Genomic DNA, 288358 nt, shown 5'->3' on the forward strand with positions numbered 1-288358 from the left:
GTTCTGCTATCTTTGCGCATGGAAGTCTCCAAGAGGGGCTCCAGGAAGCAGCGAGCAGGGAGGGGAGCGAACGGCCAAAAGGAGATCCGGGGATGGGACCCCAGGCTTCTTCGGAGGAGGCCCGGGGCAACTACGCCCCGCGGCCGGGAGGGAAGCCCTCGGGCGGCCGCCTGTAGAGGGCCCCGTGGCCCGGGGCGCAGGTTGTGGCGAGCTGGTTTTTGCCTCTGGGCCGAGGCGCCAGCGCTAGCAGCGACAGCAGCGGGGGGCGCAGGTTTCTAGCCAGTCCCCACTTTCGGACCTCTGGGGGTCTGCCCTTGCTTCTCGGGGAGTCTTGGCCCTTGACTGATCCCCGCAACTTAAGGCCAATCCCATCCCTAGCTGGCCGGCACCTGTTCCAAACAACCTGTTGCGCTGACATCGCTTTGGAGAGGCGCCGGCGCTTTGCTGGTGGAGGCGGGTTGTGTGGAGGCCCCAAGCCTTCAGGAAATAGTTTAGGGTTCCGTTGTGGTGAGAGGCACCCCCTCCCCGCTTCCTGTGGCATGTGGGGTGTTTCACCTCTGCCTGTGTCCCAGGAACCCAAGGCGTCCTGGGCACCTCTGCACCTCGCCCACTCTAGGGACTTCTCATGTAGAGCTCGGCAGTTTGGGTGGATTAGACAAAGATGAGGATTAGAGACACACCGCCGGCTAATTAAATGGGCTCTTCTCCTCTCCTCGTCCCCTCCCCGCAACCCGCAGCCAGATAGGACTCTTCGGTTCCCTACCCCCACTCCTAGGCCCTATGTAAGTGCGGATGGAGAAAGCTAGTTACATTAGCCCTTCTGTCTTAGAGGTACCGGCACCTCGGGGCATTCTCGCTCTTAAAGATGCGTTTTCTGAATTATTTCTAGTTTTACAATTTCTCTTCGGTGACTGCACAGGATCCCTTCTAGCTCTTTTCCTGTTGGAGTCGCTGGACGTCTCCCAAACAGCTAGTTAGTCGCCTATCTCTGGAGCGCAGGCCTTCGGAATTGGATTCAGGGTATGAGTCTAGCTAGGGGATGTTTCTAGAAGTTTTATAAAATCCATTTGGGCAAGCGTTGGCATTCGGATTTTAAAAATATAGACGTGCACTGGCATTGGGCAACTCAAAAAAAAATGTGTCTCCTGGCGCTTGTCAGTGACATGCTAATTACAAATTTTAAAACAAGCCACTTCTAAGCGAAGGACGCCTGGCTGCAACCCCACAACTCACACCGGTGCATATAATAAAATATTAGGGTTCAACAGTTGGCATATGTGGCAATAGCAAATGTGACACCTCGAAGCGATTATCTGGAAGTTTTTCCGTACTTTTGAAAATACACTTGCCGCCTCATTTCTCTGATGGCCGCTCAATAGACACTGGGAGATGGTAGCTGGGCCACCCCTCCCAAGAGTTCTTCTTGCGTGCAGCGCTTTCATCCAGGGCTTGAATTGTGTTGTCAAAGTTTAGCAGACAAGAGGAGGGGGCATGAGAACGGGAGGGTGTCTTGAAAAGTCTTGGAAATCGGTGTATTTTGCAGGTGTAGAAGTGCCTAATAACCATGGCTAGTGCGCGCTCCCCAATGGCGAGGGTATGACAGGGACAGCTGGCTCAGTTTTCAGTGTGAAAACACCCCCTCGGTGGACCAAACACAACGACACTGACCTTTCTTCGGGGGGAACCAGGGATGTGCCTTTGACTGAATTAGCCATAAAGACGTCTTGCTATGACTTTTGTTCCCCACGAAAGCAAAGAAATATTGCGTTTAATATGAGAAGTACTGTTCACAGCTTTTCCGTGCCCCTTAAGAAATATTACAGTGCTGATTTACTGGCCTTCTTCTACCGAGTTGGCCCCAAGGGCGGCTGGGGGTGGTGGGGTGGGGACGGGGCAGTGAGGACAGAGGAGGAGGCGGAGTCAGAGAGCTAAAGTGCCTGTTGCCTGTTTCCAAAGTTCTCTCTTTGCAACAGCAAATTTATCAATCTTTTCATCTGACAATACTTTGAAATATATCATTGTCATCTAGAGTTGTTTGATAGATTATCTGCAGGCACACAGCCTTTTTCAAGGTCAAGTTGAAGATTCTTGTTTGCTGTTTAACTGGGTTGTTTCAAAACTCAGAACAATGCCTGCCTGTTAAATTTTCACTTGTTCTCATGGGGCATTCGAAAGCAAGTTTTCCTATTGACCAGGTCTCTGGACATTTCATCCTCTTGAGCTAAATTCAGCAAACAAGGCTTAGGAATGAAATCAACAGAAGAAGAAATGAGATTTAACTTAGCATTTGCAAATGCCAGAGAGATTAAGTCGTCTTTCATATCTGCTCAAAGTGTGTACTAATTTTTGTCTGCATGTTGCAGGCTGGTTATGGCCAAACACATCTCAACTTTGACTTTATTCCAGTGGGAAGCAGTGAACACACTCCCCTAAACCAGAAAGGCAAAGAAATTGTGGCCACTCTTGTTTTTGCCAGTGCATAACCTGTTGTTCTAAAGGCATTTTAAAATAAAGTCAGCTACTTCTAAGTCACTATGTTTTATAGACATATTTATTTCTATTTTTTAGTGGAAAGACTGGCTTCACAGTTTTCTCTATATCTGCGATGATTGATTTTTTTTATTCAACTAACTTTTATTTACCTTGCAATAATGTTCTGGACCAATGTGATAAATTACAGATATGCAAATTTCTTTCAATGGTGTTGTAAGTGTGTCTAGCTGGAGCTGAATAACTCCTTGCAAGTCAGTCTGTGCGTGCTCAGGACCCCAGGGAGCTGATCAAAGCACCCATTCTCTTTCATCCCCGGTATTCTCCTCCAAACTATTTCGATACAATATGTTTCCATGATGCACTTAATGTGCTAGGGACATAGAACTCATTACAACCTAGCTAGTTCTGCGGACCTCTTTGTTCCGCGGCAGAAAGTCAAAGAAAAAAGGAAAAGCGCTGCCAGTTGCCAGCTTTCTGAAATGCTAAAGCATGCGTCATTTTTCACCAGGTCTCGTCTTGATATCCTCAAAAGACAAACTATGAAACCGGCCTCAGCCCTTTCTGGCATTAATTACACTGCTGTCCAGCCGATCTGTTTTTCCTATTATATGCATTTCTCAGCAGGGATTTTTTTTTTTTTTTTGTAAGACTAATGCAGCTGCAAGTTAAACTATGAATGCATTTTCATCACTATGGGAAAAAAATAAGTAAAAAAGTAAAAAGGCTGCAAAACATACAGCAAAACTTTTGAAGGACTTCTGATGGACAACAGATATAGGGCAGGACCTGGGTGGTTTGCAATTTCTCCCAACCTGAAATTGGCTGAGAGCCTCAGAAATTTCCAATACATCCAGGGTTCTGTGGAGACCTTTATTGTGCCATTTGAAACTTTGCTTTGGTACCCAGATAAATCTTGAAGGTTCAAGTTTCTATTAAAGTTCTGAAATGAAGCAGTTTGATATCACACCCAACCAGGAGGCTGCTTCCAAGGAATTTCTGTCCAGGACGATGGCACAGAGAATACAAATTTTATTTCATTTCCTCTGTTTCTTGTAGGGTTGATTGGTTGGTGGAAATGGCTGGCAGCCAGTTCTGGGAAAGATTCCAGACCTGACTCCGATTAACCCTCTCTGGTGAAACTCTGCTGGAAACCAACTCACCAGCAATTGCCATTAATCTACTTACTAATTAAGCCAATTCATTTCTAAAGGAGAAAAATTCCTTTCTTTAGCCAAACTGATGGGAGGAAATTTGAAAGAAGCGCCAAACTGTGTAACTGTAATTCAGCCAAGGACTGCTAAAACAAGGTGTTGATATATAGCAGCAGATTTAAAACAAGTTTCTAGGGCAACACTCCTTTGGAGACAGCGGCATATAGTGCATAGTAGATGAAGCTCGAATAACGCTCCACAGCGCTATACCATCCCATGTACTTGCGTTGAAAAGAACACGTCTCTCTCCAATTAAATCTTGTTCCTTTTACGCACAAATAAATCACCTCTGCAGCTTTCTTTTGAACTAAAGTATATCAGCTTTATGTGACAACTACCACAAATATATTTCCTGAGACTTAATAAATAACTGTAGAATTCTGTAATCCAGAGCCTACGATTCAGATACAGGCTCTTAACAAGGCCTTACTTGTAGTTAGGGGAATAGAAAGAACCAAGTTGGACATTACGCATGGAAGAAAAGCAAACCCGCCTTTTGGTAAACGGTGTCTGGCATTCCAGCAGAATCTTGGTTTGCATCCTTACCAGGAAGCAAAACTCCAAAGAGTTTCCCTACTTACTAAAGAATTTCTGACAGCCTTTAAGATGCGGCTAGGTGCCCTGTGCCGGGGTAAGATAAGAATGAATCTTGCTTGAGGAAATGTACGATCTCCCTGTAGTCTTCATGACCTACCTTCATGGGGACTAGTTATTGGGTGAGGAGACAGCAAAACAGGTTGATGCTTTTGGTATAGAAAGACTGGATTAGAGAGGGAGTCAAACTTTTTAATTAAAGTCCGTCCCTTCCCACTCTTAGACGCCTGGGCTCTTCTGAGTCCCCGGAGCTCCTGAATGGATGTGGTTGCCCCGGAGGTTCAGTGCGCCCCGCTCACCCAGCACCAGCCAGGGCTTTCCTTAAAGGCGTGGAAAGGAGCGCGCACAAGGCGCGCATTGAGGTCTATTCGAGCGCAGTGCTGGTTAATATACATAATCTGGAGAGATTAAACAATTAGTTTAGAAAATCCTTGGAGATAGTATCCTTTCCGAGGGAGGCACCTTACACCAGGACGGCGAGGCCACTCTTTCTGAGGCCCCGTCTGCGCAGCCCAGGCTTCTGCTGGGTTAATCAACAGTCTCTGCGGGGCTGCTCTGGCGCATGGAGGGCTCCTCCAAGGACTCTTCTTTTGGGGATTCCGACAACTTCCCTAAACGTGAAGAAAGGTGGACAGACATAAACTTTGTTTTACTTATCATACACAGACCACTTCCCACTCTTCCCCCAAAGCATTTTGCGTCATTTTTTTTAGTGGGTCTTCCCAGCCCTGGCCCTAGCTGAGAGCCTCTTCAGGAACCTGGAAGAGAGACGGTGAAGGAGGTAGGGCAGGCAGGCAGATTATCCTTGGCCTTCCAGACAGCGTGTGCCAGCCAAGCTTTGCTCTGAGACAGTCTGGGGCTCTCCGGCAGCCCCAGGCTGCAGGAATGGTCTCAGGTGCCCCTGATAAAGGCCAGTACTCAACATTCTACTTGAAGCCGTTGTAGCAGAATAAAAAAAGTGGGAAGAGTTGTCTGTGTTTGGGCCCAGGGATTTGATTTTTCCAAGTTTTAAATTTCCATTTGCCTTGCAATGGAAATAGACGGGGCCTGTGAAATAGAAAATTATGAATGAGAAGGAAAGGAAACCACATTGGCCCTGGGCTCTGAAACTGGGGAATGGGAAGATGTCCCCACCCCCTAACCTCAACGTTGGGCTCTCTGCCCTGTGGGGAGGAACATTTACCTGGTGCGTAAATTGTGAGGAAAGCGTTGGGGGTCTGAGACAGGAAAGCCACAACATGGGATGTGATGTTCCAGCTTTGAAGGGGAACAAAGGCCCTGGGCTAATCCCAGTGAAAGCCGGGAGCGTGGAGAAGGCAACAAAGCATTGCAGCCTGCGGTCACCGGTAGGTGTCAATGTGGACACTTATAGCCGGGGCAGTGGGAGAGGGGAACACAGAGGAGCCAGGCTGTCATTCCAAGGCTTAACATGAACAAAGATAAAAACGTGACAACCTCGGCTTTCAATGGTTGGGAGGTTCAAAGTGGAGTGCTCCAGAGCCTATCTGGGTCAAGTCTTTTCTGCAGAAGGGCCTTTCTTTTTCTAGTCAAGTATCAACCAGGAAAGCCCCAAGGGCCTTTTCCCAAGGTAACTTTTCTTACTCAAAGCTTTCTTTAAAGTAATGTCCAATGCTACACACTGCCATAAAGATACAGAGCTTGTGAGATGCCTGGAAATAGCATAAAGGGCATTGTTTTCTGCATCCCAGAAACTCCAGGAGGCTGCATTCAGCCCTTATGAACTTGAACAGGCTACCTAAACTTTCTGGATAAGCTTCGTGTATTCTTTTGCACATTTAATGAAAAGAAATGAAATTTCTTTTTATAAAACTATGCATACATGTAGATGAGTCAATGGGTTCCATAATTTAGAAAAGTACTCATCTTACAAAGAAGTTCTGGTAGTACAATGTTGAAGGAATAGTGGAAACTTGCTAGAGTTAAGTATACTGGAGATTTTAGTCTATTAGAAATCAGCAGACGAGGAATTTACCAACAAATAAATGTCCTGAACAATCTGGGAAAGATAATTAAGAATCTTCTACTAATACAACCCATTAACAAAGATTATCTTAGAAAATCAATAAATGGACATGATAAATTATGTTTATATGAATAACTCAGAAACATTGCTTTTTAAAAAATTTTAACACTAAAACCAAAATACAACTCAAAAAATCATAAGGTAATAAAATTCTTATTTTCTTTAGTTGAAGTAAGTCTCCTAAATAATAAAAAAAGGATGTAAATATCCTTAAAAGACTAATGACATTTCACAGGTAATGCAATTTAGAAAGAAACACTTCCATGTTTTCTTTTCTAACAATGTGCATTTTTGTAAACTGCTATAAATTGCAATTCAAAAGCACTGATCTCGCCATCCCCAATCATTTTTTATACTGATCAAATGAATGCAGATACTCCCATTTGGGAGGGGCAACATGACATTTCACTTGGCAGTTCTAAACAGGTCACAGACCTTTCACAGACCCTAAGGCAGTGGGAGGGAGCTCTTTACTAAACCGTGTAACCAAATCAAACCAATGGTTACCCCTTTTCAAAACCAATGGAATGGTTTGCACAATGCTATTCACATAGCAGTACAGAAACTGAAAGGATGGTCATCCAATGGAAATTTCTTTCCTTTTGTTTAAACTTGCAGAGCTCAAAAAGTAATACTTGAGGGAAAACAATTACATGTGCTGTGATAAAAATAATAAAAAATACACATGCATTTTTGTTGGCACCACAGGGCTCAGCTGTAACTGTCCATTTGTATGTATATATATGCACATGTATATATGTATATGCATGTATATTTATTGAAGATGTTGCTTTGTTTGAAATCTTCGGCACAAAGACACAACAATGCTGCCCTGGAGATGACCTATTGCTTTCAAGTTGCTTGAACACATCAGAATTTCCATTGTTAGGGTTGATTAATTGAAACTGATAAGTTACCATGAATAAAGATTGTTTTTCTGTTTAATGTGGTGGGCCTGATTTGGTAAATGCCTCATTCATGTAGCTTTGCAGTGCAGCATATGGGTAAAAGTCATTCAGTATCACAAACATATACAATTTATTATGCTTGTATGGGCACAGCCAAAGCCCTTTCTATTTTAATGACAAAGTTTCAATGAAAAATTTCATTTAAAGAGTCACTAGTTACATGAAGTGTGAGTTTATAATTTATTATTAGAGTTTCTAGCTCTTTCTGTGGATAATTTAAAAGATATAATATTTTAATATAGTTTAAAAAAGATGTATATCTCCAAGTTATGCCTCAGCATTAGTCATTGGAAAAAAAGCAGAATCTATCTTAAATGTTAGCAGACACACATGAAGAGAAAGCACTGTCATCTGATGCCACCTCTGTGCCATACTCTTGATAAAGTTACTACAAATGTTTCATTGCAAGGCCACCAATTACAGCTCACACTGCCCAGTTTACGAGAAAATGCAAAGGAGCTTGTTTGGTGAATAACATGCCAACTTCCTAAAGGCTTTTTTTTTTTTTTTGTCTTAATGAATGAAGTCAGAAGACAACATTTTGAAAATAATTTAGGGACTATCACATGAAAAATCCCAGTGGACTTATTAATGTCCACACAATTTAATTACTGTGAACTTCCTTTACTGGAAAGCTGATGTCACTTTGAAAAGAGTTAACTACATTAAAAATGATCACAAATATTTACCAATAAAGGGAAGGTTGCTAATTTTTTAGAATGACGCTGTACAAAAACTTTTATTTTTTGCCTTTTTCATTTAGGTTGCTCAGGTAGTAATGAAAAATATGAAAGGCATGCTAATGAACTAATGAATCGACTGTACTAAACCATCAAAGAGATAGTTACCGTATTCAGCCTTTAACGTCTCATCAAATAAATTCTCTGGTCATTCATGTCCATGAAACAGTTCAAGTTCATCCAACATTTCTCAATTAAATTAGATGGGTGATTTCAGTTCAGCCCTTCTGGAGAGTAATAAACCACATCGGTCACAGTTGACCACAGCTAGCATGTGTTTAATAAAGGGCTGGATGTCCATTGGAAAGCTAATCAGTACACCGGCACTTGTAAAATTCCCTCCTGCATTTTGAAGTGATAATCTGTATCTAATTTTTAAAGAAAAATTTACTTTCCTTTCACTCTTCTGAGGCCAATTTCTTTTCTGGACCTGAATAGAGATCATTGGTGAAACGGCACCAAATAGCTTTGGTATGTGTACAACAAAAACCCACCTCTGTGTAGAACATAACAAATTATGCAATGTTCACAGATGCGCTTCACATTGTGCCTTTTGTGAGAAAATGAAGGCCCAACTCTATTCCCCACCCCCCTCTTTATGAAAGACCGGGCTGCCAATGCAATCTGTTCTAATCCTAGAGAAAAATAAACACTCTTAATATGGAAGCGTTAGGTAGTTGTCTCTAAAAGGATTTTCATTCGAACGTTTGGTCTATGCAATTTTTGCACGTACGAATTTGAAATTACAAGCAGCTAGTTTTTCTTATGAACAGGTGAACAATTTGGAGCCTAAGGATTGAAATGTTAAATGCTCTCGTAACTCACCTGTAACTCACCTTGACATCTGCATATTTAGTGGAAATGCTGTTATCACACAGTTTCATGCGTGAATTTATAGGTTCCCAAAGAAATGCAGTAATATTTCAGTCACAGTTTTAAAAACATACACACTGAAAATATTTAAAATTTTGTTTCTGTATCTTGGTTTCTGATTATTCTTATGGGAAAAGTGGTTATTAATATATAATTCTGAAGAGCAAGGTAGCGATTTCCGCAGAAATGGTGAAAAATGCAGACAGACCTCAGGAGGCCCACCTTACCTCATGGGACTTCCACAAATCCTGGTCTGACTTTTACAGAATGTGCTAGTCATTGAGTGACTGTCTTAGAACATAAATTCCAGGCACTGAGAAAAATCTCTATATCCTCAGTGCCTCGCCTAGGCCTTTGCTTAGGTTTTCATAAAGTCTGTGGAATGAATGAGTGAATGGATTAACAAAGAGAAGGTAAAACCTAGAAGGCTAAGTAGTGTGTTCCACTTGTTATCCACAGCCTTTGCAGTTCCCTCACACATTGACTCTGGTCTTGGCCCTGTGACTTGCTTTGGCTAATGGGATAAGAGCAAATGTGACCCCAGCGGAGACTTGAACAATCCTTGTGCATTGGAGCCTGCTCTCTTGCTGCTCTGGAGAACCCTGAGAGTGCCATGAAAGCAAGCTTGGCTTAGCCTACTTGATAGTGAGGGACATGAGGTCTGGTTACCCCTGTCACCCCAGCAGACAGCCAGCATAAGTCCATCAATGACCAGCTGAACACAGAAGCTCAGCGAGACCAGGCAGAAGACCCACCACCTAGATGAAGGCATGTGTACAGGCACAGGTGCTTGGAACAGCATGAAACAGCAGGGCACTGCAAGTCATTTGTGACCACTAGGTTAGAAAGCTCACATATGGGAGAGGGAGGGGTTACGAATGGTCTTGTAGGCTAAACTGAAGAACTTGATTTTATCTTGAAAGCCATAGAGATCTGCTGAAGGATTCAACAGGGAATAACAAAGTGTAAAAAAGTGAAGCGAAATATGAAATCCTTAGCAACCTCAACATTTAAGACACAGAGCAGGGGCAAAATTGATCAAGCAGGAGAGCCTGAGAAGGGTGCTCTGAATAGGAGGAGGAGAACCAGGACAGGTTGGTGTCTTGGAGGTCAAGAGGAGAGCGTTTGGAGAATTAAGGTGAAGGATACAATGTTTCAGTTATGTGAGATGAATAAATTCTGAAGATCTAATGTACAGCAGAGTAACTATTTAGCAATACTGTACTGTATACTTGAAATTTGCTAAGAGGGTAGGTAGCTCTTAAGTGTTCTCATCATAAAAGGAGGAGGAAGAGGAGAAGGATGAAAGAAGAAGAGACGGAGAGGAAGAAAATGGTGAAATGATAAATATGCCAGTTAGCTTGACTGTGGTGATCATTTCTCTTAAGTATATATAATTTTTATTTGTCAAGTATATCTCAATAGAGCTATTCACAAAAAAATTAAGGGGCCAGGTGCAGTGGCTCATGCCTGTAATCCCAGCACTTTGGGAGGCCGAGGCATGTGGATCGCTTGAGCTCAGGAGTTCAAGACCAGCCTGGGCAACATGGCAAAATCTTGTCTCTACCAAAAATACAAAAACTTACTGGGCGTGGTGGCGCACACCTGTGGTCCCAGCTGCTCAGGAGGCTGAAGTGGAAGGATCACTTTAGCCCAGGAGGAGGAGGTTGCAGTGAGCCGAGATTGCACCATTGCACTCCAGCTTGGGCAATAGAGCCAGACCTTGGCTAAAAAAAAAAAAAAAAAAAAAAAAGGAATTAAGGAATGCTTAGCAGTAACAAAATCCTGGGGTGAGGTCAAGTGAGATGAGGACTAGAAATTTTATTTGCCATTTGTAAGATTCTGGTGACCCAGTGGATGGCAGTGCTAGAGGGCAATGAAGCCAGGAGGAAAGTGGAGGAAACTGGAGCCAGAGAAGGAGAGCAAGCAGGTTCTGATTTCCCTCAAGCAGGTTCACATCAAAAGGAAGGAGGGGCAGAGGGCAGCTGCTTGCAGAGGAAGCAAAGGAGAGAGTAAGAAAAGGAGGCATGGGCATGTTTATGGAAGAGAGTACTGGACATGGTGGTGTTCTCCAGGACAAATAGGGATATTGTGAGAACATAACCTAAGTTCATGAAATCAGGAGTCTAAATGGAGTTAACCTCAGACTCAATTTTTTTTTCCTTTTTGAGATGAAGTCTTGCCCTGTCACCCAAGCTGGAGTGCAGTGGTGTGATCTTGACTCACTGTAACCTCCATCGCCTGGGTTCAAGTGATCCTCCCACCTCAGCTTCCCAAGTAGCTGGGACCACAAATGCCTGCCACCATGGCCAGCTAATTTTTGTATTTTTAGTAGAGACGGGGTTTCACCATGTTGGACAGGATGGTCTCAAACTCCTGGCCTCAAGTGATCTGCCCAACTCAGCCTCCCAAAGTACTGGGAGGATTACAGGTGTGAGCCACCATGCCTGGCCTCAGACTCAGTTTTATCAAACATATAGAGATCACTTGCTATCTGCTAGGAAAGTGCAGGCACATTTATACACAAGCCTTGTCACATTTGATTCCTTAATGCTAGAACATATGTTGAAGCTTCAAAGAAGTAGCTTTCTAACTGATCAAGGGAACATATCTCTTTTATGGTGGGCACTGAATGGCAGAACTCCTTACCCTAAGTCTTAATACAAACTGAAAACATACTGCCACTGAACTCATTTGGAATAGTGGGTATCAATTATTTAATGTAATGCCAATGAAGTTATTAAATTGTTACCTTGTATTTGCTTGCTAGAGCTGCCATAACAAAGTAGCACAAACTGGGGGCTGAAACCAACAGAAATGAATTGTCTCATAGTTGTGGAGGCTAGGAGTTCAAAATCAAGGTGTCTGAAATTTGTAGGGCCATGCTCCCCCTGAGACCCTGGGTGGAATCCTTCCTTGCCTCCTCCTAGCTTCAGATCGTGGCCACCAATCCTTGGCATTCCTTGGCTTGTGGTTGCATCACTCCAATCTCTGTCTCTGCCATCACATAGTGTCTCCCTGTGTGTCTCTGTCTTCACAGGACGTGTTCCTCTTATGACACTAGTTATATTGAATTGAGTCCACCTGGAAGACCTTGGCTTAATTACATCTGCAGAGACTCTATTTCTAAATAAGATTACATTCATAGGAGCCTGAGATTAAAGTCTCAACATATTTTTGTGAGGCGGTGTGTGTGTGTGTGTGTGTGTGGGGGGGGGGGGTATCACAATTCAACCCGTAACACACACTTTTCCAGAGAAGGCAACTTACTGCCTAGGTTACAGACAGGATACACAAGGAAAAGACTTTTATGAAGATACAACAGAGACTTTAAAAGTGTTCTTTAAAAAAATGACTGGTACTTGATGTATGCTTTGGATATGTGGGATAACAATAACTGCAGTTGTTTACAAAGGTAAAGTGTTCTTAAAATAGATAAAATAAGGTAGAAATCAAATGAAGTGTCCTTTATCCAGAACATGAAGAGAACTGATTTGAACACATAGGATATTTTTGGTGGGGGAAGAAGAGAGAACAATGGTATAGTGAGTTCATGATTTAGGACTCCATATGGGCCTGATAGATAAAATTTAAAAAGAAAAGCAAAAAGACATACTGGGAGAACAAGATAAACATGTCTCTTGTAACGAAATGGTGAAGTAACAAGCCAGCCTGTTAGGAATTGAATTGTGTCTCCCCAAAGATGCTGAAGTCCTAACCTCCAGTACCTATAAATGTGAGCTTATTTAGAAATAGGGTCTTTGCAGATGATCAAATTAAGATGAGGTCATTAGGGTGGACCTTAACCCAGTATGTCTGTGTCCTTATAAAAAGAAGGAATGTGAACGCAGAGATGTAGGTAGAGGGAAGGCAATGTGTAGACACAGGGAGAATGTCATCTACAGGTAAAGGAAACTCAGGGCTACCAGAAGCTAGGAGACGGTCATGGGACAGATTCTCCCTCGCAGTCCTCAGAATAAACCAACCTCACCTTGATTTCAGACTTCCAGCCTCCAGAACTGTGAGAATATTAATTTCTGTGGTTGAAGCCACCTGGTTTGTGGTAGCTTGTTATGGTGGCCTTAGCAAAGGAATACATAGCCCAAACCACACGTCTCTTGTTTCAGCTGCAGAAACCCATCCTGATGGTCAAGAATAAAGCTCATATTTGGTAACAGAAGCTAAATGTGCTTCATGCTGGGTGGAAGAACAAATTCACTTCTTGAAGGCAGAAGCTTTAATGAAAGAAAGTTGAGAAACAACAACAACAACAACAGTTTTTAACCTGGGCTATGGCTTTGTAGTAAGCTATGAGCCTAGGAAGGTTAGAGGTCACAAACTCACTTCATGCAGAGGAACTGAGCTAGACCACCTGCTGGCTTGGAGTCTTTAGGACCCTTCATGTCACAGCAAAGTAGGCAGCCCCAAACTTATAAGAACTGGCTGTAAACTGGGAGTGAGAGAGGCACAAGAAGCAGTCACAGAACTATATTCAGGAAATATTGTATTGAGAGAGAGAGAGAGAGAGAGAGAGAGAGAGAGAGAGAGAGAGAGACGTAAGCATGCAAACCTAAGTTCCAAAATAAACAAAGGACAGAATGCTAGGCAAGACAAAAGCAAGATCAGCTATCAGAACATGAATTCACTCCAGGTAAATTTAAGTTGATGAAACAGTATGACAAAGATTTTAAAACTTATGCTTAGTATGTTCAAAGAGTTCATGTTTAATGATAATTATCATAAAAAAGGAAAAACAAATTATGATACAAGATAACCCAGAGTAAAACAAGAACAGTGGCTTTGAAAAAGAACCAATTAAAATTTTGGAAATAGAAGAGTCACTAAAATGAAACACTAAAACATGGGATAAACTGGCATAGCTAAAGAGAGAATTTGAATGTTGGAAGGTACTATTGAAGAATTCACCCATATACACAACAAAGAAAAATTAGAAAATGTAGATTGGAGGCATGGAGAAGAGATTGAGAGGTGCTCCAGAAGAAATCAGCATAGAAAATGTACAGGCAATATTTGAAAAGGTAGTAGCTGAGAGATTTCTAGAAGTAAAGAAATACATGAATCATCAGATCCAAATTTTATCATGAATATTGATAAATACATCATTGAATACATTGAACACCATAAAGAAAACACTAAATAACTACAAATTATTGGAAAATTGACACCAGACTTCTTATAATCCTAAGTAGAGGCTCAACGGTGGTGATACAAAAGAAAATGTGGAGGAAAGAATAACTGCCAACCTAGAATTCCATGTCTTGCTAAATTACCATCAAAGAGTGAGGTAAAAATTAAGGCAAACAGAATTTACCATCAACAGGCCCTCACAAAGCAAATTATTGAAGTAATGATACTTCTAAACATACACATATATTAAAACATATGCATACATAAACATATACAATAAAAGAAAAGAAACACAGCTTTCAGCTTTCAAATCAGCATGGGGGAAACGATAAAATACAGAAAATGTTATCAACCTAAAAGAAAGCAAGAAAGAATAGAAAGTAAAGCAGAATATCAGAAAATACAAAGATAAGGTAATAAAAATAGTCCAAATATATCAATAATCACAATTGTAAACAATAAATTCACCTGTTAAAAAGTAGATTTTACTAAAGAGAACTAAAAAGAAAAAAGTTATCACTTTAAGTTGCTTAAAAGAGAAAAATGCAATATAAAAGATCATAAAAATATTGAAAAAAATGAAAAAGATACAATGCAAATACTACTAATATGAAAGCTATTATAATGTTATTGATATAAGATACAATAGAATTTAAGACATCAAAGAATTACCAGGGTTAAAGAGGCCAGTGCATGCAACAATCCACCAAGAAAAAATAGGAAGCATTTAACATAGCTTTAAAATGTATAACAAAAAACTGACAGAATTACTAACAGAAACTAATCAATCTTCAGTCATAGAGAGATATTTTTATATTTCTCTTTCAGAAAACATAAGAGATTAGGCATACAATAAATTAGAAGAATAAAGAATGTCTGAACTACCAAATTAATAAGACGAGCTAATAGAAAGGTTACAAGGAAATTAGGAGTCATTAATTAAAGGTAAAGCAATCTGAACGAAGCATATTTAAAAATCTCTGTGTTAAAGAGACAATCATGATGGAATAAAATATTTAGAGTCAAGCAACAGTTAAAGTGCTGTCAAAATTTATGGGATGCAACTAAAACATTTTTAAAGTCATAAATGCATTTATTAATATGTAATAAAAATAAAAAATGAGTAAGCTAGAGGAAAAAACAGAAATATCTTTTAAAAATAGAAGGAAATAGCAGAGAAACACATAAATCCAACAACCAAAAAAAGTAGAGCAAATTAATAAACCAAAAATTAGTACTTTAGAAAAGACTAAAAATCATATAACACTTTGACAGGATTAAGAACAAACAAACGGTAAATATATAAAACAACATCAGGGAGAGGCTGGGTGCAGTGGCTCACGCCCGTAATCCCCAGCACTTAGGGAGGCTAAGTTGGGCAGATCACTTGATGTCAGGAGTTCGACACCAGCCTGGACAACATGGCAAAATCCTGTCTCTACTAAAAATATAAAAATTAGCTGGGCATGGTGGCACGCACCTGTAATCTCAGCTACTTGGGAGGCTGAAGCAGGAGAGTCACTTGAACCTGGGAGGCGGAGATTGCAGTGAGCTGAGATCTTGCCACTGCACTCCAGCCTGGGCGACAGACCAAGACTCTGTCTCAGAAAATAGAAAACATCAGGGGCAGAAAAGGGGCATAATTACAGATATTTTAGAATTAATAGGAGAATACAATGAACAAGTTTATTTCAATGTATCTGAAAATGTAGATCAAATGGATTGTCTAGAAAAAATGTTGCTGCAATTGACTCAATAAAAAAATAGAACACTAACAGCTATTAAAGAAACTAAATTTGTATTCGAAAATCTCTCTCACCTTCACAAAGGACACTAGGTCCAATTTGACAAATTTTTCACACCATCAAAGAAGAGATATCTTTTTTTTTTTTTTGAGACAGAGCCTCACTCTTTTGCCCAGGCTGGAGTGCAGTGGCATGATCTTGGCTCACTGCAACCTCTGCCTCCCATGTTCAAGAGATTCTCCTGCCTCAGCCTCCTGAGTAGCTGGGATTACAGGCGTGCACCACCACACCTGGCTAATTTTTGTATTTTTAGTAGAGATAGGGTTTCACCATGTTGGTCAGGCTGGTCTCAAACTCCTGACCTCATGATCCACCTGCCTCTGCCTCCCAAAGTGTAAGCCACCATGCCCGGCTGAGATATCTATTATATACTAACTTTAATCATCTGACAGAAGAGGTAGAAGAGGGTAATCCTTCCCACTGAGTCGAGTACAGCCTTTATATCCAAACTACATAATGGGAATTCAGGGAAAAAAATTATAGACCAAACTCAGAAGGAAAATTCTAAATAAAAGACCAGAAAATTAAAATTAATTATCAACACAAAAGTTAAGAAATATAGGTATAATTTAACATGAGAAAATGTATTAATGTGTTTCAACATTAACAGATTAAAGGAGAATGACCACAGTTATCAGCTTAACAGGTAAAGGGGGAAAACCAGATAAAGCTTAGCCATCAATTTGTTATAAAAACTTTCAGCGCCTGCTATAGAAGAGAACTTTAGTGACTTGATTGAAGAATAGCTATGACAAACCTACAATAAACATCATACTTCATGATGACACTTTAGAAATTATCCTGTTAGAGAGAGAAACCAAAAAAGGGTGCCACTGACTGCTCTATTACAGTACTGGAAATTCTAGCCAGTGCATTAAGACAGGAAGAAGATATTTGTGAAGCGTGAAACTAGCAAAGAGATAATGTTCAGAATGTATAGACTCCTATAAAAAAGAACCACCCAATTATAGAAAAATCATCTACTTCTAGCACCAAGCAATTCATAGAAGAGGAAACTAAAATGGTTAATAAACATATAAAGAATTATTCTTATTAGTTATCAGGGAATTTCAAAAAAAGAATAAAATGCAAATTCACACCCATCATATCAGCAAAAATTAAAAATATGGCAACTCCAAGTGTTAGTAGGAAAATGGAACAATACAAACTCATAACCTACTGATATGTGTGTAAAGTAGTGTAACCAATTACTAGCATATTCTGACAGTATCTAGTAAAGTTACTAGAACTCAGCAGCTCCTCTTCTAGGTATTTAGTAAACCTCTCACACATATACACTATGAGAAATAGCAGCTATTTATGAATCTAACAAATTGAAAATCTTCTGAATTCCCATCAACAGCAGAATGAATATATTGTAGAATATTCATATTATACAATGGAATATACTATACAGCAGGTAAAATAAATGAACTCAAGCTACATACAGCAAAATACTGTAAATAAATTTCAAAAACATTTATAGGTAAAAATTAAGAACACATACTTCCACCATCATGGATATAATGCTTGAAAACATGCCAAATGATGTTATAAATTATTTGTACATGTATAAGAGTGTGTGTCTCTGTAGTGATATAAAATATGTATGATTGACAAACTCTAAAATCAAGGCAGTGGTTACCTCTGGGGAGAGAAGGAGGAATGATATCAACTCAGTCTTCATTGTCTTACTTTTATGACTCAAGCATGGCAAAATCTAATAGAGCCAGGTGATGTTCAACATATAATTCTCTATATTCCCTTAATATCTGAAATATTTCCTCATAAAAAATTTTCTACATTAACTATGTCTATAAATAAAATTATTTCATCATTTTTGGATGAACTCTAGCTTACATTTGTGTAGAATTTAATAGTAGACAAAATACTTCCTTCCTATAACATCTTTTTTTCCATGTGATTGTTTATTTGAAGATGGGCAACTTTGATTAAAGAAGTTGAACAAGCCAGGAATGTGATAAGCTGAAGATTGAAACCCAGTGACATTTGTAGAAGCCACACTTCATAAATACTACTTTTCTGATCTCGGTTTATTCCCACAATTTCTGAAATGGGGGTTCCTGCAGCTGAAAGGAATATTAATATGGTACCTTTCATATACAAGGATGTCATGTCAAACTCAGTTAAGGGTACACTTGGTAAGCCCATGGATTTGCATGAATCCATGTATAATATCCTGTAACATTTTGCCAGCAGACTCATTCCTAAATTAAAAAGTTAATACCCACTTGTCTCTGCACTAATTAAACACTTTCTCAGTGTTTTGTTACTACCATAATGGCTTATGTGGTTTATAATGCCTCTTAAATGAACACAATATCAGTCTGCAACCAGGCAGCAAGGTTTGGGATGAGATCATTGTCACAGGGTAGAGAGGCTGCTGGAATCCAACTCATGGCTCAACTGGACTAACAACACACACCAGAAACATTCTTACCTTCTGCCTCATGCTTCAGAGAGCTTTAAGCACCAGGTGTAGGTGTGATAAGGAATGCGATTAGTGGTATTTATTAAATGAAATATTGTCTATGGATGCTTAAAAACATATTAGACTGAAATAAGACAGTCCATCAAATTAATAAGGGACATTTTAATAGTTATTAGCCTAAACTTTTTTCTACTAAATTTTTATGATCTTGCAAATTCAAAGTAATTACCTGCCTATTTATTTCAAAGATTAACACTGTATTTTCAAAGCATATGGGTTGCCTTCCCTTTTCATTTCTAACATTTTTCAATCCCAATCTGACCTACGGACAGAGCTTCAGTTACAGAGAGAGCCTCTTATTTTTGTCATCACTTCTCTAATCCAGTTGGTCATCCTAACCAATTTCTATACCATTCGGAATTCACTGTATTTGGAAGGAAAAATTGAGAGACAGGCTGCTGATCTTCCAGGTTTTTATTTGTTTGTGTTGAGACAGTCTTTGTTGCCCAGGCTGAAGTGCAGTGGCGCCATCATGGCACACTGCAGCCTCCACCTCCCTGGGCTCAGGTGATCTTCCCACCTCAGCTTCCCTAGTAGCTGGGACTACAGGTTCACATCACTACACGAGGCTAATTTTTTTTTTTTTTTTTTTTTGTAGAGACGGGGCTTCCCCATGTTGCTCAGGTGGTTCTCAAACCCCTGAGCACAACATATCCACCTGCCTTGGCCTCCCAAAGTATTGGGATTACAGGTGTGAGCCACCACTCCCAGCCCCAGGTTTTAATTTATCATCTAATATGCTAAATTATATGCCTCAAGTATTAATAGAAAATATCTCTAAATAAATGTATAAAAAGCAAGGGAAATTCCTAAGAAAAGGTAGTTGAGAATTAGCTCAAGTCTCAAAGACAGACATGACATGTACAACCTAGAAATATAAAATTTGAATAATAGGTAACTGATGGTAACAAGGGAAGTAATGGAAAAGTTGGTGGCAGTGACATTAACATTTACAGACCCCGTAATACATTATATTTAATAAATCAGGTTAGTCCTGGTATTAACTCACAATTCATTGATTAACTCCTTCTAACATTTTTATGGCCATCAATTATATGTGGAATCTATTGTTTGGATATACATTGTAATATTATAAAATGTGCACTTGAATATGAATCTGAAAACCTTAACAAATTATATCCATTATAGCTGACAGCCTAGAGACAATATATAAAACAATGTTAACACGTATGCCTGAAACTTCTTTTTATCTCTTAACTAACTTACAATTTCTTACGTGATTTTAAAACTTGTTTTTCTATTTAAAACAACAGGGGCAACTGAACTTCACTTTCAAACAATATTTATTTCTATAAATCAGTGCAAAACATACTTATTGAAAATATATCTTGGGTCCAAGGCTTCAAAGGGTAAAAAGAAAGATTTTAAATTATATCTAATATGTTACAATTGTTCTGTCCTTTAAAAACCTTTTCAGATCACCCCCTGGATGATTCTTCCCTAGAAGTCTCAGAGAATTAACAACACAATGTAATCTAGGTTTAAATTTGGGTTTCTCCTGTGTTTCAGATACTGATGTTTGAGCTTTCTCTTCCTGACAAGCCACTTAAAGAGTCACTGTTACTTTGAGGTTTTATCTGTAAGATTCGTGTCTTTTGGGCTCATTAAGAACATTTCCAAAGATTACAATGTCAATAGCACCTAATTACTGGACTGTGAGAAAGGTCTTCTTGAGTACATAAAATCTGTGGCAGTGCACAGTACACAATGGGCAGCTCAGATCCCAAATTTTATCACAAGTAAGTAGCAAACAAATTAATAATGTTACCTGTGCTCTCTTGGATAATTACTACTGCATAAAAACTGCTTTGAAATGTTGCAGATAGTATTGTACCTCATTTTTTTAATCCCCTTAGAGTAACAAGGATTTATTTGTCTCAAACTTTCTATGTTGCATGCACCACTTGACTTTCTTGTTCTGTTTAGAATTTTTAGAACTTGCAACATAACAAAAAATCATTTTTAACCAGCCTAGGAAGGACATATCACCTGATGTAACATTATTTTAAATTATATTTTGTATTTTACTTTACTCTTTTCAAAACATATACTGTATGTTTTGATACTATTGCTAGATTTTATTTTTTACTTATGCCTGGTAGAAAATCAGCTATTAAAGAAGCAGAGGAGGCTGGACACAGTGGTTCATGTCTGTAATCGCTAGCACTTTGAAAGAGTATGTATGACAGCAGGATAGCTTGAGCCCAGGAGTTGGAGACCAGTCTAGATGACAAAGTGAGACCCTGTCTTTACAAAAAATAAAGAAATTAGCTTGATGTGGTGGTGTGTGCCTGTAGTTCCAGCTACTCAGAAGGCTGAGGCAGGAGGATCACCTGGGCCCAGGAATTTGAGACTGCAGTGAGCTATGACTGGACCACTGCACTCCAGCCTGGATGACAGACAAATACCCCATCTCAAGAAAAAAAAAAGCAGTAGAGATTAGCTGTTTTAATTTATTAGCCTACTGTTTAGGGCATCATTGCTTTCACGGGGAGATTAAAATATAGATTTGCAAGGCTTTAGCTTGGGATTATACTATGAACAGCTCAAGAGGACAGGTAGAGAGAGGAATTAGCTAGGTATGTCACATATATGATCTCACTTCATCCTCATAACAAACCTATGAGGTGGGGTTGCCGTGTCTGTTTTACACAACAGGAAGCACTAAGATGAAGGCACCAGTGAGTAAGTAGTCACCTGAGCTTGAAAGCTCTGTCAGCCTCCAAAGCCCAGGTTAGCTCTGTTACACCATGGATTTTCCACACTGTGTTTTATTGAAAATGGGATATTTTCCATGTTGTCATGCATGAATCTTGGGGCAGGTGAAAATAATTGAGTGGGGATTAGCATGGACTCTTAGCCTACACTGGATTTGAATCCAGCTGCTCTACTTCTTTGCAATATAAACCTAACAGTTTACCAACCTCTCTGTATTCAGTGGTCTTATCTGTAAAATGGGGGAAAGCAAGAGTACCCACCTAATAGGATTTTTGTGAGGATTAAAGTAAAAACGTGAAAGGCATTTAGAATATTATGTATATCCACTGAATGATAGTTATACATAATTTCACAAAGTATTTTGTGGTGTGAAAGTATAGCCTAAGAAGTTCAACCTTTGATGCCAATATGAGGATTCTGTAACAGAAACGATAATATTCCATAGGATACTTTAAATAATAATGTTCCTATCCTATTTACATATTTAAAAATGGAATGCATTTTAACTTGAAAGTGTTCGGTTGGGATCTGTTACCAAATAGGTTATAGTAACCCCTTATGTTTTATGTACCTGTATTAGTCCATTCTCATGCTGCTATAAAGAACTACCTGAGACTGGCTAATTCATGGAGAAAAGAGGTTTAATTGACTGACAGTTTCACAGGCTTAACAGGACGCATGGCTAGGAGGTGTCAGGAAACTTACAATCATGGTGGAAGGGGAAGTAAGCATGTCTTACAATGGAGGAGCAGGAGAGAGCGAGAGAGAGAGACAGCGAAGTGCCACACACTTTTAAACCATCAGATCTCATGAGAACTTACTAGCATGAGAAGAGTAAGGGGGAAATCAGCCCCTATAATCCAATCACCTCCCACCAGGCCCCTTCTCCAAATGGACGTGAGATTTGGGTGGGGACACAAATCCAAACCATATCAATATCTAATACCTCTTTAATAGGTATTTTTGAATTAGTGCTTGAAAGCATTAATAATGTATTAAACTATTTCCGGGGGGTCTGAAGAGGGTACTCAACCTTGTAAAGTACTTTCGGAGCTTGGAATAACTTGTTTGGTGAAGATTAGCAATAATCTTGGCTAATTTGGCCCTTTGACTGGCAATAATTGCACCTCAGATAAACCTTATTGGCTGCAATATTGCCACTGTGCAAAGCTATTTTGTCCCTTTAAATGTCCAGCCTGAATGCGTGAAATGCAAGGCATTACCACCAAAGATCGTGCTTTCTAAAGAGAAGATTCATTTACTCCCCAAATTAGAAAATTAGTAATTCAGCTTTCCTCTTAACATGCATTTAGTTGTTTTTATTCAGTAAAAATAGGAAATTTATTTCTAGTAAATTTTGGATTAACTGGAACCAATTAATAAGAAATTTTTGTTAACTGGATTATTTCCGAAAACTATCTTCAGAGGGAAGAACATTACATGTCAAAGCTGTATCTGAGATTGAATACGAGGAAATTTCATGGTTATGTCCACAGGCATCTGGTGTGAGCATTTTATCTTATGCCTCCTCTACAGTGCTGATTAATATTCAGAATTATGAGCCTTAGAGCACACTGTAAAATTATGGATCATAAAACATATTTATATTCAATTTTATTAGTAAGGCAAAAAAGTGAGCTAATAGATTTTAGGAGGATTTTCAGTAGACAGAGCGGAAATAACTCTACATTTTGCATTTTCAGGGCTTAGAAAAGGGAGTGACGGTGTTTGTTTCAGTGGGGCTGCCTTATGTGTCATGTGGCCATCAAAATTTATTTGTGTTACTTCAAATGGACCTTTGCAAAATGGTTTTCTTGGCTAGGGAAAGTCAATTTTCAAGGCAAAATCCTCAATTGAATTTTTAGGGAATGGAACTCTATGGTTAATTAAACTTCCTAAATAAAATTGCAGGCCATAAGTGAATTCATATAGAAGTAGAAAACCAAATACTGCATGTTCTCACTTATAAGAGCTAAACATTGGGTACACAGGGACATAAAGATGGGAATAACAGACACCGGGGTCTCCAAAAGGAGGGAGAGAGGAAGGTAAGGGTTGAAAAACTTCCTATCCCATACTACGTTCACTAATTGGGTGATGAGTTCCATCAAAGCCCAAACCTCAGCATCATGCGATACATCTACACAGCAAATCTGCACATGTACCCCTGGAACCTAAAGTTAAAAAAAATTTCAAGCCAGCTAAATTCATTAATCCACATGTTTACAATAAAATGTGAGTACATTAAGATGCTTTAGAAATAATTTCAGCCTGGGCAACACGACAAAATCTCAGCTGTAAAAAAACCAACCAATCAACCAAACAAACAAAAATCAGCTGGGCATGGTGGTACTCACCTGTTGTCCCAGCTACTCAGGAGGGTGAGACAGCCAGGTTGCCCAGGCTGGTCTAGAGCTCCTGGACTCAAGCATCCCAAAGTGCTGGAATTACAGGTGTGAGCCACCAGGCCCAGTCTACTTTTCTTCTAATTATTAAGTTGGAAAAAAATAGGAATTTAACAGGAGCTTCAGGTTTGTTGGCAGTTTAATTTTAAAAAAAGAAATGACATTCCAACTAAGGCAGTCTCTGGTTTTGAAGTATAACTATTTTTTTTTTTAAATTTAAAGACAAGGTCTCACTCTGTCACCCAGGCTGGAGTACAGTGGCTTGATCTTGGCTCACTGCAGCCTTGACCTCCTGGGCTCAAGCAAATCCTCAATCTCCTGATTAGCCTGGACTACAGGTTCATGCCACCATGCCTGGCTAATTTTTGTATGTTTGTATTTTTTTTTGTAGAGGTAGAGTCTTATATGTTGCCTAGGCTGATCTCAAACTCCTGGTTTCAAGTGATCCTCCCTCAGCCTCCAAAAGTGCTAGGATTACAGGCATGAGCCATTGGGCCTGGCATAGATTGATTTTCAATTAGCAGTGATCAGTAGTCAGAAGTATATATTAGTATTCTTTTATTCAGTTTATCTGTGCAATAATTTTATAAAGTGGCTGAAAAAAGTCATGCATTCACCCAGAATACCAAATACCTCAGGGTAAAAAAGAAAAGCAAAGTTAATCTAGACTAAGTAGCCATTCTGGTGTGAACCTCATTTCCAACAATAATGATTCTTACCTTTTGGTGAAAGTTGAAGGGCTGCCTGATCACTGACTACATCCACATGCTTACCGTCTATCTGTAAGTGAACCAAAACTTTTCATTACTTAAGTTGAATAATATTAACTCAGTAAATATTTAATAAAGAAAAATAAGCTACTTACTGAAGATGTACAATGACTTGAAGAGGATATAGCTGTCATGGTCGTTCTAGACTGCACTAATAAGGGTTTTACTTTCTGAAAGACACAAAAGATATGTACTGTGTTATCAGGAGGAAATAATAGTCAAATCAAATGGACGTTAATGTTCTCCAGCCTTTAGTTGACCAAGATATGGAAACTATGCTTGTCACTTATTTGCTCAAATATGGCTGCGGAAATCCTTTTCTTCATTCCAATGGGATAGAGCCTCTTTCTTCTTCAGACCACTTTGAAAGAAAATTTAAGAAAACGATTTTCCTTAGTATCTCTTCTGACTCTACTTCCTTTTGACTGTCCCTACAATTGAGACTTACTACTTGCAACTGGTTGGAAGCCACCAAAATTAGCCAGGGGCAGACTGACACCCCACATGGCTGGGTACCCCTCTGAGACGAAGCTTCCAGAGGAACGATCAGGCAGTAACATTTGCTGTTCAGCAATATTCACTGTTCTGCAGCCTCCGCTGCTGATACCCGGGTAAACAGGGTCTGAAGTAGACCTCTAGCAAACTCCAACAGACCTGCAGCTGAGGGTCCTGAGTGTTAGAAGGAAAACGAACAAACAGAAAGGACATCCACACCAAAACCCCATCTGTACATCACCATCATCAAAGACCAAAGGTAGATAAAACGACAAGGATGGGGAAAAAACAGAGCAGAAAAGCTGAAAATTCTAAAAATCAGAGCTCCTCTCCCCCTCCAAAGGAACTCAGCTCCTCGCCAGCAATGGAACAAAGCGGGACGGAGAATGACTTTGACGAGTTGAGAGAAGAAGGCTTCAGGCGATCAAACTTCTCCGAGCTAAAGGAGGAAGTTAGAACCCATCGCAAAGAAGCTAAAAACCTTGAAAAAAGATGAGACGAATGGCTAACTAGAATAACTAGTGTAGAGAAGTCCTTAAAGGACGTGATGGAGCTGAAAACCATGGCACAAGAACTACGTGACGAATGCAGAAGCTTTAGTAGCCGATTCGATCAAATGGAAGAAAAAGTATCAGTGATTGAAGATCAAATGAATGAAATGAAGCGAGAAGTTTAGAGAAAAAAGAGTAAAAAGAAACAAAGCCTCCAAGAAATATGGGACTATGTGAAAAGACCAAATCTATGTCTGATTGGTGTACCTGAAAGTGATGGGGAGAATGGAAACAAGTTGGAAAACACTCTGCAGGATATTATCCAGGAGAACTTCCCCAACCTAGCAAGGCAGGCCGACATTCAAATTCAGGAAATACAGAGAACACCACAAAGATACTCCTCGAGAAGAGCAACTCCAAGACACATAATAGTCAGATTCACCAAAATTGAAATGAAGGAAAAAATGTTAAGGGCAGTCAGAGAGAAAGGTCGGGTTACCCACAAAGGGAAGCCCATCAGACTAACAGCGGATCTCTCGGCAGAAACTCTACAAGCCAGAAGAGAGTAGGGGCCAATATTCAACATTCTTAAAGAAAATAATTTTCAACCCAGAATTTCATATCCAGCCAAACTAAGCTTCATAAGTGAAGGAGAAATAAAATCCTTTACAGACAAGCAAATGCTGAGAGATTTTGTCACCACCAGGCCTGCCCTAAAAGAGCTCCTGAAGGAAGTGCTAAACATAGAAAGGAACAACCAGTACCAGCCACTGCAAAAACATGCCAAATTGTAAAGACCATTAAGGCTAGGAAGAAACTGCATCAACCAACGAGCAAAATAACCAGCTAACATCATAATGACAGGATCAAATTCACACATAACAATATTAACCATAAATGTAAATGGGCTAAATGCTCCAATTAAAAGACACAGACTGGCAAATTGGAAAAAGAGTCAAGACCCATCAGTGTGCTGCATTCAGGAGACCTACCTCACGTGCAGAGACACACATAGGCTCAAAATAAAGGGACGGAGGAAGATCTACCAAGCAAATGGAAAACAAAAAAAGGCAAGGGTTGCAATCCTAGTCTCTGATAAAACAGACTTTAAACCAACAAAGTTCAAAAAAGACAAAGCAGGCCATTACGTAATGGTAAAGGGATCAATTCAACGAGAAGAGCTAGCTATCCTAAATATATATGCACCCAATACAGGAGCAGCCAGATTCATAAAGCAAGTCCTTAGAGACCTACAAAGAGACTTAGACTCCCACACAATAATAATGGGAGACTTTGACACCCCACTGTCAACAAGAGACCTACAAAGAGACTTAGACTCACACACAATAATAATGGGAGACTTTAACACCCCACTGTCAACATTAGACAGATCAACGAGACAGAAAGTTAACAAGGATATCCAGGAATTGAACTCAGCTCTGCACCAAGCAGACCTAATAGACATCTACAGAACTCTCCACCCCAAATCAACAGAATATACATTCTTCTCAGCACCACATTGCACTTATTCCAAAATTCACCACATAGTGGGAAGTAAAGCACTCCTCAGCAAATGTAAAAGAACACAAATTATAACAAACTGTCTCTCAGAGCACAGTGCAATCAAACTAGAACTCAGGATTAAGAAACTCACTCAAAACCACTCAACTACATGGAAACTGAACAACCTGCTCCTGGATGACTACTGGGTACATAACAAAATGAAGGCAGAAATAAAGATGTTCTTTGAAACCAACGAGAACAAGGACACAACATACCAGAATCTCTGGGACACATTTAAAGCAGTGTGTAGAGGGAAATTTATCACACTAAATGCCCACAAGAGAAAGCAGGAAAGATCTAAAATTGACACCCCAACCTCACAACTAAAAGAACTAGAGAAACAAGAGCAAATACATTCAAAAGCTAGCAGAAGACAAGAAATAACTAAGATCAGAGCAGAACTGAAGGAGATACAGACGCAAAAAACCCTTCAAAAAATCAATGAATCCAGGAGGTGGTTTCCTGAAAAGATCAACAAAATTGATAGAACACTAGCAAGACTAATAAAGAAGAAAAGAGAGAAGAATCAAATAGATGCAATAAAAAATGATAAAGGGGATATCACCACCGATCCCACAGAAACACAAACTACCATCACAGAATACTATAAACACCTCTATGCAAATAAACTAGAAAATCTAGAAGAAATGGAAAAATTCCTGGACACATACACCTTCCCAAGACTTAACCAGGAAGAAGTTGAATCCCTGAATAGACCAATAACAGGATCTGAAATTGAGGCAATAATTAATAGCCTTCCAACCAAAAAAAGTCCAGGACCAGACGGATTCACAGCCAAATTCTGCCAGAGGTTCAAGGAGGAGCTGGAACCATTCCTTCTGAAACTATTCCAATCAATAGAAAAAGAGGGAATCCTCCCTAACTCATTTTATGAGGCCAGCATCATCCTGATACCAAAGCCTGGCAGACACACAACAAAAGAAAATTTTAGACCAATATCCCTGATGAACATCGATGCAAAAATCCTCAATAAAATACTGGCAAACCAAATCCAGCAGCACATCAAAAAGCTTATCCAACATGATCAAGTGGGCTTCATCCCTGGGATGCAAGGCTGGTTCAACATATGCAAATCAATAAATGTAATCCAGCATATAAACAGAACCAAAGACAAAAACCACATGATTATCTCAATAGATGCAGAAAAGGCCTTTGACAAAATTCAACAGCCCTTCATGCTAAAAACTCTCAATAAATTAGGTATTGATGGGACATATCTCAAAATAATAAGAGCTATTTATGACAAACCCACAGCCAATATCACACTGAATAGGCAAAAACTGGAAGCAGTCCCTTTGAAAACTGGCACAAGACAGGAATGCCTTCTCTCACCACTCCTATTCAACATAATGTTGGAAGTTCTGGCCAGGGCAATCAGGCAGGAGAAAGAAATAAATGATACTTAATTTGGAAAAGAGGAAGTCAAATTGTCCCTGTTTGCAGATGACATGATTGTATATCTAGAAAACCCCATCGTCTCAGCCTAAAATCTCCTTAAGCTGATAAGCAACTTCAGCAACGTCTCAGGATACAAAATCAATGTGCAAAAATAACAAGCATTCTTATACACCAATAACAGACAAACAGAGAGCCCAATCATGAGTGAACTCCCATTCATAATTGCTTCAAAGAGAATAAAATACCTAGGAATCCAACTTACAAGGGATGTGAAGGACCTCTTCAAGGAGAACTACAAACCACTGCTCATCGAAATCAAAGAGGACACAAACAAATGGAAGAACATTCCATGCTCATGGATAGGAAGAATCAATATCGTGAAAATGGCCATACCGCCCAAGGGAATTTATAGATTCAATGCCATTCCCATCAAGCTACCAATGACTTTTTTTCACAAAACTGGAAAAAACTACTTTAAAGTTCATATGGAACCAAAAAAGAGCCCTCATTGCCAAGACAATCCTAAGCCAAAAGAACAAAGCTGGAGGCATCACACTACCTGACTTCAAACTATACTACAAGGCTACAGTAACCAAAAAAGCATGGTACTGGTACCAAACCAGAGATATAGACCAATGGAACAGAATAGAGCCCTCAGAAATAATACCACACATCTACAACCATCTGATCTTTGACAAACCTGACAAAAACAAGAAATGGGGAAAGGATTCCCTATTTAATAAATGGTGCTGGGAAAACTGGCTAGCCATATATAGAAAGCTGAAACTGGATCCCTTCCTTAACCTTATACAAAAATTAATTCAAGATGGATTAAAGATTTAAACGTTAGACCTAAAACCATAAAAACCCTAGAAGAAAACCTAGGCAATACCATTCAGGACATAGGCATGGGCAAGGACTTCATCTCTAAAACACCAAAAGCAATGGCAACAAAAGCCAAAATTGATGAATGGGATCTGATTAAACTAAAGAGCTTCTGCACAGCAAAAGAAACTACCATCAGAGTGAACAGGCAACCACAAAATGGGAGAAAATTTTTGCAATCTACTCTTCTGACAAAGGGCTAATATCCAGAATCTACAAAGAACTCAAACAAATTTACAAGAAAAAAACAACCCCATCAAAAAGTGGGTGAAGGATATGAACAGACACTTCTCGAAAGAAGACATTTATGCAGCCAAAAAAACATGAAAAAATGCTCATCATCACTAGCCATCAGAGAAATGCAAATCAAAACCACAATGAGATACCATCTCACACCAATTAGAATGGTGATCATTAAAAAGCCAGGAAACAACAGGTGCTGGAGACGATGAGGTGATATAGGAACATTTTTACACTGTTGGTGGGACAGTAAACTAGTTCAACCATTGTGGAAGACAGTGTGGCGATTCCTCAAGGATCTAGAACTAGAAATACCATTTGACCCAGCCATTCCATTACTGGCTATATACCCAAATGATTATAAATCATGCTGCTATAAAGACACATGCACACGTATGTTCACTGCGGCACTATTCACAATAGCAAAGACTTGGAACCAACCCAAATGTCCATCAATGATAGACTGGATTAAGAAAATGTGGGACATATACACCATGGAATACTATGCAGCCATATAAAGGATGATTTCATGTCCTTTTTAGGGACATGGATGAAGCTGGAAACCATCATTCTCAGCAAACTATCACAAGGACAAAAAACCAAACACCGCATGTTCTCACTCATAGATGGGAATTGAACAATGAGAACACTTGGACACAGGAAGGGGGACATCATACACCGAGGCCTGTCATGGGGTGGGGGGAGGGGGGAGGGATAGCATTAGGAGATATACCTAATGTAAATGATGAGTTAACGGGTGCAGCACATCAACATGGCACATGTATACATATGTTACAAACCTGCACATTATGCACATGTTCCCTAGAACTTAAAGTATAATAATAATAAAAAAAGTTTGTCATTACATAATGGTAAAATGTTCAATTTCCCAGGAAGATACAATTATAAAATTGTATGCATCTAATAATACAGACTAAAATTACATGTGGCAAAAACTGATTACAAACTACTTAGAGTAATATGCAAATCATGTAAGTATAATAGCATAAAAATACAAGGTACCTAAGATTACATCTAAAAAAAGGTACTTTCAAGACTTCTATAGAGTTATAAAACTCTATTGAAATAATACCTAAACAAAATATATAACATATTTACAGATTAGAAGACTCAGTGATCAAGATGCCAATTGTGCCTAAATTGAACTGTAGATTTAACATAATTCTAATTGAAATACCAATTAAATTTGTTTTGTTTTGTTTCTTTTGTTTTGTTTTTTTCTGTGAATATTGACAATCCGATTCTAAAATTTACATGGAAATGCAAAGATCCAATAAAGCTGGGGCACTCTTGCAAAACAGGGCATGAGCATTAGCCTTATCAGATAAGATTTAGATATTAAATCAGTGTTATATTGGTGCAGGAAAAAAAACAGTGAAACAGATTGAGTCAGAATAGACTCATATATATGAGCCCTTAATAATGACAGGTGGAATTATATATCAAGGGAGAAGACAGACTTTTTATTAAATGGATACTTCAGATGGTTATTTATAATAAAAGGAAATGAAACCAGATGTCTATCTCTCTATACACTAATATCAATTCTAAATGGATTAAATTTGTAAATATGAAAAGCAAAACAAGCCAAAAGTTTAAAGACCATAGAGAATAATACATTTGTGATTAAATATTGGATGAACTCTTTTTAAAGAAGGCAGAAAAAAATGTAAAGACAAAAAGGAAAAGATTAAGTCAGAATAACATTAATATTGAGAACATTTATTTATTACAAAAGCCAGAAAAAGATTAAAAACTTAATCCACAAACTGAAAGAAGACATTTGCAATACATATAACTGGTAAAGGATTAGTATCCAAGTTATATAAATAATTCCTATGAAAAAATAAATGTGAAATAAACCAATAGAATCAAAAGGCTGAAACCTGCAGTACCTAAAAGAGGAAACCTGAATGGTCAATAAACATTTAAAAAGATGATCACTTTCATCAGTAATCAGGAAAAGGCAAAAAAAATTATAAACACACACATACACGTAAACTCCAAAACCATGAGTAAGCATTATACAATAACAGGTTGGCAAAAATGATGAAGTCTGGCAATATCAGTGCTGAAGACCATATGGAACACTAGAAACTTTCATCTGTTCCTGGTTAGAGGGTCAGAGTAATATTACTTTGGAAAACTATCTGGCATTAGCTTCTGTGGCAGAGGCTATTTATTGTCCTTCAATATCTAATCTCCTCCTTTCATTTTTTTGGAGACAGGGTCTTGCTCTATTGCCCAGGCTGGAGGGCAAAGGCACAATCATGGCTCACTGTGGGCTTGACCTCCCAGGCTCAAGCTATCCTCCCAGCTCAGTCTCAGGCACGTGCCACCATGCCCAGCTGATTTTTTTTTCTATTTTTTGTAGAGACAGAGTCTCACTTTGTTGCCCAGGCTGGTCTCAAACTCTTGGGCTTTAGTTAGGTATTTGGCTGCATAGACAGAGAGCACCTTTCTCAGTCTGTCTTGCAATTGGATGCAGTTCTAGGTCTAGGATCAGACCTGTGGGACACAAGTAGAAGTGATATGTGCAATTTCTGGGTCATATCCTTAAGGATAAATATTCTTGCCCTGGACTTTCTCTTTCTGGAGAAAGTCTAGAACCCATGGACATGAAGTTGACCACCTTTATTTATGTGGGTGAGTAAAATATCTTAGGAGATGTCAGAGCAGTAAGATTGAAGGAACCTGTGTACCACTTTATGGAGTACTGCTCCTCATGGGGCATTATCCTGCCTGGAGCCACTTGCTTCTTCACTGTAACATGAATGAAGCAGCCTTCCATCTATTTAAGTCAGTGTATTTTTTGTTGTTGCAATCACAGCAGCTTACCCATAGCAAGTGAACTTACCAGTACTCTTATGACCAGCAATTCTGTTATGAGTATAAAACCTGGAAGAGCTCCTGTATCTGTGTATCAGGTGAAACTAGAAGAATGCTGAGAGCAATAATACTCATAATAGTAAAAAGTGAGAACCAACCTAAGTGTTGATGAGCAGCAGAATGGGTAAATAAGTTGTGGTATATTCGTGTATTAGAATATTTGCAATGGGTGAATCACAACCACTAGCATCAGCATGAATGAATCTTAGAATTATAATGTTGAGAAAATGGAGCAAAATCACAGAACAATGTGTGCATTTTTCATTTACTTATTTTTTATTTCTAGAAAGCTTAAAAACCGGCAAAATTCAACAACATACCGCTTAGAACTACATGCACAAGTGATAAAACTATGAAGAAAATTAAGAAAAAATTAGAGCAATAGTTCCCTCCAGGAGGAAATGAAGAGGAATGCAATTGGTGGGCTTCTGGGGCATGGTAATAATCTAGCTATGGCCTTGCTCTTGGGAATGCGGGCATTCGTGTTATTATCAATCTTTAAATTGTGTGTATGTGTTTTCATTCATCCTTTTGTTATTCATGGGTTATTTAACAGTTTGAAAAACATGCATACAAAAAAACATGAAACAACATAATTTAGACTCGAGACAAAATAAACTCTTCTCTACTTAGACTTGACCCCAAATTAAGAGATTAAGAATGGGGAACCTTACTCCCTGGATAAAAGAATAGGCTGAGAAAAGGCTAGGATAAAAATATTTGCATAAAGCATAAGAAAATTACTAACTATGCAATAATTAAAATAAATATTTGAGATAGCAAAGAGTAGAGGTGAAATGGAGAGAACAGAACAAGAATGTAGAGCAATGTTCCCTGGCATTTAGTTTGCCACGGTATACATAAAAACACACTATTCACACAGAGCACTGGGATAAATCAACAAAGTTGCTCATGGGCTTAGACTATTGGATCAGAGCTTCAGGTTACTCTAGTAATGCCCTAAACCCTGCCACTTGGAGGACCAAGGAGAATCAATATCCCAGCGTACCTGAAACCTCTTCAGGAAACTTTGAAGGGAGGTACAAACCAGAAAAGTTTCCAAAAAATGTCAAGGAAAAGAACAAAGAGGATAACATGACTTGAAAGAGAATGTCATTAACTATGGAGGACAGAAAAATAGGTATCTGACCCACAATAGTGTTTCTGAAAAAGAAACAAAAACAGATCCCAGATCCCACAACAGCAGTCATTAAAAGTGTACATAATGGGCATGGTGGCTCATACCTGCAATCCTAGCACTTTGGGAGGCTGAGGCGGGAGGATCACTTGAGGCCAGGAGTTCAAGACCAGCCTGGGCAACATAGTGAGACTTTGTCTCTAAAGAATATAAAAAAATTAGCCAAGTGTGATGGTGCACACCTGCAGTCCCAGCTACTCAGGAGGCTGAGGTAAGACAATCACTTGAGCTCAGAGGTTTGATGTTACAGTGAGCTATGATCATGTTACTGCACTCCAGTCTGGGTGACAGAGGAAGACTCTGTCTTTAAAAGAAAAAGAAAAGTGTACATAAGAAACATGTCTGAGTTGAAGAAAAGCACTATCAGAGAGGCTCATTTTATTCAAGAGAAATTAATAAAATAATGTTTACTCATATCCTGATGACATCTTTTTAAATTTCAAGGTTAAAAAACACAACATACAAATTGCCAAAATGGGGAAGGTGGGCTAATTAGCAACAAACAAAAATTAAACTGGCCTTAGTCAGGTCAAGACATTGCAAAGTGGGTAGAATACTTCCTCCAGAACAAAAGGAAAAGACTCAAATTCATGGTCCAGTTTATAAGAAATAAATCAAAACTAAGAACTCAAGACCTGTGGAAGTCATGATTTTTAAAAAGTAGCTGGTGAGGTTAAACATAAACATATAAATGTAAGTATAAATAATTGCTATTCAAGTAGTTGGAGAGTTGAAAGCAGAAAGTAGTTAACCAAAAATACTTTCGTGTGATAAAAAGAATAACATAATCATGATGTGGTTCTCTACAAAGAGTAAATTAACAAAGACTAGAAGGAAGAGGGGAATATATTGATGAAATTAGGGCTGAGACGAAGTTCAGGGAACAAAAACACATATATCTTCTTGTCTTGCAGAATGTTTTAAGACTCAAAATTTACTTGGTTTTTGGTTTTGATAATTTCAGAAATGTAGTGGGTACTTGAGTTTACCTTAAAGTTTAGCATTACAATATAGGAAATAAAAACAAGTAAAATGCAGTTCATATTACATGAGCCAGGAAACAAACAAAAAGAGCAGGATGCCAGAAATATATCACACATGTCACCTATGTTGATAAATTCACATAGTTTCAGTTTGCCAATTAAGTGTAAATAAATGAAGGTGAGATTTTAAAAACTAAAATCTAGTCATGTTATTATAAAAGAACACTTACACATGGTTGGTGGAAATGTAAATTAGTTCCACCACAGTGAAAAATAGTGTGGCGATTCCTGCAAGACCTAAAAACAGAACTACCATTTGACCCAGCAATCCCATTACTGGGCATATACACAAAGGAATATAAATTGTTCTATCATAAAGACACATGCACACATATGTTAATTGCAGCACTATTCACAATAGCAAAGACATGGAATCAACTTAAATGCCCATCAATGATATACTGGATAATGAAAATGTGGTACATACACACCATGGAATACTATGCAGCCATGTCAAAGAATGAGATCTTGTCCTCTGCAGGAACATGGGTAGAGCTGGAGGCCATTATCCTTAGCAAAATAATGCGGGAACAGAAAACCAAATACTGCATGTTCTCCCTTATAAATGGTGAGAGCTACATGATGAGAACACATGGACATATAGAGGGAAACAACTACATTGAGGCCTACCAGAGGGAGGAGGATGGGAGGAGGAAGAAGATCAGGAAAAATAACTAATGGGTTCCGGACTTAACACCTGGCTGAAGAAATAATCTGTACAACAAACCCCCATGATACAAGTTTACCTATATAACAAACCTGCACATGTACCTCTGAACTTCAAATATAAGTTAAATAATGAGTTTCAAGTCAAGGCTAAAAAAAAAAAAAGGTAAATAAGGTCGGGCACAGTGGCTCACGCCTGTAATCCCAGCACTTTGGGGGGCTGAGGCAGGCAGATCATGAGGTCAAGAGATTGAGACCACTCTGGTCAACATGGTGAAACCCTGTCTCTACTAAAAATACAAAATTAGCCTGGTGTGGTGGTACATGCCCATAATCCCAGCTACTCGGGAGGCTGAGGCAGGAGAATTGCTTGAACCCGGGAGGCGGAGGTTGCGGTGAGCCGAGATCGCACCATTGCACTCCAGCCTGAGGAACAAGAGCGAAATTCCATCTCAAAAAAAAAAAAAAAAAAAAGCTAAATAAAAATAAATAAATAAAAGGATTTACATTACCTGATTTCAAGATTTACTAGGAAAGCTATGTTAATTTAGACAGTGCGATATTGGCAAAAGGACTGACAAATAAACCAATGGAAAAGAATAGCGTAGTTGGAAATAGACTCATACATAGTCAATTGATCTAGAAAAACGGAACTGGTGAAATTCAATGAAAAAAGACAAGATCAATATTATAAGAAATATATACAGAATGTGAGATATTGTCACAGACACAGAGAATACAATCTGCCACAGAAAAAATAACTAAGTTGTCTTCATTAAAATAAAAATATCTGACCTTCAAGGGACACCATTCAGAAAATAGAAGGAAAAATTATAGACTGAGGAAAAAAATGTTTGTAATACATATATCTGACAAAGGACTTGTATTCAGAATATATAACAAAATGCTACAATTCAATAACAGTTAAAAATTGACAAAAATACAGGAATAGAGGAATGGGCAGTTGTTTTTTAAATGAGTGTGGAGCCTCAGGTTTGCAAGATGGAAAAGAGTTGTGGAATTTGGTTGAACAATTTGGATGTTTACGACACTACTGAACTGTACATTTAAAAATGGCTAAAATGACAAATTTTCTGTTATGTGCATTTAGCCACAAGTTTTAAAAAGTCTTAAGTAGATCCTTCAAAAAAGAAGACCTAAGAATGACCAATCAGCACATGAAAAGATGCTCAACGTCATTAATTAGGGAAATGCAAATTAAAATTACAGTGAGATAACATTTTAAAATAGTTAAAATTTAAAAACTAACAATATTGGGTGGGCACTGTGGCTCACACATGTAATCCCAGCACTTAGGGAGGCCAAGGTGGGTGGATCACGAGGTCAGGAGTTCGAGACCAGCCTGGCCAACATGGTGAAATCTGTCTCCACCAAAAATACAAAAATTGGCTGGGCATGGTGGCTCAAGCCTGTAATCCCAGCACTTTGGGAGGCCGAGGCGGGCGGATCACAAGGTCAGGAGATCGAGACCATCCTGGCTAACACAGTGAAACCCCGTCTCTACTAAAAATACAAAAAAATTAGCCGGGCTTGGTGGCAGGCACCTGTAATCCCAGCTACTCGGGAGGCTGAGGCAGGAGAATGGTGTGAACCCGGGAGGCGGAGCTTGCAGTGAGCTGAGATTGCGCCACTGCACTCCAACCTGGGCGACAGAGCGAGACTCCCTCTCGGGGGAAAAAAAAAAAAAAAAAAAAAAAAAAAAAATTAGCCAGGTGTGGTGGCGGGTGCCTGTAATCCCAGCTACTCAGGAGGCTGAGGCAGAGAATTGCTTGAACCTGGGAGGCGGAAGTTGCAGTGAGACGAGATCGTGCCACTGCACTCCAGCCTGGCAACAGAGTGAGACTCTGTCTCAAAACAAAACAAAACAAAACAAACAAAAAACAAACAAAAAAACAACAATATCAAGTTTTTAGGGATGTGGAGCAAATGGAACTCTCAAAGATTGCTGGTGTGAGGGTAAAACGATGCAGTCACTTTGGAGTACTGGCAATTTTGTTATTTTTTGTAAAAAACTTTGGCCGGGCGTGGTGGCTCACACCTGTAATCCCAGCCTTTTGGGAGCCCAAGGTGGGTGGATCACCTGAGGTCAGGAGTTTGAGATCAGCCTGGTCAACATGGTGAAACCCATCTCTACTAAAAATACAAAAATTAGCCAGGCTTGGTGGTGCATGCCTGTAATTCCAGCTACTCAGGAGGCTGAGGCAGGAGAATCGCTTAAACCTGGGAGGTGGAGGTTGCAGTGAGCCAAGATCGTGCCATTGTACTCCAGCTTGGGTGACAGTGCAAGACTCCGTCTCAAAACAAAACAGAAAAACAACTTTTATTTTAGGTTTAGGGGGTACATGGCAGGTTTGTTACACAGGTAAATTGTGTATCATGGGGGTTTGCTGTTCAGATTACTTCATCACCCAGGTAGTAAGCATAGTATCCGACAGGTAGTTTTTTAATCCTCACTCTCCTCCCACCTCCACCCTCAAGTAGGCCCCCATGTCTGTTCCTTTGTGTCCATGTGTACTCAATGTTTAGCTCTCACTTATAAGTGAGAACATGTGGTATTTGGTTTTCTGCTTCTGTGTTAGGTCACTTAGGATAATGGCCTCCAGCTCCATTCATGTTGCTGCAAAGGACATGATCTCGTTCTTTTTTTATGGCTGCGTCATATTCCATGGTGTATATGTACCACATTTTCTTTGTCCAGTCTACCATTGATGGGCATTTAGGTTGATTCCATGTCTTTGCTATTGTGAATGGTGCAGCAACGAACATGTGCATGCATGTGTCTTGTGGTTTCTTATGCAGTTAAACACACACACTTCCTGTGTCCTCGCCATTCCACTCCTACCTGAGAGATATTAAAACAAACTTTCACAAGTGATTTGTAAGAGAATGTTTATAGCAGCTTTTTTTTTCATAATAGCCCTAACTGGAAAGAGCTCATTTGTCCAATGAGGCCAGATGGATAAACAAATTATGGTTTATTCATTCAGTAGAATACTACTCAGCATTACAAAGGAACTTAAGAAGGAACAACTGCCATGGATACATGCAATAACATGGGTGGATCTTAAAAGTATTGTGCTGTGTAAAATGGGCCAGACATAGCAAAGTATAAACTGTGTGAGTCCATCTGCATAAATTTAAGAACAGGCAAAACTAATCTGTAGTGATAGAAATCAAAACAACGCTTATTTGGTGTGGTGATGGGGGCAATGTATTGTCTGCAAAGGGACATGAGGGAGCTTGCAGGGATGATGGAAATGCTCAATGCCTTGACTTAGATGATGGTTACAAAGCAAAACTCTTCAAATGGCACACTTACTACTTGTGCATTTAACCATATGTAAAATATACCCCAATAGTATTATCATAGCAAACTTTTTCTTTCATAGCATTTATCCAAATTTATAATTTAAATTCTGGTGTTTCCCTATTAATGCCTATCTTTTTCACACTGTAGATCAGGCACTATTCTAAGCTCTGCAAGTAAAATAGTTTATAAGATGGACCAGTCTGTCACCTCATGGAATTTACAGTCTGTGAAGCAAAGAGCCATTTTTGTCTTGTTCACTATGTTACACTCAGCATGTAGCTTGGTGCTTGGTACGTATGTGTACTCAACAAATATTTGTACGGTGGATGAATGACTAGAGAGAGGGAACCAAGGGACAGTGTTAGTGGATCTAAACTCACACATTCACTTGCTTACTCTTTCTCTCCCCTTCCCCATCAGTTTTTCTTCAGTATTTGAAAATCTGTATACACTCTGATGAGTATCTCATGTGTCAACATACTGTGTGGACGTATAGATGAAGATTCATAAACTTTGAATCCAGGAAACAGTGGCATATGGATGGATTCTAGACCAGATGGAGCTCCATTAGCCTCCATGGGAAGGTGAATTGCATGGCCACTTGAGGGCAGGGCCAAGACTGTACTCAGGAAAAATACTGGATCTACTCCTGTGCTTGAATTGGTATAATTTTGAGATTTAGAAGCCTGTTTCACAAAGCCTGGATAATTCAAATTTGGACTAGAAAAGGTTACCAGCTAATAATCATAAAAAAGCCTGATTTTGAGTGACACCATATTCTCCTGGATCCTCCAACGTTTTATTTGCCGAACTGATTAAATTTCTAAAATGAGAATTACTCCAACTAAAATTATAACCTGCAGGGTGAGATGAGGAAAAACCAAGAGGGGAAAAAAGACACTATATATATTCCTATCTATGTAGATCAGTTTGGGAACATTTCAGAGAAATCAAGTATTAAAATCCTCAGCAAGGTTACTATATAAACTTAGTTATAAACAGGAATTAATTTAATATTATCCTGCAAGTGTACTTAAGTTCTTTGATCTCCTGCAGCAACTTAAATTTAGAAAATGGTCTTAAAGTGACAAATGTTGAAAAAAAATTTCAGAAAGAAGATGATTTTAGATTGTATGCCTCTCGAAGCAAAAAAAAAGAGCATATATTTATATGTTTCTTAGGCCCTTCCCCACAAACCCGACTTGTCCTCAGAGCACTTAGCATCACAGCAGGTTCTCAACAAAGTTTGTCTCATTTTGGTTTACTTATTAATTGAAATTTACTGGATATATTTCTATACCAGGTATCAATTACCTTAACATTTAGAACCCCCAGATGAAAACAGTAAGTCAAATAGGCTAAATAATAGCATAATTTAGAATTGGGCTTTATCTATTACACGAATTCTAATGTGAAATTGAATGGCTTGGCACTAGGAACAGATTCTCCTATCTTCTTTTTTTCCTTTGGATGTGACTGGAAGCTTAGACTCCAAGCTTTGATATTTCCCAATATTACATCCGTGGCCACAAATGGGCAGACTGACAGATATGCTCCAGGCAGAATGAGTGCCCGCTCCTCTGAAATTTATACTTGCCCCATTGTAGCTCAACCATATTGCGCTGTAGCAATTTGTTTACACATCTACCTCTCACACTGGACTGAGCTCTTTGGGTTCAGGCACTTTGTCTTAACACCCTCAGCATCTAGCAGTGACTGCCTTGTACTATCTCTAGAGCCTGTAATGACAGGGGCTTGATAAACCTTAAACGAGAACAGAAAGAAACAGACAGGTATATTCAAAGAGACAAACAGCATCTAAACATTACATGCACTTACAATATAATTGAAGGATGTGTCAGCAAGCACTGCAAACTGACGAAACAGTGTGTGCCTTGTAAACATCTCATTCTTAAGGACATGAAAGCTGAAATTTTAAAAATGATGAAACTTAAAATGTATGTAAATCATAGCATAAAGCAAATAAGCATTATGTTAATGAGGTAGGAAACTACATTAAAATTTTAAAATATTACCAAATAAAAATATAAAAATATTAGCATGAACATACTACCTCTTTCATTTTTAAAACTACATGTTGCCTGGGCAAAATGGTGAAACCCCATCTTTACAAACAATAAAAAAAAAATAACCAGGCATGCGTGGTGGTACATGCCTGTAGTCCCAGCAATTCAGAAGGCTGAGGTGGGAGGTTCACCTGAGTCTGGGAGGTCAAGGCTGCAGTGAGCCGTGATTGCACCACTGCACTCCAGCCTGGACGACAGAGTGAGACCCTGTCTGACAAAAAACCAAAAACCACACACACACACACAAACCACACAAACTTACATGTTTTTCAGCTCAGAAAAGGCATAGAAGTAATGGCAATGATCACCCCTACTGCCCAGACTCTGATTTTAAAAAGCATTTCTCACCAAAATAATTCAGGGCATTTTTCAGAAATGACTGTTTCTAGATCTAAGGCAATAAATGCACAGAATGAACCTGGGACATCTTATTCTACCAGAATTCAACAAAGTCATCAAAGGTTATGTCAAAAGAACACAGTAATCAACTTGAAAGAGTTCCTGTTGACTTAAGATTGGAGAAATCACACACCAAAGATAATAAGAACTACAGTGTGTTGAAACATCACACATATATTAGCTATTTGGGAAATTCTCAGCCTATCTTGATTGCAAGCGATGCGAAAATTAGGAGATTTGCTGTCAGGAAGACGTACTCTGTAGAGAAGGCAAGAGAATGGCTGGACAGCCTTCAGAGTGTAGGAAGAAACAAAAATGACAGCATTTACTCACACAAAAGACTCTTTGAAGAGATTAAATGTGTGACATCCCTTCAGCCATCTCAGCAGAGTCCAAAATAGAGATGAGATTATCTAGGAAAGACCTGAGAAGGAGCCTCCCATCTAATGAAGTGACTTCCCATGACAAACATGGGAGACGTACAAGATTTTGAGAATGTTATATCAGCAACAACACTGCCAGATTGCACTGAAAAGGACAGAGAAAGGAAATAAATGAAATAAGGTTATTGGATTCCCAAAATTCTATGGGCAGGAAACAGATTGATAAAACTACTCAGGGTCAAACGTGCTACCTTTCATGAAAGAAGATATTTGACTCAGTAGTAGTGCTTTGGGCCCAGAAGGTGGAACCTTGAGTCACAGAGAATTAGCCCAGGCCTTGAAACCTAATGGCGTTATGCTGAAACAATTTCAAAATTGTTTGGACTAGTGACTCAATTTTCCCCTTCTACTTTCTCCCCTTTCAAACAAGAATGTCTATAGCTATTATTGACATTTATGTCAATACAATGCCTTTCGCACTATTGTATTTGGGAGCAAGTAATCTATAATTTCACAAGTCTACATATGGAGAGAAATTTTGTCCCAGGATGAATTATAACCAGAGTCTCACCATACCTAATTTAGATGATGCAAACTAGGACTTCTGAAGCTGATAACACTTAGATGAAAGTTTGGACTTGAGTTGGTGCTGTAATGGGTTGAGACTTTGGGGGATATTGGGATGTGGTAAATGCATTTTGCATGCAGGATAGGCATGATTATTTGGGGGCCAGAAGGTTGACTGTAGTAGAGTGAACATTGCCCCCCATGAAGATATCTACTTTCTAATTTCTGGAAATTTTGAGTATGCTACCTAACAAAGTAAAAAGAACTTTGCAGATGTGGTAAGTTACATATCTTGAGATAGAGTAATTATTCTAGATTATTTAGTGGGCCCAATGTAATCACAAGGGTTTTTTTTAAAGAAGGAAGCAGGAGGATCAGAGTAGATAAGAATGAAGCAGAAATAATACATGGAAAGATAATAGCTAAGAATGTTCCAAAATTCAGAAATGACATTGACCCATAGATTCAAGAGCTAGACCAGATAAATAAAAGTAACTATACCTAGGGACATCATAATAAAACTAATGATAACAAAAGATCAAGGGAAAAAATTTAAAGTACCTAGACATGAAAAAAAAGCAACAGTAAGACTGACAGCTGACTTGTCAACAGCAACAATGAAGGCCAAAGAACTGACATTTTTTTTTTTTAATTTACTCATTTTGAGATGGAGTCTAGCTCTGTTGCCCAGGCTGGAGTGCAGTGGCACAATCTTGGCTCACTGCAACTTCCACCTCCTGGGTTCAAGCAATTCTCCTGCCTCAGCCTCCTAAGTAGCTGGGATTACAGGTGCCTGCCACCACGCCCAGCTTATTTTTGTATTTTTAGTAGAGATGGGGTTTCACTGTGTTGTGAGGCTGGTCTTGAACTCCTGACCTCATGATCCACCCACCTCGGCCTCCCAAAGTGCTCGGATTACAAGCGTGAGCCACCATGCCCGGCCTACTGACATTATTAATTGGCTGAAAAAATAACTGCCAAGATAGAACCCTATACTTGGCAAAAACTTTCTTCAATAATGAAGATAAAATAATGACATTTTCCTCCAAAGAAAAGCTGAGAGAATTATTTGCCAGCAAACCTGTATTAAAAATGAAGAAACAAAAAATGAAAGAGAGCTATTCAGGCAGCAAGAAAATGATTTCAGATGAAAACACAATAAGCAGAAAAAAATGAGAAGCCCAACAAACAGTAAATGTGTGAGTAAATATAAATGAATACTGAGTATGCCAAACAACAATAGCAACCTTTCATGGAGTTAAAAAAACAGAGAGAATTAAAATTAAAATGTAGGAGAGAATTAAATGGAGTGAAAATAGTCTAAGGTTCTAGAATACTTGGGAAATTGGTATCAACAGTAATTTCTAAAACACTGCAATAAGCTAAGAATAAAATTTTACAAAGGAGAAATTTCAAAAAAAGAAAATGAATAACAAATTAATAAAAGAAAATATGGAATAAAAAAGGTTCATTGGTTCAAAACAAGGCAAAAAGGAGAGAAGAAGAAATATAAAACAGGTCAAATAGAAAACAACTTGTTAAGTAGTAAACACAAACCCAACTATCGTATTTTCACTTAAAGTAAATAAATAAAGTATGACAATTAAATAAAATAAAACTGACAGATTAGGTTAGAAACCCAATTATATGCTGATTACAAGAAACACATTCAAATATAGAAATAAGATAGGCTGAAAGAAAAAAGTTAGAAAAAAATACACCATGCACTCTTAACCAAATAGTTAAGCAGACATTAAGCTAAAGAGCATTACTAAAGATAAAAGCATTTCATAATGATAGATATTACTGATAACTTCACAAGATGAGATCAGTATCTAAATTGTGAGTACCCAACAACTAAGATGTAAACTATGTAAAGTAAAAATGGACAGATTAAAATAAGAAATAGATACATCTATAATCATGGTAGAAAATTTAATACTTCTATTTTGATAGTTGGATATGATGCCAAAAAATTAATAAGTATGTAAAAGATGGAAACAACAAAATTAATGGGTTGACCTCATTGAAATATTTAGAACTCTTCACCCATCAGTGATAAAATTTTTCATTCCTGGCCAGGCATGGTGGCTTATGCCTGTAATCCCAGCACGTTGGGAGGCTGAGGTGGGCGGATCATCTGAGGTCAGGAGTTTGAGACCAGCCTGACCAACATGGAGAAATCCCGTCTCTACTAAAAATAGAAAAAAAATTAGCCAGGCATGGTGGCGCATGCCTGTAATCCCAGCTACTCGGGAGGCTGAGGCAGGAGAATTGCTTGAACCTGGGAGGCGGAGGTTGCGGTGAGCTGAGATCACGCCATTGCACTCCAGCCTGGGCAACAAGAGCAAAATCTCTGGCTCAAAAAAAAAAAAAAAAATTCATTCTTTTCAAGAATAAAAACATTTTTAAAAACTGGCCATAGCTTGAACCATAAAACAAACATGAAGACCATGAAGACATTTTAACAGATTAAAATTATTCAGAGTAAGTACTCTGAGCACAAGAGAATTAAACTAGAACTATAACTAGCTAATCTTCAACTTACTGGAAATAAAACATATTACTTACTCTTTTTTATCTTGAGAAAAGGTCCCACTCTGTCACCCAGGCTAGAGTGCAGTGGCATGAACAGGGCTTACGGCAGCCTTGACCTCGTGGGTCCAGGCAATCTTCCTGCCTCAGCCTCCCATGTAACTGGGACCACAGGTGCATGCCACGACACCCAGCTAATTTTTTTATTTTTTGTATAGATGGGTTTCACTTTGTTGCCCAGGCTGGTCTCAAACTCCTGAGCTCAAGCAATCCTTCTGCCTTGGTCTCTCAAAGTGCTGGGATTACAGGCATGAGCCACTGTGCCCAGCCCATATTACTTCTAAATAACCCATGGATCAAAGAAGAAATCAAATTGAATTTAGAAAATATTTTGTTTGAGTGATAATAAATATATTGTATGTCACAACTTGTGGGAGGCAGCTCAAACAATACTTAGAAGAAAATATATAGTGTTAAATGCATATATTCAAAGAAAAGAAGTCTGAAAAATCAATGAGTTAGGCTTCCTTCTTGAAATCTAGTAAAAAGACAGCAAATAAAACATTAAAAATTAGAAGGAAACAAGATAAAAGCAAAAGTCAATTACTCTATCAAAAAACCAGCAGAGCTAATAAATTCAGTAAAGTTACAGGATACAAAATAAACATACAAAAATCAATTGTGTTTGTATATACCAATAAGCTATCCAAAAAGAAATTTTTTAAAAAATTCCATTTATAACAGTGTCAAAAAATAAAATACTTAGGTATAAATTTAACCAACAAGGTAAAAGATCTGTATCTTGAAAACTATAAAGCACTGAAGAAAGAAGTTAAAGTAGATACAAATAAATAAAACGATATCTTGTATTCATGAATTAAAAGAAATAATATTGTCAAGATGTCTATACTACCCAAAGTAATCTACAGATTAAATGCAATTGCTACCAAAATTGCAATGGCATTTTTCACAGAAGTAGGAAAAATAATCCTAAAATTTTATGGAAACATAGAAGACCCCAAATGGCTAGCCAAAGCACTTTTGAGAAAAAGGAACAAAGCTGGAGGCAGCTCACTTCCTGATTTGAGAAACTATGTTACAAAGCTATAGTAATCAAAACAGTATGATTGTACTGACATGAAAATAGACACTTAGACCAATGGAACAGATTAGAGAGCTCAGAAATAAGCTCATGCATATATGGTCAACTAATTTTTGACAAGAGTGACAAGAATATACAATGGGGGAAAGGATAGTCTCTTCAATAAATGATGTTGAAGAAAGAGGGTATCTACATGAAAAAGGATGAAATTAGACCCCTATATTACACAGTACACAAAAATTAACTCAAAATGGATTAAAGGCATAAACATAAGTCCTGAAACCATAAAATTCCTAGAAGAAAACATAGGAGGGAAAGCTTTTTCACATTGGCCTTTGGCAATGATTTTTTGAATATAATACCAGATGCACAAGCAACAAAAAACAAGAACGAATAAGTAGGATTATTTCAAACTATAAAGCTTCCTCACAGCAAAGAAAACAACAAAATGAAAAGACAACTTAAGGAATGGAAGAAAACATTTGCAAACCATACATCTTATCTGATAAGGGGTTAATATCCAAAATATGTAAGAAACTCAGCTTAACAGCAAGAGAACAACCTGATTTAAAAGTGAACAAAGGAACTGAATAGACATTTCCCCAAAGAAGACACACAAATGGCCAAGTATATGAAAAATTGCTCAATATCACTTATCATCAGGAAAATTCAAATCAAAACCACAATAAGATATCACCTCACTCTTGTTAGAATGGCTACTATCAGAAAGACAAAAGATAACAAGTGCTGGTGAGGATGTGGAGAAAAGGGAACCCTTGCACACTGTTGATGGGAATGTAAATAGTTCAGCCACTGTGGAAATCCGTCTGAGATTTCTCAAAGAACTTAAAATAGAACTACTCTTTGATCCAGCAACTCCACTGCTGGGTATATACCCAAAGGAGTATAAATTGTTCTACCATAAGGACACATGCACATGCATGTTCATTGCAGCACTGTTCACAATAGCAAAGACATGAAATCAACCTAGATGCCCATCAATGGTAAACTGGATAAAAAAATACGGTACACATATGCGATGGAATACTGCACAGTCATAAAAAGAATGAAATCATGTCCTTTGCAGCAATATGGATGGAGCTGGAAGCCATTATCGTAAACAAACTAACACAGGAACAGAAAACCAAATACCACATGTTCACATTTATAAGTGGGAGCAAAACATTGAGGACACATAGACACAAAGATGGGAACAACAGACATCAGGGCCTATTTGAGGGTGGAGGTTTGGAGGAGAGTGAGGAATGAAAAACTACCTATCAGGTACTAGGCTGATTACCTGGGTGACAAAATTATCTGTACACCAAACCCCTAAGACATGCAAGTTACCCATGTAACAAACCTGCACACATATCCCCTGACCTAAAATAAAAGTTAGAAAGGAAAAAAATGTTTTTTAATTAAAATTAAAATTTTTAAAAAGTCAATGAAAAGACATATGAGAAAAATTCAGCAAAGGCAGTTATTTCTTTGAAATAAATAACACAAAATTGATAACTATCAATAGACTAAGAAAAAAGGAGAAAAACACAAATTCTCAGGAATGAAACACAAATATCAGGAATGAAAAAGGGACATCACCAGATCTTACAGATACAGTCATGCACTGCATAATGATGTTTGGTCAAAGATGGACTGCATATACAATGGTGGTCCCATAAGATTATAATGGAGCTGAAAAGTTCTCACTGCCTAGTAACGTCTTGACAATCCTGACCCTGTGTAGGCTTAGGCTAGTGTGTGTGTTTGTATCTTAGTTTTTAACAAGAAAGTTTAAAACGTAAAAAATAAAAAGAAAAAAACACAGACAAAAGCTTAAAGAATAAGAATATAAAGGAAAAAATTATATAAGTATGTTTGAGACAGGGTCTCACTCTGTCACCCAGGTTGGAGTGCAGGGTGTGATCACAACTTACTGCAGCCTCAACCTCCTGGGCTCAAGCGATCCTCCCACCTGTCAGGCTGCCATGTAGCTGGGACTACAGGTGTGCACCACCACGTGAAAAAAAATCTTGTATAGCTGTACAATATGTTTGTGTTTAAAGCTGTGTTATTACAAAAGAGTCAAAAAGTTTTAAAAATTAGAGAGTTTATAAAGTAAAAAAATCACAGTAAACTAAGGCTAATTTGTTATTGAAAAAAATATTTTTTTTTTGGTAAATCTAGTGTAGCCTGAGTGTCTAGTGTTTACAAAATCTACAGTAGTGTATGGTGATGTCCTAGGCCTTCACAGTCACTCACCACTGGCTCACCTAGAGCAACTTCCACTCCTCCATGCTCCATTCATGGTAAGTGCCTTATACAGGTGGACCATTCTTTATCTTTTATACCGCATTTTCACTGTATCTTTTCTATGTTTAGGTATATTTAGATGCATAAACACTTACCATTGTGTTATAATTGCTTACAGTATTCAGTTATAGTCTCATGCTGTGCAGGTTTGTAGCCTAGGAGCAATAGGCTATACCATATAGCCTAGGTGTGTGGTAGGCTATGCCATCTAGGTTTGTAAGCACACTCTAAGATGCTCACACAATGATGAAATCGCCTAATGACACATTTCTCAGAATCTATCCCTGTCATCAAGTGACACATGACTGTCATTTATATATATAATATGAGGATATTATGAATAACTTTATATCAATAAATTAGACAATTCAATGAAATGAGAAAATTCCCAAACATAAAAGACAACACAAATTATCAAACTGATTGGAAGAAATTGAAAATTGGAATAGCCCAATTTTTATGACAAATTGAATGTTATTGAAAACTTTCCCCAAGGGAATGATAAGCATTCAATTCAGAATATTTGCCAATTGGGAAGAGAGGTGACAGGCACTGGATGGGCAACAGGGACCGTGAAGCCACTTCTAATTCCTTCTTTCTTTACCTGTGTGGTGAGGACACAGGTGTTTACTTTGTTGAAGTAAGGAGCAGTGTAGAGTTTCTGTTTACAGAGGGTTCCAAGGTGAGGGGACTATATGAGCAGAGTGGGCCTTCACCTTGCATGCCCTATCTAGATTTCTGATGTTTGCAGTCTCTCTGGGATGGCAATCTAGTGCTGAGTGAGGGCAGGAGAAGGGATGTGTGCATGGACCTCTTCCATATATGCAAGCCAGAGTGGCACGGGAACCACCTGTAACATTTCTTATGCGCTTGATAAACATGGTGGGCAAAAGTGAGTCCATCTGGCCCAGAGCCCATCAGGCAGAACAGAGGGTGGCTCAGGTGGATGCATGTGGATTGCCGCCTGGGGTGGAGGTGGAAACAGCGGCATCACCGCGGCATCAGCCTGGTAGGGATATGTTCCAAAGCTGATATGCCACACCAGCATACTGTTTGTGCGACAATGATGACATAGGCAGTCGCATCAGGCTTGGCACACCAAGAGGAAGGACTAGCCCTGCTCTTGTCCGCACTGCTCACATTCAATCTTCCTGGAAATAAGAACTCGGCAGAGATGGAAAAGGAGCTTGGAAATGAAGCCCTGAATTGGACTGGGACCCAACATAAATCATGAATTGACTGAGAAATCATTGGATTGGACTCTGATCTTGACTGGCTAAGGTGAGGTTTTTCATCTACTAAACAAAAATGAGTGCATCTAATCTAGGATCAGTTACAGTAAAATGAAATTACCATGTTAGCCCATGTAAGTCTGTGACTACACAATTAATCTCCATATCACACCACGATGAAGTACTCTGTACAAATGCACTCGCTACGGTGCTGTATATGCCACATTGAATTAATATCTGGAGCTTCAGCCTAAGTAGAGAGACATAATCTACAATGTCCCAATTAGTTGGTTAAATGAGAAAACATAGAAAGTGTGTAGTAATAAATACTTCTGCTTTCCTAAATATTTAGATATCAACATAAAGTCTGCAGAGACCAAAACGATTAATATGATTGTCAACATCTTGGTTAATAGAAAATCAATTAGAAGTAAAACTTTAAACTCCATCTCTACTAAAAATACAAAAAAAAATTAGGTAGGTGTGGTGGTGGGCGCCTGTAATCCCAGCTACTAAGGAGGCTGTGGCTGGAGAATCGCTTGAACCCAGAAGATGGAGGTTGCAGTGAGCCGAGATTGCACCACTGCACTCCAGCCTGGGCAACAAGAGCAAAAACTCCCTCTCAAAAAAAAAAAAAAAAAAAAAAAAAAAAAGAAAACTGATACGTTCTTGTAAATCATCACTGAAGAATAGGGTAAATCCCGTAGGGTCAGAGACAAGGTAAATCTTAAGGATGAAAGTGAACCCTACAGAAATAAATAAGAGAAAGTCATTTTATTCAGCTCTAGAGATAATCCAAAACCTATTTGCAGGGAAAGGAAATCAAGTGTATATTTAAATTTTCTTTTGTCTCACATGTATCTACGTTCTGTTCTTAAATAACTATGTGAGACAGGGCAGGTGTTAATATGCACATTTTACACAGCACAAAATGCTTATCAGCACATACACGAAACACGGGTAGGAGATCATTTCAGCACCAAACAGAACAAGGCAGAATGTTTTACTACAAGGTGTTTTTGCCCTGAATCCTCTGTTTTTTCTGTCTTGGCATGGATTCTTTGTGCCACCGCACTTAGGATGAATTATTTCCATAGAATATACATAGCCAGGTATAGAATTTTATACAGACAAGATCCATAGTGTGTGTTTAAGAAATACAGTGCAAATGTAGGGCATTGCCATCCCAGGATCTTTTGTGTAAGCTTCAAGTTTGACCTCCGATGGCCTCCATCAGACCAACATTAAACCCATCGTGCCTGGATGATGCTTGACTGTGAAAGAATATTGCAAAAGAACTTCCCATACATGTTCCCCCAGGGAATCTGGGGGAAATTATGGCAGAACACAACTAAACAGAAGACAGATTTTTAATGTTAACATGTTAGGGTAAGGGAAAAAATAAGCATTTTTCCAATTTGCATCGTTTTTGTCCTTTTCAGAATTTTACAGTTTCTCCATTTTGAAAAAGGCAAAGAGGACACTGGGAAGAGAAACAAAATGCTTATGTGAGTGAAAAATAGATTTGAGAGGTTGAGGAACTGGAGCTGTTGTGTCTGGTAGAGGATCTGATACATAAAGCAACTTTATAAAGACAATACAAACTAGTTATATATCATTGTGTGCAAATGAGCAGGAAAAGGTTTTAATAGCCCTATGAAAGAAGATGACTAAATAGGTCTGATTAAACCAGGTATTAAGCGAGTGAGTCTGTCCTGCTGATCTTTTATAACAGAAACACAGATAGGGAATGAAAACATCTTGAATGATTTTACTTCTCAGTGATTTTGATTACTCTTCTATTTTAGACCAATTATTTTGCATTTCTTGTAGAAGTATATGAGGTGATTTAACATTAGTATGTAAAAAAATTGCAACATTCCTAACTTCCTTAAAGGATGATTAGTCATGTTTTTAGAAATAGAATTTGTATATTTCACACCATACCTGTTCCTGAGAATAAAGAATCTCTTTTCCCAGCTTTTATTTAGTCGATCAGCTTCCTTCCTAAACCTATAAAAAATTTACAGATGGTTAAATATTGTATTAGTTACAAATGAACATTATATCTCATTACCAGTGCCTTTTACTCTATTACCAGTACCTTTCCACCTTCTTTTTCTCATTCTCTAAATTTGCCTTTAATGCTTCTATTTGAGACTCCAAACCATGTTTGTCTTCAACCTTTCAATAGAAAATATAACACAAAGTTAATTACACAAACAATATATCTTGTTTCTCCATAAATCTGAAAAGACTATTTCTATAAATAGTATGCATACTCTAACTACTATCAAACATAATTTGAGGCGGGGCACGGTGACTCACGCCTGTAATCCCAACATTTTGGGAAGCCAAAGTGGGAGGATGGCTTAAGCCTAGGAGTTTGAGACCGGTCTGGGCAATATAGTGGGACCTTGTCTCTACAAAAAATTAAACATTAGCAAGGCATAGTGGCATGCACCTGTAGTCCCAGCTACTTGGGAGGCTGAGAAGGGAGAATTACATAAGCCCAGGAGGTCGAAGCTGCAGTGAGCTGTGATCATGTCACTGCACTCCAGCCTGGATGACAGAACGAGACCCTGTCTCAAAAAAATTTTTTTTTCGAGAGAACAATGAGTTATATTTACTTGTAAATTACCATACATAGGAACGGTTTAAGATCCCATGCCTCTATTTCCCGTAAATGGTGAACTTAGAAGCAGTTAGCTCTAAACCATATTACAAAGCAACCAAAATTGATCTTCATCAGCCCCTTAAGCTGCCCCTTTTTGTAAATTGTAAATCGTGTTTTGTAAATTGTAAATTGTGTTTTCCTTCACTTACTGTGGTCTCTCCATCTCTTCGTCATAGGCAGCAGCTTCCCCCAGTTACTCATTTCCTCCTTCTATCAAAACAGTTCTCAAGAAAGGATCTACCAACTGAATCACAGTAGAGCTTTATGCCATTTATCAATAATGTTTATATTTTGCAAGAGGACAAAGTTTCAGCAAAATGAATGAATCTCTAATAGCTGAATTGTAGGCATATCATGAATGAGAGAGACTTCCGTGGATGTGGCAGAGATGTGCTACAGAATAATACTAAAGAGGCAATCAGGTCTTCTGTCTCTTCATAAGGCTAATTCTCAGTGTAGCTTCCAGAGTCATTGCTACTTTCTAAGCATAGCCAGCATCAATATAAACAATAACTAGGTTCGTAATAATGGTCATATTAGTCATTATTATATCTTAGATCCTGATATTTTCATCTTTTTTTCTTTTCATGTGTCCCAATAGGTGCTGCATAGCTTATCTGGCAAGAAAATAAACCAAGGTAAATACAAATTTTCAAATTAATGCATAACAATGTGGATTTTCTGCAGCTTTGAGAAAGAGAACTGAGACTTACAATATGCTAACCACAGTCCTCTGGCCGTCTTCACTGTCTTATATAATTTAGATAATTCAGTATTTATACATATAATTTGCAATTGGACAATGGCAGCCCATTGAAAACAATTTTCCTATTAATAATACCAGTTTTTAAAAAATGCATTTTATTATAGTGTTGCTTCCATTATATCTGTTTTGCTTTCAAAAAAATCCTATTAGAAAGGTGCTAGATCTCTTGGATCTGTTCTCCATATTTTAACTTTTTTCATTATTTCTGTCTGCCATTTTGCACTATGTTCTAGGAAATTTTCTTCACTTTATCTTCCAGATTATTAAGTCTTAAGCTCTGTCAATTTTATTATTCAGCCTGCCTATTGCCTTTTTTTCAAAGTTTTATTTGTTCCTTTTAATAAATTGTTCTTTGGTTCAGACTGTTCGTTTTTCATAGCTGCCTGTCCTTGTTAATGGAAAAAAGTTTCTGTTGAATGTCTCCCAAAATATTTTTTACTGAAATAATATATTTTAAATTTTTGTCTGTTCCCTGAATTAACTGTTTCAGGCAGGGCCAAGTGCTTTTCTTGTTCTCTTTGTTCACTCCGTAAATATTTGCTGAATGCTTATGATATGCCAACAATTGTTTAAGCACTGGAGATACAATAGAAAACAAAATTGAGCTAAAGTAGAGAAGGCAGACTTGAGAGAAATTACAAAAGAGGTGAAATTTAGGTGACTTTTTGAGTGAGGACAGAGCTGCCTGAAATTTCTCATTTGGGCAAGTAGATGGAGAATGATTCTATTCACTAAGAACAAACAATAAGAATAGGAACAATTTTGTGTGCTAGCCTTTTTTTGTTTTGTTTTGTTTTGTTTGTTTTTGATGAATTCAGATTTACCAAAACACTTTGAGTCTCAGGTACCCATGGCCTGTTTAAATGAACACATGTAATAGGCAACTGATATGGTTTGGCTCTGTGTCCCCACCCAAATCTCATCTTGTAGCTCCCATAATTCCCACGTGTTGTGGGAGAGACCTGGTGGGAGATGATTGAATCACGGTGGCGGGTCTTTCCCATGTTGTTCTCAAGATAGCGAATGGGTCTCACAAGATCTGATGGTTTTAAAAATGGGAGTTTCTCTGCACAAGCTCTCTCTTTGCTTGCTGCCATCCATGTAAGATGTGACTTGCTCCTCCTTGCCTTCTGCCATGATTGTGAGGCCTCCCCAGCCATGTGGAACTGAAAGTCCATTAAACCCCTTCTTCCCAGTCTCAGGTATGTCTTTATCAGTGATGTGAAAAGAGACTAATATAGCAACTGAGACAGGGCCTGGAATTTGAGAGAGGGGTTGATCCTAGAGAGATAATTTGGGATTCATCAGTACGTGGGTTGAAGCTGAAGATTTGGATAAGGCCATTCATCAAAAAAGTGGGGGTCACCAAAGTGACATGAGATGGACACTTTTTGGAGTCCCTCCACCTATTTGTTCTCAAAGGGCACAATCCACGTGAACCACCTCTTTGTCCAGGGTACAAGGGGTAGAGAGTGAGTTCACTGCCATTTGATTAACAGTAGTCCAAGGAAATCACCAGGGGAAGAGCCCCAGGCCCAGGGTCAGGGAGAACACTTGCCATTATGCTAAAAAAAATTAACCCAAATTAAAAAAATTAATCCCCAGAAAATTAGGAAAACAAATCAGTAGAACAAAATAATTTTCCACGTAGAAAGACATTAATATACTTATTTCACTATATCCAAAGTTACATCAGTGATTGAATGCTTATTTAAAAAAAAACTGTGTTTAAATTTATGTACAGTAAAAATTAGTTTCAATTTTTAAGGCTCCCTTTTTCCAGCTTTCATATAATGATCAACTATGTAATAACTAGAGATAAGTCTGTTCTAAAATCTATCTTCTGTAAAGCAAATAATTATTCAATCTCTTCAAAAGACAACACTATTATGATGATGAAGATAACGTCTCTTTTCATTAAAAAAAGAGAAAAAAAAGCATCACATGTAGACTAGAGTGTTTGCTCTCCAGTTCGAGTTGAACTTTCAACTTTGCTGCAACATGGTCTATTGAATCCTGGCTCTGTCCACATTAAACTGTCATTTTGTTTTGCCAGCTGCTGACATTCCACTTTCTCTGGAATACACACACTGGTCTTTATGTGGTCACTTCATTGACAGGTGCAAACACTGGACTGATAATAGATTGATGTGAAAATGAGTGTTAATATTAAAATAAAAGTAATTAACTTCCTAAGTAGGAAAACACAAACACAAATTAAATAATTGTAAAGATAATAACATACTGTAATTTAACAAAATGTGTGTTTTTTTTGAGACAGAGTTTCACTCTTGTTGCCCAGGCTGGAGTGCAATGGCACAATATCAGCTCACTGCAACCTCCGCCTCCCAGGTTCAAGCAATTCTCCTGCCTCAACTTCCCGAGTAGCTGGGATTACAGGTGCCTGCCACCACCCCTGGCTAATTTTTTTGTACTTTTAGTAGAGACGGGGTTTCACCACGTTGGCCACGCTGGTCTTGAACTCCTGATCTCAGGTGATCCACCCACCTTGGCCTCCTAAAGTGCTGGGATTAGAGGCATGAGCCACCACTACTGGCTGTGATTTAAAATAATTTATTATAAATATTTCTCATTCTCTTTTGAATTTGTATATACATTTATAATTAAAAATTCACAAAATTAAGAAATAAAGGTTCATTTATAACGGAAGTTATGATTCTTAAATTTGCTTCCCATTTTTAAGCACTTATATCATATTTTTAAAAATTTAACAAATATACTATTCTAAATTAGAATAGTAGCCAGGGTTTGTAATAACAGAAGAAGCAAATTATGTTTATTAACTGCCGTAAGATTAACTACATTCCTTATCATACCCTCACATCTCTGTTTTCTTTTTCTTATCAAGAGTCAGTACATTTAATTTCCACAAACATCTCTCTTATGAAACTTTAGTCATTTTCTCTGGGCTTAATGAAAGGTACTTTGCCTTTTACCTCTATACCCTTTAAATCGTCGAATATATTTATATTACCATTAAAGTAGTCTTTCTGACTCATCATGATGAAGAATGATTTTTCCTCTTTAAAACCTCAATCACTTTGACTTTCATATTAACATTTTTTAACCTGCCATGCAAATAACTACTTTTGAACACCAGTAATGTGCCAGTGGGTGGGAAGTGGCCAGGGAGAGGAGGGGCTAATAGAAACACACGAAACAAGGACCAACCTCATGCACCTACAATTTGGAGAGAAGAGGCTGAGAATTGGGAACACGGAGAATAAAATATGAGGCTGTGTGCTGAAACAGTAGTCATGACGGGGGCCAAAAATCAAAACAAAACATTTATCTACATATATCACTTGTGAATTTTCTTCTAACAAAATTGTTAAGGTAGGCAAATCTTTCAAAAACAGGACAAGACTTTCTTCATTTGATGTCCCCAAAGGTGCCATTCCATGTTTGCCAAAGGGCTCGGAGGCATCTTGGTAGAATGACTGGGCTGTGAAGCCATACAGGATTTAGGCTGATCCAGGCTATATGCAACTCTCAAGCATGTCTCAAAGGTTCAGAAGGCCACAAAAGTCTGTCTGGGTGTGGCTTCCTCACCTGGCTCTAGAACATCCTAGACCTTGTGTTCATGTGTTCATGTGTTCATGTAGGAAGTCATCTATGCAAAAGCAGAATACACATCTATTAAACTATTCACTCCAAAAACTTGTGACAAGGTCACTTCAGTGATAGGAATGTATCTATTAAATATGATGAAGCCATTGTTTATAACCGAAAAAAAAAAGAAATAATATCTCAGGAAGGCACTGGTAAATTGACACGAATTGGTTATGTAAATTGTGCTACTTCTGTGGGGCGAAATACATACAGCACATATAATGGATTATCTAAATTCAACGGTATGGAATGATGTTATCCACATCCTGTTGACATAAAAATCTGCATCAAGACTTGTCTGGAAGGGTGGTAATGAGAGGTTTTCAGTGATCATCTTTGGGTGGCAGGATTTTCTTAAAAATTTTCTTCTTTTGGCATTTCCTCATTGAGCAAATTTTGTATAATAAGTATGTTATCAGTTTTGTGAGTTTTTTTCTTCAAGACAGTTTGCTCCATGGCTCAGGCTGGAGTGCAGTGGCATGATCTTGGCTCACTGCAGCCTCCACCTTCCCAGCTCAAGTGATCCTCCCACCTCCACCTCCCAAGTAACTGGAACTACAGCTGTGCACCACCATGCCTGGCTAATTTTCGTATTTTTTTTAGAGAAGAAGTCTTGCTATGTTCCCCAGGCTGGTCTTGAACTCCTGGGCTCAAGCAATCCTCCTGCTTGGGCCTTCCAAAGTGCTGGAATATTACAGGCATGAGCTTCTATGTCTGGCCCTGTATCCATTTTATTTAAAAAATTGAGACTCCTGGCTCCCGCTTAGGAAGCAAAAAATGCCATTCCAACACTAAAAACAAGAAAAATCTAGATAAACTACAAAATCACAACTTCTCTTGAACCCATTAGAGAGCTGGGGTTACACCCAGGTAACCTAAATTCCAAAGAGGAACAATGCCCTCAGAGGAGAGATGAGAGCCATGAACAGTTCATAGGTCTCGTCTACAGCTGAAGAAGCACCATGCCAGCTTCAACACAAGCTTGTAAGAAGAATAAGCTAAAATATAAAGAACTTCTGAAGATCAAATGTTGGTGAGCGGGGCAGTCTGAAGTAGCTGGGGACACATGTTAAAAGTGGAGCTTGCACTCACTCACAAGTTTTTTTTTTTTTCCTGTCCCTTACCAGATACTCATGAGAAAAATTGAGGGCAGAGCAATTTTGAAAGGAGTCTCTGTTGATGGTGCAGACTTGAGGAGGGGATCAGCAGCTACTACAGGAAAATCACCTTCCTTGGGTCATTCTATCCTAGCATGTGAAAGTCTTAAGCCTCTGGGAGAGGGGAAGCAAACTGTCTGGCCAACCAGGCTCAAAGAAGGTGATCAGTGGTTGATGCTGTGAAGAAGTGTTAGGTATCAAATCCCATTTATTTCTCCCAGGCCACTCCTTTCTCAGAAGGAAAAGTTTTCAACTGCTGGGATGGGCAGCAGAGTCTCTTGCTCACAGCTCAAAAATGGAGATATATTATGTCAATGGGAAAAACAAAAGAAACAGGTTGCTCCCCTGGGAGAAGGGAATGGTAATTGTCTTGGACCTTCAACTCTATGCCAATACCAAGTGGAGGTGTCCTACTATTGCAGGAAGGACAGGAAACTCCTGCCCAAGACCAACTTCAGATACAAGGCGAGTGAACTGCCCCAGGGAAGAGGGGCAAGAATGCTGAGAAAGTCCACCGCTGGGGCCTGAGCACACAACACTTCTGAAAGTCTGAGTTTGGATTAGAACCACAGAGAATCTTCTCTACCTTCACTCATGGAGCACCAAGCAATAGCAGTGCACTACTGAGGCATGGATAAGAGCATAGAGGCAGATCTTCTCTATGGCACAGGTGGACAGGTTCTATAAGCTGAGGGTAGAGTGGTAGTCAGAGAAAAGCACTCTGTGACCCCAGCTCCCACTCTAGTCACATACCCACCACAAAAAGAATATCAAAACTGTTGCCTGGTGCAGTGGCTTACACCTGTAATCCCAGCACTTTGGGGGGCCAAGGCAGGAGAATCCCTTGAGCTCGGGAGTTCGAGAACAGCCTGGGCAATATGGCAAAATTCTATCTCTATAAAAAATACAAAAGTTAGCTGGGCATAGTGGCATGTGCCTGTAGTCTCAGCTGCTTGGGAGGCTGAGGTGGGAGGATGGCCTGAACCCAGGAGACAGACGTTTCAGTGAGCTGAGATCACAGCACTGCACTCCAACCTGGGTGACAGAGTCAGACTCTGTTTTTTTTTTTTTAAATAAAAGACTGTGGTCTAGTAGAGGTAACCATAGCAACAAGCAAACTCAACTCAACTTTGGTTAGATTGGCCCAACCTGTCACAGTAGTCATACACATCCCCCCCACACATATATGTATACACACATATGTGTATGGGTGTGTGTATGTATAGTCTCATAAGAGACAGGTTATTTCAATGTGTGAATACAATTTATTTCAATCTCTACTATTCTACACATGATGTGCAGCATTCAATCAGAAATATGAGGCAGCTCGCTGGAACAGGCTGGATGGTGCCAGCCACGTTAGGTGGTTTTACCATGTGGCCTCTGGCATCCCCATTGCCAACCATGGGCGAGCTCTTGGTGCACTGGTGGCCTGGCATGGTGCTCCAACTATAGCTGTGTCAGCGTGTGATGATGCCATCCCACACCAATCTGGCTACTGGAATCCCTAGTAGCAAAGCAAAATACTCAAGGCTCTCCAGCACAGACAGTGGCTACACTCACCTCCTAAGGTTTAAAAAAGGCCTTCCTAAGATGCCTTAGAAGGCCATTGCAGTCACCACTGTGCTGTTTCTGATTGGCACCTTTCTATTATCATAGGCTCCCTCCTGCTGTTGGGCTACATCAGCAAAGTGGGGACAGACTAGGTTGTTCCAGTTCTGATCACTGGCAATTTGGTGTTCCTGCCGAATGCATCCAAAAGCTACCAGGGTTACTCCTACCATGGCCTTCCAGACTTTGACGACTAGCACCACCTCAGCCCTGAGAAGAGTCACAGTGGAACTGTACCTGGCTTTAAGATTCTGAGCAGAAACTATGTCTAAGGGCTGAAGAATTCTGCAGTTTGCAGATGTTTAATAAAACATTGGCCAGATTTTATGGGTCTATTCCAAAGATGTTAACTGAGCTTACAATGAGATCATTCGGACATGGTCTATTTTTCATCTCCTGGCCCTGACAAAAAGCTGCTGACAAGGTTTTCCCCCAGGAATATGGAACATGGAGGAATAGCAATGTTCATTGTCTGGAAAAATGGGAACTTATTCTGTAATGGAATGTGTTGCCTTCACCATCCTATTTAGAGTTCAACACTTCTGTTAAATAGTCTTCATTGTCAATTTCTTCTTGTAGCAAATGAAAGAATACAGTATGTCTTTTTAAAATTACTAGGTAACTTATTTTTAAAATATCTAAGTATCTTATCTCCTACACTTATTTCTACCTTCATGTTCTAGTGGAAAACGATGGTAAAATCAAATGTCAGTGAGAGTCCATCTGTAATATTTTTTACTTGCTTTTTTATCAACAGCATCCAGGAATTTTTCAAACTACAGAGCAAGTTTTCAAAATGTAAACACTTTCTCTGTTTACCAATCTTTAGTGAGCTCTAATTTGGTTCACCAATAGACTGGGCAGCATACAATTTGGGTCATTCTGTCCTTCGTATATCAAGCTATTCTGTATATCATGCCTTTAAGGATCAGACTTTTGGCTGTTTCCTAATGAAAAATGCAGAGAAGTGGTTCTTATTTAGAGTTGATAACCCTAGTGCTAGTACCTAGTATTATGATGGCATTCTGCTAAAGATTGCAAGACTCAGCCTGGATCCCTAGAAGACTAGATTGAGTTAGGTTGATTCTATTTCCTAGCTTGCAAAAAGTGACTTATATTCAAAGTAAATTAAAATGTCAAAACAAAACCAAACAAAAGACAGACAAAAAGTCCAGGAAAAAAAATCTATCGTTGGGAGACAAAGCAATAAACAGAACCAGACTCAAAGATGACCCATATTTTGGAACTATGACTTTGAAAGACTTTGAAAGAACTATAATCAAAATATTAGAGAACCTAGGAGAAAAGGTGAACACTATGCATGATAAACAATAGACAGGGAATTTCATCAGAGAGGTGGAAAATGTAAAAAAGAATCAAATGGAAATACTAGAAATAAACCAAGCAACAATCAAGATGAATAATTTGTTGGATGGGCTCATCAATAGACTCAATATAACTGAAAAAAGTAATCAGTGAATTTGAAGTTAGGTTAAAAAAAAGACAACTCTCCAAACTGAAACAAAGAAAAAAAGTAGTTCAAACTTTAATGAGCTGAGCATGTAAGAGTTGTGGAACAACATCAAACAGTCCAGCACAGACATATTCGAAGGTAAAGACATAATTGTAGATAATGTTTAGGAGTTAATAAAAGATATCAAACTACAAATTCAAGAAGTTCAAGATAAATAGAAATAAAGAGGTGAAGGAGAGGGGACAAGAAACAACCAAAGATACTTTATTATCCAGCTGTTGAAAAGCAAAGAGAAAGAGAAACTCTTGAAGTCAATCCAAAATAAAAGACATTACAAACAGAGAAACGAAGTTAAAATTTACAGCATACTTCTTATCAGGAACTATGCAAGCCGAAAGAGGGTGTAGTCATATCTTCAAAGTATTAAAAGAATAAAACTGTCAATGCAGACTCAGAATATATTTCGGAAAAATACCTATCAAAAATAAAGGCAAAAAAAAGGGTTTTTTCCAGACACAAACAAAAACTAAGAGAATTCATTGCCGGCAGACCAAAAGGAAGAGGGTATATGACACCAGATAGAAACCTAGATCTACACAAAGAAATGAAAGCTCTAGAAATGGCATAAATAAAAGTGTCAAATGCAAATCTTACTGTGACAAGTATATCAATTTCTGTTACATGAAAATATATTAAACTTTAATTTTTGAAGCATATAACATGTTAGGAACTCTAAAGAACTGTCCCTTTAATGGGAATATTGGAGAAGATTATCCAAAGGCATTTAGAGCAAGATTCATGGACAGATATGAGTTTTAAGTGGCTTTCCTGGGAGCTCATAAGAAACACTCTCTTTACTGCTGAAGACTAAGCTATTTGGTGGGAGATTTCCCACCAGAGGTTCCTATGGATTGCAGTGGCTTCTTATTGACCTCTTATCAATCAGCTGTTTGGATGCTTCAGTCTGAAATCTTTTTTATATTACTTTCCTAATGTTTGCTCTCCTAACTTTTCCAGTGGTTGCATAAAAATCTAAACCTTCATATTGAAATCTTTCCAATTTTAATACAAAAAGACCTTTCAAATATTCTTATGCTTTATTTAATGTAAACCAGACAGAAATCTTATAAATTGTAATTGAATTCGACTTGCAAATTGTCAACTAGGGAGACAGACCACCAGAATCACACTCGAGGTTGTTTAGGCCTGTGACCATCATTTCTGGGGGAATGAATTCAAATAAATGTTCACTGTATACTTTCAGCCATTGGATTAACTGGACTCTACAGTGCTTCATGGTATTAGGTGTAGATAACTTCTTTTTCTTTTACAGATTTGGAAGAGAAAATGCCATGAAAATTTGGGGAGTCTAGTTAATACAAGGGCTGAGATACAGTATCTCAATACCTGCATACACACACACACACGCAACAAAGAAATGATTCCCACACTAAAATTGCTGGAGGAGATCCTCAAACTGTTTTTAAGACACATTTCTTTGTTTTGAAACAGGATCTAGCTTTATTGTCCTGGCTGGAATGCAGTGGTGGGATCATAGCTCACTGCAGCCTTGACTCCTGGGCTCAAACAATCCTCTCACCTCAGCCTCCTGAGTAGCTAGGACCACAGACACGCACTAACACACTTGGCTAACTTAAAAAATATCTGTAGAGGTGGGGTCTCACTATGTTGCCCAGGCTGGTCTCAAACTCCTAGCCTCAAGTGATCCTCCTGCCTCCGCCTCTCAAAGTGTTGGAATTACAGGTGTGAGCAGCCACCCCTGGACTGTTTTAAAGATTTTTTTAAAGCCTAAAATAAAAGTGTACCTTTATTCCCTAATTGAGCTGCATAAGCTAACACAACTTAAGAACTCTGGATTTGGTGAGCAATATATCAACCTGGTGAGATGTCACTGGTTATCTAAGATTGTTCAGATATGCAAATGGGAAGAAAATAGTAATAGATGAATCAATAAGAGGAAACAAAGAATTTTAATAGGATCAATTTTCATGATGAACAAGCAGAGATTCCACTGAGGAAAAGAAAGTTAAGAGAGTGTTAAATGAAAAAAGGTTTAATAACCATCCTTCATGAAAATAAGTTCCTAAAGAAAACAAAATTGATGTGTTATAACTCACATAGACTTATTCCCAGGGTTTGAGGAGAAAGTTGGGATCTGGAGAGACTAGGATTGGAGAAACTGACAAGTTTGGCCAGGCTAAATCCAAAGACAGTGGTCAACAGTCCACTGCCAGCATCTAGAGGGGTGCAGCCACCTCCGGCTTGACTCTGGTGAGCAGCGATGTAATACACCAGGCAGCAGCACTGGCAGATGTGACGATGGCAGTCAGGATGAGTGACAGCATGTCAGATGCTCAGCCTTCCGGGGAAAAGACCCACGTCTGGGTAGTGTCAGGAGTCTGGCCAAATGACCTGGTGTTCAGGACCAGCCTTGACTCCCACTGGGAACTGGAGAGAAATCCACAGCTGAAGCCCCAGCAAATGGAATCAAGCAACACCATGTTAGGGGAGGGGGGTGGGGGGAGAGGGTCACCTCGCTGTCTGTGGGCTCCTGAATGTCAGGGATGACATTTCTGCTACCACCAAGTCGCTATCATCTGTGGTCAGGACCTCACATCTGTCCCAATGGCTGACAGTGCTTTGGGAAGAATAAGGACATTATCCATACCTTGAATTTATCTATTCCTGATTTCACAGCAAAATCTTCAGTCCTCAGTTTACATTACGCTCAAACCTAGTGAGCTCCACAAATAAAATGTTATAATTGTTTCCCAACAAAATCAATAAGAGCACAAGCACAAACCCCCTTTTCAGTTGGTTTTTGACAACATCTTTTCATGTATCCCACAAATATTAAACGCTATTTTCACTAGAATATTTTCTGTTCCAAATATACCAAAGGTATTTATTTAATTTATTATCAAACTACCCAGCATAAAATAAGGCAGAAGACAAAAGCCACCTTTCAGCTGGATTTTAAATATATTACTCACATTTTCAATTTTGCTCTCTGAGAGCAGAATCTAAAGATTAATTCATTTTAGTGATAAATGAAAAATGTGATTTTCAATGATTTTGACATTTTATCTGTACATTTTAGGGTTATCCATATTATAAGACAAAGATCAAGTATGATAAGGAAAATTATTTTGTGTCATCATAATCCATCAAAATATAGTAAATATCCTTTGACAACCTCTGAAGACCATGCACATGTAAAGGATTGTCCTATCTCTGTATTACTACATTGCCTAGCGCTGCCGGATAAACAACAGGTAAAGTGCTGGTTTTCCCAAACTGCTCTGCAGCTCTCTTAACTGCCTGCTGTATCAAGCCAAGCCAAGGGAAAAAAGAATGGAATAATGAAACAGTAAGCAGATTATATTGTTTTCTTCTCTCATAGAGCTTATCTTAAATGTGCAATTTAACCAAGTAAGAGTTGCATCTAGGAGAAAAATAGTAAATTTCAGAAGAAAAGATCTTTTCTTCAACCATCTAGCCTATAATATTATATACCTATAGTAATAATTCTATATCCCATAATAACAATTTTTTTTTAAATCACTAGCTTGCAAGGTGACTATGGTCATAACTGCGAAATAGTTGCAATACTATTTTATCTAACACTTCTTGAATGTTTAAAAAAAGAAGTTCTAGAGTTTTTATTGAAGTCTTTTATCTGTACAAATTGCTTTGTATTGAGAAAACTCTAAGAATGGGAACATGACTGATTTTCTCCTATGTCCCATTTCCCACACAGAAGGGCCCTGATTCTTTCTGCAGATCAAAGCATGCACCATATGTTCATCAGTATAGACCAGGTTACCCCATGGAAGCTCAGAAGTCCTCCATGGAAGCATGTATTGGGTGCAACCATAATTAACTAATTACTCAGGGTCGGGAGAGGAAAACCTGAGAATCCATTTTAACCTTGATATATGAAACTTGAGTGTTTGAAATGTTTTGCACATATCAAAAAACAAACTTTACATAAAAGCACTGTACAAATACAAATTTTATGTTGTGAAATCGTTCATTAATAGAAATCAGACAGCTAATGTTCATATCGTATTTTTCAGACTGGCTAAACACTCAGTTTATCACTGTGTGCTCCGTTGTGGGTAGCACATGTGCTGTTCCCACCGAATGACACAGATTTCAAAAAAATAAGTATGATTAATTAGATACGTTAAATGACTGATGTACAAAGTTCCTGTAACAAGCCCTCCATGTGGTCATTTACACGTGGTAAACGTTATAAAACCCTTTAAAGACAATTTTTAAGAGGTCCAGCTACCTCCATGGAGTTAAATATTTAAAAGAGAGGAGCGGGAAAATTATAGCTAGAATGTGTATATATACGGTAAAGAATAAACCACAGTGGAAGGGGATAGAAGGGAGCGCTTAGAACAATAGGATATTACACTTAACAAAGTGTAAGTGACGGTAATAACAGTGAACTAGAAAAACATACTTCATTTTAAAATTGAGCCAATTCATAGAAATATGTAAACCCAGTTTAAGTAATCTCTCCCCTCCCCCGGTCCAATTTTGACTTATTGTTATATATTAACTTCAGAGACTCCCTCAGCTGACAAAATGTACTGTTTGGAGATACCCAGGCCACAATCATTAGAGTCACAGGGAAAGATTGTCACACAAAGAGAAAAGCCTGTTGAAATGACACCTTCTCAGAGATTTGTCAGTCTTTGTCCTTTATTTTGCATTTTCGGTGGGGAACAACAGGGAATATCTCTGCCCCTTGTGGCTGTGACTTTGGAAGCTCAGCTTCTATCTGTAAACTGGGGACACCGGAGCTTCCAAGCTGGAATTCTAGGATTTAGTTCCAGCCTTGGGGTTGCTGTGGGGACCGGGGCACCTTCTGCTACAGCTGCCCCCTGCTGCTGTGACCTCAGGACAAGAGGCTCAGCTGCTCTGCCCCAGTGGCTGACCGGGCTCTGTAGTCCTCCCAGCCATCATCTCAGAGCCTCAGACCACAGACCCCTGACACATGACTGATTTCATGGCAGCTGACCCAGCCTTGGGCCCCTCACCCAGCATGGCTGGTCTCCCCAACCAGGTCAGCATGCAGCATTGCACAGCAGGCCAGTTCTTTTTATATGTGGTCCAAAAAAATACTTCCCAAAATCTGGGTTATAAAAATCTTACTTCTAGAACGTAGTCACTGGTCATTTCTATGCAAAATTTACCCTCTTCCAGTGTCAGTTTTTTCCCTTGGGAAATTATACTGATTTCCAGTTGTCTACACTTCCTAGCTCTCTGCGAAGTGGAAATGCTCACAGAGGAGAATGCTTTTTCTCTTCCCAGTAGAGTGACTTCCAGTAGCGCAACAAGCCTGGCCTTGCTCTACTTGCTCCCTCCCGCTCTGTGGATATGAGGAGTGGTCCATCTCCTGGAGAGTGGGCACGAGAGGTCTGCACCTTGCCTTCCCCCTTTTTGGAGCAAGGATGCACACGGTGTGCACAATTCTGTTCCACTCCTCCATGCTCTAAGTGAGAGAAGTGCAAATTCTGCCCTGTGTAGGAGAAGAAGGAAGAATGTGGGAACACGTAGGAACAGGACAGAGTTTGAGAGAGCAAAATATGCAGTGGAGAGACTCTGTGTGAAGCACGACATTGGCCATATGTGTCACCAATTGGGTTCTATGCCTTCTAAAAGGAGCCTTGACTACTTACACAATTCACAGTGTCCACAGAACAACTAAGAGTTGTAGAAATACAACTATCTTTATAGCTAAGAGCAGAAGGCTGTAGAGATACAGGCTCATAATGATGGGAGGTATTGTATAATGTAGTGAGCAGTGCCTCATAAATATACACACAATTAGCCCACAGTGAGCTGAGTGTCTCAGAGCTACTTCTTAGCACCTCTTTATGTAGACCAAGGCTGCCACCCTAGCTCCTGCAGAAACAGTTGTGATGATCTGGGGAAAGGTAGAAAAGGAGAGCAGCAGCATAGAGTTCATGCATGTCTCTGAGAGTGTGATTTCATCCAGTTGTAGGTTGAGGAATCCTGCATGAGCAAATGGACTGGCTACCTGTGTGTCCTTCCCGGAATCTTCTGATGACACTGGGCAGTAATGAGTTTGAGACTGCATATCCTAGAAAGTGCTTGGGATGTAGCTTCTCTATTTTGGTAATTAAATAGAGACCCACTGGTGCTTAGTGACTTAGCTAAATCAACTGCCTGGCTGGGCATACTGATGACTTCATCTTGGAAAAGTAAAGGAGGCTCACCCTGACATGTTGGTTTAGAAATAGGCAGCTGGAGCCCCCCACTCAGGGGGTGAGAACCCGGTGTGCTTAGACTGCAGGCCTCATGGATAGGGCTAAAGAGACAGGAGTCCCTGTGCAGAGGAAGGTGGACAGGGTGTGGTCATGGAAGCAGTTCTTACCACAGCTTGGTCTTCCTTTAAAGCCTTCTTTGGCATTTTAGCTTTCTGGGCCCCAGCAGATGATACACTCATGGTCGCAGAATGTGGCCTCAAAGCTGTGGTGCTGGGTGGAGACTTGGGCCATGGGGACAAAGAGGCTTCTCTCCCCTTGGCTGATCTTGCAACCTGCCACACAAAAAGACACAACTTTGTTATTCTCATTTTGTTTCTTGGATTTGTGTCCCTTTCTTTCACACTCTTCCCCTCCCCTGAGCTGGAATTGCAGAACTGAGGTTTTCAGTCCTAGAGCGCATGGATTTGTTCTTGCTCCCAGGCCCACAATCTCCCCTGGCAGGATTTGATTGGCAGGCTGGGCTTATTTCTCCACTCTCCCCCTTTAATCCTCATGTCCTAAGAACACACCAACAGATCCATGCTCTTTGGAAGCCCCTGGAATGGTGGGGTCTATGTGGAGGGGGGTGGGTGGCAGCTCGAGGCTTGTATCTAGGTAGGAAGAAGGTAGGGAAATAGTAGGAAGGATGAGGATATCAGGATGCACTCCTCCTGATGCCCCGCTAGCTGGCTTTTTGGCTTTCGATTTCACTCTCTGCTCCCTGTTCTCAACAATCAGCTCCTGATCTCCCATTCACACTTCTTGCCCCACTTTATTTATTTATTTATTTTTAAAGAGATAGAGTCTCACTGTGTTGCGCAGGCTGGTCTTGAACTCCTGGACTCAAGCAATCCTCCTGCCTCGGCCTCCTAAAGTACTAGGATTATAGGCATGAGCCACTGCTCCTGGCCTTGCTCTCACTTTCAAGAACTTTCTTTTTCAAACTCAGGTTGGAAAGTGAAAAACCTCAGTATGCTACACAGATTTGTCAATTCAGATACCAAAATCAGAGAAGCACAAAATAAAAGAGAAAGAGAGAGAGAAAAAACTTAAATACAAACCTTTACACTTAAGCTGCCATACTTTTTTCTCATTTCCTTGTCCTCTTTCTGTTTATTAATCTGTAAAATTGAAGACCCATATCATTGGTTATTATCTGCAAAGATTAAAAAAGACAATTTTCTATAAAACTTCTATAAGCAATGAAAGAGTAACGTTTTAAACCATTTGTCTCCCAAAACGATTATGGGATAAAAGTTATAGTATCAAAGAAAAAACAAACTTGTATCCAGAAAAAGAACTTTTATTAAAAAAGTGAACAGGAATATATAACATTGCAAAAATCTAAAGTCATTAGCCTTTATTCATTGCATTAAGTACAACAAAGATCATAGGAAAACATGCATTATTTGCTTATGAGGTGATAATTTGATACATTAGTATAACAGCTATAAATACTAGGCCTTATTCTTAATATAAGATAGCTTGAGAAGGCCGGGCACGGTGGCTCACACCTGTAATCCCACTTTGGGAGGCTGAGGCAGGTGTATCACCTGAGGTCAGGAGTTCAAGACCAGCCTGGCCAACATGGTGAAACCCCATCTCTACTGAAAATACAAAAAATTTTCCGGGCGTGGTGGTGGGCGCCTGTAATTCCAGCTACTTGGGAGGCTGAGGCAGGAGAATCTACCCAGGAGGCAGAGGTTGCAGTGAGCCAAGATAGTGCCATTGCACTCCAGCCTGGGCAACAAGAGTGAAACTCAGTCTCAAAAAAAAGAAAAAAAAAAAGATAGTTTGAGAAATTTAAGATAATTTAATTGTTGAACTTCAATAACGTAATGAATGAAATTTTACTTTAAAAATCAATTTCAAAGCTGGGTGCAGTGGCTTATGCCTGTAATCCCAACACTTTGGGAGGCTGAAGCAGGAGGATTGCTTGAAGCCAGGAGTTCAAGACCAGCCTGAGCAACATAGCAAGACCTCTGTCTCTATAAAAAATAAAAAAATAAAAATTACCCAGGTGTGGTGGTGTGTACCTATAGTCCCAGCTACTCAGGTAGCTGAAGCAGGAGAATCGCTTGAGTCCAGGAGTTTGAGGTTACAGTGAGCTGTGATTGTGCCACTGCACTCCAACCTAGGCAACAGAGTGAGACCCTGACTTCAGAAAAAAAATCAATTTTAATTTCTAGGTATAAAAGGTACTGTATCAAAAAATGTATTATTAGTGCATGTTTCCATAATATTAAGATTTTTTCATAATATGAATTTATGAGTAATGCCAGTGATTCTAATTATAAATAATCCTACTTGAAATTTAAAAATGATGAGAAACACATCTAACCATTAATCTCATTGGCATCTGAACAACAACTACAATGGATTTGTAAAATTTTCTCTCACCTACCAATAAAGCAGAACTCAAGAGCAAGCAGGGCTGTCTAATGACATCTTGCAGTCTGAGAGGATAGTTACTGATGCCCACGAAAGGCTATACTTAGTTGGTTTCAATGGGTTTGAACTCAAGCCTAATACAGTCATGAATGGCTTAACAATGGGGATACATTCTGAGAAATGTGTCATTAGGCAATTTTATCATGTGCATACATTAGAGTGTACTTACAGAAATATAGGTTGCACAGCCCACTACACGCCTAGACTTTACGGCATAGCCTATTGTTCCTAGGCCACAAACCTGAACAGCATGTTACTGTACTGAATATTGTAGGCAACTATAACACAATGATATGTATTTGTGTATCTAAACATATTCAAACATAGAAAAGTTACAGTAGAAACATGGTATCATAATCTTATTGGACTACCATCGTGTATTTAGTCTGTTGTTGACCAAAATGTCATTATGCAACACATGGCTGTATTATAGTTAACCTTTGTTGTAATGGTTTAAAAATCATTTTCTTCATACTACTATAAGAAATTTCTAGAAAATGTAATAAATCATCCCTCAGATAGAACCTGTGATCTTTAGAAAGGACTGAAGAGCATCAGAAAATATATGACTATTTTGTCTTAATTTCTTTCAAACACATAGGGTTGTTTAAAGCAAGAATTATGACACTGGTATAAATATAAAACATATGACAACTGTAACATGATGAATGAAGAAATAAATAGATATATAAATAAACATATATGTTTGCAAAGTTTCTATACTTTACATGAAATTGTCCAACACTAACTCCAAGTGGACTGTCAAAAGTTAAGAATGTAAATTACAATCACTAGAGCGCCTGCTATAAGATAGAGCCAAATGGTAATAGATAATTTGCAATGGAATTCTAAAATATTAAAAGTAGGCAAAAAAGAAGGAACAGAGGAATGACAACAACAAAACCAAGAGAAGACATATAGAAAATAAATAACGAAATAGTAGACCTTAATCTGACCCTATTAATAGTAACAGTGAATGATGAATTAAACAATCTAGTTAAAATGCAGAAATGGCTAGGATGTATTCAAAAAGCAAGCTCAACTATTTACTGTCTACAAGAGAAGCACTTAAATATAAATATACTGAGAATTTAAAAATAAGTGCATTGAAAAAGGAATGCAACACAAACATAAGAAGGCTGGAGAAAATGCATTTATATCTAGTATAGTAGACTTCAGGATGGAAGAAATGCTAGAGCTAAAGAAAGACATATAATGATAAAAAGATCAGTTCATTGGGAGGGCATAACGATCACAAACGTGTATGTGCCTAATAACAGAGCTAAAAAATATGCAAAGCAAAATTGGCAAAATTATGAGAATTAATAAATAACACTCCTGTCTCAGAAATTGATAGAAACAAAAAAATTAAATACATATAGATGCCCTGAATAACACTATCACTCTCAATCTAATTTATAACACCCAACAATGGCAGAAAACACATCATTTTCAAGTATATGTAATACTGTCCCATGAAAGACTATATACTGGGGGAGGGGCCAAGAGCCAATTAGAAGCAGCTGTGGTCCATGGCTGTCATGCAGAAGAATAAAAATGGCGACTGAATTCAGCACCTTCAACTGAAATATCCAGATTCTCACACTGGGACCAACTAGGCAGACAACCTGACCCACAGAGAATGAAGAAAAGCAGGGTGGGGTGATGGTCCACCCAGAAGTGGCACAGAGCCAAAGAAACCCCTGCCCCCAGCCAAGGGAAGTGGTGAGTGATTGTGTGACCTCCCCTGGGAAACCATGCTTCTCCCATAGATCTTTGCAACCTGTGGATCAGGAGATCCCCTCATGAGCCCATACCACCAGGGCCCTGGGTCTGATACACAGAGGTGTGTGGAGTCTTGGCAGACTAGCTGCTCAGGCATACATGGAGATCCAGCAGTTTTACATACTCTGGTCCTGGGAATCCTGGCAAGGTGGCAGATCTGTCTGTACCTTCCCCGGGGAAGGGGACTGAATCCAGGTAGCCAAGCAGCTTTGTTCTGCAGGCCCCACTTCCATGGTGCCTTACAGGTTAAGACCCACTGGCTTGGAATTCCAGACAGACAGCAGCAACAGGCTGGAGACGGCCTGAGATGGACCAAATTCCCAGGGGGAGAGGCGGCTGCCATCTCTACAGTTTGGTTGACTCAGCTGTTCTAGCCCACCAGTTCTAGGGAGTCCAGGTGGTTCACATGAGGAGGAGTCTCCCACAATGCAGCACAGCTGCTGTGCAGAAATAGTGGCCAGACTGCTTCTTTAAGTGGAACCCTGATCCAGCTCTCCTCACTGGGTGGGGCCTCCCTGCAGGAATTTCAGCAACTCCAGCCAGGGTTATATGTACAGAACTCTGATCTCTCCCTGGGACAGAGCCCCAATTAAAAGACATAAAATGGCAAGTTGGATAAAGAGTCAAGACCCATCAGTATGCTGTCTTCAACAGACCCCTCTCACATTCAAAGAAACACATATGCTCAAAATAAAGGGAGGAGGGAGAAATTTACCAAGCAAAAGGAAAACAGAAAAAAGTGGGATCACAATCCTAGTTTCTGACTAAACAGACTTTAAACCAACGAAGATCAAAAAAGACAATGAAGGGCACTACATAATGGTAAAAGGTTCAATTCAACAAGAAGAGCTAACTATCCTGAATGTATATGCACCCAATACTGGAGCACCCAGATTCAAAAAGCATGCTCTTAGAGTCCTACAAAGAGACTTAGACTCCGCTCTATCTATTAATGTATACCAGAGGTGTTTCCAGTTTTTTGCTCTTACAAACAAAGCTGCTATAAACATTTGTGACCCAAGACTTTGTGTGAACATGTGCTTTTATTTATCTTGGGTAAATACCAAGGAGTGGGATAGCCAGACCATCTGTTAAGTATAGAATTTTAGAAATTTCTTTTAGCTGTCAAAATATTTTTCTAAATGGTTGTATAGTTTACATTTCCACTAGCAGAGAATAAGAGTTCTAGTTGCTCCACATCCTTGACAACACTTTATATGGTCGACCTTTTAAATTTTAGCCATGCTAGTGAGTATATAGCAATATTTCATTGAGATTTTAATTTGTATCTCCCTAAAGACTAATGATGTTGAGCATCTTTTTATGTCATCATTTGCCATCTATATATCTTTTTAAATAAAGTGCCTGTTCAAATAGCTTGGCCATTTAAAAAATTGGGTTGTTTTCGTATTATTACATTGTAAGAGTTCTTTGCATAGTCTATATGCAAATCCTTTGTTAAATATATTTTGCAAATATTTCCTCCCACTCTGTGGTTTGTTTTTTCATTAAAAAATTTTTTTGAAGAGTAAACTTTTTGTTGTTGTTGTTTGAGACAATGTCTTGCTCTGTCACCCAGGCTGGAGTGCAGTGGTGTGATCAGTGATGTGATCAGGGCTCACTGCAGCCTTGACCTCCCTGGATTCAGGTGATCCACCCACCTCAGCCTCTGAAGTATCTGAGACTACAGGTGCATGCCAACATGACTACCTAATTTTTCTATTTTTTATAGAGATGAAGTTTCATCATGTTGCCCACGCTGGTCTTGAACTCCTGGGCTCAAGCAATCCATCAGCCTTGGCCTCCCAAAGTGTTGGGATTACAGGCGTGAGCCACCATGCCTGGCTAAACTTTTTAAATTTTTGATAAACTGTAATTTGTTATTTAAGAAATCTTTGCCAAATCTGAGACCACTAAGATTATCTCTTATACCTTATTCTAGAAGTTTTGTAGCTTCAGCTATTACAATTCTGATCCATTTCAAGTTAACTTTTACATGAGGTGTCAGGTAAGGGTTGAAGTTCATTTTTCACTTATTGCTGTCCAATTGTTTCAGTACTATTTGTTGAAAAGATTATCCTTACTACTTGAATTGCGTTTGCATCTTGGTCAGAAATCAATTCATTATATATGATCCATAAGTTCTACTTCTAGATTCTCTAGTCTATTCCAGCAATCTATGTTTATCCTTATGCCAAGACCACTTTACCTTGACTACTATAGTTTTACAGCAAGTTTGAATCAGGCATGTGCATCTTCCAACTTTGCTCTTTTTCAAAATTGTTTTAGCTATCCCAGGTCTTGTGCATGTCTATATAAATTTTAGGATAGGCTTGTTGATTTCAACAACAACAACAAAAACCCTGCTGGGATTTTGATTAGGATTGTGTTTAATCTATAAATCAATCTGGAGAGAATTGACAGCTTGATAATATGCATCTCCTGAATCATGAACAATGGAATATTTCTGCACCTATTTAAGTCTTTCATTTATTTCAGCAGTATTTTATATTATTAACTGTACATGTTTTATGCGTATTTTGCCATGTTTATCCATAAGCACTTCATATTGTTTGATGCTATCATAACTGGTGTTTTTCAAAATTTCAATTTTTGATTGCTCATTGCTTATATATAGAAGTACAAGATTTTTGTATCTTGATCTTTGCAACCTTTCTGCATTCACTTATTAATTCTAGTAGCTATTTTTGTAGATTTGTTAGGATTTCCTATAGAGATGATCATGTCGTCTGGGAATTTAAAAAGTTCTACCTCTTCCTTCCCAATCTGGATGTTATTTATTTTTGTGTGTGTGCATTATTGCACTGGTTAGGACCTAAAATACAATGTTGAATGGAAGTGATAAGAGCAGAAATTCTTGTCATATTTCTGACTTCAGACTCAAAATCTTCATCCTTTCACTATCAACCATGATAATAGTGTGTTTCGTAGATATCGCCTATCAGCTTGAGAGGTTCTCTTCTATTCCCAGTTTGCTGAGAGTATTTTTTATCATGAATGGAAATTGGAGTCCCTCAAATGCTTTTTCTTCATCCACCTGCTTCTGGCTCCATTATTTTATATTCTTCCCATGAACAAAATATATTTATCTTCACTCAAGGCCTTAAAAAATCTCATTGTACTATAGCATCAGCTTGCAGTCTGGAATCTCATTATCTAAATCAGGTCCAGGTGCAGATGAGGCTCCTTGAGTACAATCTCTCTTGATCTGAAGATCCAGAAACTAAAGAGACAAGTTAGCTGTCCCCACACAGCCAATGTTCCATTGTGGGACACAGGATAAGCACTAGAGATCCCACTCCATTCAAGGGAAGAAGGAGGCATAGAGCAATAGCTGGTCCACAGTAATTTTGAAATCCAACTAGGCATATATTGCCAGTTCCTTGACTAGGACCAAGTCCTGCTCCACTTTTGGAGGCAAACTACCACACACAGTAAATATTGTTGGAAAACTTGAACTTCTGAAGTCCACGTAGTTGTTTTTACTCTGTATTGTTTCTCACAGGTATTGGGGGAACCAGCCCCCAATATTTCAATGTAGGTTCTTTCTATTTTCCCCAAGTGTTGGCCAGTCTGAGAAATAAAGAGAAAAAGTACAAAGAGAGAAATTTTATAGCTGGGCCTCCGGAGGTATCATCACATATTGGTAGGACCGTGATGGCGCCCCCGAGCTGCAAAACCAGCAAGTTTTTATTAGGGATTTCAAAAGGGGAGGCAGTGTACGAATAGGGAGTGGGTCACAGAGATCACACGCTTCAAAGGGCAATGAAAGATCACAAGTCAAAGGGCAGAGCAAGATCACAAGGCAAGGGAGAAATTAGAATTACTGATGCAGGTCCATGTCCCGCTGGGCACACACTGTCTTGATAAACATCTTAACAGGAAACAGCGTTCGGGAGCAGACAACTGGTCTGACTAGAATTTACCAGGCTGGAATTTCCCAATCCTAGTAAGCCTGAGGGCACTGCAGGAGACCAGGGCGTATTTCATCCCTTATCTCAACAGCATAAGACAGACACTCCCAGAGCGGCCGTCTATAGACCTACCCCTGGGAATGCATTCCTTTCCCAGGATATTAATTATTAATATTTCTTGCTGGGAAAAGAATTCGGTGATATTTCTCCTACTCACACGTCTGTTTATATAGGCTCCCTGCAGGAAGAAAAATATGGCTCTATTCTGCCCGACCCCGCAGGCTGTCAGACCTTATGGTTATCTTTCCTTGTTCCCTGAAAATCACTGTTATCCTGTTCTTTTTCAGGGTGCACTGATTTTATATTGTTCAAATACACGTTTTACAATTTGTACAGTTAACGCAATCATCACAGGGTCCTGAGGTGACATACATCCTCAGCTTACAAAGATGACGGGATTGAGAGATTAAATCCTATGCCTAGGATTTAATAGGCATAGGAAATTATAAAAGTATTAATTTTGGGAACTAATAAATGTCCATGAAATGTTCACAATTTATGTTCAGAGACTGCAGTAAAGACAGGTGTAAGAAATTATAAAAGTATTAATTTTGGGAACTAATAAATGTCCATGAAATCTTCACAATTTATGTTCTTCTGCCGCAGCTTCAGCCGGTCCCTCTGTTCGGGGTCCCTGACTTGCTGCAACACACAGGTGGTTCCTTATTTCCTTGTGTGCTTCCTTATCTTTGACTATGTGATATTAATTGCTCCTATAATTGTAGGGGAGAGAATTCTGGGAATTCTCTGAGGCTTAGGATTAAATTACTTCCTTACAGAGAGTATTTCCATTTGCTTCTTTCAGGGGTACTTCCTATTCACTTAAAACCAAACTGATGCCAGGTGCAAGGTACAGTGGCACGTAGTCCCAGCTACTTGGGAGGCTGAGGTGGGAGGATTGCTTGAGCACAGGAGTTCGAGATCAGCTTATGCAACCTATCAAGATCGCATCTCTTAAAAACAAGCAAACTAACTAAACTGAGGGTTTGAGGTTCTGTGAATACAAATTTGAGTTGCAAATCCCCTGTAAGTCCTGCCTCTCAAAACCCTTCGGGAAGAGATTGTCCCCCTTGTGTTGCTCAGTACAGAGGCAACTCTCCCCTGCAGGCCTCTGGGTATTAGGTAGGTTGCAGGTTTACATTTGGTCACATTCATCCTGCAGGAATGACCTTTGGTTCTCAGCCTAATGCAAGAGATCACTGCTGATTACCCCTACACACACATACACACACACATGCACACGCACACACACACAGAGGCACTCTAGCATGCCCTGCACTGTGACTTCTGTTTAGTGCAGATGAGTAAATCCCCTCAGGACAATCAGCTTGGAAACCTCAACTGACCCCTCTGTGTTTCCCTTGATGTTTGACTTTTGACCAGGTAAGCCCCATGTCCCTGGTCAATTTTTTATGCTTTTACAAAGATGTTTGTAATACTGTATCTAGAATTTTTTGAGGTTTTAAAAAAGTTGGGCGGGAGTCACTTTGAATGCTAGCTCACTTGACAAGTTTTCCCTGTAATCAATATCAATATGGTTAATTTTTAAAAGTTTGAGCCCTTTTTCCTACAGTTTCCATTCTGCCTCAGAATTCTCTCTCAATACATTGGAGTTGATACATGAACTTATGTTTATTTGGAATCCCTGGAGTAATAGAAGAAGCTTCCACGTTTCTTCCCATTAGGGTGATTAACGATTCTGGTTTTTCTTAGGACTGTGGGGTTTCTCAGGATGTAGGGCTTTCAGTGCTAAGAATGAACAAACCAGGATGAGATAGTCACCCTATCAGTCATGATCAATGCTTTAACCACTGAGTGTAGGTGTGGATAATCCACTCCTCTTTTCTCTGAGGAGGGAAGGAACCTTTACACATTACTAGTGGGAACAGACAAACCCATGACCCAATAGCTCCTTCCTCAACTCTGTTGCTTGGTCAGTGAAATGGCTCAGGGGGGGATAAAGGGAGCCTCTTGAAGACCTGCAGGACTCCTATTCATACAGAAGTCATTGATGCCACCTCCTCTAGCTCAGCTTTGGGTGCTCTCCTTTTTAGAAAGACAATTCCCTGGCCAGGAAGCTCCCATTGTCATATAGTGTGCTAGATGGCCAACTTCCCTATAAATATATAAAGTGGTGTGTGTGGGGGATCCCTCTCCCAAGCAATTCCTGTGATTCACCTTACCCGAGCTCTCCTCTTGGTGGGCTAATAAAAGACCAAAGGAGTGTGTCCTGTCTGTTAATTTTCTTCTTGTAAGTTTTTAATCAATAAACTTTATACCTGCACCACACATTCTAGAGGTATGTATGCCTGTACCCTTGTATTCCATCTAGGAATACAACAGCACAACACTAGATATTGCCCATGGTGAGCAGTTGGCCTAATCACCACGTTGCGAGAGATAAATGGCAATTTCCTTATGTGGAAATTTGGACCACCTCCCTGAGCGCAGGGGTAATGGCTTATATTTATGTAAATGTATTAGTATTAGTAAATGTATTAGAAAGTGTAACATGCTAATAGCGATGTGCCAGGGAAAGGAATTGGTGAATAAATAAATTAAATGAAAACAAAGGAAGAGGATCAGAATCACAAACGGATAAGACATTTCACTTAACCACACCTGGCTAAGAGTTTTTCCTTATTATATGAGGCAGCAGATCTCAACATGTGGTCCAAGGACCCCTAAGGTGCCCCAAACCTTAGGGGTTCTGTGAGGCCTAAATTATTCTCATAATAATACTAAGAGATCTGTAACTGTTTCTTCATTCTCATGGTCTCACAAGTGGACACTGGAGTTTTTCAGAAGCTACGTGATATTTATCATGGCAGAGAATACAGAAGCATCTACGAGAATTTAAATATTTTCCAGGAAGCCAAATACTAAAGAAATTTGCAGAAATAAGTGGCTGGGTATGGTGGCTCATGCTTGTAATTCTAGCACTTTGGGAGGCTGAGATGGGTGGATCACTTGAGCCCAGGAGTTCACAACCAGCCTGGGCAATGTGGCAAAACCCTGTCTCTACAAAAAATAGAAAAATTAGCCGGACATCTTGGTGCATGGCTGTAATCCCAGCTACTTGGGAGGCTGAGGCAGGAGAATAACCTGAGCCCAGGAAGTCAAGGCTGCAGTGAGCCATGATTGTGCCACTGCACTGCAGTCTGGGTGACAGAGTATGACCAACTCCAAAAAAAAAAAAAAAATAATAACACACACACGTATACAAAATACACACATATGTAAGACAAAGCCACTTTTGCTAAACATTTTCTGTGTTGAGAAAGATTTTCTTATAAACAATATGCCATTTATGTCAGCATGTAAAGAGTTTAGTGTTGTTATTTTCAAGTCATTTAATAAATAATTTGATTCTGTTTTCCTTTCATATATGGTAAATATCAATAGATAAAACCCATCTGTGTTAGTCTATTCTCACATTGCTATAAAGAAATATCTGAGACTGGGTAATTTATAGAGAAAAGAGGTTTAATTGGCTCACGGTTCTGCACGCTGTACAGGAAGCACAGGGGCTTCTGCTGCTGGGGAGACCTCAAGAAGATTCCAATCATGGTGGAAGGTGAAGGGGGAGCAGGTGTCTCACATGGTGGGAGCAGGAGCGAGAGAGAGAAGTGGGGAGGTGCTATACATTTTTAAATGACCAGAACTCACTCACTATAGTGAAGACAGTATCATGGGAGATGACGCTAAACCATTCATGAGAAATCTGCCCGCATGATACAATCACCTCCCATGAGGCCCCCACTCCAACATTGGAGCTTACATTTCTATATGAGATTTTGATGGGAACACACATCCAAACTGTATCACCATCTAAACCAAATTTTCTTGGGGGACCTCAATGACACTTAAGATTGTAAAGCGATCCTGAGACCAAAAAGGTTGAGAACCCCTGGAATGGAACCTGGAAATTAATCCTGGAAACCCCACTGTAGTTACTCTGTGTATTGTATAGCTGTGTCACATGTGTATTAACAGTATTACGGGCTTATTAAAGTACATATAGTTCATGCCATATATAGTGTGGGTTAAGCCATTCTCAAATAAATATTTTTTGTTATCCCTTCCATCATTTACTCATAACAAATATTTATTGGCCATCTACTCCATGAGGGCCACCATGTTAGGTTTTACGGGCAAAACTGTAGCTCACAGAATGGAAACAGCAGGTAAGATAACAGGCCATCTCTATAGAATGTGATGAGAGCCACAAGAGGAGAACTGTGTGCCACGCCAGCATGAGGGTGGGCACCTCTTCCAGGCAAGGGAAGTCAGGGTGGGAGAAGTTTCCCAGAGGAGGCAGCATCTGACCTCCGACCTGAAAGATGAGAGGAGCTAACCAGGTGCTGACCAAGAGAGGTCAGTTCAGGGAGAAGGAACAGCACAGAAGGAACAGAACTCTGAGGCATCCTTATCTGAATCTCCTGAGTGTAAAGAGAGAAATCTACCTGCTGATTTCAGGTAGGGTAGATGGCTGCAAGAATTCATGGGGCTCATTCTGATGAATTTTGAACAACACACCCTCAGGAGAGCTCTTCCTTTCACAAGGTTTGCCTTCTAGCTCTTTGACTTCCTAAGTGGATTGTGGGTCGGTCGCAGCGGCTCATGCCTGTAATCCCAACACTTTAGGAGGCTGAGGCAGGAGGATTGCTTGAGTCCAGGAGTTCAAGACCAGCCTGGGCAATATAGCGAGGCCCTGTCTCTATATTTTATAAATGTTATTTTAAAAATTAGATTGTGAAGGCTATGCAGGACTAATAAATATCCAAGATTGCATGGAGCACATTTGACTGACCAGTGGGCAGAGACTCACTGATAGCGAGACAGGGACCACATGGACAGCAGAACTTGCTCCTCTGCCTTCCATGGCATACAGGGACACAGTCACATTAGGCCACGCTTGTGTCATGTTTGTCTTGATGAAGAGCCACTATTCACAGAGCTTCCATGTAAACGTGGTTTTGCACAGGCCACGGAAACATCTGTTTCCTAACTGGATGGCCAAATACTGCCACATGACATATAACAGGACTGCACAGGCTTGAGGCATGCCTCGGAGGGAACGCAGGTGTCAGGAACCTAGTTGTGGGAGCGAGGGAGACTGCAATGGTAACTCAGTGCTGTGCCCCCAGAATGGGGCTAGGGCAACCTATGTACTTCCTTCCTATCTCCAGTCTGGATTGTTCCAAGAAATAGGGTGCACGGGGATGAAGCAGATGGAAATGAAGTAAGAGAAAGAGTTCAATCATGGTGTTTTTCTGATGAGGACCCTCTCTTTTGTTAACTTCAAAATAAGTGAAAGCCACTCAGCCTAGGAATCATGGGAAGATACAAAATTATTTCATATGCTTCCTCAAAAGCCATTCTAAGGATACAATCACTCTAGGTTGCATTGCTTACCTAACATATATATTATATAAATAATAAATATGTGTATAAGTTGTATATAATAAATAAATAAATAAATATTTATCTATTTTTTTAAATAGACAGTGTCTTGCTCTGTCGCCCGGGCTGAAAAGCAGTGGTACAATCAGCTCACTGCAGTGTCAAACTCCTAGGCTCAAGTGATCCTCACACTTCCCACCTAGCCTCCTGAGTAGGAGGACTGCAGGCATGCGCTACCATGCCTAGCTAATCTTTTTTATTTTATATAAAAACGGGGCCTCACTATGTTGCTCAGGCAGGTCTCGAACTCCTGGGCTCAAGTGATCCTCCCATCTCAGTCTCCCAAAGCACTGGGATTACAGGCATGAGCTGCCACACACAGCCAGTTTACATATACTTACTGATTGTGCCTCTTTACTACCAGTTCTTTGACTTTTTGCACTCTTAACAAGTCAGAAAATAACTTTCATTGGAAAATAGTAATAGACAAGCATGTAACAAAACCCTTCTAGCTAGAAAGTATTTACATTTTTACAAAACGACTGTGGTCAACTCCACCTTCTCCCACTCTCCCTTGTCAGTGCAATCACAAATCCTGGGTCCTGGAAAAACGCAGGATAGCGAGAAACAAAGGAAGCACAAAATAGCAACAACAAGGCCAGGCTGCCTCCAAGTGAGTAACAGAATGCCTTGCAGGGATAGGGAGAAGGTGGCGAAATAGTGACCTCGATGGGTCCAAAGCAGGTATGCAATGGAAACCTCCATCACAAGAAGAACCTCAAGCCCACTCCCTCTATTGAAATCATGAGCTCCTAGACTAGTCTAGGCATCCTGAAGGCTCTTTCGCTGTCGTGGGGTTTGTGGTGCAGGCTCTTGCTGCTTGGCAACAAGCTTGGGGCGCAACAAACTTCTAAACCACAAAATAAAACGTGATTGGTTCCCCTGTGAGCAATACAATAGCACCCGTTAAAGGCTTACAGTTAAAATAAAGAGGCAAAGTAATTCAAAGAGTATGGGATCTGCTCCTAGTATAGGCACAAATTCACTGATTGAGTAGTTTAATTTCTTCTCTATTGCTGCTAACAAACAATATAACATTGGCTTTCCACTCTATAAAAACACTTTCAATTTTAATGACAATGTGCACATATATTTAGTTGTTTGTTTTCCAAAGCAAAGCCTGAACTTTGGAGGAATGACAGAGGAGAGTGGGGGTGGGGGTAGAAGAAATTCACCAAGTAGACTCAAATAATGGAGTCTATTTTTATATGCCAGGTATTTAAAAGTAGAAGGCCCAAAATAACACATTTGTTAACACATGGTTTTTGCGAATCGCCAACCATAAATTTTTTTCGTTGCCTGCATTCCCAAGTTGGTTTCGTAGAAGGCTTTATTGTAATCCAGGAGAATTGTTTTGCATTAATTTCTATGACAAGGAACCCAAAACACAGGGTGCTGAGAGTAACAAAACAGAGTTAGGGAAACAGTCATGACTTGGCACAAAGTGTGACAAGCTGTAAAAAAGCGAATGTTTCAATATCTGAAGTGGTGTTGATTTCCTATGAGCAACCTTTTCTCTTCCAAACAGTATCATATTCTTTTCAAGCACATTTAGAACGCAAGTCAAGCTGTGTTTTATTTTTTATTATAATAAACACAGTCAGTTTACCGTAACAAAGACATACTAGTGGTAATCAGCTGAAAGCCAAATACGCCACCATAAGCTGGGCAGGGGGCTGCTGTGGCGGGGCTGGGGGCTGGGGGCTGGGTAGTCAACTGATAAAAGACCAGCCGTCTGGAAAGTTCTCTTAAAAGAACATAAAAAGGCAGTGTTTTCTTATGAGACTAACACAGAATGCCAAAATATCTAGCTGGGCTCTTTTTTTATTGTCACTTATGGCAATTTGTAACTGAAAATAGCAATTCCTTCAAAATAGCGGGCTCTCATATTTGTTTTTTTAAATCTCCATAATAAAATGCAGAAATTTTATACATGGTTTTAAATGGTAATACTATTTTTTACACAAGACTCTAGTAAGCATATTTATTGCTGTGCTACTCAAACTGATTTCTTTAAAATGACCATTTACATATGTTTATAATTTTACATGTACTTAGATTTTTGATAAAGATGAAATGAGTCATTCACAGGAAACAATCACAAATAAAGTTTATAAAACTTTCATGGTTAAATTAAATTCCTGAATTCAAATTTGTTAGGAAATAATGTAAATCATCTTACCACATCCTGAACTAATGATTTTTCATAATGAAGCTCTTCTCTTAATCTGTCTCTACTATCCATTAACTGAAATAGAGAAGAAATTATATTTTTATTAAAGATAAGAACAGAACACCTAAAATCCCTCCTCAAGAAAATTTAGTGAAACATATTTTAATATGAGAAAAATGGATCTCAATCTGATCAAAAGAAAAATAAATTTCTACAGATTATCATCTTATATTATTACGGAATTATTATGCAAGCAAGTAAAATATACACAGAAAATACCGATTTATTTACACCTTTTCTCACCCCATGCCATCAAAATGTAACATCACAATAAAGCAAGTCCTACTCTGTCAAAAAGAACAATTTTACTTAAGGCTTTATGTGACCCATCTCTTATTTTAGGGTTTTGCGCTATGTCTATGTGCATATCAAACCACATTTATGCCAATTGAAAATAGCTATCAGAAGCATACACTGGGCTGGGTGCAGTGGCTCACACCTGTAATCCCAGTGCTTTGAGAGGCTGAGGCAGGAGGATTGCTTGAGGCCAAGGGTGTGAGACCAACCTGGTAGTCCCAGCACTTTGGAAGGCTGAGGCGGGTGGATCACCTGAGGTCAGGAGTTCAAGACCAGCCTGACCCACATGGTGAAACCCCATTTCTACTAAAAATACAAAAATTAGCTGGGCATGGTGGCATGTGCCTGTAATCCAAGCTACTTCGGAGGCTGAAGCAGGAGGATTGCTTGAGCCCAGGAATTTAAGGCTGCAATGAACTATGGTCGCACCACTGCACTCCAGCCTAGAAACAAGACCCTGTCTTTAAACAAACCAACCATTTATTTGTGGGAGCTAGAAATTGAAACAATTGAACTTACGGAGATAGAGAGAAGACGGATGGTTACCAGATGCTGGGAAGGGTAGTGAGGGGTGGGGTAATAGGGTTAATGGTACAAAAAAAAAACGGCTAGGAAGAATGAATAAGACCTAGTATTTGATAGCACAACAGGGTGACCATAGTCAATACTTTAATTGTATATTTAAAAATAACTAAAAGAGTATAAATGGATTGTTCGTAATACAAAGGATAAATGCTTGAGGTGATGCATACCCCACTTACCCTCATGTGATTATTACACATTCTATGCCTGTATCAAAATATTTCATATACTCTGTAAATATATACACCTACTAGGTACCCACAAAAATTAAAAATGAAAAAACAAACAAAAACCCCATTCACTGCAGGGCCCTTGTTCCCTTGTGACTTGCCTTTGTATTTACGTTGATCAATTGCTGTTTGTGTGTGTTATAGGCTAGTAAAATTCAACCTTTCGTTGTGATATGCATTCAATTTAATTAATTCATGTCTGTATGAATTTAATAAACATCCCCAGTGTCACTGTTCTTGTTTCAGTTCTTTATTGTTTCCCTGGCTTATCCAAGCAACAACTTCACTGGACTCTGGTTCCGGGCTTTCCTCCCTCCCATTAATTTTCTTTCTGAAACACAAATCTGATCCTGCCGCAATGTTCAAGGCCCTCCAACGCACTCAGAAGGTAATTCAAACCTTTCTGCATGAATATAATCTTCTGCCACCGTCCTCTGCCCCTTGCCACTCCTTGCCCTCATGTTCTCTTCAGCTACAGGAAACCACACGCCCTTTGCTATACAAGGTGCTTTTGCGTGGTACTTAGAATACCCCTCCCAACTCTCCTGCATCTCTTTCCTGGCTAACTCTAACTGCTCTTCTCGGGGCCATTGCAGTATCCTTTCTCCAACCTTCCCTGATCCCGTAGAGTCCAGGCTGGGCATGCCTCTTGTGTGCCGCACACCAAACTCTGCTTCTCTGCATCCTGACGCTATCACACCTGTACTGTGCTCTCTGACTCCGGGTCTGCCTCCCTCCCAGAATGAAATTCATGAGAACAGAGTCTACTGTGGCAGCAGCTGGAAGACCGACACAGATACAGCTGGTATTTGATTCCTGGAATTAAAACACAAAAGCTATGAATTCCATAACTGACCATGCTTAGCCCAGATAGATGGCAAGAGGTCAGCTTCCCCAAATTCAGTCCCATTTTCAACCTGTTTTTAAGTGCATCCAGGGCTTAAAAAAAAAAAAAAAAGGGTGGGGGGAACACGTGGTTATCTGAAGGCTTCTGAGTTGCTCCTTTCCATTCTTCCATTTCCTGCTTACACCCCCTTCCCCACACCCCTGGTCTCCCCACTCTGTCTGCCCCACTACAGATTCTTCCTATATAGTTTCATCAGATTCCTACTGCATTCTGGAGCCACATCCAGTCACAAGCAGTTCCACAAACCCCTGTCAGGCTTTATGCATTCATACCCTGTACCCAGCTCTTCCACTCTTGCCTGCCTGGAAAAATCAGCTCCAAAGCCCAGCACGGTGGCTCACGCCTATGATCCCAGCACTTTGGGAGGGTGAGGTGGGAGGATCCCTTGAGCCCAGGAGTTCGAGACCAGCCTGAGCAACATAGTGAGAGACCATCTCCACAAAAAAAAAAAATTAAAAAAAAAATTTAGCCATGTGTGGTGCATGCCTGTAGTCCAACCTACTCAGGAGATTGAGGTGGGAGAATTGCTTGAGCCCAGGAAGGCTGCAGTGAGCCATGATCATGCCACTGCACTCCATCGCAGGCAACAAAGCAAGACCTTATCTCAAAAAACCCCCAAACAAACAAACAAACAAACAAACAAAAAAACCTAAAAAATCAGCTCCAGTGGGCCTCAACAGGAGAACGTGAGAAAGGTTGTGGAACTGTTTATGAAGGTTTTCTAGAATCTTCCAGATGAAGCCAGGCATCTCTTCTCTAGTACACACTTCTCTTATAGTCCCTATCTCACTGCCCTGTGGTTTTGGTCTATCCCTGTAGACTTCACCTGTCTCCAGAAGGGACCATAGGTATATACATGCATTTTGTTTTTTCTAGCAGTAGCACAGTGCCTAGTACTTAAAGGCAACTAATAAACATTGCTGAACTAATTGATTTAGTGCAGGATATTGGAAAAAAACCAGCAAATATCAGCTGTCATTTGTTCAACAACATCTGAACTGCTTCCCAGTTGACAAAGCATGCTGACATTCATTATCTCATTCAGTCCACACAGTACGCCTGGGAGAAACAGGAAGGAGGAGACAGGCACTGGCCCCAGGGGACCTAGTTCCAAAAATGGAACAGGAATCCAGGGTTCTAGATTCTTTCTGCTCAGTACCAAAATGTCCCTATATTCAATGTCTATGAGAAGTTCCAGTGCATGTAAAGAAAAAATGAAAAGAAAGACAGAATTAAAAAAAAAAATCAAGCAGATTAGGACTCTGCTATACTATATTATATAATTTGTTATATATATTATATTATATTTATATATTATTTTATACATAACAAAGCTATCAGAAATATAATGTGAGTCATATATAATTTTGAATTTTATAGTAGCTGTGTTAAAAAGGCAACAGAAATAGGTAAAAGCAATTTTAATAATGTGTTTTTTATCCCAATATATATTCAAAATATTATTTCAATGTGTAATCAATATAAAAAATTATTAGTGAGACATTTCACATTTTTTACACCAAGTCTTTGAAATCTAGTGTGTATTTTTCACTCACAGCACATCTCAATTGGGGAGCTACGTTTTCATTGGAAATACTTTATTTGTATTCAGATTTCATAAAATTTACAAATGAAAAAGTAAAGTCACATATCCAAGTTATCAAAAATATACAGAAAGGTTTTCCAAGAACTGAAATGAGTTTTTAAATTTGAATTTAAATAATTGGAAATTAAATTATCAAAACTTAGTTCCTCACTTGCACTGGCCACATTTCAAGTGCTCAATAGCCACATGTGGCCAAGGGCCACCATGGCACAGTGCAGATTTAGAAAGCTGAGGCAGCACTTAACTGATATATTTAAACTCACAGATATAGCCAGCCATCAACTGGTGGCTTACCAGTGAGATTTTGTTTTTTTGCTTTAATTTGTTATTGTACTCCTTATAGAGAGTCAGAAGTACATGCTACTCATTTCTACCAGTGGTATACAGACTGAAGAGCTTGAGAAACATTTTCAATAAAGAACCAGGCCCAGTGCAGTGACTCACACCTGTAATCCTAACACTTTGGGAGGACGAGGTGGGAGCATCACTTGAGGCCAGGAGTTTGAGACCAGCCTGGGCAATATAGGGAGACCCTGTTTCTGCAAAAATAAAAAAATAAAAAATTAGCCAAGTGTGGTGGTACTCCTGTTTAGTCCCAGCTACTCTGGGAGCTGAGATGGGAGGATCGCTTGAGGCTGGATGTTTGAGGCTGCAAGTGAGATATTATTGTACCACTGTACTCTAGCCTTAGGGACAGAGTGAGACTGAGACATAGAAGGGAAGGGGAGGGGAGGGGAGGGGAGGGGAGGGAGGGGAGGTGAGGGGAGGGGAAGGGAAGGGAAGGGAAGCAAAGAAGGAAGGGAGGGAAGAAGGAAGGGAGGGAGGGGAGGGAGGGAAGGAAGGGTGGGAAGGGAAGGAAGGGAGGGAAGGGAAGGAAGGGAGGGAAGGGTGGGAAGGAGGGAAGGAGGGAGGGAGGAAGGAAAGGAGGGAGGGAGGGAGGAAAGGAGGGAGGGAGGAAAGGAGGGAGAAAGGAGGGAGGAAAGGAGGGAGGAATGGAAAAACTGGTGATGGTTCCCTGGTTGGTTATTAAGTGAAACTAGAAGGCTGAGATTTCATTTCTGACCTTAGAGGTTGATGCCAAGAAGGTTAAATGGAATTTACATTATTGTCACTGCAAATAGGGTGAAGCCTAAGAAAATGAACTCCCCTTGTGAAAATCTGTGAGGGATTCAGTTATCAGGGAAACATCTCCCACCTCTGACCAATCAGGGTAACCATTTCTTTGAAAAATACTTCTTAAAAGTAGTTTTATCTAAAATCTGAGAATATCTTGAATGAGGAAATAAGAGAGGACACAAACAAATGAAAAAACATTCCATCCTTATGGATAGGAAGAATCAATATCATGAAAATGGCCATATTGCCCAAAGTAATTTATAGATTCAATGCTATTTCCATCAAACTACCATTGACATTCTTCACAGAATTAGTAAAAACTATTTTAAATTTCATATGGAATCAAAGAAGACCCTGTACAGCCAAGACAATCCTAAGCAAAAAGAACAAAGTTGGAGGCATCACACTACCTAACTTCAAACTATACTACAAGGTTACAGTAACCAAAACAGCATGGTACTGGTACCAAAACAGACATATAGACCAATGGAGCAGAACAGAGACCTCAGAAATAACACCACACATCTACAACCATCTGATCTTCAACAAACCTGACAAAAACAAGCAATGGGGAAAGGATCTCCTATCCAGTAAATGGTGCTGGGAAAACTGGCTAGCCATATGCAGAAAACTGAAACTGGACCCTTTCCTTACACCTTATACAAAAATTAACTCAAGATGAATTAAAGACTTAAATGTAAAACCCAAAACCATAAAAACCTAGGAGAAAACCTAGGCAATACCATTCAGGACATAGGTGTGGGCAAACACTTCATGACAAAAACACCAAAAGCAATTGCAACAAAAGCCAAAATTGACGAATGGGATCTGATTAAACTAAAGAGCTTCTGCACAAAAGAAACTATCATCAGAGTGAACAGGCAACCTACAGAATGAGAAAATCTTTGCAATCTACCCATCTGACAAAGGTCTAATATCCAGAATCTACAAGGAACTTAATCAAATTTACAAGAAAAAAACAAACAACCCCATCAAAAAGTGGGCAAAGGATATGAACAGACACTTCTCAAAAGAAGACATTTACGTGGCCAACAAACGTGAAAAAAAGCTCAACATCACTGATCATCAGAGAAATGCAAATCAAAACCACAATGAGATACCATGTCACACCAGTCAGAATGGCGATTATTAAAAAGTCAGGAAACAATAGATGCTGGTGAGGCTGCAGAGAAATAGGAACACTTTTACACGTTAGTGGGAATGCAAATTAGTTCAACCATTGTGGAAGACAGTATGGAGTATTCCTCAAGGATCTAGAACCAGAAATACCATTTGAACCAGCAATCCCATCAATGTGTATATACTCAAAGGAATGTAAATCATTTTACTATAAAGAGACATGCACACATATGTTTACTGCAGCATTATTTACAATAGCAAAGACATGAAACCAACCCAAATGCCCATCAGTGATAGACTGGATAAAGAAAATGTGGTACATATACACCATGGAATACTATGCAGCCATAAAAAGGAATGAGATCATGTCCTTTGCAGGGATATGGATGAAGCTGGAAGCCATCATCCTCAGCAAACTAACACAGGAACAGAAAACCAAACACCGCATGTTCTCACTCATAAGTAGGAGTTGAACATTGAGAATACATGGACACAGATTGGGGAACAACACACACCAGGGCCTGTTGGGGGGCTGGGGGGTGAGCAGAGAGAACTTAGAGGATGGGTCAATAGGTGCAACAAACCACCATGGCACATATATACCTATGTAACAAACCTGCACATTCTGCACATGTATCCCATTTTTTTAGAAGAAATAAAAGACAAAACATTTTTAAAAATTAAAAAAAGAATATCTTGAATGGCAATATCAGGCCTGGCTGAAATCTGAACCTAAACTTAGGCACATGTGGTGGCTAAGCTCTTCAAATGTGGCTAGTGCAACTGTGAAACTGAATTCTTAATTTTGTCTGATTTTAATCCATTTTAACTTAAAAATGGATACTCGGTTCAGTTACTGGAAGATATTTATGTTTATTTGGAATAACTTGGGGATGTGAATCTGCTTGTTTATCTGTAAACTGTATGAACTGTAAATGCATTCCTATTCTATTCATCTCTTGGAGTATTTTTCAGTGCCTCAGGCATCGTGCTCCCCACTAAGAGACCAGATAGCGCAGTTTCCACCCTCATGGAGCCTCCAGTAGGGCAGGGAAGATAGACCATAACAGAATGGTAACTGAGAGCCACAATAGGGAAGTTTGCGGATAAATGAGAACAGAGTAGGGAAGCCCCACGTGTGCAGGGAGAGCAGGAATTGCTGAGATCCTACTGCATTCAATTCAATGAGCTAAGAAATCTTGTTGTTGTGGGGGTTGGTGGTGTGTGTGTATGTGTGTTTCAGACAGGGTCTCACTCTGTTGTCTAGGCTGAAGTGCAGTGGTGCAATTCTAGTTCACTGCAGCCCCGAACTTCTGAGCTTAAACAATCCTCCTACTTCAGCATCCCGAGTAGCTGGGACTACAGATATGTGCCACCACACTCGGCTAATTTTTTTAATTTTTATAAAGAAGGGGTCTCACTATGTTTTCCAGTCTGGCCTTGAACTTCTGAGCTCAGAAGATTCTCCAACCTTGGCCTGCAAAGCTGCTAGGATTACAGGTGTGAACCACTGCGCCCCACCTTGGAAATCTTGATTTTTATTCTACCAAAAGAATTCCCTGCTCTAAATATTTACCAGATAACATAAGCCCAGCTCATTCATGAACATCAACTAACATCTGATCTGAAAATAAGACTGTTCATTTTTAATATAACTTTTTCCTTAACTGCAAGCTCATCTTCAGACTTCTCTGTGTCATGTAACTATTCGGTGCCTTAAAATCAACAAGGCAGATGGTCAGTGATCCCAAACAAAAGAAGTATCTATACATCCGTGAGTTTTCAAGGTGGAGTCCTTATTTGCTTCTAGTCACCCTTCCCAAATAGTGGGGAGAGATTAAATATGTGAATCAACTTTCCTCTATGTCATAAGACACTCTGGACACAGTGTTATTTGGCCAATTGCGCCTATAGTTCCATTTAAAAGAGTCATTTATCAACGTAAAACGTTATAGTACCTTTTGAATAGTTTTGTGATCCTTTTCTGCCATCTCTTTCATACTTATAAGTTCATCTTCTGTAAACAAAAGGAGAGAGAGGCCAACCATGAAATTACATGCTTATGCCCCTGTATTTAAACGGCCTGCTTCAGGGCAGGCTGTGGGGCACTAGCAGGCATAGTGGACACAAGGCCTAGCAGGACTGTGACCTTCACAACTGCCCTTGACATTCGCAGCCTTCTTCCTGCTGTTCAGATGGCCGGTCAGATAGGGATTAAGAAGTAAGTTCAAGATCCAAGTGTGGCTGAGGGCTGAAAGCTTTTCATCAATACTAGCGACGGACATTTTTGCTGTTGGTCACAGCCAATACAAAGAGCTTTAGCAGGTGGCAGTTTATGACTTAATAAGAACGACCCAAAACTAAAAAGCCTTGCTATGCCACAGCAGAAGAGAATGAGACTATACTGGCATGGTAGAATTTTACATCCAAGGGATAATATTAATATAATATATCTCATTTTACTGATATTTTGCTATAATTCATTGTATTGCCTGCTCATTGCTTTGAATACTGCAGATTAAGGACAACATCATGTAATTAACATAATCACTCGGATCACAGTTAAATGAAAAAATACGTTAGAGCAATCTCACCTTGGTGATTATTTTTTTCTCTTTTCCACATGTTCTAACAACTTCGGTGATTTAAACACAACTTTCACCAATGTTTGTGGTATGAAAGAAAAGAGGTATTAAGTATACAAATGAAATTGTGTATTTAAGCTTTGCATCAAAAATTGAAGTAACTAGTAAGTACTAGCATATTTTCCTGAAGGGCTAACTCTGTTTTCCCTACAAAGCATATCCCTATATGTATTCTTAAGTTTTTAAATGTTATCAAGTTTAGATAATCAGTTAAGCATCTGAAACAAATCAGCAAAAGTTTCTATCTGGCTATAATATTTCTAAGTGAAATGGAGCATTGATTAGCAAATTTTTGCAAAGGCCAATGTCTGTCTTGAAACAACACCCTGAATTAACGTGACATGGCTCAGGGGTACAACTACAAACACATCCTCTGTCCCAAGCAAGAAGTGCTATCTTTAATAAAAAGCAAAGATGGCTATGAAATTCATCTTTCAAATGTAAATAACCAAACGAATGTATGTTTGGAAAAGACAAACATAGTTATGAGCTTTACAAAGTGACCAATATACAGATTTTTCTCAAAAGTGATTTCAAAATGTTACCTAATCCTGAATTTTCTTTTAGATTGATCTGGATTTCTTCTTCAAGCTCTGAAATGATCTGAAGCAGCCTCTCATTTTCCACTTTGTACTCCAAATTTTCCTTTTCTAGGTTTGATTTTGGAGAGCTGGTTTCTTTGGCAAAAGATTCCTAAAAGATGGAGAATGCCATATTCCTAAGCAGGGAGCCAAGGATTTAAATATGCAAGACAAGGACAATACAGATACAGAAAAGCTATCATATAATTTTCTGAATTCTATTACACACTTATAAGAATAGTAAAAAGGAAGGAGCCTAAATAGAGCTTGCTGGAAGAAAGGCTCCAGTACATTCTGTACAAAGACCTCAACACATGGGGACATTTTATTGACAGGAATAATGCATATCATACTGTTTGTGTGCCCTCATCATTCAGGTCAATTCATTATGGAGGCTGTGTCCGGGGAGGCAGCTGGGGCCCCTCCACCCACACTTCCCTCTGTGTGTGTCTGAAGTGCTGTCCGCCTGTAACTAGGCAGGCTGGGGGGACCAGGACGGGCAGCGCCAGGGGGTGGCAGAGTGCATGGCTAAGGAGGGGGGCTTGTTGCCTTTGTGGCATTTCCCAGTGTCAGTGCTGCCAGTGTCATGAGGAGCACATCACATGTCAAAGTGGTGACGTTTTCAGGCTGGGAGCCGCATGGAGTCCATCAGGCACACGGATATCCACACAGTTGGTTTTCTGCTTGGTGGAGGAGCCACCCAGAGGCAATTCATATTCTGAACATTAACATGGCTTTGCATGCTTGTCACACGGGGTCTGTGCAGGCGTTTAATGCTATTGAAGACTTTGGTTTAAATCTCTATGCAAACAGTGATTACCTTGTAAGAAGGTTTCAGGATAACTTACAACAAAAGACTTTAAAGTTATAGTTTTAGTAAAGCAAACTCATTTACATTTTTATTATGTGCGTCTTTTGTTTAAATCTTGCCATGTCCATTATGGGAGAGCTTTTTCTTACGCAATAGACGCGCTTATTGGGACAGCTACTCTTTTTTTTTTTTTTTTTTTTGCCTTCTTCTTCTTGTCTGTTTCAAAGCTATTGAAAACATCTGAATATCCTCCCTTATGGCTGTCTAGATTTTATTGCCATGCATTAAAAAAAAAAAAATTAAGCTCTAATGGATTGGGGAAGCTGGTGCAGAACTTTATACTTTATTGTGGTATGATATTAAACAGATTATGCAATCTCAAAATATTATTATGCCAAAGGAGATAGAAGATTCTACATGCCTTGTTCAAAATTACTATAGACATTAAAAATACTTTTGATCTTAAGGTCATCACAGGTGAATTATAACTTATTCTTTTTACAGTAATTCCATGATGGCAATAACTAAAAATAAAATCTTCCCTCAAAAACAAAATAATTTCTCTCGACTGATTTCCCTTTGGAACTACACTTTCATTTAAGGTTAAGGATATGTGGAAGTAAACTATTAAAATATTTTCCCCTGTAACAGTTTTAAAGAAAAAGAAGTGATTTAAATTTTTTGTAGTACATTAATAAGTCCTTTAAAACAAGTGACTTACTAATGAAATTACGTATGGTATATATATGTGTGTGTGTGTGTGTGTAAGAGTTAGTAATATTTAAAATATGTTCTTAAATTTTGCACTAAGCTCAATTACAAATCTTCATGACTTTGATTCACCATTTCACTTAAATTATTTGAGCCCAATTCATCTTAACTAATGAGAACTAACAAACCTAGTAAGTAGTTAATAAACAACACTGTTTTCTTAATAAACGAAGAATCCGTCATTAATTTCTTGTCCCACATTGTTCAATTTGAGACCATCACAGAATGCATTTATAGACTAAAAGGTTTTGTGTGTGTGTGTGTGTGGAAAGAAATAAACAAACAATACTGGCCTTAATAGGCTTAAGCATACTTTTCCTAACAGTGGCAGAATATGAACATCCACAGAGGATTACATGAGCACCCGATTCTCATAAACTAAAGAAGAACTATTTGAATTCATCAGATGAAGTGTAAAATTTACAAATGGTAGCAGCTAATACCTAACTACGGGTTCTAAGAATCTCTTTGTATGAAAGCAGGACGCAAGGAAAACACATTAAATACGGGGGTTTGTCCTCCACATATCAAACCACAACCCCTGTTCTTCCAAGGTTAACCCTTAGCTCTGTCCCCACCATCTGTCAGCTGTGGGAACTGCAAGTAATTAACTATTCAGACGCCCACAGCAATGAGGACACTCATTAGCAAAATGAACAAAGGGATCGTTCTGAGCTGCTACGGTGCTCTGTTACACTCTGAGTGGCAGGTTTTGTGGTGGTGTTCCTTCTGCCATCTGCCCACACTGCTAGTTTGTGTTTGCTTAAACCAGGAGACTTTTAAAAAATAAACTGCCTTAATAAAATGAGGTTAAGAAGGATGGAGATCATTAAAGGCAGTTAACTGGATGTAGCCGTTTAAACCACACTATAAGAGAGACTGTGTGCAATCCATGATCATTCTGGAATTTCAAAATTGTAAAGAAACTTACCAATCTCAAGTTTTTCTTTCATATTATAAAAACTAGGGCTTCAGGTGGTGGCATATGTGCTATATCTTTTGTGAATATTCACAAGATGCATAGAATTACAAACTGAATCCCAAATTGAATCTCGAAAGAATCATTTTTGAAAACAGGTGTACTTGGGAGCTTTGCTCCTCAAATGCGGTCCATGGACCAGGAGCCTCAGCATCACCTGGGAACTGATTAGAAATGCAGCCCCTCAGGCCCAACCCAGAGCTACTGTGTCAGAGTCTGCATCTAACGAGATCTGCAGGTGATGCATGTGAGCAGTAAAGTCTGAGAAGTCCTGCTTCAGAGCACTTTCTGTGCCTTCTCAGCAGTTTCCCCTCCACAGGCTCCATTGAATTGGACATCTCAATTTTCTGGGGAGGAGCAGAGTTCTGATGCAAGCCCATGCCTCATGACAGTCACAGAGAAGAGCAGGTGCTTTCCCAATGAGTGACAACCAGGAAAGTGGCACTCTGGGCAGTGCAACCCTGCAGAGCTGCCACTCTTGAATGACAGCTCTGTTTCAGAGCTGTCAGCAACAAGCAGATATGCTCGCAATGGAAGGTAGGTGGGTGATGGTTGCAGGGCTCATCAGTGTTGGGATAAGAAAAATAAAAAGTCTATTCAAAATGCCAGCTCCAATTGAAATTAAAACACATGCACAGGCACACACACACACACACAGAAACACACACACACACAGAAACACACACACACAATTACAGAGACATAAAGGCTAACCTCCTTTATAAATTCTCAAGAGGATTAGCCAACGGACAGCATGGAAACCTGATGGCTACAATGGTATGCAGCTGAGTCACATTGATTTCCCACCGAATAAAACCTGAACATTTCATCCCTTGAATGAAGTTGCTCTTGGGAAAATTCGACATTCAGGATGTTCCCATCTGGAGATGAGAAATTACAACTACTTATTAATTATAAAGCTATTGAAGTAATTTGATAATCAGTAAGAGTAAACTAGATAACTGTAGATAAACTAAATAAAACTTGTTTATTTCACTTTTTTTTTCAACTTACTTCCACTGCTACTTTGAAATTTTTAATTGTTTTTCCAAATCCCGTGTTCCCAATCTAATTTGAGACTTGGTGTCCCAGGGGTTTTTAAAATACCACTAGAGGGGGCAGTTGAATCAGATGAAATTTCAAATAAAAAAGATCATCTAGAACTTAAGGTTTTAGGAAAGTTTGTTCTTAGAGAATGTAGGAAAAAAGTGTGTTTCATTTTATTTGATATAAGCTATGACCTGCCTTTGTGGCATTCATGTCTGTGTTCTTGAAATGGTGACACGTATGCTTTCCATCACCCTCAGTCAGGAGGGGAGAGCAGAGCAGTCAGGAGGGGAGAGCAGACACGTATGCTTTGTCGGGGTCTCCAGGAGAAATCCATACACCCCGTTAATCAGAATCACCTCACCTTCCTCAAATATTAAGAGTGTTTACAGAAATTCTAATGTGCTCTTTGGGGACTAACTACATTGGAATAACCAGAGTATTCTGGATGCCACTGAAAGCCAGAGAACAGCCTGCTTACATATGAGCCGGTGTGGCTCCCACCTGCTCTCCTTTTCACAAAGCCACAGCCCATCCTCACGCTTTCCCCAGAATGTCCAGCTGGGCCAGGTAACCAGCTGAAGAGAAAAGTTAGAGGTGTAAATATTTCAAGAGTATAGGGAGCTGTCTTACCCAATTGGGGTGTTCTCAACAGTCCAGAGGTCTGTTTGGTACATTTTATGGAACATAAACGGATGGCCATAAGGATTTGTGCATTTCCTTATAATACCTGAATTGATACATGAATATTTCTTCAAAGAACTTGAAGCAATTTACATTCAATACAGCAGGTGTTCTTATCATAACTCTCTAGTTTAGCCAGGCGGGTATCATGTTGCATTTCACAAATGGGAAATAAATGGATCAAAATTGCCTTGCCACATCTACACTGGATGTCTTTGGCCAAGGCAGGATTAAAAGCAAACTATTACAGTTTTTAGTCTTTTCTATTAAATTGTTTTCTTCAAAAAGTAAAAGTAAATGTAAACCCAAGAAAAGGTTTTTCAAAGGCAAATGCAAAAATTGAATGTGCTTCCTAGTCCAAGATATATACAAAAATTAATATTCAATTTTATTAGATCTATGCTATTGACACAATGCTGTATTGCTTAGAAGGTGCTCAATTTTTTCTAGATATAAAGATTTCTAATAGATTAACAAAGTAAACACCTAAAGCAAACATTTAAACCAGTTTAAATACGATCCTTTAGAATGGTTTGTGTTTGATTCATTATCTCTTATAACGTTGAAGTTTTAAATAAGAGTACTAGTGAGGGATTTAGATAAACCATAAATTGTATTCAAAGGCATGAGCAACCCATAAGTGTTTCTTCCTAGTGTTAACATTTTGACATATAACTTTTCAGATTTTCCTGTATGCATGTGTCGATATTTCTATGTGTACTTTTTTTTTTTTGCAGTTGCAAGATTTAATAGAGTTAAATAGAGTGGAAACAGGGCTCCCATACAAAAGGAAGGGACCCAAAGAGGGTAGCCATTGCCAGCTCGAATGCCTGGGTTTATATCCCGATCATTGTCCCTCCCACTGTGCTCTTAGGCAACAGATGATTGGCTATTTCTTTACCTCCTGTTTTTGCCTAATTAGCATTTCAGTGAGCTCTCCTTACTATCTGATTGGTCTGGTGTGAGCTAAGTTGCAAGCCCTGTGTTTAAAGGTGGAAGCGGTCACCTTCCCAGCTAGGCTTAGGGATTCTTAGTCGGCCTAGGAAATCCAGCTAGTCCTGTCTCTCAGTGCCCCTCTCAACAGGAAAACCCAAGTGCTGTTGGGGAGGTTGGCTGATGACCGCTCTAATTGCTTCCTGCTGAATTGGGGTGTACTAGGGGTCGTGCAGTTGAGATTTCCTCGGGAGGGGTGACTTTGATGTCATTAACATCGGAGCATGGGCTAGCAGGCTGGTCCAGGGGTCTGTGGTAGATCTTAGTCACAGACTGCATCTGGGGCACCATTTGAAGAATGATTTGTAGTTTTACAGCTTTGATTCTGGAAGAGACAAACTTAACAAGGAGGTTAAAGATACAGGGATTGAAATGTATGGCCTGCAGTGCAGGGGATTATTTCTTTGGCACACTTTACAGGCCTTGACTATCTGCTTGATAGTTTTGAAAAGGCCTGGTCCAGTAAATAATAATTTGGCCACCTGATGGGTGCTATTAATGCCTAAGTGAAAGGTTTGGTGAAGGGTTTTAAGTAATTTCCATTGGTTAGCTGCAGGCAAAAGTATTTTTCCTTCTTCCATGGCTAGCCATCCTGAGGGAAGGCAACTATGTCCTCGTGAGGTTCCCCATTCTATTTCTTCTTCTGAGTACTGGGGCTTGCTTTCCTGGAGGGGATTACCCCATACTAGAGGTCCCCTTCTATAAGCATTTCTAATGGAGGGTCCTTCCTTGTGGCTGTTTTGGCTTCAATATCTTCTTGGTGGTTCCTTTCTATTTCCCTTTCCTTTCCTTTCCTTTCCTTTCCTTTCCTTTCCTTTCTGATGACCCCACCAGTCTAAGACTGCCACCTCTTTAGGTTTCTGTACAGCCAATAATATTTCCCTAATGGCTTCCTGATGTTTGATAGGTGTTCCCTCGGAAGTTAGGAATTCCCTTTCTCTCCATATTGCTGCATGGGCATGGAGGACTAGGTAAGCATACTACTCTGTATATATATTCACCCTTTTTCCTTCTCTTAATTCTAGTGCCCGAGTGAGGGCTATTAGTTTTACCAGCTGAGCACTAGTTCCTGGAGTGAGGGGATTACTTTCAAGTACTCCATTATCACTGACAACTGCATACCCCGCTTTTCGAAGTCCTTTTTCTACAAAGGAACTTCCATTAGTATACAAGTTGAGGTTGGGATCAGTCAAGGGAACCTCTAAAAGGTCCCCCTGAGCGGCATAGGTTTGAGCAATTACTTGTTGACAGTTATGTTCTATCTTTTCTTCTTTGTCTGGAAGAAATGTGGCTGGGTTAAGAGTTGCACAAGTGCGCAGTCGCAGCACTGGCCCTTCAAGTAATAGAGCCTGATATTTAAGTAAACAGTTGTCTGACAGGCACAAGTCTCCTTTAGCAGTGAGTAAGCCATTCACATCGTAAGATATCCACACAGTAAGATCTCTTCCCTGTATTATTTTAACTGCTTCAGATACTAAGACTGCTACTGCCACCACTACCCGTAAACAATGAGGCCAACCCGGCCGGGCATGTTGGCTCACGCCTATAATCCTAGCACTTTGGGAAGCTGAGGTGGGCGGATCACAAGGTCAGGAGATCGAGACCATCCTGGCGAACACGGTGAAACCCCATCTCCACTAAAAATACAAAAAATCAGCCAGGCGTGGTGGTGTGCACCTGTAGTCCCAGCTACTCGGGAGGCTGAGGCAGGAGGATGGCATGAACCTGGGAGGCGGAGCTTGCAGTGAGCCGAGATGGCACCACTGCACTCCAGCCTGGGCGACAGAGTGAGACTCTGTCTCAAAAAAACAAACAAACAAAAAAATAAAAACAATGAGGCCAACCCTTTGCCACTACATCAATTTCCTTACTCAGGTATGCCACAGGTTGCAAGCTCATCCCTCAGACCTGTGTGAGGACTCCTAGAGCTATTCCTGTTTTTTCTGTGACATATAAAGAAAAGTCTTGCCCCATTGGCAAGCTTAACACTGGGGCTTGGGTTAGGGCTTTCTTTAGGGCCTGGAAAGCCACTTCTGCTTCAGGTGTCCATCTTACTAAATGGGTATTGGCTTTCTGAGTTTCCTTAATTAGTGTATATAATGGTCTGGCTATTTCGCCGTACCTGGGAATCCATATTCGGCAGTTCCTGTTATGCCAAGGAACGCTCTTAGTTGCTTCAGGGTTTTGGGATAAGGATAAGCCAATATAGCCTGGATACATTCCTCACTGAGGGTCCTGGTGCCTTTGGATAATTTTAGCCCTAAGTATTTAACCTGCTGTGAGCAGAGCTGAGCTTTTGGTTTGGAAACCTTGTAGCCACAGGTAGCAAGGAAATTTAAGAGCACCTGGGTGGCTTGATGACACAAGGTTTCTGAATGGGCGGCTAAAAGTAAATCATCCATGTACCGAAGGACAACAGTGTCCAGGTATGAGAACTGGCTCAAGTCTTGGGCTAATAGTCTTGGGTGCCTGGCCAAATAGATGGGGGCTATTCCTGAACCCTTGGGGTAAAACAGTCCAGGTGAGTTGAGACATTGGGTTTGAAGGATCTTCAAAGGCAAACAAGAATTGAGAGTCAGGATGTACAAGGATGCAGAAAAAGGTATCCTTAAGGTCCAGGACTGTAAACCACTCTGCTTCCTCTGGTATTTGGGAAAGCAGAGTAGAAGGGTTAGGTATAGCTGGGTATAGAGGAACAACAGACTCATTGATAATCCTGAGATCTTCCACTAACCTCCACTGTCTGTTGGGTTTCTGTACTCCTAAAATTGGAGTATTGCAGGGGCTATTGCATGGTTTTACTAGGCCTTGGGCTTTTAGGTCCTTAATCTTTTGGAGTCCTTGTTGGACCTTGGGTCTAAGGGGGTACTGCCTTTGGTAGGAAAAGGAGGCGTAATCCTTTAGTTTAACTTGAACAGGACAGGCATTCTTTGCTCGTCCATATTGTCCTTCTGTTGCCCAGACTTCAGGATTAGTTCCTTCCTCAAGCAGGGGACAACAAATGGGGTGTTCCTTCTCCTATGTTCAGGTGTATAATGGCCCCTGCTTTTGCTAGAATGTCTCTCCCTAAGAAGGAAGTGGGGCTTTCAGGCATAATTAGAAAAGCATGTGAAAAGAGTAAAGTTCCCCAGTCACAACTTAGTGGCTGGGAGAAGTATCTAGTGACTGGCTGTCCTAGGACCCCTTGGATAGTGACAGATCTGGAGGACAATTGTCCACGACAGGAGAGTAAGACTGAGAAGGGGGCGGGTGCAGTGGCTCATGCCTGTAATCCCAGCACTTTGGGAGGCTGAGGCGGGCGAATCATGAGGTCAAGAGATCAAGACCATCCTGGCTAACACGGTGAAACCCTGTCTCTACTAAAACATACAAAAAATTAGCCGGGTGTGGTGGCGGGCGCCTGTAGTCCCAGCTACTCAGGAGGCTGAGGCAGGAGAATGGCGCGAACCCAGGATGTGGAGCTTGCAGTGAGCCAAGATCGCGCCACTGCACTCCAGCCTGGGTGACAGAGCGAGACTCTGTCTCAAAAAAAAAAAAAAAAATTACTGAGAAGTCTGTGCCAGTGTCCAGGAGACAGTTAACCTCCTGGCCTTCAATGGTCAAGCATATCTGGGGCTCTGTGAGGGTGATGGCATGGGCTGGTGCTTGCCCCAGGCACCCTCAGTCCTGCTGCTCGATCATCCGGCTAGTGGCTTCTGACTCAGAGGATCTTTGTCCCCTGGGGCAGCGGGCCTTCCAGTGATTCCCTTGACATAAGGGGCATGGATGAGAGGGTGGCTTACTTGTACTTGGACAATCTTTTTTAAAGTGTCCTTATAGACCGCACTGGAAGCAAGCCCTATTAGGCATTCGATTTTCCCAGCTTTTCCCTTTTCCAGAGCCTCCAAAGTCCGCTTGCCTGAGGGCCATGACTAAAGCGGTGGCCTTTTTTTATCCCGTTTGTCCCATTCCGCCTGCTCCTCCTGATCTCTATTATAAAAAACCGAGGTTGCCAAGTTCAATAGAGTTTCTAAGTTTTTCTCCGGGCCTAAGGTGGACTTTTGAAGTTTTTTTCTAATGTCTGCAGCTGACTGAGTAATAAACTTATTTATCCTTTAAGATCAGTTGGACTTCAACAGAGTCAGGTGATAGAGAGGTATGCTTCCTCAATGCCTCTCTTAGTCTCTCCAGAAAGGCAGTAGGATTTTCTTCCTTTCCCTGTGTTGTAGTGGACATCATTGAATAATTCATAGGCTTCCTCCTAGTTTCCCTTAGTCCTTCTAGCACGCAAGTTAGCAAATGTCTGCAGCACCAATCTCCATGTTCTGATTCTGTGTCCCAGTGAGGGTCTACACTGGGAATTGCCTGCTGGCCTGTGGGGAATCATTCTTTTTCCTCTGTTGTCATCCTATCATTGAACTGACTGAGATACCAGAGATCACCAAACTCTCAGGCTGCAGTTATGACGGCACTTCTCTCATTTGGGGTTAGTGTCTGATTTAGCAGTAACATTGTATCTGTCCATGTCAGATCAAAGGATTGTCCTAACCCTTGTAAAACATCAATATAGCCATCAGGGTTATCTGAGAATTTACCTAGGTCTATTTTAATTTGCTTTAAGTCTGAGAAAGAAAAAGGTACATGCACTCTAGCTGGGCCAAATTCTCCTCCTCCCACTGCTTGGAGGGGGCATAATCGGGGAATATGGGTCAGAAGGAAAGGTAGGGGTGCACGCATGGGCGACTGTTGAGTAGAAACTTCTGGCTGTGCCATGATCTCAACCGGCTACTGCCAGGAGTTTGGGATGACAGGTTTCTGCCTCTAGTCGGCCCTCGGCTTCCCCAAGAAAATTGAAAGTGGAAGCTGGCTCCAGGCAGACCAATATCCCCAACCCAGAAGTGTTGGGGGTTGTTAGAAAGCCCTTCCCCAGACAGCCTCACACCTGAGTCTTAAGTCCGGTGGTCACGCTAATCGTTTTTAACTGTCCGACAGGTGCCCGGTATTTTCCTCCAATTCTAAGGATAGGACAGAATAGCAAGCGAAAGTGGTCCCAATATTACTCATCGCTTTGGAGGTCCCATGTGGGTCACCAAAATGTTACTGGGGGGTCCTTGCACCCAGAGCTCCCAAGATGGTGGTGGGCCACTTCCAAAATGGCAGCAGGCCACTTCCAAGATGGTGGCAAGCCTCGTGTTCTCTGATCTGGGGTTCTTGGCCTCACAGATTCCAAGGAATGGAATCTTGGGCCATGCGGTGGTGGTGGGCCTCTTCCAAGATGGTGACAATCCTCGTGTTCTCTGACCTGGGGTTCTTGGCCTCATGGATTCCAAGGAATGGAATCTTGGGCCATGCAGTGAGTGTTATAGCTCTATTAGAAGCCATGGGCCATGGAAGAGAACCGTGGAACCCAGTAACTAGCGTTCAGCTCGATTATGATCAACCCGGGCACTTAGCCATGCAGGAACAATGGCAAGCCTTTAGCCTGATCGGGAGCGGCAATGGGCGCCCCGCTGGATCAGGAGCACAGCAGACATCCTGCTGGATCCAGAGGGATGGAAGTCAGCGGTGGGTCTGCGATGGCGGCAAACAGCAGAGGTGGACGGTGAGCGAAAGCTCAGCTCAAGCCGTAACAAACACGGACCAGAAGAGTGCAGTTACAAGATTTAATAGAGTGAAATAGAGTGGAAACAGAGCTCCCATACAAAGGGAGAGGACCCAAAGAGGGTAGCCCTCTATGTGTATTAATCTATTAATAATTATTAATGTATTATAATATATCATATTATAATATATTATGATAACATAATCTATACATTATAATCTGTACATTTTCTATATGCATATGTATATTATATATTCACTACAACCTTTAATTCTTACTGTAGAGGATAAAGCTCCCCCTCTGTAAGTGGACTTTAGATTCAGGTGAACCTTGGTTCATGTACCATCTTTACCATCTACTACGTTTGCCCATGAGGAAGTTACTTAACCACCCTGTCTCTGCCTCTTCATCTGCAAACTGAACTGTGAGAATGAGAAGAGATGCCATCGATGAAGTATCTGATACCTGCTATTGCTATTCAATAGACTTTTATTCCTCCTGGGTCCCAGCATCTGTTAGCCTTTCCAAATCAAACAATCAGCTTCTTGTTCTTAGAACTTAAGAATAAAATCCTCTCCAGCTCTGGACCATGGTTGGGCCTGGGACATCCGGTGGCTCAGAGCAGACATGAGATGACAATGAATTCGTTCTCAGGATCCACATTTTCCAAAGCCCTTAAACTTCCTCCTTGACAGGAGTTTAGGTTCTTCTTTCTGCCTTCTCAGTCATTCCATTTTTGCTCCCATCAGTAGTTTGTCTAACCAGTAAAGCAGCTCCTGGCTCCCACTGCAACAGGAAAAACTGAGGGGAAAATCCTCTGGGATTTTTCTTCTTGATATTTTTATTTAAATGTCATTCTGTTCCAAGTTGGCTTCTTGGAAGCTCTGGCTTGGAAAGATTAGCTTTGTGTCTTTCAAACTACTTTGACTGCAAAAAAAGGTGGGAGTCTTCGGTTACAACAAAAATCCACTCCCACACTCTTCTAGAGTAGGACATTTTTTGCAGTGGGAGGTAAGTTATTTTATTTCCATTTAAACAAAAATTGTATTTTTAATTTTATTGCTCCTATTCATTATATTGCTCCTATTCATATTGTTATGGGTTTTCTAGAATAGGCCATTGAGCAGAAAAGAGTTAGACTGGCTTATATTATGGGGAGATGCCCAAAATGCAGCAATTGGATTTTAATTTATCATTAACTCAAGCTTTTAACTATTTATGACTTTATTTATGTATATTAAAATTAATTATTCCTTGCCTTGAAACTTACCATTTTGTGAAATCCAAAATCTTTATATTGGTCTAGTTCTTCTTTTAATTCTTTAATAACTTCTTCTTTCTCTTTCAGTTTTCTTAACAAAATATTTGTTTTGACAGTACTCGCATCTTGCAAAGAAACATTCTCTTCTTCTACCTCAAAGAATTGCTAGGGACAAAAAAAAGCAGCATTAAAAATTAGACACTAAGCATTAAAAATTAGGCACTTACACTAAATTAGACACTCAGCATTAAAAATTAGACACCACCAGAAAACATTTCATCTTTTAAGCTACTGTTTTGTGAAGGTTATTTTTGTAACCTGCATACAATTTTAGTAAGCAACTTTATTTATATTGAAATATATGCTTAAAAAGTATTACGCACTATGTAGCACAGTGTTATCCTATAAAACACAAAGCATGGTCAGTTACTCTTACTGTATCAGCCATGTAAACTACAATAGTAAAGAGCGAGATGGAAGATTAGGAGAACGTCTACTCAACAAGAATTTGGCAGCCATCCGTGGACAAAAGTTCCCTTGAGGGAGATTTGGGACCTGGATAGAAGACTGCAAAACTCTAGTGGAGCCCAAGACTGAGGAGGGCTGTTTTGACTGGCAGGCTGCACCTAGGTGGCAGGCTCACTGACCATGGTCCCAGCTACAAACCCAGAAATTGCTTCATTGCCCTGTGGACTTGGTCCTGCCTCTAGAACCATCTGCCAAGAAATCCAGGAGGAATCACATTCACCTGTACCTCTGGTGACAAGCCCACAGGCCTCAGTCTCAGCTGTGGATCCTGAATCAGCTCTGTAACTCAACCAAACCCACTTTCAGCTGCAGTTTGAGACCAGTCCTGCCTGCCCAGGCACCTGCTGGGAGTCATGCCTATTTGTGCCTTCAGAAGCAGGTTGGCTGACCTCAGTCTCACAGCAGATCTTGAAACAGCCCTTTAACTTGGTCCCAGCCCTCTCAGCTGCAGTCTGAGAGCAGTCTTGCCCACCCAGGGGCTTGCTGAAAGCTATGCCTTTCTGTGCCCCAAAGGCAGGCCCACTGATTTTGATTCCACTGCAGATCTTGGGGTGGGCCTGCAACCTAGTTCTGTCCCTTCCTAGCCTTCATCCAGAAGCAGTCCTGTCCACCCAGAGATCTGCCAGGAAACATGCCCATCAATGCCTCTGGAGGCAAGCTGCTGACCTCAGTCTGATGGAGAAGCCTGAAGTAGCCCCGTGACCCAGCTCGAGCCCACTCAGCCATGGTCCAGGAGCAGTCCTGCTTGCCCAGGAGCCTGGCAGGAGGCACACCTTTCTATGTCTCTGGAGGCATGTCTGCAGACCCCAGTCTCAGTGTAAGCCATGAAGCAGCCCTGTAATTCCCTTCAAGCTCCTGTCAGCCATGGTCCATGGCCACTTCTCCTTGCCCAGGTACCAACTCAGTAACCCAGCAGGAACACTACAAGGGACCTGAAGGAATACACACTCATCTGTGTGTCTGGTAACAGGCCCACCATCTGCAAACCCAACTGTGAAACCTGAAGAATCTTCTTTACCCAGCACCAACTCTACAGACTAAGGTCCTGGAAGCAGTTTATTCTTTCCAGGGGCCAGACAGGATCCAAGCCTGTTCAAGCCCCTAGTAATAGGCCCACTAACATGGTCCCCATTGCAGACCCAGCAGCAGCCACGTAACTCGGCTGCAACCCTACTCAACTGCAATCCTGGAGGCAATCTTATCAGCTTAGGGACCCAAAAGAAGAAAATCTTTACCTACCAAAACCAGTCTGTAATGACTGGAGGAAGTGTCTGCTCATCCAAATGCACAAACACGAACATAAGGCTATATAGTTAGTGAAGAATCAGGCAAACATGACACTCTCAAGAAAATGAATACAGTTCCAGTAACTGACTCCAAAAAAATGGAGATCTGCAAATCATTTGATAAGTAAATCAAAATAATTATCTTTAAGAAGCTCAATGAGACGCAAGAGAACACAGATATGCAGTTGAACAAATCAAGAAAAACAATGCATTAACAAAATTAGAAGTTTAATAAAGCAATAGTAAATGCTAGGCATGGTGGCTTGTGTCTATAATCCCAGCTACTTGGGAGGCTGAAGCAGGTGGATCACTCGAGGCCAGGAGTTTGGGACCAGCCTGAGCAACATAACAAGACATCCTTCTGTAAAATTTTTTTAAAAAGAAAAGATTAAAAAATGGGCCAAGGCCTAAATAAACATTTTTCCAAAGATGATATACAAATGGCCAACAGTTACATGAAACATCGCCAATCATCAGGAAGATGCAAATCAAAACTACAATGAGATATTACCTCATTATGATAAGAATGAGCTATTAGAATGAGTATTTTCAAAAAGATAAGAGATAACAAGTATTGGCAACGGTATGGAGAAAAGGCAACCCTTGTGCACTGTTGATGGGAATGTAAAGTGGTACAGCCATTATGGAAAATAGTATGGAGGTTCTTCAGAAAATTAAAACTAGAACTGCCATATGATCCAGCTATCCTACTTCTGGGTATATATTCAAAGGAAATAAAATCATGATCTTAAAGATATTTGCATTCCTATGTTCATTACAGCATTATTCACAATAGCCAAGATATAGAAACAACCTAAATATCCATCAACAGATGAATGAAGAAAACGTTACATACGCGCACACACACACACACACACTCTCTCTCTCACATACACACACACACAATGGAATATTTACAATGGTAGTATGTACAATGTATATATTAATACAATAGAATATTTTTCAGCCATAAAAAGAAGGATATCTTGCTATTTGGGACAAGATGGATGAACCTGGAAGACATTATGCTAAGTGAAATAAGCCAGATATAAAAAGGTAAATAGTGTATTATCTCATTAATATGTAGAATCCAAAAAAGTTGAACTTGAAGCAGGGAGTAGAACGGTGGTTGACAGGCTGGGCGCGGTGGCTCACGCCTGTAATCTCAGCACTTTGGGAGCCCTAGGCGGGCAAATCATCAGGTCAGGAGTTCGAGACTAGCCTGGCCAACATGTGAAACCCTGTCTCTACTAAAAATGCAAAAAATTAGCTGGGCATGGTGGCGGACACCTGTAATCTAAGCTACTTGGGAGGTTGAGGCAGGAGAATCACTTGAAGCCAGGAGGTGGAGGTTGCAGTGAGCCGAGATAGCACCACTGCACTCCAGCCCAGCCTGGGTGACAGTGCCAGACTCCATCTCAGAAAAAAAAAAAAAAAAAAAAAGAATGGTGGTTGACAAAGGCTGGAGCACAGGGAAAATGGGGAGATGTTGGTCGAAGGGTATAAACTTTCAGTCATAAGATGAATAAGTTCTGGCAATCTAACGTACAGTATGGTGACTATGGTTAATAACGCTGTATTGTTTACTTGAAATTTGCCAAGAGAGCAGATCTTGTGTCCTTACTGCCACCGCCCCCCACCCCACACACAGTAGTAACTGGAAGTATGTGTTAATTAATTTGATTGTGGTAATCATTATACAATGTATTTCAAATCATCACATTGTATACCTTGAATATATACAATTTATATTTGTCAATTATACATCAGTAAAGCTGGAAAAAGGTAATAATAGTAAATCCTAATAGTAAATTGACATCACGATTTGTGAATATCCTACTTTAATATTCCTCTAGAAGGGAAGACAGTAAAAATTTGAATATGTAGAAAAGGAAGTAAACATCAATGGTGCAACTAATTGCCTCAATAGACTGGAATGGAGATGTTGAAAGAAGTAATACACCTTGACATCTTGTTTTAAGCATTTAGATGCTTCCTATCTGCATTCATTACTCTGAAGAACTATATTACAAAACCAAAAAAAGGATGAAATGCTTTAAAAGTGGATAATGTTACTTACTTCCAGCATTTAAAAATCTTATTTTCAACACTGTTATGCAAAACCTGTGGTTTAGTTTGGACTCTTTTTGAAATTATAAAGAAACCATTTGATTCTTTGTGTGTTTGTTACTAATATATTTGGGTACATACAACATACAGGAAATATAGCAAAACCTAGTAATATCTGCTAATATACTTAATGTTATATTTCAAAAGAGTTAGATTTGTAAGCTCAAATTGTCCTAATATGATGAATACCAGCAGACTAAGAAGAATAATATATGAAGGTGGCTATGAACAGCACTGGCATAATCTATACAGTATGAAAAAATGAATGTACAGTAGAATTAAAAAGAGTGAAAAAGAATACTCCATATGACAATATCCAATATCAGCTTTTAAAATTTTGTGATTTTATTTATTTAGATTTTTTATTTAGTTTTTTTTTTTTTTTTTTAAGACAGGGTCTCACTCTCACCCAGGCTGGAGTGCAGTGATGCAATCGGCTCACTGCAACCTCCGCTTTCTGGGCTCAAGTGATCTTCCCACCTCTGCCTCCACCTCTGCCTCCAAAGTAGCTGAGACTTCAGGCACATACCACCATGCCTGGCTAATATGTGTAATTTTTTTGCAGAGACAGGGCTTTGCCACATTGCCCAGGCTGGTCTCAAACTCCTGAGCTCAAGGGATCCGCCTGCCTCAGCCTCCCAAAGTCCTGGGACTACAGAGCCACCGCTCCTGGCCTTAAATTTTGTGATTTTTAAACAAGAGTATTGATTATGTATATCTAGTCTTTACATCTATTCTTACATATGTCTACAGCTCAAACACTCTGCTAAGGTCAACACACATTTATTCTACTAGGGCCCTTAAGTGTTACTAGGCATTACGTATCCAACAGATCCAAACAGAGTTCAACACCTTCACTGTCATCCTTTCTGCGTCCCCTTATTAACAGCAGCATAAGCCAGAAACCCATTTTAAGCCCCTTCTTCTCTTTCACGAACTAATCAAACTTGTTCGATCTACCCCTAATTCTGTACCAAACCTCGTCACCTTCTTTCCTGTTCCACTACAATCTTCGTACTTGCCTTGTTCACCTGGATATTGTAAAAGCTTCTTAAAACTAGCCTCCCTGCCTCTTGTTTTGTCACTTCCCTCCAATCTTCATCCAGTAGCCAAATAACCTTTCTAAAATACAGCTCTCCCCATCTCCTCCTACGGGCTAACATCCAACTCCCTTAGCCTGGTATACAAAACGGCAGCCTTCATGATCTGCTGCCAACTTACCTGGCCAGCATCTCATGCCAGTCTTCTCTCCTCTTTCTTCACCCAAACTGGGCATTTTATCAATACTGATACACTCGGCATCCAACTTCTCAGAAACACCACGTTGCCACAGGTCTCTGTGCCTTTGTACTTGGAGTTCCCTCTTAGCCGACCCAACAAACTTTTGCTTGTCATTCTAGCAGAATGGTATTAGAGTGGGATAGCCTGAGTCTGCAGACCAGCTCTGTCAGCTTGGGACCTTGAACAAGTTTCTTAAACCCCGAGTGTCTCAGTGTTATCATTTGTAAAATGGGACTATTAATAATAATACCTGAATTGTGAGAATTAAATAAGATAATGCATGTAAGCAATTTTGGATAGTGCCTACAACAAAGACAGCCCCCAGTAAGTATTATATCCCAGCATTTAGTCCTGTTGTGGCTATTTTTCATTCAAATCCAGATGCCACCTGCTCTGGAAACCTTAGCACCGGTCTCCCACCCACCCACCTTCCACCCCTATGTCCTTTCTCTATCCTGTGAACACTCTTCTTGGGGTCACTTTATTATTTGCTTACTTTCTAACTAATTTTTATGTTCTGAATAGGTTGGGTTTATTTTACTCTTAAAAAAGATACCTGCGCTTATATGTTTATTGCAGCACTATTCACAATGGCAAAGTCATGGAACCAACCTAAATGTCCATCAATGGTTGATTGTATAAAGAAAATGTAATATATTAATATATATATCATGGAATACTATGCAGCCATTAAAAAGAATGAAATCATGTCCTTTGCAGTAACATGAATGGAGCTGGAGGCATTATCCTAAGCAAATTAATGCAGGAACAGAAAACTAAATACCACATGTTCTCACTTCTAAGTGGGAGCTAAACAACGGGTACACATGAACATAAGGACGAAAATAATGGACACTGGGGACTCCAAAAGGGAAAAAGGTGGCAGGGAGACTAGGGTTGAAATATTACCTATTGAATACAATGTTCAATATTGGGGGATGGATATACTAGAAGCCCAATCCTTACCATTATGCAATATACCCATGTAACAAGCATGCACATATACCCTCTGAATCTAAAACAGAAGTTTTTAAGCCAGCAAAACAAAGATTGCATGACAGCGCAGAAACCAATGCACTAAAAATTATGAGAAAGTGATGCAGGCTGTTTAGGGAATGATGTTCTGACTGGTGCCAAGTCATCTTCATCAGAGCATGTCACGGAAGTGCCCTGGGAAACTCATTTAAAATCTCACCCAGGTACCACACTGAGAGGTGCTTGAGCCAGCCTGCCTTCTGGATGGGCTCGGCCACTCTGGACTTCAGGACAGGGAGGGCCACAATTCTTTGGAAGAACAAAAAAGTTTTACTTTTACATGCTTCCTAACCTTGTTTTATTAGTGCAGACTCAAAGATTCCTCTTTCAGTCGGTCCTCAAACTTCAGCTGAAGCAATTGTTTGAAGAACCCAAAATCCACCTGGAGGGATTTACCTTTGGCTTTTCAAAAAATGGTTGTAAGGTCCAAATACAATGAATTCATTTTTCTTCATCTCCTGGAATGTTTCTGATGTTTCACTAGTGTTTATGGAATGAGCTGGACTCTGTGGGAGATAGCAGAAAGCAGTGTGATTTTCCCACACTGCCCCTGCAAATCTAGTTTCTAGTCTCATAGTTCTCACCTTTTAGGACTTTCAGGAAGACACCATGGCTTTATTTTTTTAACTTAGTAACAACTTTAACCTTAGACAATGACAACAAAATAAAAGGAAGAAAGAAAATGGGAAGAAAGCAAAAACCAAAACCAAAACAAAAAATTCTAGTCTAGCCAACTCTCACCCATTAATGCTTCTGTCCTCCCACCACTCTGGCCCCCCTTAGATTTGGCAGTCTGCAGTGGAGGAGAAGGGTTGAGCCTCTCTTTCTTTTATTTCTGCAATTTGAGATTCTCCAACTATCTGGTGCAGAGGAGAGGGAGAAACGTTAAGGGAACAGAAACAAGTGTCAATTGACAGTAACCTGCTGCCTTTGGTTCCCAGGAGGGTCCATGCTGGCCTGGCATCCTGCAATGCCCTTCACAAGAGCAGTGCCTCACTGGCTTCTGTCCTAGGACCTGCCCTTCTGCTGGCATCCTGTCACCTCTCCAGATGGTCCTTGTCAGCAGGCTTCTGCCCCATCACCCCTCCTGCTCTTCTGTGAAATTTTTCTGGCAAGTCCCATACCAGTCCTCACATTCCTCAGACCCAGGAATGCTTGTCAAGCTCTCCAAGAGGTCTAAAACTCCACTCTTGCTTGGCTCAAAGGAGAAATACTCTCTTTCTCTCTCCCATTTACAGGTCAGCACTCCATGTTGCCTGCTTTCCCCAAAATGGTCCTCTTGACCAGCTTTGTCCATTTCCAAATTCAAGATCTCTCTTATATTTCCTGGAGATGGATGATGGGCTAGTACTGGCCAATTAAGCTGCTCCACCAAGTCCTGGAATGTCCTTCAAAGAACATCCTGCTGGCATCTATTTTTTTTTTCTTTTTAGATAGGGTCTTGCTCTGTCACCCAGGCTGGAGTACAGTGGCATGATCGTTGCTCACTGCAGCTTCTAACTTCTGGGCTGAAGCCATCCTCCTGTCTTGGCTTCCCAAGGCACTGGAATTACAGGCATGAACCACCACACCCAGCCACACCTCACTTTTGAGCAGTATTTTGTTATTTACTTTTGGGGCTTTGGATGAAACTGAAACCCAAGAGTCCCATTTTAACATCCCATCTTAGGGTGGCTTACTAAAAAATGTATTACCCTTTAGTTTAAATCCCAGCCTAATCATGTGACCACTTGTCCTTCATCGAGAGGTTCTTTCTGACAACTGTCAAGTTGACAGGAGCAACAGACATCCAGGCCTGAGGGCCTGAGTATGACAAAGTTCAATCAGGCTGCACAATTCACTTATCAAACACAGGAGTTTGAAATTCCAGCTTGGGGCCGGGCACGGTGGCTCATGCCTGTAATCCCAGCACTTTGGGAGGCCGAGGTGGGTGGATCACCTGAGGTCCGGAGTTCGAGACCAGCCTGACCAACATGGAGAAACCCCGTCTCTACTAAAAATACAAAATTAGCCAGGTGTGGTGTCACATGCCTGTAATCCCAGCTACTCTGGAGGCTGAGGCAGGAGAATGGCTTGAACCCGGGAGGCAGAGGTTGCTGTGAGCTGAGATCATGCCATTGCACTCCAGCCTGGGCAACAAGAGCGAAACTCCATCTCAAAGAAAAAAAAAAAGAAATTCTAGCTTGGGTTCAGTAACAACATCAAAATAGTTACTGCCTGCTGTTCAAGGAAAGTGTTTTTGGAATTTCAATTGTCTCATTAACTTTCTAAAATAAAATTTCTATATTTTGGTGCCATCATTCTCATTAAGGTCCCGGTGTTAGTTTGCAACATTTAAACTAGGGAATAATTACTCTGTGAACATTTAGATTGACTAGGACAATACTGGATGGGAAGCAAGTCAATTGCTTACTTCAAAGGCGATATATCAACCTTTTTAGATAATGAAGGTTTTTATAATAGAGATATTAACTTTTATCATTTAGTTAAGATGGTGTCAGTATTAACTTTCTTCACTCTAAAGTTAATAAGTATTATACTTACTAATTAATACATGTTATACTCCTTAATTAATATGCATTTACTCCCAGTTAAAGTATTAATATGCATTGGTAGGGAGATATTTTAGTACTTCCGTAAGACAAACTTTTTCCTGAAATAAATAAATGCATTAGTTATTCACTTATTTACTTATAACAGTGAGCTCATGGATTCCTATTTTACTCAAATGGTTACAATTCATAATTATCATTATTTATTTTGATGCATGGATTTTCCCAGATTGGCCAAGTGGAATGAAGGAAGCCCCTACCAGCTGACTCCTGTGTTCTGACATGCCTTCATAATTTTTTGAGCATTTCCTTGCTTCAGTTACGACAAATATTGCAGGTCCTTCTTCCATTTTCCCTGTCCCTGCCCTGGAGTTGGCTACTCCTCCAAAAAGCCCTGGTTTCTTTTAGTGTAGAATATCATTTAAATCTAAAAGCTGAACTCTAGGTGTACTCATTGCTATAGGAGTGTCACTGCCTCTAGGCGCTCTCCATAGACAGAACTAGGATATACATAAATGTATCTACACACTTATATATACACATTCACATACATCTATATAGTTGCATATATGTATCTGTGATGATTAATTTTATGCATCAACTTGGCTAGGCCATGGTACTCTTTTTCAAACGTTAAATGTTGCTGGTATTTTTAGATGAGATAAATATTTAAATAGGTAGCTCTGAGTAAGGCAGATTACCCTTCATACTTCCATCATGTAGATGGAGCTCATCCAATAGGTTGAAGGCCTTCTCAGAAAAAGACTGAGATTCTCTGAGGAAGAAGAAATTCTCCTAGAGGACTGCGTTCGGACTCAAGCTATAACATCAAGTCTTTCCTGGGTCTCCAGCCTGCTGGTCTGCCTTGCAAATTTCAAACTTGCCAGCCCCCATAATTACATGAACCAATTCCTCAAAATCTCTTTTATCACCTCCCCACCCTCTCTTCTCTTTCCCTGTTTTCTCCCCATCTCCCCCAAATATTCATTGTCCTTCAGGGCTCAGCATAGGAATCACCTTTTCCTAAAAGTCTTCCTTAACTATTCACCCAAATTGACAGAGAGTTATGCACCCACTGGGTACAAACCTCCAATGTGGACTGTAATTGCTAAGTTTATTATCTCTCTTGACCACTGGATTATCCACAATGAGTACAAGGACTGGCTCTGGGCCTGTGCTGGAAAATCAGACAATGGGTGGATGAAATGAATCAAAACGTGAGTGAAAGAACAGTTAAAGACCTCGACATTATGGATTGCCTTTATTCTAGGAAATTTCCACTAGGAATTCATGATCTATTTCCAGTACCATGGTGTAGGTCGAGATATCTTGACACTCTTCTTGATCATATTCAACCCTTTATTCAATAAAATTTGTCAAAAACCTATTACATGCCACGCAGTCTGCTGGGAGAAGAATACAAAGATGAGTAAGACTCGGTCCCTGCTCTGCAGGAAGAGTCTAGTGGACAGATCAATATGTACTGGGTAAATGTGATACAATTCACTGTAGCTATTATACAGCAGAGAAAGAGCAAGAAGGGACATTATGTGAAAATTCCAGGGAGGTGGTTAATAACTTGAGGAGAGCTGAGGGAAGCAGGCGACGGCCCAGTATTGTGGGAGGGTAAAGTTTTAGCTAAGAAGTGGAAACAGATAAAAGTGAAGACATAAAAGGACCTTCTAAGCCATGCTAAGGCACTTAAACTTCATCCTAAAGGCATGGAGGAAACACTGAAGGATTTAAACAGGGCAGGATATGGTCAGACTTGTGTTTTGAACGACCACCCAGATGACTGGGCAGACGATGGACTTAATGAAGACCAAAAGGGATAAGAAGGCACCAGCCACAGGCCAGGTGAGCAACGCTGACTATCGAAACTAGTTCAGAGGCAAACAAGACGTGGATTTAGGAGGTAAAAAAACTGGCAGGATGGTCAGGCATGGTGGCTCACGCCTATAATCTCAGCGATTTGGGAGGCTGAGATGGGACGGTTGCTTGAGCCCGGGAGGCAGAGGTTGCAGTGAGCAGAGACGGTGCCACTGCACTCCAGCCTGGGAGACAGAGCAAGACTCTGTTTCAAAAACAACAACAACAACGAATACCCAAACAACCAAACAACAACAAAAAACTGGTAGGATTCAATGGCTTACTAAATATGAAAGATGAATTTGTTATCTAGTGCTGCATAAAAGTTTTACCCCAAATGTAGTGGCTTAAAACACACACGTTTGGCCAGGCACGGTGCCTCACACCTATAATCCCAGCACCTTGGGAGGCTGAGGTGGTAGGATCACTTGAGGCCAGGAGTTTGAGACCAGCCTGGGCAACATAGTGAGACTCGTCTCTAATGAAAAAGAAAAAAAATTAAGTTAAAACACACACACACACACACACACACACACACACACACACACACACAAACTTATTATCTCACAGTTTCTGTTGGTCAGGAATTCAGGTAGGTCCTCTGTTCAGGGTCTCCCAAGGCTGCAATTAAGGTGGTGTCCAGGGCTTTGGTCTCATCTGAAGCACAACTGTGAAAGGATCTGCTTCCAAGCTCACTCAGTTTGTAGAAAAATCCACTTTTTTTTCAGCTATAGGACTAGAGGCTTCAGTTTCTTGCTGTCAGCCAGAGGCTATACTCAATTCTTTGCCACGTGGGTTTCCCCAACATAGCCTCTCACATAGCCAACAGAGAGACTCTAGCAAGACAGATACTACCCTTTTATGTAACATAATTACATACAACTCTTTATCTTTGCTGTATTCGATTGACCAGAAGCAAAAGTTAAATAAATTTAGAAACTTGTTCATAGCTGAAAAAAAAAGTACAGGTACTTGTGACCTTAACTGGTCTCCAGAGGGCAGCAGAGAGTCATTTATACTTGTCAATCTACAAAAAGTGTATATAGCACTTCGTTTTATTTTCAACTTTCCTCTGTTCTTCCTTATGACTAAGCCTTAACAAACTGGGCGGCCAGGATCTGGAAGGCTGTCTGAGGTCATGGATCAAAGTGATGCCAACAAGCCAAAGCAAAGATTCCAATAATGACTTTAATTTAATTTAATATAAACAATTTTTTCTTAAGTCAACTAACCACAATTAAGCATATTTAACCAACACATATTTATGAAAAACTGATGAATACGAAGAATTTAATCATTTCATAGCTTTCTACTCCTAGAAGTATAAAGCATATGGACAAAGAGTAATATTCATTATTCAGCTATATTTTTGAACATTTGATATACATTAGAAATAGATCAATGTCCCAGAAATTGTAGAAGACACAAAGAACTATAAGAGCATGTGTTTTTTGTTTTTTGTTTGTTTGTTTGTTTGTTTTGAGACAGGGTCTTGCTCTATCACCCAGGCTGGAGTGCAGTGGCATGATCATGGCTCACTGCAGCCTTAACTTCCTGGGCTCAAGTGATACTCCCACCTCGGCCTTCCAAGTAGCTAGGACCCTAGGCGCATGTCCCCATGCCCAGCTGATCTTTTTGTATGTTTTGTAGAGGCAGGGTCTCACTATGTTGCCCAGGCTGGTCTCAAACTCCTGAGCCCAAGTGATCTGCCTGCCTCGGCCCCCCACAGTGCTAGGATTATAGGCATGAGCCTGGCCAAAAGCATGTTTTTAAAAACCACGAAATTCTGACTTACTCTCTCATTATAAACAAGAATAATACCGGATAAGATAGATTAAATGCATCTTTTTTTTTTCTTTTAGAGACAGGGTCATGCTCCGTCACTCAGGCTGGAGTATAGCAGCACAATCATGGCTCACTGTAACGTCAGACTCCTGGGTTCAAGCAGTCCTCCCACCTCAGCCTCCTCAGTAGGTAGGACTACAAGCATGTGCCACCATGCTGTCACAGGATCCTTGGGGTGTTGCTTTGCCAGCCAGAAACCTCTGTGGTCAGTGGCACTTTTGCCTGAGTTTTGCCCAGGCCTGCTGTGCTCATTCCACCCGCTTGGCCGGGCAGGCTGTGCTCGGCTCATACTACCAGCCTGGATCCCATGCCTGCCAAGGGCAAGCCAGATGCAGAGTGACAAGGGGTGCATGAGTGAGTGCAGGGTCCAGCCACTACACACAGCTAGGCATGCCAGCTGCAGCAGGGCAGGCAGCACCAGGTGCTGACAAAGGTGCCAGCTCCCTGCAAGGCTGCAGCTGGACCAGGTATACCACAAGTGGCTTCCACTGCTGGCATAGGGGAACACAGTGGCACCTGGAAGCTTGGAGACACCAGGAACTGCAGAGCCCCAAAGAGGGTGTCACAACACTGGCTCAGGGAGCTCCTAGGTCTGGGCGCCCCCAAGGGCTGCAGCTCTTCTCTCCGTCTTGTTGCCTGCAGTGTGGTGAGCGAGGGGTGTGTTTCAGCCCTGTTTTTATTACAGCTTTTTTAGTCCCACCATTTGGTGGGTCCCAAGTTCTCGTCCCACACGCAGGAAGAATGAGATATGCAGACAACTGGAGGGTGAGTAAGGCAAAGAGGTGCTTTATTGAGCAACAGTACAGCTTGCAGGAGATCTGAAGTGGGTAGCTCCTTTCTGCAAGCAGGTCATCCCAGCATCTGCTCAGCTCCCAGCTAAGAGAAGACCCACAGTGGGTAGCTCCTTTCTGCAGGCAGGTCATCCTGATATCTGTTCAGCTCTTAGCTGAGAGAAGACCCCACAGCGAATAACTCCTCTCTGCAGGCAGGTCATCCCCACTTCTGCCAGAGTCTGGCTGAGTCTAGGGTTTTTATGGGCTTCAGAGGGGAGGAAGCTCATGCTGATTGGTCAATGGGCAGCCATAGGTGGGCCTGAAAAAAGCACCATAAGTTCTCACTCCAGTCTGTGGAACTGGCAGCCTGGCCCCCAGGCTTCAGGCCACCCCTGGGTTGAAGGTGGAGCTTCACCAGCGACACATCCCTTTCCACTCGGGAGCCTGTCGCTTCCTGCTGCTGTTCATGGTGCCCAGGCTGTTCATGCCAAGGGACACCTGCAGGCCTGTGCTGTGCCACCCTCAGTGCCCCCTTGGCCTCCCTCCCATGCTTGTTGGCACCCAAACTCTGGAGGGGGCCAAGGCAGCAGAGGGCTGGTGTGTCAGCACCATCCCAAGCACACACACACCTGGCTGGGTCATAACAGCGCCTGGGCTTGGCCACAACTTTGCTTCAAAATCAGAGTGGGTGCCAGGAGTGAGGAGAGGCCAGGCAGCAGGAGTAGGCACTTCCGAGCCTGTGGGAGCAGGGGGGCTTCCTAGGCCCCCAAGAGCACAGGGATGCCTGGGTCTGCAGCCATGGCTGGGCAGCTGCAGCTGCCTCTAGGAGCGTGGAGCTCCCCCATCACCAACTCAGAAGGTGAGCACCACTCCTGCTTGTTCCTGGCTCCTGCCAGCTTAGTAGAGTGTACAGCCCTGGCCATATCTCCCCTGCTGCAGCCGGCATCTTTGCAGCAGCTGCTCCAGACAGGCCACTGCTGAAATGATTACATGGTTTATGGATGAAAAATGAAGTGACAAAAAATATTTATTCTCAGTTGCATAACTGTTTACATAGAAAGCCCCAAAGAGTCTATAGAAAACTTATTAAAATAAACACAAGAATTTAGCAAGATTTTTGGTTACAAAATCAATATATATAAAACTGCTACAGATAATGCTCATTTTCCCTCCTTCCCTCTTTCTCTTTCTTCCTTCCGTCTTCTTCCATTAAATATTAATTAGGCCAGCACAGTGGCTCATGGTTGTAATCTTAGCACTCTGGAATGCTAAGGCAGGAGGATTACTTGAGGACAGGAGTTCAAGACCAGCCTGGATAACATAGCAAGATCCCATGTCATATATATATATATATTTAAATTAACTGGGTGTGCTGGTACATGCCTGTAGTCCCAGCTACTCAGGAGGCTGAGGCCAGAGGATCACTTGAGTCCAGAAGTTTAAGGCTACAGTGAGCTATGAGCACACCCTACATTCCAGCCTGGGAGACAGTGAGATCCCTGTCTCTAAAAAAAAAAAAAAAAAAAAAAAGACCCAAAAATAAAAAGCAAAACAAAGAAAAAAAAAAAACAAATTCAATGAGTCGGGAATTAGTAGAAGCACAGCAGGGATGGCCTATCTCTCCTCTGTAAGACCTGTGACCTCACATAAAAAGAGTCTACATGGCTGGCAGCTGGAGTCATCTGGACGCTTCTCCACTCATATTTTTGACTCCTGGGCTGGGGTGACTCAAAGGCTGGGCTCAGATGAGCCTGGAGACCCAGTAGTACCTACATGTAGATCTTCCATATGGCATGGGCTTTTGTCAGCATGGTAGCTCAATTCAGGGAGGGACAATGTAGAGGGGAAACATTCAGAGTGAATAAGGATGAACTTGCAAGACTTCTTTTGACGTTAACTTAAAAGTCACGCAGCTTCACTTCCTCCACATTCTGTGTTTATCAGCAAGTCACTAAGGGCAGCCCTGATTCAAGGGAGGGGAATCAGATTCCACCTCTTGATGGGAGAGAAACATTGCACAAGAGCAGGTAAGTGGGAGACAGTGTCACAGATGCCTTTGGAAACACAGTTTGGCACAGAGTCACAGAGATCGTTAGCAGAGCAATCTGTCCTGGGATGTTTTCAGCTGCAAGTAACTGAAAAGCCAACTAACAGTGGCTTAGACACTGAGGGGTTGTTATCTCATGAATAAGAGGCCAGAGGCAGGGCAAGTCCAGGGTTACTTTCATGGCTCCATGACATTACCAAGGACCCCTCTGCTTCTTATCTTTCCACCTTGCTACCTTCAGCACATCCAGAGTATCTCAATGTTTGGTTTCACAGTGGCTGCAGCAAATCCAAGCATCAGAAGGAGACATAAAATGTCAAGCAAAGAAAAAGAAAGGGTCTTCCATGAGAACCCTTTTTTTTCTTTCCAATTTTTGTTTTAGGTTCAGAGGGTACATGTACAGGTTTATTACATGGGTAAATTGCACGTCACAGGGTTTGGTGTACAGATTATTTCATCATGCAGGTAATAAGCATAGTACTCAATAGGTAGTTTTTTGATCTTCACCCTCCTCCCACCCTCCACCCTCAAGTAGGCCCCTGTGTCTATTGTTCCCTTCTTTGTGTCCATATGTTCTCAATGTTTAGCTCCCACTCATAAGTAAGAACATGCAGTATTTGGTTTTCTGTTCCAATATTAATTTGTTTAGAATAGTGGCCTCCAGCTCCATCCATGTTGCTGCAAAGGATGTGATTTTATTATTTTTTATGGCTGTGTAATATTCCATGGTGTATATGTACCACATTTTTTTTTATCCAGTCCACCGTTGATGGGCATCTAGGTTAATTTCATGTCTTTGCTATTGTGAGCAGTGCTGCAATGAACACACACATGCAGGTGTCTTTATGGTAGAATGATTTATCTTTCTTTGGATATATAACCAGCAAAGGGATTGCTTGGTCAAACGGTAGTTCTGTTTTAATTTCTTTGAGAAATCTTCAGACTGCTTTCCACAGTGGCTGAACTAATTTACATTCCCATCAGCAGTGTATAAGCAAGTGTTCCCTTTTCTCTGCAACCTCACCAGCATCTGTTATTTTTTTGACTTTTTAATAATAACCATTCTGACCAGTGTGAAGTGATATCTTCAGGAGTCCCTTTTACTGAGAAAGAACAACCTCCTCCAAAATCTCACAGCCAACTCACCTTCAGGTCTCATTGGTTAGGGACCTGACTTTGCCTATGTCTGTGCTATAGCTGAAAAGGGAGCTGGAAGAGGAAGAATCTAGCACTTTGGCTTCTATAGTTGGAAGTGCCCCTGTCAGTAAAAAGCAGTGGGGAGAATGTGCAGTGGAGAGAATGACATTTGAGTAGGCGTCACCACTGTCTGCCACAGGTACAGGTGACCATTCATGCATTTAGCAATCAGCAGCTGGTTGTTAATTACGTACCAGTCACAGCGCTAAAGGCAGAACCACAGCAGAGAGTAACACACAGGAGATCCTTAAGGTTGACAGTCTGGCATGGAACGGAGATACTTCACAAGCAATTACATAATTAAATACAGATGTGTTGAGTGCTATGATAAGAAACTTGTAAACAGTGCCCAAAAAGAAGTATGCAAAAAATTTATTTATGGAAGTATATTGAAATGCGAAGTGAGAATATAGTTATAAATGCTAAACAAAGCACAGAGTCTTTGCTGAGTCTAAGAAAACCACTAAAGGCAGGAATTTTCCCATTGTGAAGGAAAATGAAGCATGTGTCTGGCAGATAGAAATGTCCCTGTCATTAGAAAAGTTAATCCACCAAGGGTCAGAGACCATTCACTGGAATTTACTACAGATTCTCTGAACTCTCTCTTAGGACCATCTGACCTTAGTCTATTCAGCTATGGCCTCACCAAATAAACTTTGGATTACTTTGGTACATGCCCAGGTGTCCTGAATACCAGATTAGAATTTTCCAGTTTCTGGAAAGCATTATAATGTGAGCATAAACAGTCCTAGGCCTGATCCCTCTAAGGTGACCTGAAAATCGAGGAAACAGGCCTTCAGAGCTGGAAACACAGACTGGGAAGCCAAGGTGATCCCCACTCCTTGCACACAGCAGCTGAAGCTAGCCTTGCCCACAACTACGGCACCAGAAACAGAAACTCACCTGGTACATTCCTTTGATAACAGCTATGGCATCAGCTAACTGCTGATTGAAGGATTTTCTCATCTTATCCTCATTCTGCAAACAAAAATAAATGCAATAAGCACCATAATGTATTTCCAAATATGACCCACACCTACTAGGGAGGGACTCATAGTAAAAAAACATCATCTGAATCATCACAATCTATTGAAAACTTCAGTTCATAATCATTTCTCCCACCCTGCAGCCGTTATGACACATTTTATTTTTACTTATACTCAACCAAAAGCAATAGAGAGATCATATAGATAAAATATATACAGATAATTTGAACACTTCATTTCATTTTTCACTTGAGTAAAGTCTTTCAGTGCCTTCCTAGAATTGCTTTTAAAAGTAGTAAAGTCTATTTGTGATGCCTATCTTCTTCTAGTCCTTGTACTTTTTGAATGGAATATGCTCATGAAAAGAAATCTATACAGCTAGTCTGCAAACTAGAGTTATTTTCCGATTAATCAAATGATTTGATTAGATCTGTTTAGATTAACAATAGAAGAGAGTGCATTAAAAATAATACCCATGATTCTCATATCAATTCTGATTTCAGCATGGAGTATAAACAAGAAATAGGCTTTATACTTTTCTAAAAAAAATTTGTTTTTTAATTTATTTTGTAGAGATGGGGTATTGCTTTGTTGCCCAGGCTGATCTCGAACTCCTGGGCTCAGACTATCCTCCTGTTTCAACCTCTCAAAGTGCTGGGATTATAGGCCTGAGCCATCGCCTCCCAGCCTCAAATAGGCTTTAGAGTCAGATGGTATTGAATTTAAATATCATTGCTCCCTTTAACTATCTGTCTGACCTTAAGCAAGTTACTTAACCTTGGCAAGCTGTTTCTTGATCTGTAAATCACGGACAATAGGATTTCCATTTTAACATTTTGAGAGATTTAAAGAGTAAATATATTTTAAGGGCTTAGCATGGTACTTAACATGGTGTGGTCAGCAAAAGATGGTTTTTGTTTGCTTGTTTTTATGGCACAGAAATAATAGTAATGTCCGTTTGTTTTGTTTTTTGGTTTTCTGAGACGGGGGTCTCGACTTGTCACCCAGGCTAGAGTGCAGTGGTGTGATCATAGCTCACTGAAGCCTTGAACTCCTGGGCTCAAGTGATTCCCCTGTCTCAGACTCCTAAGTAGCTGAGGACTACAGGCCTGCAACACCACATCTGGCTCATGCTTTTATTCTTCGTAAAGACAGGGTCTCACGATGTTGCCCAAGCTGGTCTTGAACTCCCAGCTTCAAGCCAGCATCCCACCCTGGCTTCCCAAAGTGGTAGGATTAGAGGCATGTGTGCTTGGCCTCTCCTGTTTTTTAACTGGTGACCTTGAACAAGTTAATTAGCCTTTCTGTGCCTCAGTTTTCTCATCTGTAAAAGAGGGAAAATAATTGTGCCTACTTCATAAGGTAAATGTGAGAATTAAATCAGTTCATATGCTAAGTACTTACACAAGTCCCTGACACATAGTGAAGCTCTGTGTATTAATTACCACATGAGACACAACTAATGCAAATTACACTGCCCTCACAAGTTACTAAATTCTAAACTGCACTGCATACACATCTAAGCACAGTATCAATCCACATAAAACAAAAGAAATAAGAGAACATTTACCTGTTGATAATGCTTTTCAATTTCTAGGATCCTGTCATGCAGAATGGTGAAGAGACTCAAAGATTCCTCTTTCAGTCGGTCCTCAAACTTCAACTGAAGCAATTGTTTGAGGAACCCAAAATCTACCTGGAGGGATTTCATCATCTAAAAATGGAAAATATTATCCTTAGCGAAGTAACACAGGAACAGAAAACCAAATACTGCATGTTGTCACTTGCTAAGTGGGAGCAAAATGATGAGAACTCATGTGCACAAAGAGGGGAGCAACACACACTGGGGCCTACTTACGGTGGTGAGCGGGAGGAGGGAGAGGATCAGGGAAAATACCTAGTGGGAAGTAGCATTAGTATCTGGGTGATGAAATCATCTGTACAACAAACTCCTGTGACATGAGTTTACCTATGTAACAAACCTGCATATGTACCCCTGAACCTAAAAGTTAAAATATATATATATATACACACATTAAATAAAAATGGAAAAAATGTACATTATGATAGAGAGTAAAGGTCCTCTGTGTAAAAATTCCAATTCATTCTCTGGTTCTGGACATATAAGCTGGGTTCCTGGTCAGAGGTCTGTCCTGATTTTTAAGATGATTGTATGCATTGTGGAATTCCAGTAATTCCATCCTAGGTGGCCAGGCTTTCAAAGTGACAATTAATTTGCCAAACTAAGATATGATGATGGACTAAAAGACAAGAGTTTCCTAGCAGTTTCTTCCCACACAGAAGAAAATATCTGTGTTAATATTGGCCTTGTCATACCTCAAAAGGTATAGTTCTCAAGATGTGGATTTCAGATCAGAAAAGAGAGGCAAGAATCATCATTTGCTGAGAATCTACTAGCACAAGCATTTAAATATGTAACCAGCATGTTGACTAAGAACCATTTGTAATAATCAAAACACAATGTATTTTTATCTGCCCCCATCTATTTAAAATGTATTCACTAGGGCTCCCACCTGTAATCCCAAAACTTTGGGAGGGTAAGGTGGGTGAAACTCAGGTGAGCCCAGGAGTTTGAAACCAGCCTGGGCAATAGAGTGAGACTCCAGCTCTTCAAAAACTTAAAAGAAGAAAAAAAGAGAGATCTAAAAAAAAAATTTATTCTCTATGTAATCTTCCCCTGCTCTGAATGGAAACGACAAAATCCCATGACTTCTCTATTCATTCATGGGAACATAGTCCTACATCGCTACAAATACAGCCTCAGAGTAGCATTTAGAATATAACTACCAGGTGAGGTGGCTCATGCCTGTAATCCCAACACTTTGGGACGCTGAAGTGGACAGATCACCTGAAGTCAGGAGTTTGAGACCAACCTGGCTGACATGGTGAAACCCTGTCTCTAATAAAAATACAAAAAATTAGCCAAGTGTGGCAGTGCGCCCCTGTAATCCCAGCCACTTGGGAGCTTGAACCCGGGAGATGGAGGTTGCAGTGAGCCAAGATCGCACCACTGCACTCCAGCCTGGGCAGCAGAGCAAGACTCCGTCTAAATATATATATATATATATATATATATATATATATATATATATATATATATATATATATACACACACACACACATATGAGTTAAAATGCTTCCAACTTCATTCATAAGGTTTTTCCCTTTACTCCAAGCTGAGAGTAATGAAAAAGAGTGATTCACCCTTGAGCTCTCTCTGCTCACCTCCTCACCAGCACCCGAGTGGCTGTATCTCCACAAGCAACAAGGCAGCAGTGATAGAGGGGCAAGGATGTTCCTATCTGGTGGGGTGGCTTCACCATGGTGCTACAGGACAGGAGAACTAACTCCTCTTCTTCCCTTGGGCACTGATGTAGATTCTCTAGAGATTCTGATTGCTGGGACCCTCTCTTTTGTAGCTATATCTTGACCTAAGCAGATGCTTCTCTACTCTGAGTGGTCACTTGCTACTCCTTCCTCAGGTTCTATGAATCTGGAGTTCACCTCTTTCTTCTCCCTGCTGTTAGGGGTCCTTTGTTCTTCCAGATAACTCTCCTGGACAGGACCCAAAATGACCCTACACTGGTTTCACCTCTCTCTCTCTCAAGGCCACATATGGTTTACGGGAAACAATTACACATCCTTTACCCCAATAACTCTGGAAGTGCAGACTGATCCCAATCAAGCCATTCTATCTTCTCATCACAGCCCCCTTTGGCTTCCTCAAGCATGAGTCAAGCACCAGTCCTTTGTGTCTTCTAATAGCAGCAAATGCATTCAAGCTCCATTGAAGCCTGCCTTCCTAGCTTTGAGTTGAGGAGGATTGCTTCTGCTGCCCTTCTCCCATAAGAACCATGGCAATAGTTCTTTCTAGAGTCTGCTTTGGCAGTTTTTTCTCTTCATTCCCTGACCTTCTTTATTGTCCTTGATCTGATTCAAAAGCTGAGAGACATTTGTCTAATGTGAAACATTCCCCTTGCAAAATCTGCAAATGGTTTCTAACTCACAGTTAGTTTGGAACTTGACGCCTGGTGTACTGGCATCCTGGGAAGAATTTCATTTTAGTATCCTCATACTATATAGGAGGTTTTATTTTACTGGTGAGAATATCAAGACTTTGAGAGGTTAAGTGACAGTGTTTGGGTGGGGTCCCAGGTGAAAAAAAAATCAGAAAGGGGAACTCTAAAATCACTGTAAAAACTTTGAACAAGCCAGGCATGATGGCTTATGCCTGTAATCCCAGCACTTTGGGAGGCCAAGGAGGAAGGATCACTTGAGGCAAGCAGTTTAAGACCAGCCTAAGCAACATAGTGAGACCTCATCTCTACAAAAAATTTAAAAATTAGCCAGGCGTGGTGGTGTGTAGCCTGTAGTCTCAGCTACTTGGGAGGCTGAGATGGGATGATCACTTGAGCCTAGGAGTTTGGGGCTGCAGTGAGCTATGACTGTGCTACTGCATTCCACCCTGGGCAACAGAGGGAGACTCTGTCTCATAAACAAAAAAGCAAAAAACAAAAATGAAACCTACCTCTGAACAAACCTCTGGCTCATCCCTGAGAGATACATACATGGGGCAGACTGCAAATAGCCCAGCTAGAGATAATATAACAAAACCAAGATTTGGGCTGCTAAAAAAAAAAAAAAAGATATAATTTTCTGTTTTAATCCAAACAAGTTAATTGTGTGCAAAAAAAAAAAAAACAAAAAACAAAAAAACAAAACCAATAACAACAACAACAAAAAAACTTCAGCATTCTTTAGGGGACTATATCAGAACCCAGAAGATAACATCCACACTGTCCACAATATAATCCAAATTACTTGGATTATATATATAAAAAAAAAAAACAGGAAAATGTGATTCAGTCTCAAGACAAAAGATGATTGAAACCAATTCCAATATTACCAAAATGTCAGAATTGCCAAAGATGTTAAAGCAGTTATTATAACTATGCATGATGAAGCAAAGCAAAATATGCTGTAATAAATGAAAAAAGGAAATATCAACAAACAGAAAATTTTGATAAAGAAAACAAATTCCCAAATTGAAAAATACAATATCCAAAATTTGAACTTCACTGAAAGTACTTAACAGAAGAACAAAGATGGCAGAAAAAAACTGTGAACTTGAAGATGTATCAATAAAAAATAGAAAGAAGAAAGATTTTTAAAATTTTACAAAATGGACAGAGTTTAGGGACTTGTGAGTTAATAATGAGAAGTCTAACATACAAGTAATTGGAGAGGATAGAAAAAGTGGGGTGGAACAAATATTTGAAGATATATTTAGTGGCTCCAAATCTCCCAAATTTGGTGAAACATGCAGATTGTAGATGCTTAATTTATTTATCCAAGCAGGATAAATGCATCAAAACCACACTTAGGTACATAATAATCAAGCTGTTGAAAACCAAAGATTAAAAGAAAATGTTGAAAGCAGACAGAAAAGAAACAGCTACATACAGGGGAATAACATTTGGAATGACTAATAATGGTTATTTTCTTAGACACTATTAAAGCCTACAGAGCAATTGTAAAGTGAGAAAACAAAACAAAACACAACTTGTCAACCCGGAATTCTATATTCAATGTAAAAACATTTTAAATAAAACAGAAATTCTTTGCCTACAGTAGGAGAATAGCTAAATAAAGTTTTTTAGGCTAAAGAGAAATAATTTGGGCTGGAAAGCTAGATCTTCAGGAAATAATAAAGAGCAAAGGAAATTGTAAATATCTAGGTACATATAAAATACTAGCTTTCCTCTTATTAGCTTAAAATTTATAGCACTGTTTAAAGCAAACATCATGAGTTTGTAATGTATGTATAATAGATGCAATACGTATGATACTCAGCATAAAAGATGGGAGGGTGGTAAACAGTTACAAGGTTATTGCGTTTTACATGAAGTTGTGCAATATTAATGCTAAGTACACTATAATCCTTGCTGAACAAAGGGTCAAAAGATCTTTAGAAATAATGAAAATTAAGCGCAGAAAGAAGTACTGAGATATGGGAAAGAACGATGAGCAAAGAAATTGGTAAATTTGAGTAAATCTAAACAAGCATTAATTGCATAAAACAATATGAAGAGTTAACTGCAAAAATATTAGGAGAAAACAACTGAAATACTTGATAATAATAATAAAAAAGACAGAAGGACACAATTAGAGATAAAGGTTCTACATTTCTTGTACTGTACGGTAGAAATTACAAATTCTAGTCAACTGTTGAATGTTCAAATTTGAGATTAATCATTAAAAGAATAAAGATAAAATAGTTAATTATTAGTAGAGGAGAGAATAGAAACTAAAGAAAAGTTAATACAATCATTGGAGAGTAGGGAAGGAGAAAAAAGGTATAGAAAAATAAGATAAAGAGAAATTAAAAAAGAAATTGGCAGAAAATACAAATTTATCAGTAGTCAAAATTAATACTAATAGAATAAATTAGCTATTAAAAGAAATTATTAGGTTGGATTTTTCAAAACTATATACAATTTATAAGAGATATATCTAAGACACAACACAGAAATAATGTCAGTGTAGAAATCAGAACGATTTACCAGGTAAATACTAGCCCAAAGAATGTTGATACAGATAAATTAACATTGAACAAAATGGACAATATGGCCAAAGCCTTCATATAGAAAAAATACATAAATTCAATAATTAATAAATACAGATTTTTTAAAATTTCCTGGCCAGGCACGTTGGCTCACACCTGTAATCCCAGCACTTTGTGGGGCTGAGGTAGGCAGATCACGAGGTCAGGAGTTTGAGACCAGCCTGGCCAACATGGTGAAACCCCATCTCTACTAAAAATACAAAAATTATCCGGGCGTGGTGGCGTGCCCCTGTAATCCCAGCTACTCAGGAGGCTGAGGCAGGAGAATCGCTTGAACCTGGGAGGTGGAGGTTGCAGTGAGAAGAGATCGCACCACTGCACTCCAGCCTGGGTGACAGGGCAAGACTCCATCTCGGGGGAGAAAAAAAAAAAATTCCTGCATCTATGCCACATTGACAAAGACTGACCTCACACAAAGCCTCAACACAAATTGCAACAAACACCAGATAATTTGTTGCACAAGGACTGCGTTCTCCAACAAGAAAGCACTGAAGTTAAAAATCAGCAATATAAAAATATTCTAAAAAGCATCTTTGAAAATTTAATAACTTTCTTATTATACAGTTGAAATGAACAAATGAAAAATTCGAGTATTTAAATTTAAATACTAATAAAAATACTATATTTCAAAGTTTGTAGGAGCTAAAAATGTAGTTAGTGGGAAATTTGTAGTTTTAACTGCCTATAAAAGAGAAGAAGAAAGCCTCAAAATCTACGATCTATAGGCATTGGTAGCTGTCAGCCCAATATCCGGCATCATGGTTCTTCTTTACTGATGGAACCATGACATTGTCTCGGGCGGCAATGTGCATAGCTAAAATACTTCTCTATAGCTCCTTGTAGGTCAAGTGATCATGTGATACAGTTACGGCCAAAGAAACATATGGCAAGGCTTTCTATGGAAAGTTTTTGCTTTCCTAAGATAGCTATTACCACTCCTCCCTACTTCTCCCATATTCTCCTTCCATAGAAGCTGGAAGGGGAGCAGCCATCTTGCTACTGGATCAGAACTAGGGCAGCAAAAGTCAGGCACTAATGGTGGAGATGTGAGAAGATAAAATGAATCTACATCACACAGATCAGAGAGCTACTGCACTAACTCTGGATTCTCTAACTCTATACCTCTTGATATTTTATGAAGCCAATGCAGTTGTTTTTTCTAAACACGGAGCTATATGCTATCCTAATTGATACCCAGATCCAACTCAAGAGATTAAAAAAAAAAAAAAAAAGCCAGGCACAGTGGCTCACACCTGTAATCCTAACATTTTGAGAGGCTGAGGCAGGAGGATCGCTTAAGCTCAGAAGTTTGAGGCCAGCCTGGGCAACATAGTGAAACCCCATCTCTACAAAAAATTGTAAAAATTAGCCAGGTGTGGTGGCATGTGCCTGTAGTTCCAGCTACTCAAGTGGCTGAGGCAGGAGGATCACTTGAGCCCAGGAGGTCAAGGCTGCAGTGAGCCATGATTCTGCCACTACACTCCAGCCTGGGCAACAGAGTGGACCCTGTCTCATAAACGAACAAAAAAAAAAAAAAAAAAAAGAAAGAAAGAAAGAAAAAAAGAAAAGAAAGAAAGAGTAAACAGAAAGGAATAAGGAATAATAAATATAGGGAAATAAATTTATGAACTAGAAAATAAAGATACAATATAGAGGATTAATACATCCTAAAATTGAGTGTCTGAAATAAAAAATAATGAAATAGACAATTCTGCCAAGAGTCACTAAGAAAAAAGAGAGGAGATATGCAGACAATATCAGACAACATTAAACATTTAAAAAGGAATATAACTACAGATACAATACTTAAAAATAATAAAAGACAATAAATATTATACCAATAATTTGAAGATTTACCAAAAATAAATACTTTAATAGAAAAACATAACATCAAAAGTGACCCAGAATATTTAAGAAAATGGGAATACATACATAACAAAATAACAATAGCAATAAAAATAAGCACAGTTTTACATGCCAGTTCTAACAAACATTGAAGAAATAGATATTCCCAATCTTATGTGAAGTATTCCAGAGAATAGACTAGGGAACACTTCTCATTTTATGAGGATACTGTGATCTTGGTACCAAGATTGAACAACAATAGTGTAAGAAAAGAGTATTATAGAGTATAGCCTGGGTAACGTAGCAAGACTCTATCTCTACCAAAAATTTAAAAATTAGTTGGGCAAGGTGGTGCACTCTTGTAATCCCAGCTACTCAGGAGGCTGAGGTGGGAGGACTGCTTGATTCCAGGAGTTCAAGGTCACAGTGAGTTATGATTGTCACTGCACTCCAGCCTGGGCAACAGAACAAGAACTTGTCTCAAAAAAAAAAAAAAAAAAAGAAAAGAAAAGAAAAAAATTATAGGGCAATCTCGCTTAAAACAGAGGAAAATAAATCCTCAATAAAATAATAGCAAATAATGCAGAAATGCAAAAGGAAATATTATGATCCAGTTAGGTTTATTTCAGGAAGTCAAGGATGGTTTACTATTCAAAAACCAAATTTTACCACATCATCAGATAAAGGAGAAAAGCCATATGAGTGCATGATCATCTCAATAAGTCCATGAAAAGTATTCAAACCCAGTCATACATGATTTTTTTAAATGCCTCTTATTAATTAGAAATAGAAGAAGACATCCTTAATCTGATTTAACATTTGTATCAGATTTTGGTTCAGCTATAACAAAAAATCCAAATAGCCAGGTTTGGTGGCTCATGCCTGTATTCCCGACACTTTGGGAGGCCAAGGCAGGAGGATCACTCGAGGCCAGGGATTTGGGACCAGCTTGGGCAACATATTGAGACTCTGTCTCTACAAAAAAATAGAAAAAAATATTAGCCAGCTGTGGTGGCACACACCTGTAGTCCCAGCTACTCAGTAGGCTGAGGTGGGAGGATCACTCGAGCCCAGGAAGTCAAGGCTGTTGTCACCTATGATCCTGCCACTGCAATCCAGTCTACGTGACAGAGTGAGACCCTGTCTCAAAAAATAAAGCTCACGCCTGTAATCCCAGCACTTTGGGAGGCCGAGGCAGATGGATCACGAGGTCAGGAGATAGAGACCATCCTGCCTAACAAGGTGAAACCCTGTCTCTACTAAAAATATAAAAAATTAGCCGGGCGTGGTGGCCGGCGCCTGTAGTCCCAGCTACTCGGGAGGCTGAGGCAGGTGAATGGCGTGAACCTGAGAGGCGGAGGTTGCAGTGAGCTGAGATCGTGCCACTGCACTCCAGCCTGGGCGACAGAGCAAGACTCTGTCTCAAAAAAAAAAAAAATCAAAATAACAGAAGCATAAACGAGAAATAAGTTAATTTCTCTCCCTAGAAATCTACCTTGGCAATCAATGGGTGAAATGATCTAAGATTCTTCCGTCTTATTACTCTGCTGTATATTGTTTCAACCTCACGGTTCAAACAGTAGGATCCATGCTCTAGCGGAAGAAGTAAGAAAAGGAAGGAAACTAGGAAAAAAGGAAGGAAAACCGGGAAGGGAAGGGGAGGGAAACTGGTAAGGGAGGGAAGGGGAAGGAAACCAGGAAGAAAGGGGAGGGGAGGGAAACCGGGAAAAGAGGGGAGGGGAGAGAAACAGGGAAGGGAGGAGGGAGGGGATAGGAGGGGAGGGGACTGGGACGGGAACCAGGACAGGAAGGGAGAGGAACCGAGACGGGAACCAGGAAGGGAAGGGAAGGGAACCGGGACGGGGAAGGGAAGGGAAGGGAAGGGAAGGGAAGAGGGAAGGGAAGGGAAGGGAGGAGGGAAGGGAAGGGAAGGGAAGAGGGAAGGGAAGGGAAGAGGGAAGGGAAGGGAAGGGAAGAGGGAAGGGAAGGGAAGAGGGAAGAGGGAAGGGAAGAGGGAAGGGAAGGGAAGGGAAGAGGGAAGGGAAGGGAAGGGAAGAGGGAAGGGAAGGGAAGGGAAGAGGGAAGGGAAGGGAAGGGAAGAGGGAAGGGAAGGGAAGGGAAGAGGGAAGGGAAGGGAAGGGAACAGGGAAGGGAAGGGAAGGGAAAAGGGAAGGGAAGGGAAGGGAAAAGGGAAGGGAAGGGAAGGGAAAAGGGAAGGGAAGGGAAAAGGGAAGGGAAGGGAAAGGAAGGGAACCGGGATGGGGAAGGGAGGGGAGGGGAACCTGGAGAGAAGGGGAACCGGGAGGGGAGGGGAGGGGAGAAGGGAAGGGAAGAAGGGAAGGGGAAAGGAAAGGGAAAAGGGAAAGGGAAGGGAAGAAGGGAAGGGGGAAGGGAAAAGGGGAAGGGAAGGGGAATGGAAAGTAGCAGGAAGGGAAAAAGTGAAGGGAGAAGTAACAGAGGGCGCATGTGAACCGTGTCTCAAAGAAGGTTCCTCAGAGCTGCCACAGACCATTCCCATCTGAATCCTACTGACCAGAACGTGGTCATTTGGACACACTTAGTTACGAAAGAATAAAATTATAAAATGTTTCTGAAAGTATAAAAGAAGACAATAAATTGGCAAATATGTAGGAAAGAGACATCCTCAAAAGTTACTAGCGGGAGTGTAAATTGGTAAAATCTCTATGCAGGGCAATTTGGCAATATCCTTCAAAATGACTAATGCATACATCCTCTGACTCAGAAATTCCACTTTTAAGAATTTACATCACAGATTTACTGGCATATGAGTATGTGCAGGATTATTCATCACAGTAAAATATTAGAAATGACCAAAATGTCCATCAATATGGAAAGCTAAATATATGATGCACATTTTGTGATGTAATGTACTTGTGAAATAAATGAGGAAACTCTATGTGTCAATATAGAACGACTTCCAAGTGTAAAAACAAAATCAAGGTAGACAAGAGTATAGTGGTATGCTACCTCATGTAACAGCTTTGTTGATTAGGGTTTTTAATAATAACTCTTGATCTCCAACGTACATGCAATACTATGCTCCTTTACAATCAAAAAAGATCCAGGCCAGGCACGATGGCTCACACCTGTAATCTCAGTACTTTGGGAGGCTGAGGTGGGTGGATTGCTTGAACCCAGTAGTTCAATAGCAGCCTGAAAAACATGGCAAAACCTCATCTCTACAAAGCATACATAAAATTAGCTGGGCATTGTGGCATGCACTTGTAGTCCCAGCTACTTGTGAGGCTGAAGTGGGAGGATCACCTGAATCCTGGAGGTGGCGGCTACAGTGAGCTATGATCACACCTCTGCCTAGGTGACAAAGTAAGACACTGTCTCAAAAAAAAAAAAAAATTCAAAGAAAATATAACAAAATGTCAAAATTTGACAAAGCTGGATGGTGGGTTACACAGTTATTCATTATATATGCAAAGATGTTTGATAATTTTTTAAAGTGTCATAAATAGAAAATGTTCACAGATGTCAAAAGAATTTCCAACAGAGTAACAAAATACTTTATTAAACAAATTAACATGTAAGTATGACATAAATATAAGTAGTAGCTTATATTAATAATTTGTTAAAGCACAGCTATCATTCAGCTGTTTGTCAAAGATGCTAACATTTTAAAAATTTTAATTATTTCACTTTTGTCTATGAAAGAAACATGAAGGCAATTAACGCCAAAAATTATCTCAGAAGTTTCAGAACAAATTCAGATTTACCTGTGCTAACTTTTGCGTAGATGAACTCAATTCTTTTACTGACAGTATTTCACTGGAATCAGTTTGAGTGGCATGGTCTGTGCTGAAAAAGCCAATCTTTAAATCATCTGAAATGTTAAGTCTGAAAACAAAGGAAATGAAATGTGCTTTAAGTCATAGATATTTTCTTAGAAATAGATGTTAATGCGTCTTTTTTTGTGTAAATCATATCGTATTTTAAGTATTCTAAGAGGTTGGTGAGGTGAGGAAGCCTCTGAATTAGCTCTTGTGATCTGGAGCTAATGAAGATAATGAGATTATCAAATTCCCTGGACTGAGGCATATTGCTCTATGGTTAGTCATCTGATTTCCACTTTTCTGAGATATGATCAATTTATATACCTGCTTTTAATATCTTCCATACTGTTATTGCCTGTGCTACTGCTGGAAATAATTCTAGATTATGCATAGGCCTATTCAGCAGAAATCCTTTAAGACAGTGGTTTTCAAAGTATGGGCCGAGGACCCCTGGGGTTCTGGGATACTCTATTAGAAAATCTGTGAGATCAAATTAATTTTATAATAGTATTAAGATTTTATTTGTCTTTTTACTGTCATTCTCTCACAAATGTTCAGTGGAGTTTTCCAGAGGCTACAGATTATACAGAAGCAGCTATGAGAATTCAGCTCTCTTCCATTAAGCCAGGCATGGAAAAGCTTTGCAAAAATGTAAAACAGTGACACTCTTCTCATGAAAGTTTTTGTTTTAGAACAATACAGCTAGTTTTTCTTTAAAATATGCTATTTCCAGCTACTATAGAGGCTGAGGCAGGAGGATTGCTTGAGTCCAGGAGGTTGAGGCTGCAGTGAGCTATGAAAGCACCACCACACTCCAGCCTGGGCAACAGAAAGAGCACATGTTTCAGAAAAATAAAATAAAATAAATAAAACATGGTATTTCTATTAACACATACCTGATTTATCCTTATTTTAAGTGAATCAATATATTTTAATTTTCTTCTTTTAAATTTCCAATCTGGCAACTATCAATAGATAGGACCAACATAAACTAAATCTCTTTGAGGGTGCCAATAATTTTTTAAGACTACAGAGAGGTCTTGAAACCAAAAAGTTTGAGAATTGTTTCTTTAAGATGATCATACCACCTTCCTATATTTGATTTTCAAGCATTATTCCTGAAAAATGTGAATAGGCCAGGAACAAGTGTTTGTAAATTCCTTCTACAGATTTCTAAGGATAGGCATCTCAAACAGCATTAAGAAGGCAATTTTCTGGATGCACTCTGTCAATTTGATCAAACTTACCACAACTGTTTCTAAAATGTCAGCTAAAATAAGAGAACCACAAAAGCCCAAGTAGAATTATCAGACTTCTCAGTGTAGGTGCCAAAGGCAGAATGTCTGTGCTTCTATCCCACCTCTTCTGCTGACGAGAGCATACCCCCATGCGGGGCACCCCATGGCAACTCCCCTCTTCTTGCATGCTGGCCAAACCTCAGATTTGTCCCCCACAGAACTCAGATGAAGTTGACCATATCCACAGTGCCAAGTATAACTCCAAGCTGGGCTAAGCCCATCACAGTTATCCCACTCTGCTTGGCAGTGGATGTCCAGGGACGGGTGTAGAACCCAGGTCTGAAGAGGGAGACATTAGGAAGGGTCTGTTGGGGGCTAGTAAGAAAGGTTTTTAGACTCCTACAAAGGGGGCACCAGAGGAGAGGTTTCTTCTTTGTCTCTGGACATTGCCAAGGGTGGAAGTAATGCCAAGAACTGGCACAGTCACTAGGTGACTACAAGGGGGGCCAGCCAGGGCATAGATGATGAGCTTTCAAAAAAGATGGAAATAGGTTGGGCGCAGTGGCTCATGCCTATAATCTCAGCACTTCGGGAGGCCAAGGCAGGAGGAGCACTTGAGGTCAGAAGTCTGAGATCAGCCTGGCCAATATGGCAAAACCCCGTCTCGACTAAAAATACAAAATTAGCTGGGTGTGGTGGCACGTGCCTGTAATCCCAGCTACTCGGGAGGCTGAGGGACAAGAATAGCTTGAACCTGGGAGGCAGAGGCTGCAGTGAGCCGAGATCGCACCACTGCACTCCAGCCTGGGTGACAGAGCAAGATTCTGTCTCAAAAAAAAAAAAAAAAAGATGGAAATAAATTTGACTGATGACTTTGCTCAGCCATTGACTCAATTAGCTCTGAAACCTGTCATACCTCCAGTCTCCCTGTAATGTCATAGAGTAAGTGCAATTGTTGGCAGTTTCTGTCAACTGTAGCTGAAAGCATCCTGACTGATACTGTAGCTAAGTGACATTAGATAAATTACTAAACCTTTCTGTGCCTTAGTTTCCTCTTATGGAAAATAATAGTCCCCACTTCATAGACTTACTGTGAGAATTTAGTGTGTTAATACTTAGAAGTATTTTGAATGAACCTTCATACAACAGTAAGCCCTCAAGAAATGTTACTCATTATTAGTACTGCAGTGGTGGTGGTTTCTACTGTCACTCTGATGTTTTGAAATGTCATAGTTTTTTCATCATATTTGGAAAAAACTATTAAAGCAGAGCAATATCAACTAAAAAAGGCCATTTAACATGAAAACTCCTTGATATTCAAAATAAAGATCTTCAGTTAATCCCACAAAATTTTCAGCTTTCCATATACTAATTACAGTAAACAAGTAAATAAAAATATGCGATATATTCTGAGGTAGTGGTGAGCCTCATTTCTCATTACATACACTCCATGTAACTTACTCATGTGTCACATATCTACTAGTTAAATGTTCCCCCAAATACATCTGTACCTTAACAGTACCCTCAGCCTAGGATTAAGTCTCCCCACAGTTGTACCTATCAAAATCATATGTAACCACTTTCTTTTCTACCTTCTTTTGCCTTCCATTCTCTTCCCTTCTCAGGGTGAAGGAATCAACATAGTGGTCAATGACATGGGGCCATAAAAAAAACTGGGAGTCAGGCATAGAAGAACAGCAAGCCTGGTGGCTAAGAATGTGGGTCAGTTGGGGGAACAGGGGCAGCAGCACAGAGGTGGCAGACAGAGGAGAGGACCACAATAGTGGGAGACTGGATACATTGAATGAGTAAGTAAATGTTCTCAAAATGACAGAAGTCAAGTTTTTCAGTTCTAGGAAAGATATTTACAAACATAGGGAAAGAGTAGACTAGAAAGTTCTCTGAGACAATGGAATGGAATGGGAAGAATTGGTATGAATGCGTACTTTTATAAATATAGATAAATAGATATATAAATAGTTGTAGGTGTATATATGTGTGCACATATATATGTGAACATATATCATATACATGTGCATATATTTATACATATCTGTTTCTAGTTCTGTCCAATGAGAGGGCCTAGAAGAATGGCACTCCAGTAGTGATGAGCACATCTAACACTCAGATGTTGGTTTCTTTTCTTTCTTCTCCTTTTTGTTTCAGTATATTTTTTGAGACAGAGTCTTGCTTTGTCACCCAGGCTGGAGTGCAGTGGTGTGATCTCAGCTCACTGCAATCTCTGCCTCCTGGGTTCAAGTGATTCTCACGCCTCAGTCTCCGAAGTGGCTGGGATTACAGGTGTGGACCATCACACCTGACTAATTTTGTATTTTTAGTAGAGATGAAGTCTCCCCATGTTGGCCAGGCCGGTCTCAAACTCCTGGCCTCAGTGATCCACCTGCCTCGGCCTCCCAAAGTGCTGGGATTACAGGTGTGAGCCACCGCACCTGGCCCTAGATGTTGGTTTCTAAAAACCATCCTCCACTAAAAGCAATGAAGTCTCCTTGAAAAAATGGTTCATTCCAAGATTGGAATAAAAGTATATAAAATTATAGAAAGCAAAAGTATAAAATGAGCCTGGAACATTTTGTTTGCCATAAAGTGAAGAAATGCTCAAAAGATGATGGGAAAATGTAAAAATGATGAAGAAACTAGATTGAAGAAACAACCACTGGCCATATATGACAATTTAAGCATCAAAATAAATAATGAAAGCATCAGATTATAACCCATTGAATAAAATAGGAATCCATCAATCCATACTGATATGAATGAATGAATGAATGAATGAACAAATAAATGAGGATGGGAAGCTCTAATAAATATAGAAAAAAAGCAGAGAATTACCACATGGCAGTCATCATAAAAGTGACATTAAGATAGGAGTCATCAGGCTGGGTGCAGTGGCTCACACCTGTAACCTCAGCACTTTGGGAGGCTGAGGTGGGTGGGTCACTTGAGCTTAGGAGTTCGAGACCAGCCTGGCCAACATGGCGAGACCTTGTCTCTACAAAAAATGCAAAAATTAGCCAGGTGTGGTGGCAAACACCTGTAGTCCCAGGTACTTGGGAGGCTGAGGTGGGAAGATCACCTGAGCCTGGGAGGTTAAGGCTGCAATGAGCTTGGATTGTGTCACTGCACTTCAGCTTGGATGACAGAGTGAGATCCTGCCTCAAAAAATAAAAATAAAAGAGAGGAGTCATCATTGGTGACTATGGCTGGTTAGAATAAGTTTTAGAAAAAAGTAAATTGTAATACCTAGAAAATAGTAATTTATTCCAAAGAAAAGAATGGTAAATTTAAAATAGAGAACTTTGGTAGGCACCAACTCAACAAGGTCAAGGTTAATGAGGGGAAAAATTGAACCATGCCTACTAAAGTTGAAGCCCTGAGAACCCAACCCGAGAAGTTCTTTATGACCAGGTGACTGAGGGAAAAAACCTCAAGCCTGATTCACAGATGGGTTCCTCACCAGCTGGTAGTTACCTGCAGTCTCACAGCCACACTCAGAAGTGACCCTGAATGACACAATCATGAAGGAAAATCCTCTCACTGAATAAACTGAAAGCAGTATATTTGGTTGTCTACTTTTTCTGGATGAAGGATGGCCAGAATTATGTATTGACATTAATTTATGGGCAGCTGCTAAACAGTTAACAAGATGGTCAGGAACTTGGAAGGAACAGATTGAGAGATGGATGTCAAGAATGTCTGGGAAGAGTTCTGTGGATGAGCCTTTGAAAATGGGCACAGACTGTAAAGGTGTTTGTGCGGCATCTGAATGCCCACCCAAGGGAATCCCCTACAGAGAAAGTAGTTAAATAATTAGGCAAAATGACACACTCTGTGGATATCGTTCAGTTTCCTTTTGCAGCCACCCCTGCTTGCTTGATGGCCCTCGAACAAAATGGCCATGGTGTCAGGAGTTCAACAATGTGGTTTTCCCCTTACCAAGGCTGGCCTGGCTACCACAGGTGCTGAGTGTCTAACTAGTCAACAGCAGAGATCAATACTGAGCTCCCAACGTGGCAGCATGAACCACAGGGAATAGCCAGCCACCTAGCGACAGGTTGATAGCACTGAACTTCTTCCATCATCCTCACCGGAACACACATTTATTTTGGATATGGATTTGCATTCCCTGACTATACTGCACTGGCCAGAACCACCGAGCATGAACTTACAGAACATCTTATCCATCATCACGGTATTCTCACAGCACCACTTCCCATCAAGGAACTCATTTCACAGCAAAAGACAGGCAGCAATGGATTCATGCCCATGGAATTCAGTGATCTTATCATATAACCCATCACCCAGAAGTGGCTCGCCTAATAGGTTAAATAGCTTACTGAAGATTCATTTAAGGCCAGGCACAGTGGTTCACGCCTGCAATCCCAGCACTTTGGGAGGCCGAGGCGGGAAGATCACTTGAGCCCAGGAGTTCAGGAATGGCCTGGGCAACATAGTGAGACCCTGTCTCTACAAAAAAATAAAAATAAAAAAAATAAAATTAGCTGGGCATGGTGGCACACACCTGCACTGCCAGCAATATTTGGGAGAAGCAAATCCATGAAAGAATGCAGTTCTGTCTCACAGGATGCAGTATATGCTTTGAAACAGTATATGGTGCTATCTCTCCTACAGTCATAGGTCCAAGAATGAAGAGGCACCTCTCACTCTTATGCCTCATAACTCACGCCCAAAATTATAGTTTCCTGTCTCTGCAACTTTAGGATCTGCTGGTTTGGAAGTCTTAGTTCACAAGGGAAGAATGTTTCCAGCAGAAAACATAACAGAAATTCTATTGAATTAGATGACACTGATGACTGGTCACTTTGTGATCCTTATGCTGCTGAAACAAAGGCAGAAAAGGGAGTCACTCTACTGGCTGAAGTGGATTGATTCTGAATACCAAGGGGCAATTGGGTTGCTGGTGAACAACGGAGTCAAGGAGAACTCTGTCTGGAACCCAGAGGATTCTTTGGGGTGCCTCTTAGTGTTTCCGTGCCCAGTAATAAAGATTAATGGAAAAAAGGCAGCAAAAAAAAAAAAAAAAAAAAAAGGCAGAACTTTTAAAAGTCAGGACTTCCAGGAACGAACATTTGGATCTCGCAGCTAGGTAAGGAACTTTGACCTGTCTGTACCTTTCAGCAAGTTTCGCAGCCACTGGGCAAGCCATCCCTGCAGACCAGCAGTTGTCACACCCTCTGGCAAGTTTCTCTCCCACCATGTCTTCTCCAAAGAGGTATCATTCCTAATCTCAGCCTTTGAGGGCGGGTCTTCTAACTCCTTAGTTTCTGCCCTGTTTCCTCTTCCTCAGACCTGGAGGTCATAGCTGCTTTTTGTGTTTGCTATCAGTGTATTGTCTAGAGTCTTCTTTTACCACCTTACTGCCTTTCACTAGTTAAAAATCCTTCTTACTATTTAACAGAGAACAGGAAATAGTCCCTGTTGAAATTAGCAGTGAGGTTTCTGCCTCCTGTCTGGACCCTGAGTGCTACATCAATATAGTAAATATAAACAGCCATGGGAACTAATTCTGTTTCTGTATAGTCTACACTGCTGCACATTTAACAGATCCCAGTGATTCACTTTTCCAGTCTAGAAATGCAATCCTTTACCCTACCCAGTGCTAAGCGGCTCCTTTTTACTATTCAGCCACATTTTTCATTAAGCATGAACATGTATGTTCTTCTGTTCCTTCCCATTTTAAGCAAAAGACCTATCATGGGTGGTTTATGGAGTGTGAATAGTTTTTACCAATTTTTTTTCAGGATATGATTTAGAAACTTGAAATTATGTTTTCAGGTATTCCTTCTGGTACCATAATATTACAATAATACAATATGATATTTTAAAATCAGGTTCAGGCTGGGTGTGGTGGCTCACACCAGCATTTTGGGAGGCTAAGGTGGGCAGACTGCTTGAGCTTAGGAGTTTGAGACCAGCCTGGGCAACGTGGTGAAGCCCTGTCTCTACAAAAATACAAAAAAAAAAAAAAAAAAAAATTAGCTGGGCCTGGTGGCACACACCGGCGGCTCCACCTAGTCAGGAGGCTGAAGTGAGAGGATCCCTTGAGCTCAGAGGTCAGAGGCTGCAGTGAGCTGTGACCATACCACTGCACTCCAGCCTGGGTGACAGAGGGGCAGCCGGAAATGGCAGATTCTTCTTCTAACTCCCTGATGAGGATAAGCCCATGACTCTCCGATTTCACCAGTCCTAACTCTTTATGTGACTGACTCAAAAAGTTCCAGCTCATTCAGAATCTAACTGAATGAGGAAGATTTATTCTTCAGTGTCCCTTCAAATTCCAAATGTCTCTAATTTTAGCTAACAACCCTGCTACCTAGAATGGAAACCCACATCACAACAAATTAGCTAAGTGGTTCCTACACAGTCTTTATTTATAGTCTCAGCAATTCTATTTCTGAATAATAAGTTGGTGGTTATGCATAAAACAGAATTTGGGGAAGATAATTATGTTTTTTAAAATAAATTACATACAAAATTAACGTCCTAATTTATTTTGGAAAACAGACCTATGAATATGTATTAATAAAATGCAATGACTCTTCTCACTGAATCCTAGAATTGTCCATCCTACAAATGCTTATTAATAAATCAGTCAATGAAGACAACATTAGGTGTGTTAAACTTTCACTGTGGCATATTTCTCAGGGCTAAATAAGAATATTGCTTCCTTTTACTCCTCTTCAAAGAACACAGAACTTTGATGTGCCCCATGGCTCATAAACTTCTCTAACTACACTCACTTCCTGGCTGATGTCACCAAGGCTCTCAGCTTAAGACACCATCTTTGTGCTAATTATTTCCAAACTGATACAGCCGAGCTGAACCTCTCTTCTTAACTTCAGACTCATCTAATCAACTACCTACTTAACAGCCTAAATGGATGTCTAATAGTCACTGCTGACATATAATGACCAGAAGTAAGCTTATGATATTCCCTTCAGACCTGTTCATCTCATTATCCTCCCCATCCGGGTTACTGGCAATTCCATTCTACCTGTTCATCACAGTCTCTCCGGACCTCCAACCACTGCTACCCCATGGTCATCTTCCATGAGGAATATTGTAATAGTCTCCTGTTTCCTTGTTTCTGCCCTCGTCCTCACTATAGTCTATTATCTAAACAGCCGTCAGAGTAATCCCATTGAAGGATAAATCAAATCATGTCACTCCTCTTTTCCAATCCCCTCATGGCTTCCCATCTCAAAGTAAAAGCTGAAGTCCTTAAGGTAGTCTAAAGTCCCTCGCCACAGGCACCGTCCCCCTTCCCTCTGACTTCACCTCCACTATTCTCCCTCTCTGCTCCAGCCACACTGGCCTCCTTGCTGCTCCTAGGACATCCAGGCACCATCTTTCTACCCAGTGTTCTCTCTGCCTGGAACACTTGCTAGCCTGATAGATCCTTAGGGCTCCCCCCTCAAGCCTGCAAGTCTTCACCCCAGTGTCATTTTCTCAGTGAAGCCTTCCCTGATCACCATTTCTAAAATCTGCAGTCCAGGCCGGGTATGGTGGCTCATGCCTGTAATCCCAGTACTTTGGGAGGCCGAGGCTGGAGGACTGCTTGAGCCCAGGAGTTTGAGACCAGCCTGGGCAACACAGCAAGACCCTGTATTAAAAATAAATTAGCCAGGCAGGCTGGGGTGTGCTTGTCGTCTCAGCTACTCAGGAGGCTGAGGTGGAGGGATCGCTTGACTCCAGGAGTTCAAGGCTGCACTGAGCCATGATTGTGCCACTACACTCCAGCCTGGGTGACAGAGTGAGACCCTGACTCTAAAAAACAAAACAAAACAAAACAAAAATTAAATCACAGCTCCCTCCCCACTTGCCACACACACACACACACACACACTCTCACACACTTACTCACTTTCCTCTTCTCCCTCCCCATGTTCGGTTTCTTCCTTATCACTAACCACTATCTAACTTATTACATAGTTTACTTGTTTATCTAGTTCATCATCAATTCCTGACTAGGATGCAAACTCCACAAAGGCCGGGCTTTCGTCTGCTTTGTGGACCACGTTCAGCACCTGAGCCTCTCTCATTCACACCCAGGCACCAGCTCAGTCGCCCTAGTACTTTGGGTGAAGAGGAAGGAATATGGGCATCAGTGGTTCTTTTGTTCAGCCAAAGAGCACCCGGCACCATCGGTCTGCTCTTGAGCCTGGCAAGTGCATTTTTTTTTGGGAGCTACCCCACCATGGAATGCCAAGGAGTCCAGGGCAGGACACCATTCCTATCAGCAAACACTAGAACAGGGTAGACGCTGTGTGCCTCTGGTGTTTATCACGTGCTGCCTCTAATAAATGCTATTCACAACCACCACTAGACCAGGTCCCGTGCACCCTGACCCATTTTAACAAACGTACCCATTGAATACAGTGAAGCTGGGGAAGCCCAGCCCAGGAGCATTGCCTCACTGGGTCAGTCCCACTGCTGGGCTAGGACACCTGTGGTCCCTTCTTCTCACCCTGGAGCTGTGTCTGTGTGAGGGGCTTGCCCCTAAGCCAGCCCACCTGGCACCATGAGGCCCCTGCCTTATACAACGGTAAGTTCTCCCATAGCAGCTAAGCTAATTCTGGCTACCTACTGATTTGAAAAGGTTTTTAGAAAGAAATTTGCATTTTCCCAGAAACATCAGCTCTACATTATCCAAATAAACAACAAAGCTAGAACACAGGGGGCAAAGGATTATGAAAGGGACGGGTTTTAAACAAGGATCAAGGAATAGCAAATAATGACATCGGCAAACACTTCTATGATTCTGCTATGGTCTGAGTGTGTCTCCTGAAAATTCATGTTGAAATCCTAACCCCCAAGATGACGATATTAGCAGGTGTGGACTTTGGAGGTGACTAGGTCATGAAAGTGGAGCCCTATAAATGGGATTAGTGCCCTTCTAAAAGCAGGGTGGGAGCGGGTGTGGGGGACGTGGGGGAAAACTCCCTTGCCCGTTGCACCATGTGGAGACACAGCCAGGAGGTACTGTCTGTGCAGAAGGGACCCTCATCAGACCTGGAATCTGCCAGTGGGCTTCCCAGCCTCCAGAACTGGGAGAAACAAATTCCTGTTGCTTATAAGCCACCCAGCCTATGTTGTTTTGTTACAGCAGCCCGAGGGGACTAAGACGGGTACTGTGTCCTAGATTAGCTCATTTAATATTCACTATGATCTATGAAGCAGGCACTACTCTTCATCATTCATGAACGATTATTTCCCGCTGAGAAAACTGAGGCACAGAGCAGTCAGTCGCCTAACTCACGGCCCCTGTGAGAGGGTCGCCAAGATTCTGGAATCCGGGCAGTCTGGCTCCAGAGTCCGTGCTCTTAGTGTCCAGCTATACACTTGAAGAAGTGAAAACTGCAGCTCTTTTCGGACAGTGATCCCCTCGAAAAACAAACAAAAAACTGAAGCCCAGCGGCTGGAGCAAGGGGCCTGGAAAGGCGTTGAGCGAGGGCCGGGGCGCGAGGGCTCCGGGGCGGGCCGGCGGGGACTGCCTCTCCCGCTGGTCACCTGGGGTTGAACTGGAATTGTTCAATAGAGGCCTCGAGGCCCTCCATGATCTTCCGGCCCTCCTCTGTCTCAGGCGAGTCGCCCCAGTTCGCCATTGCAGCCCCGGACGTGCGCCTCCCGCGGAGCCGCTCGCTCTCCTGAGTCGGAGTCGGGAACCCGGCGTCCGTTGCCATGGCGACTCCCAGGTAACCGGCGAAGCGCGGGAATCCGTGGGCGGGGGCCGGGGAGGGCCGCGAGTGGAGGGGGGTGGGGAACGGGGTGGGGAGGGGAAGGGGGAAGGAGATGGGGAGGAGGGGGATAGGGAGAAGGTTGGGGATGGGGGGGAAGGGGAGAGGGAAAGGAAGTAGAGGAGGTGTGGAGGGAAGGAAGAGGGGGAAGGAGTGGGGGAAGGGGGAAGAGATGGAAAGGAGGATGGGGAGGGAGCACGCGCGGGAGGAGGGGAGTGGAGAGGGGGAGGAGGAGGCGGGGCGGGCTCCCAAGCCACCCCGCTGCGCTTTCACTGTCCCGCCTGCCTCAAGGCTTCCCCACAAGACTCCCACAGCCTGGAGGCTGCTGCGATACCCCAGAGGAAAGCTGCACCCCCGTAAATAACCCTTCAGCCTCCCGCCGTGCCCCTGGACCCTGCTCGCTTCCTCCTCTACCCAGGCGCGGAGCTCAGCCTACCTCGTGGACCCGCGCATTTGCGGGGGCTTGAATTCCCGAGCTTCTCGCTTCCTACGCGCGCAGCAGACCCGCAGCTCGGTGGCCTTGGCTTTCATGGCCTCCCAGCGTGTGCCAAAGGTCCCCCTCAAGGAGGAGGAAAAGCAGTGAACCCATCTAATAACTATGCTCATGACATAATGAGCCCTGCGATCCCGGACCAAGGCCATCATAAGAGGAGAGCAGGCTGCCTAATAAGCTGTCTCCACCTGCCACAAACGTAGGCGTTCCTGGACAAAATATTTCCTTGCAGAGATTAAACAGATTTCTATTTAATGAGGTCAGAATGTGAGGCGTTAAGTCTTAAACTATACCATCTAGTGTGGAATTCAATTTTACCAGGTTTCTACAATAATAAGAGTTAATAGTGAAACTGTTGTCATCCTTAGTTTTAAATTATGTATCACTCATTGTCAACTAATAGGAGACACCTATTCTAATATCAGTATGTCATTGTTTTTCTGTAAACGACTGGCTAAATTTATTTTTAAAATGTCATTGTCTGGTTTAGAACTGTCTATACTACATCTGCATTTCAATATATTATCTACAGAAAAATAAGTTTTTTCTCCTCTCTCTTATTATTATTATTATTATTTTTTGGAGCCGGAGTCTCGCTCTGTCGCCCAGGCTGGGGTGCAGTGGCGCGATCTGGGCTCACTGCAACCTCCGCCTCCCGGGTTCAAGCAATTCTCCTGCTTCAGCCTCCCGAGCAGCTGGGACTACAGGCACACAGCACCAAGCCAGGCTAATTTTTTGTATTTTTAGTAGAGACGGGGTTTCACCGCGTTGTGCAGGCTAGTCTAACTCCTGAGCTCAGGCAATCTGCCCCCCTCGGCCTCCCAAAGTGCTAGATAACAGGCGTGAGCCACAGAGCCCGGCCTCTTCTCTGTCTTGTAACAGTAAGTGAAAATAACTTAGCTGGATTTAGAAGCTCAAAACAGGAAAAGAAAAGCACTGTAGCATTATCACTACTATTATGTTTAAAGACAAAGATTAAAAGCCCCAAATGCCAATAAAACATCATAACCAATGCCAAAATCATCTTCTGTGAAGGCTTATTTTTTGGGGGGGAGATGAAGAGAGAAGAGAAAAAGAGTTACTTTTACTCTTTGGAGGTTTTTAATTACAAACTCTAACTTCAGACTTTATTTGGGGAATTTTTATTATATAATCAAAAGGTATTTTAAAAGAAAGAAATTTATATATCTACAATAACTTTTCTTTTTCCTAAGTGATATTTTACCACAATGTATATACATGTTTTAAAATAAAGATTAAAATTTTAAGTTAAAATTTCAAAACCTATCTGTTTAGAGCTGGGCCAAGACAGTGTAAAGAATGTGACAAGCTGTTGGCTATTTTCCTAGTGCAATTATAAATGAATCGTTTGAAACTGAGGAGAGAGATCGCACAGAAGATTTCATGAGTCATTGGTCAGCTCTGTACAGCATTTGTTGACTGATATAGTCTGCATAGTTACGCCATCCCACAAAAACATGCATTGAACAGAACATCTTTGTTTGAAACCTTGCTATAGCATATCAAGGAGTTTCAGATTTCAGTGTCTAAGAGACCACGCTATGATGATGATTGTTTTTGAAACCGTTAACTACATAATACTTCTCTTCTTGTCAGTTACCTGTATTTTATCTCACAGGTGTTCCGGCTTATAAAATTGTTTATTTCAGATCAGATTCTCACCTGTAGTAACTGGCGTTGATGTGGTCAAAACATTTGTCATATTAAATCCAGGCCTCTTTTATCACATGCTAAATTCATTGATGGCTTTAGTGGAAAGCTCATGAACTCTGCAGTAAATATTAAATATATACAGGCTTTGAAACTTACTCGATTTAGAATTTTGGGCAAGTAAGTTAACATTTCAGAGCCTCTATTTTCTCACAAGTAAAAACTGGATAATGAATGTTTCTCAAAGTTGGGGTAATCTATAAAGCAGAAAAACACGCAGCACATGCATGAGGCAACTGCAAGAGAAATACCAACTAGGCCTTTGAAGGACTCTATTCCTTCTTCCTAAACCACTACTAGGGAAAACATTGTTTAAAGATGTCAGTGTTTTGGCTGGATTCGGTGGCTCATGCCTGTAATCCCAACACTTTGGGAGGCGGAGGCAGGCAGATCACTTGAGGTCAGAAGTTTAAGACCAGCCTGGCTAACATGGTGAAACCCTGTCTCTACTAAAAATACAAAAATTACCTGTGCATGGTAATGCACGCCTGTAATCCCAGCTACTTGGGAGACTGAGGCATGAGAATCACCTGATCCCGGGAGGCAGAGGTTGCAGTGAGCCGAGACTGCACCACTGCACTCCAGCCTGGGCGACAGAGTGAGACCCTGTCTCAAAATAAATAAATAAATAAAGATTTCAATTTTAAAAAATTGAACATTTCATAAGTTAACATTGTTTTTACTTGTTCAGTTAATAGGACTTCAGGCACAATTTTAAAATTTGAAGTGCTTCTCTGACATACCACAGGTATAAATAGAATATGTATTTATATAAAAATATCGCCTACCAGTTATTAAAAGTGATAACATCTCAGATTAACTAGCATGAGAATTTGATTAAGAGTCAAGTGCTGACTCTAAACATAGTAATTTATGTATTCCAGTTGGGTAGTATCAGTTCTATAGTCTAATAAGAGCCAAGAGGTTTCAGTTTAGGTTTGTAATTTAAATTCTTTCTAGAGCGTCATCACATGCGAAGTGCTTATTTTTCTTTTATCACCAGCTATAATATATGATTATGTGGTGGAGGCTCTGTTATGTAAACTTGTTTTATGTCATGCTTCATCCACAACCAAAGTTCTTAAATAAAGTCTTTGGAAGGACATAGTAAGGCTCTTAGCCAGGGCAATATAATGCTACTAAATCCTTTATGGCAAAACTCCTGAGACTAGATCATTTTAATGTCTTAAATTTTGCTGCTGTGAGACAGCATATCCACTCTGTGAAAGTCTATCAATAAGCATTTGTCAGCCGACTAAAGCTGAAAACCAAGATGACAAGCCCAGTAGGGGGTTTGGGGCAGGCGCAACTGTGGATGTGGAATTTGGATCCTTGCCGCCAAATGTCCTTGAGCACTGGAGTAAAGGATTTCCTCTATTTGGAGCTAAGTTTAGATCATCACTGTTTAAAAGAGAGCAGGCCCGCGTGTGGCTCACGCCTGTAATCCCAGCACTTTGGAAGGCCAAGGTGGGCGGAGCCCAGAAGCTAGAGGCCAGCTTGGGCAACATTGAGACTCTGTCTCTACAAAAAATTAAAAAGAGAGAAAGAAATAGTAGTGAACGTGAAGAAAATGGCAGGGGTGGGTTGGGCCTGTAATCCCAGCACTTTGGGAAGCCAAGGTGAGGATTGCTTGAGCTCAGGAGTTCAAGACTAGACTGGGCAACATAGGGAGACCCCATCTCTGCCAAAAAAAAAAAAAAAATTTTTTTTTCAAATTAGCCAAGAACCCAGAGTCCCAGCTACCCAAGAGGGTGCAGCAGGGGGATCACGTGAGCTTGGGAAGTCAAGGATAGAGTGAGCTGTGTTCGTGCCATCATATTGTAGCCTAGATGACAGAGCAAGAGTCCATCTCAAATAAATAAATAAATACATAAATAAATGGTAGGGCTTAGCTGTCTGCAGAAGTGAGCCCACCTGAGAGAGAATTTGTAAACTTACTGCTGAGGGAAGTTTGGGCGATCTCCAGTCTGTTCAAATGACCAGAGTGGATCCTAGTGCCTAGAACATAACCTAGGAAAACTGTCACCCACATATTGGAATTTAGGGTGAGGCGGTTCAGGACAAGTCAAAGTCTGGAGAGTAATACAAGGGCAGTCACCATATTTCATGCCGTCTAAGATTGCATCCTTTAGGATGTGTCTTTATTTTCTGTGCCACTTAGAAAAAAACACTTGCCAACTATGATTATACCTTGACACACCATGGGCTATATGATACACTACAATTTCAAGGATATACCAAAATGATACACCAAAATTTTATGTTAGAAATGTGAAAAACTGTCCAGGCACAGTGGCTCACACTGTAATCCCAGCACTTTGGGAGGCCCAGGTGGGCAGATTACCTGAGGCCAGGAGTTTGAGACCAGCCTGGCCAACATAGCAAAACCCCATCTCTACTAAAAATACAAAAATTATCCAGGTGTGGTGGCATGCACCTGTTATCCCAGCTACTTGGGATGCTGAAGCAGGAGAATCACTTGAACCTGGGAGGCAGAGGTTGCAGTGAGCTGAGATTGCACCACTGCACTCCAGCCTGGGCGACAGAGACTCTGTAGGCAACCCCCCCTCCCCCGTCAAAAAAAAGTGAAAAACTGTATATCTTAGAATCAGTGAATAAGGTAGTTAATAAGAATTTATCAGGCAGAGATCCTTCCTGGGGCCCCATTTAATCAGACCCTAGAAGGATCTACTCTCTTGAGAAGCAGGACATTCGTGAGGTTTTTCCACAATAACTTGGATAAAGTGCCCGTAGGACCATCTGGTTCTCTCTGTTCTTTTTCTAGTGTCACAGGGCAACATGCAAATAACTAATTCATGTTCTTGGGTACATAGATGCCAAGAAAGTCTTGATCTAGACAGCAAATGTGATTTTGGCTAGTGTGAATGTTCCCCTGTAGTCTCACCTGAATAAACTGATAAAATACAGTGTTTAGAGCTGTCTACATGAGGACTAGACTCAGAGTCAAGGCATCCCCACAAGGTACCACCAAGTCACACTTTACCAGGCAGTCAGCATGGCTCTCTTATTAACACTTCTGCATCTGCGATATTAAGCGCCCTTTATCATCCTGCAGCTTCAAACTCTGTCTCAGAAATGTAGTACTAAAATTCAAATTTAGCAATTTTGAGAACTAGAGAGGAATGTTAGACATAGAATACGGTAGTGTGAAACCCAAGTTTGTTATTGTTACCATGTCTGTTAATCTACCTGGGCATTCTTCAGTCTACACTAAAAGGTATTACACGTCTGTTACGTAGATTATGCTATAACCAACGTGCCAATCAGGAATGTATGGTTCTGAGATGGCCCATTCACTGTTGCTAGAATCAGGAAGCCCGCATTATAAAAAGGACTACACCAAGCTCTGCTGTGAATTGAATATTGATGAACAAGCTGCCCTGTGCTAATTAATTTACTGACTGTCAGAAATGGGTTTTTATTGGTGAATGTAGTGGCCTATTGACTGGCACAATAAATGTTAGAATTGGGCTTGCATTCGTGAATTTAAAGATGTTCAAGAGGCTGGGTGTGGTGGCTCATGCCTGTAATTTCAGCACCTTGGGAGGCCAAGGCAGGCAGATGGCTTGAGCTCAGGAGTTCGAGACCAGCCTGGGAAACACAGCAAAACCCTTTCAGCCTCCACAGAAAACACAAAAACTACCAGGTGTGATGGTGTGCACCTGTAGTCCTAGGTACTGAGGAGGCTAAGGTGGGAGGACACTTTGAGCCCAGGAGGTTGAGGCTGCAGTGAGCTGTGATCAAGCCACTGAACTCCAGCTTGGGTGACAGAGCAAGACCCTATTTTGAAAAAAAAAAAAAATTTGTTTTAAAAAAGATGTTTAACAAATGTGGGTGAGCTAAAATAGTTCAGAGAGCAGCCCACCCTTGCAAGAACAGGATTACCCCCAATTTAGAAATGAGAAAGTGGAGACACAGGAGGTTGATTTACTTGCCCAAGTTCATACAGTTTGCAAGGGGTAAAAGCAGGCTTTGAGCACAGACAATTCTGCTCCAGAGCCTCCATACTTAATTATTTTGCCTTCTTGTCTCACCAAACTGTCATGAGGAGCAAATTATTTCAGTTCTTCTGACAATGTTAGTTTTGTTGATGGCTGAAGAAGTATCTCTAAAGCTTTCAAACACACATTAGCAATTTAATTATGAATCTGTGCTGCTGGGTTGCTGCAGAAAATCAAATACATTAACACACTGTCTAGCCGGAGTTTAGTCATCTTGGAAATTCATCTTCGTGCAATATTTGTGAGAGTAAAAATTTGGCAAAAAGATGGGCACCCATAGAGTCTACAGAGTTCATGCCTAAAACTTATTTGCTTTACTTCTAGGAAGTCTTCTTAACCTCTTATTCAGGCCCTATATCTTTTTCAGTATGTTCAATTCCCACAGAATGTGAGGTTGGCTTTCCTTTTTTTTTCTTCTTCTTCTTCTTCTTCTTCTTCTTCTTCTTCTTCTTCTTCTTCTTCTTCTTCTTCTTCTTCTTCTTCTTCTTCCTTCCTCTTCTTCCTCTTCCTCTTCTTCTTCTTCTTCTTCCTCTTCTTCTTCTTCCTCTTCTTCTTCTTCTTCCTCTTCTTCTTCTTCTTCTTCCTCCTCCTCCTCTTCTTCTCCTCCTCCTCCTCCCCCTTCTCCTCCTCCTCCTTCTTAACTTTCTACAGTTAAAGTGGGGAGTTGGGCTATTGTAGACAATCAGTCCATTGACAGCAATGAGAAGTAATGGGCTGGTCGCTGTGGTTCACACCTGTAATTTCAACACTTTGGGAGGCCAAGGTGGGAGGATTACTTGCAGCCAGGAGTTCATGATTAGCCTGGGCAACAGAGCAAGATCCTGTCATTTAAAAAAATGTAATGCACAAAGGCATTGAAAGACTATAGAAATCCAAAACTGAAATTTAAATAACACGAGAAGTCTAGACCATTGCAAGAAGCAAATAAACCTTTGTTTGTCACTGGCCCTGAGGACATCACTGTCTTTTACAGTGTTATTTAGTTATTTTAACTAAGGTTCATAATAATGACCATGACTCACTGACTACTTTTAATGTAACTAGGTTTAATATACTCTCTTAAAAAGGCAGGTATGTGCATGAAACAATTTAAAAATGTTATTTCAATTCTGAACTTTTAGTTATTTCTAGCTTGATTCCTTCTTTGGGGGGTGGTTTGATATAGCTGAAGTTACTTTTTCCATTGAACAAAAGTTCACATTTCTTCGTCATTGACATAGGACAGCTTTGGATTGTTGCAATGCCAAAGTTTTTGGAGCTGAAGGGACCTTCAAGATAGTATACTTTGCTGCGTGTGATGGCTCATGCCTGTAATTCCAGCACTTGGGGAGACTGAGGCAGGAGGATCACTTGAACCCAGGAGTTTAGACCAGCCAGGGCAACATAGTAAGACCTCATGTCTATTTTTTTTAAAGGGCTAGGCGTGGGGAAACTATGCCAGTAATCCCAACACATTAGGTTCATGCCTGTTATCCTAACACTTTGGGAGGCCAAGGCAGGAGGATGGCTTGAGGTCAGAAGTTCAAGACCAGCCTGGGCAACATAGTGAGACTGTCTCTACACATATTTTTTTGGGTAAAAGAAGAAAAAAAAAAGATAGTATATGTTATTCCTCTTGCTCAAGGATATATAGGTAGTTAGGCCATACCTAGATCTGGAATTTCTTTATCCTGAGGCCCATAATAGTGTATTAGTCATGATAGGCTATGTTATGTTGCAATAATAAACAATCTCAAATTGCAGTGACTCAACACAAGAAAAATTAGTTTCTCATTCACACTACAAGTCCCACAGAGTTGACAGTGAGTTCCACTCCACGCAACTACTCAGGGACCCAGATGATAGAAGCCTCATTCTCTTGTAGCAGCAGCAGTATCCAAAACACAAAACACAGACCTCTTGGGCCACTTTACCAAGGGAAGAAAAAAGAGTCAGGTACCGGAAATTAAATGCCTTGACCCCTTCCACTCTTCACTGATCAGAGTCCCATCGTTCCACCAAACAGCAAAGGGAACTGGAAAGTTTATTCTTCCAAGTGCTCAGGAAGGAGAAGGAAAATGACATAGCTGACCACTAGTAGTAACTAGGTAGTAATAGGACACACTACCAGTGTCCTATCAAGCCATACTTCTTAAACAACTTTGCAAATTCCAAGATAGTGATGATGATAATAAATGGTAATCATGATGATGATGATGATGATGATATCTGATATCTGTATAGGTTCTTAAGATTCAGAAAATGTTTCTATCTTATGCATTTTTAACTCAACTTTGTGCAATAATATTATCATCCCTTTTTCATAAGTGAAAATTAAGCTCAGAGAAAGTTCAGTTGAATGGAGTAATTTGCTCAGGATCCCACAAATGAGTCTCTGATGAATGCAATATTGAAAGTCTAGTCAGAGTTGAAGAGGACCCAAGCACAAAAGCAGGAAAGAAATCAAATCCAGAGACAGGACAGCAGGAGAAATCTATTCTTAGAATTCACTGCAAAACTGCAGCAACAAGTGCTTTTAAATATTTTTTTATTTTTTTTTAAACCGGGTCTCACTCTGTTGCTCAGGCTGGAGCACAGTGGCAGGATCACATCTCACTACAGCCTCAACCTCCTGGGCTCAAGCGATCCTTCCACTTCAACCTCCTGAGTAGCTGGGACTACAGGCATGCACCACCATGCCTGGATAATTTTTAAAATTTGTGTTGAGACTGGGTCTCACTATGTTGCCCAGGCTGGTCTTGAACTTCTGGATTCAAGCAATCCACCTGCCTCGACCTCCCAATGTGCCGGGATTACAGGCGTGAACTACTGCACCCGGCCAACAAGTACTTTAAAGCACAAGAATTAATATAAATAAAGAAAATAGTGGAAGTAGTTTCTAATTGTTACTTCCTCTCTTATAACCAAATGTACCCTTTTATTTCACAACAAAATATGGCTGGATACATAGCACAGATACTTAATATTTATTATATCGCTGCAAACATAATGTAAAAATCACGTTCCTAATAGAATGTATTAGTGATTATGTAATGACAGTATTAGATTTGAAATATTACATCTAGGCTAAAAATGTAAGGCTCATTTAAATTTAACTAAGAAATCAGCGATCCAGATGTGACAAAATAAATTACCATTATGAAATAAATTGGCCATCAGATATCGATGGGAGAACTCAACAATTAGGATTTTAGAAACAAAGGTAGCAAAATTAGAATGGCAGGCCCAATCACACAGTAAGTATTTAGCCTTGAGTTAGGTGCAGGAGGGAAGACAGAGGTAAGGTGTTGCTTTCTGGCATATTAATTGAGAAGACAAAACTAATGCATGGAAAATGACACTGTTTCATACAAAATAGTCTATAATAAAGTGCTGATTTGTAGCTTGAAAACTTCAAATGATGTCGGAAGCGTGAAGAAAGTTAAATTCTAAGAAAGAAAAGAGATCCCTAAGGAGGAATCTCCAGTGAGTATTTCATGGAAAAGCTGATGCAGAGCCAGGACATAAAGACTGAATATGCCAGGTGCCTTGGCTCATGCCTGTAAGTCCAGCGCTTTGGGAGGCCCAAAGCAGGAGGATCTCTTGAGGTCAGGATTTCAACACCAGCCTGGGTAACATGGTGAGACCCTGTCTCTACGAAATACAAAAAAATAGGCCAGCGTGATGGCACATACCTGTAGTCCTAGCTACTTGGGAGGCTGATGCAGGAGGATTGCATGAGCCCAGGATTTCAAGGCTGCAGTGAGCTATAATGGTGTCACTGCACTCCAGCCTGGGCAACAGAGCAAGACCCTGTCTCAAAAAAAAAAAAAAAGAAAAAGAAAAAGAAAAAGAAAAAGGGCTGCGTATAGTCTAGATAAATGAAAAGGAAAGGGGGTCGCACCATGGGAACAAAGGCTGGAAGTGTCGTTGTGTTCTTGGGAAAGTGCCCCACCACTGTTGGAGTGTGCCAGGTCGCACTGCTCTAAGTTGTATATGTGTAGATCTAAGCTGTGCTGAGAATGGACAGGAGAATAAAATCTCTACCACCTGTATCCATGCTAATATTTTTTTTTAAATCACAAGAAAATGTGAGGATGAATAATTAAGCCACTAGATTATGATTATCTTGAGGAAAAAGCCTTATGTATTTTTATATCACTGAAACGGGCACTGCATTTGGCCCCTCAAAAATGTGCTCAAAACTGTTGGGTTAATTAATATGGTTTTAAAATTTTGCTTCAAATAATAGAAAGAAGAGTTCACATGGGTTCCACAAACTTGACTCAAACTTGTTATTAATTTTTAAATAAAATATTATATTATTAATATTCTTTTTCTTAAATCACTAGGAAAGGTTCAGGCTATAATAGGAAGACTAATGCCAGGGTGGTTTGAACCACACACAAAGTGCTCAAGTAACAAAGGAACACGCTTCTTAGTTACTTTTGTTATACTCTTACCTGGGGAGAAAGTTCGAAGTAAGTCTGAACCATTGCCAACCCAAGAGAGGATTCCCTCATTCAGCTCAATTCTTCTTGAATAATTCATTGGCAAAGTCCCTTTTACCTGCAACAAGCCTGGACTAGAGTTTCTTGTTGTGTCTTAATGAATTTTAATTGCACCCCTACCTATCTTGGCGTCAACACTGTCTCATTTACTACTATATTGTTGATCCCTTTTCATAAGTCTTCAGACTCTAAAGCTTGATACGGTTTGTACTTTGGCTTGTTTTCTTTTGCTTTTATTTCTTTTCAAACTGCTTAGCTCAGTTAATAAGTTACTGAGACTAATGTGCCCAAGATCATGAGTTTGGCTTGTGACACCTTCTCTCCTCTGTGGCCACAGACTGCCCCTCTGATCCCATAACTCCCATCACCAAAATGTACTTATGTAATCATGCGTCTGGAGAGCTGGGATATTTGAGGGGATGGAGCATAACCACCGAATACTCCACCCCAAGGACTTGCCTCTCTGACAAAGGGACATTAGCCTTTAATTTGGTATGACGACAAACAGCAAGGTTCTAAGGCTCAATTTCCTCAATTTCTCCTCTTTATACAAAGGGGATAATGATTCATATGAAAGATTACGAAGACTATGTATAACCTCATAAAAGGAACACGCAAAATTACTTATGTCCTGTGAGTAAAAGCCATGTAAAAATGCCTGCAGTTATAATAGTCAAAGAATGAAAGGGAAAACAGAACATAAAAACAAAAAACCAAAAAACGATTATATTAGGGAGGTGGGATTATGAATGAACTCATTCTTTCCTTTAAATTTTCTCTTGGCCAGGCATGGTGGCTCACGCATGTAATCCCAGCACTTTGGGAGGCAGAGGTGGGTGAATTACTTGAGGCCAGGAGTTCGAAACCAGCCTGGCCAACATGGAGAAACCCTGTGTTTACTAAAAATACAAAAAATTACCTGGACATGGTGGCGCACAGCTATAATCCCAACTACTTGGGTGGCTGAGGCACAAGCCTGGGAGGCAGAGGTTGCAGTGACCTGAGATTGCACCAGTGTACTCCAGCCTGGGCAACAGAGTGAGATTCTGTCTCAAAAACAATAAAATTAAATAAATAAATAAATAAATAAAATCTTCTCTTAGTGTTATTATAATTAACAGACTAGACGTTCAAAAATCCTCTAGACTTCTAGCTCTGCCTTTTTTTATGTCCAAATTAAATGGCTTAATTATGTATCTCAATATTTTCCCTATGATTTTTTTTTCTTTTGAAAGAGGGGTCTCACTGTGTCACCTAAGTTGGAGTACAGTGGTGCAATCATAACTCACTGCAACCTCCAACTCCTGGGGTCCTGCAATCCTCCTGTCTCAGCCTTCCAAGTAACTGGGATTACAGGCACTCACCACCATGCCCGGCTAAAATTTTTAATCTACTTTTTTTGTAGAGATAGGGTCTCATTACATTGCCCAGGCTGGTCTTGAACTCTTGGGCTCAGGTGATCCTCCCACTTTGGCCCCCCAAAGTGCTGAGATTACAGACATGAGCCACCATGCCTAGTGATTCCATCCCTATGTTTTTTTTTTTTTTTTTTTAATTTTAATTCTCAGTATGGATGCAGGAGGAGGGGACTTTATTCTCCTACCTTGTCCATTTGCCCACTTGCCTATGACTGAAATGTGTTCCCAGCACAGCTTCTCCCTAAGCACCAATCATTCTCCTCTCCTTCAATGCGAAATCACGAGGAACTCAAGGCCACTAAGTCACTCTTATGTTGCTGACTCTTTGAGGAAAAAGAGGGAGCTTCCTGAGCAGCAGATAACACAAAAGAACTTGAACCTGAATGTAAGACACCATTGCTTTTTCACCTCACAGTCATGCTTAGTCTAGGGAATTTCTCCTTGATAGGTTTTTCCTCATTCTCTCCCATTCTCCAAGGCTGTCCGCACTCAAACCTTCACTTAGTCTGGGGATTCAGAGGTACCTTTCCTAGAGGATATGGCACCAGAGCTAAATTTCAAAGGTTGAGTAAGAGTTAGCCAGGTGAAAAATTGTAAAAAAGCCCCACAAGGCAGAGGGAGGAGCAGAAACAAGATCATGTAGAAAAGAACAGCATTATGTGTTCAGGGAGTGACAGGTGAGTTACCATGGCTTGCTGATGTGTTTGATGCCAAGATTGGTAGAGAGGAGGGGAGGAGAAAGGGCCCAGGCCTTCCCATGATCATTCAGTCATAGAGCAATTTAACTGCAGTTTAGAGAATGAGCTAAGTGTGGCAAGTTTGGACCAGGGTGGCTTGAAATACTGTGACAATCATCCAGGTGGGAGATGGTGAGAGTGGGAACCAGGGAAGAACAGGAACGGCCATGAGAGGTCAAGCCCTTTAGTTGAAGGTGGGGAGATAGGCCAGGCATGGTGGCTCATGCCTGTAGTCCCAGTACTTTGGGATGCCGAGGTGGGTGGTTCACTTGAGGTCAGGAATTTGAGACCAGTCTGTCCAGCATGGTGAAACCCTGTCTCTACTAAAGTTAGAAAAATTAGCCGGGCATGGTGGCACACGCCTGTAGTCCCGGCTACTCAGGAGGCTGAGGCAGGAGAATTGCTTGAACCTGGGAGGCGGAGGTTGCAGTGAACCGAGATTGCACCACTGCACTCCAGCCTGGGCGACAGAGCAAGACTCTCCCTCAAAAAAAAAAAAAAAAAAAGAAAGAAAAAAGAAAGTGTGAGGATGTGAGGATAAACGTACACAATGACATGTTCTGCATCCTACATCCCCACTGAAGTGACGGGGATATGGTGGGGTAGAAGAGATATTTGAAAAACATACAGACACGCAGGACCTAAAAGAACGGGAAAGAGTCAATAGCAGTCAAACTGGGCATGGTGGTGCATGGCTGTCATCCCAACTACTCGGGAGGCTGACGCAGGAGGATTGTTCGAGCCCGGGATTTTAAGACCAACCTGGGCAACATTGTGAGACTTCGTCTCTAGAAAAAGAAATATTTTTCAAGGAACAAAATAGCAACCAAATATCAGAAGCTGAAAAGCAGAAGGATAAGCAGTAACTGACTTAGCAGGCATGAGAAAGCCAAATCCCAAACCAGCGGCAAAAACCCAAGAAACAAAATTTTTGCACCTCAGAGCCTTCACAAAGCTCAGGAATTGGCAAAACAAGGTACCTCTGGAAGTGGGAGTGAAGAGGGTTGAAAAATCGGACAATCTTGAAAGATCATTTCAGTTGATCTGAAGAAGCAGTTAGACCTCAAATCCCCTTCCCTGGTTCATACAGATGGGACATTTGCACTTCTATACTTTGTCAGAAATTAGAGATTTATTCTTGGTGAGGGTAAAAGTGATGTCTGAACCAGAGGGCTCCAGACACAGTTGAGGGTGGTACCTGTACTGAAAACAGTGAGATAAAGTGAAAGTCTTGGCAGGGCAGGGTGGCACATGCCTGTGATCCCAGCGTTTTGGGCGGCCAAGGCAGGAGGATTTCTTGAGGCCAGGAGTTGGAAGCTGCAGTGAGCTATGATCTAACCACTGCACTCCTGCCTGGGTGACAGAGCAAGATCCTGTCCTGGGTGACAGAGCAAGATCTTGTCTTCATTAAATAATAAATTAACTAATAATAATAAAATGATCCATCTTATTTTTTTTAAAAAAGGGAAAGTCTCCATGGTAAATGAAGGAAGCTCCAGTGCTGCCCCCAGCTGGACTCTGAGAACGCTGGCAGTTGGGGTCCTATCACACAAGTAAGAGATTGGAAGTCTCCTCGCTATCAAGGTTGAAAAGACCCAGAGAAAAGACCCAAAGACACCAACACTGAAGGTCTCCCAGTGAAATGGCCCAGTTAGGCCACAGCATCATGAGGCTCACAGTTGGCTTTCTTCACCTCCAGCAGAATACAAAATCATCTTTTTAGTTTCCAATTCTTAAATATAAACAGATTGCAAAGAATCACTGGATATTTGAGAAAAGCCTAAAACACGATGGACAGAAGAGGAACCAGCACCAAGGAAAACAGAAGAAAAAATAACTTGGAAGAAACAGAGACTATGCACAATATAAAAACTTGAAAAACGTCATCATTAATCATTAGTAATACTCTCAGACCGTTAAGAGAAGACGTATCACTGGCCTGTGCTTTGGGATCTGGAGATAATACTTAGCATCAGCTGGGTGTGGTGGCTCATGCCTGTAATCCCAGCACTTTGGGAAGCCGAGGCAGGCAGATCACCTGAGGTCAGGAGTTCAAGGCCAGCCTGACCAACATGGGGAAACCCTGTCTCTACTAAAAAACAGACAAACAAACAAACAAAAAAACACAAAAATTAACCGGGCGTGATGGCGCATGCCTGTAATCCCAGCTACTTGGGAGGCTGAGACAGGAGAATTGCTTGAACCCAGGAGGCAGAGGTTGCCGTGAGCCAAGATCATGCCATTGCACTCCAGCCTGGGCAACAAGAGCAAAACTCTGTCTCAAAAAAGAGAAGAAAAGAAAAGAAAAACTTAGCATCACCTGTTTTAGCCCCACCAGCACAGAAGGGCCAGTGGCACTTCTGTGATCATTCAGTTCATTGATTCAATTCGAGATCATTCAATTCATTGATTTAACCAATATTTACACACTAGGAACCCAGCAATGACAAGGCAGATGGAGCTCATCATTTAGACTAACAATCCCTTTCCATCTTCTCACATAGAAGATGTGAGAGCATCTCACAGCACAGAGCATTTATCAGATCTTCTAAAACACCATGGCTGTAATCTCCCTCTTAAAAATGCATATTGCATGTTCCATGTTAAAGGCTCTGAGAAATCCTGCTGTTGAAAATAATTATAAGTATATGTAATCTCCAGTGCTTCCTTTTTTAAAAGCGTAGAACTTTTTTTCCCCTACAGGATGCCTACTGAGATCCTTAGAATATGGTTTGAGAAGGACCAGCCTAGTGAAAAGAGAAGTTGGGGCCAACGGTGAGAGCACAGTAGGAAGGCTTAAAGGTTTATGAGCCAGCTCCTTCTGCCTAGGCCGTGCCCATCAGTTAAGTTCCCGTGACTCAACACCACCAGACTGTGCAGGCCTGAAGGTGGAGTGTCAGAAAAGTCCTCAGGGCAAGCTGAAATGAGAGTGCCCGCAGGGAGAGTAAATTAAATGCTCTGAAGCATGGCAGACAGAGGCTGAGCTGGTGCAAGGGTGGGCCCTCAGCATACCCACCATTGAGGGAAAACCTTACACAGCAGTACTAGAATCGGTGCTTCCAATAGGGACTCTTTTTTGGAAATAACTTTGAAAATCCTCTTTGCTCCTGCTACAACCCAGAGCTCAGGTCTGGCCCTGGCACGTCTCAGCTCTATGAGCTATACAAGTTGACTACCTGCCCTTAGAATGCAGTATATGCAAAAAACACTTTGTAAACTCCAAAGTGCTATGTAGGTGTGAGTTACTGTTATCATCGATGCAAATGTGCTGGCCTTAAGTCCCACCCATTCCCTGTGGGGGGTGATCCCCAGGGTCAAGTGTCTGGAGGTCCTGGTAAAATTAGAATTCAGTCTAAGTTTTTCTTCCTATATTTTCTGCTTAATAACTTGGTTCTACTCTAGGACTCAGCACCTCTCTGAGCCCCCTATTACTGGGGATCTTCCAAACATGAACAACTGTCCCCATGCTAACCACCACCATTCAGGCTCAGCCATTTGCTCTCCTCTCTTGCCTTTTCTTTCTTCCAATCATTCTTTTTAAAAATTATTTTTATGATTTTTTATTTTTGTGGAGATGGGGTCTTGCTTTGTTGCCCCACTGTTGAACTCCTGGGTTCAAGTGATCCTCCTGCCTCAGCCTCCCAAGGTGCTGGAATTACGGTCGCGGATCCACCACACCTGGCCTCTTCCAGTGATTCTTACTTCAACATGCTACACATCACTTCCAGACTGGCCCACCCTTTTTCCCATGAGTCTTTCTAATGTATAGCCTTTCATCCGGTACACAGGATGAAGCCCAATCCCCTTGAGCTAGTGTCTAAAGTCCTCCTAGGACAATCCCTTACTAACTCCTTGTGGAGAAGAGTTTAATGCACCAGTTCTGAGACTGCTACCCTTAGAAAGGCTTGCTTGCAAGGTTGGCCCTTGGCTGGCACCAGGAAACCTGGATTTGGGAAGGGCTCCTGCCGTTCCCTATCTGAGAAGTGGTGCTCAATATGCTTAAACTGTGCAATCAGTGTGGTTCCTGCTGAACACCTGCTTTCCCTCCTGGAGTCTGGAATTTCTGTACTGCTAGAAAGTGGGTCCCTAGGTGACAAGCTCTCAATAAAAATCTTGAACATTGAGTCACTAATGAGACTGGTACTGGTAGACAACACTTCATAGGTGTTGTCATAATTTGCTGCTGTAGGAATTAACTACATCCTGGTAACTTCCAAGAGGACTCTTGGAAGCTTGTGTCTGGTTTCCTCCTGACTTTGCCCCATGCATTTTGCTGATTTTGTTTTGCATGCTTTTGCTGGAATGGATCACAGCTGTGAGTATGACTGTTTTCTGAGTCTTGTGAATCCTTCTAGAAAGTCATCAATTCTAGAGATGGTCTTGGGGGCCCCTGACACATCTCTTGGTTTTTTCTTTTTGTGTTCCTCTCCACAGACTCTGCCCTCCTACTAATCTGGTTCATTCCAAAACTCCTTGCGCATGCCTGGCCCTGTAGCTCACACAACCTCCCTGCCTAAAGTGACCCAGCTCTCTCAGACCCAAAGGCTCCCTTCTTTCAAAGCTTTTATCGAGTCCTACCTCCTCCACTGCTATGGTTTGAAAGTTTGTCCCCTCCAAAAGTCATGTTAAAACGTAAATCCCATTATTGAGAGGTGGGGCCTTTTAGAGATGATTGGGTCATAAAGGCTCTGGTCATAAAAATGGATTAATAGATTAGAGGGTTCATGAATTAATAGGTTATCAGAGGAGAGGCACTAGTGGCTTTATAAGAAGAAGAAGGGGGAATTGAGCAAGCACGCTCAGCCTCCTCATCATTTGATGTCCTGCATCTCCCTGGGGCTCTGCAGGAAGTCCCCCTGCCACAAGCATGAAGGTCCTCACCAGATGCAGTCCCTCAACCTTGAACTTCCCAGTCTTCACAACTGTAAGAAATAAATTAATAAATTCCTTTTCTTTATAAATTACCCAGTTTCAAGTATTCCGTTATAAGCAACAGACAAGGGACTAAGACATCCACATCTTTCAGAATGGGCCAGCCTTGGGGGAGGCTTCCTCCTCTGAACATCTTTTTATACTCTGTTCCATTCAGTTGGCATTTTATGTGCACTGTTCATCTGCCTTCCTAGTTCAACTGTTAAGTCCTCCAGAGAGGAGAACAATATTTTTCTTCTTTAATTTCCCTGTGTAGTGTCCCCTGTTCATAGTAATTGCCCTGGGGACATATAAAGGCCCTAAATGGGTTTCAGCTCTGTCTGACCAGTTCTGTTTTCACTAATTCAAGTATCTCACTCTCTGACCATGCTTTCTCAACCTCTAGTTTGTGGTTCATCTTCTCCTGCCCACTCCAGGGTCCCTGCCTTTTGATCCGCCAGATCCTCCAGTAAGGAGCAGGATAACTCCTCTGCTCCCTCCCAGGCCCTCTACCATATCCTTTCTTCACTTCCTCCATCATCAGCTTACATCATTTCAATATTAGCTGCCAATTTGGTAGCTCACTTGACTCTCCTCATGGTGTATGCAGCTGGCTAAACTATAACTTGCTTTCTCTGTTTACACCTGGGCATCTTGGTACAGCAAGGGAAGTCAAACCACAAGACCTATTGATTTTACCATAAATTGTGATCTCCAACCTCAGATGGCCCTAGTACCAGGCAAGGTCCCATCAGGAAACAGATGACACACTTAGAAAGGGTAACTGAGGAAGGCTTAAGAAAGGGAAGGCTGGGCATTGTGACTCATGCCTGTAATCCCAGGACTTTGAGAGGCTGAAGTGGGAAGGATCATTTGAGGCCAGGAGTTTGAGAACAGCCTGGGCAACATAGTGAGACCCAGTCTCTATTAAAAAAAAAAAAGAAAAAAGAAAGAAGAAAAGGAAGATTTACAAAGGTGTGGGTGGGGATAAGGAGACCCAGCAAGCTTCCACCTTTCATCCTGCAGGGGGAAGGGGGGACATTACCAGAACTTAGCAGCCTAGCAGGTAGCTGGGGCTACGGTCTTCAGTTCAGTAAAGGAATGCAGCAACTGACAAACAGGAAACTATTACCCCAACCTGTCTCTCTGCTCAGCCCAACTATTCTGCAGGCACCTCCGGATGACCAAACTCAAGAACCCAACAGAGCTGGGAGGGAGCTTGAATGAAGAAGTGCATAAAAAAATCAGCTCTTGAACCACAGCAGGATGGAGAAGAATGAAAACTTGGGTTGGAGACCAGAGAATATCCAGCACAGGCACTCAAGACTAGCCTGATTTATTCCCTAGCTCACTCTTAGAATTCTACTTTTTTAATATTTTTTTTATTTTTAGACAGGCTCTTGCTCTGTCGCTTAGGCTAGAGTACAATGTCGTGATCTCGGCTTACTGTAGCCTTGACATCCTGGGCTCAAACAATCGATCCTCCTGCCTCAGCTTCCTGAGTAGCTAGGACTATAGCCCACTATCACACCTGGTTAATTTTTTTTTTTTGGTAGTACAGATGGGATCTCACTATGTTACCCAGGCTTGTCTCAAACTCCTGGGCTTAAGCAATCCTCCTGTCTTGACCTCCCAAAGTGCTAGGATTATAGGTGTGAGCCACCACGCCCAGCCACAGCAATTTCAGACTCTCTTATACTTGCCTCTTTGATCTCACTCTGCAACCTTTCGCTGTCGTCCTATGATCTCACATCCTACCTCACAAAGAAAATGAAACCATTAGAGAAAAACCCCTTCAACTTCATATCCATAAAACCACTCATTCACTGTAAGAGTTAGAATTAAGTTTGGCTGTGAATAATAGACGCTCAAATAATCACGGTCTAAACAGGATGGAAGTTCATTTCTTTTTTAGGCAGCAATTGGCAATCCAAGGCTGGTGAGGTGGCTGTGCTCTACCAAGACCTCAAGACCCAGGTTCCTTGCGTCTTGCCAGTCCTCTGTGTTTTGTGGTCACCTCATTGCCTAAATGATTGCTCCAGTTCCAGCCATCATGTCTGTGTTACAGCCAAAGGGAGGGCGGAAGAGATGAAAAGTAGCCAAGAGAACAGCCGTCTTTCAGGGGGCTCCCAGAAGTAGCTACAAACCACTTCTACTTCATTTGTAGAACTTAGTCTCCTGGCTACCCCTACCTGCAAGGGGGTAAATGTCGTTGTTTATTCTGGTTGGCCATGTGATAAGTTAAAAATCAAGATCCTAGCCCATGGTGGTCCTAGCTACTCGGGAGCCTGAGGCGGGGGGATTGCTTGAGCCCAGGAGTTTGAGGCTGCACTGAGCTGTGCACCACTGCACTCCAGCCTGGACAACAGAGCAAGATCCTCTTTCATAAAACAACATAAAACAACAACAACAACAACAAAAAATAATCAGGATCCTAATACCATAGAAAAGGAGAATGAATGGGAGGAGGAGGCAACTATCACTCTTTGACACACTCACCTTTATCCTTACCCCAGTATTCCCCTCTCAGTCTGCCCTTCCCTGTAAGTATGTTCAGATCATGGAACTGGTCAGACAAACACATTTTGAGTCAAAAGATATTTTTCACTTCTCTTCTGACTTGACTTTTTCAGAAGCACTTCGACCACTCTTCCTTTGAATACCTGGCACTGCCTTAGCTTCCTGACGCCACGGGTGCTGCTCCTGGGTCCCCTCCTACCTTTTTGAGTGCTTCCTCTCTGACCTGTTTGTTTATCCTCTCCTTCCTGACTATTAAACGTGGGTGCTCCTTGAGGCTTGAGCCCAGCTCTCGTCTCTTCATACACTGTAGCATCTCTCTAGATTAGCAGTTCTCAAATTGCAGTCTAAGTACTCTGGGGGGTCCCCAAGGCCCTATCCAGAGGACCATAAAGTCCTCCTTGAGGTCAAATTTTCTTCATGTGCTTCAATCAGGACAATGTATCACAACAGATTCAATGCAGAAGTAGCTATAGGAATCCAGCTCTCTTCCATTAAGCCAGTTATGAAATTGATTTGCAAAAATGTAAAACAATGCTATTCTTCTCATAATTTTTTTTTCTTTTTTCAGACAAGGTCTCACTCTGTTGGCCAGGCTGGAGTGCAGTGGAATGATTGTGGCTCACTGCAGCCTCAACCTCCCAGGCCCAAGCAATCCTCCCACTTCAGCCTCCCAAGTAGCTGGGACCACAGGCGTGTGCCACCATGCCCGGCTAATTTTTTTTTTTTTGTACAGATAAGGTCTCCCTATGTTGTTCAGGTTGGTCTCAAACTCCTGGCCTCAAGTGATCCTCCTGCCTCGGCCTCCCAAAGTGTTGCAATTATGCTGGGATTACAGGCATGAGCTGCCATGCCCAGCCACAAATATTTTGTTTTTTGGTTTGAAAAATTACAATGATTTTCCGTTAAAATCATTATGTTATGCTAAGGTAAAACAGGTTTATTATAAATTAATATTAATTTTTTCAGTTTAAATTTCTAATATACTAAATATGGATAGATATAACCCACATAAACAGAAGCTCTTTGAGGTCCTTGATGGTTTTTAAGAGTGTAAAGGGGTCTTGAAACTCAAAGTCTGAGAACGACTGTCCTGAATCACCTCTCCCACCTTGTCAGTGTAATGACATGACTCAGGCCTCTGTCTGAGTCTAGACTTGTAGATAGATCCGCCTACAAATGTCTCTTTCTAAGTGACTCAAAAGCACAACAAGCTTGACACGTGCAAATTCATGACTTTCTCTTTGAAATCTGGTTCTCTCCTGGGCTTCCCTATCATGAATGGTCCCGTGACTTACCAGCTATGCAAGTGGACATCTAGAGGTTATTTTGATCTCTGTCTCCCATACCCACCATTTCCAGCTCCAATCTGGTGTGCAAGTGGCCCAAGTTAGCAGTGAAAATCCTGCATGGTCCTGGGAAGTTAGGCCTCACCCTCTTCTCCACCCTCACCTGTATCACCTTCCTCTTCACTCTTAGCACCCCAATCACACAGCTGCCATTTTGTTTCTCTAATAAACTGTGCTCTCTCTCACCCCAGGGCCTTTGCACAAGCAATTGGCCCTATCTGGGACCATTCCCCACTCCATATTCACCCCACCCCATATACCTTGTTAACTTTACCCAGAAAAATCTTGCTCTCTCATCTCTGACCAGATAGAATACCCTCGATAAATATACTCTTGCCCTATCTCCTCTTCTTAACAGTTAGGTCAGTTTTAATTCTACATGCATTTGTGTGGTTACTTGATGTATTAGTCTGTTTGGGCTGCCGTAACAAAATACTACAGACGGGGTTGGAGGGCAGCTTAAACAACAACAGAAGTTAATTTTCTCACAGTTCTGGAAAGATCAAGATCAAGGTGCCATGAAGGTTGATATCTGGTGAGGCCTCTCTTCCTGGTTCGCAGACAGTGGCCTGTTTGCTCTGTCCTTACATGGCCTTTCCTCTGTGTACAGGTGGAGGGAGATAGAAGGAGAGAGAGAGAGAGAGAGAGAGAAGGAGACAGAGAGAGAGAGAGAATGATGGAGAGAGAGAGAGAAGTATTAATCTCTGGTATCTCTTACTCTTCCCCTCCTCTTTTTTTTTTTTTTTTTTTTTTTGAGACAGGTTCTTGCTTTGTCACCTAGGCTGGAGTGCAGTGGCACGATCACAGCTCACTGCTGCCTGGAACTCCCAGGCTCAAGCGATCCTCCCACCACAGCCTGCCGAGTAGCTGGAACTACACCCAGCTAGTGTTTTTTAATTTTTTTTTTGCAGAGACAAGGGTCTCACTGTGTTGCACAAGCTGGTCTTGAACTCCTGAAGTCAAGTGATCCTCCCACCTTGGCCTTCCAAAGTGCTGGAATTACCAGGCGTGAGCCACTGCATTCGGCTTCTTCCTCTTCTCATAAGGTCACCAGCCCCATTAGATTAGATTAGGTCACCCTTGTGACCTCCTTTAATCTTTTTTTTTTTTTTTTTTTTGAGACAGAGTTTTGCTCTATTGCCCAGGCTGGAGTGCAGTGGTGCGATCTCAGCTCACTGCAACCTCCACCTCCCTGGTTCAAGTGATTCTCTCGTCTCAGCCTCCAGAGTAGCTGGGACTACAGGTGCCCGCCACCACGCCCAGCTAATTTTTGTATTTTTAGTAAAGACAGAGTTTCACCATGTTGGCCAGGCTGGTCTCAAACTCCTGACCTCAGATGATCCTCTTGCCTCGGCCTCCCAAAGTACTGGGATTACTGACGTGAGCCACCGAGCCCGGCCAAACTCCTTTAATCGTAATGACCTCCCTAGAGGCCCTATCTCCAAATATAGCCACATTGGAGTTAGGACATCAACATATGAATTTGGGGGGACACAACAGTTCTTAACACTTTGATTGACAACTTTCTCATCCACAGCCCCATAGGGGAAAGGTCTATTTTTGGTTTTGTTCACCTTGTATTTCTAACATCTGCCTATAGTAAACATTCAATACGTTTTTGTTGAATGAATGAGTAATGACTATTAACAGTTATTGAGCACATGAGATTTCACAGGCATTGTGCTTATGTGCCATGTCGCAGGTATTGTTCTCAGTGCTTTATATATTAACACAATATACCATTTAATACTCAAAACAAACTTATTGAGAGCTATAGCATTATTATCCTGTTACGTTAATGAGAAAGCCTAGACATAGAGAGGTTATAGGATTGCCCAAGTTCACACAGCTTATAAGTGGAAGAAGGAGGATTTAATTAATCTGTCTGTGCCTAGAACTCATGCTCTTAATCTGTATGCATGGTATTTTAAACACATGAATTAGCAAATCAAAATGCATTAAAATAATATAATTAATAAAAATTCATTACATTATTAATTGCATAAAAACTTTATTATCTACCTACTATTTGCAAGGCACTTTTCTAGGCATTTGGAATAACATGCAGATGAACAATTTTCTTCACTGTTACAGCATATATTCGTGTGTGCACATAAACAATTAACAGATTAATATATAATATATCAAGTGGTGGTAAGTGCCATGGAGAAGAATGAAGCAAGAGAGGGAAATGAATAATGCAGCTAGTTGCAGCTGTTTCAGCAAATGTGGTTGGAGGCCACTCTAGAAAAGGATTTCCAACAGCTCAGAACAAAGTCACACAGAAGATATGTAGATGATGTAAGAAATGTTTTCTTATTAATTAGTAACTCAATTAAAAGGACATGAGCTGATAAAATGCAACAGCAAGCATTTACTAAAGGCTTGTCCAAGCTCAGGCCTAGAGAAAAACAGCAGGAAGTTCTGGGAGGTCATTCTACAAAACATGGCGATGGCTGTTGTAAACTCAGGGAATTGAGCTAAGTGAGCCCTGAAACAGCTGTCCTGCCCAACACTTCTGCCCTGTCCCCGCTCTGTTTCTGGCTGGTTTGCTGAGGTGACCCCCGTTACATGGCCCTGAGCAAGCTCCTCATCTCTCCAATGTGCAGTGTTACTTAGCAAAATGCTGAGAGCAGCACTAACCAGAAAAATCCGGTATCAGCTCCCCCAAAATCAAATATAAGGTCTGTGCAATCCACAGATCAACTCATGTGTGACCCACTAACTTTGCAAGGAAAATGTGCTTTTTATAGCATCTGGGTCAGACTCATTGAGTGGTGCATTGCGTTAAGGATTCATGCATTTCCCCCAGATTTTCTATTGCCCAGGTGGTAGGTTAGGCATTTAGATAATCTGGCTCAATGTTGTCTAAGAGGAAGGTTTTGGGAACACAATACCTAATCCTTGTTACTAAATCTTTATGAGAAAATGGGCTGAGAGAGAGCCACAGAACAAAGTTTTGGTTTGGTGTTTTGATTCCTGAAGCAAGGAGTTCTCTTTTAAGAAAAAAATAATAAATCAAGTGGGCATTGAGTGACATCTACCATCACTAGACTTTCTAAACAAGAATGAAATTCACCTATGGAGGCTGTAGATCTCTTTGCTATGTTCGTGTCTGTCCATGCCTTGCCTTTTTGTGTTTTCTCTTTCATTCTTTCTTTTTCCGTTGATAAATCACTCAATAACCATACACAAACTAGCAAAACCACATCCAGGACAGCTGGTTAACTGATATACCTTGAGGTTTTTGAAAACAAAACAGCTGAACACTTCCTCTGTGCCAAAAGAGAGGAAGTAGAGATTTTCCAGGACCCATTTAATCAGAATGATTTCCTGACTGGGGAGGTAAATTATCTATTCAGTCTTTCCCCTGTTCATCTGCTCAAAGACTATTAAAATATAGATGATATCTCAGAAAAATTAATGCAGATATAAAAGATTATTAAACTAACATTTAATTAACAAAGCAACAGTAGTTTCTATAAGCCACTACCTCTGGAAGGTCGTTTTTATCTCTCCGCTTCCCTGTCTTTGAGGCGATACTGTTCACAACTCTTTTAATGTTTGGATAAAGTCCAAGATGTTGCTGTTGGTATTGCTGAAGGTTAATTCTCAAACTCCATGGTTTGATTTGAGAAGGAAATTGTCAAGACTTCCTCTCTCTCAGGCTGGGTTTGGTTACTGGAACATTTAGGACACTTTGAGCAGCAGGTAACTGAACACCAAAATTAAACAATGCATAAATGCATTAGATTGTGAGCCTGCGAGTTTAGAGATAAGACACTATGTTCTCTGGAGGATTGGCTCAATTCAGTGGTTTTAACTCCACGTTCCTCCAACTCTCTGGACTCATCCTCAAGGCCTAGAGCAAGATGTCTGCAGCCATTCCAGGCCTCAGTTATACCAATGTCCAGAGGGAGAGAGGGTTTCCCCTCCAAAATTTCTCTCAAGAGTGTAGGGGAAGGGCCAGGCTCGGTGGCTCATGCCTGTAATCCCAGAACTTTGGGAGGCCGAGGCAGGCGGATCACCTGAGGTTGGGAGTTCAAGACCAGCCTGACCAACATGGAGAAACCCCCTCTCTGCTAAAAATACAAAAAAAAAAAAAAATAGCCGGGAGTGGTGGTGCATGCGTGTAATCCCAGCTACTTGGGAGGCTGAGGTAGGAGAATCGCTTGAACCCGGGAGGAGGAGGTTGCAGTGAGCCGAGATCGCGCCATTGTACTCCAGCCTGGGCAACAAGAGCGAAACTCCATCTAAAACAAAAGAATGTAGGGGAAAAAACCAATACCCTTTCCTCATCCATCACAAGGGTCATGGCAGATACTCCTATAACAAGAGACAGAGTAACAAGAGAAAAGCATCACAAATTTATTTAACCAAGGTTTACGTGACAGGGGAGCCTTCCAAAGTGAAGACCTGAAGACCCAGGGAAGACTGTGCTTTTGTGCTGAGTCTGATGGAAGAAGTGAACAGTTGCAGAGAAACAGGAAAGGGGTGTGATGTAATGGTAATAAACTTGTAGTGGTGGGAGCTTAGCAAGGCGTGCTTGTTCACATTCCTTTCTGTGTTTCTATTAATATAAGACATTCCCCTTTTCCATTATGTGCAGAACACAGGTCACATAAGGATCTTCAGGGTGCAGGGGGGACGGTGGGGAGGTAGGAGGTCAGTGAATGACCTTCCTAGGTTTTATGGCTTGCTTTGGGCAGATAAATTCTAGTTTCTATAACTCAGCTTGGGAGAGAAAGGGGAGAGGGAGAACAGAGGGTGGGAGAAGGTCAAAGAGACTTTGTTTTGGGGGCAAGTTCTCCCAATATCCTTCAGTTCAAAGTAGTCAGCATGCCAAGGTGTCATGATCTGGGGTACCATGTTCTGACCCCCAATAAGAGCATGAACAGACAACTCACAGAATTTGGGGAAATATTTACAAATCATATATTTAATCAAAGTCTGGTATCCAGGATATATAAAAAACATTTACAAAACTCAACAATTAAAATACAAATAGCACAATTTAAAGATGAAAAAAAACAGGTGTGGTGGCTCATGCCTGTAATCCCAGCACTTTGGGAGGCTGAGATGGGAGGATTGTTTGAAGCCAGGAGTTCAAGAACAGCCTGAGGGACATAGTGAAACCCTGTCTCTACAAAAAAGTTAGGCAGGCATGGTGGTACATATCTGTAGTCCCAGCTACTCAGGAGGCTAAGCCTGGGGAAGCCAAGGCTGCAGTGAGATGGGTTTGAGCCACCACACTCCAGCATAGGTGACAGAGCAAGACACTGTCTCAAAATAAGTAAATAAGTAAATAAAAATAAGACATTTAAAATTTTTTTAATTAAAAATTATTTTTAATGAAACAGAAATGGAATAGGTATTTCTCCAAAGAAGATATACAAATGGCCAACAGCACATAAAGAGACGTTCAGCCTCATTAGTCATTAGGGAAATGCAAATTAAAACCATAATGAGACACCACTTCACACATACTAGAACAGTGATACTCAAAAAAGACAAGCAATGACAAGTTTTGATGAGGATGCAGATAAATTAGAACCCTTGTATGTTGCTGATGGGAATATAAAATGGTGCAGTGCCTTGGAAAAAACAGTCTGGCAGTTTCTCAAAGAGTTAAGTGGTTTTTTCTTTTCTTTTTTCTTTTTTTTTCTTTTCTTTTTTTTCTTTTTTTGTTTGTTGTTTGTTTGTTTGAGACAGCATCTTGCTCTGTCACCCAGGCGACAGGTTGGAGTGCAGTGGCATGATCTCAGCTCACTGCAACCTTCGCCTCCTGGGTTCAGGTGATTGTCGTGCCTCAGCCACCCAAGTAGCTGGGACTACAAGCGTTTACTGGCATGCCTGGCTGATTTTTGTATTTTTAATAGAGACAGGATTTTGCCATGTTGGCCAGGCTGGTCTTGAACTCTTGGCCTCAAGTGATCCCCCGGCCTCGGCCTCCCAAAATGCTGGGATTACAGGCATGAGCCACAGTGCTCAGCCTTGAAAGAGTTAAATATATATTTATCAAATGTCCCAGCAATTTCACACCGAAGTATCTACCCAGGAGAACTGAAAACATATGTATACTTGGACACAAATGTTCATGGCAGCATAATCGCCAAAAAGTGAAAACGAACCCTGTATCCATCAACTAATGAATGGATAAACAAAATACATGCATATAATGGAATATTATTTTACTGTGAAAAAGAATGAAATATTAAAATATTCTACAAGATGAATGAGCCTTGAACAGATAATACTAAGCAAAAGGAGCCAGACAGAAAAAAATTATATGATTTCATTTACATAAAACATCCAGAATAGGCAAATTCATTGAGAGAAAAAGAAAACATTCATTTATGGTTGCCAGGGGCTACAGGGAGGGAGCAAGGGTATGAGGTTTCTTTTGAGAGAGGTGAAATGTTCTGAAATTAGTTAGTGGTGATAGTTGCACGATTTCGTGAATATGCTAAAACCACTGAATTTTATCCATCCTCAGGGTGCATATTATGATGTATCAATTATATTTCAATTTAAACAAAAAAAGGAGCATAAACATTTCTTCCTCGGAAGTTCTTTGAAAACCTCTCCACACTTGTCAATGGCCTGAGCAGAGACACATGAACCAAGACCAGCGACCTTGGGATGCCCTGTGTCCAGTGAGTTCGGCTTGTGGGTCCTAATGGGTATTAGCCTGTTCTTTCACTGCTATGAAGAAATACCTGAGAGGGGGTAATTTATAAAGAAAAGAGGTTTAATTGGCCCATGGTTGCACAGGCTACACAGGAAGCATGATGCTGGCATCTGCTTGGCTTCTGGGGAGGGCTCAGGAAGCTTATGATCATGGCAGAAGGTGAAGGGGGAGCAGGCATGTCACATTGCCAGAGTGGGAGCAAGAGAGAGCAAGGAGGGAGATGCTACACATTTGTAAACAACCAGATCTTGTGAGAACTCTATCACGAGAATAGCACCAAGTGGATGGTGCTAAACCATTCATGAAGGATCAACCCTCATGATGCAATCACCTCCCACCAGGTTCCACCTCCAACACTGGGGACTCTAATTGCACATGACATTTGGGTGGGGACACAGATCCAAACCTTATCACTGAGTGACTTAGATTCCTCAGGGCCCAGCCTTAGAGCTGAGATTAACTCTCTCACCCTATGACTGCTGCCCAAAGAGGAGAGGTGCTAGGGATGGTGGGCAAACAATCACAATTTCTATTCTCATCCTTCTCTTCTCCTTTTTCTTTTTTTTTTTGGAGATGGAGTCTCACTCTCACCCAGGCTGGAGTGCAGTGGTGCAATCTTGGCTCACTGCAGACTCTGCCTCCCAGTTTCAAGCAATTCTTCCACCTCAGCCTCCCAAGCTGGGAGTCCCAGCTGTAGCTGGGACTGCAGGTGCATGCCACCATACCCAGCTAATTTTTGTATTTTTAGTAGAGATGGGATTTCACCATATTGGCCAGGCTGGTCTCGAATTCCTGACCTCAAGTGATTCATCCACCTTGGCCTCACAAAGTGTAGGGATTACAGGCATGAGCCACCATGCCCAGCCACTCCTCTTCTCCTGCTATCTCATAGTTTGGGCATGTCTTTATGCCTACTCTTGAAGCCATCCTCACAGGTTAACAAGAATTCTGGACAGAAATATAACTATAATTAAGCATTAATCAGGCTGCACTTTGACCCACTTTCTTCCTGGTCACATAACACTAGATACTGACCATTTGCATCTCCATGTTCCCATAGATAGAATTTCTGATGTTAGATAGGATCTCTTATGTTAGAATCATAAGGCTTTTGTTTAAGAATTGTTTAAGCATAGCCAGGCATGGTGATGCATGCCTAGTAGTCTCAGCCACTCAGGAGGCTGAGGTGGGAGGATCACTTAATCCTGGGAGGTCAAGGCTGCAGTGAGCAGAGTGCACCACTGCACTTCAGCCTGGGAGACAGACAGAAAGAAAGAAAGAAAGAAAGAGAGAAAGGAGAGAGAGGGAAAGAGAAAGAAGAAGGAAGGAAGGAAGAGAGAGAGAGAGAAAGAAAGAAGAAAGAAAAAAGAAAGAAAGAAAGAAAGAAAGAAAGAAAGAAAGAAAGAAAGAAAGAAAGAAAAAGAAATTGCTTAAGCAGATCCTGAATTCTGACAGAATCACTTACACCAACCAGTTTAAAGACCCCCAACAGAGGAACCAAATAAGCATGAGAATACAGCTTCTTCATCTCCCTGTCCCGCAACTTTACCCTGTACTCTAGAACCAATCAACAATCTCCACACTTCAGCCCACTCCAAACCCCTTGAAAACCCTATCCCCAAACTCCTTGGGGAGATTGGTTTGAGGTTTCCTCTTGTCTCCTCATTTGGCAGCCCTACAATGAAACCTCTTTCTCTGATGCAACCTGGTGTCTCAGCACATTGCTTTGCACATTGGGCAACTGACCCATTATGTTACAGTTTTACCCTATTATAATGTGTTACAATTATATCTCCTTCTGCTGCTAAATCACACACTCTTTGAAAGCAAGGACTTCTGGGTATCCCTAACAGTTAGTACAGTGCTTAGCCATGCAGGGTAATTGTGATCACCCAACAGATTCTTCCTGCCTGCTGCACAGACAAAATCAATCCATTGAGCCCACAGCACTGCAGTAGAGAAAGAGTTTAATTGATGTGAGGCCAACCCATGCAGGAGAACTGGAGCTATCACCCAAATGAGTCTCCCCAAATGCTTGGGGGTTAGGGTTTTTATGGACAATTTGGTGGGAAGGGGCTGGGGAATGGGTGATACTGATTGGTTGGGCTGAGTCCACTTCTGGGTCAGGTCACAGGATCCATTGAGTCATGAGTCACAACCCCAGGTGGAGTCAGTGTGAAAGATAGCTCAAAAAAACCAATTCTAGCTTCTATGACAGTGACATTATCTACAGGAGCAATTGGGAAAGTCATCAATCTTGTGACCTCTAGCCACATGAACCCTGAGCAGTAAGGGATTGTAGAAACTATACCTATCCAGAGGCCAGTTTTGGTAGTTTGTGCCTGTAATCCCAGCACTTTGGGAGGCCAAGGCAGGCAGATCACCTGAGGTCAGGAGTTCGAGACCAGCCTGGCCAACATGGTGAAACCCTGTCTCTACTAAAAATACAAAAATTAGCTGGGCATGGTGGTATGTGCCTGTAGTTCCAGCTACTTGGGAGGCTGAGGCAGGATAATCACTTGAACCCTGGAGGCAGAGGGTGCAGTGAGCTGAGATCGCACCATTTACACTCCAGTCTGGGTGACAGAATGAGACTCCATCTCAAAATAAATAAATAAGTAAATAAATAAAAGAAACCATGCCTATCTTATTGGAATCCAGGCCCCTCTCTATAAGCCTAACATTGTAGCCTTTCATTAGTTTTACAAAGATGGCTTAGTTTTGGAAAGGGCTATCATCTTTGCTTTAACATTAAACCATAAACTAGATTCCTCCCAAAGTTAGTTTGGCCTACCCAGGAATGGCCAAGGACAGCTGGGAAGCCAGAAGCAAGATGGAATCAACTATGTCAGATTTCTTACTGTCTGTGACATTATGATATATATTGGATTTCACCCATGGTTCCTGGCTCATACATAACTCCTGTAGCCTCTGTTACAGCCTTTTGTTAGAATGTTGGGTGTGCTAGGCCTCAGAGGCAGGTCTCTGACCTTCTCCTGCCCTCCTTTCACTCTAATGTGTCATGTCCACCCCCGCAACCATCACCAACCCCCTCACCTGCCTTTCCAATTGTTTAAGACCCTCCCAGGAGAACATCCCACGCTATGCCCTGAGGGAAGGAATGCTGATGTCATGAAGCTTCCATAAAAATCCAAGAGGACAGGGTTCATTGAACTTCCAGATAGCTGAACAGTAGAGGTTTCTGGAGACCAGCACCCAGGGAGGGCATGGAAGCTCTGCGCCTGTTCCCCCTTACCTTTCCCTACACACGTCTTCATCTGTGTCCTTTGCAATATCCTTTATAATAAACCAGTAAACGTAGGTAAGTGTTTCTCTGAGTTCTGTGAGCTGCTCCCTCCAATTAATTAAACCCAAAGAGGGGGTTGTGGGAACCCCAACTTGAAGCTGGTTTGTCAGAAGTTCCAGAGGCCTGGACTTGTGACTTGTGTGTGTGGAAGGGCAGTCTTGGGAACTGAGCCCACCTGTGGGATCTGATGCTATCTCCAGGTAGATAATGTCAGAACTGAACTAGAGGAAACCCAGCTGGTGTCCACTGCTTGGTGTGTGGGGAATGCCCCTCCGACATTTGGTCACAGAAGTCTTCCCCTGTGTTGGTGATTATTCTGGTGTGAAAGTAGAGGAAAAACAGTTTGGGGAGAGTGTTTCCCTACACATTGTCATAATTTTGCAAAAGCAGTTTTATAATCACTAAATGCTTATTGAGTAAATGACTGATGTGAAACTTGTAAATATGACTTATTCTAGCTGATGGTCAAAATCCGCAGTGTTAGCAGTTAGTATGACGTCATACCTTCTGATACATCTTCTTTAATGCCACAGCTCCAATAGGGATAATATTGAAACACTCACAGCTTTGTGGGACTTTGCTTTTTCAGTTCCTCTCAGACCCAAGGGATGGAGCTGGGTTTCCCAGAAGCAAAACAACTGAAGAGGAACTTGTCTATTTGACCTTTTAGTTTGAGGCCTGCTCATATGACAAGCTCATGGCATAAAATAGGAATTTCCAACTATATAAGAAATACCAATGCTTTATCCAACTTGTTACATGAACACATACCCTTCCCCCACAGACACATACCCACATACACCACACACGCACACACACAGTGTCACATGTGCAGCATACACAGAAATGACTCCTCAATTTCTGAAAGGGGCAAGAGGCATTTGGCCTTCAGAAGGGAAGATAAAGGGGAAATCAAGTCTTATTAATTTAAAAGTTTTTGAGACGGTAAATAAGTATAGACAGGGGTAGAGAGACTGTATCTATTGTTCAAATCCCCAGGGCCTCTGGTAAGAAGATTTTAATAAGATCTATAAAGATCCCCTCAGCTCTAATGACTTACTATTGTAGGATTTCACCACAGAATGGTTTGTTTTGGAAAGCATTTAAAGAGCAGCCATGGAAAATAATCTAAAGCTTCAATTCTTGAGCTAAACAACTTTGATAGTGTTATAATTGATTTGGAAGACTAGGTATACCAGGAGCTCTGAAGTTTGTGGATACGGTAAGCTCACTAAGTAGAGAATTAACTAATCGATGAAGGTGAAAAAATTCGAGGACACATTTGTGGGCAGAAAAGTGGCACAGGAGCTTTAATTAAGGACAAATGTTAAATAATGCAATTAAAGAAAAATGATACAACCTAAGTCTGTAAACTGACGAACTCTGAGCTATCAAATATAACCTAAGAGAAGGATTAAACATTACCTGGGGACCTATATATAGAGATGAAAAATATATTCTATAGAAATATACACCAAACTGACTGTTTGCATCATATGGCTTATAACACTGAAAAACTAGAAACCCAAATGTTCTCTTTTTTCTTTTTCTTTTTTTGAGGCAGAGTTTTGCTCTTGTTGCCCAGGCTAGAGTGCAATGGCATGATCTTGGCTTACTGCAGCAGCCTCCACTTTCTGGGTTCAAGCGATTATCCTGCCTCAGCCTACCAAGTAGCTGGGATTACAGACGTGTGCCACCATGCCCGGATTTTTTTTTTTTTTTTTTTTTTTTTTTTTTTTTTTTTTTTTTTTTTTTAGTAGAGATGAGGTTTCACCATGTTGATCAGGCTGCTCTCAAACTCCTGACCTCAAGTGATCTACCTGCCTCAGCCTCCCAAAGTGCTGGGATTATAGGCATGAGTCACTGCACCCAACCCCGAATGTTTTCAAAATCGAATTTCCTTAATAAATTGTTGTATACCTATGCCATGACATAATATACAGGCATTAAAATGATTTTGTAACAATGAAAATATATTTATAGCATATAGTGAAACTAAATGAGGCTACCATGTATCATGTATATTTATTCCCAGTTTCAGAAAAAGGAAAAAAAAAACACGTGTGCATAGGAAAGAAAAAAGATTGGGAAGAGATACATCAAACTTTAGCAACGGGCTGAGCATGGAGGCTCACGCTTGTAATCTCAACACTTTGGGAGGCCAAGGTGGGAGAAGCACTTGAGCCCAGGAGTTTGTGACCCGCCTGGGCAACATAGGGAGACCCCACCTGTACTTCAAAACAAAACAAAACAAAAAGCCATCAATGGTCAATTCCTGAATTATGAGTGATGTTTTTTCTTGCCAAGTTTTCAATTTAAAAGTTTATACTTGGTGTGTACTTTTTACTATAAAAAGAATAAAGACCTTTATATGTGGGGGAGGAATAAAAATGGCAAATACATGAATAGCACTTAGTATTATCAGACAAGATTCTAAATGCTCCATATAGTGACTCTTTTAATCTTCACAACCTTTTGTGGTAAGGACTTTTATTAGGTGTGGTTTTTGCAATTACTTTTGCACCAACCTAATAGTATTCCCACTTTACAGATGAGGAAACTGAAGCATGCAGGTGTGTAAGCAAATGGTGGAAATGAGATTCAAATCCAGACAGCCAGGCACCAGCGACTGAGCTCTTGGTTTTTGTAACTCTTGAAAGATGAAAAAGTGTGCAGCTGCCGTGCAAAAGTCAAGTAAATGGAATAGCACAGAGGATAGCTAGTTTGTCTCTGCACCTGGCCTAGGATAGTGCGCTCCCACATTCACAGCCCTTGGTTAGGGGGGAAAAAAGTGAGCCTGGAGAAGTTACAGGAAGGGATCATGACAAAGCATTCAAGTTATCAGAAGGGCTTTCCATTTAAAAACAGACTAACATGATTCAGACCTGTCGATTTGGAAAAACAAAAGTCACTGAGTGAATGTAATTAAATTCATTAAGACCCTTGAGTGAAAGGTACAAAACCAGCTCACCCTTGGACTTGTAACACTACAGGTGTGTCCCATGTTACTAATGAGAAGAAATGGGTGTGGGAACCATCACATCTCTTTTTCCATTTTGCACCCTGGGTGGCATCATGGAAGCATGACTTGTCAGGCGCACATGGCTCCAGGCTTACTAGGGCACCATGCTTGGTTTAATGCTCCATGGCCTTCATAATTATACCTTTCACCTTGTATTTTCTAAGTGAACTCTGCTGGGCCCATGGAACATGTGTGTGAAGCAGAGGAGATACACAAAATATGCATGTCTACCATGGGCTCCAGTTCACCCTAGCTCACATGTTGTGTTTGTGCTGCCCATGAGCACAGAATTTTGACAAATCCACCATGGACGGGAGTTGAGCAAGACTCAACGCATGTTATATCTGGGACTGAGTAAGCAGAGGTGCTGACAGCCTTGGTGGACCACACTTTCTTAGGACCAGAACTTGCTTCCAATGCAGTTCAGACAATGGCCATGGCATTGAAAGGGTTCAGAGCATGCTACCCCGAAATATGCCACTTTCACATACTGATTATTTTGAGTTACAGGCACTTGAAAAGCAGCAGATGCAAGAAAGGCATGCTGACCTTCTCTTTTTCTTCCTGAAAGCAGTAACTAAAACTCCTATGTAAAAGATGTCTTCCCTATACCAGGAGGAAGATATCACCAGAATCAGGGAGTTGAGGCCCAGAGAAATATGTTCAAATACACCTTGTTAAACTATGCCTTGTTTTCCTAGCCACTTTTCAACAATTAACTGCCCTAGCCCAGACCCCTTTGTCTTGCCACATTTCACAAATTACTCCTCTAGGTCCAACCCAGTATATAGCTTTTGTCCCTAACTTCTTCTTTGGGTCTTCATTTTTCTTGTGGGAGCTCCTGTGAAAATGTTACCACATTAAATCTGTATACTTTTCTCCTGTTAGTTGGTCTTATGTCAGTTTAATTCTTAGGACTAGCTGGGTAATAGGAAAAAGGAGAAATTGTAGCTCCCCTACAGCATTCTAAGAAATATGGATAACCAATGAATTCCATCATATCCTTTCTTGTATTATTTCCGTATATTAGCTGACACCCTCAACAATGAGGACATTAAAGGAAAGGGGAAGATGGGGCAACTCGTAGTTCCTTTTCCTTTTAGTCTTTCCTTACTAATCAGTAAACTGAAGAGAGTATTGACAGAATGTGCACATATTAAGAAGTGAAACAAAAACGTTTGAGTTAGTTTTATGCAGTTCTGGTAAGAACAAAATATATCTGCATGTAGCAGTTAAAAAAGATGAATTATATAATTTCAATGATTCTACATATAAGTTAATGTTCTCATATTTTCATTGAAAACAGGCATTACATTATGGTATGTGAATTTATGTCAATTTTAACAAAAAGAAAAATAGGTAGTACAGATGACCAAGAAACAAGGGTTGAGGGAAGGGCTTTTCTGTTACTCATTTATCAAAACAAAATTTATTGTTATTATTTTTTATTTTCATTTTTTATAAAAGGGTGGCTGCTCCATAGGCAGAGCAGAACTACCCCATAGGCAGAGTAGCCTTTTTTAATTTATTTATGTATTTATGTATTCATCTGAGACGGAGTTTCACTCTTGTTGTCCAGGCTGGAGTACAATGGCGTGATCTTGGCTCACCGCAACCTCTGCCTCCTGGGTTCAAGAGCTTCTCCTGCCTCAGCCTCCCGAGTAGCTGGGACTACAGGTGTGCGCGCCACCATGCCTGGCTAATTTTTTGTATTTTTAGTAGAGATGGGGTTTCACTGTGTTAGCCAGGACGGTCTGGATCTCCTGAGCTCGTGATCCACCTGCCTCGGCCTCCCAAAGTGCTGGGATTACAGGCGTGAGCCACCGCGCCTGGCTGCTATTTTTATTTTTTTAGATCTAATTATAAGAAATTAATGATTGCTCACTGTAGAACTTTTAGAAAACATAGGGCAGTATTAAATGAGAACTTATAAAAGTAGTAACTTACTTGGTAATTACGGACTTTAGGATTTGTTTTAGAGCTAAAAACAAAGAAGAAGAAACGATAACATGTTATAAAATGGACAAAAAGGTATCTTTAATGCCTTACGGCTCCATAAAATCAATTCAAGCGTCCCCCCTGGAAGAAAGAAGAAAGATTGACTTTGCACAAGACAAATGGTAAAATGTATACTAATAATTTTAATTAAAAAAATTTTTTTTAGGCCAGGCGCAGTGGCTCACGCCTGTAATCCCAGCACTTCCCGAGGCCGAGGCAGAAGGATCGCTTGAGAACAGGAGTTCGAGATCATCCTGGGTGATACAGCAAGACCCCGTTTCTTGCTGAAAATCGAATTTCAATTTTTCTTTACCTGGAATAGCATCAAATAGCAAATAAAACACACCAGAACAAACTGAAAGACCATGGAAGAAAGGAAAGAGCTTTATATTTTAGTTCCTTAAAAGTACTTTTGTCCTGCTTTTTGAACAAGGGGCTCTGCCTTTCATTTTGCATTGGATGTAACAAATTATGTAGTTGGTTCTTCTCTCATCTTGGCTTCTTTCACAATACCTTCATTTTTGTCTTCTGGGACCATGTTTTGCTCCTTCTCAAGTCCACTAGGCAGGCTGAGGCCCCTCACACTCGCCACATGTATCAGGCAGAGATTAACTTTCTCAAGCCTTTTTCCAGATTCCCAGAAGAAAGCATTGGATTGGCCCAGTTGCACCATGTGACCTGGCCAGGGGAGAAGTCATGTGATACAAACATGGCTTGAGCCAAGCCCTGTGGATAGAAAGGTGGGTGGGTATCAGAGAAAGGGAGCTGTGCAAGTACCCCAGACTTGTCTGGGTTGGCCCTTTCAAGTAGTCCAAAATTGGAGGTGGGGGTGTCTAGTCCTTTATACACTGAGTGGTTCAATGCCCCAGAGTGGTGGAAAGAAAATGTGGCCTTTGGGGTTGGGCTTTCTAGGGCTCTCACTCTCTCAGGTGGAAATTGTCAGTACCAGCATTCCCAGCAGCTGTGGAATGAGTCCCTTAGTCCTGAAATGATGCTAGGGACCTAGGCAGGGCACTACAGCTCACATTACACTTCCTACTTGGAAATGATGATTGTTTTTGCTTGTTTGTTTGGTTAAAGACACGCCTCCCTATGTCTCCCAACCTGGAGTCCAGTGGCATGATCATAGCACAGGACAGTCTAGAACTCCTGGCCTCAAGCAATCCTCCTGCCTCAGCCTCTCTAGTAGCTCAGACTACAGGTGCACACTACTGCGCCTGCCTTTCAGTGATTTTTTTTGAATGGAATCCTATTTATAGGGACTGAGTGGTCCTAGTAATAAGGTAAAGGAAACATTTTTCTAATAATTATCTGGAAGTGCTCTGGGAACTTGATGTATTGTTTTTATGCATGAAATTTTGGCCTGTGACTCCATGAAGTTGGCGTCAGTTGTTAATTTTAAATTTCTGTTGCTCTAGAAGGTGTTAGTGGATTGTCTGGGGTAAGGAGGAATAGGTGGAAAGAGAAGGAAGAATCTCCCTAATTATTTACATCTTCTTTCAGGAAACATTCCTTAACTCCACACAGAAACAAGGTGAGGGGCCAGGGCTGACACTAGCAAGACCCCTAAGGACCTGGGGCCCAGGGGGGAGCGGGGGGTTTGGGCAGGGGTGGGGAAGGGGTCTGACTTTCTGGCAATGCTTTTAGCAGGTTGCTGTTCTCGTAGAAATACGGCTCAAACTTTTCCGAAACAGTTTAGTAGCTACGATTAAGTAAAAAATAACTTAAAAAAAAAAAAAAGCATGGATAGGTCTGTCACAGTGGCTCATGCCTATTATCCCAGCACTTTAGGAGGCCGAGGTGGGAGGATTGACTGAGCTCAGGAGTTTGAGACCGGTCTGGGCAACTTAGGAAGACCCTATCTGTACAGAAAATAAAGAAGTAAAAATCAGCCAGGCGTGGTGGTGCTTGCCTGTAAGTCTTAGCTACTCAGGAGGCTGAGATTGGAGGATCACTTGAGTCCAGGAGGAAGAGGCTGCCATGAGCCCTGATTGTGCCACTGCACTCCAGCCTGCACAATAGAGCGAGACCCTGTCTCAAAAAAAAATGAGTAAAAAATATTTCTTCCAAAGGTCTCTCGGCTCACTTGGATTACGGGTTCAGTCATTTCTAAGCATTTCCTGCAGCCTCAGAAACTCAATAGTCAATTATTTCCACGAGTACAAAGCTTAAAGATGAAGAGAACAAGAGAGGGAAGGGTAAAAGGACACCAAAGGGCCATTTTCACTTGCTCCTAAATAATGTGAATGATATTAAATCTGCTCTAAATGGTACCAGAATGCATTTATCTTACCCCATCTTTGTGTCAATTGCCCAGTCAATGTATTTTGCCTGAAATGTAATCATTCTTGACTCCTTCATATCTTTCAACCCCCAATCAATTAATCCAATAAACATTTATTGAGGCATTTGTATGTACAGGTGCTCTTCCACTTATGATGTGGTTACCTTCTGATAAACCCATCATACATTGAAAATGCCGTAAGTTGAAAATGCATTTAATACACCTAACCTACCAAACATCATAGCTTAGCCTAGCCTACCCTAAACATGTGCAGAACATTTATATTAGCCTATGGTTGGAAAAATCATCTAACACAAAACCTATTTTGTGATAAAGTATTGAATATCTCATGTAATTTTTTGAATACTATACTGAAAATGAAAAACTGAATGGTTGTATGGGTCCCTGAAGTACAGTTTCTACTTACATGTATTGCTTTCACAGCACTGTAAAGCTGAAAAATTTAAATCGAACCATGATAAGTCAACGACTGTCTGTACAAGGTAACATACAAAAGCCTCTGATAAAGAAAATACTGGTAGAACATCGTCCCTGATTTTGTATGATCCTGAGGGGGAGGTTGACACATATACAACTTTGAATAAAACCCACACAATACCTAATAACAGAGGGCAAAGAACCATGAAAGTAGAGTCAAGGGGAGTGAAAATTCCACTCACTTTGTTTACTGTGATTAATTCTCAAGTTGTTCGTAATCCACTAAAGTCAACTGACCCATGGGGTGAAGTGGTATTCAGTTAATGAGTCAATTCCCTGCAACCTTTCAACAATATGGGGCACCAAAGCCCTGAATGTATAAGAGTGGGCCTTTCTGAATACATTCTGTGAAAATTTTATACCCCAATCTGATTTATATCATATCATGTTATGTAACAAATAATTAGCTACAAATATATCCATGGCACAAGGCTTGTTGCTTTTGCCCCTGAAAAGAAACCGTATCATAATTGCTAGGTATCCTTGGTGATTATTCAGAAAATCTTTGAACTTGCCTTTCACAAAATAGAGAGGGGCATTCTCTTGACATTGTGTGATGTTTTGCCTCTTATTGCAAGAATGCATTGCATGCTCCCTGAAATATTTTAGCAGTCCCAACTCTTCCAAATTGTTCAATCCCTATATGACAAAGCAAAATAATTTAAATATTGTTTCAATAATAAAAGTTTACCAAAATATCTTGCATTATTTGTATTAAAAGAAAAAATCCATAAAACATGTATTGAACCTTATTTGAAATAACATGCCACAAACAATTTCTCTGACAACTCAAGCCTGTTCTATTCAAGCAGGCTCTCAAGACCCAACAAGTCATCTGGTGACTCAGGTGGCTCCTGAGAAGAAATAAAATGCTCTGTGCAACTTGTGTTTCTGAAGCATTTACTGGGTGTGTAGCATTTTGTAATTTAGCTGGATTCCTTTTGCAAAACATGCAACAAAGAATTTAATCAGCAAAGCAAAACAGGTTTGTGGCATTCCAGAGCGATTCTCTAATCCAAATATAAATTATTCAAGTTCCAACCAATCTAGCAAATCACAAATGAACATGGTAAGGATTGTGATTGACCAATTACAAGTCACAAGTCTAATGGTAGGTTAGGCACAATGATTCACATCTGTAATCCCAGCACTTTGTGAGCCAAGGTGGGTGGATTGCTTGAGCTCAGGAGTTCAAGACCAGCCTGGGCAACGTGGTGAAACCCCGTCTCTATTAGTCAATTTGGATTGATTCAGTGGGCAGTTCGTTTAGATGAACTTTATGCAGTATTCAAGTTATTAAGAAAATTACAGGCTGGGCATGGTGGCCTAACAAAGAAGAGATGGGTTCTTACTATATTGTTCAGGCTGAAGTGTAGTGACCATTCACGTGTGCAATTAGGATGCACTACACCCTTGAACTCCTGGGCTCAAGTGATCCTTCTGCCCCAGCCTCCCAAGCAGCCGAGATTACAGGCAGGCACCACCGCACCCAGCCTCAGCTGGCTATTTATACACATGCACACATATGGAGAGGAAGAGAGGGAGAGAGATTGTCTAAGAATAAGGATATATTTTATATAACCAATCATAATATCAAACAAGAAAATTAGCATTAGTTGTATATTATCTAATATACAGTCTATGTTTGAATTTCTCCAGTTATTTAAAAAATGTCTTAGAGCTGGGTTTTATTTTTCTGAATCTGGGTTCCAAGCAAGATTTGTACATTGCATTTGATTATTTCTCTTTAATTCTTAATCTACAACAATTTTTCTGTCTAAAAATATTTCTATGATAATGACATTTTTCCCAATAGTCTTAAACAATGTCCCACATTCTTGATTTTTCTACTTTTTTCATTATTAGGTTTAGGTTAATAAAGTTTGGCAAAATACTTATATTACTGTCAAAGTAATGTTTAAAGTGAAATTTTGAATTTTCTTTGTTTGATATTATGTCTTCCCCCAAATTCTAGTGTATAGAAACTTTGGTTTAAAAAAGTATTTATATAATAAACAGTATGGTCGTACTAGCAAATACAATATATGTTTCTTTGGTATATTTTGTTCTTTTGAGGACAGGAGATGTGTCTACAGACTTTCATTTCAAACCTACCTTTGTAATACTGACTGTGGTCCCAGCTACTCAGGAGGCTGAGGCAGGAGGATCTCTTGAGCCAGGAGGTCAAGGCTGCAGTGAGCTATGATTGGGCCACTGCACTCCATCCTGGGTGATGACAGAGCAATAACCTGTCTCTAGGGGAAAACAACAACAACAACAACAAACCACCAGTCATAGTGGTTCACTAATCCCAGCACTTCGGGAGACTGAGACTGGAGGATCGCTTGAGTCCAGGAGTTCAAGACCAGCCTGGGCAACATAGTGAAACCCTGTCTCAAAAAATAAATCGAATTAGCTGGGCATGGTGGTGCATGCCTGTAGTCCCAGCTACTCAAGAAGCTGAGGTGGGAGGATCATTTGAGCCAGTCGGTTGAGGCTACAGTAAGCTATGATCACACTACTGCACTCCAGCCTGAGCGACAGAGTAAGACTGTCTCTAAGAAAAATAAAAACAAAACAAAACAAAACCCCAATATTTCTAATACCAAGCAAATCCAGAAAATGCTGAGTATACATAGTTCCTCACTCTTGCTCACACAGTGAACACTTGTGGGCATGTTTGTACAGCTTATCATCTGTATCATGGTGAGCCCTCACAGTCACCAAGAGTATACATGGTCAAAATTAATATCAAGTAAAGGACTCTGCAGATAAAGAAACATGTTAGTTTATGACGCTCTGATCTTAGGCAATTTTTCTTAGTTGCTAAAATTGCCATAACAGTGCTTTTGAGTTATTAGTCTTCATAATTACCTTAGTCCCTTTGGGCTGCTATAACAAAATACCATTAACTGGTTGGCTTATGAAGAACTGAAATTTATTTCTCACAGTTCTGAGGACTGGGAAGTCAAGAGACTTGCTGTCTGGTGAGGGCCAACTTCTTGCTCTACAGAGAGCACCTTCTCACTGTGTCCTCACATGGTGAAGAGGGCAAGGGAGCACTTTCAAATCATTTTTATAAAGCCACTATAAAGGAAAAAAAGGCCAGGCGCGGTGGCTCATGCCTGTAATCCCAACATTTTGGGAGGCGGAGGTGGGTGGATCACCTGAGGTCAGGAATTCGGTAACAGCCTGGCCAACATGGTGAAATCCCATCTCCACTAAAAATATAAAAATTAGCCTGGCTTGGTGGTGCATGCCTGTAATCCCAGCTACTGGGGAGGCCAAGGCAGGAGAATCGCTTGAACTTAGGAGGTGGAGATTGCAGTGAGTGTGCCATTGCACTCCAGCCTAGGTGACAGAGGGAGACTCCGTCTCAAAAAAAAAAAAAAAAGAAAAAAGAAAAAGAAAAGAAAAGAAAGGAAAAAAATTTCTCTCTACGTTCATACTCCATATGGCACACTTTCGTGACCAGATATATGTGAGTTTTTTCCTCATAGACCAAGCGATTCTCCAGTGGACACCAACTGGGTGTCCTGTAATTCAATTTGATTCTGACACTGTTTCAAATAGTGTGAGATCCCACAGGTTAATGGCACAGTCCCACAAGCCTGCCCCCATTTCAGAAGCCAATCTCAGATCCAGGCCTCCAGTATTGTTGATTGACAGGTTATAAGTCAGAGGGTCACATCACCCCCTCTTCAGGTTTCGTTAATTTGCTAAATGGCTCACAGAACTCAGAAAACACTTCACTTATGTTTACCAGCTTTTTTTATTATTTATTATTTATTATTTTTATTATACTTTAAGTTCTAGGGTACCTGTGAACAACATGCAGGTTTGTTACATATGTATACATGTGCCATGTTGGTGTGCTGCACTGGTTAACTGGTCATTTACATTAGGTATATCTCCTAATGCTATCCCTCCCCCCTCCCCCCACACCACGACAGGCCCCAGTGTGTGACGTTCCCCACCCTATGTCCAAGCGTTCTCATTGTTCAATTCCCACCTGTGAGTGAGAACATGCAGTGTTAGATTTTCTGTCCTTGCAATAGTTTGCTCAGAATGATGGTTTCCAGCTTCACCCATGTCCCTGCAAAGGACATGAACTCATCCTTTTTTATGGCTGCATAGTACTCCATGGTGTATATGTGCCACATTTTCTTAATCCAGTCTATCACTGATGGACATTTGGGTTGGTTCCAAGTCTTTGCTACTGTGAATAATGCCACAATAAACATACTCATGCATGTGTCTTTATAGCAGCATGATTATAATCCTTTGGGTATATGCCCAGTAATGGGATGGCTGGGTCAAATGGTATTTCTAGTTCTAGATCCGTTTACCAGCTTACTTTAAAGGATACCATGAACAGTCAGATGAAGAAGTGCAGAGGGCAAGGTATGGGGGAGTGGGTGCAGAACTTCCATGGCCTTTCTGAGCACCCTCGCTCCCAGCACCTCCAAGTGTTCAGCAACCTGGAACTCATAAAATATCATTGTTTGAGAGTTTTTTGGCCAGGTGCAGTGGCTCACACCTGTAATGCCAGTGCTTTGGGAAGCACAAGCAGGAGGATTTCTTGAGCCCAGGAGTTCAAGAGCAACCTGTTAGGGAGACCTCATCTCTACAGAAATTTTAAATATTAGCCAGTCATAGCGGTGCATGCCCGTAGTCCCAGGTACTCAGAAGGCTGAGACAGGACGATCACTTGAGCCCAAGAGGTTGAGGCTGCAGTGAGCTCTGATTGCACTGCTGCACTCCAGCCTGGGCAACAGAGTGAGACCCTGTCTCAAAAAAAGTTTTTAAAATAAAGTTTAATCTCCAGTGGCCCCCATTTCCTGCAGGTTGGTGGGTAGGTCTGAAGTTCTGACCCTCTACTCCTCTAATCATGTGTTCTTTCTGGTTAGCAGCCCCGTGATGAAACTATCTAGGAACCCCACCCTAAGTCATCTTGTCAGCATAAACTCAGGTGTTATCAAAGGGGCTCATTATCAATAACAAAAGACACTAGGGAAATTCTAAGTTTTAGAGCTCTGTAACAGGAACCAGAGACAAAGGCCAAATACATTTCATATTACACCACAGTCAGTAATTCCATCCGCAAGGGCTCTACTCTCATGACCTAATCATCTCCTAAGGGCCTTACATCCTAATACCATCACCTTGGGGGTTAGGATTTCAACATTTAAATTTGGTGGGGGGACACTGTATTAATCTGTTCTTACACTGCTATAAATGTACTACCTGGGTCTGGGTACCTCCTAATACCATCACCTTGGGAGTTAGGATTTAAACATTTAAATTTGGCGGGGGGATACTGTATTAATCCGTTCTCACACTGCTATATATATACTACCTGGGTCTGGGTCTGGGTAATTTATGAAGGAAAGAGGTTGAATAGACTCACAGTTCCACAAGGCTAGGGAGACCTCAGGAAACTTACAATCATGGTGGAAGGTGAAGGGGAAATGAGGACCTTCTTCACACGGCAACAGGAGAGAGAAGTGCAATGGGGAAATGCCAGGCGCTTACAAAGCCATCACATCTTGTGAGAACTCACTATCATGAGAACAGCGTGGGGGAGACTGTCCCCATGATCCAGTCGCCTCCCTCCCTTGACACGTGGGAATTACAGGTCCCTCCCTCAACACATGGGGATTACAATTTGAGATGAGATTTGGGTGTGGACACAAAGCCTCATCATATCAGACACACACATTCAGACCATAGCAACAATTAAACCTATAGTAAGCATGATTTCCTATGATTTCTCTCGAGTTTTATAGAGCTATCAATGAAGCCAAGCTGCAATTGGGGAGATTATATTTTCTTTTTCTTTTTCTTTACTGTTTTTTTTTTCTTTTGAGACAGAGTCTCACTCTTGTCACCCATGCTGGAGTGCAATGGCACGGTCTTCGCTCACTGCAACCTCTGCCTCTGGGTTCAAGGATTCTCTTGCCTCAGCCTCCAGAGTAGCTGAGATTACAGGCACCTGCCACCACACCCAGCTAATTTTCGTACTTTTTAGTAGAGACAAGATTTCACCATGTTGGCCAGGCTGGTCTCAAACTCCTGACCTCAGGTGATCTGCCTGCCTCAGCCTCCCAAAGTGCTGGGATTGCAGGCATGAGCCACCTCACCCAGCTGGGGAATTTATATTTTCTAATCATTAATGAATTGGCCTAAGCAACAATAGAACTGGACTCTTTGTCAATATTGTCGTTATCACTATCCAGTCATATTTACTGGATTAGCAACAGGTTTAATACTCCTCTATATCATCAGGGTTTGACTGAGATCTTGAATGCCACTTTGTGGTTGTGATCTCACCATTTGTAGCATAACATTTGCCATTCACTTATACAAATGAAAATCATCCTAGAATCATGAAACCAAAAGAAATTTCAAGAGGCCGTTGATTACATTTTACTTGGCATCAGATAGGCCAAAGCTCTCTCCTACCTACTGTTAGCAGCAGTGAATCTGGATGGGTCTGCAGCAACCTCATTTCTTGCCTCCTCAGAAGAAAGAATTTGACTAAGGGGCATAAGGCAGAAAGAGAGAGAGAGACGGAGGCAAGTTTTAGAGCAGGAGTAAAAGTTCATTAAACACTTTTAGAGCAGGAGGCTGGTCGCGGTGTCTCACGCCTGTAATCCCAGCACTTTGGGAGGCCAAGGCGGGTGGATCACGAAGTCAGGAGATCGAGACCATCCTGGCTAACACGGTGAAACCCCGTCTCTACTAAAAACACAAAAAATTAGCCAGGCGTAGTGGCAGGCGCCTGTAGTCCCAGCTACTCGGGAGGCTGAGGCAGGAGAATGGCGTGAACCCGGGAGGGAGAGCTTGCAGTGAGCCGAGATTGAGCCACTGCACTCCAGCCTGGGCGACACAGCGAGACTCTGTCCCCCGTCCCCTCCAAAAAAAAATTTTAGAGCAGGAATGAAAGGAAGTAAAGTACACTTGGAAGAGGGCCAAGAAGATGACTTGAGAGATTCAAGTGTGTGATTTGACCTTTGACTTGGGGTGTTCTACCTCAGCATTCTTCCGGGGTCTGTGTCTCTTCTCCCTTGATTCTTCCCTTGGAGTGGGCTGTCCACATGCACAGTGGCCTGCCAGCACTTGGGAGGGGCCGCATGCACAGTACGTTTACTGGAGTTGTACACATGCTCACTTGAGGCGTCCTTTCCTTACCAGTTGAGTGCTTCTAGAAGAAGGTCATATACCAGTTATACTCCGCCATTTTGCCTCTTAGTGGGCATGCTGGAGCCCACTCACCTAACTCCTGAGATCTTATCAGGAAGCCGCCCATCACCAGTTTCTAGTTTCTGGTGTTTCTGTCTACTGGGAGACTGCCTTTCGCTGGTACCAGCTGTGACCAATTATTACTTTAGCGAGACAGCTTAACAACTATCTGATCATCAACTGATGGTTGTCTAACATTCCCTGTGGGGGTGGGAGGGGCCCTCTCCTGCCCTGCTCACATCTACTATCTACTGTAACACCACCAGTTGAAAATCTACTCTTTTCTTTTTTCTTTTTTAATAGAGACAAAGTCTTGCTATGTTAGCCAGGGTGATCTTAAACTCCTGGCCTCAGGTGATCCTCCCGCCTTGGCCTCCCAAAGTGCTGAAATGACAGGTGTGAGCCACCATGCCCAGCCAAAAATCTACCCTATTTCTAATTGTTCTTTGCACAGTGCTTTTTGATGGTCTTTTGGGTAAATCATCCCATTGTGAGGATATTTAATATTTAACTTAAATTCTTTCTATATGGTAGCAAAGATATTAGCTGTCTTTCATTTGAAAGCTTTCCTCTACTTTGGGCTCACATTCTGTGCCACTGGCAGAATAAGAAAAGCCTCTTTAAGCCGAAGCTCACAGAGCTTGTTTTCCAAACCTTTAATCATTTTTATGGCTTTCCTTTAAACTCTCTCCAAGTGTTTCGTCTTCTTTTCGAAGCAAAGCCGAGAATTAAATATAATATGTGAAAGGATATGATTAGTACCAAATTTAGGAGACAATTACTGCACAGTTCTTACATTCTGAGCTCTAAGCTCTTTTGTTGATAGCTTTAAAAAATTATCAGATTTTCTAAACAACAATGAAGGTTCCAAAGAGTAATCTTAAATAGTATACAGTCATATTTTAAAACTTTTTGAGCCTGGACATTGTGGCTCACTCCTGTAATCCCAAAGCAGTTCGGGAGGTCCAGGCAGGAGGATCACTTGATCCCAGGCAGTCAAGGCTGCAATGAGCAATGATGGCACCATTGCACTCCAGCCTAAGTGACAGAATAAGACTCTGTCTCAAAAAAACAAAAAAGACAAAAACAAAAAACAAAACTTTTATGGCTATGATTCACTTTAGTGGGACAAAAGGACTCAAAGCCCACCTACCCGCTGAGTGTCACTTCTAGTGGAAAAGCTACTCAAACTGTAGAACAGATCTTAGAAAGAAGTGTAATGATGATTCATATTTGAACCACTACGCTTTCATGTCTTAAGGTCTAGTTATTGCAAAATTACAGGTTCAAAATAGCTGATATAAATTTACATTACTGCCTACTCTAGAATTAACCAAGCAACCCACAACAGCAATCCTATCCTGATGAAGCTACTCCAAAGTACTTGATACTTAACAATTGTTGGAAAATGTTGCCTTTCATTTCATTTTACAAGAGCCAGATGTCCCCTTGCCAGCAATGCTTCATAAGAAACCTGCAACAGACACATGCATTTTCCTTCAAAACACAGATTAAAAACTTAAAAGAAAAAACAAGCACTATAAACAAAGACAGATATACCATATCTTATTTTATGAATTAATATAAGTTTAAAATTTTATTGATAAAACGTAGATCCGTTCTTATTTTCTCAGTATCATTCTGTGAACCCAAAAGTATCTGAGACAGATCTCCATCAATTTAGAAATTTTATTTTACCAAGGTTAAGGACATGCCTATGACACGGCCTTAGGTGGTATCTGCCCAAGTTGGTCAAATACAGCTTGGTTTTAAACATTTTAGGGAGACGTGAGACATCAATCAATACATGTAAGATGTACATTGGTTCAGTCCAGAAAGGCAGGACAACTCAAAGTGGGGAGGGGGCTCCAGGTCATAGGTAGATTTTAAAGTTTTCTGGTTGTCAATTGGTTGAAAGAATTACTGTCAATAGAAAGGAATGTATGAGCTACGAAAAGGGGTTGTTGAGACCAAGGTTTTATCAAGCGGCTGAAGTCTCTAGGTAGCAGCCTTCAGAGAGAATAGATTGCAAATGTTTCTTATCAGATTTAAAGAGTCTGTTCTATCAGTAATTCCAAAAAGGAGGAGGGTATAATGAGGCATGTCTGGCTCCTGCTTCCCATCATGGCCTGAACTAGTTTTTTCAGGTTTACTATGGAACACCCTTGGCTGAGAGGAGAGTCCATTCAGATGGTTAGGAGGGCTTAGAATTTTACTTTTGATTTACAATTCAAAATGGAATTCAAGGAAGAAAAATACAACTCAGTAGGAAAACAAGCTCACTTATGAATATATCAACCTTTGAAAGCATGTACCTTAGGGTATATGCTATTTCTTGTTTAAAATGTTAACATTCTGCCAGAAGTGGTGGCTCAGGCCTGTAATCCCAACACTTTGGGAGGCTGAGGCAGGATGACTGCTTGAGCCCAAGAGTTTGAGGCCAGCCTGAAAAACATAGGGAGACCCTTATCTCTACAAAAAAAATTTAAAAAAATAGTTGGGCATGGTGATGCATGCCTGTGGTCTTACCTACTCGGGAGGCCGAGGTAGGAGGATTGCCTGAGCCTGGAAGCTGGAGCCTGCAGTGAGCTATGATCATGTCCCTGTACTCTAGCCTGGGCAACAGTGAGACCCTTTCTCTAAAAATAAAAAATAAAATAAAATGTTAACATTCATATAAGCTAAGTACAATACAATCAATCTGGCAGGTATTTCTTACATTTAGAAAAATATTCTAGATTCAAAGGAAAAACCATCATCGATAACTCATTTGAACTCAATGATGTGGACTGCAGTTTCTGTGAATACTCTCTTCCCAATGTTGCATAGCTCGTAATACGTATACTGGGTTGCCCAAACTGTATATCCTGATGTTTTGGGAGTATATCTGGTTTTCACAAATGATTTTTTATTGTTGTTATTTTATTTTTATTTTATAGACTGGACCTCACTCTATTGCCCAGACTGGAGTGCAGTGGTGTGATCATTGCTCACTGCAGCCTCCATCTCCTGGGCTCAAAGAATCCTCCTGTCTCAGCCTCCAAGTAGCTGGGTTTACAGGCTCAAGCCACCATGCCCAGCTCTATTGTTGTTGTTTTTAAAGTAAAACAAAGATAGAAAAACACACAGTAGTCAAGAAATCAAATTAAGCATTAAAAAAAAAATTTCCTGAAAGTCATCATATATATTTTTAGTGATTTCCCTGAATTTTAATGTCATAAATTAGTCTTTTAGTGTACACATTTCTAAAAGAAAAGGCAAAATATGGCCAGGTATGGTATCTCATGCCTGTAATCTCAGTATTTTGGGAAGCTGAGATGGGTGGATGGGTTAAGCACAGGAGTTCCAGACCAGCCTGGGCAATACAGCGAGACCATGTATCTACCAAAAAAAATCCCCCAAATTTGGCTGGGCATGGTGGCACACAACTGTAATTCCAGCTATTTGGTGGGCTGAGGTGGGAGGATTGCTTGAGCCCAGGAGGTTGAGGCTTCAGTGAGCCAGGCTCGTGTTACCATACTCCAGCCTGCGTGAAATCGAGACCCTGTCTCAAACAAACAAACAAACAAACAAATAAAAGGTAAAATATATTCAATTTATTTGGTGCCTACCTGACTCTCATTTTCACAGGTTTTTTTGTTTGTTTGTTTGTTTTAGGTTCCAGCCAAGGCACCTGGTCTTTCTCACCATATCAACTCTCTATGCACCCAGTCTCCCAACCCAGGGAATCTACTCATTGCCCACTCACCTTCTCTTAACACCCCTGCCCACCCTCATCCCTAAGTGCTCCTCTTTTCCTTGGTTAAAAATATCTGTGATGCAAAAATCTAAGAATACATGAAACCTAGGCTGGAAGAGGAACAAGGAATTTTTCTTAAGGAGAGCTAAAAGGGTTCACATAATTAAAAGCTGGAGAAAAAAAGGAAGTGAGAAAAAAAAAAAGAAAGAAAGAAAGGGAAGGAAGGAGGAAGGGAAGTAGGGAGGCCAGAGAAATTGACCTGGGTATTACAGAGAGAGACTCTCTTTCTTGATTAGGGGGTATGTGTGGTCAGAGGGCCTTTGGAGCCAGTGAGATGGTAGAAAATTGTGAAAAGAGGAGGACTGAAGAATTATTTCTGGGATATATTTACTGGATAACTTTTTTAAATTTTTATTTTATTTTATTTTATTTTTAGAGATAGGCTTTAATTCTGTTGCCCACGTTGAGTACAGTGGCGTGATCAAGCTCACTGCTGTCTTGAACTCCTGAGTTAAAGTAGCTCTTCTGCCTTAGCATCCTGAGTAGCTGGGACTACAAGTGCAAGCCACAACACTCAGTTAATTTTTAAAATTTTTGTGTAGGGATGGGGTCTCACTACGTTGCCCAGGCTGGTCTGGAGCTCCTGGCCTCAAGTGATCCTCCCACCTCAGCCTCTCAAAGTGCTGGGATTACAGGCATGAGTCACCACACCCAGCCAGAAATGGATAACTTTGAATGTTTTAGAACCTAGGCAAAGTTAAAAGACAGGAAATAGTTTTAAAAACTAATATTGGCGGCCGCCATGGGGGCTCACATGTGTAATCCCAGCACTTTGGGAAGCTGAGGCGTGAAGATCGCTTGAGGTCAAGCATTTGAGACCAGCCTGGGAAACATAGGGAGACTCCGTCTCTACAATAAAATAAAATAAAATTAGCTAGGTGTGGTGGTACACACCTGTGGTCTCAGTTACTCTGGAAGCTGAAATGGGAAGATTGCTTGAGCTCAGGAGGTCTAGGTTGCAGTGAGCTGTGATAGTGTCACTGCACTCCAGCCTGGGTAACAGCAAGACCCTGTCTCAAAAACAGACAAACAAAAACATAACAAAAAGCAAAAAACAAACTAATATTGGTTGTTTCAAGGATGCCGCTTTGTTTTTTTGTTTGGGGTTTTTTTCTGTTTTTTGTTTGTTTGTTTGTTTTTGAGACAGAGTCTCACTCTGCCACCCAGGCTGGAGTGCAGTGGTGCGATCTCGGCTCACTGCAACCTCCACCTCCTGCGTTCAAGCGATTCTTGTGCCTCAGCCTCCTGAGTAGCTGGGATTACAGTTGTCCACCACCACATCTGGCTAATTTTTGTTGTATTTTTATAGAGATGGGATTTCACCATGTTGACCAGGCTGGTCTCAAACCCCTGACCTTAGGTGATCCACCCACCTTGACTTCCCAAAGTGCTTGGGATTATAGGCATGAGCCACTGCACCCGGCCAAGGATGCTTCTTTGAATTTGGCTCTGCACCACAAGCAGTACTTTGGGCCTATAGGCCCAGCAGGAGCAGCCCTGAGCATAGCGGGGCCTTGCGCTGAATTTCCTCCACTGTAGCCTCTGGATGGGGAGATGCAGCCCAGGTGCCATGCCTACCCAACAGTCACACAGCCCCTGTCTAGATCAAGCTTCAAAGTACGCAGCACCCCTGACTTCCCTGCCAAATGGCCTCAGGTTGATTTACAGGCCTTGCTCCAGCTCCTTCCTGGGGGCCCTCTTCTTAAGAGTAGATGGTGCAGCCAGGCACGCATCCGAGACCCTGGAGGGTGATGTACAGCCCAGAGCTCCTGCAGGCTGGAGGGCTGGGGGCGCAGCACACGATCCATCATTGCAGAGGAAGAGGAGTGCCTCATGTCGTCACCCCCTGGCTTGTCATGCTAAGGAGTCGGAGAATTAGAAAATGAAACCTGGCCTTCCACACATCCTAAAGATATGTTTATCTAGGTAGAAAGATCGAACATAATCTATTTAGCAGCATGTTAGCTTGGTTTGTATTTATACATTTAGTCATTTGGTATGTGGGCCTCCACCCATACTTGTGCCTTGGGCCCACAAATAACAGGGGCAGTCATGTAATTGACCAAACAGAACCATGTGCCTCCAAGATGCCTAAGGATTATCCTTAAAACAAAGACAGAAGCTAGAGTGTTACTTTTCTGATATGTTTCATCTGTTTAGAAGTCCCCTTGAGGAAGCACTGTAGTCTCTAGTCTGACTGACAGACCTGCTGCCAAACCCCACCTCCATGCCTCTTACCTGCTTGATCTCGGGCAAGCTTCTTCACCTCTCTAAGACTCATCAGAAAACTGGTTGTAACAGGATTAAGTGAGAACATCCTTGGTTGGGCGTGGCAGCTCACACCTATAATCCCAATGCTTTGGGAATTGAGGTGGAAGGATCCCCTTGAGACCAGGAGTTCAAGACCAGCCCAGGCAACCTACAACATAGCAAGATGCTGTCTGCAAAAAAAAAAGAAAAAGAAAAAGAAAAAAAAGATGACATCCTTGAGGCACATTTGGTACCATGCCTGGTATACAGCAGGAATCCATGAAAGTGGCATTTAAAGCCACTTCTGGCTTTGACCTATTTCCATATTCACATTTTAGGCTAAAGATTGTAGAATCATTGAGCTGAAGGAATATGTGGTCATTTCATAGAACATACTATTTAGGAGAACAAACTTTGGAGTCAAAGAGACCAGGGTGCTCTCCTCCCTTCATCCCCGACCAGGTGGGTCATGAGGGGTAGTCACTTATCTCAGCATCCTCAGTTATAAGACGGCAGTAATAGCAGTAACTAAATCATTGTACCATTATAAGGATAAAATGAGAAAAATACACAAAAATATCACCCAGCAAGTTGATGATTTTCTCCAAGTGCTGTGCCTCAAACTTACATTGAACTTCATTCTATTTTCAACGATTTCTCTAATTTACTGAGGTTCCGAATGTTGCCAAATGAAAGTGAAATTTTATTAGCCTGGTGTGGTGGCACCTGCCTGTGGTCCCAGCTCCTCAGGGCAGGCTGAGGTGGGAAGATTGCATGAGCCTGAGAGTTCAGGTTGCAGTAAGCTGTTATCACACCACTGCACTCCAGCTTGGGAGATAGAATGAGACTCTGTCTCAAAAGAAAAAAAAAGTGATATTTGTAATTATTTGGTACATTTAGAATTAGTTTTAAAAATTTTTCTGCATTAAGGGAAGAACAAATATTTTTTTCCTTTCTACTCACATGCTCAATGAAAGATAGAACGCAGAACACACTTCTGTGACCAGGTGTGGGTTTTTCCCTACACACCAGCCAACTGGCTGTCCTGTAATTCAATTCAATTCTGACACTATCTACCTGAGGTCTCAGTCCACAAAGACTTTAGATCCCAATCTCAAGTCCAGGCCACCCATTCTGACTTACTAGCCACAAACCAGAGCTCCAACAGTCCCCACTTGGGTTCAACTAATTTGCTAGGACAGCTCCCAGAACTCAGAGAAATACCTAGGTTTACCAGTTTATTATAAAGGATATTAGCAAGCATACAGATGAAGAGATGCAGAGGGTGAGTTTTGGAGGAGGGAGAGCAGAGCTTCCATTGTCCCAGAGTTTTTACAGAGTTTAATCTCCAGTGCCTCTGACGACCCTTTCCCTGGAGGTGGATGGGAGGGGCTGAATGTTCTGATACTTTAAGGTTGGTGGGAGGGGCTGAATGTTCTGATACTTGAAGGTTGGTGGGTGCGGCTGAATGTTCTGATACTTTAGTCCTCTAATCACTTGTTCTTTCTAGCAACTGGTTGGCCCCATCTTGAAGTTATCTAGGGACCCCGCCATAAGTCACCTCATTATCATAAACTCAGGTGTGATAAAAAGTGCTTGTGGGGCCAGGCCAAGTGGCTCACGCCTGTAACCCCAGTATTATGGGAGGCCGAGGTGAGAGGATCACTTGAGCCCAGGAGTTCAAGACCAGCCTGGGCAACGTGGTGAGACCTTGTCTCTTAAAAAAAAAAAAAAAAATTAGCCATGTGTGGTGATGTGCACCTGTAGTGCCAGCTACCCAAGAGGTTGAGGTGGGAGGATCACTTAAGCCTGGGAGTTCGAGGCTGCAGTGAGCAGTTTGTGTCAAACTGCTGCCTGGGTGGCAGAGCAAGACCCTGTCTCAAAACAAACAAACAAACAAACAAAAAACAAAAAAACCCAGCAGTGGTGAATTTCCTATCACTCAGGAAATTCTGAGGTGTTCAACAACTTTGTATAATAACCAAATATTATAACAGAAGATGCTCCTATCACCATTATCACTTGGGCAATTACAAGGGATTTAGGAGCTCCATGTCAGGAACTGGGGACAAAGCCCAAATGTATTTCATATTATACCAGTTTGTCTCATTGTGCAACTGATTTTATTTTCACTGGAGAGAGTTGTGTTAACTTCTGCTTTGATTCCATTTATATGGCTGGTGCTCACCTTTCAGACTTGGGCCTTCAAATGTAAAATGTAATTATCACCCACACAAAATCATACAATTATTGTGTTGTTTCTGGCACTTTTTTTTTCTTTTCTTCATGTCAGACAGGTAATGTGCTGATGTCATAATGAGGTTCAAGGGTGGCAGGTTTCTTTTTTTCTTTTTTTTTTTTTGACAGAGTCTAGCTCTATTGTCCAGGCTGGAGTACAGTGGTGAGATCATGGCTCACTGCAGCCTCCACCTCCTGGGTCAAGGGATCCTCCCACTTCTGCCTCCTATATAGCTGGGACCACAGGTGCACACCATCATGTCTGGCTAATTTTTATATTCTTTGTAGAGACAAGTTCTCACTTTGTTGCGGAGGCTGGGCTCAAACTCCTGGGCTTAAGCCATCCTCCTGCCTCAGCTTTCCACAGTGCAGGGATTACAGGTGGGAGCCACCACACCTGCCAGGGTGGCACATCTCACACATATGCATGAATACCCAGTCATCACGCTTATGAACTACTAAAGGATCTCTGGCACTTTTTAAAAAGCCCAATAAGACAACAATTTCAGTTGAAGTCACAGTAAAATGTGACAAAAGATCTGAGAAATGTGCCTACTGGAGTCTCTGGACTGTTTCTTGACCGTCACACCCATCTCTCCCTTTCTTCCTGGAGGAGCACTTGACAAAGAGAGGTGAGTCCAGGTCACTCATAGACACAGCCACATGGAGCTCGACTCTGTCCTGGCAGCAGACATGCAGAGTCCAAGGCCAAGAGCAGCGGGAATAGGGACTGACGTGACATTTGGATTCGGACTGGTACAGTTTGGAGAGATTAAGGGCCAGATACTCAGATTCACTTTCTTACCCTCTTCCAAGGGCATTATTTAATAGTCTGTTTACACATCTAACACTTGCTTGCTCTAATAATAGCCATGGGTCTGAATCACCCTCGTCACTGAGTGTTACACAGAGTCCTCAGCTGTTTCTATGACTTGCATGGTTGGTGTTCAGCGTTATCTGGAAACCTCTAAGAATGTGCAGGGTAATCAGTGATTTTAATTTTAGCTATGCATGACGTGAGGGATCTTCTATGTATTTCTATTGACCTGTCTTTAAAACATGTTGTATAACGATGAGAGGAATTCCACAGAAAAACTTCAATAAGAATCCCTACACAATACATATGTAACTATATACAAATGTGACTTAAATATATTAATAGAAAATGTATATTACTATTATTACTGCTCTACATACAATCAATTTTCGGACATAATCGAGACAGACACCTGTATAAATGAGAACTTATTCAGTGGGCTTCTGGGGTACTAAGAATATTCAGTTTCTTGATCTGGGTGCTAGCTCCATAAATATATTCAGTTTGTGAAAATTTACTGGACCAAAGACTTATAATATATGCCCTTTTCTGTATTGTGTTATACTTCCACAAAGAGTTTTAAACATTTACTATGTAATTTAAGTTTTTTGAGGAAAAAATTGAGCAATTGCAACTATATATCATACACATATGACAATCCATATTTCAGCTACATCCAAGATCAAATTATTTTTGAAAATTTTGCAAAGTTCAATAGACCTAAATCTCTCATTTAAAGGGGACTCTGTTTTATCTTTCCCAACTTTCCCCCCAAAAACAAAAATAACATTTCTCTCCTCCTCACAATTACAGAGATGTAATAAATCAACTTTTAAAATAATCCTCTCTTTAGTCATATGTATTTTGTTGTAAAATTCCACATTTTTTGGAAAGTGTGGGAAAATAGGCTCTCTAATTCATTGTTGATGGAGTACAAATTAGTATAAACTCTGCAGATCAATTTGAAGCTATCTATAAAAATGTAAAATGTTCATGAATTTGATCAAGCAACTTTACTTAAGAATTATTTCATATCATTGGAAGTGAAGTCATTGAAAATAATGATAATAATAAGAAGAACGATCCCAGAAATACACTGAGAAGTCTGTAGCATTTTTGTTATTTAGTCATTCATACACTCAACATTCAGCTGACATATATTTAATGAGTACCTGCTGTGTAGTAGGTGGAGTGCTGGGTTCTGGGGACATACTGATGATCAAAACAGCTGCAGTCCCAGCTCTGGAGGACTCTTAGAATGTCTATATGCCAGTTGGAAATATAATTATCAAAATATGAATCACACGATTTTTTACTGTTACACATTTAATTTAAAATTACAAAGCCTCTAATCCCAGCACTTCAGGAAGCCAAAAAAGGAGGATCACTTGAGTTCAGGAATTCGAGGCCAGCCTGGACATCAGAGTGAGACCTCGTCTCTACAAAAACATAAAAGGCTGAAGTGGGAGGATCACTAGAGCCGAGGAGATTGAGGCTGCAGTGAGCTGTGATGGCACCACTCACTCCAACCTGAGTGACAGAAAAAGACCTAGATTCTAAAAAATAAAAAATAATAAAATAAAATAAAATTACAAAAGAAACCAATGACAAATTATTCAAATGATTTTAATTATTATTCCATTTCAATGAAGACAAATGTATAGAACATGTATAGAGAAAATTTAGAAGACATTAATAGGGTTATTATCTGTGGATGGGGTTATGAAGGACTATCACTTAGGATACTTATTTCTTACTTAAATCAGAGGCAGGGTCTTGCTATGTTGCCCAGGCTGGAGTGCCATGGTTATTCACAGGCTTCGTCCTTGAACTTCTGGGCTCAAGCATCCTCCTGCCTCAGCCCCCCAAGTAGCTGGAACTATAGGTATGTACCACTATGCCCAGTTTAAAATGTTTGAATTTTTAATGATTACTTATAATTTTGTGTCTGGATATACATGTACATGGCACATTTCTAATTGTCTTTTTTTTTCTTTTTTAATTGAGATAGAGTCTCACTCACAGGTTGCCCAGGCTGGAGTGCAGTGGTGAAATCATAGCTCACTGCAGCCAAGAGTTCCTGGCCTCAAGCGATCCTCCTGCCTCACCATCCCTAATAGCTGGAATTACCAAGCTAATTTTTTTAATTATTTTAATTTTTACTTGTCATTTTTTATTGTTTTGAGACGAGGGTCTCATTATGTTGCCCAGACTGGTCTCAAATTCTTGGCCTCAAGTGATCCTCCCAACTTGGTCTCCCAAAGTGCAGGATTACAGGTGTGAGCCACTGTGCCCTACTATCTTCTTCATCTTCTTCTTCTTTTTTTTTTTTTTTTTTTTTTTTGAGACAGAGTCTCCCTCTGTCACCCAGGCTGGAGTACAGTGGTGCAATCTTGGCTCACTGCAACCTCCGCCTCCTGGGTTCAAGTGATTCTCCTGCCTCAGCCTCTTGAGTAGCTGGGATTACAGGTGCACGCCACCAGGCCCAGCTAATTTTTGTATTTTTAGTAGAGATGGGGTTTCACCATGTTAGTCAGGCTGGTCTCGAACTCCTGACCTCGTGATCTGCCCACCTCGGCCTCCTAAAGTGCTGGGATTACAGGCTTGGGCCACTGCGGCCGGCCCAAATCATCTTCTTAAACTAAATTCAGAGGGATCAGAAGTAACTCTGATGTTAATATGGGTTTAGTAGCTACCGCTATGATAGCTGATTAATAGGCAGTAAACAGCTGAGGCCAAAACATGCAAATATAACTGCACCCGTGTGTGTAGGTCACTTAGGATAGGAAAGCAATACTAAGAGACAGCTCCTTTTAGATAAACTAAATAATAAGATTAAGATACAGAGTGAAAAGCTGGAGGAGCAGGCAGGTAAACTTTCACTGACCAGAGGCAATTCTCTTCAAAGGCTTAGACCTGGGCACAGTATTTTTTAGATAGTTACACAGAAAGCCCTCTTAACCTGAAATCCAGGCCTGAAAAATCCCAGTGTGGTGAGGGTTAGTGGCATGAACCAGTTAGTCCCAGGGAACAGATGTTAAATTGTGTCATGATTATTCAAGAAATGTGCAGCTGCATTACTATTTTACTTGGGACACTTTGTATCCCAAGATTTCTTGGTCAGGCCCAGTGGCTCATGCCGGTAATCCCAGCACTTTGGGAGGCTGATTCGAGAGGATGGCTTGAGGCCAGGAGTTGGAGATCAGCCTGGGTAACATAGTGAGATCCTGTGTCAAAAAAAAAAAAAAAAAAATTAAATTAAATTAAAGATTACTTTACCATAAGGAGATTTTTAAAAAATTGTTTGTCTGTTTTAATTCCATAAGGCTGGCTGGCTGTGTGTTACATCAGAGGTGCTCAAAAGGGAAAAATGTCCTTTAAGGTTGTTATTTATATTTGTTGACATTTATTGATTGCTTTTGATGAGCCAAGCACAGTACTAAACAAATTTTGTGCGTATTGTCTCACATAATCCACATAACATATGAGCTAGATACTAATATTAAACTCATGTCAGTCCTCCCAACAACCCTATGAGGTTGGTTACTATTATAAGAACCATTTCACAAATAAAGAACTTTCCCCAAGGACACATAGCAAATAAGTGGGAAGAGTCAGAGTCTAAACTAAAGTTTGTTATAATTCTAAGCTTGAACTCCTGCTCTATGTATAAGGAAATACAAGGGAAGGGCTCTCAAGTGTGCATGGCCTCAGAAAGAGAAAGCCTCATCTCACAAGCATAAAGCTGCATGGACCTTGGAGATCTCTAGACCAACTTTCTGATCATCCAGATAGGGAAACTAAGGCACAAAACTCTTGATCACACACTTAGTAGCAGAGCCAGGAAGCCTGAGCAGGACTTCCGGACTCACAGGCTTCCTGGCTAACAGGCCAGTTGTTTTTCCATTGCCGTCTGTACTTGTGTACATTGGAAGTGTACCTGCCAACAAGAGGATGATTGTGAACTGGGTGCAGTAGTGCACAACTGCACTCCCAGCTACTTGGGAGGCTGAGATGGGAGGATCACTTGAGCTCAGGAGTTTGAGACTAGCCTGGGCAACACAGCAAGACCCCATTCCTATAAAATATATACATATATATATTTTGAGACAGAGTTTCATTCTGTTACCCAGGCTAGAGTGCTGTGGTGCAATCTCCGCTCACTGCAGCCTTGACCTCCAAAGCTCAAGGGATCCTCCCACCTCACCCTCCTTAGTAGCTGGAACTTCAGGCTTGTACTATCACACTTGGCTAATTTATTTTTTATTTTTATCTTTTGTAGAGGCAGAAGTCTCACTATGTTGCTCAGACTGGTCTTGAACTCCTGGGCTCAAGTGATCTTCCCACCTCAATCTCTCAAAGTGTTAAGATTACAAGAAAAAAGATAATGGTTGAAAGCCTTCCATTATTGGAAACTAAGCTTTTCCTCCTCAGCATTGTCAGTTCCTGATCTCCCACCCTTCTTTCACTTAAGCTTAACTTTACGTGTCTCTGAGCAAGAATTCCATGTCTAAAGCTATTACAGAAATATACCCATTGTTTCTAAATATCATTTAAAAAATTCTAAATGTATAATCTAGACAAAATGTTTGACTAAGAGCACGCAGTTGCCATGGTATTCAAGACAGCATCTACAGCACACAAACACATGCCTAATATAGTTGTTTCGAATTACAATAGAAAGCTGCAGGCAGTGAATTCAGGTAGGGTGAGGCGATGAAAAAAATAGAACATACTTCATGATTTTTTCACTGTTTTCAAAACCATCATTTCCAACTGCTGCCAATATCATAACTGCCATCATCTATAGTCACAGGACTGGCATTTGCTTCTGTTTATTGGGAGCATCTGGGGCCTGTGTCACTGTTAGCTATAAATAGATGATCCTCAAAACTACTTATTGACTACTTATGTAGAGCAAATGCTCGGTCACTAAACATGCAAGTATTATCTTGTCGGGGTACAGAAGGGAATGTCACAGCTTGGCTGAGAGAGAAGGACTTTATTTCATTTATTTTATTTGTGGGTTTTTTTGTTGTTGTTGTTACTTTTCGTTTTATTTATTTATTTGTTTATTTATTTTTTGTGACAGGGTCTTGCTCTATTGCCCACACTGGAATGCAGTGGTGCAATCATAGCTCACTGCAGCCTCCATCTCCCAGGCTCAAGCAACCCCCCCACCTCAGCCTCCTGAGTAGCTGGGACCACAGGTACATGCCACCAGCCTGGGCTAATTATTATTATTTTTTGTCTTGAACTCCTGGGCATCATGCCTGGCCACAACTGATTCTGAATCACGGAAAAAATAACATAAAATAGGGCTTGGAGCAGTGGCTCATGTCTGTAATCCCAGCACTTTGGGAGGCCGAGGCAGGAGGCTCTCTTGAGCCCAGGAGTTCGAAACCAGCATGGACAACATAGTGAGATTCTGCCTCTATCAAAAACACAAAAATTAGCTGGGTGTGGTGGTGCACGCCTGCAGTCCCAGCTACTTGTGCGGCTGAGATGAGAGGATCCCTTCAGTTTTGGAGGTTGAGGCTGCTGTGAGCTGTAATAGCACCACTGCACTCCAGCCTGGGTGACAGGATGAGATCCTGTCTCAAAAAAAAAAAAAAAAAAAAATTAGCATCAGCTGTAAGAGAGGAACTTTACACAAAGAGGAGCCCCTGGCTTTCAGAAGGTGTCCTGGCAGCAACAGCTGGGCTCTGTTTCCCTGCTCTTAGACATAGATGATCTCACAGAAGCAAACTCTGACAAGGTTATCCTGAGACCATAACAGAATGAGAGATAACAAGCCTATTTCGTAAGTTTGTTTAAGCACTTACAAAAGCAAGGCCACTGTACGACCCACAAAATACCAGACTTTTTCTCCTCTCTTGTTAAATGACTGACTGCAGCCGGAAAGGTGCCTGTGGTCCCAGCTACTCAGGAGGCTGAGATGGGAGGATTGCTTGAGCCTAGGACTTTGAGGCCACAGTGAGTTATGATCACACCACTGCACAGCAGCCTGGGTGACAGAGCAAGACCCTGACTCTAAAAATAATAACAATAAAATAAAATAAATAAAAATGAGTGACTGCCGCTTCTATACCCAATCATAGAATTGTCCCCTCTTTCTGACAGTTACCTAATTTAGGGCAAGTCACCATGACCTTAGGCCTTCCTCCAAAATCATTCAGCTAGCTTCTTCCAACCAGATTCTTTCTAACACCCTCTTACTGACACAACCCACAATTCTATATGGTGTGTGTTCTTGATGCAATGAGCAATAATCCAACATCTTTAACTACAGGTGTGTTCCTGGTGGTCTTTGGCTGGAGGGAACTACCTCCTCATAGCATGTAATAGATGTTTCAATTATTTTATCTGTTTACTTTTCCTTGCAACCGCTCAACTGGCGGGTAACTTTTCAGAGAACAGAGACCATGTTTATCCTGTTCTCTACTTTATTCAAAGTTCATAGCTTTATCTGGGATATGGTAAATGTTCAAGATTTTCTGAATAAATGAATCAATATGAGGGGTGTATTAGTCTGTTCTTGCATTGCTGTAAAGAACTACCTAAGACTGGGTAATTTAAAAAAAAAAAAACAGAGGTTTAATCGACTCACAGTTCCACAAGCTGTACAGGAAGCATGACTTGGGAGTTGTCAGGAAACTTACAATCATGGCGGAAGATGAAGGGGAAGCTCGCACATCTTACACAGCTTGAGAAGGAGGAAGAGGGCAAAGTGGAAGGTGCCGCACACTTTTAAACAACCAGATCTCGTGAGACTCACTATCTCAAGAACAGCAATGGGGAGTCTGCTCCCATGATTCAATCACCTCCTACCAGGCCCCTCCTCCAACACTGGGGATTACAATTCCATGTGAGATTTGGATAGGGACACAAATCCAAACCATGTCAGGGGGAATTCATATTCCCTGGTTTCCTCACATCTCTCTTATATATCCAGGAAGCCAGCATTTAGATACTAATCTTGCTGTGGGGAGGAACTCGTCTCTTGTAACTATTAATGTACACTGGAAAATGTACATAAAAGCACTTTGTAAACCATACTTAATCCTACTGTAGCATTACTGTTAGTGGCCATGACAATTTGGCCTCCAAAGTTTGGATTTCACCTGTTCCCAAACGGCTGTGAAGATGTTTGCCTATTTCCCTGTTCTACAGTATATCACTTTAAAAATAAATTTTCTTGTTTTGCTCTCTGACCACAAAAGCAATATCTACATATTTTGGTATTTGCAATTTGGTATTTGGAAACTTTGAAAAATATAAACAAATATAAATATAGATAAATATAAATTAGGCTGGGGTGGTGGCTCATGCCTGTAATCCTAGCACTTTGGGAGGCAGAAGCAGGTGGATTGCTTGAGCCCAGGAGTTTGAGACTAGCCTGGGCAACATAGTGATACCTTATCTCTACAAAAAAAGAATTGTTTTTAACTTAAAAAAAGAAAGGAGAAGAAAATAAACTGGCATTCTATTCTCAAAGCAGATTCCTTTTCCCCCAAATTGAGTTTAAGCCACCTCCTGGTTTGAAAGTTAAGGCTCAGTATTTCAGTATTTAGAGACTTAAAGAGAAATGCAAAGTATATTAGATGCTTAAAAAAGAAATTTTGAAGGTATTTGGTGAGAGGACCCAGGAATGCCAGAATCCTGCCTTGCCAGTATCCCATCACCTTTTTCCGTCTCTTAGGACCCCTCCACCTACCTTGAGTAATGGCCACAGGAAACAAGATTTCTCTTTATTTGTTATGCTTGAGTTTCAGAGAACCCTGGTAAAGCTGCATTCAACTCTGCAGTTAGGCTGGAGAAATGAGACAGGTAGGGGTAGAGAGGAGGGGACTAAAGGGGAAAGGTATTTTCTGTGTTTGTGTGTGTGTGTGTGTGTGTGTGTATTTATATGCTATATATAAAGAGAGAGCATATGCTTATATATACGTGTGTGTGTGTGTGTGTGTGGACCTTGATGGAAAGTCCTTTCATTAGCTTTCCCAGTGAATTGAACTCCTTTGAAAGTGTTCTTCTGGCTAAAATGTATGTATTGGGAAGGCATTTCTTTCAATTGTGTATCTCTTTTTTCTCTTGCAAAATCAAGCCATCCATTTATCAGGTAAAAATAATTATCAAAAGCTTTTTAATTGCTTTTTTCCTTTTATTCTTTCTTTCTTTTTTATTTTAATAGGTTTTTGAGGAACAGGTGGTGTTTGGTTACATGATTAAGTTATTTAGTGGTGATTTCTGAGATTGTGGTGCATCCATCACCTAGGCAGAGTACCCTGCACTCAATGTGTAGTCTTTTATACCTTATCAAAAGTTTAACAATAGAAAAATTGCACATATCAGACTGGGCACGGTGGCTCACGCCCATAATCCTAGAACTTTAAGAGGCTGAAGCAGGTGAATTGCTTGGGCCCCGGAGTTTGAGACCAGCCTTGGGAACATGGTGAAACCCCATCTCTACCAAAAATACACACACACACACACAAATTAGCCAGTCTCATAAGTCGGTTTCAAAATAAATAAATAAATATTGTTAAAATTGCACATATCAGTGTCATTGTTCTAATGTCCTGCTAGTGAACAAAAATGTTAGTTGATACCAACAAGCAAGGATGTAAGTAATATACAGGCACTTTAGGACCATTCACAACCATTATTGCCCACTAAAATTTAACAGACTCTCTGTACTTATGTATGACGTTAATTGTGTGTTAAACTGATAAAACTTGGGTTGTTAAAACTCTAGCGTGTCATATCACTCTAACCATCTGGTTGATCTAATAAATCCCAGAAGTCTCTATGATGTCATCAGCAGCCAATGAGAGTGTCTGTTGGCATGCAGTCACTGCGCGAAATAACTGTTTACTCCCTACCATATGCTTGGTACACACTGAGCATTGTCCCAAGAAAGATGAACGAATGCCTTTCTGGAGAGCTCATAGTGAATTACCGGTGTGATAACCACACTGTTAACATACTCCAAGCAAAGGAATTGGTATTTAACTAGTTTGTGTAACCTTATGAAACTATGGTTTCATTCATCTTTTTAAAATATTAAAAATAGCTCTAAATCTCCATTTCTATCATCCTGGACTCCTGATGGGAACTGCTGTTAAAGCGCAAGCTTCAGCAGCACTGACACCAATGTGTCAGCAAGTCAATCTCCATTTTCACTTTTATTATGCCTGTGGATTTAGAAATTTATTAAGGCTGGGCACAGTGGCTCACACCTGTAATCTCAGCACTTTAGGAGGCCAAGGCAGAAGAATCACTTGAGCCCAGGAGTTCAAGACCAGCCTGGGCAACTCAGACCTCATCTCTACAAAAAAATAAAAAAATTAGCAGGGCGTGGTGGTGCACACCTGTATTCCTGGTTATTCAGGATGCTGAGATGGGAGGATTGCTTGAGTCCGGAAGGTAGAGACTGCAGTGAGTCATGATCACACCACTACGATCCAACCTGAGTGACAGAACAAGATCCCAAAAACAAACAAAACACACACACACACACACACACACACACACACACACACAGAGTATATATGCGAAACTCTTAGTTATCAGTTATAAAATGAGGAGAAACATAATAAACTATTTTAAAGTTACGAAACATCTCTGAACTCAGTGGTATTGCCTGTATACCGGGAGCAAAGTGATCCTAAGTGTCAAACTAGATCCCAGATGGTAAAGTCCTTACAGAGGTTTTTCTTAAGATGGTTTTGCATGCAAAACTTCATTATCAGTGGTATAATTTAAATGTAAGTAATATACAGACACTTCAGCACAGTTCACTGCTATTATTGTGCACTAAAATTTAAGTCACTCTATGCTTTTGTATGATGTTAATTATGTGTTATCTTGATAAAATGTGGGTTGTTGAAACTCTAGCATACTATCTAAGAACTTTATGTATTAAGAGCCCACTTTCTGTTTTTTAAAATTTCTTTTTCTTGAGACTGGGTCTCATGATGTTGCCCAGGCTGGTCTTGAACTCCTGGGCTCAAGTAATCCTCCTGCCTCAGCCTCCCAAAGTGCTAGGATTACAGGTATGAGCCACCATGCCTAGCCCAAGACCCCACTTTCTATTCTTCACAAATATGCTTACTACAGTTCACTTAGGCATTCAAACAATTAATGATTGACCTCTCTCAACTGGATAAATACAATATTTATAGGATAATACACTCTCCTTTTAATTGACAAGGTTTTTAGATGGGTCCTAGAAATGTCACTCAAGAAAAGCACTAAAAGACCTTCAGAATCAACATGAATTAAGACGCATCTTCATCACAATAGATACTGAGAATAGATCTCAAGATGTATTCATGAGACTAAATGGAATTTACTTTCTTCCCAGGAAAGTCTTTAGACTGAAAAAGGCAATATGTATGACACGCCAGTTAAAAGAATGCCAGGCCGGGCGCGGTGGCTCATGCCTGTAATCCCAGCACTTTGGGAGGTCGAGGCGGGCGGATCACGAGGTCAGGAGATCGAAACCATCCTGACTAACAGGATGAAACCCCGTCTCTACTAAAAATACAAAAAATTAGCCGGGCGTGGTGGCGGGCGCCTGTCGTGCCAGCTACTCGGGAGACTGAGGCAGGAGAATGGTGTGAACCTGGGAGGAGGAGCTTGCAGTGAGCAGAGATCACACCACTGCACTCCAGCCTGGGCCACAGAGCGAGACTCCATCTCAAAAAAATAAATAAATAAATAAAGAGAGTGTCCTTGGTGGGGCATGGTGGCTAATGCCTGTAACTCCAGCACTTTGGGAGGTTGAGGCAGGAGAATCACTTGAGCCCAGAAGTTTGAGACCAGCCTGAGAAACATAGCAAGACCTTGTCTCCACAAATGATTAAAAAAATAGCCAGGCATGGTGGCTTGCACCTGTGGTCCAGGCTACTCGGGAGGCTTAGGTGAGAGAATTGCTTGAGCCTGGGAGGTCAAGGCTGCAGTGTGTTCTACTGCACTCCAGCCTGGGCAACATAATGAGACCCCCCCTCTCAAAAAAAAAAAAAAAAAAAAAAAAGAGTGTGTCCTCTGGAATAGGACTGTCTTAGATTCAAGTCTCTACCCTGCCACTTACTATGTATTCTATGCTTCAGTTTCTTCACCTGTAAAGTGGTGGAAATAATAGTATCTATGCCATAAAGTGATTGTGAAGTTCAACTAAGTGAATACATGTAAAAATCTTAGAACAGTGGCTGGGACATACTAAGGGCTCAATAAATATTAGTCACTATCATGTGGTTTTTGTCCAAAAGTTGTATTAAAAATAATATTTCCAGCCTGGCATGGTGGCTCATGTCTGTAATCCCAGCGCTTTGGAAGGCTGAGGTGAGTGGATCACCTGAGATCAGGAGTTCGAGACCAGCCTGGCCAACATGGTGAAACCCTGTCTCTACTAAAAATACAAAAAAAATTAGCCAGGCCTAATGGTACACTCCTGTAATCCCAACTACACGGGAGGCTGAAACAGAAGCATAGCTTGAACTCGGAAGGTGGAGGTTGCAGTGAACCGAGATTGCACCATTGCACTCCAGCCTGGGCTACAGAGCAAGACTCCATCTCAAATAACAACAACAACAACAACAACAACAACAATAATAATAATAATAATAATATTTCTGGGCTGGGCACGGTGGCTCACACCTGTAATCCCAGCACTTTGGGAGGCAGAGGCGGGTGGATCACTTGAGGCCAGGAGTTCGAGACCTACCTGGCCAACGTGGTGAGACCCTGTCTCTACTAAAAATATAAAAATTAGCCAGGTGTGGTGGCAACATGCCTGTAATCTTAGCCACTCAGGAGGCTGAGGCAGGAAAATCGCTGGAACCCGGAAGGCAGAGGTTGCAGTGTGCCAAGATCATGCCACTGAACTCCAGCCTGGGCAACAGAGCGAGACGTTGTCTCAAAAAAATAAATAAATAAAATAAAATAAAAAATAAATAAATAAAAATTTCCAGAGCTAACATTAATCAGATAATTTCTCAAGCAGTGGATTGAGAAAAAGTTGACTCCCTTCTCTGCCTGCCATTTTTTTTAAGCTTGTTTGTTTTTAAATAAAGGTCATTTGATCTTGCTTTTATTATTGAGTAAATAGAGATCCACTAGAGTGCCTTTCTCCCTAGCGGGTTTTTCAGTAATATGAAAACTGCTGTGTGGCTAAAACCTTGCTTCTTGGGACGAGTATTTTTTTAAGTATCAAATAATGACCGATAGAATTTAGTGATATACTAAGAATATTCTGCCTTTGTCTTTGCTATCATACTCAGAAAGAATCCATTAGACTAATCAATATAATGTTATGGTTGCCAAGTTGCAAAGTACCATATCCCTAAGGTTGATGCGAAGCGACCACAGTTTTAGCAATGCTTCTTGACTCATCTTTTATCTCTGAGTCATTTGTCACCACCCAAACTCTTGCCAAAGTTAATCCCCTTCTGAGAAAATGCCCAAGTAAATGATACAGTGTGGTATTTTTGAGTCTCTGATCTCACTTCAAGAGCCAGAGATGGAGAAAAATCTCTGTCTGGAAAAAACAAAAAGGAAAAGGAAAATCACAGTCAAAAGGAAGCCCTGCAGAAAAAGAGAAGTTGCTATTTTCCATCAACTATTTTGAGATCATTTGTTTCCCTATCCCTGTGTTCTTTTGTTTTCTAAGCTTAGCTCTGGAGGAGCATGAGTGCCTAGAATGGGAAGGAGAGATCACATTCAGATTTAAAAGAAAAATAGAGGCCGGGCACGGTGGCTCACACCTGTAATCCCAGCACTTTGGGAGGACGAGGTGGGTGGATCAGCTGAGGTCGGGAGTTCGAGAACAGCCTGACCAACATGGAGAAACCCCGTCTCTATTAAAATTACAACATTAGCAGAGTGTGGTGGTGCTGAGGCAGCAGAATTGCTTGAACTCGGGAGGCGGAGGTTGTAGTGAACCGAGATCACCCCATTGCACTCCAGCCTGGGCAACAAGAGTGAAACTCCATCTCAAAAAAAAAAAAAAAAAAGAAACAAACAAAACAAAAAGAAAAGAAAAGAAAGAAATAAATGTTTGAGATGATGGATATGTTAATTACCCGGATCAGATCACTGTACATTGTTTGTATTGCAATATTACTATGTACCCTATAAATATGTACAATTATTACATGTCAATTTCAAAAGTTAGAGAAACAGGAAAAAAAGCAATAGAGCCAGTTAAAGGAAAGTGCCACATTTTGAGGAAGGAGGTAGGAGAATGAAAAAGTTTTGGAGACAAGAGTGTGTTGTGTCATGGAGAAAGAAATGACAGAGAAGAGACCAAGAGGAAAGAGGAAAAGGATGAGAGGGTGATGGAGCCTGAGAGAGTAGAGACTTGTTCTAGTCAGTACTTCAACTGAGCATAATATGCCTCTTCATTCTTTTTTAACAGCTTTATTAAGATATCACTCACAGGGCCGGGCGTGGTGGCTCACACCTGTAATCTCAGCACTTTGGGAGGCTGAGGGGGGCAGATCACCTGAGGTCAGGAGTTCAAGACCACCCTGGCCAACATGGATGAAACCCCGTCTCTACTAAAAATACAAAAAATTAGCTGGTCATGGTGGCAGGTGCCTGTAATCCCAGCTGCTCAGGAGGCTGAGGCAGGAGAATCGCTTGAACCTGGGAGGCAGAGGTTGCAGTGAGCTGAGATCGCGCCACTGCACTCCATCCTGGGTGACAAGAGCGAAACTCCATCTCAAAAAAAAAAAAAAGATATCACTCACATGCCATGAAGTCTACCAGTTAAAGGCGTCTATTCAATGTTGTAAAATATATTTACAGCATTGTGCAACCATCACCATAATCTAATTTTAGAACATTTCTATTGTCCTAAAAAGAAAACTTGTACCTATTAGCAATCACTTCTCACTTCCCCATTCTCCCTCCAGTCCTAGGCAACTGCTAAATCTATTTTCTGTCTCTTGTAGATTTGACTATTCTGAACATTTCATGGAAATCAGATCTTACATTTGTGGTTATTTTTGACTGACTTCTTTCACTTAGGTCAATGGTTTTGAGGTTCATCTATGTTGTAACCTACATCACTACTTATTCTATTGCTAATTTTCCATCGTGTTTTATGTCACACTTTATTTATCCATTCATCAGCTGATGGATATTTGAGTTGCTTTCAGTTTCTGAGTTTTATAAATAATGCTGCTATGAACATTTGTGTCTGATTTTTTGTGTGTACATGTTTTCACTTCTCTTGTGTGTATAGCTAGGAGTGAAATTCTTATGTCAGGCTGGGTGCGGTGGCTCACGCCTGTAATCCCAACACTTTGGGAGGCCGAGGTGGGCAGATCACCTGAGGTCAGGAGTTTGGGATCAGCCTTGCCAACATGACGAAACCCTCTCTCTACTAAAAATATAAAAATTAGCTGGGCATGGTGGGTGCCCGCTTGTAATCCCAGCTACTCAAGAGACTGAGGCAGGAGAATCGCTTGAACCCGGGAGGCAGAGGTTGCAGTGAACCGAGATCACACCACTGTACTCCAGCCTGGGAGACAGAGTGAAACTCTGCCTCAAAAAAAAGAAAAAGAAATTCTTATGTCATATGGTAACTCTCTATTTATCCTTTTGAGGAACTACCAAATTGTTTTCCAAAGTGGCTGTACCACTTCGCATTCCCACCTGTACTATATAAGAGTTCTAATTTCTTTACATACTGGCCAGCACTTCTTATTGTCTTGTTTCTTAGACTTTATTGAGACATAATTCACATACAATACAATTCACCCACTAAACATGTTTAGTATATTCGCAGAGTTATCAACCACCACCATAACCAATTTTAGAACATTTTCATCATCCCAAAAAGAAACCTGTACTCATTAGAAATCACTTTCCATTTCCCCCAACTTTTCCATTCCCCAGCCCCAGGCAACCAACTAACCTACTTTCCCTCTCTACAGACTTTTAATTATGGGCTTTTGATTATAGGCAGTTGAATGGGTAAGACACGGTAGCTTCTGGTTTTCATTCACATTTCCATAGAGATTAATGGTGCTAAGCATCTTTTCATGTGCATATTAGCCACTCATACATTTCCTTTGGAAAAATGTTTCTTAAGATCTCTTGCCTATTTTTAAAATTTGGGTTGTCTTTTTGGTTTTTGTTTGTTTGATTCTGTGTGTTTTTTGAGACAGGGTCTCACTCTGTTGCCCTGGCTGGAGTGCAGTGGTGCTATCACAACTCATTACAGTCTCAACCTCTCCAGGCTCAGCTGATCCTCCCACTTCAGCTTCCCAAATAGCTGGGACTACAAGCTTGTGCCACCATGTCTGGCCAAACTGCTTTATTTTTTGTAGAGATGGAGTCACACCATATTGCTCAGAGTGGTTTCTCACACCTGGGCTCAAGCAATCCTCCCACCTCAGCTCCCCAAGTAGCTGGGGCTACAGGCATGCACCACCACCCCCGGCTAATTTTTATATTTTTGTAGAGATGGGATCTCACTATGTTGCCTAGGCTGGTTTTAAACTCCTGGGCTCAAGAGATCCACCCACCTTGGCCTTCCAATGTGTAGGGACTATGAGTGTGAGCTACCTTGCCCAGCAATCTTCTTTTTGAGTTGTAAGAGTTCTTTATACATTTTGGATAAATTCCTTATCAAATTTAATTTGCAAACATTTTCTCCCATTCTGTGGACTTTCTTTTCACTTAGTAATGTATTCTTTTGACACTCCTTATTATTCCTGGCAACTCCACCTCTTCAGTCCAGCTTGAAGCCACATCTGCAGGTCTGACTCTCCTCTTATTCCTCAAACTTCAGCATCCTTACTTGCAACCCTTCCTATTTATTTTATTTTATTTTTTTCAGGTAGGCAGTCTAATAGTCAATTTCCACTTTCTTATACCTCTTTTTCTCCAAAAACAAGTAGTACTGACAAATTCACCTGCTCTAAACCCTTGGATGCCTTTAGAAATTAGGAGCTCAGAGTGCAGTGTGGAGGTCCACAGTCTAAAAACAGCAAGGCTCCTTTATTTGTAACACGGAATGTATTCAATTTTCTACTTGGGAAAAGATTGTAGATCTTTGGTCCAAAAACATCATCAGAAGGCTGAGGGCCCTTTTCTCCTTTTTATGCTTTAATTTTGAACTAAATCATTATTTGAGTACTTCTAACATTTAAAAAAAAAATCAACGACACTGAATAATTTTTACCACCAAAGAATAGAAATATAACCAGGCATATATGGTATATATATAAGTTAATTTAAAGATTTCTAAATTAGATATGATGCAGTTGGCTGGGCGCTGTGGCTCACGCCTGTAATCCCAGCACTTTGGGAGGACGAGGTGGGTGGATCACGAGGTCGCGAGATCGAGACCATCCTGGCTAAAACAGTGAAACCTCATCTCTACTAAAAATACAAAAAAATTAGCTGGGCCTGGTGGCGGGCACCTGTAGTGCCAGCTACTCGGAGAGGCTGAGGCAGGAGAATGGTGTGAACCCGGGAGGCAGAGCTTGCAGTGAGCTGAGATTGTGCCACTGCACTCCAGCCTGGGCGACAGAGCAAGACTCCGTCTCAAAAAAATAAATAAATAAATAAATAAAAATAAGAATAATAAAAAAAGATATGATGCAGTTAATCATACTAATTACTAATCTGATTCTCCTCTTATGCTTCAAACTTCAGCATCGTTACTTGCAACTCTTCCTATTCATTTTATTTTATTTTTTGCAGACTAATAGTCCATTCCCACTTCCTTATTTATCTGCCCTATGTAGTTCTAAACATACCTACAAATATATGTCTCTCCCCTGTGACAAGATACATTTAAATAAAGTTACTTTATTAATAAAAAAATTAATTAGGGATACTATGATTATAATATTTAGGAAAGAGGGAAACTAACTATGGATCATCTGGATCATCTTTTTAAAAAATTATATAATTCAGGCCAGGCATGGTGGGTCACACCTATAATCCCAGCACTTTGTGAGGCTGTGGTGGGCAGATTGCTGGAGCCCAGGAATTTGAGACCAGCCTTGGCAACACACCAAAACCCCATATCCACAAAAAAATACGAAACTTAACCAGCATGGTGGCATGCACCTGTAGTCCCAGCTACTTGGGAGGCTGAGGTGGGACGATCACTTGAGCCCAGGAGGTGGAGGCTGCACTGAGCCAAGATCATGCCAGTGTACTCCAACCTCGGTGGCAGAGAAAGACCCTGTCTCTAAAACAAATAATATAATGTAATATAATAATATATAATTCATAAGCTGGGCATTCAAAAATCTCGAATACATTTGTTGAAAATGTGCTTAGTGAAGAAAGAACATCAAGTTTACATAACTTGATGTCTATAAATGTACTACTAAAAAATTAATTATAATTGTAAACCAAAAATAAAATTCTGAGCCCCCTAACCAACTGATGGGCCCTGACTCTAGGTCAAGGGCATTCCAAAGAAACCTGAAAAACTAGTTCAGGTCACGATGGGAAGAGAGTCAGACATGTCTCATGACACCCTCCTCCCTTTAGAATTCAGGCATGACTGACCAGCATTAATGTTAAATCAGAGATCTTAAGACTGACAAAGCAGACTCTTTATAGCAATAAGACAGCAAATTCCAACCTGACTCCAGTTTAGCATCACAGGACAGATAGCAGGCCCTGAAAGAAACTGAAATATTTTACCCCAAAATATATTTCTTTGACATATTTTGAAACGGCCCTGCAAAGTTGTCTCTTGTGGGGGAAAAGTCTATGTCCTGTAGAGAATCCCCTTCCCTTTCTGGATTTTTTTCCCTGGTCCAAAAGAGAATTAACTAACAGCCTGGCCCCTTTTTAGGCCTGATAAGAGCTCTGAAGCCTGCTGCGTAGAGGCTTCCTCTGCATGATAAAATCTTGATCTCCACAACCCCTCATCTTAACCCAGATACTCCTTTCTATTGATCCCAGATCTTCAGATAATGACTCTTTCAACCGGTTGCCAACCAGAGAATCTTTGAATCTGGCCAGGGGCAGTGGCTCACGCCTGTAATCCCCACACTTTGGGAGGCCAAGGTGGGGAGATCACTTGAGACCTGGAGCTCGAGACCAGCCTGGCCAACATGGCAAAACCCCGCCTCTACTAAAAATTAAAACATTAGCCAGGTGTGGTGGTACACACCTGTAGTCCCAGCTATTTGGGAGGCTCAGGCACAAGAATCACTTGAACTTGGGAGGCAGAGGTTGCAGGGAGCTGAGATTGCACCACTGCACTGCAGCCTGGGCTACAGAGTAAGACTCTGTCTCAAAAAAAAAAAAAAAAAAAAAAGAAAGAAAGTTTATTTTGCCAAGACTAAGGACACATGCCTATGACACAGCCTCAGGAGGTTCTGACAATATGTGCCCAAGGTGGTCAGTGCACAGCTTGGTTTTACAGATTTTAGGGAGATGTCAGACATCAATCAACATATGTAAGATGAACCTTGGTTAGGTCCAGAAAGGTGGGACAACTCAAAACAAAGGCAGGACGGCATAGGGTAAATAAGACAAAAGTGTTTGCATTATCTTGAGGTTCTAATTAGCCTTTCCAAAGGAAGCAATTAGATATGCATTTATCTCAGTGAGCAGAGGGATGACTTTGAAAAGAAACGGAAGCAGGTTTGTCCTAAGCAGTTCCCAGCTTGATTTTCCCTTTAGCTCAGTGATTTTTGGTGTCCCAAGGTTTATTTGCCTTTCATACATTTATAATCATGTCTTTGTTCCAGCCCTCAAAATTCAATACGATTGAATAAATATCCTTTCCACCATTTTGTAGGCCCTGAAATGAAAAGAAAGATGTAAGAGGCATTCATATATTTACACATAGTAATTGCATATTTCTGTTTTGGTTTGAGTCTTATTGGATATATGTAAACTTCCTCAAACTGAAAGAATGTATTGTTCTTATGAGAAAATGTAAGTTCGTTGATTTACGTGATTTAAATGTTGATTTATTCAACAATCACTGTACTAATGGAAAGCCCAAATGAAGATTCAACAGGGAAAAGATAACCATCATTTCCTTACCTGAAGAGTCTGTAATCTAGGAAATGGGCAAGTAACTGCATGATGCATTTATAAGGCTTGGTACGTTCATGGGCTGTTAAGCACAGGCTGTTATAAATGTAGACGAGAGGCAGACTTGCAAGGAAGCAGCATCATTGAAATTGAGACCTTATAGATGAACAGGCATTACGCAGATGAAGAACGTCCAAGCAAAGGAAACAGTATGTACAAAAGCCTAGAGATTAAAGAGACAGGGCCTATTTAGGGGGAATAATGTTGTTTCCTATGAGTGGAAGATAAAGGAGAGACACACGGTTGAGTGCTGAGAGAAGAGGGCTGAACAGGAAGCTAGACCTGGTCACCAAGAACACTGCAAACTGTATTAAGAAAAGCAATGACGCCCGGCACGGTGGCTTCTCATGCTGCCCATGGTCCCAGCTACTTGGGAGGCTGAGGTGGGTCAACTCCTGAGCCAAGGAGTTCCAGGCTGCAGTGAGCTATGATCGCATCACTGCACTCCAGCCTGGGTGACAGAGTCACATAGGATCTTAAGCAGAAGGATAACAGTATGAGATTTGTGCTTAAGAGATATAATAATAATGATGATAATAACAATAATGATTGCTAACCATTCCCTGTGTAAAGAATATGTCAAATAGTTTGCTAAATGTTTTACATCATACACTTTGTAACATATGTTTCAAGTAAGATCACTGTGGCTGACAACAAAAGCTTTACAAATTAAAATAGAAAGCAGAAAAGAGAAACATTTTTGTTTGCTTAAATAGGGCTTTGCTCCATAATTACCAGCACAAGTGTGGCTTATATGAAGTGTGAACCTTGGCTAAAGAGATGATGATTTCACAATGTAAACAAACAGGGCACTTTTCATTCTGGGAACACAGAATTATTTGGAAAAAAATGGTTAAACTATAGTAAGTAGGTTTGATTTATGTTTAATCTATTTTCTCATAGTGCAGGGAAATAACTATGTTTGCTTAATAATTGTGTGTGTGTACTGAGGTTAGTGGAGATTCAGTGGAAAGTCCTTGGAAGAATATTACAAATGGGCCAGGCGCGGTGGCTCACAGCTGTAATCCCAGCACTTTGGGAGGCCAAGGCAGGCAGATCACCTGAGATCAGGAGTTCGAGACCAGCCTGGCCAGCATGGTGAAACCCCATCTCTACTAAAAACACAAAAATTAGCTGGGCGTGTTGGTGCACGCCTGTAGTTCTGGCTACTTGGGAGTCTGAGGCACCAGAATCGCTTGAGCCTGGAAGGCAGAAGTTGCAGTGAGCCAAGATCATGCCACTGCATTCCAGCCTGGGAAGCACAGTGAGACTCTGTCGCAAAAAAAAAAAAAAAAAAAAAAAAAAAAACTACTACAAATGTTTACCTTAAGTCATGAAGCTATACATAAAGGTTTTGAAAAGACATAAAGCTATCAGAAGGATAGCATCTTTTACTGATAGCTTTTTCAAAGGCATTATTGAAATGATTAGCTATAGAAATTCTCATAAAGTTACTTTGCAAGCCACAGGCTAGATATGCTCCCAGAAATGATATTAAATATTTTTAATATTTATTAATATCAGAAAGAATTCAGGTCATGGAGCTGGAGGCTCCTTGCTGGTTTCTGAGTGCTGTGTAGATTCAGAGATCTAAGAGAGGGACCATACAGGCACAAGGACATCTGGGGACCTTGGAAGCCATAGGATGTTGGCTGTTCACCAACGAATATGGAAGTATTTCAATATTTTATTTCCAATCTGTATGACTATACCAGTAGCTGTTAGCTGAATATCAGCTGTATGTGTTTTTTGTTTGTTTGTTTGTTTCTGTTCGTTTGTTTGTTTGTTTTTGAGACAGAGTCTTGCTCTGTCGCCCAGGCTGGAGTGCAATGGTGCAATCTCGGTTCACTGCAACCTCCGCCTCCCGGGTTCAAGCCATTCTCCTGCCTCAGCCTCCCGAGTAGCTGGGATTACAGGCGCCTGCCACCATGCCCAGCTAATTTTTTTTATTTTTAGTAGGGACAGGGTTTCACTATGTTGGCCAGGCTGGTCTCGAACTCCTGACCTCATGATCCACCTGCCTCGGCCTCCCAAAGTGCTGGGCTTACGGGCGTGAGCCACCGCACCCAGCCTTATCAGCTGTGTATGTTTCTGGTTTTAGTATGAATAGGAAGAGTTATATAAAGATGGCATGATGGTAATCACATGTATAAGGTTACAAGAAAAATATACTCAGAGAACACTGCATTTGAAAACAACCAATAAATTTTATATCCCACAGATAGATTGTGTGGCACAGAAAATGAATCATGGCTGAGCACGGTGGCTCATGACTGTAATCTCCCCGCTTTGGAAAGCCGAGGCAGGAGAATCACATGAGCCCAGGAGCTCAAGACCAGCCTAGGCAACATAGTGAGACCTCATCTCAACAAAAAATTTCAAAATTAGCTGGGTATGGTGGTGTGCACCTATAGTCTCAGCTACTCAGGAGGCTGAGCTGGGAGAGTCACTTGAGAACCCACGAGGTTGAGGCTGCAGTGAGCCATGATTGTGCCACTGCACCCCAGCCTAAGCAACAGAGTGAGACCCTGTTTCAAAAAGAGAGAGAGGGAGAGAGAGAGAGACAGAGAGAGAGAGAGAGAGATTGAGAGAAAGAAAAAATATGAGTCAGAACCTCAAAACAGTGCATAAGCAGAACTCAAATCTAAAAAGTTTAATATTTAGCATAATGGGGATTTATTGTATTAAAACATTGGAAGAAACATAGTTTTGGTTCTCCACTCTATAGGATACAAAATTGACAGAATGAACTCTCATTTTCAGATATTTATTAAACTGAATATATAAGAATATTGGGAGCCAAAATAACTCTCTCTTTTTTTTTTTTTTTGGCAAGTACATCTCCTTGTCAAGGTGTATGGTGGGAGGTGATAGAGTAGAACTTGGAAAGCAAGGATATGTCAGGACTGCTCCTTGTTACTGCGTGATCTTTGACAAGTTCATTTATTAGAGTACTAGTCTAGCTTCTGTAAGATCAAAGAAGAGTGGCTTAAATAAAATACCTTAATTTATGTCTCTCTCACTTAAAAGTTCATGTGAGAACTTTTAAGTAGGCCACTTCATGTGGTCATCTGCAGACTTGGGTTTTTCCATGCCATAAATTATGTTTCTTATCTACATTATCAAAGCTGATTCAACACCACAAACAACGTTCCTGTCTGCTGGGAATGGGGAAAATACAAGGAAGTGGAAGAAACTCCTTTAAAAGGTATGATCTATAAGTTACAATCATTTCTGGGCACTTTTTTCTTTCTTTTTTGAGACAGGGTCTCACTGTGTCACCCAGGCTGGAATGCACTGGTGCAATCCTAGCTCACTGCAGCCTTGACCTCGGGGCTCAGGTGATCCTCCTGCCTCAGCTTCCTAAGTAGCTAGGGCTGCAGGCATGGCCACCACACCTGGCTAATTTTTTTTTTTTTTTTTTTTTGAGACAGAGTCTCACTTTGTCGCCCAGGCTGCAGTGCAGTGGCGTGATCTTGGCTCGCTGCAAGCTCCACCTCTGGGGATCATGCCATTCTCCAGCCTCAGCCTCCCGAGTAGCTGGGACTACAGGCACCCGCCACCACCCCTGGCTATTTTTTTGTATTTTTAGTAGAGACGGGGTTTCACTGTGTTAGCCAGGATGGTCTCAATCTCCTGACCTCATTTTTCACCCGCCTTGGCCTCTCAAAGTGCTGGGATTACAGGCGTGAGCCACCACGCCCGGCATTCCTGGCTAATTTTTAAAATTTTTTTTGTAGAGATGGGGCCTCGCCGTGTTGCTCAGGCCGCACATTTTGAAATAGTGGAAACTGGTCAGAGTAGTTAAAGGTGGCAGGTTTTGATAGTTGTTCACCACTGCATTCCAGCCTGAGTGGCAGAGAGAGACCTGTCTCGGGAGAGGAAGGGAAAGGAAAGGGGAAAGGAAAGGGGAAAGGAAAGGGGAAAGGAAAAAGGAAAGGAAAAAGGAAAGGAAAGGAAAGGGAGAAGAGAAGAAATGTGGAGAATGGAGAATTGTATTAAATGATCAGTCTGTAGAAACCACCTAGCCCAGCACCTAGCGCATATTAAGCAGTCAGTAGTAGTTAGTTCTTCCCTTCCTATCTTTATGCAACAGTAGCTCTGATGTTGTTCATAGGATTCTTGTTTCTATAGGGCCTAGCTAGGTAAAAATGCAACCTGGTGTAAGGAACAGCCTTGTTGTGCCAGTTCAGTTGTTGTTCTTCATTCTGTGCCACATCCATGAAGATGTATTCACAAGTTTTACTAGTTCATATTTTACTATTCTGTAGAATCTGAATAGTACTGAAGGGCCCCTGAATCTCCTTCTATTTTGGCGAAATGAATTTGGAGACATAAAGGAAGACTATCTCGGAAATTTGAAGCATCCCATTGGGATCTAAGCTTTGAAGAAGAGGCTGGTCCATTGGCTGGGCGCGGTGCCTCACACCTGTAATCCCAGCATTTTGGGAGACGGAGGCAAGCAGATCATGAGGTCAGGAGTTCGAGACCATCCTGGCAAACACAGTGAAACCCTGTCTCTACTAAAAAAAAAAAAAAAAAAAAAAAAAATAGCCAGGTGTGGTGGCACGCACCTGTAGTCCCAGCTACTCAGAAGGCTGAAGCAGGAGAATTTCTTGAACCCAGGAGGCAGAGGTTGCAGTGAGCTGAGATCACACCACTGTGCTCCAACCTGAGTGACAGAGTGAGACTCTGTCTCAAAAAAAAAAAAAAAAAAAAAGAGCCTGGTCCAAATCCTACCTTGCCTTCCCTTCAGCTTTTTCTCTCCCACCCTCCACTTTCCCAAAATATATCCCAAGGAACTAGCCTCTATTGGGGGCCATCGCCCTTTGTTTTCTTTTCATTTGTTTTGAGACAGGGTCTCAATCTATCACCCAGGCTGGAGTCCAGTGGTGTGACATTAGCTCACTGCAACCTCTGCCTCCCAGGCTCACGCAATCCTCCCACCTCAGCCTCCTGAGTAGCTGAGACTACAGACGTAAACCACCATGCTCAGCTAATTTTAAATTTGTTTGTTTGTTTGTTTGTTAGAGATGGAGTCTTGATCTGTCACCAGGCTGGAGTGCAATGGCGTGGTCTCAGCTCACTGCAACCTCCACCTCCTGGGTTCAAGCGATTTTCCTGCCTCAGCCTCCTGAGTAGCTGGTACTACAGGCACATGCCACCATGCTCAGCTAATTTTTGTATTTTTAGTAGAGATGGAGTTTTGCCATGTTGGCCAGGATGGCTCGATCTCTTGACCTCAGCCTCGGCCTCCCAAAGTGCTGGGATCACAGATGTGAGCCACTGCACCCGGCCTAATTAAAAAATTTTTTTTTGTAGAGACAAAGTCTTACTATATTGCCCAGGCTGGTCTTGAACTCTCAGCCTCAAGCAGTCCTTCCACCTCAGCCTCCCGAAGTGCTGAGATTCCAGGCATGAGCTACCACTCTTGGCAACCTTTCTTTTCTATCCAGACCTAGGTCCTAGGTTCCTCAGACCTTTTGTGTAGTAGCTCCCAACTTTTCTGAACAACCCCAATATATCAGACTTAAGATATCCTCCATCCATTATTATGTAAAGGAAAAGTCCTGTTTCCCTTCTAATTGTATTCCCCTTATTTTTTATTTTAACTTTTAATTTTTTGGGTACATAGTAGGCATATATGTATTTATGGAGTACAGGAGATATTTTGGTACAGGAATGCAATGTGTAATAATCACGTCATGGAAAAGAGGATACTATCCCCTCGAGCATTTATCCTTTGTGTTACCAACAATCCAGTTATACTCTTTTAGTTATTTTTAAATGTACAATTAAGTTATTATGACTGGATTCACCCTGTTTATTTTCCTTATTTTTATAATAGCTAGTCTCCAAGATGGCGCCCAGTATTCTTTACCTCATGGCATACACTTTCATTTTACCCTCACCCCTCACTTTCTTGTATAGCCTCCTCTCGCACTGAGTCAAAGCTGACCCATGTGGTGGAAGTGATGTTGTGTGACTTCCAAGACTAGGTCATAAAGGGCATCAAATCTTTTGCATTCCTCCTTTTTGAATCCCTGGCTCTCAGGGAAGCAAGCCACCATGCCGTGAAAACACTCAGTCAGTCCTGGCAAAACCCATGTGTCAACAGCCAGCAACAACCCACACTTGTTGGGGTGAGCCACCTTGGAAGCAGAACCTCCTGCCCCAGTCAAGCCTCCCAATGGCCGCAGCCTCTGCTGACATCAGACTCTGTTCTCATGAGCCACTAAGCCAAGCTTTTCTGAATTTCTGATCTGTAAAAATTGAAGAGACAGTAAATATGTATTGTCATTTTAAGCCATTATGTTTTGGGGTGATTTGTTGCATAACAATAAAGAATTAATATGCTGTTGATTTTTACTCTATTTTGTTAGACTTGGTATAAGTCCACCCTCACACTGCTCTAAAGAACTATGTGAGACTGGGTAATTTATGAAGAAAAGAAGTTTAATTGACTCACAGTTCTGCAGGCTGTTCAGGAAGCATGGGTGAGAGGCCTCAGGAAACTTACAATCATGAAGGAAGGTGAAGAGGATGCAAACACGTAGAGAGAGCAAAGCAGGGAGATGCCACACACTTTTAAACAACCAGATCTCCTAAGAATTCATTCACTATCACAAGAACAGCAAGGGGGATATCTGCCCCCATGATCCAATCACCTCCTACCAGGCCCCATGTCCAACACTTGGTTTCACAATTTAACATAAGATTTGGGTGGGGACACAGAGCCAAACCATATCATTTATCATGTATTTCTTTTCTCAAATGTTCTCCCACTGTATTTATTGGGCGTTTTCCTGAGTGAATCGCTGCTATTTTTCAATTAAAATGCACTCAAGAAATTGAAGAAGAATGGAATGCAAAGTTTTCAAGGGAAAGATGATACACATTGGTGTGTTGCGATCAGCCAGTAATAGACTAAAGTTCTTTAGGAATTATTTCTTTCTAAAATATAATTCACAGTTTTCCATATAATCCTCCCCTTTAATTCATTCCAATTTACTTTCATGAATGGAAGGGAAAGGACTTCTTTTGCATGCTGTAAGACAGAAACACCAATGACCCGCAACCTGCCTTATCTGTGAGCAATTCCTGCAGGTACACCATTAATAGTTGTAGTGATAACAAGTTTACTTTTTACCTTTTCACAATTCCCCCCAAATCACAGTATATATGTGAAAGTATAACATTTGTGAAAGTTATACACACCATGATCAATAAGTAAATACTAATTGAGAACCCATTCTTAGAACAAATGAATGAAATTTCACATATGAAATATACTTTCTTCTATAATACATCCTATTTTTCCTATCCACAGTGACCATCATTGTGTATGGGCAGAATATACATATGATTACGAAGACTGTGGGATGCCTAACTTAGGCATCCTGGTAATGATTGGTAATGGTTATGACTGATATAAATATCAGTCATGTGATGAACCATTAATTATTAAAACAGGCAAGTAATTAGCTTGACCATAATGACTTCAAGCACAGATTCCTATTGCACAACGGAGTTCACTGTATTTAGCCTTAATCTTTTATTCCCATACCCTTAGAAAGAACACTGCAATTAAAGTTTCTGTTTGTTTGTTTGTTTTTGCAGAGACATGGTCTTGATATGTTGCCCAGACCTGTCTTGAACTCCTGGCCTCAACCAATCCTCCCACCTTGGCCCCTCAAATTTCTGGTATTACCGGCATGAGTTACCACACCTGGCCTTATTTAGCCTTATTCCAAAATTTTTTTTAATTTACTATCCTTTTTCTTCCCAATCTTCCCTTTATTCCCAAGATACTATGATTTCTTCTTTTGAGGTTCCTTCTAGATTTATCTTCCTGGGAATCTAATGAGATGATAATATTGAGACCACCTATTAAGGTAGGTTTTAACCTTAATCCTGGAAATGTTCATGTCTTTGATGCTACAAGCAGCTCTAAGCACCTCACACTTAAGAAAACCTGTACAAGGGCTAATTTTTGCTCTTCCAATGAAAACACACATCTAGGCTTGGGTTTCAAAGCCTTCTAGTGGCTGGCTCATTCTCACTACTCTGCTTCCACACTGTCCATTTTTCAACATGGCCAGACTCCTGACTCTCCTGCTTCTGCCATATTTCAAGTCCAGAATAGGGTCTTCATTGCTTCAAACGAGACTTCTATCCTTTAGGACAAAATTAACTTCGTATCTCATTTATGCAACTTTACTAGACAAAACATACTATAGATATGGGATCTGTCAAAGTTTTTAGTTGCAAGCAACAGCATTCTCTCTAAGTAGCTTTAAATATATAAAATGATCTTAGAAAGTTCAGAGAATTCTCCAGAGAGCTAAGTTGGAACAACCCCACACTGTAGAAGGGATTGCTCCAGGGAAGACATCTATCCCCCTGCCAATGTATATGGACAGCACGGTTTGTATGGATATTGCTGGGGACTCTGGCACAAGATGGACCACACTTCAGCTTCTTCCTGTTACTCATTGCAGGATTTAAGTCCTGGGTGAGTGAGTGTGTTTGACGGATGGAGCCTCAGTTGAATCCTGGACATTGCTTCATGGGTACCTGGGAGAATGAATCCAGGCTTTTATCTGGCAGAAGAAGGGCTCTTAATGTGAGGAAAGTGTGTTTAAAAAGACCCTGGGCAGTGACAAACATGACAAATGCCCTCCAAAGTCAGTAACTCTTAAAACTCTGTGTATTAGGCCTGGCACAGTGGCTCATGCCTATAATCCCAGCACTTTGGGAGGTTGAAGCCGGAGGATCACTGGAGCACAGGAGTTCAAGGTCAGTCTGGGCAACACAGAGAAACCTCGCCTCTACAAAAACAAATTAGCTAGGCATGGTGGCACACACTTGTAGTCTCAGCTGCTTGGGAGGCTAACACAGGAGGATCACTTGAGCCCAGGAGGTTGAGTTTACAGCCTGGGTGACAGAGTGAGACCTTGTCTCAAAACAAACACACAAACAAAACAAAAAAATCTGTGTGTGCTATGAGCTATGATCATGCCAGTGCTCTCCAGCCTGGATGACAGAGACCCTGTCTCAAAAAAAAAAAAAAAAAAAAAAACCCCTGAAACCCCAAAACAACAACTCTATGGGCTATGTGTCATTCAACATGAGTATGAGTATTAATCTATTCAGCAGCCATGATTTTATTTAGGGTCCACTTCTAACAAAATTGTGAAGTCAACCTCTCACTTAACTTCTTAGCATACTTTTCTCCAATCCTAGACTCTCTATTTCTCTCTCTCTTTCTTTTTCTCTCTCTCTTTCTTTTTCTCTCTCTCTCTTTCTCGGTGTTTTTCTGTGTTTCTTCTGGGAAACTTACTCTTACTTATCATCAGGGTACTCTTATCTTTTCATGGAATTGTGGCTGGGTAGGCAGAGGAAGGGAACACTTCTGAGGTCTCCAACGTTATTAGCCATCTGGCTGCTTGCTCTTTGAGCCCAGCCCGGGTATTATGCAGGCATTTGTATTGAAATGTTCTAAAAGTTCTAAGAAATTGTATTTTGGTGAAGGCCAGTATGTTTCATAATTTAGTTATCCCATTTACACTCTAAGCTTTTAAAAGTTGTTTCCATATCATTTCCTACAGCATAAGTGTCATATAATTTTAAGGTTGAAAGAAATCATGGAGATCATTAAACCTTCTTTTGTAGAAGGAATAATTAAGAGCCAGGGAGATGTAATGATCTGTTCAAAGTCAAACAATTAGTTTTGAGGCTGGGAGTAGAATCTGAAGGTCCCGATTCTAGCTTACATTAGCAAATTATAAGACATTCACCAAATATCAGAGATCCTAGGTGTTCATGGGTATGATAGAGGAATGAATGCTATAAGAGGAAATAGAGAAAAATGAAAATAACTATTTTCCATCTCAGTTATTAATAGGTTGATCATATATTCTATATTTTCTAGGCACTCCCAATTTACACCTGATATCTGAAATAATTATTAATAAGAACCCTTTTTACTCTAAAAATGTACTGGTTCAGAACATAAATTACAGGTTACTTAAAGAAACACATTAAAAAATTGCATTGTTTTTCAATGATTCCATTTGCTCAGAAAATGTATTGAAGTGAGAGTTGGCCTGTACTGTAAATACAATAACCTATCAGAGTAAAACTGAAGCTGTAATGCATTGGTTTTCAAATTCCAAGTCACAGTCATTAGTGGGCCATGAAATGAACTTAAGTTATAATTGACATTTAAAATAAGGAATAAAATGGAATATAAAATAGAATGCAGTATAGGTAGTAACAATGCATGTTATTTTATGAAACATCTCAGTTATACAAACATACACATGTCTTTATGTAGGGATGCTACAAAATTTCTAAAATACTCAAGAATAACTCATTTATTTAAATGCTATTAAAGATGTTGAAGTGTATTTTTAACATAAAAGATATTTTGACATATCAAGTAAAAAATAGATGACAGAATAGTATCCCTTTTTTTTTAAAGTCAGTATGTATGTGTGTGTGTGTGTGTGTGTGTGTGTGTGTGTGTGTGTGTGTGTGTGTGTGTGTATCAGGGTGTCTTAACCTTGGTACTATTGACATTTTGGGACAAATAATTATTTTTTGTAAAGGGCTGTCCTATACAGGATAGGATCTTTAGCAGATCATCGATCTCTACCCACAACATGCCAGGAGCAGCTCTCCTTCCAGATGTTACAACCAAAAAATGCCTCCAGACCTTGCCAAACTGCTGTGGTTGGGAACCGCTGATACAGATATAATTGAAGAAGAAGTTGTCACATTTATAGGTGGTGTTTTTTTGTTTTTGTTTTTAAGAGATACCGTCTGGCTCTATCTGCCAGGCTGGAGTGCGGTGGTGTGATCCTAGCTCAGTGCAGCCTCCACCTTCTGGGCTCCAGCTATTCTTCAGCTTCAGCCTCCTGAGTAGCTGGGACTACAGGTGTGCCACACCATGCCTGGCTAATTTTTTAATTTTTTTGTAGAGACATGGTCTCGCTCTGTTGACCAGGCTGATCTCAAACTCCTGGTCTCAAGTGATCCTCTGCCTTTGCCTCCTGAAGTGCTGGAATTACAGATGTAAGCCACTGCGCCCAGTCCTGGGTGAGTTTTTTTGTTTGTTTTTGAGACAGAGTCTTGTTCTGTTGCCCAGGCTGGAGTGCAGTGGCAGGAACATGGCTCACTGAAGTCTTGACTTCCTGGGCTCAGGGGATCCTCCCACCTCAGCCTCCTGAGTAGCTGGAACAAGAGGCTCATGCCACCACATCCGGCTAATTTTTAAGGTTTTTTTTGTAGAGACAGGGACTTGCCACATTGCCCAGGCTGGCCTCAAACTCCTGGACTGAAGCAATCCTCCCATCTCTGCCTCCCAAAGTGCTGTCATTATAGGCATAAACCACCACACCAAGACCCTGGGAGGACTATTTTTAAAAAATTGTTTCTCTCTCTCTTCTGCTTATTTATAGCTTTCGACTTTTTTGTGATGACCATGTATTATTTTCATAATAATAAATCCCATAAAAACTATTTACATTTAAAACAATGTGTTGGCTTCATAGTAGTTACATTTATAATTTCAACCATCAAGAAGATTCTTAAGGAAAAAAATACGTTCCTGTGAAAGGGAAACAATTATTTTTTCTCTGCAATTTCTACTCAACACAGAACACTTCTGTGACCAGGTGTAGGGGTTTTTCTCTACACACCAAGCAGTTCTGTGGTGGACACCAACTAGGTGTCCTATAATTCAGTTTAATTCTGACACTATCTACCTGGAGTTAGAGTCAGATCCCAGAGGTTGAGGGCTCTGTCCCACAAGACTGACCTCACTTCAGACATCAATTGCAAGTAGTAGGTTGTTACCTATACCTCTGACCGACTGGTTGCAATCTGGGGGTCCCATGATCCCCTACTTTGGTTTGATTAATTTGCTAGGATGGTTCACAGGACTCAGAGAAATAATTGCATTTATTAGTGTATTATTATTAATGAAGAGTATTACAAAGAATAGAGATGAAAAGATACAGAGGCTGAAGTATGGAGGAGAGAGAATAGAGCTTTCATTGTCCAAGAGTTTTTATGAAGTTTAATCTCCAGTGTCCCCCACAACCCCTTTCCTGGAAGTTGGTGGGTGGGGCTGAAACTTTCGACCCTCTAATCCTCTAATCACTTGCTCTTTCTGTTGATCAGCCCCATCCTGGGGCTAATCAGGGGTCCCACCCTAAGTCACCTCATTAGCAGAAACTCTGCCTGTAATCCCAGCATTTTGAGAGACTGAGGTATGAGGATCGGTCAAGCTCTGGAGTTCAAAACCAGCCTGGGCAACATAGAGAGACCTCCTCTCCACTAAAAATAAAAAAAATTAGCCAGGCATGGTGGCACACACCTGTAGTCTCAGCTACTCTGGAGGCTGAAGTGGGAGGATCAGTTGACCCTAGGAGGTTGAGGCTACAGTGATACATGATTGCACCACTGCACTACAGCCTGAGTGACAGAGCAAGACCCTGTCTCGAAATAAATAAATAATAAATTAAATACAAAAACAAAAAAAGAATAAGGTGGAGCTACATATTGTGACATGAAACGTGTCCAGTATATACTAATTAAGTAAAGAAAAAAGTATAGTGCAGAGAAAATATGTACCATATAATCCTGTAATGCCAAATTTTTGCTCACATGTGTATGATATATATAATCTATATATGCGTATTAAAAAGTCTGAAAATATATACAATAAATGTAAACAGTAGTTACCACTGGAGTGGGAGATGAGGGAGATGGGATGGGATGTAAAGGAATTTTACTTCTATTTTTACACATGTGCATTGCTTTAATTTTTTAACACACTTTTTTAAATTAAATAAAAAGCAATATTAAAGTAACTTAATATCTATCCTCTTTTCTCTTCTTTTTCTTTCCTTTTCTTTTTGGCCACCCAGGCTGGAGTGCAGTGGCATGATCATAGTTCACTGCAGCCTCAACCTCCTGGGCTCAAGCAATCCTCCAGCCTCAGCCTCCTGAGTAGCTGGGACTACAGGCACTTATCACCATGTCCGGCTAATTTTTATACTGTTTGTATAGATGGGATTTTGCCATGTTGCCCAGGCTGGTCTTGAATTCCTGGTCTCAAGCAATCCTCCCCTCTCATCCTCCCCAAATGCTGGAATTACAGGCATGAGCCACTGTGCCTGGTCCTCTTTTCTCATTTCCTTAAGTCTTGGTAAAATAGTTTTATAATATCTGGGCATTTTTACAATTGAGCTCTTAGTCATGAAGGGTGTGTTTCTCAGTCTGGCCTTCTACCCATATAGAAGGAGGGTGGGGTGTGGCTGTTGCCTGCTCCCCACAGAAACACCCTTATGGTCTCTAGGAGGGGTAAGTCATATTGTTATCACGTTCACTTATTTACAGACATTTAGCTACTAGGTAAACATTACAAAGATTGTGGATTTTTAAAATGTTGCCACACAAACAGCCAACTGAGTTATGTTAGAATCATCCTTGGTAACAGATTTCTGCATTTACTGCAGTTATTCAACGTTTGGGTGTGTGCGGGTGTCTTGTTTTTCCTACTTTATGTTAAGCTATTTACAAACAAGGGACATATGATTATACTTCTATTTAAACCTGTGCAGGCCTAGTTACTGTTAGCAGACCTGTCCATAGTATCGGTTAAGGCAACTAGAAGCAGGCAACAGAGCACAGAACAAGATGGTTCTAGTCTACTGTTCTCCTTTTCTAATAGAAATTAACTGAATTCCGGCAACACTTGAGGTTTTGGGGCTCCTCTCTTTCACCATATGCTGGAATGAGTCAAGGCTGTGTATGGGAAATGATCACTCTATTTAAATTATGTCATTTAAACCTCCCTGTTGAGTAACAGACTTGACTTCTCTCAACAGTCAATCGGATCCACAAGATGAAGAATGCCATTGTGTGAGTACAGATTTGAACCCTGTTGCTAATCACTGGATGACCCTTTGGGCTATTTATCAAAAGGATCTGCGCCTTTTCTAAGCCTAAACTCGAGAGTCAATGATTATCCTTTTGTCACAGTCTTTTCTCCATACTTTGTCCTATTTTTTTCTCCTACAAAAACCAAACACATTAGCCCAGCATAGTTGTGCATGCCTGTAGTCCCAGCTACTTGGGAGGCTGAGTTGGGAGGATCACTGAAGCCCAGAAGGTGGAGGTTATAGTGAGCTGAGATCGTGCCACTGTACTCCAGCCTGGGCGTCAGAGCGAGACCCCATCTCTATTTAAAAATAAGAAGAAGAAGAAAGAAAGAAAGAAAGAAAATAAGAAATTATAGGCCGGGCATGGTGGCTCACACCTGTAATCCCAACACTTTGGGAGGCCGAGGCAAGCTGACCACCTGAGGTCAGGAGTTCGAGACCAGCCTGGTCAACACGGTGAAACCCTGTCTCTACTAAAAATACAAAAATTAGCTGGGCGTGGTGGTGGCACACGCCTGTAATCCCAGCTACTTGGGAGGCTCAGGCAGGAGAATTGCTTGAATTCAGGAGGCAGAGGTTGAAGTGAGCTGAGATTGTGCCATTGTGCTCCAGCCTGGGCGACAAGAGCGAAACTCTGTCTTGGGGAAAAAAAAATATACATATATATATTTTTTTCATATGTGTGTATATATATATAAAAAACCCAAACATCTACTGATTGTTTGATCTAGTTATCATATATTGATTTAAAGTTTCTGGAGTTAAGAGGTCTTTACATAATAGAATTTTCAGTGATTCTCTTCTTTAGTATAATGTTCAAGTTATGCAAGTAATACATAAATTCAATTTCGGAAGAGCCATAGATTTAAATAATTAAGGGTAGCTTTCACTTCTGCCTGGTAATTTCACTTCCAGCTGGTGACACGTCAGCCTTGGTAGATGAGCTGGAGAAAGAATATTTAGGTGTTTCCATGACATGATGCTCTTTATTTATTTATTTTTTCACTTTAAATTGTCAGTCCAACAGAACACAAAGAATGAATATATATCAACTCCACACATCACTTCCCAAGATGCTTGCCTTTATTGCTGAGGTACTATTTTTATTTGACAACATTCAGAAAATATTCTGCGCACTTTTCAGAATCTCAGAGAACCACACATAGAACCAACGAAACTAAAAATATGACATATCTGTGTACAATTCCCATATGCTTCATGGAATGCTCAACAAATGTTTACTTTACAAAATGTAAAAGTATTTTTTATATCATGAAGATTACACAAAAAGTTTATAAAAAAATTATAAATTCAAATAGCATTTCTACTAGTCTAGTGCCCTAAATATCCGTTTTATCTGGGCATGAATGATTTGGCTTCAGTAAGCTTCAGCTCACTTATATCATTTAAACAATTACATTTAAGCTATCATATAGAGTACTGTGAATTTGTCAGAAAAAATCTTTAAGATATATAAAATGTTGTCCATGATATATGCAATAATGTCACAAAATAAGTATTGTTGCTGCTGAGACATTTATGGTTAAAATATAATTATCTTTTTATCTCAAGCAATGAGCATAGTACCTGGCTCATGGTAAGGTTTTTAAAAACAGCTTTTATTTAGATATGATTTACATACCATAGAATTCATTCATCCTTCACATGTATAATTCAGTAGTTTTTAGTATATTCACAGAGTTGTGCAACTAGCAACTTTTTGTTTGTTTGTTTGTTTGTTTGTTTTGGAGACAAGGGGTTGCTCTGTCACCTGGGCTGGAAGGCAGTGGCAGGATCATAGCTGACTGCGATCTCAAAGTCTCAAAGTCCTGGGCTCAAGTGGTCCTCCAGCCTCAGCCTCTTGAATAGTTGGGACTACAAGTGCACACTACCACACTCAGCTGATTATTATTATTATTATTATTATTACTGGTAGAGATGGAGTCTTGAATGTTGCCCAGGCTGGTCTCAAACTCCTGGGCTCAAGTGATTCTCCTGCCTCAGCCTCCCAAAGTGCTGGGATTACAAGCATAAACCACCTTGCCCTGCCATAACCCATTTTCTTTTTTCTTTCTTTCTCTCTTTTTTTGTTGAGATAGGGTCTCCTCTGTCACCCAGGCTGGAGTGCAGTGGCACAATCACAGCTCACTGCAGCCTCAAACTCCCAGCATCAGTGGATCCTCCCAACTCAGCCTCCCAAGCATCTGGGATTACAGGTGTGTGCCACAATGCCTGGCTAACTTTTGTATTTTTTGTAGGGATGGGGTTTTGCCATGTTCCCCAGGCTGGTCTCAAACTACTGCACTCAAGTGATCTACCCACCCTGGCCTTCCAAAGTGCTGGGATTATAAGCATGAGCCCCTCGAACAGCCATAAGCTATTTTCAAACCATTTTGATCACTCCAAAAGAAACCCACGCCCTTTGGCAGTCACTCCACATTCCCTCCTCACCTCAGCCTATTCTCTATTCTAGACATTTCATATAACTGGAATTATACAGTATGTGACCTTTTGCATCTGGCTTTCTTCACTTAGCCTGTTTTGAAGATTCATCCATATTGTAGCATGTGTCTTCATTTTGTTCATGGCTGAATAATATTCCATTGTCTGAATGTATCACACTTGGTTTATCCATTCATCATTTGATGGATATGTGGGTAGTTTTTACTCTTTGGATATTATGAATACTACTACTATGAATATTGATATACAAGTTTTTGTATGGAGATATGTTCTTATTTTTCTTGGTTATATACCTAGAAGTGGAATTACTGGATCATATGGTTAACTCTATGTGTAACATTTTGAGGAACTGCTAAGCTGTTTAAAAAGTATCTGCGTCATTTTACAATCTCACAGGCAACGTATGAAGATTTTAACTTCACATTTTCTCCAACACTTGCTACTGTCTGTCTGTCTTTTCTTTTTTTTCCCTTGATACAGGGCCTCATTCTGTCACCCAGGCTAAAGTGCAATTGTGTGGTCATGGCTCTCTGCAACCTCAAACTCTTGAGCTCAAGCAATTATTCCCCCTCAGCCTTCCAGGAAGCTGGGACTACAGGCATGTGCCACCATGCCAGGCTAATTCTTTTATTTTTTATTTTTTGTAGAGACAGGGTCTTGCTATGTTGCCTCGGCTGCTCTTAAACTCCAGGGGTCAAGTGATCCTCCTGCCTCAGCTTCCCAAAGTACTGGGATTATATGCATGAGCCATGGCTCCTAGCCTAGGAATTGTTTTTTCTAGCTTAATTGGATGTATTTAATGTTTATCTAAAGACACAGGATTCAGCTTCTTTGCACAGTTTTTTTTAAAAAATCACATTTATAGTCTTCCCATGTTTTAATATACAGTATATAGCAAAAACGTTACAAGTTATTCTATGCTAAGTTTTGGGATCCTTCTGAGGAGCTTACAGTTGAGGAAGGGAAAACAGTCACGGAAACCATCAGAATAAAAACAACTCACTTCCTGAAAACTTATACTCTTCAATCGTTCTGATCATGTAGCAATTTTCATGCATATTAATTTTAATTACATAATTACATTATAGATAATTATTTGAACTCACGAGAAATCAGATTTGCCTCCCTAATCTCTTTGCTGTCACCTGCAAGGCCTTGTCTTCTCTTAGCTTCCAAGGGCCAAAAACAACATCCAGTTCCAAAGCTGCTATCATTTCTGCTTTGAAGGTTTCCTGAAGTACCACCTCCTCCAGGAAGCCTTTCCACATTGAGATACAGAGTGGACAAGGATTCCTACTGCCAATACACAGTCTTGCATAGTCCACTGCCCCCAGACAAACTAAAAAGATTTTTAAAAATGCATTCATATGTTAATGTTTCAAATCTTCACCTCTTTGTTTTTGTCTGCTGCTAACTTGGTACATCAGAGGTAGTGTGTCTTCTGTGGACCTAGTGTTTTGTTGTTGTTGTTGCTGTTTTCTGCATTTACCCCAACCTGTTAATATCTACTCTTGCTTTAGGGTTTAAATTCTAATATTTTCCTTATCTCCCTTCAGGCTCCAGTTATGCTAGTCCTGCCAGGCACGTGGTGGGTATGGTAAATATTATTTGGTGACGGCCTTGTTAACAGTCTTGTCTTCTGTTTCAGAACACCAGCTAATGAAAGAGTTAAGCGTGAAGTGCTTCATGCACAGAGCAACAGATGCTCAACAAATCAGTGATGAAATCCAAGGATGGTAATTTCCTTTTTCTAATTAGCCATGAGAGCTTCAAGCTCCCAATGGGGTAGTTACCAGAATTTGAAAAGTTAGACAGTCATTTACCTTCTTCTGAGTTAATTTACATAAGCGGCTGGAGTGACCTGAGCTGGGACCCTGCCAGTCATACTGCCCAAAGATAATTAAAAGCCCTGGCTAGGGTCAAGGGACCTGGATAGTAATCTTGGCTTCACCACTGTCTGACAAACCTTGGAAACTCGCTTTCCATCTACTCATTCACTTAGTAAATATTAATTAGGTCCAATTATGTGCCAAGCACGGTGTTAGGGGATGGAAATATAAGAGCAAGACCCAAGTCTCTCAATTCCTGGAATTCACATTCCACCGGAAAGGTGGGGACCGGAGTACAGCCTACATCACCTACAGGTTCAGTCTCCCTATCTCTAAAATGTTAGGACAACCTCTGGGTTCAATTCGAATGTTTAGGCCCTGTTAATTTAGCATTTGATCACAGCTCAGAATATAGCAAAAGTCTCCCACTACCTCTGGCTTTCCCTTACAAAGGCGGGTATTACAAAAAGACTCGGTAGAAGTATTTTCTATAGTCTATCTTGCCCCGGAATGCAGGTCACGACTTTCTCCACCGCTTTTGACCTCTGGCTAGCATTCACACCTATTCTCAAAGGGCCCTAAGTGATACTGCATTTGGTATTCTGAGAAAGCTTGTTTATAAAAGCCTAAAAGGCTTCCTTGCTTTCCCCCAAGCCAGATATTTGCCAAATGGCATAGGTCAGAGGTGCAAAGTTGGTTTTGTCTTAGCAAGGCAAGAGAATCCACTAGCGGACTCACCCTTACCGGTGAGTCCAAGGAAATGCATAGAAAAGACACAGTGGTAAAACTAGCTGGGCACCTGTAATCCCTGCCCAAGGCAAGGCTGAGGAAGGGGGATCACTTGGGCCCTGGAGGTCGAGGTCGCAGTGGGACATGATGGCGCCACTGCACTCAGCCTGGAAGGCAGAGCAAGACCTTGCCTCAAAAAGAAAAAGAAAAAAAAAAAAAGGAAAAGACGCGGCGGTTCCACGAGTGGTGGCTAGGACCCATAATCCCAACACTTTAGGAGGTCGAGGCGGGAAACAGCTTGAGGCCAGTAGTTCGACACCAGACTGGGCAACTGTGGTGAGACCCTCGCCTTAAAAAAAAAGAAAGAAAGAAAGAAAGAAAATTAGCCGGGTGCGGTGGTGCACACCTGTGGTTTCCAGTTACTCTGGAGGTTGAGGCGGGAGGATCGCTTGAGCCCGGGAAGTCAAGGCTGCAGTGAGCTATGGACTGCGCCACTACACTCTAGCTTCGGAGACAGGTAAGACCCCCATCTCTAAAAAGATAAAAGAAAAGAGGCAGTAGTGAATGCAAGCAGGGATGGTAGCCCATGACCAGCAGAGGCCAAACAGACTTTAAGGCAGCATTCCGTTCTCCACACCCATGCCGGAAGCTTTCCTGCCACGCAAGCTTTCCGAGCATGCTAACTCGCCCCAAGCAGCTCCCATCCCGCAGCATCCACTGCAGCCGCTGAGGAGAGTGGCGCAGCGCAGAAACCAGTGCCCAGTGCCCAGGTGGGGGAAGCGGTCCGTGGGAGTCACGTGGGCGGGAGGCCCAGCCAGGATCCCAGGACTGCTCAGGCCTCCGCGCCCCCGGCCTCGCCCCGCCCGCGCGCGCTCGCGCGCCGAGGGCCACGCCCGTGACGTCGGCGGAGCGCGGTAGGGGGCGGGGCGCGGGCCGGAGTGGGCGGGGCGAGCAGGCGCGACTGAATCGGGCGCCGCAAAGAGCCGCGCATTCCAGTGAGTCCACGTGACGCGGCCGCGAGGCCTGAGGTAAACAACCGCGGCCCCGCCTCCCGGGCCTCCGCGCGCACCGCGCTCCTCCTCGCCGGCGGGACGCGCTCCAACGGGGCGGGCGGCTTCCTCCGTGAGTCCCCAGCGGCCGCCGCGGGCCGAAGCAGCTGCAGCGGGCGCGGCGCCCCGGGTCTGCGGGCCGAGCGCACCGGCAGGGGTCGAGCTCGCGTCCCGTCCCCGCCCCCCTGCGCTGTGGCGCAGCAGGAATTTGGCCGGGACCCGGGCGCTATTCGCGGCTGCTGACTCGCGGCGGCCGGCTGCCTTTCGCTCATCTCTATTCTGGGGCCGTTGGGTCACCGCGCTCCGCCGGCCCCCTCCCCCGGGCCCGGAGGGTGTGTCCCCCGCTCCGGGGCTCGCCGCGCCTATAAGGGGCCGAGCGGCGGGCAGGGACATGCAGCTCTACAGCAGCGTCTGCACCCACTACCCCGCCGGGGCCCCGGGTCCCACGGCCGCCGCCCCCGCGCCACCCGCCGCCGCTACCCCCTTCAAGGTCTCGCTGCAGCCCCCGGGAGCCGCCGGCGCCGCGCCCGAGCCCGAGACCGGTGAGTGCCAGCCCGCCGCGGCCGCCGAGCACCGGGAAGCCGCCGCTGTCCCCGCCGCCAAGATGCCCGCCTTCTCCTCCTGCTTCGAGGTGGTGTCCGGGGCCGCCGCGCCCGCCTCCGCCGCCGCCGGCCCGCCCGGCGCGTCCTGCAAGCCGCCGCTGCCGCCGCACTACACGTCCACCGCACAGATCACCGTGCGGGCCCTGGGCGCCGACAGGCTCCTGCTGCACGGGCCCGATCCCGTTCCCGGCGCCGCGGGCTCCGCCGCTGCCCCGCGCGGCCGCTGCCTCCTGCTCGCCCCGGCGCCCGCAGCCCCGGTCCCGCCGCGGCGGGGCTCCTCGGCCTGGCTCCTGGAGGAGCTGCTGCGGCCCGACTGCCCCGAGCCCGCGGGCTTGGACGCGACACGGGAGGGGCCCGATCGGAACTTCCGACTGAGCGAGCACCGCCAGGCCCTGGCCGCCGCCAAGCACCGAGGCCCCGCGGCGACCCCGGGGAGCCCCGATCCCGGCCCCGGTCCGTGGGGCGAAGAGCACTTGGCGGAGAGGGGCCCCAGGGGCTGGGAGAGGGGCGGCGATCGCTGCGACGCGCCCGGTGGGGACGCGGCGCGGAGGCCCGACCCAGAGGCCGAGGCACCCCCCGCCGGGAGCATCGAGGCCGCCCCGAGTAGTGCGGCGGAGCCGGTGATCGTCTCCAGGTCGGATCCCAGAGACGAGAAGCTGGCCCTATACCTGGCCGAGGTGGAGAAGCAGGACAAGTATCTGCGGCAGAGGAATAAGTACCGATTCCACATCATTCCAGACGGCAACTGCCTCTACCGAGCTGTCAGCAAGACGGTGTATGGGGACCAGAGCCTGCACCGGGAGTTGAGGGAGCAGACGGTGCACTACATCGCCGACCATCTCGACCACTTCAGCCCCCTGATTGAGGGCGACGTGGGGGAGTTTATCATCGCTGCTGCCCAAGACGGGGCATGGGCCGGGTACCCGGAGTTGCTGGCCATGGGGCAGATGCTGAATGTGAATATCCATTTAACTACTGGAGGGAGGCTGGAGAGTCCCACGGTGTCTACCATGATTCATTATTTGGGCCCAGAGGATTCCCTGAGGCCTAGTATTTGGCTCAGTTGGCTCAGTAACGGACACTATGATGCTGTATTTGATCACTCCTATCCTAACCCAGAGTACGACAACTGGTGCAAACAAACTCAAGTGCAAAGGAAACGCGACGAAGAACTTGCCAAATCTATGGCCATATCCTTGTCTAAAATGTATATTGAACAAAATGCATGCTCTTGAAATGTCTCAAAACCTTACACCCTGGGAATAATTGCATATATAACTTGTGTTTGGAGAATCACATGAACTTTAATCAGGGTAATAGCACTTTCAAACTTGCTAGTAGATTTTACTGTAGGTGTAATGCCTTAATCATCTTTTTGAATGTTTTCTCAGAGCTGGAGGTTGCTGGGCACCTAAATGATGTTTCATGATAGCTTTGGGTGATTTTACTGCTATTTATAATTTGCTGTATAAAGTGAGCATTACTTAATTTGCAAGCTGATTTCTCACAGTGTAAATTTGTTCATTCCTGGTAGTCTATTTTCTATAAAAATGTATTTTTGCACAACATTTTTAAAAACTGGTGTACCTTCATCTATGACGTGTTCCATTTTGACAAACAGCTTTCAGGCGTAAATCCAGAGAAGTGCTTTATATGAAATGTATTATTTTGAACAGAGTTTGTGATTTGGTAGTTATTTTATGTTGTTGAAATTTGAATTTCACAATTCTTAGATAATTATTTCAAATGGATATTGATGCATTCTTGTTACCAGATGTTTGGCCCATTCCATTTTGATGAAACAGAGCTGTTGTTTTGGAAGTCATTATTTTTCTAGAAATGGCGAATCTTTTAAAGAAAATTACTTAATGGAAGGTTGTGGGAAGGTGTTTTTTTGTGTTTTTTTTTTGGTTTTTGTTTTGTTTTTCCTCTTTTAAGGGATAGTAGCAGGTCTTACTTGAATGAAAGTCTGATATTTGCTGATGGCAGAATGATTATTCTGTACCCTGGTTGATGTGTAGAGTAGATTGTCTGGTGCTCTCAGTTGTTTTTATTTACATTTGTCACGTTGTTGTAAGAGAATGTTAACATGGTATAAAACTCTGTGACAAGATAAGCCTCCTGCTTTATATAACTTCTTGAATCCAGCTAAGAGATTTATAAACTAATGGCATAAATGTCTGGAGCCAACCTTGGCAGTTATAGCAGGAGAACACTGTCTTAATATTTCTTTACATTCTTTCAAAAGGCAAAATAGGATTGCCCTGTATTGATGTAGAAATGTCTGTAAACAGAGCTTGTATGGTTTGCTGGGTCAAACAATGTTTCCAACTTAAAATCAATCTCATTGCCACTTTAACTACTTTTAGTCATATTTATTAAGTAATGCAGTTTGTACTTTTTTTATTTTGTAACATTTTGTGATTTTTTTGTACAAAACTGTATTTGTACAATAGAGCAATTCCCAGCTGATGGAATGAATGAATAAAATGCAAAATTATACTTTTACAATGCCTTTTTGGATAGAGTGGTTTTTAAATTGTGATGTTTGTAGGAAACTTTCTTGCATGTATGCATGTACACAATTTTTTTTTTCCATAAAGATGCCACAGCAATAGAGAGGTTTCCTAAATTATCACATGAAGAGGATAGGCTAATCATGAGTAATTTCAAAGGATAAGTCTGAATAAAATATAATTTAAAAGTGGAGTAATCCAAGAAATTGCTCTCATTATTTCTAATTATAATTTCTGTCTACAGTTATAGCTGTACCTATTGGCTAATGAAAAAGGAAGTGCAAGTTTTGTGTCAGCCAGCAGAATGTCTAATTAAATGTCATACTTTTGTATTCCACTCACTCTCAGTATAGAGTTTAACGTTTTAGAGAGTAACCAAAGAGATGCCCTAATTTTTGTCTAGTCTGGCCTCTTGAGACCACGGGAATCTGTTTTAAGATGTTGAAAAGTGCATGCTATAGTTTGAATATATGTGTCCCACCACCCCAAATTCATGTGTTCGTCCCCATTATGGTGGTATTAAGAGGTTGGGCTTTTGGGGAAGTGATTTAAGGCATGAGCGCTCTGTCTTCATGAATGAATTAGTTGCCTTTTATAAAAAGGTCTGGAAGCAACTAGCTTAGGCCCATTTTGCTGTTCTGTTGTTCTGCCACAGGAGGACACCTAGATGGTGTCATCTGTGAGGAAGGGGCCTCCGCCTGATGTGGAACCTGCGAGCACCTTGATCTTGGGCTTCCCAGCCAACAGACTGTGAGAAATACAAATTTCTGTTCTTTATAAATTATAGGTATTTTGTTGCAGTAGCACAAATGGACTAAGTTGGTGCACCTGTGTGCATAATGTTGGGGTATGTGTAATGCATAAGAAAAGCAGCTATTTTGGATATTTTACTTTTCAGTTATTTAGACATCACAGTCATAGACACAACTGAACTTGATTGAGTTCATTGGTTAACCACATTCTTGGAAGGATGCCGTTGAATATCAAGGAAAGAATTTGTCAACGGTTTAAATGTTTACTAATCACAGATCTCTGGATTTTTGTGTAGGTAAGTTTTGCTTCATGGCTTCAGTAAGTAATTTGGGAAGAAAGAAATTCTATTATTTGAATTACCTGGCTACCCCTTTTCTCCACTTTATTTAGAGCTGTATAACATTTGGAGATGCTTAAAATTTTATACAAGTATGAGTAGAACACACAAGAATTCCTAAAAAGCCTTCTGTAAGCCTATTACTGTTTTAGGTAGCTTACTCTGTGTTCTGTTTCATTTTCAAATTAGGATTCCAAGTCCTGATTTCTTTTCTTTTTTCTTACGTTTTTATTGAGACAGGGTCTCCCTCTGTCACCTAGGCTAGAGTGCAATGGCACAGTCATGGCTCACTGCAGCCTCAACCTCAGAGCTCAAGTGATTCTCCCGAATACCTCAGCCTCCTAAGTAACTGGGGCTACAACGGTCGTCCAGCATCACACCCAGCTAATTTTTAAAAAAATTTTTTAGTAGAGATGTAGTCTCACTATGTTGCCTAGGCTGGTCTTAAATTCCTGAGCTTAAGTGATCCTCCTGCCTCAGCCTCCCAAGGTGGTGGGATTACAGGCATAAGTCACCCTGCCCAGTCCTGTTTTTAAATTTAATTTTAACATTTTGTTTATTATTTTTGAGACAGGGTGTTGTCGTGTCCCCCAGGCTGGAGTGCAGTGGCACAATCATGGCTTACTGCAGCCTCTACCTCCTGGGCTCAAGTTAGCCTCTCACCTTGGCTGCTGAGTAGCTGGGACTATAAGCATGTACCACCATGCTCAGCTAATTTTTTATTATTCATAGAGGTCGGTGGGGCGGGGGTTCGCCCTGTGTTGCCCAGGCTGGTCTTGAACTCCTGGCCTCAGGCAATCCTCCCACCTCAGCCTCCCAAAGTGCTGGGATTACAGGTGTGAATCACACACTCAGCCTTGAAAAAGAAAATCTGGAGATAATTTCATTACTTTGTTCAAGTTTATCTTATGTGCTTTTCCTAAAAAAAAAGTTATACAATTTTTTTCCAAGTTTTGCATTTTGAGAATCATTAGCACTTTACCATGACATTTAGTGCTCATGTGGAAGAAAGGCATTAGGGAAGAAAAATAGATTGTAATCCTTTGGACGTTTGATAATTTGATATGTAGGTAAATGTACTGGATAAATTCAAGTATGTAGCATGTTCACATTAAATAGTTATTTGTTACATCCTAAGTTCAGATGTCATTTTTTTGTACATCCCTAGAATGTCTATCTCAAAGAGGCACTGAGAAACTAGATGACATTTAATTCAGTTTGATTTCCCAAATTTACTAAGCTCAATAGGCACATTCCCTGTTGAATCCCTGGGTTCAAACCCAAGTACCTAGCAGAGCGAGTGCTCAGTAAATTGCTTTTTTCTTTTTTTTTTTTTAGACAGAGTCTTGCTTTGTCGCCCAACCTGGAGTGCAATTGTGTGGTCTTGGCTCAGTGCAACCTCCACCTCCCGGGTTCAAGCAGTTCTCCTGCCTCAGCCTCCCGAGTAGCTGGGATTACAGGTGCCTGCCACCATGCCCAAGTAATTTTTTGTATTTTTATTTATTATTTATTTATTTATTTATTTGAGATGGAGTCTCGCTCTCACCCAGGCTGGAGTGCAGTGGCATGATCTTGGCTCACTGCAACCTCCGCCTCCCGAGTTCAAGTGATTCTCCTGCCTCAGCCTCCTGAATAGCTGAGACTACACGTGCGTGCCACCACGCCCAGCTAATTTTTTTTTTGTATTTTTAGTACAGATGGGGTTTCACCATGTCAGTCAGGATGGTCTCGATACCCTGACCTCGTGATCCGCCTGCCTTGGCCTCCCAAAGTGCTGGGATTACAGACGTGAGCCACTGTGACTGGCCTTGTATTTTTAATATTAGAGACGAGGTTTTGCCATGTTGTTCAGGCTGGTCTCCAACTCCTGACCTTGAGTGATCCACCCACCTCGGCCTCCCAAAGTGCTGGGATTGCAGGCATGAGTCGCTACACCCCGCCAAATTTTTGAATGAAGGAATTAATTGAAGGGAAATGGAGCTTTGGAAAATATTTAGTTGGAGAATGTGAAATTAAATGAAAATAACTTGACTCTAAAGGTACTGGGAATTATTAATGACAAAGTAATTATGCGCGTTTTAAACTCAAATAATAGAAAAAGATATTGCAGTATTGAATTCTGTAACTGACAAAATGGTTTTTGAAACCAAAAATGAGAATTCATTGATTTTATCTTTCTGTCATCTTCCAAACATCTTGAGAAACCAGGTCAACTGTAATTATTTAAAAATAGAACTTCACTAATCTGCTGTGATCTTGAAGGTGTTGCCTTCTCCAAAATGACTTGCTCTGTTTTGCTTTGGGGGTCACTGCCATCCCACATCCAGTCTCTAGCAATTCCTAGTGTGACTGTTTTCTCTGTAGCCTGGTTGAGAAGGAAATGTTGAACAGATTTCAAGCATGAGTTACGACTGCTGTGTTCAATAATACTGGCTGCAAGCTTATGTCATTGGTCAGTGGGACCAAGGCAAGTAGTGTAAATCAGATCAGAACAGCTGTTGGAAAAAAATGTATTTCTTCCTGTTGTAAATTAGATCAATGACAATGATTCTATGAGTAAAGGTCAGGGAGAGTTCACTGTCATCAGTTAACTTACAGTAAAACCTTATCTAGCCTTGTTTCTCACAATTGAATTTTCTAAATAATTGAACAGTTCCTTTTTGTGTAAAATATGAAACAAAAGGCCGGGCGCGGTGGCTCACGCCTGTAATCCCAGCACTTTGGGAGGCCGAGGTGGCGGATCACAAGGTCAGGAGATCAAGACCAGCTGGCTAACATTGGTGAAACCCCATCTCTAATAAAAATAGAAAAATTATCTGGGCGTGGTGGCGGGTGCCTGTAGTCCCAGCTACTATAGGGGCTGAGGCAGGAGAATCGCTTGAACCCGGGAGGTTGAGGTTGCAGTGAGCTGAGATCACACCGTTGCACTCCAGCCTGGGCAACAAGAGTGAAACTCCGTCTCAAAAAAAAAAAAAAAAAGTAATTTATGGTGTACTAATTTTTCTTTATAAAATAACTGAATATGAGGCTGGGCACAGTGGCTCACGCCTGTAATCCCAGCACTTTGGGAGGCCAAGGTGGGCAGATCACAAGGTCAGGAGTTTGAGACCAGCCTGGCCAATATGGGGAAACCCTGCCTCTACTAAAAAATACAAAAATTAGCTGGGCGTGGTGGCTCACACCTGTAGTCCCAGCTACTCGGGAGGCTGAGGCAGGAGAATCGCTGGAACCCGGGGGGCGGAGGTTGCAGTGAGCTGAGATAGCGCAACTGCACTCCAGTCTGGGCAACGGGGCGAGACTCCGTCTCAAAAAAAAAACAAAAAAACTAAATATGGTTTAATCATTTAGTGCTTTAGTGCTTGCAGATGGCTGAAATGTGACAGTTCATTTGTACTTAAAGGGATCTCAGAGTGCTAGGACTTTTTTTTTTTTTAATTTGTTTCAAGATGGGATCTCACTCTGTTGCCCAGGCTGGAGTGCAGTGGCATGATCATGGCTCACTGCAGCCTTGAATTCCCGGGCTCAAGCGATCCTTCCATCTCAACATCCTGAGTAGCTGGAACCACAGGTGCATGCCACCATCCCACACCTCTCCCTCGCTAATTTTTTTATTATTATTTTTGGTAGAGATGGGGTCTCAAACTCCTGAGCTCAAGTGATCCTCACCCTTCAGCCTCCCAGAGTGCTTGGTTTACTGGCCTGAGCCACCACGCCCAGCTAGTGCTGGGAATTTTATCTTTGTGATTATACTTTTCCTGTCTACTTCCTCGCATTATAAAAGCTCTTACCATTGTCACTTTCCAACCTCAATTCCCACTATGATTTTCTATGTTCAGTTAGAGACACTAATCAATGTGCTTGTCAGAATTGACTCTAAAATCATAAGAAATGGTTTTCTCTTTTTTAAATAACACAACCTGTCATACTAGAAATGAGTTTCTAATTCAGAACTGTGATGCTCTGCTGTAAGTAATGTGTTTAAGCTTTAGTTTTTGGTCAACCAGAGTGCTTTTTTGCTGCTTGCCTTGTCTTCTTTTTTCATTGTTTAGTGGTATCCTGGATTTGTCTGATTAAGGGATCTCTGAGTGTGTGCAGTGACATATTCAGAAAACAAATGGGTTGGCTATATTAAATCTCAAAATTGGAGCTGATTTGTCATGGCCTAGTTAATATTTTGTTTCCTCCCTACCATATATAATCCTTCATAGTGTGTCCCTGCTGTTGTCTTTCTTCTATTTATACCTTTTTTTTTTTATTTATTGTATTTTTTTTTTTAGGGCTAGGATCTTGACCTGTCACCCAGGCTGGAGTGCGGTGGCGTGATCATAGCTCACTGCAGCCGTAAACTCCTGGGCTTAAGCAATCGTCCTGCTTCAGCCTCTTGAGTAGCTAGCATTATGTTGCCCATGCTGGTCTTGAATTCCTGGGCTCAAGCAATCTTCCTATCTGGGCCTCCTGAGTTGCTGGGATTAGGCATGAGCCACTGTTCCCAGCCTGTTTATAAATTTTTAATTATGTCCTTTTTGAGATAGGGTCTTGCTCTTTGTCACCCAGGATGGAGTGCAGTGGTGCAGTCACAGTTCATTGCAGCCTCGACCTCCTGGGATCAAGCAATTCTCCTACCTCAGCCTCTGGAGTAGCTGGGACCACAGGTGTGGGCCACCACATCTGGCTAATTTTTTTTTTCTTTTGTAGAGATGGGGTCTCACTATGTTGTCCTGGCTGGTTTTGAACTCCTGGCCTCAAGCAGTCCACCCACCTTGACTTCCCAAAGTGCTGGGATTACAGGCATGAGCCACCATGGCTGATATATATATGTTTAAATATAGAGACAGGGTCTCACTGTGTTGCCCAGGCTGGTCTTTAACTCTTGGCCTCAAGCAATCCTCCCACCTCAGCCTACCAAGTCACTGGAATGACAGGTGTGAGCTACCACACCTAGTTTGTTTATACATTTTTTATTAGTTTTCTGGTCCACAAAGCTGCGGTAATTACAAGGGAATTCAAATATTAGGTCCTCATGCAGACTCCAAATCAAAGTGTGCACAGATGCGTCCGGTACAGATATGACAGTTATCTTTGAATTTTCTCTCCCTAATTCTTCTTTAATGTGTGTATATTACATCTACATAGGTAAGAAAGTTAGTCTTCCTCCTGAACTTCCTTTTTCATTAGAGTAAAATATTTTTTCTCATATTGATTAGTGTTTAATAGAGTCAGTAAATACCCTTGCATTAATATGCTGACAAGTAGATTTTGACAATTTGAAAAAAGCAAAGGATGAATTAATTCCTGTGGGGTCTATGAATTTTATATTTTAAAGCAGTTAAAGTAGGGGAAAAAACCTACACACACAGGACATTTTATACTTGAAACTGGAATTATTTTAGCAAGTGAGGATGCCAAGTAGAATGTCAGTGTATAGAGATTTAGCCTTAATGATATATGCTTGAAGTAATGATTGAGTCTAAACAAATGTTCCACCTAGATTAGAGGTTGTCTGTTTGAATAATTTTAGGGATGGACAAAGTAGTTGTATTTCTTAGCTTATAGGTACAAAAAGCTGGTGTGCAAAATAGGTACTTGTGAAGGGAATTTATACCAATGTGTCATGTGACACTTCTGCAGTCAATTTGTAAGATAAATTCAAATAAGGCTTTCAGTTCTGATGACAAACAGGAAACATTCACGCTTTTTGTTTCTCACAGTGAAATACAAGCTACACTAGTGATGTAATAGGAACGAAAGAAGAAGGAAATGCCACAGTTAAGTGGACAACTGCAGTCAGGAAATTCTTAGCTGTTACTTTGCTACCTTTGCCATCTTGCTGAAAAGCACTGACTAGACCTAAAGGGAATAAACAGTTAATGCTTTTGCTGTTTACTAAATCTAAACAATGCTCATGTCTCCATAAACAGTAGGTACCGAAACCTCAGTAACTGCTTACACAGAATTCTAGGCCAAAGAAGAGACAGATTTAAGATGTATGTTAAACTTGTCAATATAAACTTGTCAATATAAAGTCATTCTCTGACTGATTTTTCATTACCAGTTCCTTCCTTCCTTCCTTCCTTCCTTCCTTCCTTCCTTCCTTCCTTCCTTCCTTCCTTTCTCTTTCTCTCTCTCTCTTTCTCTTTCTTTCTTTCTTGTTTTCTTTTTCTTTTTTGATGTAGTCTTGCTCTGTCGCCCAGGCTGGAGTGCAGTGATGCAATTTCGGCTCACTGAAACCTTTGCCTCCTGGGTTCAAGCGATTCTTCTGCCTCAACTTCCCAAGTAGTTGGGATTACAAGCGTCTGCCAACACACCTGGCTAATTTGCGTGTGTTTGTGTGTGTTTGTGTGTGCGTGTGTTTTTAGTAGAGATAAGCTTTCATCATGTTGGCCAGGCTGGTCTCGAACACCTGACCTCGGGTGATCTGCCTAACTCAGCCTTCCAAAGTTGGGATTCCAGGTGTGAGCCACCCCACCTGGTCCCTGTTCATTTTCTTGATCGTGACTGTAGGCAGAAGCTAGTACTGCTCAGAGTGTGATTTGCCGCGATGGCTCTACTGATTTGGAAGGCAACGTGACCTTGCAAGCATAGACAGTACAGTTGTGTTAGGCCAAGCTGCTATAACAAAAAGTTTCTTTCTTTCTCACTTAACTCTTCCAAGGGGAGCAGTGCAGTCAGAAGGGCAGCTCTGCCCCCCAGGGACTGTCACCTTCTGCACAATGACAGTCTGTAGTCATGTCTGGTCTGATGAGAGGGAGCAGAGTGCACATGCTGAGGTGGCGTCTGTCACTTCTGCTCTCTCCAGAACATGTCACGTGCAGCACATCCAACTGGAAAATACCATCCAGACAGTTCCCAAGAAGAGGGAAAAATGGAGTTTGGCATAAAAATCACAGTCTTCTTTAACTTCATTTATTAGAAATGGTTTAGATCTTGCTCCTGCAAAGTAAAAATGAAAAAAAAAATTACTAAAATAAAAAACAAAAAAGAAATGGTTTACATAATACACACACACATACACACACACACACAGATGTTTAAAATAAAACATCTGCATATATTTTTAGAAACAGGATCTCGATATGTCACCCAGGCTGGAGTGCAGTGGCACAATCATGGCTCAACCGCCTGAACTTCCTAGCTCAAATGTTCCTCCCACCTTAGCCTCCTGAGCAGCTGGGACTACAGGCACATACCACCACATCTGGCTAATTGTCTTTCTTTTTTTTTGAGATGGAGTCTCGCTCTGTCACCCAGGCTGGAGTGCAGTGGTGAGGTCTTGGCTCATTGCAACCTCTGCCTCCCAGGTTCAAGTGATTCTCTTGACTCAGTCTCCCAAGTAGCTGGGATTACAGGCGCCTGCCACTATGCCTGGCTACATCTGGCTACTTAAAATTTTTCTTTTTAATTTTTGTAGAGATGGGGTTTTACTATGTTTCCCAGGGTGGTCTCGAACTCCTGGCCTCAAGCAATCCTCCTGCCTTGGCCTCCCGAAGTGCTAGGATTGCAGGTATGAGCCACTGCACCTGGCTGTAAAATATCTTTAAGAAGAAAAATATATCATAATATTGAAGTATCTGGGAATAAAGTGAATAAAATACACATTAACTCGTTTCCCATGACAAAGATATAAAAAGATACAAAAGTAGAATTAACTGTTGCAATAATTTAGGATTCCGGTCCCCATCAGCTTCTCAACAGGTGTACACAGCTGCTGAACCTTCTATATTTTGATAAGGCTGCTATTTTTCTATTTCCTTTCCTTTTTTTTGAGACAGAGTCTTGCTCTGTCGCCCTGGCTGGAGTGCAGTGACGTGATCTCGGCTTGAACCTCTGCCTCTTGGGTTCAAGCGATTCTCCTGCCTCAGCTTCCCGTATAAGTAGAACTACAGGTGCATGCCACCACACCTGGCTGATTTTTTGTGTTTTAGTAGAGAGGAGGTTTCACCGTGTTAGCCAGGATGGTCTCGATCTCCTGACCTCAGGTGATCCACCCGCCTCGGCCTCCCAAAGTGCTGGGATTACAGGAGTGAGCCACCGCACCTGGCCATTCCTTTTCATTCTTCTTTTTTTTTTTTTTTTTTTTTTGAGGTGGAGTTTCACTCTTGTCACCCAGGCTGGAGTGCAATGGTGCTATCTTGGCTCACTGCAACCTCTGCCTCCTGGGTTCAGGTGATTCTCCTGCCTCAGCCTCCCAAGTAGCTAGGATTACAGGCACATGCCACCATGCCCAGCTAATTTTTGTATTTTTAGTAGAGGAGACAGGGTTTCACCATGTTGGCCAAGATGTTCTTGATTTCTGCCTCGTGATCCACCCGCCTGGGCGCCCAAAACTGCTGGGATTACAGGCGTGAGCCACCGCGCCTTGCCTCCTTTCCATTCTTACTTGTTCTTTAGTATATCAGAAACATCTCGAAAGTCTGGCCTTTAACACAAACCCTGGTTTTCTTCGGAAAGAACAATACGTAAAAACTTTTCCTTTTTAGGTTTCACAGATTTCGCTTCTTTAGGCTCTTGCTGGTCTTCTTCCTCTTTCTCTATTTTTAAATTTCCTTCTTTTCCGCTGCCCTTCTTGTTTTTCTTTTAGAATAATTGTATGTCATCTGCTCTGCTTAAAATTAGATGTTCCTCTCTAATATTTACTAATTCACCCATTTTACTTTACTAACTTACTAAGTCTTTAAAAGTAAATGACTAAGCCTCACCCCAATTCTTGAAAAAGGAAAGGAAAAAACAAACAAACAAACAAACAAAAAAGCCCAGCCCATTATAGTGGACTAGAAGCTCCATATAAGGCTTATAGTTGGGATTTAAGGATGAGGCCAATCCTCTGAAATTAAAGAATCATCATAAATGGGTCAGAGCAGGGAAGGGTAAAGATAGCCCACCCCAAGAAAGGGCCACTAACATCCTTGTTGAGGAGAAGGGGACTTCCTAGTGTAGTCAGAGGAGCTATACTGCAAGCACAACCTTCGTAGGAGTTAATCAGAGTAATTAATGTGAAGAAAGTTGTAACTCATCCAAACAGTATACTATTGCAGCAATGCACTGGCAGAAGAAACGGGCAGTGAGTGGTCTGCATGAAGCCTAGAACCAAGAGAGCCAAGGAAGAATATCTCGGTCACTGCGACTCTCATTTTATCTAGATGGGAAGGTACCCTGGGCTAGCCACACCAATGTGCTGAATAGTTAAGAACAATATAAGGAAATGCTTTTTGGAAGTAGGAAGTAAATATTCATTCAACAAATATTGACTGCCTGGAGGATAGTAGGCACTATGCTAAGCCCTATGTAACTCTCAAGCTATGTGGTATTAGATGCTTAGTAATTGGAGGCTATAATGATCATATCTTGCTCCCAAATTATTTTACTCATGAGAGAGGTCTTTGTAGTCAAGCTGGTTGGGATTCAAATTGTGGCTAAAGCACTTAGTACAAGGATACTTGTTTCATTTTGTTTTGTTTTTGTGATGGAGTCTTGCTCTGTTGCCCAGGCTGGAGTGCAGTGGTATGATCTTGGCTCACTGCAACCTCCCCCACCCAGGCTCAAGCAATTGACCTGCCTCAGCTTCCGGAGTAGCTGGGACTACAGGCATCCGCCACCACGCCCAGCTAATTTTTTTTTTGTATTTTTAATGGAGCCAGGTTTTCACCATGTTGCCCAGGCTGGTTTCAAACTCCTGACCTCATGTGATCTGCCTGCCTCGGCCTCCCCAAATGCTAGGATTACAGGCATGAGCCAACGTGCCCGGCCCATACTTGTATTAGGTATACACTGTACGAGTACATGTAAGTTAGGTAAGTATGGACTTATCTAACTTAGGTAAGTTAGTTAATATCTTTAACCCAGCTTCATCATTTGAATAATGGAAATAGTTATTGAAACTCCATTTCAGAGGGTGATTATAAAGATTGTATTAGAGATAACATTATAATGAATACATGTCAAGCGTAGAGTTAGCATTCAGTAAATGTCAGCTACTTCTATAATTATTATCTTTAGAATTACAAGACTAATTTATATGCTTTTAACCTGGTTTATAGCTTTGCCTTCAGGTTAATCCTGAGCTTCTGTTTTATGGTTATTCTAATTTCAGATTACTTTTAATATTGATTGTTAGACTGGTGTTAAATCAAACTAAATTTCGGCTTTAGAGGCCTCCATACCAGTTCTGTATAACAAACTGCAGTCTAACTCAGTATGTAAACAAATCGAAAGCCTAATTTATAAGTATGGTTTTGTAACAAATAGCTGAGTCTCAGCCAATCAGAGCAGCCGAGCTTCAGCCAATCGTAGGTGGTTAACTGTTTAAACCAGGTTCAAATAAGGCTGCACTGAGTTGCAACCAATGGAGCTGTTTCTGTACCTCATTTCCTTTTCTCTGTGCATTAATGTTGTTTGACTACTTGTTGGTTGTAATGACAGAGTCTTTCTGAACATGTTCTGATTTTGGGGCCTGCCCCCTTCATGAATCATTCTTTGCTCAGTTAAGCTCTGTTGATTTAATTTGTCTCAAGTTTTTATTTTAACGCTGGCATAGTACTTTATCATTATGTATTAATAGGTTTTGCTTTTCTTTATTCATGCAAATATTTTATCTCAATATTTTTGCAATGGTGTATTTAATATCAAGATTTTATTTCAAAATATGAAAATTATAGGTACTTTTGAAAACAGTATTGACAAGTTTCCATTTTGAACATTTATTTATATTTTCCTTTATTGATAGTTTCAACTGGCCTAAAAATATCAAAACCATGTTTAGTGCAAGAACAGAAAACCAAACACCGCATGTTTGCACTTATACGTGGAGGCTAAATGTTGGGTACTCATGGACATAAAGATGGTGACAGCAGACACTGGGGACCACTGGTGGGGAGGGAGAGGGAGAGGCAAGAGTTGACTAACTAAATACTGGGTGCTGTGCTCACTACTTGGATGAGGGATTGTTTATACCCAAACTGCAGCATCATGTAATGTACCCATGTAACAAACCTGCACATGTACTGCCTGAATCTAAAATAAAAGTTGAAATGATTTAAAAAAAAAACAAAAAACCATGTTTAGAATGGACACTTTTGTTTTTTTTTTTGTTTAAGAGGCAGGGTCTTACTCTGTCACTCAGGCTGAAGTGCAGTGGCGTGATCATAGCTCACTGCAGCCTTGAACTCCTGGGCTTGAATGATCCTTCTGTCTCAGCCACCCAAGTATCTGTGACTACAGGCATGCACCACCATGCCTGGGTAATTTTATTATTAAGATTGTGCTTATTATTTTTGTAGAAATAGGTTCTTGTTATGTTGCCTAAGCTGGTGTCAAACTTCTGGCCTCAAGTGATCCTCTCATCTCAGCCTCCCCAAAGTTCTGGGGTTACAGGCATGAGCCACAGCACCTGGCCTATTCCCCTTTTTTGCTTTTAAAATCTTGTTTCTAACAAAGGCCCAATGAGCTGATATCCAAGGTTACTTGGTTTTGAGTTTTCCAGGCAACTGTCCTCATTTTGACTCAAGAAAACTCGTTAAATTATGTCTCGTGCCACAGCCTCTTCCTTTTAGGTTGACAAAAACTCAGCTTTAATTTTGTCACTAGAAGAGAAGAAAAATCTTTCTTCCTTTCATCCTTCTGGATTCCTGGCTGAGTCTTTGTAACAAAAGAGATTAATAAGAGGAAAACCAAGTGAAATTTGTTAACATAGTTAGAGTAGGTAGTTAGGCAGACATGAGCAGGACAGGAGAGCCACCCACCCCCACGCCCTAGGAGTGTCAGGTGACCACAGGTGATGGTCAGGCCATTGTTAAACTGTCTCTCTAAAATAACACTTGGTCACAGCCAGTGCCAGGGAAGACAGTCTCCCAGTAGACAGAACACACCTGAAGCTGATGATGAGCTGCTTCCAGATAAGATCTCAGAAGTTGGATTAGTGGGCTCACACATGCACACTAAGAGGCAAAATGGCAAAGTTCAGCTGGTATATGACCTTCCTCTAGGAATGCTCAACTGTTAACTGCTAAGAGAAAAATACCTGGAATGAACATGTGCACAACTTTAGTAAACACACCGTGCATGTGGCCCTTCCCAAGTGCTGGCAGGCCACTGCATATGCAGACAGCCCACCCCAAGGGAAAAATCAGGGGAGGAGAAATGAAAATGCCAGTGTATAAAATCTCAAGTCAAGGGCTGGATGGGGCACTTGGATCAATCAAGTCACTGTCTTGGCCCTCTTCCAAGTTGAAATTTACTTCCTTGAATTCCTGCTCTAAAAGTTTACAATAAACTCTCACTCCTGTTCTAAAACTTGCCTCAGTTTCTCCCTCTGCCTTGAAACTACTTCTGCCCTGTGGCTGAATTCTTTCCTCCAAGGAGGCAAGGATTGAGTTCGCTGTAGACCTGTTGGATTTGCCACTGGTAACAACATGTGTATTTGCACATGTAACACAAGGAAATACCCAGAAATGAGTAACTCAAAGGAGTGTTTAGAATTTAGGCTTATAGGGCCAGGTGCGGTGGTTCATGCCTGTAATCCCAGCACTTTGGGAGGCTGAGGTGGGAGGATCATGAGGTCAGGAGATCGAAACCATCCTGGCTAACATGGTGAAAACCCATCTCTACTAAAAATACAAAAATTAGCTGGGCATGGTGGCATGCACCTACAGTCCCAGCTACTCAGGAGGCTGAGGCTGGAGAATCTCTTGAAACCAGGAGGTGGAGGTTGCAGTGAGCCGAGATCCTGCCACTCCACTCCAGCCTGGGTGACACGGTGAGACTCCATCTAAAAAAAAACAAAACAAAAACAAAAAAATAGAATTTAGGCTTATATATGGTTAAATTATGTTAAAGCTGCCTCCTTTTATTTTTTAACTTTGGACTAAAAGTTCTCCAAAAATAGGGAACTGTAACCTAACTGGATGTGTAAACAGACTGTAACCTACTCTTGAGCCAATCACAGAGTTTTGGCCAATCACTGATGGCCAATTGTTCAAACCATGCTCAAATAAGACAAATACGTTGTAACTAACGTGGCTGTTTTTGTACCTCATTTCCATTTTCTGTATGTCACTTTCCTTTTTCTGTCCATAAATATTATCCCACCATGTGACAGCAAACAGAGTTGCTCTGAACCTATTCTGGTTCTCGGAGCTGCCCAACTGGGGAATCATTCTTTACTCAATCAATCTCTTTTAAATTTAATTTGTCTGAAGTTTTTCTTTTAATAATACCGACAAAGGAAAAGTGATTTGGGGCCTCTGAGCAGGGGAGGCAAGTTTTGGGAAGGTGACCAGGAAAGGTATAGTAAACAAGGGTAAGATTTGTTATGCAGATTTAAGGCAGTGCATTCTCCATTGACAAGAGTTATCCTTCTCCTCCTGGTACAGAGAGAGAGGCACCCTTAAAATGGAGATTCCCGTTATAGATGTAAATTCCCCTTACAAAAAAAACCTTATGCTCTGTCCTCAGAGCTTCTCTGTGTTTGCTGTTTCTCAAAATAATCAGCTCAAAATTATCTTTATGTTAAAGAGGATTTGGGATGGCATGTTTAGCCTCCTACATTACTCTTAGGACAAATAAATACTCGTTTTTCACATTTCACTGCCAAAAGGAAGGATATGATGATATTCTTGGTATTAAGAAAACATTATAATTTTCAGGGCAATGAAAACCCTCATAGATAGAGACCATTAGTTTCACTAGGGTATGGATGTCTGTGTGTGTGTGTGTGTGTGTGTGTGTGTGTGTGTGTGCGCGCGCGCGCGCGCGCGCACAGAGAATGGCCCCATGAGATTTAGCACTGGAGTGGGAAATGGGCATTATATTTTTGAGCCTCCCCAGGTGGTTTTGATGATCAGCTAGGTTTAGGAAAGCTTGAACTAAGGAAGACCTTATGACTCTCAGTGGGTGAGCAAATTCTCTGTGAAATATAGAAAGATTAGGAGAGATAAGATGAATAAGAAGTATTAAGAGAGATAAGATGAATAAGAAGTATGATGAAAATTCATAAAATCATAAATATTATGAATAGTATGAACATAACCATAATAGGTTTTTTCATGCACGTGCATGTGAAGAGACCACCAAACAGGCTTTGTGTGAGCAACATGGCTGTTTATTTCACCTGGGTGCAGGTGGGCTGAGTCCGAAAAGAGAGTCAGCAAAGGGTGGTGGATTATCATTAGTTCTTGTAGGTTTTGGGATAGGCAGTGAAGTTAAGAGCAATGTTTTGCGGGTAGGGGTGGATCTTACAAAGTACATTCTCAAGAGTGGGGAGAATTACAAAGAACCTTCTTAAGAGTGGGGGAGATTACAAAGTACATTGATCAGTTAGGGTGGGGCAGGAACAAATCACAATGGTGGAATGTCATCAGTTAAGGCTATTTTTACTTCTTTTGTGGATCTTCAGTTACTTCAGGCCATCTGGATGTATACGTGCAAGTCACAGGGGATGTGATGGCTTGGCTTGGGCTCAGAGGCCTGACAGGTTTGTTGCCTGATACATACAGCAAGTCAATACATCAAGACACTGGGTTGCAGCAGAGAAACAGGTTTAATCATAGGGTCAGTGAACCAAGAGATGGGGAGAAACCTCAAGTCTGTCTCCCCAAGGAATTTGGGGTTAGAGTTTCTAAGGGTTTTGGAGTGGGCCAAAGTGTGGGGATCATTGATGGGTTGAAGAACACAGGGCGTCATGGAACAGGGAGATGAGGAAGTTGTATTCTCATGCTGATTCCATTCCTCTGTGTGAGTCTTCAAATTGGTTGCCGAAATTCATGGATCTGAAAAACATCTTAAGCAATCCTTAAACAAAAGCCTTATGATTCTAATGTCAGAGATCCTGTGTATAGGAACAATGGGGATACAAATCAATTCTTACAGTCTTATGACCCTAATGTCAGAGATCCTAGCTATAAAAACAACAGGGTTGCAGATGGTCAGGATCCAGTGGTACGTGACTTTTAGCAACAAGGAAGTGAGCCAGAGTGCAGTCTGATGAATGCTTAATTATAACTATATTTCCGTCCAGAACCCTGAGTGCAATTCTTGCCAACCCTGTGTGGTGGTTTCATGAACATGGATGTCTTCATCGGATGAGAAATACCAAGATGAAATAAATTTATTCAATTTGATTCTTGTGCATGTAAATAAGTCCATATTTACACATGTATATATATGCAGAGAAGATAGTGAATTCTGAGCATTGTAGAACCTTCCAGGGGAAGAGCCAATTGCCAGGTCCTAAGAGCTGCCCTTGGCCACCTCTCCAATGCTACTGAAGACAACATTATGGGGAAGGTCAGCTTCACTCTGCTTCTTAAAGATGAAGAGTGGGGAATTATTCAGAATTCTTTAGGGTGCAAATGCCAGAAACTTCATGGAAACTGGCTTTGTAAGAACAAACAAAATAAGGATTGGAAATCTATTGATCCAAGTTGCTGAGTGGGATCCTAGCATAGCTTACAGAGTGGAAGAGAAAACTACAGAAACCAAGACCTCAGGGCTTAGAATCAGGTTGATGTAGTTTGAGTATCTGTCCCCTCCAAATCTCCTGTTGAAATTTGATCCCAAAATGTTGCAGGTGAGGCCTAGTGGTGAAACCGCCTTTGCGAAACTATGACTGAGACAGTGAGCGATCTAACTTAACTGACTCCATCTTGCTTCTAACTTCCAAGCTGTCCTTGTTCATTCCTGGGCGTAGGCTGAACTAACTTTGGGAGAAAGTTAGTTTATAATTTAAACAAAGACGGTAATAGCGCTTTCCCAAAGCAGACTTCCTTCTTGCCTGGGGACTAGATTGCCTTCGTAAGATTAACATTAGACACAAAATTAGAAACTATTGTTTAGGAGTCATGCAGCTGGAGGCTACAAGATTCTGACCCTCCCTAAAGTGCTTCTAAGACCAGCCCTTGAGATATTTTGCAGACCCTGCACTTGATGGATCAGCTGGCCCCACCCAGATCAATAAACTGGCTCATCTGATCTTGTGGCCCCCACCCAGGAACTAACTGAGCACAAGAAAACAGCTCCGACTCCCTATGATTTCATCTCTGACCAGTCAGCACTCCTGGCTCACTGGCTTCCCCCCACCCACCAAGTTATCCTTAAAAACTCTGCTCCCCTAATGCTCTGGGAGACCGATTTGAGTGATAATAAACTCCGGTCTCCTGCACAGCTGGCTCTGCGTGAATTATTCTTTGTCGATTGCAATTCCCTTGTCTTGATGAATCAGCTCTGTCTAGGCAGCGGGCAAGGTGAACCCCTTGGGCGATTACAGTGGGAGGTGTCTGGGTCACAGGGGCAGATCCCTCATAAATGGCTTGGTGTCAATCTCATGCAAGTGAGTTCTCACTCTGTTAGTTCCCATGAGATCTGATTGTTTTTTCTTTTGTCTTTTTAAATTTTTTATTGTTTTGCACACTGAAATATGTACATCTAAGAGATCTGATTGTTGAAAAGAGCCTGGCACCTCCCTCCCCTCTATTGCTTCCTCTCTGCCATGTGACACCCCTGCCACCCCCTCACCTTCTGCCATGAGTGGAAGCTTCCTGGGTCCTTGACAGAAGCAGGTGCTGTTGGTGTGCTTTCTGTACAGCCTGCAGATCCATGAGACAAACCTCTTTTCTTTATACATTACCAGCTTCAGGTATTCCTTTATAGCAAAGCAAAACAGGCTAAGACACAGGTCTTCCATGTTCCAAGTCCATCTCTTCGCTGGGTTACCTCTCCACATGTCTCTGCTTTTATTTAAATGTTGTTCTTATTCTTCCTAGCATGCAAAACATATCCAGCGATTGAGGGTGGTCCCTAACCAGCAACCTGGAATGAAGGAGTTCATTTCCTTGTCTCTATATCAGCATTTCCCAGACTTTAGCAGGCATCAGAATCACCTGAACTGCTTGTTACAGGACAGATTGCAGGACCACACCTCTAGAGTTTCTGTTGTGGTAGGTCTGAGGTTGGCCCAAGAATCTGAATTTCTGTTTTTGTTTTGTTTTTTGTTTTTGTTTGTTTGGAAATGAAGTTTCACTCTGTCATCCAGGCTGGAGTATAGTGGTGCAATCTCGGCTCACTACAGCCTCCGCCACCCAGGTTCAAGTAATTCTCCTTCCTCAGCCTCCTGAGTAGCTGGGACTACAGGCAAGTGCCACAGCACCCAGCTAATTTTTGTATTTTTAGTAGAGGTAGGGTTTCACCACGTTGGCAAGGCGGGTCTCGAACTCCTGACCTCAAGTGATCTGTCTCGGCCCAAAGTAGCTCACAGGTGTGAGCTACTGTGGCTGGCCAAGAATCTGCATTTCTAACAAACTTCCAGGTGCTGATCATGCTGTGAGTCCCAGGACCACACTTTGAGAACTGTTGTTATTTATTAATCCCAGAGAATGTTATCTTTCCTGTGGCTTTGCCATGCTGTTTGCCATGTATTGTTTGGTCCTACAGGGGAGGAAAAATGCTTTCTTCTACCATTATAGGTTCTTTGGCTGGTCTATAAATCAAGTTGACATAAAACAGATTAATGGTAGAAAAACAATTTTAATTACATACATATGTATGGGAGTCCCACAAAAATTAGACTCAAGGGGGTGGCCAGATGATTGAGATGCATAAATCATCCTGAGCTACAGAAAGAAATAAAAGTTTGGGGCATGAGGGTGGTGGAGACAAATTGTGGGAAGGTGAAGGGAGAAAATGTTTGGTGAACAAAGCCTGTCTTATTATGCAGATAAGTCTCTCAGGTGATCAAAGTTGCCTCAGCATAGCTCTCCTCCTGGTATAGATATTTTATAATTGTAAATGTCCTTTATTAAACCGGAAATTTATGGTTTATTTTATGTAGTTGAGTGGGAGGTAAAGAGCTTTTCCTGCATTTCTTGATTTTCAGTTTCTTTTAGCTCAAAATAATCAATCTACCAAAGTGGCATATTTTGGGTCAGCATGTTGTGAACCTCTTCATTTTCCATTGTTTTCACAATTATAATAAACTTCAGTGCTTCACCAGCTTTTCCTCATTTAATTCTCAGGATAATCCCATAAGGTAGGTGCTACATTGTTGTGACATATAAATGAGGAAGAGGAGAGTTTAAGTGACTAGCACACCATAGACCTCCCATATGTTTTTTTGAAGTATAGAAAGAATATTAGGTTTTAAATAATGGTATATTCAACATATGTTTTCCACCTCAACTTCCCAAAATACTTTCCAAAAAATGGTGGAAAAAAATCATAATCCCACAAGGACAAAAAAATGAGGAAAGAGATGACAATAATAAAATAAAATGTGGAAACTGGAAGGAGTGGCACACGACTTATTAATAGCAGACCAAAGGGCTGAAAAAGCCACCAGACTCAGGGAACAGCCAGAAGCAGCCTCGTTCTGCAGAATCCCAGAGACAGCAAAGAACTGGAAGCTCTTGGTTGCCCATGGTGGTGACAGTACACTTGAGGTTAATGGAATTTGGAGACATAGTTAAGCCCTTGGATGCCTTTGCCTAGGCTACACAGCAGGATGACAATAGCCTCCCTATTCTAGCAGAACCAGACAGACTCTGACCTTTTGGACTGTGTGTGTAGGGCTAAGGATGTGCTGCTGCACTGAAACTGGGCATTGAGTGAAAAAACTACATGCTGAAAGGTAAGGCCACATGCCCCAACACTTCTCCTTACTTAAGTCTGAGAATGCTGACGCCAGGTGACTCCTCTGTCTTCAGCAGATTTCTTTCTGGGGAAACAGATCAGACCAAGAGAAAAGACCACAGAGACTCTCAATTGGGATCCTCAGCAAAACAGCCACACCAGATCAATTAGAGTGAAGCCACCAATGGAGAAGCCCCCTGCCCCCGCACACAGTTTCCAATCAGCTTTTCAGTGCCCCTCTCTGAAATATCAGTGCCATGAATCATGAGGCATTTATATCATCTCTAAAACAAAAGAGAGACAAAAACCAATAAAAAAGAAACAGCTAGTGGACAGGAAAGAGAAAGGAAACAGAAAGAATACAGGGAATGGAAGAAAATCTAAAAAAAGAAAAAAGTAAACAAACCTCTAATTGACATCTTCAGAGAAACAAGAGAAGATCTTGGATCCTGGCGAATACAATTCTATTTTTAAAAATGAATTCCGTAAATTAAAAATAGCATAGCTGAAGTTAAATATTCAGTAGAAGGTTGGAAGATAAAGTGGAGGAAATCTCTCAGAAAGTGGAATAAGAAACAAGGAATGGAAAATAGAGACAAAATAAGAAAATGAGGAGATTAATCTGGGAAGTCCAGTTTGTGACTAAAGTGTTTCAGAGATAGAACATAGATATACTGGTTGAGGCCGGTCACAGTGGCTCATGCCTGTAATCCCAGCACTTTGGGAGGCTGAGGCTAGCAGATCACTTGAGGCCAGGAGTTTGAGACCAGCATAGCCAACGTGACAAAACCCCATCTCTACTAAAAATACAAAAATTAGCTGGGCTTGGTGGTGCACACCTGTAATCCCAGCTACTCGGGAGGCTGAGGCAGGAGAATTGCTTGAACCCAGGAGGTAGAGGTTGCAGTGAGCAGAGATTGCATCACTGCACTCCAGCCTGGGTGAAACCGTGTCTCTAAAAAAAAAAAAAAAAAAAAAAAATTGGTTGAGAGGAAGGATTGGGCAAAAGATTTCTGAGAGCTCAATGACAGTCATCTTCAGATTGTAAGGTCCCACAGAATGTCCACAAGGCCATCTTGTGCAGTCATCCAAGTTGTATCTATGGACTAAGATGGGAATAGGGCTCCCTAAAGTGATGCAGTGCACAACCTACACAACTGGATGTGGCAGCCCAAGGAATGCAAAAAGACTCATGCTTTCAACTAGGAATTTTAGAGTACTAGGGATAGAAAAAATAGTCTCAAAGCTTTCAGAGAGGAAAAATAAGTCATATCCAGAACCTTAAGAAAAACAATGGCATCAGACTTCTCAACAGAAACATTATAGCCAGAAGACCATGGAACAATCCTTTGCAAAATGTTCAGGGAAAATGATTTATAATCCTTGATTCTATACCCAGCTATCTCCCTTGGTACTCTTAATTGTAAACAGCAGAATCCATGCAGTTAGTTTAAGCAGATAGGAAATTTATTGATCTCGGACTTCTTAGGTTGTTCATGGACTTTTCTTTTTTTTCTTTTCTAACGTATAGGAAAAATTTAACCAGGTTGGTGAGTACTAGTGAAAAAATAATGAATAGCAAAAATGAATAAAGCCCTCATTCACCCTGGGGGTTATTTTCTTCGAATTTGAAATAATCGTTAGTAAGAAAATTTCTTATAGTAATCTGTGATAAATACATTTTAAACTGTAAGCTTTGTAAAAAAATTATGTTAAAAATGTTGGCTTGAGGCTGGGTGCCATGGCTCACATCTGTAATCTCAGGATTTTGGGAGGCCGTGGTAGGAAGATTGCTTGAGGCCAGGAGTTTGAAACCAGCTGGGGCAACCAGCAAGACTCTACAAAAAATAAAAAGTAAAAAAATTAGCCAGGTGTGGTGGCATGTGCCTGTAATCCTAGCTACTTGAGAGGCTGAGGCAGGAGGGTTGCTTGAGCCCAGGAATTGGAGGCTATAGTGAACTATGATCACACCAATGCACTCCAGTCTAGGCAACAAAGCAAGACCCTGTCTCTAAAAATTAATTTAAAAAAAAAATTGACTTGAGTAAAAAGTTTGAGTCAGCACACAATTCCGTTAGGTACCAATAGTTTAAATTCACTAAATTGAATTTGGGAGGAAAGAAAAGCCTCTCTTAATCTACTCTATATACCTTATCAAGTTTTCTTTAAATTTCAGCATATCAACATTTAAACATAATAGAGAATGGATTTTGGAGAAAGAGAAATTACAACATTGTGAAAGTTAACTTACACAGTTTTACACGTAACTCTTTGCACCGAGGGCATTTTATCCCTATATGAGAGAGTACTATTTTTGAAGTCTTTGCCTCAGTTTTTATGAACTACTTAATTTATGCCCGTTTCTTGTGGCCTATAAAATATATTTCATCCTTTTATTTCTTTGCCTTTTTTTTTAAGAGTTAGCCATATTAGGCTTTAGTTTGTTTGTTTGTTTGTTTTTTGAAGACCTTCCCTTACACAGTAACTATTTTTTTAAAAATCTCCTTAAATAATGGTAAGATTTATTTTCTTTGTGTGTGTTTTTTTTTTTTTTTTTGTATGTGTGTGTGTGTGTGTGTGTGTGTTTTTTATTGAGACAGAGTCTCACTCTGTCACCCAGGCTGGAGTGCAGTGGTGCAATCTCAGCTCACTACAACCTCTGCCTCCTGGGTTCAAATGATTCTTGTGTCTCAGCCTCCTGAGTAGCTGCGATTTCAGGCGCGTTCCACCATACCTGGCTAATTTTTGTATTTTTAGTAGAGACGGGATTTCGCCATGTTGGCCAGGCTGGTTGCTTCGGCCTTCCAAAGTGCTGGGATTACAGGTGTGAGCCACTGCATCCAGCCAAGATTTATTTTCAAATCAGAGGATTTTCAACTTGAAAATAAGCCATTGCCAAAGGTATCTATGAGCTGAGCCTGATATCTAAACTTTTCTTTTTCTTTTCTTTTTTTTTTTTTTTTTTTGCTTTTTGCTATCTCAAAGTCATCAGAATGAAGGATTTTTCCTTTTAATGATGCATTTCCTGGGCTGATTAGAGTGTGGTGAAGCTCTGTGACTCTCCGTTGATACAATAGAACACATTAATGTAAATTTGCCTCATTGTTCTGTATGTGTTTGCTGATTCTGTGCACTTGAACCATTCAGATTATATTGATAAGAATATTATATTTTGAAGGTAGGGAATTAAATGATCGTTTCTAATTATGTTAAAATATGTAAGCATTTGGATTTACTTTCGGTGTACATTAAAAATCTCTGAGGTTGAACATGGTGGCCCACGCCTGTAATCTCAGCGCTTTGGGAGGCCAAGCTGGGGAGATTGTTTGAAGCCAGGCATTTGGGACAAGCCTGGGCAAGATAGTGAGACCTCGTTTCCACAAAAAATAAAAATAAATTGCCAGGTGTGATGGCACCCGCCTGTAGTCCCAGCTACTTGGGAGGCTGAAGTGGGAGGACTGCTTGAGCCCAGGAGTTCAAGGTTGCAATTAACTATGATTGCATCACTGCACTCCAGCCTGGGCAACAGAGTGAGACCCTGTCTCAAAAAAAGAAAAAAATCTCTGGGAAACAGGACTATTTTTTTTTTTCATTTGCCTTTGAGAGATAATCTAGCTGACTGATAATACATGTGAACTTGGAGTTTCAGACTGATTGAGACACGGTAAGATTTGGGCTAGCCTTATAAACAAAATGGGAACAAAGGAAATTATGGATGACACCTCTTACCGGATCATGAAAATATATCATGGTTTGATTGAGAGCTCAGTGTGAGCCTTTAGCATGATTTGGAGAGTCTGCTTCTAGAATCTGGAAAACTCTTTCACATGCCTGACCAGTGTAAATAAGTATTTGTTAAGTAAGTGACAGGTAAAATAAATAAATAAATAAATCTAGAAAAATAGTCTATGTTTTCAAAGTAATTATATATTTTCCCTTAAAATCTTTGACTTTTCTAAATGTAAGTTTAAGTAACACTCTTACGTTATTCTTGGATTTGCCCAAGTAGAATTAAAGGCTTTATCTGCAGTCTATTTTTGTATCATGATAATTTATCCATTGGAAGCAAGTTTGACATTGTGAAGATGAAGCAGTTATCTTCTAATGAGGGTTCCCAGAATAGAATCAGCATATTAATAAGCCTGCCTGTCATTTACCTGAAATCCATTAACTGCTTAATGTTTGTCAACTATTCATAGATCATGCCTGATTAATTACTGACTGTTGACTTCATTAGGCATTGTTAGTAGATCAAAGGGGTAGTAAGCCTAACAAAATAATAAGCAATGGTTGGTCACTTAAATCCCAAAAGCAGATTTTTATCTACTGATTGACTGATTGATTGAGACAAGGTCTTACTCTGTTGCCTAGGCTGGAGTTTAGTGGTGCAGTCATAGCTCACTGTAAGCTTGAACTCCTGGTCTCAAGCAATCCCCCCACCTCAGCCTCCTGAGTAGCTGAGACTACAGTTCACACCACCATGCCCAGCTAATTCTTTATTTTAATTTTTATTAGAGATGAGGTCTTGCTGTGTTGCCCAGGCTGGTCTTGATTCCTAGGCTCAAGGGATCTTCCTGCCTCCTCCCAAAGTTGCTGGGATTATAGACATGAGCCACTGCACTTGGCCTAAAAGCAGATTTTTTAAAATCTACCCATTTGCACACTGACCAAAAGCAGGTTCTTTTAAAAATACCTTTTGTATGAATTTAAGAGAATCTCTAATTCATATAATTATTAACTAACAATCAAATCTGTTATTACCGGAACAGCTACTACTGCTTGATTGAGTTTAATAGGAATCAGTCAACTGATGATCCTCTGTACAAATACCTCTCTTCTAGCTATTTTGAAATATATAACTAGTATATTTAGCATATACTAGTTGGCTAATTATTATAGATATAATTGTAGGGTTTTGTCTTATTAGTTGTCAGTCAACCAAGGAAGAAAAAGTAAGAGTCTTTTACAAAAAGCCTATGGGAGTGGGTAGGATGAAGCTGAACTTTCTTTTTTTGAACACAGCCGATATAGAGCTCCATAAGAAACATGTTTGCCTGTATCAGTTACCAATTAGTTGCCATCCAGATGAATACACAATGTGATACATTTGTTACATTTTAGCAATATGGTTTTTGTGAAGCCAGTATGTATCTTAAACATTAAGAAAGGCATTATTCATTTATTAATTGATACGGTTTGGCTGTGTCCCCACCCAAATCTCATCTTGAACTGTAGCTCCCATAATCCCTGAGTGTCATGGGAGGGATCTGGTGGGAGGTAATTGAATCATAGGGGCAGGTTTTTCCCCATGCTGTTCTCATGAGGAAGTCTCATGAGATCTGGTGGTTTTATAAAGGGCAGTTCCCCTGCACACACCCTCTTGCCTACTGCCATATAAGACGTATACTTGCTCTTCATTCACTTTCTACCATGATTGTGAGGCCTCCCCAGCCAATTGGAAATGTGAGTCTATGAAATCTCTTTCCTTTATAAATTACCCGATCTCGGGTATGTCTTTATTAGCAGCATGAGAACCAGACAAACACATCCATTCAACAAATATTTATGTGCTGAGGTATTAGGTGAAGTTGGAGATGTGGGCAGGGGCCAGGTTCTGTAGGGTCCTATAGGTCATGACAAGGAGTTTGGACATTATTGTTATCAAACTTGGTGAAGTGTCTTAAATAAACAAATAAAACATTTGTTTTGCTGTCTAAAAATATCACCGTGCTGGGCCAGGAATATGCTGCAGTAAGGCAAGAGTTAAGGGGTTATTGCAATAGTCAGGGCAAGAAAGAATGGTGGCTTGAATCAGGGTAAATGTGGTGGCAAGGGAGAAAAGTCAGCAGGTTCAGGTTGTGTAGGTTGAGAAACTAGCAGCTGAGTGAACAGAGAACCTGAACTCCATCTGATACCTACATGTGTTTTTCTTAGATGAAAGACAATGTTATAATGACTGCTAAGGTAGAGAACACACATTTATATACCCCTTTTAAAAACTGTTACTTTATAACGTTTGTACATATTTATGGGGTGCATGTGATATTTTGTTACATGCGTAGATTGTGTAATGACTAAGTCAGGGTATTTGTGGTGTTCATCGATGATAAATACTTTGAGTATTTATCAGTTCTATGTGTTGGGAACATTTCAAGTCCTCTCTTCTAGCTATTTTGAAATATGTAATACATTGTTGTTAACTACAGTCACGCTACTCTGCTACTGAACACTAGAACTTATTCCTTCCACCTAACTGCATTTACCTTTTTAAAAATGTTTACCTGAAATTTTGGAAATGGTCTACAAATCAGTGCCATTTCATCCATTCTATAGTGAAATTACTGAACAGAGGAATACTATTGGATATGCAAGACAGATAAGAGAATGTATAGACCTATTGAATATTAAGCAAAGGTACCCTGACATAACTTTATTAAGTTCCAAGTGAGTAATTTTCAATGTATAGCACAAGGAAAAGCTTTCCCTGTGTTGAATGATCTAATTGTTGGGAAGAATACAGCTCCTATGTCCCTGGAGTCAATTTTCTACTGCACGGAGATGCACCGAGCAAGGAGGTTGCACAGGGTATGAAATCTCCAGGAACAAATGAAGCTGAGATCGCCTAAGCAGCAGTCCTATATTCCAGAGATACCACTGAATGATTTATGATTCTGATATAAGAAATCTGAAAAGTCAATTTGGTTGAGGAGGTTTTTGATTTGGAAGCTTCAAGAGATGATTTAATGAGGTTGGTTTGGCAAGGGAGAGAATCCCTCAGGTATTTTTATGTCATTTCTACCAAGAGCTTCATATAGCCAGTACAAAGAAGCACTCCCTATCTCCTGTACACATGATTTTCTTTCCTTTTTTTTTTTTTTTTTTTTGATGGAGTCTTACTCTGTTGCCCAGGCTGGAGTGCAGTGGCACGACCTTGGCTCACTGCAACCTCTGCCACTTGGGTTCGAGCGATTCTCCTGCCTCAGCCTCCTGAGTACCTGGGACTACAGGTGCCTGCCACCGCACCTGGCTATTTTTTGTAATTTTAGTAGAGACAAGATTTCACCATCTTGGCCAGGCTGGTCTTGAATTCCTGACCTTGTGATCCAGCCGCCTCAACCTTACAAAGTGCTGGGATTACAGGCGTGAGCCACTGCACCTGGCCCACATGTTTTTATATCTATTGAGGCAATAACACATAAATACATAAAACAATGAACAAAAGAGCTTGAACATTGAGTATTAAAATATGATGGAAAGAGCATAGACTTTGAAGTCAGACATAGCTTCAAATCTTGCTTTTTTCCCCCCTCAACCAAATGAGTGACTTCAGGCAAATTACTAACCTCATTGAGTCTTGAGAAAAAACAAATGGAGATACTGGTACCTTTTCTTCCCCCAGTGTAGTAGGATCAAGTAGAAAAACCTGAACTATTATAGATGCTTAATGAGTGTTTTAAGTTTCAATAGAGTAATTTTGAATTACAGAACAAGGAAGAACTTCCCCATGTTGAAGGACTTAGGATGATGCCTGATAAGAAAATTGTTAGCCTACCCATTTGTTCTGAGTGTCCCTTGAGTGGCGATGAATGAAACAAAGCTTGGGAGTGTCAGGTTTGTGTTATTGAATAGTCAGAGATGAGAAAACTATAAAATGTGCAAATTGTAAAGTCCAGGGAAGCGTAAAAGGCATTAGAAAGGGAAAGATGAGTATGGGCTTTTAGTAAACTGGAAACTATTAGTCTCAGAAGGCTGATTAAAATGTGGATAAGCAAGTAGAAGGCGGGGTGTGATAGGAAACTGGAAATATCCATTACCTTTCTCTTGTGAACTGAAATCCTCTTCCCCAGCCAGGATCAGGGCTAGGAGAGCCAGCCAAACCAGATGATCTTTCTGTTTTCCTTTTCCTGGTTCAATTTCTGCTGGACTCTGACTCTCAGCCAAGGTAACTCAAAAGGTCTCTGCTTTCAGTAGCAGGTTCTGCTGCCAACTTCTGTCTCCACATCTTCAAAATCAAGGTAGAATTTTACACTGCCAAGTGCACCAGACAAAAAGCAGAACCACTCTTTGATTTCTCTTTCTTTTCTCTTTCTTTCTCCTTTCTCTCTCTCTCTGTTTCTTCTTTCTTTCTTTCCTCTCCTTCCTTTCTTTCTTTTCCTTCCTTCCTTCCTCTCTCTCTCTCTGTCTTTCTTTCTTTCTCTCTCTCTTTCTTTCTTTCCTTCTTTCTTTCTTTCTTTTTTCCTTTGAGACAGGATCTTATTTTGCTGCCCAGGCTTGAGTACAGTGGCATAATCATGGCTCCCTGCAGCCTCAACCTTCTGGGCTCAAGCAACCCTCCCATCTCAACCTCCTGAGTAGCTGGGACTACAGGCATATGCCACCATGCCTGGCTAAATTTTATTTATTTATTTGGAGACGAGGTCTCACTATATTGCCCAGGCTTGTCTCAAATTCCTGAGCTCAAGCAATCCTCCCTCCTCAGCCTCCCAATGTGCTGGGATGACAGACATGAGCCACCACGCCCAGCCCCCTTTGATTTCTTAGAAGAAACAATATGTATGGAGCTCCACATGTATGCAAAGAACTTCGTGGTGTACTTTGTAAAATGGAGAGAACTCCAAGTCAGTGCTTAATCTCAAGGCAAGAGAGGCTCAGAATCTATGATAATTTAAGGGACCATGGATATGTAAAAGGAGATGGCCCTGAGAGTCAAATGGCAAAATTCATCCTTTATGGATTTGTGAGGAAAGCAGTTACTTTGTGAAATGAAGCTGATGCAGTAATGCGTGGGGTTGTTGTTAAGAGCAAATGAACAAATACACAGAAAAGCACGTAGAACATTGCCCTGCACACAGTGTGTGTTCAGCAAATGTGAGCAATTATTGGCTTCAAGCAGTGCTTCCTAATCTGCCTAATGATAAAAATCACCTGGGAGGGCTTGTTAAATTTGAAGGTTTCCAGATCCCTCTCTGAAGATTCTATTTGGGTTGGCCTGAAAAAATGTGGGGGAGATGAAATGTTTATGTTCAGCAAGTGTCCTGGAATTCTTCAGATTTCTTTAGTTTAGAAAATACCACCTGAAAGCAATGTTTCTCAGATTATCAGTATTTCAGAGACATCTGGGTGTCCTGCCCACAGGGTCCTGGAAAATAGTGAATCATCTACATATTAACAAAAGTCTTAAGATAATTCCGAAACTGGTAGAGTTGCAAAGGGGCTTTATCTCACTTCTTTAAAATGCCCCTTAAAGAGATCCACTGGCTTCTTGTTTTGTTTTGTTTTCAAAACAGAGTTTTGTTCTGTTGCCCAGGCTGGAGCACAGTGGTGCGATCTCGGCTCACTGCAACCTCCGCCTCCCAGGTTCAAGCAATTCTCCTGTCTCAGCCTTCTGAGTAGCTGGTATAGGCATGCGCCACCACGCCTGGCTAATTTTTGTATTTTTAGTAGAGATGGGGTTTCACCATGTTGGCCAAGCTGGTCTCAAACTCCTGACCTCTTGATGCGCCCACCTCGGCCTCCCAAAGTGCTGGGATTACAGGCTTGAGCCATCACACCCAGCCTCCACTGGCTTCTTATACACTATTTCCAAACTTTGGTTCTTGGTCCAAATATCAAAATTTTGGAGGGAAAAGGAGGCAGTTAGGTATCTCTAAATTCTGATTCCTAGGCTTGTCCTGCTGTGATCTTTAATCAGTAGATTTGGGGTGGGGCCTGAGCATCTGCATAGTTTAAGTTTCTCAGGATATTCTGTTGTGCATCATGCTTTGGGAACCCTTAGACTCTACCCCAGAGCAAGACAGCTGGGTTGGTATTAAGATACCTTGGGAAAGAATGTGTCCATTCAGAACAGGACTGGTTCCTGGAGAAATACAGGGGATGATTGAGAGTGACAGGAGGCAGCCAGATGCCTAAGCAGTTAGGGGCAGGTCCCCAGTAAAACTTTACTTCCAAGCTGAAGACAATTTGAAACCTGAAAGCCAAGCTACAGGTTAAATCCTCAAACTGGGATTGACAACTTGTCTTCCCATTTGGTGTGCTTTCTTCTAATTGACCCCACCCTTCACCTATTTTACACATATCTACCCTTTCCTAATTGGTTTTCTACACCGTCGTGCCCACCTTTGGGTGGTGTCTTCGCTTCAACCTTTTTTGCATATGCACAAACCCATCAGCATGCACTCCCCATGCTGAGTCCTTAAAAGACCCCCAACCTAGGCACACAGCAGGAACTTTTCGCACCTTTGGGTAGGGGAACCACGTCCCTCCCACCCCCAATGTCCCCTCTCTGCTGAGAATTTTCCTTTCGCTTAATAAATTCTACTCCACTCACTCTCCAGTGTCCACATGTCTAATTCTTCTGACAAGAACTTGAACTTCGCTGAGCTAAGGAGCAGAAAGACCGCAACAAAATGAGAACCCTCAAGTGAGCGAAGAGCCCCAGGGCCCCTGCTCATTCATTCTGGCTTCTCGGATTCCAGACCTGGTGCCTCAGCTGCCGGCAGCAGCCAGCTCAGGGAAAGGAACCCGGCCACACAAAAAATCACTAGGCTCTTCTTCCAGGCGGGCCTAAGAAGCCACTTCTATAGGTGACCTCTTTATACCAGGGAGGCACCCAGCAGGCTTGTCATCCTGTTTGTGTTGGCCTCTGTCTGAATTGCAGCTCCTGCAATTGACTGTGATCTCTGTCACATCCTGTGAACCCCAAATGTCTGAGACAGGTCTCAGTCAATTTAGGAAGTTTATTTTGCCAAAGTTAAGAATGTGCACCCATGACACAGCCTCAGGAGGTCCTGATGACATGTGTGCAAGGTGTTCAGGGCACATTTTGGTTTTATACATTTTAGAGTAACATGAGACATAAATCAATATATGTAAGATGAACATTGGTTTGGTTCAGAAAAAGGGTTGCATTCATTTTTAGTTTGTTTGTTTTTGAGACAGAGTTTCACTCTTGTTGCCCAGGCTGGATTGCAATGGCGTGATCAGCTGACTGCAACCTCTGCCTTCTGGGTTCAAGCAATTCTCCTGCCTCAGCCTCCTGAGTAGCTGGGATTACAGGTGCCTGCCACCATGCCCAGCTAATTTTTTGTATTTTTAGTAGAGATGGGATTTCACCATGTTGGCCAGGCTGGTCTTGAACTCCTGTCCTCAAGTGATCCACCTGTCTCAGCCTCCCAGAGTGCTGGGATTACAAGTGTGAGCCACCGTGCCTGGCCAATGGTTGCATTCTTTTGAGTTTCTGATTGGCCTTTCCATAAGAGGCAATTAGATATGCATTTATCTCAGTAAGCAGAGGAAGGCTTTGAATAGAATGGGAAGCAGGTTTGCTCTAAGCAGTTCCCAGCTTAAATTTTCTCTTTAGCTTAGTGATTTTGGGAGTCCAAGATTTATTTTTCTTTCACACCTCCCTTCTTGCATCTCTCATTGCCCCACACAGGCAAGGAGAGCCTCTCTCCCATGGGCTTTAGCCTTTCCTGTGGCCTCCAGAGCTTCTGTTCTGTAATCAGTGTGTCCTCTTCAGCCTCAAACTATCCCGTATTGTTTCTCTCTCCTCCTCGACTCAACTTGGGACTCTCTCAAATGGGACTATTTATTTCCTTTTTCCCCAAATGCCTCAAAGTCAGGATAAGAGGGGCAGTGTCTTTTGTGGTCACCCCTAAAACATTTTCAAGGTCACGAGTCTACTGTGGAAACAATTAAATTCATCTTTCTTATGGTGCTTACTTAGCAGCCCAACTCCTGACTGTTTTTAGAAAACTGCAGGGTTCACCTATAACATATCCTTCTCTGGGGCCTCTTGTTTCCTTGATGGGGCGAATGATGTTGTGTGTGTCTGAGCATACTCAGTGTTCCTAGTATTGTTACTGAAAACGGGTTTGTACTAGTCCATTTTTACACTGCTGGTAAAATGAGACTGGGCAATTTACAAAAGAAAGAGGTTTAATGGACTCACAGTTCCATGTGGCTTGTGAGGCCTCGCAATCATGGTGGAAGGTGAAAGGCTCGTCTCACATGCAGGCAGACAAGAGAAGAGAATGAGAGCCAAGCACAATGGGTTTCCCCTTATAAAACCATCATATCTTGTGAGACTTATTAACCACCATAAGAACAGGATGGGGGAACCCCCCACCATGATTCAATTATCTCCCACTGGGTCCCTCCCACAACATGAAGGAATTATAGGAGCTACAATTTAAGATGAGATTTGGGTGGGGACCCAGCCAAACCATATCACGGTCCTGATCCAGATCCCAAGAGAGGGTTCCTGGATCTTTTGCAAGAAATAATTCAAGGTGAATCCATAGAGTATATAGTGAAAGCAAGTTTATTAAGAAAGTAAAGGAATAAGAGTGGCTACTCCTTAGGCAGAGCAGCCCCAAGGTCTGCTGGTTGGCTATGTTTATCTCCCTTCTTTTCCTTCCCTTCCCTTTCCTTCCCTTTCCTTCCCTTCCCTTCCCTTCCCTTCCCTTCCCTTCCCTTCCCTTCCCTTCCCTTCCCTTCCCTTCCCTTCCCTTCCTTTCCATTCCTTTCCCTTCCCTCCCCTCCCCTCCCCTCCCCTCTTGCATTTTTTTCTTTTTCTCTCTTTGTCGCCCAGGCTGGAGTGCAGTGGCATGATCTCAGCTCACCTCCATCTCCACCTCCCAAGTTCAAGCGATTCTCCTGCCTCAGCCTCCCGAGTAGCTGGGATCCAAGGCGTGTGCCACTATGCCCAGCTAATTTTTGTATGTTTAGTAGAGACAGGGTTTCACCATGGTGGCCAAGCTGGTCTCGAACTCCTGGTCTCAAGTGACCTGCCTGCCTCAGCCTCCCAAAATGATGGGATAATAGGCATGAGCCACTGTGTGCCGGGCCCTATTTCTTGATTATATGCTAAACAAGGGGTAGATTATTCTTGAGTTTTCTAAGAAAAGGCTGGGCAATTCCCAGAACTCAGGGCTTCTCCACTTTTTAGACCACAGAGGGTAACTTCGTGATGTCGCCATGTAACTTCCTGATGTTGCCATGGCATTTGTAAACTATTATGGTGCTGGTGGGAGTGTATTTTAGCATGCTAATGCATTATAATTAGTGTATAATGAGCAGTGAGGATGACCAGAATTCATTCATTGCCATCTTGGTTTTGGTGGGTTTTGGCTGGCTTCTTTACAACATGTTGTTTTGTCAATAAGGTCTTTGTGACCTGTACCTTGTGCTGACCTCCTGTCTCATACTGTGACTTAGGATGCCTTTACCTCCCAGAAATGCAGCCCAATAAGTCTCAGCCTTATTTTATCCGGCCCCTATGCAAGATGGAGTCACACTGATTTGAACACTTCTGATAATATGTCCAATGTGAGAATGAAGGTGGCCAGAGGCAGAGGTGATTATTAGGCCAGGTTGAATGAGCAGTGCTGAAAATGCACAGCAGGGTAAGGGGAAGCCTGACAGAAACATTTCTTTTTCTTTTCTTTTTTGAGACAGGGTCTCGCTTTGTTGCCCAGGCTGGAGTGCAGTGGCGCAGTCATGGCTCACTGAAGCCTCAAATTCCCAGGCTCAATCTATCGTCCCATCTCAGCCTCCCCAGTAGCTGAGACTTCAGACACACACCACTACACCCAGCTAATTTTTGTATTTTTTGTAGAGATGAGGTTTTGCCATGTTTCCCAGGCTAAAACTTAACTTTTCCTCCCCTCCCCGCCTCCCTCCCTCCCTCCTTTCTTTCCTTCCTTCCTTCCTTCCTTCCTTCCTCTCCTGCTTTCTTGTCTCTCTCTGCCACTAAGGCTGAAGTATACTGTTGTGATGTTAGCTCACTGTAGCCTTGAACTCCTGGGCTCAAGCGATCTTCCAGCCTCCTGAGAAGCTGGGACTATAAGCAGACACCATCATGCCCAACTAATTTTTTTTTTTTTTGAGATAGAGTTTCACTCTTATTGCCCAGGCTGGAGTGCAGTGGTGCAGTCTTGGCTCACAGAAACCTCTGCCTCCTGGGTTCAAGTGATTATCTTGCCTGAGCTTCCCAAGTAGCTGGGATTATAGGCACCCGCTACATGCCCGGCTAATTTTTGTATTTTTAGTAGAGATGGGGTTTCACCATGTTGCCCAGGCTGGTCTTGAACTCCTGACCTCAGGTGATCTGCCTGCCTCGGCCTCCCAAAGTGCTAAGATTATAGGTGTGAGCCACCATACCCGGCCCCAACTAATTTTTTAATTTTTAAAATTCTTTTAGAAATAGGGTGTCACAGTGTTGCCCAGGCTGGTCTCAAACTCCTGGGTTCAAGTGATCCTCCTGCCTCAGTTTCCCAAAGTGTTGGGATTACAGGTGTAAGCTACCATGCTTGGCCCCAAAACATTTATTAGGGGCCATTTTAATCAAGAAATAAGCTGGCTGGTGCTATGGCTCATGCCCATAATCCCAGCACTTCGGAAGGCTGAGTTGGGAGGATTGCTTGAGGCCAGGAGTTTGAGACCAGCCTGAGAAACATAGTGAAACCCCCATCTCTATAAAAAAATGAAAGTTTAGCCAGATGTGGTGGTGCATACCTGTAGTTCCAGTTACTCGGGAGGCTGAGGCAGGAGGATCCCTTGGGCCCAGGAGTTTGAGGCTGCAGTAAACTATAATCACATCACTGCACTAGTCTGGGCAACAGAGTAAGACTCTGTTTCCAAAAAAAAAAAAAAAAAGCAAGCATTAATACCTCATATGCAGCTTCTGACTTGCCATAAAATGTACACATCATGTCGTGAAAGAAGTTATGTTTTTAGATATAGAGCAATTCTCAAAGTGCCATCACAAGGGGGAGGAAGTAGTGGTGGGGATGGTTGGCCCTAGACATAAGCAGTAAGAAGATGCACTGATGTAACGAATTTAAAAGCAATAATCAAACTCACAACAAATCTGTGTGCTTCACTTAAAAATCTTAATATGCTAGCAATTCTAAACAATATTGATAAAATATGCCTTCCAAAAACTCCAATTCTTAACAATTGCTCTGATAACTGGGTTTACTATTGAGTAAGCTTCAAATGAGCACATTTTAATTACTTTTTTTTTTTCTTTTTTGAGATGAAGTTTTGCTCTTGTTGGAGCAAAGCTCCAGGCTGGAGTTCAATGACACAATCTCAGCTCACTGCCATCTCCACCTCCCTGGTTCAAGCAATTCTCCTGCCTCAGCCTCCCAAGTAGCTGGGATTACAGGCGCCCGCCACCATGCCCAGCTAATTTTTGTATATTTAGTAGAGACGGGGTTTCAACTAAATTGACCAGGTTGGTCTTGAACTTCTGACCTCAGGTGATCTACCCTCCTCAGCCTCCCAAAGTGCTGGGATTACAGGCGTGAGCCACCACGCCTAGCTTTAATTGCTTATTCTTGATTTTCATTTTTACTTATTTAGTTTTAGAGATAAGGTCTTGCTCTGTGGCCCAGGCTGGACTGCAGCCTTGAACTCCCAGGCTCAAGTGATCCTCCCATGTCAACCTCCCAAGTAGCTGGGACTACAGGCCTGAGTCACCGTATGTGCCTAATTAAATTTTTTTTTTTTTTTTTTTTTTTTTTTTGTGGAAATGGGTTTTGATATGTTGCCCAGGCTGGTCTGGAACTCCTTGCCTCAAGCGACATGTTGAGATTACAGGCATGAGGCACTGTGTTTAACCTAATTACTTATCCTTTAGTAAACATTGTATCCTAGCTGCACGTTAACCTGGAACACTTGCAGGTATACAGTCAGTCATACAGTGGACTCATCTATGTGTATTCATTCACAGAAGATGCTCATGAAGGCTCAGCATCTTCGGAGGCCTTTTCCAAGCACCATGGCACTGCATATTCTTGATTTTCACAGTAGTCTTGGAATAAATAATGATAGTATGGGATTGCAAAGAAAAGAAACAGCCTGAATTACTTTATTTATTTATTTATGAGACAGAGTTTTGCTCTTGTCACCCAGGGTGGAGTGCAGTGGTGCGATCTCAGCTCACTGCAACCTCCACTTCCTGGGTTCAAGCAATTCTCCTGCCTCAGCCACCCAAGTAACTGGGATTACAGGTGCCACCACTGCTGGCTAATTTTTTTGTATTTTTTGTAGAGACGGATTTGGCCAGGCTGGTCTTGAACTCCCAACCTCAGGTGATCTGCCCACCTTGGCCTGGGATTACAAAGTGCTGGGATTACAGGTGTGAGCCACCGCTCCTGGCCCCCCTGAATTACTTTAATCTGTCATTCCCTGTGGCTACTTGGAGTTTCTATTTGTGTTTAAAATTCAAAAGAGTGAAAAAAAAAAAAGAGACTTAATTGCATCATATAATATTTTTGTTTGGCAAGTGCAGATTTTATTTCATACATGAAATATTTTATTGGATTTGAATAGTATCTTTTAAACTGAAATTTATTCTTTAATTTTAATAAATTGTTTTTAAACTAAAGAACAAATAAAATAATAATTATTATGAATTATTTCATGATTATTGCTTTTTGGAGCATAGATGAATGAGGTGTTAAAAATGATGCACTCTGATTGTCTAATATGCTAGAAATACTAGGTGCATGGCTGATTCCTCAAAACATCACTGTTGGCTTCAATTAAAAGAGAGCATATTAATTAAGATAGAGAGAAAGTAGGTTTTATAACCAACTTTTCATCTCCCTCCACTCCCATAATAATTCAGGAAAAATTGAGTAACTTATTAAAATCTCTGAATATGCTTTATCACCTATGAGGGGGCTTCAATGACCAGAGGCGTTTGTTCCTTGAATGTTTCACATTTCAAAATTTATGTCTGTTCGATGGCAATTTGGGGAAAATTTGTCTTTTATTTTTTATTAAAAAAATTTCTTTTGAGACAAGGTCTCAATCTGTTGCCCAGGCTGGAGTGTAGTGGTGTAATCATGACTCACTGCAGCCTTAACCTCCTGGGCTCAAGGGATTCTCTTGCCTCAGCCTCCTGAATAACTGGGACTACAGGCATGTACCACCATGCCCAGCTAATTTTTTAAATTTACTTTTTTTTTTTGTACAGATGGGGGTCTCACTTTGTTGTCCACGCTGGTCTCAAACTCGTGGCCTCAAGCAACCCTCCTACCTGAGCCTCCCAAACTGCTGGGATTATACGCATGAGCTTGGCCTAGACAAATTGTCTTTTAAACATGGTAAACATGTTAATAGGTATTTTTAATTTATTGATTATCTATCATCTTGTGACGGAAAGTTTCCTAATAATTTTAAAATAAGGAAAAATGTTTGGCATTGAGTGTTGTAATTTAGGAAGTAGCCTAAGATATGGTCACCAAGTTTAATTTAAGTAGTAAAATATTTTGGGGGTATGTACACATGGCAGCACTTAGTGAAAATTGCAGATAGTGAAAGATACTTTTTGAAATTTGTTCAATAAGTTACTCGTGAATTATTCGATTTTCTGGAGACCAAGGGTGTTTTCTCAGGTTGGTCAAGTTCTCATTCCCTAGGTGTAGCTTGACCTCCTGGCCACATGCTCTTAAAACCATTGGCAGGGATCACCTGCAGGATTTAAATAGTTTCCTCTCCCTCTTCCCTCTCCCTTTCCTCTTTCCCTTCCTCACCTCTCTGCATTTTTGTCCCTCTCTTCCTGGTTTTACTTTCATGCCAAAGGCTTACAGTTAAATTCCCTTGAGTTACATTTGCAAAATTAATTTGTGTATCATCCAACTCCACAGTATTTGGCAAGTCATGGTATTTTGGCTTCTATCTTCATTTCACTTGCATTAAAACAGATTAAAACAATCCAAGGAATACAGAGTGTAGCATTAAGATAAATGCATGCTACACGGTTGGGAGTTCGTTACGTGCATATTTTTGCAAATAAATCTGACCTTAAAAGGTAATTGCTTTAGGACCTTGAAAAAATCAAGGATGAAGGATTTCTCTTAAGCAGCATACTTTTGATTCTCCAGGGTTAGCAAAGAGAAGAGCTTTCAGAACACCAAAGTCAATGATAAGTCAAAGAGTTTAGCTACATTCTCCTTTGTTTTCTACCCAAAACATATTAAGCAATATCTGGATATTACTCTCATTGGTTTTTGGGCATCTACAAATGAGATAGTACTTTATAAAATCTCTGAACAGCCCTGGACTTGTGTTTACTTGGGCAGAGGTATATACAAAGGAACTGGCCTGCAGCACACAACTGAATTTGGTGGCCCTGAGTGAGTATCTACTTTATAAGGTGGTGGTGTTCTGCCCTCTACTATCACCCCTGGAATAAAAAATATAGGTGAGAAGACACCAGTCATCACTTTCTCTTCCCTGGAGGCATGCTCATTGGGCCGATTTTCTCTAATAACTTTCCTAACTGGAGAGGGTGCATGCACACATTTTAAATTAAGAGAGGATTTCTACAGGCAAACAGAACACGTTCTCCCCTTGTTGCAATATTTGTCTTCTGGGAAAGGACTTGCAGAGCCTTGTGGTAAGTTGCTTAATAGTGGTCATGGTCGGTTAATCTCATTTTTCCCTCTAAGAGAGAGGGGACAAAATAACTGCCTGGTGAATATCAGGGTCCCTAGGCTTATATGGGGAAATTGGATGAAAGTTCTCCCAGGACAGCAATGTTTTATTCTGAAATCAAAAATTGGCTTTCCAGGGCAGGGATTTTGAGGGGAGTCCATAATCCTCAGGGAAGTCCTTGGTCTTTGGGTGGGCTCCTGGATGGTGGAGATTCTTCTAAAAGGAGGCAACACAGTTTTTTTTTTTTTTTTTTTTTTTAAGACAGAATCTCGCTCTGTCACCAGTCTGGAGTGCAGTGACACGATCTCGGCCCACTGCAACCTCTGTCTCCCGGATTCAAGCAATTCTCCTGCCTCAGCCTTCTGAGTAGCTGGGAGTACAGGCACGTGACACCATGTCTGGCTAATTTTTTTTGTATTTTTAGCAAAGACGGGGTTTCACCATGTTGGCCAGGTTGGTCTTGAACCCCTGACCTCAAATGATCCACTCTCCTTGGCCTCCCAAAGTGCTGAGATTACAGGTATGAGCCACTGTGCCCAGCCTAGCACTGTCTTTTTTGTGTGTACATTTTATCAGTTTTTAAAAAGCTTCTCTGACTTCTAAAATCATTCTTAGAAATTCTTCTGCAGCATTCCCGAAGCTAAGACTTGCTCTGCAAATTACATTAAAAGTAATTCTTAATTCTTATGTGAAACTTTTATGCCATTATCCCATTTCGTTTTTCACAATTTTAAATAAAACAGATAAAACACCAAGGACATAAAAGCAGTACAGATGGCCCCGACTTTCAATGTTCAGCTTACAATTTTCTGACTTTAGGATGGTGCAAAAGCAATATGCACATGGTAGAAACTGTCCTTTTAAAAATTTGGGGCCAAGTGTGGTTTCTCATGCTTATAATCCCCATACTTTGAGAGGCCAAGGCTGCAGGATTGCTTGAGCTCAGGAGTTTGAGACGAGCCTGGGAAACATGGTGAGACCCCATTTCCACAAAAAATAAAAAAATTAGTCAAGTGTGGTGATGCTTACCTGTGGTCGTAGCTACTCAGGAGGCTAAGGTGGGAGGATTGCTTGAAGCCCAAGAGGTTGCCGTTAGAGAACCATAGAGCATTCAAGAATGTGAGCAAGCATACATTTCCCATTTATTATTTCCATAAGAAGAAAGCCTGGATGACATCAACATTGTGCAAAGACTTGTTTCAAACCGGTTTTAGTCCACAGGCAAGAGAATACTATTGGCAAAACAACATCCCATGCAAGATTCTTCTGATGCTAGATAATGCTCTGGGGCAAGCACAGCATATTGGTGACATGCATCCTGATGTAAATGTTGTGTATTTGCCACCAAACAAAACTGCACTAATTCAACCAATGGACTAAAGCACAAGAGCTGGGTTCATAGCATACTATGTACACCAGATGTTTGCACAGGCTGCTGAAATGACTGAATCTGGCCAAATGCTCCTAGAGTTTTGGAAAGGTTCTAACATTCTAAGTGCTATCCAGAACATGACTGCAGCACAGGAAGAAGTCACACAGCAATGCATAAATTGCTTTTGGAAGAAAGCTTTGAAGACATATGTGAACACATTCAAAGGCTTTAACAAAGACCCTGCTGTTGATGGAATAGTAACAGTGTATTAGTGCTTGGGAAACAGGTGGAATTTGACATTGATGAGGAGGATGAGCTTGTTGGCTTTGAGGCTGAAGAATTTATCAATGAGGAGCTGATCAAACGGGAGTAAGAAAGAAGTAAAGAACTTGAGGCAGAGGAAGAAGTTTTACCCAAGGCACCAAGAAAGTGCACAGCAATGAAGCTGCAGAGGTGTTTGCTATGATTAGCAGTGGTGTATAGATGTTATAAGAAGTGGATGTATTAAAAAGACACATGTCCTCGTGTGTTCATTGCAGTGCTGTTCACAATAGCGAAGACATGGAGTCAACCTTGGTGCTCATCAATGGTGGTGTGGATGAAGAAAATGTGGTACATATATACCATAGAATACTATGCAGCCTTAAAAAGAACGGAATCATGTCCTTTGCAGCAACATGGATGGAGCTGGAGGCCATTATCCTGAGTGAACTAATGCAATAATAGAAAACCAAATACCAGATGTTCTCCCTCATAAGTGGGAGCTAAACATTGAATACACATGAATGTAAAGACAATAGACACTGGGGAGTACTAGACGGGGAGGGAGGGAGGGGAGCATGGGCTGAAAAACCACCTGTTAGGTACTATCCTCACTGCCTGGGTGACAGAATTGTTGGAATCTCAAGTCTCAGTATCATGCAATATACCCATGTAACAAACCTGCACATGTAGCCTTTAATCTTTTTTTTTTTTTCTTGAGACAAGGTCTCACTCTATTGCCCAGGCTGGAGTGCAGTGGCGTGATCATGGTTCACTGCAACCTCCACCTCCTGGGTACAAGCAATTCTCCTGCCTCAGCCTCCGAGTAGCTGGGATGACAGGTGTGCACCACCATGCCTGGCTAATTATTTGTTTTTATTTTTAGTAGAGATGGGATTAAACCACGTTGGCCAGGCTGGTCTTGCTCTCCTGGCCTCAAGTGATCCACCCACCTTGGCCTCCCAAAGTGCTGGGAGCCACCATGCCCAGCCAGTACCCTTCAATCTATAATAGAAGTTGAAATTATAAAACAAAAACAAAAGCAGAGAAACGGATGCCAATTACGAGAGATTTGCAAGAGTTGACAGGCAGATGCAGTATGTGCTTCCTTTCTCTAGGGAAATAGATAACGAAAAGAAGAAACGAACTCTACAGTCAAAACTTGATATATTCCTGAACATTATGCCTGCTAAACCATCAGGTGTTCATATCCCAGTGCCTTCTACAGGTTGAGCATTTCTAATCTGAAAATCCAAAATGCAAACTTTGTGTGCTGACATGATGCCACAAGTAGAAACTCCCACACTTGACCTCCTTTAATAATTTCACAAAATTATTAAAAATATTGTATACAATTACCTTCGGTTTATGTGTATTATGTGTGTATAAAACAAATAAATTTTATGTCTGGACTTGGGTCCCACCTCCAAGGTATCTCATTATGTATATGCAAATATTCCAAAAACCAAAAAGAAAAAAATCTGAAATACTTCTGGTCCCAAGCATTTAGGATAAGGGATACTCAACCTATAACAGCTATTGTCTCCAGAGCCTCATGATAAGAGTGAGAAATTAACAACTCTGTGGCTGTAGCATCTCCTTCATCCAGCAATTAATTTCAGTTCAATGCTTCAAACATTCTTCAGGTCCAGTGTACTTTCAGTTGTCTACATTAATGGTGAGGACCTATACAACTGTTCTGTTTTTCATAGTTTGGTATTCAATAAATTACATGAGATATTCAGTACTTTATTATAAAATAGGCATTGTGTTAGATGATTTTGTCCAACCATAGGTTAATATAAGCATGCTGGGCACATTTAATGTAGGCTAGGCTAAGTTGTGATGTTCAAGAGGTTATATGTATTTAATGCGTTTTTGACTTACAACATTTTTCATTTATGATGGGTTCATCGGGATGGAACCCCATCAGAAATTGAAGAGCATCTGTACTAGAATATGGCTGAGGCCTGCCCAGATTTTTCTTGTTTTTAATTTAGTGGAATTATATTGATTTCAAAAGCTTTGCACTTGAGTATGTTGAAATACCCTTACTTGAAAGAGAAAGCTGTCTACTTTGTTTGAGTAAATGTATAGTAAAGTGCTGGCTAAAGTCTTTGGCTTGTCAAATACAATAAAAATTACTTACAATGTCTGGTTATATGAAAGAAATACTTCAAACGAAGGAGTTTTTAAATTTGAAGAGGCTTTTTGTGTGGGCAGGGAAATTGAGCTCATTTTTACTTTTTTTTTTTTTTTTTTCTTTGAGACATAGTCTTGCTCTGTTGCCAAGGCAGAGTGCAGTGGTGCAATCATAGCTGACTGCAGCCTCGACCTCCTGGGCTCCAGTGATCCTCCTCCCTCAGCCTCCTGAATAGCTGAAACTACAAGTACACACCACCATACCTGGCTAATTTTTTAACATATTTTGTAGAGATGGGGCATCATTATGTTGCCCAGGCTGATCTCAAACTCCTGGGCTCCAGTGATCCTCCTGCCTTAGCCTCCAAAAGCACTGGGATTACAGGCCACCTTGCCTGGCCCATTTTTATTTTTCTTTAAATTGAGATTTTCTATAGTGCTTAGATTTTTTTTCTAAGAAGACCACATCGTTATTCAAGTAAGGGAAGCCCTGCTTTAGACACTGTTAATGAATTATGACATCATTAACAGCAACAGTTTGACCACAAGTAGTAATGAAGATGATTCTGAAATTCCAGGTAGTGATGGACCTTCGAATAGTAATTTTGTAAAACTTGAGAAAATTGAAACTAAACATACCAGTTTAATGAAAGTTTGCTAGCTAATCTTTTTTGTTAGTTTACATATACCTCTTAAATACTTTTATTTAAGTTAAAAAAGTTTTTTTTTAATGATTAGATAGGTTCTCACTTCGTTACCCAGGCTGGAGTGCACTGGTAGAATCATAGCTCACTGTAGCCTTTACTTCTGGCCTCAAGCGATCTTTTTGTCTTGGCCCCACGGAGTGCTGGGATTACTAGCATGAGACACCACACCAGGGCTTATTTAGGTTTTAACTTGGTGCCATTTCATTTGAGTTAGAAGCATTTAGTCACTCCAGCTTGGTGGAAATTATTCCTACAGTTAAGCACATTGGTTTATTTTTGTATGGTTCCATAATAATAATAATGGAACCACACAAAATCAAGCACTTGTTAGATTCCAGGCCTTGTGTTTCCTCCACGGTTTATGAGGATTTTCTTATTCAATCCTTCAACAGCTTCATGCAATAGGAATTAGGACTTTCATCTCTGTTTTGCAGGTGGAAAAACAGGAATGGAATCCAAATTCTGTAATTCAAGAACCTGCACTCTTATCCACTACACTAAATTTATTTTAAGTAAAATTAAAGAGTCAATAAATAAAATAGGGAATAAAGGTTTTTTGTTACAGAAAATTCAGTAGTTAAGGTGAACCCTCATGTACACATGTCCAATCTTGTTCTCTCTATATCCTCTATCTTCTGCCCCACCATTATCATAAAGCAAGCCCCAGACATCACATTATTTCATTAAAGGGATTTTGTTTTTGGAGTCGAGGTCTTACTCTGCTGCCCAGGCTGGAGGGCATTGGCATGATCACGGCTCACTTGCAGCCTCAACCTCTCGGTCTCAAGTGATCCTTTCACCTCAGCCTTCTGAGTCACTGCTGGGACTACAGGCACCTGCCACCACCCCCGGCTATTTTCTTTTTCTTTTTCTTTTTTTTTTTCTTTGAGATGGAGTCTCGCTTTGTCGCCCAGGCTGGAGTGCAATGTCGCGATGTCGGCTCACTGCAAGCTCCGCCTCCCGGGTTCACACCATTCTCCTGCCTCAGCCTCCTGAGTAGCTGGGACTACAGGTGCCCACCACCACACCCGGCTAATTTTTTTGTATTTTTAGTAGAGACGGGGCTTCACTGTGTTAGCCAGGATGGTCTCGATCTCCTGACCTCGTGATCCGCCTGCCTTGGCCTCCCAAAGTGCTGAGATTACAGGCGTGAGCCACCGCACCTGGTCTCTCTCTTTTTTTTAATAGAAGCTTTTTTTTTTTTTTTTTTTTTTGGAAAGAGAGTCCCACTCTGTCACCCAGGCTGGAGTGCAGTAGCGCGATCTCGGCTCACTGCAACCTCCACCTCCCAGGTTCAAGTGATTCTCTTGCCTCAGCCTCCCAAGTAGCTGGGACTACAGGCTCTCACCACCATGCCTGGATAATTTTTGTATTTTGAGTAGAGACTGGGTTTCACCATGTTGGCCAGGCTGGTTTTGAACTCCTGACCTCAAGTGATCCACCTGCCTCGGCCTCCCAAATTGTTGGGATTACAGGCAGAAGCCATTGTGCCCAGCCTGATTCACTTCTTAGTGTTGCAGATAAAATTGATCCTGTGACTTATTTCCTGAATGCTGTATTTATACATTTACTTTTGTGCTTACATTTGCTATGCTTTAAGTGGAAACCAAGATGAATCAAGCAAATTCTGTCCTCAAGAAACTTAAAATCTTGCTTTGGGAGGCCAAGGTGGGAGGATTGCTTGAGGCCAGGAGTTTGAGATTTGCTGGGGCAGCATGGTGAGAACCTGTCCCTACAAAAAAAATTTTAAAATAATAAATAAAATAAACTTAAAATCTAATGGTAGGGATAAAATAGGTACATAAATATCCCTAATATAAATAATGTGATACATGCCAAGGTCATGTATAGATAAGTTTAGAAGTTCAGAAGAGAAGTATCTAAAATTTGTGAATGACTTCCCTGTTAGACAAGGTTTTGAACTCATAAGTGTGTTATTTATTTTAGTGCTTCAATACCCACCTTAAAAGACAAATATTATTAACCCCAGTTATCGATGATGAAGTTGAGTCTCGGCAGGAGGTGACAACTGAATATGCCTGAGGGATAGAGAGGATTTGCATAACTGGCTAGTTGGGCACCCCAGGTGAGGGGAATAGCTGTGGAAAGGCAATGAAAGCACCAGCAATCAGAGAAACAGGGTCCAGGAAGCAGAGAAACAGGGTCATGGAATACCGAATGGAAAGGTCAAAGGCATATTTTAAGGCTTCTACTTTGGATAAGGAAAGACACTGAGAGGCTGGATATGCATTGTCATGTGTATGTTGAATGAGGAAAATACATTAGATACCAATACAAAGATGTGCGATTTCTACAAAGGATCTGCTTATCAGTGAAACATTAATAGATCCTGAGTGATGTGAATGTCTCGGAGAGGTCATGACCTTAGAAATCTAAATAAAAAATAAAATAAAAAGCATTAAATAAATAAATGCAAGCACAAATCACAAATCTCTGATTTCGAGACCTGACTGAGTCACAAAGCAAGACCTTGTCTCTACAAAATATTTTTTAAATTAGCCGAGCATGGTGGCATGTACCTGTAGTCCCAGCTACTCTGGAGGCTGAGGTGAGAGGATCGCTTGAGCCCAGGAGTTTGAGGCTGCGGTGGGCTATGATCACACCATGGCACTCCAGCCTGGGCAACAGAGGGAGATCCTGTCTCTAAAAAAAAAAAAAAAAAGAAAAGAAAAAAAGAAATAATACATCCTCCTGTGGTCTGAGTCAGCCAATGAGAATACAACAGTGGAAAGATCTTGGAGTTAGAAAAAAGTCATAGAATTCTGGAAGTGCAGCATTCATTGTCCTCTACTGTCCTGTGCTAATGCAGACCCAGCCATTCTTTGTATCCCTCGATTTCCAAAAAGCCTTTTAGTGTTATCT

General features: G+C 41.2%; 2 protein-coding genes, 1 long non-coding RNA gene and 1 pseudogene across 17 annotated transcripts, besides 9 other annotated features; 2 read left to right on the forward strand and 2 right to left on the reverse strand.

Moving 5' to 3' along the window:
* Positions 1-2569: 2569 nt before the first annotated feature.
* C10orf67 (chromosome 10 open reading frame 67) lies at positions 2570-145451 on the reverse strand. Of its 15 annotated transcripts, none has more exons than NM_001365862.2 (16): positions 145223-145451; positions 133716-133836; positions 123048-123191; positions 121395-121469; positions 103958-104113; positions 91786-91933; positions 90554-90612; positions 82667-82732; positions 67849-67908; positions 66916-67080; positions 51266-51345; positions 51109-51174; positions 40383-40470; positions 24398-24472; positions 24252-24312; positions 2570-4909 (listed from the first exon to the last, which is right to left on the reverse strand). In NM_001365862.2, the coding sequence occupies exons 1-16, from the start codon at positions 145429-145431 to the stop codon at positions 4827-4829; spliced, it is 1656 nt and encodes a 551-aa protein (NP_001352791.1). In that variant the 5' UTR covers positions 145432-145451; the 3' UTR covers positions 2570-4826. The 15 variants fall into 15 exon arrangements, 13 of the variants coding, with proteins under 13 accessions (NP_001352791.1, XP_047280924.1, XP_016871520.1 ...); XM_047424968.1 differs by lacking the exon at positions 145223-145451 and adding an exon at positions 144560-144732; NM_001371909.1 differs by having other exon boundaries at positions 3350-4909.
* Positions 125931-125980: an enhancer, noted in NCBI's record as "active region_3151". NCBI's record gives its function as "activates an Ori minimal core promoter by ATAC-STARR-seq in GM12878 lymphoblastoid cells {active_cell/tissue: GM12878}" and the evidence as "EXISTENCE:reporter gene assay evidence [ECO:0000049][PMID:35858748]".
* Positions 144611-145815, forward strand: C10orf67-AS1 (C10orf67 antisense RNA 1). Its single transcript, NR_155752.1, has 2 exons — positions 144611-144744; positions 145078-145815. It is a non-coding gene; the product is annotated as a C10orf67 antisense RNA 1 (long non-coding RNA).
* Positions 146574-146868: a silencer, noted in NCBI's record as "tiled region #3018; K562 Repressive non-DNase unmatched - State 24:Quies". NCBI's record gives its function as "represses a minimal TATA promoter and a strong SV40 promoter by Sharpr-MPRA in K562 cells {active_cell/tissue: K562}" and the evidence as "EXISTENCE:reporter gene assay evidence [ECO:0000049][PMID:27701403]".
* LOC124902591 (uncharacterized) lies at positions 200184-200253 on the reverse strand (annotated as a pseudogene).
* Positions 210648-211149: an enhancer, noted in NCBI's record as "NANOG hESC enhancer chr10:23698923-23699424 (GRCh37/hg19 assembly coordinates)". NCBI's record gives its function as "activates a minimal SCP1, AML or CMV promoter by ChIP-STARR-seq in naive H9 embryonic stem cells {active_cell/tissue: H9 hESC(naive)}" and the evidence as "EXISTENCE:reporter gene assay evidence [ECO:0000049][PMID:30033119]".
* Positions 212900-213100: a silencer, noted in NCBI's record as "peak907 fragment used in MPRA reporter construct". NCBI's record gives its function as "represses an SCP1 promoter by STARR-seq MPRAs in K562 erythroleukemia cells {active_cell/tissue: K562}" and the evidence as "EXISTENCE:reporter gene assay evidence [ECO:0000049][PMID:32103011]".
* Positions 213100-213300: a silencer, noted in NCBI's record as "peak908 fragment used in MPRA reporter construct". NCBI's record gives its function as "represses an SCP1 promoter by STARR-seq MPRAs in K562 erythroleukemia cells {active_cell/tissue: K562}" and the evidence as "EXISTENCE:reporter gene assay evidence [ECO:0000049][PMID:32103011]".
* Positions 232811-233873: an enhancer, noted in NCBI's record as "amplified fragment containing the chr10:23721086-23722148 (GRCh37) CAGE-defined region". NCBI's record gives its function as "transcribed enhancer in THP-1 monocytes {active_cell/tissue: THP-1}" and the evidence as "EXISTENCE:reporter gene assay evidence [ECO:0000049][PMID:24670763]".
* Positions 239458-240047: a silencer, noted in NCBI's record as "silent region_2217". NCBI's record gives its function as "represses an Ori minimal core promoter by ATAC-STARR-seq in GM12878 lymphoblastoid cells {active_cell/tissue: GM12878}" and the evidence as "EXISTENCE:reporter gene assay evidence [ECO:0000049][PMID:35858748]".
* Positions 239729-243031, forward strand: OTUD1 (OTU deubiquitinase 1). Its single transcript, NM_001145373.3, has one exon. The coding sequence runs from the start codon at positions 240112-240114 to the stop codon at positions 241555-241557; it is 1446 nt and encodes a 481-aa protein (NP_001138845.1). The 5' UTR covers positions 239729-240111; the 3' UTR covers positions 241558-243031.
* Positions 240098-240437: a silencer, noted in NCBI's record as "silent region_2218". NCBI's record gives its function as "represses an Ori minimal core promoter by ATAC-STARR-seq in GM12878 lymphoblastoid cells {active_cell/tissue: GM12878}" and the evidence as "EXISTENCE:reporter gene assay evidence [ECO:0000049][PMID:35858748]".
* Positions 240578-240947: a silencer, noted in NCBI's record as "silent region_2219". NCBI's record gives its function as "represses an Ori minimal core promoter by ATAC-STARR-seq in GM12878 lymphoblastoid cells {active_cell/tissue: GM12878}" and the evidence as "EXISTENCE:reporter gene assay evidence [ECO:0000049][PMID:35858748]".
* Positions 243032-288358: the final 45327 nt, after the last annotated feature.

Source organism: Homo sapiens, chromosome 10, assembly GCF_000001405.40.
Source record: "Homo sapiens chromosome 10, GRCh38.p14 Primary Assembly".
Classification (NCBI taxonomy): domain Eukaryota; kingdom Metazoa; phylum Chordata; class Mammalia; order Primates; family Hominidae; genus Homo; species Homo sapiens.

What these genes read in the sequence shown, in the direction of transcription:
- C10orf67 (NM_001365862.2), bottom strand. Translation starts at nt 145,431, where the DNA reads ATGATGGCCTTGGTCCGGGATCGCAGGGCTCATTATGTCATGAGCATA. An exon ending in TTGAAAAGCATTATCAACAG is followed by an intron (nt 121,470 to 123,047) that starts GTAAATGTTCTC and finishes TTTTGTTTGCAG; the next exon opens with AATGAGGATAAGATGAGAAA. An exon ending in CCTTCAACTTTCACCAAAAG is followed by an intron (nt 4,910 to 24,251) that starts GTAAGAATCATT and finishes CTTCACGTTTAG; the next exon opens with GGAAGTTGTCGGAATCCCCA.
- OTUD1 (NM_001145373.3), top strand. Translation starts at nt 240,112, where the DNA reads ATGCAGCTCTACAGCAGCGTCTGCACCCACTACCCCGCCGGGGCCCCG.